General features: G+C 40.4%; 1 protein-coding gene and 2 long non-coding RNA genes across 4 annotated transcripts; 2 read left to right on the top strand and 1 right to left on the bottom strand.

Annotated features, from left to right (window-relative positions):
* The first annotated feature begins 29,777 nt into the window (after positions 1-29,777).
* On the top strand, positions 29,778-186,487 carry LOC127532485 (uncharacterized). Its single transcript, XR_007939919.1, has 2 exons — positions 29,778-29,814; positions 186,321-186,487. It is a non-coding gene; the product is annotated as an uncharacterized LOC127532485 (long non-coding RNA).
* Positions 99,885-101,374, bottom strand: LOC127532481 (uncharacterized). Its single transcript, XR_007939917.1, has 2 exons — positions 101,243-101,374; positions 99,885-101,135 (listed from the first exon to the last, which is right to left on the bottom strand). It is a non-coding gene; the product is annotated as an uncharacterized LOC127532481 (long non-coding RNA).
* insyn1 (inhibitory synaptic factor 1) lies at positions 101,560-147,481 on the top strand. 2 transcript variants are annotated; one of them, XM_022200456.2, is made up of 3 exons: positions 101,560-102,099; positions 102,584-104,209; positions 146,166-147,481. In XM_022200456.2, the coding sequence occupies exons 2-3, from the start codon at positions 104,066-104,068 to the stop codon at positions 146,982-146,984; spliced, it is 963 nt and encodes a 320-aa protein (XP_022056148.1). In that variant the 5' UTR covers positions 101,560-102,099; positions 102,584-104,065; the 3' UTR covers positions 146,985-147,481. The 2 variants fall into 2 exon arrangements, with proteins under 2 accessions (XP_022056148.1, XP_022056149.1); XM_022200457.2 differs by lacking the exon at positions 101,560-102,099 and adding an exon at positions 102,125-102,332.
* Positions 186,488-203,646: the final 17,159 nt, after the last annotated feature.

Consider the following 203,646-nt stretch of genomic DNA (forward strand, 5'->3'; position numbering starts at 1 on the left):
TGTGCAGAGCATTCACCTGTGCTGAGGCATCTCTTAGTGAGAGCCCGTGTGCTGCGGCATCCAGACTCTTGCTTTGAGTGATTTTTATTAATCTCTGTCAGCCTGCCTTATCCTGCTCGCTGTCCAAATGCAAGCCAGCAACGGAGAAAGTCTTGTCACCTGGCGTTTGCCAAAGACTGAGCCGTCTGTTCGTTACACAAGATTGCCCTTGCGTCAACATCGCACCAGTCTTTATTACATTAAAGCAAATCACAATATTTTCTTTTTCATGTGCTTCGCCACATGGAACAGCAGACACGGGGGCTGATCTTTTCCTTTTATCTTACTGACATTGGTAACTGATTTACCCTCCACACTGTGTGAAGTTTTATTTGCCTTTTTCCATACCTCAGAACTCCACGTCAATTTTTTTTTGTTATCTATTTCTTAATTCTGATTGACTTAGAGTATACTAATGATGGTGACATCACCAAGTTGTGTCAGATTAAGTACGATCAAGACATCTTAAGCGCAGTTATGGTCAGCGGTTAATCACTGTTAAGCAGCTTTCCCACAGCTGCCTTATACTTTTCAGTATACGTATGTCTTTCAGAGTGGGGGAGGAAACTACTTTGCATTCGCTGATGCTGCCTATGGAGTCACAGCCATGTAAGTTTCTCACTGAGTTGTAAAGCTGTCTAAGCTGGTGGCAATAACTACTTACACAAAGATCTCTTTTGGGGCATACATACAGCGCTTGTGCAAATCATTGTGTTTCTGGTGGCAGCATCACACACTAGTGCTTGTCTTCCCTCAAGTCTGCATGGAAATGAATGCCAACAGTGCTGGCAGTGAAATTATTAACTTTGTACAACAATGTTTCTTCTTTGAGGGGTGAACAAATCCTCTACAGGCAACTGCTAACACAATGATCATGTCAGACTGAATGATCTGCTGCTTACAAAATTCATTTTGAATTCTTTGGCCGAAAAAAAAAGAAAAGAAAAAGCAGTACTGTCAGGGTGAAATGGATCAATAGCATATTAAACATCAGCTGTATTTGCTTGAATTGTGGTCCTGAATTCCAAATGCTGGGTTTCGATGACTTCGCCATAAGCATAAGCAGGACAGACATTCTCATATTAACATATGTTGAGATTGACAAATGGAACTGTATTCCAAACTCTTGGAGAGCTGGTTTATTGTCAGTCAAGCTGTATGATATTAGGCCAAAATAATGATATGAGCTTAAGTTTAAGAAAATCCAAAAGGGAAGATGTTCATAACATTTATGATGTTCATAACATTTATGTTGATAAAATAAGGATGCTGCACACCTATCAGTGGGCAGTGACACTATCTTGAGGACTTCAAAGACTAATTCTAGTTCATTCAAAACTATTTTTGTATACTGGTAAAAACACCAGGGACATGTTAGTGGAGTAAGAAATTAGCGAAATGTGCCACTGACAAAATACTGTACATAGATAGAATTACAAATACAGACTGTACATTATGTATTTAATATCATAGAACTATAAAATATGTATTTTACTTCACACATCAAATATAAAGCCACCTGTGCACAATAAAGGTAAGCACATGCAAATGCAGAGAGAACTGATTGCACTATCAAAGCACCACAGGGTGTTTCTAAAGCACTTTGCATGTGCCATGAGTCTCTGCACACGCAGTTAAACACATACAGTGCAATGATCACATTTTGCCTGAGGGGTGTGTCCAATTATGTTTTTGTGTGTATGTCTGTGGGATGGATACTGTGTGTGTTTTGAGTTCATATGTTTGCTTGCATCTATGCATGTCGTTGTATCAAGCAGCAAATCCTATTTCTGTAAGATAAGGCTTATTCTTAAGTGCCTAGAGGTGTATTTAGACTTAAAGAAAGGTATGTTTTGCCTCAACTTATTCATGTGATTTTTGGTTGCTATTTTGTTTAGCTACCTGCAAGTAATTTAACTAGGAACATCCAACATGTTTTGGGCACATCTAGGATGAACCACTGTCTGTTTACACTGTTTCACATATGTCCTTTGACTTTGCATTTTTTTAAGTGTATTCTCGCCCATTTGTCCCACCTACTTTCCCCTTGACCAATGTCAGATCTTCTCGATCCAAGGTGGCAGTAAATGGTAAAATCAAACTCAAAAACGCATCCAGAATCGAGGCTTAAAATTCATTTGTGATGAAAATCAGCAAAGGAATCATGTTTAGTGGCCAATGCATTGCTGGAAAAACAGCAAGCAGAAATCTTCACACTGCTCTTTTCAACAAATCAGTCACTGTGTTGTGATTTTACCACCAACACAAGTCCATTTGTCATCATCATCATCCTGCAACTTACCAGCTGTGATCTTACACTGAGTCACTGGACACTCATGATGACTGATCCTGCATCAGTTGGTAAGTGAGGCCAACAAGCCATCAGTCTCCATGGCCTAGATACAGCCATTAGTGTAATATGATAAATAGGACACAGATTAAGGAACACAATTTTCCTTTTCTAATATGACTGGAGGTCTCATTTGGAGATATGGCTAATCTTTACACGGCTCTCCATCTCCATCATGGCCCCTCTTCTGAAGCCCAGTGAGACGGTTCCTCTCCTCCTCCAATGACATCCCCATTAGAGCAATCCTGCTGATAAATGCCAGGCAGATTACAAAAAGGGTGGTTTCATTTCAATGTGCTCCTTAGGCTGCACTCCAAGACAGGCCAAGCCTCTCTTCCCCACCCTTTAAATTATACCCTGTTTCTTCACACAGTCAACCAAGACCCACTGGCTATGAATAATGCATCAGGGTAATCAGGGCCTCTCAATGGATGCGCAGAGCATGGGAGCGATTGATAAATGTGGTACAGATCTGTACGCTTAAAACATGGCAGAAATAATTAAAACACCATTAGAAAGTAAGAAACCAGTCAGGCGTATTGAGCAGGTTTTGAGTGAGGCAACATCCTGAATGCAGCACAGATTCCATGTATTGAAGAGGACACTTATAGACTTCCCTCAGATCGATAGCATACAGTTTTCTGGCTTTGAATTATCTACTACCCTGTACGATGCAGATTGTCAACGAAATGGCTGAGCTTTTAATGCACATTAAATCTACACCCCACCACATCTTCTGGAGGTGACAGTACTGAAGAGAATGTACTGTTATCATTAGGAAGTAATCAATCACAAGCATTCAGGGGGTTGCCAAAGGCACATTGGAGGTCTCCATACTGAAGATCAATCAGAGACAAAGCCCGTCTTCCAGCTCGTGGCAGCTGGATGGTCTGTTATCAGTGTAACTAGCACTTCAGTTATAACACTAACAGCGTTCAGATCCAAGATAAGGCCACAAACAAGAAAAGGGCCTCAGCAACCACAGTCCTACTATTTCTCCCAGGTTCTCTTGGTAAATAAAGCCACTGTTACCTGCTATCCATCAAATGAACTCACTCTGAAGCCATACACTCTGAAACAAACTGTAAGCAGCAACTCATACATCTTATATCAGCTCCAACACTTTGACAGTTTTGCACTTACTGAGCTTCCCTACTTCAATCTCTTCAGGAACTAAGAACTCGTTTTATTTCTAAAATTAATGACTGTTTCCAAACATGTCAAGTCGAGTCGAGTAAAAGACAGTCATCATCTCCATTTTCAAATCACGCATCCAAGTTGAAAATATGTCAGCTTTTAAAAGACTGCGTTGCTTTAAATAGCTGTTGAATGATCTTGGAGGAACAGCAGTAGCATGATAAACTTTTCCCCTGAGCTTCTATTGAGCGCTGATAGTTGAAAGCAACAAAAAAAGAGTTATCAGCTGGACACAAGCTGCAATCTCTCCAGCTGGCTAACAGATAAATTCCATCCTGACTTAAACATGGGGTGTATTTAAAGAAAGAAAGAAAGAAAGAAAGAAATCACTCGCAGATATGTAGCAGATGGTGCAAATGAATTAACTGAGCTCAAACTATATATTGTGATTTTAAAATTGCTCATCATGGCATATTTAGTATAGACGGAGCAGAACTTTTTACACTATGATGCGTTTTCAAAGCACCAAACAACTTTATGACAATTTAAACAGTTCCGTTTCTTATAAATTGCCTTTTTATTTTCTTGACAGTGCCATCATTCATAACTGACAAATAAGCAGCGAAATGGTTCAATTTCCTACCAAATAGTTCCTCAGTGGGGTGCAGTGAGCTCACATCATACAGTTTGTGTTCAAGCTATGACAGTCGATCTCAGTGGCTGCAGAAATCACTCTTCATTGGCAGCGGTTGCTTGGATCAAAAAGTGAAGAACTATCGCAACGGGCCCGTACCCTTCACACAACAACGGAGCAACAAGTGAATAAGTGCTGCAGATTTCCTTCTACAAAAACGTGTGGAGTTCTGGAAATGTAACAAACCAAAAAATGCACCTGTGTGACAAACAGCAAAGAAGAGTCGGTGTGCTATGCAATTTTATGATGCTTTTGACATAGTTGGACAAGAAAACATTTGATCATCTTTGAAGCCCACGGATAAAGGTGGTTTTGCACATTCAGCCACTTGCTCATCAAAAAGAATAAATACATGAGGATATAAAAAACAATCAAGCTGGAATATTGGTGTGCATACTATATATACAACTGTTTATGTAAAAGGTGTGGGACAAATAAGTACCGTGACCCTTTAGTAGAAATAATTTTTCGAAAACTGAAAAATTTGTCCAACAGTCTGACTTCAGCTTGCTGAAATTCTTGACCACTCTTGCAAAATTTCTTCTGTTGCAAAATGTTTGACGGTTTTCCTGCATGTACTACCTGTCTGAAATACACCTGATACCTTCTAGTGAGGTTCAAATCTTGGCTTTTATACTTGACTAGGCCCTTCCATGCTTTTTGAATCATCCCTTAGTGGAATGGTTTAGTCGATCATCATCCCGTTGAAAGGTTCACTTGTAGTTCAACTTCAGCTTTCGCACAGATGGCCTCACATTATCTTCAAGCACTCTTTGATATGATGCAGAGCTGCTGAATCAATGACTGTAAGCTGGCCACTCCCTGAGGCAGTGCAGCAACCCCAGACCATGACATTTCCACCACCATGCTTCACAGCTGGTATGAGGTTCTTCTCCTGAAAAGATGGATTTTATGTGATATTTCTACTGTTACTGTGAATGAAAAAGTCAGTCATTGGCTTGCCTGTCCAGAACACATCATTCCATAAGGTCTGGTTGCCTGTTGGTCCACTGCCAAACTCTAACTATGCAATAATGTTCTTTTCGGAATTTTTCCATCCAGGTACAAATTTGCAAAGTCTCTCTCTGGTTATAGTACACAGTACTTTGACGGCAACAATCACGAGAGTTGATTATATTGGTGAAAGTTGACAAAATTATACGGCTTTTGGAGATTTCTTTTGGCATTAATTGTTTAATTCTCTGGACAGGCAGTCTGGCATGAATTACCGCCATTTAGAATCCACAAACCTCGTAGATGACTTTTCTTATAATGGACTGGTATAGTTCAAAAAGTTTAGAAATCTTTTTAAATTGCCTCCAAGACTCACAGGCATCCACAATCTGTTTTGTAAAGGCCTCAGAGAACTCTTAAGATCTTGGCATGATGACACCACACACTTTGGTCACAAAGGAGATGCCATGCTCTCGATGCTAGAAGTGTAAATGAGACTGATTTCTCCCGTCATTTCAAAAAGAGGCTCTGATCACTGAAACCTAATCTGTCACCCCTAATTCAGATTGTCTTAATGATAATAATAATAATCATTAAGACACAATAATAATCTTTGAAAATGAATATAAAATGTCAGACATGAGTGTATTTCTTTCAGTGTATCATCTTTAATAGGGACATTCAAAGGGAACAAAGCAAGTATTTGCTTAGTCAAATATGTTAAAGCAGTCAAACATTTTCATTTTTTCACACGACTATATGGTTTTAACAGATTGATGCTTGTGAGAGAGAGTCTTCTTTATTTTTGTATAAGGTCATTCTAGAGTAGATCTTCAGTTTTAGTGAAAAGTAAATAAAACACTAGTGAGAAGGCTGTGGGAGGTTGTGTGAGTTGGAGAATCTTATTGCACATACTTTAGGTGAGAATTTACTATCAAGATGTCAAACTGAAAGTTCCATCATGACTTTACTGAGTTTGTGACACTCCTGGGGTGGTCGGAAGCAACTTAGTTGAGCATGTGTTCAGAGAAATGGTGTGATTGGCGTATTCAGTGTTTTCTTACTAACTTTCACAGTTGGGATTTGCCAGTGTCTTCTAGTCACCCAGCCTGTTTGCTGACTTTAGCTACTGCAAGTATTGACAGCAGGGCAAAGACATATGAAGGAAAACAGCTTTGTTGAAAATAGTGATGGTTTCATACAGGTAAAATGCAAATGTGTATGATTAAAGACTAGCAGAAACAAGAAAAAGAACACAGATAAACCTATCATTCCTGACACGGTGCTAAAACACTCCATGTAAAATCATTATGGGCTGCTGTGTCTAGACAACGTAGGGGTGGCAGTCCAATAATAACATTTGAGCGAGACAAGTTCAGTTGACTTTGCTGACATTTTCAAATTGATTGTTGTGAGGAAATGAACACAGCTCTCCAGTCAGCCCAGATGTTATTGAGACCGCCACTCTGCCCAGCAGTAAGTGTTTGCTTTTAACCATGAGGAAATCACAGCGGCTCAGTGTTAAACACAGTGTGAAGAATTTGACTGGAATTTCTAGGAGACTCAGCTGGACAGATACAATGACCAGCAAACACGGTGATCTCCGAACACCAAACAATGGTGGAGTAGCTCCTCGGTACTGATTAAGTACTGTTAGCTTGTCTTATTTTTTTCCAGTAAAACCACTAGGGCTGAGTACCGAACTTCGGTTCTTTAATGGCACCGACCGAAATGTTTCGGTAGTAATGAGTATCGAAATAAGCCTCGTCTTTCGGTTCCATGTTCCGGTACGTATCATGTGATTATGATAAAGCAAACCTGTGATTGGCTGTAACATTACACGTGATTGCGGCAAGCCGGAAAAAAACACGCTGCCCATTCACAGACAGGTTTCACGTTAGGCACATTGACTTTACTGCAGTTGTGTAGCGTGTCGTCGAAGTGGGAAGAGATGCCTCTGAGGTCTAAAACGTGGCTCTACTTTTGTAAAATGGATGCCAATAGTGTGCGGTGCAGTATATGCCAAAGCGGGTGGTAAACTCCATCTAAGGCTAAATACCGGCACGAGACCGATAGTCGACAAGTACCTGAAGGGAAAGTTGAAAAGAACTTTGAAGAGAAAGTTCAAGAGGGCGTGAAACCGTTAAGAGGTAAACGGGTGGGGTCCGCGCAGTCCGCCCAGGGGCGGCCGCTCGGTGCGGGAGGATCCCCTCGCGGGACCTCTTGCCGGGTGCGGGCCGTCCCCCACCGGGCGCATTACCTCCACGGCGGTGCGCCGTGACCGGCTCCGGGTTGGCCAGGAAGGGTCCAGGGCCGAAGGTGGCTCAGTATGTACTGAACTGTACATTGCTTGCAAATGTTCTTTTGCACTGGAAATCACTGGAAAATTAAACTCAAGATGTGAAAAGTAATGTGTAATGCAATTTTCATTCTGTTAGAGTATATATTGTAAAACTGGTATCAAAAAAAGTATCGTTTAGGAACCGGTATTGAAGTGAAGGTATTGGAATTGGTACCGGTATCGAAACTTTTAGATTGATACCCAGCCCTAAAAACCACTGAAGCAAGATAACGGACTCTATAATGTACTCTACAAAAGTCAAAGAAGAAATGGAATGTTTTACTTCAAAAGTCAGTTTCAGTTACTTCTTGAGTAGTGTAACGTGACAAGATGTACAAGGCCATGCACGCAGTGATTTCCTCTGCAAGCAAGAGCATTTGATAATCTCTCACTAGGTATTGTTTTTGCCAATAAAACAAGCTGGCACACTTTGTAAAACTTGAATGCTTCATGTGAGAAAAAGCAAATCACATCCAGAACCCAGTGCTTGATTCTCTGCAGTGGTGAGATTACAAAGGTGATAATAGACCCCCACACCACCATATACACACTGAGACACACACAAAAGAGCATGGGACCAAAATGCAATTTCCATGCAAATTTTGAGCACACTTACAAAAAGATTTCCATATTCAGTGTGACTGCAATTCAAACTCTGTTTTCTCTGCTTAACCTTTTGATTTATTTATACATTAATACCTATTTCTTTCCCCTTCTTTCCATCTCTCTGTCTCTTCCTCATGTGTTGTCTTAATACAGGTTTTGTGCATTGACCAGAACGTACGGGCACGAGGCCGCTTTACCCCCCTGTTCTCGTCGCTTTATTTATTCATGTGACATCTTGTCCTTTTGCCTCATCCAGCTCAGTGCTTCGCAGGGATACAGATGCTTTAGATAGCAGACACATTTGGGTTGCTCAAGCACTGATCGTATGCCAGCCACTCAGACAACACCATTAATCTCTCTTATCAGCATCTCAGTGGGTGCTCTGGCCTCAGAATGGTATGTTCTGCATTGGGCTACCATTACTCAACGGATGCTAAATAAACCACATTGCTCCTTCTGATTTACCCTCAGTCCTGAGTTACAGCCCTTGGCTGAGGAGACGAAGAGGGCCATCGCTCTCCCAGTGGCATTGACCACTTTGTTATTGTTAGTTCCTTCAAAGTGTTCCTGGCCTCTTATACCGACTGCTTGACAATTTTGTAATTGCATTGTGTGATAAAAAGCTAATTAAGTTATGGAAGATCTCTTATCTGTTTTATTTTCCTCAGCGCTATCCAGGGGATGACCTTGATAAGATCACTCGGAGGCTGCTGGCTTCTTTCACTGGTGCTCCGTGTTAATAGGGACAGTGATAAGTACTGTGGATGGAGATGAGAAAGGGCTCCTTGATGACAGCAAGCTTAACACAAGATACAGAGATACAGGCCCCGATAAAAAAGGCAGCGAGTGCCTGAGGGAATCACCCACCAATAAAGTTCTGGTTCTTGTGATCCCATAAACAACTGATAAGACTTGGAAGCCTAATGAGTTGAATTATTTTACTGACACTCGGAAAATGCGGGTTGACTGCTGTCTTATGAAGCAAGACAATATGCTCACGCTTGCAAATTTGTACCATAAGCGACGGAAAATGACTTTGTGAAGCCCCTGGTGTTTTACAGCGTGCGTTGAAGATGTGGCAACACTGGGAGCAAACATTAAGCTCAGACAACACTGTGCACACACTGAGTACTGCTACACTTCCGCATGAAAGGCCAAGATGCAAAAAACAAAAACAGTAAAAGCAAACTCGTCTCCAGCGGGCAACGGCCGCCCGCTGTCACTCAAAACCAACAGGCACACCACTCACACAGACCCATACACACTCATTCACACTACATCTCTTTCCTTTGTACAATCAACACAGTCCCACAACCACAATGTGTGATGACAAGATTGGTCCACTGTGCAAAATGTGTTAGTGTCACAGTAAAGGCTATAAAATTGGGATGCCTACGTTGTTTGGCATCTCATTTTTCCATTGGCGTCTGCCCACATAAAGTGACTTGTGAGCTTGTTTCAACCAAAAAGAGTAACAAAGTCTGCATTTGGATGTTAGAGAGGTGGTGGTGTTATTAACTACAAAACTTCCACTCAGGAGACTGGAGTTTAGTCCTGCGTGGCACCATTTTTTTGGTATTATTGTTATACTGTGTTGTGTTTTTCTCAGAATTTTACAGCGTTTTTTTGTGTGAAAGTAATCCATTTTGTGCTGGGGACCAATGCACCCATTATTCATTTTGGTGTGAGACTGGGCTGATACTATAAAGGAACTGCACAGTGCTGATATTGTGATTGTGTATTAGGATAGATTAGGATTGGTTCGTCTGTGCAGGAAATATATCTTAGTATGGGATTTATTGTGCCTTCTGGCTTGTTTATGGTGCAAAGCATGGCTAGCTGAGCAAGCGCAGCCCCTGACATAAAACATCATTTATTTTAGTTAGGGATGCCCAGCTGGACATATATGGCACAGTGATGTTACTAAATAGCTTTTTCAGTCAGAAGCAAACATCAGAGATTCTGTACTCCACTTGCTCTCTGGTCTATACAGAAAGCCTAAGAAAATATAGAACATATGCATATATACATGTTTTGAAATCAGGCTATCATAACGCAATTGTTCATATTAGCCTCTATGAAGAAGGTGTTGATGATATGATACTGCCACATCTGAATACAAGAAAAACAACACCTAATTTTTTCTGAAAAAGTAGCCTATTTTCAAAGGCAATACTTTGTAAGAGCAGACAATGTGGCTTTATATTTCCATTCTTTTGGAAGTGCTAAGAATGTATCTGGGGGAAAATTTGACAGTGCTCTCACCATGCATTACCTAAATGAACTGTTATCCTCGGCGCTCACCCAGACCTTGTTTGGTATTAAATAATTCAGGACATTCTCTGTTGCAAACTTCAGCTGCATGCATATCACGTCTCTGCTTGCTGTCTCCCCTGTGTTTCACAGGCATAATATATTACATCGGCCCATGATGCAGTGGAGACTGTTGCACATACTGTATGTAATATGTCAGACTTGCACTGACCTGCCCAAGGGTGTGGTCAGAGGGATGGTGGGGAAACAACAAGGGTCTATATCATTTTATGTGCTGTGCTTCTACACTGCATTGTGAGGAAAAGCAGCAGCTGATGAAGACAGTAATGTGGTTAAAGGATCGGCTGTTAATGGAATTAGATAGTTAACATAAGGGGCAAAAAATGGAGAGACTGAGAGAGGACCATTCTGCCAGTCAAAATTAGCGGGGAATTACCTCAAGCTTTTCCTTAATGACTGACTCCATGGTCTTTTTGTCCTTGTGCAGCAGGAGGTTTGCACTCTTACACAGCTTCCATTAGCAGGACCTGACTCGAACACCTTCTCTTGCAGAATTTTAACTGTCCAACAGGCTAATTAGTTCTTTTGGCATGTGGCCTTTCCATTACAGAAAGAGAAAACCAGAGCCGTGTTATCGCCGCTACAAGATGACCTGCTGACAGACAGTGTCAGAGACCCTGCTGAGATTGGTGTATTGATCAGACAGGGTAAAACCCCATCACAGTGTGAATTGACAGTTTGCATGTGAGCGGACCTGAGGGGGTCAATTAAAAATGCATATTGTAGAGCTAACACAACTGAGAAAAGACACACATCGGCAGCAAGAAGCGGTAAAAGAACAAAAGCACAAACAGCAAAATTGCGTATAATACAGAAATCCTCTAGATTTCACACAATTTCTGCTACACACCATTCCACACATCATGGTAATTTCTTAATTTAAGGCAATATTCTTCAGGCAACCAGATATTGGAATTTTTTTTTAAGTATTGGCTGAACAGAGCAGGAAAATTGACACTGCATGGAAAATGTGCCCTTGAATGACTGCCCTCAGCAGTCATGGCATTTGTACTTGACAAACAGGCTCATTATTGGATGACTTAATGAAAGCCTTCCATTCAGAATAGATTTCAGTCCAAGACAAATGATGTACACGTGGCACCAAGAAATTAGCAGTCTGGAAAGGCAAAGCACGGCTCTGTCAGCATCGACTAAATTGAACAAATTCCTGCATCTAGAAGGGGTAATGAGCCCAGATCCATGCAATAATTGTAATTATGATATTGTTTTGATCAATTAGTCTTCTATATTAGGCTGTTTTAAATGTGATGAATTCCACAGTCTTTTTTGGATTGAACACAGCCAAACATTACAGTTGAATATGGCCCAATGGACTACTTCAAAATGCACTCATTCCTATTAACTGTGACATAGTCGGGTTGGAATAAAGAAAATTTTTTTTTTGATATTAGTAAACTGTGTAAAAAATGTAAAGAAATAAGCAATCATTCAACTTATTTCGTCAAATCACTAAACACAATTATTAAACTACTGCATTTTATCCCCATTAGCCTGGAGTAAGTCAGATATTGCATTTGAAATTGCAAATGTTCATTTCATTACAATGTGAAATTACCTTCAGTCCTATTTGGATTAGATAAGGGGCATCCACAGTTCCACATCATTAACCCAGGCAATTTTGTGAAAATTATTTGAAATTCAACTGCAAAAAAAAAAGTTTTTTCCACAAAGGTATGAAACAGCAGTGACAAAAGCCAAAACACACAATAGGACAGAACAGATAAAATACTCTATGATCATCAAAGCAAGTACCAAATGGGATTTCAATGTCCATTTAGAATTAAAAACTAGGTGAAATTCGGCCTGAATGTTTCACACGTCTTGTTCCTCTATTCAAAACAGCATCAGTGTGTCACAAAACACTAATTTGTTTAATCATTGTGATAATTTGTTCAGATAGGGGACAGAAAAGCGATAATGACTGATGTGAGTGAATTTCGTAGTGCACTGGAAACTGAAATGTGGTCGACAAAAAGACACGTCTTCAATGCTTCATGTAAAATATCCTAAATATGGAACCATGTGGGAGTGCTGCCAACAAGAGACTTCCAGGATATGTTAATGGGAGCAACTGTATACATGAAAGTAAAATAGGAAATTGGACCTCCTGCATAAATGAGAATGTGCAAGTAGTTTAGTTATAATTACAGCCTCCACTGTTTTGAATGTAGGAAACACCTTCTACAGGTCAGAAATAGCTAAGGTGTTGGCATGATCAAACATTTTCACCATTACAAATCTCAGCGAAACTTGGTTCAAATGTGAGCAAGCAATCAATGTCTTGAAATGGTCGGTGGAAAAACATTTACGTTTGAATCTGTTCCGAATGTCTTTTCACTGGTCATCGTATTTAAACATCAATTCAACAGAATAATGCTCACTGGGGTTCATGAAAGGAACCATTTCCAAGCAGCTGCCCCAGATGTCTTCCTCTCCTGACCTCTTCATTTTCTCATCTTACTCTTTCATACACTGAGGCCCTGGTTCTTCCCATCATAGTCACAGCCTTCTTTGCAAAGCTGCTCCCACTGTCTAATAGAGACAGGGTCAGCAGATGCAGAGCTTCCCTGAGTCGGCCGTCTGAATCACCCTACGGATTTCCCATAGACCGTGCAGTATGTTAAGAAGATTCAGATCTGAGCGTTGGTTTAATGTGTTTACGCTTGAAAGCATTCTCTTGATACATAGCTGACATGAAGACCACGTCTGTTTTTAATATTACACATGACAATGAGTAATGTCAACATAGCCAGCCTATTCAGATCACACGAAAAAAAGAACAGTGTCTCCCTTTTTGCATTCGCCAAGTCAATAACAAAAGCGGTAACGAAAGTGATTACTCATACAATGACAACCCACTCATCCAAACAGGAGTAAAAGGAGCTGCAGCTTAATTCAAAATAAAATGTAAAAAAAAAGAAAAAAGGTGGACTTCAGATGTCTTCCTTTCCACGCACTGGCAAATCCTGTAGGCTGCATGAATCATTGTGGCATTAAATTCACTCCTCTGGCAATATATAACTGCAGTGTTTTAGTTATTTTCTTGCCTCTTTACAGAGTCATTTTATTTCACTGTATTCTCTGGTTGACAGTTTTAACCACATCCAGAAGTTAATGAAAATTGTGCTCTACTGTGTATATAACCACACCCATTAGCAGATCCTATACAGACATGATCATCACTGCAGCGAGGTGAGAAATAAAACCAATTAAGTTATAACAGCTGGATTTTAAGAGGGTGTTAAATTAAACTGCAATAACAGAAATAACGTAGAATAAAGCTGTCAACACAAGACAGACACATGAATGCTTTTTAAGTTGATGAACATGTAAATAAACACATTAAGCACATACAGAGTAACACTAGCACATTAGCAGCTGGAGTCTTTCAGGCATCCTCGCAATTGTACATGATGTTGCATATCTTCATACCCAGTTTACCTTTGTTTTGCTCTCTGTGAACTCTCTGAGAGAAATATCCAGCTCATTAGCTGCTAAATGCTCCTCTGTGCTAACCAGCTTGCTAACTGTGTCTGCTATCGGGTTATGGCAGGTAGTGCGCGATGGGATTTTAAAGCTTATCACGAAAAAACGCTGCCTGCTATGAGAGCAGTGAGCGTGAACAAAAACAGTAAAATAGCGGGTTGGAAATAAACTGAAAAATGCAAAGCTCCACAGAGTTGAAGATAGCTGCATAGTTAAATGATAATTCGATATGAAATCTTTGCTTCAGGTCAAGTAAACATGTGATCCAATGTAATGGAGCAGCTTTCACTTTTAGACAACTTCCGGAATCAAACAACAAAAGATTACAAAATCTTCTTCTGTGGTTTGGCTCGAGGCTTTTTGCAGGTTTTCACACAATATAGGTATAATTTGTTTTAGCCCAAAAGAGAATCTACATAGTGCAACAGTTTTATTGTGTTTTCCTTCAAACAATTTCATAATATTGATGAAGCTATAAAAGCCTGTCATGAGCTCAGTTGTTACTGCTAGTACCTCATCATCTGAATATTTTGCAATGATTTTATATTGTTCTTTTATTTTGTGAATGCCCAAAACATGTTTTTTTTTGTTTGGTTTTTTTAAGCTCATAGCAGGCAACAACACACTTTTACATATTTCTGTGGCTCCAGGACGTTATAAAAACTAATTTCTTTGTGAATAAAATTGCTTTGATGCCTTGAAGGCAAAATACTTGTACTTGTCCTCAAATCATATTTAAATATTTTAGTAGGCATTCCAGCACCAGAATATTAAGGTTCAGCACTACTGTGTTTATAGTACATGGTTTACATCCCATGTATCAATTTTAACATTATTGCATGCAAAGCTTACATGAACGTGCATACACCACTGTTATCACAGAAAACCATCATGGGCTACACATTTACAGAGTGTACAAGGGATATACACACTTCTATGTACATAGAGCATGCAGGAGTATAGCAACTTTAATAGGTATGTTGTTCTAATTGGCAACAAATTTCAGTCATAGATGTTCTTACTTGCCATGTCAATTAAATGCGGAGGTAAATACAGTAAATCCCATTGCTAAAATTCCATGTAACAAATGCCACTGAAGTTGCAGGATAGAAAATGCACAAGGCCAAATATACGAGCACAGAGTGACATTAGCAAATTTGAATAGGTGGTGCAGGGATAGTGGAGGTGAAAGTTAATTAAACAGGACCAGTAACAAATTTGTGCACTAGACAGCCGGAATAAAGCACAGGCTGCACTGGTGGCACAAGAGTGAGGATTTATCCAGTTTTAAAGACAGCCTCCTTGTGTTGATTGGCCACAACTGAGGTCATTTGAGGAGTCTAAGAGCCAACAGATAATAGTCTGTGAATTAGAAGTAATTAGTAATTTGCTTTAGATTGGAGTTTTATGTAGACAATAATAAAAAGGAAAAACAAATCTTATTTAACAAGCCTTAAAAACACAAATAAAAAAGAAAACTAATAATAATACCACAGTGGGTAGCACGGACAGAAATCTTAAGTCAGAGACGTAAACGTCTGATGCAGACTGCATAAGCGTGTGTTGCAGAACAAAGAATGAAAATCTTTCCATGACACAATTCAAAACCGATGTCAAAATTGCAGGATATATACACTATTGTCAGATTAAACAAGGCAAAACAATACTTCTACAAAAGCTAAACACTGCTCCCTAGATTTGCTATTAGGTGTCCTGTGAGCCTAAGATATTGAATCCTCTCAGCGCAACATGGAGAGAGAGCCGTATTTCACCTTCATGACAGGGCAAGCACAGCTTTGATAAAAATGTGAAACAATAATAAAATTCTGATTTAAGAATGATGTTCACTGTGATGGATTGTCTATGCAATGTAGGTAAAGCAGGCAAAATTTATGGCCCTTGAATAAGCTGTGGAGGCAAATGATAATGAGCAAATGTGGAAAAGATAACTTGGTTCTCATTCTCCACAGGAGAACTGAGCTGGAAGAGAATCAAAGTCCAATGTAGCAAGTGTTTTGACAAACCGTAAAACAGAAATTGCTAAAGAATTGCTGGGATATTTCTTCATGAGAAATTACATGCAGGCTGTCTGAGGCATACATGTTGCAGTATGTGGTCAAAACACCCAACATGTCATGTAAATGTTTGAACATCCCTAAAAGCTCATCTCCATGTTTCAAATGTACATATGAAAAAAAAAATCATGAAAATAACCCCACATCACTGCTTCTTCTAGAATAAGATGAAGTCCTCGCCTCTCTCTCTCCATTCACCCCTCCTCTTTTTGCTGAAACTCGAGCACACCAGCTCGCCTACGACTCTGCTCAAACACTGTAAAAATAGTCTGTGCTACACAATGGCAAGGTGTAATACTGAAGTCATTCCGCCATAAATGTCCAAGCTGGAAACTGCGTCCGAAGAAGAGTTATTACCTTGGAAGCCTGGTTCATGTTTCTGAGGCTGTCATTGGTACGCTGCAGTTTCAGGGTGGAAATGCTCAGCCATGGTGTTAGCTGCTTTTTCCAGTCACGATGTACACACGTGGACAAAATTGTTGGTACCCCTCAGTTAAAGAAGGAAAAACCCACAATTCTCACTGAAATCACTTGAAACTCACAAAAGTAACAAATAAAAATTTATTGAAAATTAAATAATCAAAATCAGCCATTACTTTTGAATTGTTGATTAACATAATTATTTAAAAAAACAAACTAATGAAATAGGGCTGGACAAAAATGATGGTACCCATAACTTAATATTTTGTTGCACAACCTTTTGAGGCAATCACTGCAATTAAACGATTTCTGTATTTGTCAATGAGCGTTCTGCAGCTGTCAACAGGTATTTTGGCCCACTCCTCATGAGCAAACAGCTCCAGTTGTCTCAGGTTTGATGGGTGTCTTCTCCAAATGGCATGTTTCAGCTCCTTCCACATATGTTCAATGGGATTCAGATCTGGGCTCATAGAAGGCCACTTTAGAATAGTCCAACGCTTTTCTCTCAGCCATTCTTGGGTGTTTTTGGCTGTGTGTTTTGGATCGTTGTCCTGTTGGAAGACCCATGACCTGCGACTGAGACCAAGCTTTCTGACACTAGGCAGCACATTTCTCTCCAGAATGCCTTGATAGTCTTCAGATTTCATCGTACCTTGCACACTTTCAAGACACCCTGTGCCAGATGCAGCAAAGCAGCCCCAAAACATTACTGAGCCTCCTCCATGTTTCACCGTAGGGACAGTGTTCTTTTCTTCGTATGCTTGGTTTTTGAGTCTATGAACATAGAGTTGATGTGCCTTACCAAAAAGCTCCAGTTTGGTCTCATCTGTCCAAAGGACATTCTCCCAGAAGCTTTGTGGCTTGTCAACATGCATTTTTGCAAATTCCAGTCTGGCTTTTTTATGAGTTTTTTTCAGCAGTGGTGTCCTCCTTGGTCGTCTCCCATGAAGTCCACTTTGGCTCAAACGACGACGAATGGTGCGATCTGACACTGATGTACCTTGGCCTTGGAGTTCACCTTTAATTTCTTTGGAGGTTGCTCTGGGCTCTTTGGATACAATTTGAACGATCCGTCTCTTCAATTTGTCATCAATTTTCCTCTTGCGGCCACGTCCAGGGAGGTTGGCTACTGTCCCGTGGGTCTTGAACTTCTGAATAATTAATATGAGCCACTGTTGTCACAGGAACTTCAAGCTGTTTAGAGATGGTCTTATAGCCTTTACCTTTAAGATGTTTGTCTATAATTTTTTTTCGGATGTCCTGGGACAATTCTCTCCTTCGCTTTCTGTTGTCCATGTTCAGTGTGGTACACACCTTTTCACCAAACAGCAGGGTGACTACTTGTCTCCCTTTAAATAGGCAGGCTGACTGATTATGAGTTTGGAAACACCTGTGATGTCAATTAAATGACACACCTGAGTTAATCATGTCACTCTGGTCAAATAGTTTTCAATCTTTTATAGAGGTACCATCATTTTTGTCCAGGCCTGTTTCATTAGTTTGTTTTTTTAAATAATTATGTTAATCAACAATTCAAAAGTAATGGCTGTTTTTGGTTATTTAATTTTCAATAAATTTTTATTTATTGTTACTTTTGTGAGTTTCAAGTGATTTCAGTGAGAATTGTGGGTTTTTCCTTCTTTAACTGAGGGGTACCAACAATTTTGTCCACGTGTGTATCTTCCAGCACATAAAAAAAGAAAAACACCACACGGACATGTTAACACATTCATATTAATACTTTCAACTACATATACAGAAAACCAGGAAATTATCCATGACACTAAAAGGCTATGTATGGCCACAAGTTGAAAAATAACTGTTATACTCAACTTTCCCACATCTGTGAGTGAAGTGAATACAAATTAATGAATTTTTGCCATTCATATTTTGAAGTTTGTCATCTTTCGCATAGATCAAACCTTAAATATGTGACAGAAATTCAGATAGCTCCAAATTACTCATTCAGCTCTTGTCAAAATTATACAGGAATTGAATTGGAAACTGATTCTGAAGAAGAATAATTATATGGGAAGCATGGTTCATGTTTTTGAGGCTGTCATTGGTACACTGCAGTTTCAGGGTGGAAATGCTCAGCCATGGTGTTGGCTGCTTATTCCAGTCATGATGTATCTTCCAGCACATAAAAAAGAGAAACACTGTACGGACATGTTAACAAGGTAGAAAAAGACAAGATTTTCACTGCAGAGGGTCCTTAAAGAGTATCTGTTCATGGAAGTATTGCTGGATAAAACACTGCCAGTGTTAGACATGTTTTGTCCATTGTACTTTTCCCCTGGCCCGCCAGGCAGTGCATTTAAGTGCAAAGCCAGGAAAGTCTTGACATCAAAATTACCATTGTACCACTGGACTGCAACTGACATGCCCTCTACTGAGCCTCTCCTCCCACGCTGGCATTCAAGTTCACAGCAAGTCACCAAATATCATTTGGGTGCTGCTGATAAAAGGCCTTTGTTTTGTCACAACCAAATGCTGAATTATAGTCTCTAATAAGATAAATTACCTTCATCTTACTGAGGGATGCTTTTGTTCAACTTGTATATCTGCTTCACTTAAGGACAAAAAGATACAGCGTGTCTGATCATTGACTTAACACACATGGATTTAGAGTGGATTAGATGAAGCCACGGTGAAGGATTCTGAGTAGAATCTATGATTTATTCACCCTTGTGAGGAAATGGGATGCTGCCTTATTTTTTTCTGCCACAGTGTTAGACAATGAGACGAATGGTTGCATTAAAAGATAAAAGAAAGTGAACAAGAGCTGAATACAAAGGGGAACATGAGCGTAGCTCCAGAGATATGAACTATAATTCTTTTCATGACGCAAGCATTGACCTGCGATACCATTCTTCGCCCTGTACTCTTTCTCTCTCTGTTGTGGTGTCTAGGGTTTTTCTCTGCAGGCTACCAGACAGTCACAAAGCAAAGGAAATGCATCGAAAGTGCAAAAAACTTCATGTAATTTAAAGTACAGTATGTCTACTTTGTCATCTTCACTTCTTAATGCACTGCATATGAATGTATCTGTGATTTCCATCTCTATTCTGCAGTGTTGTGGAGACAGAGTGAGTCTGTGTGTGACTGTGTGTTTCAGTGTTGCCCACTGAGCCCTTCTCTCATGACATATCTGAGAAGTGATTATGTCTGCTGGGGACCTCATGTCTAAGCTAAAAGATGGGAACAGAAGTGATTGTGATCTGCTTCTTGTGCTCTTGACTGAGCAGCATACAAACGTCATACTGCTGCTCTGGTTTCACTTCCTTTCCTGTAACTGTTCTCTCTATTTACTGTTGTTTCATTACAGACTCCCACATTAAACAAATGGCCATGTGCCCTATGCCTTCAATATGCCTGTATTGATCTGGACAGTAAGTTTGCGCTTTTGTGCTGCTGCCGTCACCTTGAGTCATGCCTGGAGAGCAGCCAGACTACTTGTAGCCAATTTGCGTCACACTAACAGCACACAGTGTTTTCTTAATGGGATTGTCACAGTGCTAGTATAGGGTTCATCTAAACACAGAGCTTTTCCCAACTGCTGATTACTCTTAAGAGAAGACCCAAGTAGGGCCTAATGCCTTCACTTATCAGGAGGAAAGTAACATTCTAGCTTGAGTAAAAAGGCAATTATTAGTCTTCTCATTTGCCTGCCTTTCTCCACATAAGTGTGGACCACATGAGTCGATGAAAAACTCAGCTCCCTGGAGAAGGATACATAAAATGTGAATATTTTTCCAGTCTGTGCACATTCACTTGTGCACCAACCGGTGATCAGCTATCCTACAACACAAGCAGGACGCACATAAACCAAACTTTATTGCATCTAGATGCAGATATGACCATGGTATACATGAATTCCACAAACCATTACCTTTATATTGAAGGAACATCAATGTAGAATGTGGCAAATGGCATGAAAGAAGTGCCTCCTCTGCAAATAGTTAAAGGGTCTGCCAAAAATGAAATAGAAAACTTGATGCAACACATCTGCTCCTGACTGATTTTTCGTCTAATGGCACAGTTGAACACCTCCAACAGTCGAGTTCACGCTTGCATGGGGGCAGAGAGCGAAACGGGATTAGCCACACAGCACTGGGGATCCTTTTCTGTTGCAGTGCATCAGATCCATATTTAGCATGTTTGTTTCAAGTTATGTTAATCTGAAATTGCATTGCTACTTAAGATTCAAAATCTTCACGTACGTTTTATAGGACCCCCAGAATCACTAATAACATACTACACTGCATGCTGTAATTCTGTTTTCGTTGCACAAACCTGAGCAAAAAGTTTCACAGTATTCCTATAACGAACACAACAGCCAACGCAAACAGCACAGGGCTTTTAGATACAGCATTCACAGGCTATTCCTGAATATATTTGCTATTTTAAATTCATATTGATACTTTCGACTACACACACAGTATACCAGGAAATCACCCACAACACTGAAAGACTACGTATGGCCACAAGTCGAAGAATAACCCACATCTGTGTGTCAAGTGAATACAATTTAATGAATTCTTGTCGTTCATATTTTGAAGTTTGTCATCCTTTTCACAGATCAAACCTTATATATGTGAGAGAAATTCAGACAGCTCCAAACCACTTAGTCAGGTCTTGTCGAAATTATGCAGAAGATGAATTGTGTATGTAAATATATGTACTGTAATAGTCCACATGAGGTAAATGCATCCTGATTGTGCAAGTGTTGCTGTATATCATGCAACAGATGTTTGTTTGTATCGCTCCTTCCAAACCTGTGCTTGTTTGTGTCTTTCCAATTATCAATAATTCTGTTTTTTAGAGACTAAATGAATTGCATGCATGTGTGTAGGCACATTTCTTTTGGGACCAAAATATGAGCACTATATATGCAAACTTGAAAGATATAGTGCATCTCTTATGCTTAGACCGTGCTTTGAAATGACTTCTGGCATACGTATTTTGAAACACCATCAACAAAAATGTATGCAGGCGCAAACAGAGAAGCATCTAAGTTATGGCTACACTTAAACAAACATGGCCAACTTGTCGAGATATTGGGAAATAATATATATCAAGTAAGACCCTGTAGTTGTTGAATTAAGTGTCAGAAATGGGTGACTCAGAGGTCAGGACTGACATTTTCTATCTTCTCCTTTTGTTCAAGTGGATTTCTCCCCATAATTCCAAGACATTCAAGAAAGACGGTTTGGAGACTTTAAATTGCCTATAACTACAAATGTCAGTGTCTTCCCTTTTGTGTTAACCCTAGAAAGCACCAGTAACCTCTGCAGGCCACTGGTTGTTTCTCTGAAAAGGCATTTTACAAGTACTCGACAGGAAATTGTATGACAGGCTGAAAAAGCAACAGGAATTACTGAGCTGTTATTGCATTTTTCGTGGATATTAACTCTGAAGCACGAACATGTTTCATGGTTTATATGTATAACAAGTGTGAGAATTGTACAGCACAGCCAGTCCACGCTGTTCTGCTGGCCCAGTTGGATGCCAAGGTGTCTCTTTGAAGCTTGAGGAATCCCCTACAAGTCATGGTCTGTGCCTGGGTGGTTACAGTTAGTCTTCTACATGAGGGAGAAAAGAGAACACACTGCTAGAGTGAGTACCTATCTTTAACCACTGCAGCAACAGATAGTTCCCTCGGTGCAGGCAGCTAGCTTGTCCTGAGGAGCCCTCTCAGAGCCAACATGTGCTGATGAGGACGGCTGCAGCAGCATCAACAAGCAGAGTTGTCTGGGTTCACCTTGCCTCAGCATTAAAGCGCTCATGTTGTGACTGTGGGCACACACAAGGTTACGGCGCCTGAAGGTAATTCATGTGCCAGTTACAATGACGCTGGAGAATCTCGAGCTCTAGAGGGTGGATGTTATATCCCCTGGTGGCTGCAGACTTTTCACACTTAACTAAAGACTAGCAATGTTTGGCCTCTTTTAATTGTGTGCTTTTGCCCTAAAGAAATATCTACCCACTCTTTGAAACAAAATTAATGACTTATCAGCGGCTGTCGGCCACGTTATATAAAGTACTTTCTCCCCTTTTCCGGACCTGCTGCAGAAAATGCAACTGGCAAAGGTAAAGCATGTTCCGTCCACTGATGTGGACAGCCATGGTTTGATATCGGTACCTCCAGCTTGCCCTCCAACACAACCAGTTGTAACTGGTTGTGTTCAAATGTGTTAAAGCAGGTGAAGGTTCTCCTCAGTACTTGCTCAAGTTGCTTGCTGATACAGTATGTTAAATGAAGCAACTGGTGACATCCATGTGCCACAGATTTGCCAGATGGCAGTGTACACCCTCCTCAGGCTCTCCTCAGACCCACTCTCCACTCAACGCTGAGTAAGACTGCAGTAGAAACAGAGCTGGACATTCCAAACAAGTGGGAAATTGGTGAAAATATGCAGAAATGAATTTAATTTAAAAAGACTTCCTTGCTGCAGGCAATGACTTCTGCCGAGAGTATTCTAAAGGTAAAGAGTTTCGCTTTTCATTAAAATGTTTTGTGCAGTTAGTTTTGTCAAAGTTGTGCAAGTCCTGAAACCATTCTTTTCAAACATCCATTCTGACCCTTTTCAGATTACATCACTCACAATGATGCAGAGTATGATTATTTATTGATGATGGGCTCTGTCTGTGTATATGCAACGCTCACCTTCAAGTGGAAAAAAAAAATCTGTGTGCTTCATGCCAGAGCACATAAGTTTTAACAATGGAAATGAGTGCTGGTATTCCACTGCTATTTGGCCTTTTGGCACCATGTGCCAAGGGTCCCAGCTCTTTAAAACATTTCATAAAAGTGTTCTGTGTTGACAGCGCTACGTTGTCATTGTTACAATGCTAAACTTTGGGTTAAAGTTAGAAAAGGGCTGTGGTCTTGCTTTAAAAAAGTAAAGAAAACACATGTAGATTTGCAGTTGGAAACAGAAAACAAACTGCAGTCTTGTCTTCTAAAGCCGAATGTCTTGTTGACCCATCCATCTATCCTGACCTCCTGTTTACACTGACTTTGTCACTGGAATATCATCACCTTTCTCCCTCCTTTGCTCCCATCATAAATACTGTGAATGGCTTTGTAACAGAAACAAACTTATATTCTATTGGGGCAAATGCTGAGATGACTGATGCTGTCTTTCTTCTTCAGCAGACGGTCTACACTGTCCCATCCCTATCTACCATCTTAATGTGGCTGTTGGTGATTCATTTGGAGAGCACCAGGTGCTTGGCATTGCCCAGCAGTGGCCATTCTTAATCCCATTTGTGGACACTTCATGACATAAGTAGCGAAAGAGAAGTGTAAATGATCAGCACCTTTGGGCTCAGCCTGCCCACTTCAGAACCTCACTCACCAAACCCTCTTAAACTGGTGTTAAAATTAATATTTATTGCTTTAATGTGGCCTCTTTCCTTTCTGAATGTGCACTAGACCTGGGTAAATTGTTCTGAGCAGAGGTTAGAGATAAATTCAAAGCAACACTTGACCAGGGTGCATAAATGGATAACCATCTTTTTAGTCAAATCGGTAACCTCTTAAGGGCCATAATGTTGTGTGGGTGCGCATTAGTTCACCTTTCTACTGTACATTCTGCAAATGGTGAAGAGAGAGCATCTGTTATTCAGTGGAATAAACTGAAAAAAAGTATTTTACATGAGCACTTTTAAAGGGATTCCAGTTCACAGCGCAGTATCGGCACACACTAGAGCGTTAACGCAGTGCTTTATTTTCATCACTCATTCAATTTACATGTCAGCTGATAAAAGAACTTCTAATATGATTGCTGCTATTACTTTTCATATTTGCCTATTTAATCACTGCATTTTATTTATCTGAGACCACAGCAAACTATGCTTCCGTGTGCAAAAGTGGACAGGCTATGCAATAAAGCAAGCAGCCTTAGCATGAGATCCCTGTACATATGGGGATTGCCTGCTCCAACCTCTCATACCTTGCAGCAATGCTGACAGCTGTAGCTGCACTGACTTCCCCCATCTGCCTACACTAATATATACATTACGCTCGATGAGTTGGAGTTAGGAAGCGAAATGTACATTGCATGGTTTTCCCTGATGCAATTAAAGACTGCTAAACCATGAGCGGTGGTTTAGTCTGTTCCAAAACCATGAAGCGGAATATTAGATTTTCCAGCTCCCCCCCTGCTTTACTGAGAAAGTGATAAGGAGATGGGAAACTCCCTGTAGGAGATCTGGAATCAACCATAGGCCAGACCAGGGTTTCTCAACCTTATTACTCAAAGGTCCACCCCGATTTTGTTTGAGGTCAAAGCACCCAGAATGATTGGTGTTAACAAAATAACATTTAATCAGCTAACTTTTTTGCAATATTTATTTAAGACAACTATAATAGTCAAAATACATCTGAGCCCAGTGGGAGACATGGCACTGACTGCAGTCTGTTGCATCAGTGTGACCCCAAAACTCTGATGTGTGATTACACCACATTACATCTCTTGTTTTTGGGCCAGAACAGAACTGAGGCAGACACCACTGAAACAGATAGTCCATGTTTACTTCTCACTCAGACATATTCCTACATTTACTCTAGTTGTAGAGGCTGTGTACAAGAGAAAATGCAACATTTTCTGTATGTGCAGTTTAGGAGCTTGTGGCAAATTCTCTGATGTAACATTTATGCCTCAACACTCAACAGTCTTATTTCCCTATCAACATATCGTTGACGGGGAAATAAATGCATTAAAACCACATTCATCTGAGGATATTTGTCAGTAATCTCCTGCCACACTATATAATCAACATCAGTAACAGTTTTTTGATTAAATTTTTTTTTGTAGAATAAAAATCACCGCACTTTAGTACATATTGTTTTTTACAACTAGAGGTATGGAATGGGTAAGGTTAGACTTTGAGAATCACTGGCATCGACCCAGTCAGGTAAAAGCACCAAGACTGAAATTAGAAATTATATTTGATATTCTAAATTTTGTATTCTTGAAAATGTTTCAAAATAGAGCGAGAGAAAAAACTGTTTTTGGAATGTTGCCAATACATTGTCCAGCATGTATAACATCTTAGATATTGGTGAACGCATTATGAGAAAAACTGCGGGATTATATTTTCTAAATTGATTGGACAGTGAGATTATGACAAAACCAGCTCATGGCACATGTTGGACTGCCAAAAAGTATTTTTTTTCCTCTGGCCTGTCCAAAATGATACATTACTGTTCCAAAAAAAATTAACTATTTTCTGATTTGGCAGGCCAGTGAGAGCCCTGGTGATCTAGGCATATATATAATAGAACCCAACATGAAGTGGTGGTTTGGGATTGTTTTCTGAAAGTTGCTGCTTTGTCTGTTTTAAATTAATGATCACTAGTATCACTGCCGTTTCTACACTTACCACATAAATCTACTGATCTGTTTGCCTTAGTTATAAACTTTGTTTTTGCTGATGTAGAATCATATATAAATCATCAATGTTTATGGTTTCAAGTCAAAATTCATAAATGGAGTATTTTTATCAGTTCAGGACTTGAACAGTAGATGCTGTATAGATTGTAAATATTTTTAAGTCCAAGAAAGTTACATGAATGCCACTTAAGATGGTTCATAGAGGAGGTTCTAACATGAGGCTGACTGTGTGCTCAAACATCCTCCCAACACAGAGCAGCAGTGCATCCTATTTCTTGTTTTGTTGAAAGATCACAGTTATTATCTGCACAACTTCAAGTGGTTGCTCATTTGGAAAACATAAACATCGTCGGTTGTTTGAACTGTTTGCACAAATGGCAAATGCTGCAATTTTCTATTTGCAAACAGTCTCCTGATTGCTGCATTATGGCATTTTTAATTATTTTTTGTAATAACTGCATCTAGTTTTCCTTGTTAGTGACTGGCCAAACAGAGGTCTAGCCTTTTAACTTTTCAGTGTTTTATTTCTGAATATTTTTAAATTGCACAATCTGTACATTCAGAAGATGACTGCTGTGGTAGTAGCCACAGAGAAGCATTTCAAAGTGGGCATCATTCTCTGGGTACAGATGAATATGGGGGCATTTATTGCAATAATACTTCTTTTACGTTTTCAATTCAGAAAAGTAGCATATCCAACAATAAAACAGCTGTGTTTACCATGTATCTTTAACAATGCTGTTTACTGAATGTTCCTGCATATAAAGTATTAGTATTTCACCTTTGATTCACCTCACTATTCTGCTGTTGGGTTGTCTTATGCAAGTGAAAATCTACAATGCATAAATTGGGAAACGAGGGACGTGGTATTCGTATTTGGGTCCAGTGTACAGAACTTCATTGTTTGGATGCAAATTTCCAGTTGTGTGGCGAGATCATGCTGTCCATTTGGGATCCGACGGAGGGTTATTAGGAGAGAGGGCCAGACTATCCGTCTGATAAAGATTCATCTAAAAGGCAGAGGTGTTTGAAGACTGAAGCCAATTAGACATGATATGCAAAGGGGTCCAAGATTTACATTTTCTTCCATCAAGCGACAGATGGATTTATGTCACTAACGCCTCAGATCAGAAGAGGAACGGAGACCAAAGGCACGCACATTATTCATTCAACACTGCTGCATGCATAATGTTAAGTCTGTATTTGATAGAATAGAAATATTGTCTCTGAGGTCTGCATTCACAGCACAGAAATAGGAAATTCTTTACTATAGCTCATGACTTCTAAAATTGAGCTTCTTTTGCAGGAAGGTTTAATTCTGTCTAGATGCATTAAAATAATCAATCTAATTACAAGCCTTCCATTTGCACAGAGAAAAAAAACACATCAATGGGATTTTGAAAACATATTTATAGAGGCTGAGGCAGGGAGCGTATCTGCAAATATTGGATTTTGCTGTGAAGGGAGCAAATGGGTCAGAGTAACATTAGGCACAGGGAAAACAATGACAAAGCGAGACCAAAGGAAAAATCAGATAAATAAGAAAAGCAATAAGTCAGATATCAATTGAGTGGATAAAAAAAAAAACATCAATAGTAACTTGCGCACACACACACACACTATCAAGCGACTACAAGAAATGGGCTTGAAAAAAAAAACCTTCAGACTACGTACGTACTGTGGTATCACACTACAGTCACCTATGGAAAAACTTCAGAGTGCACAGTACGTCTGACCACAGTGCTGTGATAATGTGCTGATAGCAGTACGTCATGCTTATGGATAACATTAATCTTATTAAGAAGGTGGTGCATGAACATAGCAAACCAGCATAAAGTACATGATATGCTGCTTATAAGAAAATGTCAGGCAGCAAACAATAAGCAGTACAAACTAGGAGTTAAGTTTTTGATTTCAAAAAATAAAGATGATCCAATAGTAAATCAGTAGTAAACATACAGTAGTTGTTGATAGTGTAGTCACTAAAATTCTGACTTCTATATGATACCTGCCTAAATCTTATGCTGATATGGAAACAATGCCACAGCAAAGTGTAAAGCCTCAGGAAAAGCAATGGAATTATGCATGATAGAGCGCAGAACTTTATTTTTTTATTTTTTTGTGATAATTACAAAGACTGTCAAGACAGGGCAGTGCAGTATGTGAATTACTGTTACCATAGCATGTTAACACAGAACGAGAGAAACTTTACATTAGGATCAGCTCTTCATATGTTCACATATGTCCACTTTCATATGTCATTCTGCGGCTTGTAAAAGAGATAAGTGTAGCAAAACTTTTTGCAAGAATTCAGTTGATCATTTCTAAGTATAGTAGACTCCAGCAGCTTGGGAGCCTTGATAAAGTTAACATTACATAGTGTGAACACTGTGTTATCATTTAAAGATAAAGGTTTTCCACTTTAAGTCAGCTAATAGATCACGCAAAGCAGTTATCATTTGACTTCATAAAACTTGTCACACTCACTGGCTTAAATTGGAAGGTGCAATATAAATAATTCACATCAGCTAACCTGTCATTCTTTGAATTCTTTGAACAAATCGGCATGTTTGTTGACAAATCCCTCGCTAAGGTGGACACGTTGGCTCTTTTGGTCTTCATAGCTATACAAGATCTTTTTCAGACATGTGATGTTTCCTCACTGTCAGCTATGTAAGCGAAATAGTTCCATACTTTGCTTCGTGTGTTTGCCTTATCCACAAGCTGAGAACGGTCAGCATAAGGGCTTGGACTTGCAGCTGCGTCTTGGAGGCTATGGAAGCTGCTGTAGAGAAAAATGCGCTTGGCTTGCCCACTATGCCAGCAGAAAGTGGAAACAGAGTGCTGCAAAAACATTCACTGCCTCATTGTCCCACATTGATGTTAATCATCAAAATTGCTGCTCTTAGCAAAACACTGCTGAGCAAGTAAACTATCAATAACTGATGAAACGGGATTTAAGACGGTTTTTAATGACAAGGTATCGCGCTACATTTCTAGCACAGTGTAGTAAACTACCCTGTGAGTCACTATTTGCTGTCTGGTAAATGTTTTTGTCTAATCCAGAAAGTGTGACATGCTTATAATGCAGCTGTTTGGGACACAGCTGGGGTTAAGGGATGAGCTCTGACACCAGTGCCTGGAGTTCTCTTTCTGCCTCTCCTCTTGGTTTAGGATGTTGAAGGTCTTTGTCAGAGTTAATGCAAGATTGTCAGCATGTCCTGTCTTGTGTGCTATACCAAAACTGTGATCTACTCCTAATCTTAACCAAGTACTTTGAATTTTAGACTTTAATACTTTCTTTTTCATGGATTTTTTTTTTTACTTATATGAGATATTAAAGTCTGGAAAAAGACATGAGGATCAGAGAGCAGTAATCTTCAGAGAGAGGTGTATAAGTGCAGTTCATTGCACCGCCAAAAAGGAGAAATTGATGGTACAGTAAACAGATTGAATATTTTCAAGTTACTGATTGAACTTAACTCTTATGTTGTGTATGTGTATGTCAAAGTTACGTATTCAGAAGTTTTTCCATTAAAATAATCCCTTCCTGCCTTAAAACAGTTCAGCTGTAACTACGCTGTTGCTTCCTCTCGAACAGGAGTGTCGAACTCATCCTAGTTCAGGGGCCACACACAACCCAATTTGATCTCAACAGGGCCGGACCAGTGAAATCACAGCACAATAACCTAGAAATAAGCACAACTCCAATTTTTTCTATTTGTTTTAGTGCAAAGAAAAGTGCATAATGAAAATTGTCATGTTTTGTCATAGTTTGTCAACTTTTTTTTTTTTTTACAAAATATAATGAATAACCTAGAATTTCTGAAGAAAAATAACTTCAATTTCAATAATATTATGCCTCAGTTTTAGCCTAGCCGCGCTAGACAACCCACGGCAACGAATTTAATCCTCTGCCAGAGTGGGTCTAGTTACCCTCGGTAAGCCTCGAGGTTGGATGCTCCTAAAACTGGCCGACGAATCGCCATGAAGTGTAGAGTCAGAAGGCGGGCGTAACTAAGTGACGGCAGAGGCGCGACGATTCTGACAGAAACAACCGGAAACAACTAGTCTAGCTGCGCTAGACAACCCACGGCAACAAATTTAATTCTCTGCCAGGGTCGACAACAAAAACTACAACAGTCGTTGAGCTCCATTAGCACAGAATCTGAATAATCTTTCTGTTAACATGTCTGTAATATACTTGAGCTTCACCCATTGACTGTATAAATAAGGCTTCACCAAACTACCGCATCCTCTGATTTCCAGCACTCTAGGAACTACGTCAGCCTATTCGTTGCACTGATTGGTTGTATACCTACCCAATTGCTACAGAGTGATTTGAAAGACAACCTTTTAGCCCGCCTCCCTCCCTGTCGAGAGTTCCTAGACCCTTGTGTCTTCAGACCTGGGTCTAGCGCGGCTAGGCTACCTCAGTTTATCATTCACACATTACAACGTACAGATCACAGTTTATCTACAGGCACAAAACATTTAATCACAGGTATTCAGAACTCAACAACATAGTATTCTACTTTATATTACTATGATCAAAACAACTTGTCAAGGTCTTGAAATTATTTTAAATTTACAGTTTTATAATTTACAATTTGGAGTTAACATCCTCTCTATATTTTTTACACTATGCAAAGTCATCCTGCGGGCCAGATTGGACCATCTTGTGGGCAAGTTTTGGTCCACAGGCCGTATGTTTGACATCCCTGCTCTAGAATAAGCATATTCACGACATCTCTCTTTCTACCCACCTCTTCCCCCTTAATGCAGCTTCAGCACACCAGCTCACCTCAAACACCGGAAAACTACGGGACAAAGCATAATGGCAGATGGCAACATTGAAGTAAATTAGCCACACATGTTCCACCAGGAATGCAATTCTGAAGAAGAATGATGACACAAAAAGCCCGACAGTCAGCAGCACTCTGGATTGGAAATGTTCAGGCACATCATCGACTGCTTATTTTGCTCATGATGTGTCTTCAAACATATCAAAAAACACCATATGGACAAATAGACAGAGTAAAAATCTTGATTTTCACCAAAAGGGGTGTTTAAGGTTTCTATACACAGCCATAAATGATTATTAACATCAGTGGTGAAAGATGTTCAAATACCTTCAGTATGAATGTTTTCCTTACCAGTCAGGCTTCATTTCTGTTAACAAAAAAGAAAAAAATACATTCATCAAGCACTTTTCGTAACACCTGTATACCTGCTTATTCATGCAATTACCCAATCAGCTAATCATGTGGCAGCATTGCAGCTGCACAAAATCATGCAGATAGAAGCCAGTGCATTCAGTTAATGTTCACGTCAATCTTCAGAATGACGGAAAAGTTTGCTCTGAGAAACTTTAAGCAGAGAATGGTGGCAGACAAGCTCGATCGAGTATTTCTGAAACTGCTGATTTTTTTTTTTTACCACAACAGTCTATTAGTTTTTTTTCCCGGAATGGTGTGAAAAACAAAATAGTTCAGTGGACGGAAATGCTGTGTTGATGAGACAGGTCAGAGGGGAACGGTCAGGCCAGTTGGAGCTGACAGAGAGGCTATGGTAACTCACCACTCACCAAGTGTGGTGAGCAGAGAAGCATCTCAAAATGCACAACACGTGCAAGCTTAAGCTGGATGGACTACAACAGCAGAACACACTCCAGACGGTTATTAAAGACTGGAAAACCGTGGCTTGGTCTGATGCATCCTGATATCTGCTGAGACATTCAGATGGCAGCATGAATCCATGGACTCAACCTGTCTTGTGTCATCAGTACAACCTCAAAAGATGCTTTAAACTGCTTTCATCAACATGACAATGATTTCAGTGGACTTTAACGGCCTCTCCAGTTACTACAACAGAACCTAAAAGAATATGTTCAGGATGCATTAGAATGAGTGTAGAAAAATTTACGGAAATGATTATACAGTCATGTCAAGATGGAGCAGAACCTCAAAAGAAAGTTCCAACATTTACATAGTAGTGTCCATGCCAAGAAGAATTAATGCTGCTTTGAGAGTCCTACCCTGCATCAGTACAGTGTTCCAGTAAGGTTCTCAGTGCTAGATTTAATATATTTAGTGTCACATTTAGTGTAGATTTTCATTTAATGTAATAAGAAGAATTTAAACTGAACGCTAACTTAATCCATCACAACACTGTCAGAGGCATCGCGAGATACATTTGCTGCAATTAGCAATACTCTCAGTCATGCACTATTGTGGGTGTTAATCTGTATGTGAATATTTCATTTTGTTGAGCCCATAAATGTGTTTTTTTTAACAGGCAGCTGCATTCTTCAGTAATGGTAAAACAGGAGAGCAATGTTGAAATTTGCTATTGACAGTATTTTGATGAACACTTTCACAGCACAGCTAGCACTGCTACAAAGACTACACTAAAATATTTCCATCTACTACCATCACAGTCTCAACAAAAAACAGCAGCCTCTTATTTCTCTACTTTTTGTCTCTTAAGCGTCTCCTCTCTCACTGGCTCATATTAGATAAAACCGTCCTCTTGAAGTTTGGCAACCAATCAAAATGATAAATGATAACCTCTGACAGTAACAACACAGACTTATTCAGTAAGCTGTCTCCCTTCTGGTTTTCACCTTCATAATTTACCTTAAGATTATTTATGAGAATGATAAGCCATCATCACTTTAACACGGATTCACTGAGACAGCCATTCAAAGAGTAGCCGCAGAATGTCTCCATGACTGTCACAGTACGGCACAGCTGATCACTGCTGTGCATAATGAGCCGTACTGGGGTCCGATTTATTTCCAAAATCCATGTAACACACTTGTAACAATGTTCTTTAGAAGGAATCAGAAGATACAAATGAAGATATGAAGAAATCCCATCTGTCCGTGTGATTGTCTACGTGTGTCGATTGTTGTTGAGTTCAGCGGTAACATGGAACAGGTCAAAGCAGCATCAGGAACTAAACGACAGACTAACAAGAGGACCTGAAAGGCCCCTTAAGCAACAAAATGTAATGGCTACACGACAACTGTGCTGGAGTTTCCTGTCATTTCATCGGATGAATGGGGCTGACTGCACATGAACACATTCACAGTCAAACACCGACCACACACACGCCGTACATCAGCTCTTTTTTTTCTCCCCGGAGCTTAACACTTCGCCACATGTGGGGATGGCTTTGTCGTAAGTGCATTGTGGAGATATACGGGTGGACATTTTTAGCATGAATGCATGCAGTGGGAATCAAAGCGCCTGCCATAGCTGTGTAGGCACACACAAAACACAGCAGCCGGGTAGATTTCAGGACAAACCAATATTAGGTCTGTCTAGAAGGTTGCTCCTGGGTACGTTGTACTGTACATACCCCAAATGGGGCCGATATGGAAAACCCACGCTTCCGTAATGGGAGAAAAAAAAAATTACAAAGCATTTCAGTTTCACAGCTGTTTCAATGCCGCAGCCGTAAAACATGCTGAAGGTATGTCTTGTGCGAGCCTCAGCAATATGCGGCAACTGGCACAGAAAGAGATATGCACAAGTAGGAGAGCAGCAATTAGAGGCACAGTGGAGTGCTGAGCCAATACGGGCAGATAAAGAGCCCCTTTCCACACAGTTTTCAAGCTGTAATTATGTGTAATTGTGATTTTTTTTGCGTGGCTTCTGAGCTGCTCTCAGCACCGCGTTCCTCTCAAATGAGTCCTGTGGGGCTCACCTTCACTTTCCCTGCTCAGCACTTTAACACCATACCCACTGATGGCGACTGTTCCAACTCATTATTGTGGGGCCATGTATGGTTGGGTCTTCACGCCTACATACCCACAACTGCTGCCACCGCAAACTCCATCGGTTCAGTTTAATTAATGTTCAGAATTCGCATTAAAGAGACTGTCAACCACTGAGCATGATAAATGCACAGAAATTTGAACTAATCAGTGAGATTTTTCTTTTTCAGAGACAACACTGATGGGAAGTAACAAGGACAGGTCCTTGCGCGCAACGCAAGCAAAGAGTGCAAATTATGGCTCTAAAATGTCAAAAGAACAATGAAAATGAGAGGAGAAGAGCCATACAAGCAGCTGTGTGAGGCCTCTTAGTTTAAAATATTAGCAGGCTAAAATTTGCCTTTCATCAGTGTTAAATACAGTCGAGCTATTCAGTACAATCAGGGCTGATGAGAACATTATTAGTTTTGCAGATATAAGCGACTGAAACAAAATGCTGCTTTGCTGATGCAATGGGACTAATATATGGGATCACCAAAGTTATCACAATTTGTCCTGAGGGACATTAATTTCCAGAACACATTTTACCAGTAATCCACTCAATAGCTCTTTTACCCAATATCTTAAATGTGAACTTCATTGTGGCACAAGAGGGAAAGTCACAGGATCACAGAGTCATCACAGAATATCCTCTGGGCACCATGACCAGCAAATCACTTTCAAGGCAATGAAGTGAACAGGTTCTGAGATACTTCCATCAGGACCAAACTGATGGACTGTTACTGAGCAATCAGTCGATAGGCCAAAACTACTGTGACTATAAACAGGGACCTTCAAAATAAGAGGACCTGATATGAATAACAATAGAGTATGGAGAATAATGTTGCCTTCTGGAGTTATTTTGACTCAAAAGCATATAGTATAAAGATGAACAATTTCTCTCTCTTTCAAAAGTCAACACACACAGGGTTGCCAATTTACAACGTACCACTTGTACAATCAATATAATGCCATTGCTCTGCTCCTCCTTTGTGAACGTGCAGAGTTGACTTGGTTGCATTACGAGGCAGTACTTCCGATCCAGGAGTTTGGTCATGCTGACCGTTATGGTAAATTCTGTGACAAGAGAAAAAACTGTGTTCTTTTCTGAAGATGGCTCGACCAAAAGATACTGGGTTCATTGTTAGAATACTCACAAAATATCCTGAATCATCTCCATTTTAAACAGATAAAAAATTAGGTCTGTGTATTTATTTGTATGTGAGACTTGCACAGGCACAGAGAAGACATTACAGTATCACAACGAAAGGTCCATGTTATCATTTTTCATCACAACGTAGCACTGCATCTTCTGTCATTTTACAAAGTATCTTGATTTGTAATTTAGAGACTAAGAGAAAATAACAGGCTGACCTTTAATATTTACCTGAATGTCAGTTCCAAATAGATAACACTGTGATGTACTACTGAACTACTTTTAGCCCAGCCATGTCGCAAGCAGGCCTGCTCTACTGCATATCCTAGTTCTTTAAGGTGTGTAGCTAATACTTTTACACAGAGCTGACACTCCGCCTGGCACGTTACTTCAGATTTCAATGCTCATTTTAGGAAAATGGAGCAATTCATGCCACTGAAGCTTCATATTGCACAAATGAGCACGAATGACACTTCACGATCATATACTGTTCTTCGGGGAACATTTACACAAGAACATATACCTAGGTTAAGTCTGCCTAATAAAGCAGTTACATCACCTGAGACATGCAGCAAGTTGCTGAGTAAATGCTTCCCTAGATTACCCATCGAGTCCTCCTTTCTCCCACTTTACTCCCTTTGGTGATGTCTCTTATGCAGAAAATCGGAATTTTAAATTTCCGCCTTTGATGACATTTGTGCTGGGGGCTCTGACATAATGTTTTCTCAGCTGAATAAATATGTAAATACAGAGCATTGTGTCATGTTTGATTAAACAAATGAATGACTTCATTAATTAAAATTTTTGCCAACTTCGTGTACTTTTTGATGACATTATGCGAGAACATTGTGTTTACTTCTTCACTGCTAGTCTTTGTTGAGAATTTCAAATACGAGATAAGCAGCTAAATTATAGTGCTGGGTATAAATGCTGACTCATGTGCATTGTATTTCCTATTTCCTGTGGTCTTCATATTTGCAGGAGAGAAAAGCAAAGCAGAGAGTGCAGCAATTTGTGAACTCAAAAAGCTCGGAATTGCGGCAGAGCTGGATCCTGGTGGTGTGAACATTGAGTTTGTTCCACCATGGTGCCACCCTGCGAGCCCCCAGGTAGACGCCTTGGGTTTTTCTCCGCAGTTCAGGATTCCTTTCATGCCATCTGTGCCTGGCTCCAGGACATGGCATTCAAGCAGGGCGCGGAGTTGGCATGGCTTCTCTACCCCCGCACCAAAGAGGCTGGAAGCTTTCACTTTGAGTGAACAAACCTCAGGTCAGATGGCGACCACAGCACAGTGACCTAGCATTAATAGCACCAACAATAGGCACATCATCTGCTACACAGCTGTGGATACGCCGTTTATTTCCATCGCTGTGAGTGACAGCTTTGCAGTTATTTTTAAGGAGGGCACTGTTAGGAGACTGGCAGACTAAACTATGCTGACATAGATTTCTTAATACTGCTCAAGGAAAAGAGCCACAGCCACATCCAAATAATTGTCATGCATCTTCCTTTAAAACAAATGGGACAAACATGTTTTGTAACATCAGCAGAGACTGTCCTTTTCTCAAGACCAACAATAAAAGGATGCAGCAGGTTTCCGTTTAATCACATGCATAGGAGACAGAAGTAGGATGGCCGCCAGCTACTTGTGTTTCTGCATCTACAGCTCAGCATGAGTCTCACTAATCTGGAAGAAATCAAAGATTAGCATTTTTGAGAGGTTTGCATTCGCCTCAAAGACCGCTGACTCAGACGTTCCTGAGCTTCCCCCAGCACTCCAGAGAGAAATCTGTCTGGCACATTTCATATTCCACACTACAAATAACTTTTTTTTCATCGAATGTAGGTTGGTGCCAAAGTTTAATTGATGGGAACAGCACCTATTTGATAAAGAGGGCGTGACCGATGGGACGATTGACTGTGTGTTGAAAATTTCAGTATAATGAAAATCATTCTTCATGGGAGAACATTTCATCATGCAAAACAAATTGCCCAGTCGAGGCAAAACAAGATTAATCACCATACACTCAAAACACGTAAAAAATTAAGAGTGAAAGGAACTGCCAGCATCCCTTTGATAGGTTCAACTCAAAGCTCTCTGTCGGTTTTCTGCTGAGATCAAGTTGACCTAGATTCCATTATATCTAAATTCTGCTGATTTTCCAACTGCAGGTAATTAAGTGTGATTCTTCCACCTTGTATAACGTGGCTCTGGATGTTTCAGAGTTGGTTGCTGAGTCAGATGGGGTGGCGCTATGCAGCTAACTGAGATCTGGGGGCACATCTCAATGCTGCTGCCTTTAGTGTGCATGCCAGCTGCCTGCCAGAGGCCCAGCCTCATTAGCTGAATTACAGAGATCAAACAGAGAGGCCGAGGAGCAGAAGAAAGAGAATCCGCTGTCCCTCTCCAAGAGGATGGGATGAAAGGCGTACAGATAGTGAAGTGGGGGCAGCAGAAGACATTGTGTAACTGGCTCTGAGTTCGAAGGGTGGGTTCTTTGATTCCCTGTCTATTACAAATGAAAAATGTGTAGCACTTTGATGGGACTGTACAGGTTTGTTGACATTCTAGTCTGGCTACTGTTGTATTCCCATGAAGAACTAGAAAAGTACTCAGAGGCCACAGTACTCCGCCAAGGCTGTTTAATTGACATATTTCCGACGGATGAAATCTTGAATAAAAAATGACCTTGTACTGAGTACAGGCATGTGTTATGCATGTGCATGTTATCTACGAATGCCCAATTGTGTGTAAATTACTCTAATAATGGTCTGTTGATGAGTTCATCACTTTTGGCAAGCCTTTGTTTTGCTTGTGTTAAAATAACCGTTCCCTCCATGCTTTTATTTTGAAGACGTATTTTTAATGTTGCGGGCTTTTATTTTGTCAACATTCCACAGACACAGGAAGTGTTTATCTAAGTGTTTATGACAAAGACGCTGCCAAAAAAGTCTCAAAATTCTCATAAAGCTGAAAGAAAATGGTTTCATGCTGTTGCTGTCTAGCAAAGGATGTGTCTAAACTCATAAGTACCTAACTGGAATGGGGACAAGCTCTTTCAGTGAAGAAACAAGTAAAGGACAAAAAGGTGAATTTGTGTTCAAAAAAAAGACTGAGGGCTGAACTTAAAGTGTCTGGCTGGGCTTTGCTACATACACGACCTAAACATGTAGCGGGCGGCAGGAATTGATGGGACTCAGAAACACCCCACAGTTTAATCATTTGTTCCTTGGATGATTTCCAACGGATAAATCATGGTCATTTTGTAGTAGGATTGCAATCATGTGATCGTCAGCAGGTAACTGACAGTGTTCACATCATGGTTACAGCAACGCCATGCTGGCAGCTATATCTGGCAATGGGAAATCCTTAAAGCCGTGGATACTGACTATGAGCCACATCACTGCCAAAATCTAATCAGTTTGTCCTTGTGTCATTTCTGACCTTCCCTGAAACTTTCATCCAAATCCATTAGTCCATTTTTGAGTAATGTTTCACACAGACAGACAGATAGACAGACGTACACCGATTGTCACAAAACTCCACCGTTTCTTGGCAGAGAAAATATTACCCTAACTGTTTCTTTGTAGAGTACAGGCCGGAGAGCATTAGACAGCATGTTTCAGAAAACTTTTAAAGATATTCACGGTTAAAAAAAATCAGTTGAGTTCAGAAAAATAATAAATAGTGGGTTTGAATTAAATTAGTCCCAACTAGGAATAAAAAAGTTTTCTGCCAGACATTGAAACCAATTTGTTCTGCAATATTTCTTAAACTCCTGCTTGAGTTCAATGTCCGCAATAAAACATATTTAAAACATGTAGAACATTATCACACGAGACACCGTCAAAAGCGTGACCATTACACAAGGACGGCCTGAAATTGTAAAATCATTCACTCTGCAGTTTAAACTCAGATCTCCTGCATAATGTATATCCTAAATTGCAGGATTTGTTACTTGCTAAATTAATTGCTTGAAACTGCAGTTTTGATCTAATCCTAACCCTGTTTACACATTTCACTGATGTCACACAATCCTGTCTGGCTAGCCGATTATTATTCTCTATGTACTGTATTTAATGGAATACATGCTACATGCAAACTCTCAGAGCACTTACACTTTCACTTCAACATTCATGCTCATCTCTGAACAATTTAACTGGTAAGATGCAGACACACTGTCAGAAATCTCCACAGAAAAAGATATTTTTTTGTTCCAATCTGAAATAATTTATGAATTTATTCAAATTTTTAAGAGAAAAAAACACATTAACAACTTAGTAACAGTGAAATCTTAAAGACATTACAATGTTATTAATAAGTCTTTTCATATGAGAACACGTGAGAAGTGAAATGCCTTTACATAGAGTATCCGGACCACATGCTTTTTTGACAATCACTCTCACCCAGTTATGTAGAATTGCAACATTATTTAGAATATAGGTAAAAGTGATGCATGTATTTTTACAACTGTGGGCTCTGCAGGGTTAATACTTGTACAGTATGTATCAGGCTCTGTTCTTTGTCCAAGAAAAAAGGTCAACACTTAGAGCTTAATATAGCCCAGTGTTGCAGAAGAACATTCCTCCTGTATCCTTCAATTCCACAAAGCTCTGTCCTGATAATCGAAAGGCCAAAACACAATGAAAATTACATCTCATCTCCAAACCTGTCATCATTTTTCATTTACAGCATGTGTTCTTCGACCGATCACAAACAGTTAAGGACATCTGGGAGTGGTTATTTCCAGCTGAGTAAAGAAAGTGATTTATTCAGGGTTGACTGATCTATCCTTGGACTGTATTCAAATTATGGTTGTCAATTTCAAAGACAGAATATCCATAGTGTATCAGTTATGGGTCGAGATAAGTAAAGCACGCACTGATTAAAGGTCAACAGGGGAGCAACGTGAAGATCAATAAATACAGCTTTGCAGTTGTGTGTACACAGGAAGTTCTGAGAAAATCCAGTTGGATGTGAGAACATAATGATTTTATTGCATTTTACTTGCTGGTATGCACACATAAAGTGGATACATGACTATAGTACGGTCAGTGCATGTCTCTCAGGCAATACAATCCAGGAGCTAATTACTGAAGATCTATGTGGTCCGTTTATCCGATTTTACACATTACACCGCAGAATAAGACAATGACATTTTACCCCCCATGAGATTCAACAACAAAAGCACAGATGAAACCAGAGAGATTTCCAGTGCATCAATAGTATTGCTTCTGGAGCACTGAGGTTTTCTTGAGCAGCAAAGGAGATAGCTGTGAATATGAAGAGGCATTTCATTAGGGTGAGAAAGATACGATGGTGGTCCAGACCTCCGGTCACCTCTTTGTAGGGTTGACAGCTTTGGGTTTAAGCATCTTACCAATATAGACACTTTTCTAATTAAGTCCTCACTTGCTTTTAGAAACTTAATTGATGAGATAATTGGGTGGTGGTGGGGTCTCTGGCTAATTCCTCTTTTGGAGGGTTTTTAGACACAGGAGGTGAAATTGCTTTTAAACTATAATAGTCGTCTCTGATGCAGGGAGACCATAAAATTAGTTGATGGATCTTTTAACAAAATGTGCAAGCACATCAGAATCACAAGTGTCAAAGAGAGCTCAAGTCACAGAAAAGTAACAAGAGAGTTCCATTGGAACAAAAAAAAAGGGAAATGTCACACAAATACACTTAGTTGATGAGAAAACATATGTATGTATTACAACTTTTAAATAGATTGCCTTTATGGCTGTAATTGCGTAAGCGCAGTCATGGCATCCAGAAGATAAAACCTTTTGGTGATCCACTGACTTCATCTAGAACCACCAGTAGATTAGAGTTTTGGTTTATTCTGAGAGACATCAAAATACGTTCCAGATGGACTAATGGAAATTCAAGGGTTCTAGATAATGAATTGCTTGACTTCAGCATCATTACCAGGTTGATATTTAACAATTTTGATAGACATTTCTTGAAACCTATTTAGCAAATTGCCAGGGGATATGAAACAGACATTAAGAATCCTGTGACATAATGAATTTATATATTTAGAAGCTTGCACTAACAAAAATTTCTACATATAATTGCATCTGCACAATAGCATTATTTTCTACACATGGAAAGTCTTTACTACTTCATTGTTTTCCAAATATAGAAGAACTTTGTACACCATCAGTCTTTTCCTGTGCAATATTATTTTTTCCTATCTACAATATGTGCAACACTGCCTGTTTCAGTTATTACTATTGTTATATTGTTGACTTTTATTGTTTTTTGATGTCCATCCATTTTTCAGCTTTGCTGCTGTAACATGGTAAATGTCTTTGCTGTGGGATAAATAAAGAATGACTGTATTTTATTTTATCATGGTACTAACTGGTACATGTTAGCATGCTGAGATGGCTCACATGGTAAACATACCTACTAAAAAGCAGCAAGCTAACATTATCATTGGGAGCAGGTTTGTAGGTTAGCATTAGCATTTAGCTCAGTGCATCACTGGGCCAAAGTGTCTCACAGAGTGAACTCTTAGCTTCATCATATTCGGAATTTGGTGGAAACTCAAACTTTCTTTCTTCAATTATTACAAGTAAGCCTCTTCACAACAAAATGCAGCATCACAGATAACATCCACCATTACCACACTTTGACAAAGTGTGTGTAGTGTATGGAAGACAAAGGAAGCTCCATCCTCCTGGAATTCTGAATCCAATGATTCAATTGCATTCAACCCCTTTGAAATGCACTTTTAATTGTGCTCAGTCCTTGAAAATGTGATGTCAGCGTCTCATCTTTTCATGTATGTCTTGCATAAACAATTTTCATTTCAAGGCATCTACATTTTAATGAAGACAGGAATATGTTAGCCATCACAGATTCATGAGAGAAGTGAAGATGAATCTGTTCAGAACACTTTGGTTGTATTCAAAGACAGTTTCAGGCAAGTACGCTCCGCATGGATTTACTGTCCCTCGGGAAAGGGACAGACTCCATTGCAATCTCCTTTTTCATTTTATCCCCGAAAGGTGTTGGCAGTGCTTTGCATCTAAAGTGCCTCAGAAATTATCAGCGTTACAAGACCTGACATCAAGAGACACAACTTAAAGATCACCTTAAAGACTGATGGAGGTATAGGGACAGTTACGAGACACAGGTTTCATGTGATGCAAGCTGCTGTGAAACTAAGTCCTTCAAATGGTGCTTTGCTGCAGAGATTAACGATATTGTAATCTTCATGAGTAGTAAATAGTAAATATCCAGCTACACTCATTTTGTGATGTATTAAAATCCACTGTTAATCCTAAAAAAAAAAGAGAAAAAAAAACACAGATTCATAACTAGGTCACACATCAGATCTGCAAACTAGGCATACTTAGTCAGAAGCCTTCAAAAAAAAAAAAAAAAAAAACGCTTGAGACTCCCAAACCAATCATGCTGCAGCAAAGGCAATGCATGCTTGTTATCTCTGCTAATTCATAGTTCTTATTATACATGGAAAAAGATTAGATCTTTAGTCATCTGACAGGCTTCTCAGCCCCTGATCCATCATGCCTGAAGTCTATTAGTACAGCGCGTTGAGAAGAGAAATAGGTCAATATTATGAGAAAACACCTGATATAGCTTTTTTCAACATGTGAAATGCTGGTGTGGATCCTGTCCAAACAAAGATTATGGTTTAAGTGAAGTTTTATTCATCTGAGCAGTCATTCTAAGACTTTCACAGATCTCTGCATAGTTATGCCAATAAGGATGTTAAGGAAATGCAAATGCACCACCATGCTTCCTTACCTGAGGCAATGCAGCCTGCTCTCTTTCAACACAACAACCAAAGCGGAACTGCTCACTCTCCCTCGTGTACGACTGCAGCCCAAGGCAGCCATGGGAATGTAGCAGTGAACCAACTAGTAAAACCAAAACATGGTCACTATACAGCCCCCTTGCCGCTCAGCAGTAGCCACCAAATTAGTTCAGCATCACTTCTATGTGGTTATGAAAAAAGCCCACAACTGCGACGTGTGCTGCCTCATTATTCCCAGTGTTATAAATAAAAGATCAATATTCCCCTCGAAAAACATTACTCATGTTTCCAAAGGGGGGGAAATCACCATATTGGAAAACATAGCCTCTTATTTCATTTATGTTTCACTTCTCTATTTTTCAGAGGCAGCTCACACTGCTAACATCTCTGTCTTTTCTATTCGGTTTCATCCACTTCCACAGTGACAGCCCTAAAGGATCCACACGAGTGGGGCCATGAACATACGTGGAAAATTTAATCTCAATCCATTCAAGAGTTGCTGAGATATTTCCGTCTGCATCAGAGAGGTGGGTGGACGGATGGACAGATTGACATTTACAGTCACAGACCTATTCTTAGCAGGTCTGAAAAACCAATTACGTAATGTCTCCAAAGGCAGAACACAAACAAATAGTGAGCATTTGCTATGCACTAGAAATGTACACTGGGGTGAAGGGTTCATTAAAATAATCATTGTATGGAATATTATGCTAATCGTAGGAACACATACACTACTGTTCAAAAGTTTGGGATCACTCAGACAATTTCATGTTTTCAATGAAAAGTCACACTTTCATTCATCAATTAGCCTTTCAACACGATTAGCGAACACCGTGTACCCCTAGAACACAGGAGTGATGGTTGCTGGAAATGTTCCTCTGTACTTCTATGGAGATATTCCATTAAAAAATTGCCAATTTCAGTTAGAATAGTCATTTACCACATTAACAATGTCAAGACTGTATTTCAGATAAATTTAATGTTATCCTCATTGAAAAAACATGCTTTTCTTTCAAAATAAGTACATCTCTAAGTGACCCCAAACTTTTGAAGTCATGTATTAAAGACTTTGAAGAAGATTTTATTAAAGGGGAACTTCGTTTTTTTTCAACCTGGGGTCTGTTTTCATATGTCATTTCATACATATCGCGCGATTTCGGAACGAGATTTGCTTTCTAGCGTCCTGAGCTTTGGATACAGACCACAACAAATAGCGATCGCCAAGTAATGTGGAGGTTTTCGTTCACTTCTCATCTCTAGTATGTTGTGAGACACTCATTGAGACTATCCGAGCCGGTCAGTGTGGGGAAAAAAAGCACGTTTGGGTGGACTTTGACGCGGGGGGGCAAGTTGCCCCATACTTTTCGCTAGCTGAGCTGCGAAGCTGCCTGCCTGGCTAAATACTGGAGCTATGTCGAAAATTAATTTCTCCATCACTCACATGTATGAAATGACATATGAAAACAGACCCCAGGTTGAAAAAAAACCAAAGTTCCCCTTTAAAGATTTTGCTTCAACATTTGTTTGACTACAAGGGTGGTAAGAAGTCACCATAACCGCATGCACACATCTCACTTGTTCCAAACTTTGTCCTTTATAAAATTTCTACCTACTGTACAGAAAAGGTAGCCTAGCCGCGCTAGACCCAGCTCTTAAGATACAAGGGTCTAAGAACGCTCGACAGGGAGGGAGGCGGGCTAAAAGGTAGTCTTTTAAATCACTCTGCAGCAGTTGGGTAGGTATACAACCAATCGGCGCAACGAATAGGCTGACGGAGTTCCGAGAGCGCCGGATTGTGGCTAAGTCCCATTAGCTTCCCAACCAGCGGAGCCAACTGGTATATTAAGGATTTGCCATATCATAAGTCCAAATACGTCTTTCTTCTCAATGAAACACTTCAGTGCCGTCCTTTGTTTATCTTTCAAGTTGAATTTTAGCTTCAAATCTTTAAGGGTTGTGGCCAAAGCCAAGTCAAAAGATAACTGTTTATTGTGCGCCGGTTGTTTTTGTCAGAATCGTCGCACCTCTGTCGTCACTTATTTACGCCCGCCTTCTGACTCTACACTTCATGGCGATTCGTCCGGTCAGTTTTAGGAGCATCCAACCTCGAGCCTTACGGAGGGTAACTAGACCCACCCTGGCAGAGAATTAAATTTGTTGCCGTGGGTTGTCTAGCGCGGCTAGGCTACAGAAAAGGTGGATCAGTTACACTATATGCTTTTGTAAGGATCTGAACCACACAATTTAATATCCAAATAAATGTTTACATGATGGTGTATTTTTGAATCAAGAATTATCCTCCTTGGAGGGCAATTGACCACTTCAGCAGAGTAGCAGAAAAGTTCTGAGGATTTCTTTAGTCAGTTTACGACTGAAAGTCTACTTTAAAATATGCATTTTCAACACATCCATGGCATTAATAGTGCAGTAAATAACTATTTGTGATGCCAAGCTACGGCAGAGTAATGGAGGCCTTAACAGAGAACAGAGAACATTACAGCCAGTCTGTGTGAAATAGAAGTTTCACTGTTCAGTGTTGGGCAGCCTCTCCGTCCGCATGTGCATTTTTGCGCGTGCAAGTCCCTCTCTTTGACACTAATAAAGTGTTCATAAGCAGACCAACAGTGGCTTCCAAGACCATGCTGGAAAAGCAAAAGTGTAGGTCAGCTGACTCTGTAGTGTATCTGACTGTAGCACTGTTTAAAAAAAAAAAGTATTTGACTTTCACCATGTATGCTATAAATTGTTTGCTACCTTAAATATAATGAATATGGGGACAAAAATACATGTCAGTATAAGATAGAACTTACAGACATGGATTAAATTTATTGCTGTTGGACACGTATGTATTGAACTCTCCAATATAATTACATACAGAATGTAAGCAATAAATAGCAAAAACACGTGGAATTCTTTTTTAGGGCTGGACCCGAATATCCCGAATATCCAAATATTCGTTCGCTATGGCACTATCCGGATATTAATTTTGGTATCCGAATATCAGACGTCACCGGGCGGAAAGAATATGCAGTGTTATTGTCTTCCCTCCGCCTTCGGCCCACATCGGCTCATCTCGTCCTGTGATCACATAAACATATACACGTGTCTATAACATACACATATATGCCGATGTGATCACCCCCTCCTCCCCCAGACGAAAATATTCGGAGCTCGTCTCTTCCCTGTGCCTTCGGCCCATTTCGGCTCATCCCGCCGTGTTCTTCGGCTCATTTCGGCTCCTCCGTTCGTGTTTGTAAACACCACCCGAATGGCCGGGTGGCTGCCGACTCTGAAGCCACGCTTCACTTCGTTGCATAAACACAAGACAAGATGCTGAAAACCGGTGTTTGAGAATTCTTCAGTTTAACTAAAGACTAAACGAGGGCAAAATGTGGACCCGGGAGACCAGACGAACGTATCCGAATATTCGGCCCGTCTCCGCTGTCTCCGCGCCACCGCCGCTGCTGCTGCTGCCGCAACCGCCGCTGCCGCAACCGCCGCCACCCCGCCAATATCCGGACATTCGTCTTTATTAGGGCCCGAATATTCACAGGCCAGAAACCACTATTCGGGCCAGCCCTAATTTTTTTTATAGATCTTTTGATTGAAAAACTACAAAAATGAGTAAATAAATAAATAAGCCCTGTTGATCTCCTACAAATGAGATTCCCTACAACTGTTCACATCATCCCAGTAAAAATGAACCTGGAACATGTTTTTCTGTTGTCACATCAGGTTTTCCTTTCCTCGCTACAAACTTCTGTTTTAAAAAAAATAGCCCTGCAATCTGGATTCATCACAGTTTAATACATGGGATGGGTCCCCATTGATCTTGAATTCTGTGAAGTCTGGCACACACCATCTGGAAACCACTAAAGGATTCCTCCCAGAGGCCCTTGCAACAGACAGAGCTTGAGGCTTACAGATACTCAGACTTAAGTTTTTTTTTTTCCCCATAAACTTGTCCACACAGTTTCTCTATCTCAAAAGAAAGTGAAAAAACAAAAAAGACAAAACACTTGAAATACTACTGGCCCTCAGATTTTTCACACTGGCATCATGTGGAAGCCGTTTCTCCACTCGACCATAGTGTCCTGTCCTTGTTCTCATTCAGTCTCCCACCACGCATTGTCACCAAGGGACACATCTGAACAATGGAGGCTACTCTGATACATCCAACCAACAGGACACGTGATTCTTGTTTCCCTTTAATACCATTTCATAAAAAGTAAGCTAGCAAATAATAGACCCATTTTTGAGTGCCATGCATTTCAAAATAACAAATGTCTAATTGAAACCATTAAATGAGAGTCACCACTCAGTGTAACAGCCTGTTCCAATCCTGAAAGGAAAGGGGTTATTTCCATTCTTTAACAAATCCCCTGTCACTCATGAGAGTACTTTGCATCCGGTTAGAATGAAAGAGTTGTTATGGCATTGATTTAGAAGCACACAAAAGCAAGCTTCTAATTTCTTGTTGGTGACTGCTGAGTTCTGAGTTCAGCTCTTTATTGAAATAGCATCTCAGGCTAATTCCACATTTTCTCCTTCATGTTTTTGATCAACCTATTTCAAAATCAGAACCTGCAGAAAGGTCAGTACGCATTTGATATATAAGATGATGCCAATAAAACAAAGGCAGAGTCCTTTTATATGCTCCAACCAAAAAGCCAGCATTGCAGAATGGAGACACGGGAGAGTCTAGGGCCTGCATGGAGGCAGAAACGTGAGGCAAAGATACTATGTGGGTTGACATGTAAAGGAAAGGTTCAGTGTAGTTTGACACATATGAGGTGCAATCACAGCTGCAAAATGGAAACCCATTCTCTGCACATTAACTCGGTCAAATCTGAACACACGAATTATGCAAATATGGGTATTTTTGAGATCAGGGTGAGCTACTGGCTAATTTAGCAAGTTTTTGACAAAACAGAAGATGAGAGATTACACAAAAGGAGAAGAAATCTGTACACTATGGCTAAACTATATGTTTAGATGTGTAAAAGCAAACTTTCAAACTCTAAATACTAAAAAAAACAAAAACACCTGTTTTGCTTAAAAAAAGCGCAATAATTAAGATTTTTTTAAAAGTACAGCAAGCAAAGACTCCAACATGCCGTACTTGCATAGTGAGCAGTGCTGTCAAGGCTTCCTCTCTCTGTAGGAGCCTATCATAATAAATTGCTGTAGAGTTCCGGGTCCCACATGAACAAAAGAGTCTGTTTTAAATATCAAACTCTATTTAAAGATTTTGCAATACAGCAAGCAGTCCAAGCTCTCCGTTCAGACCTCCAACACGTAATCTTTAATCTACTGTAGTCGGTCACTGGAAATTTTCCTTTGCCACGTCCATCACGACCTTTGCTGAGCGCTCACTATTCACACAATCAATCTCATCGCTCCACACAGATGTAGGCACTCGCCGACAAAATGAAGAGGTGTTTCCGAGTGGAAATGAAAAAAAGGCTGACTTTTTGCTTTTTTTGGTTTGCTTTTAACCTTCCTTGGGATTACTGTAAGGAGCAGACACTCAATAGCTGAAAGAGTAACAATGCAGCGTGCATGTCACAGCAAACACAAATGAATGGAAGCATTGAGGTGAAAAAGTCACTCACACACACACACAGCCTCTAGTAGGCCAATGTGGGAGCATTATTTTTGGCACAGCTTCTGGAAATACTCCTCTTCCAGGTAACACATTTTATATGTAAATCATCTTAATGTCACAGTTCATCTCCTGCACCCTTTTAAACGTGTGTTGCCTTCTTGCTACTACAATATGGTGGCAATGCTGAGTTGCTGGAAAAATGTGTAATGTTGACTTATGTCTGCAAAGAAAGCCTCTGGTTCTTGTGCTGAAAAACAAACCACCATAGGCGGAAAGGTTAACCAAGGCCAAACAAGCACACAAAAACAAATATTTGTTATTGTTTGTCCAGACTCCATGCCTCACAAAACACATTCCCACACTGCAGCTACAGTGCAGGGAACCCGCCCGGAATCGGAGAGATGCTTTAAAACTGAATACTAACGCACTTTTTCTGTCTGTACTCACAAACTGTTACTTACAAGCCCCAAATGAAGCCAGACGATTAAACATTCAGTGACTTTTTTTTCTTTTTAACAAAGAGAGCTACTAGTTTTGCAGCTAAGCTACAAACAGAATTGTTATTGAAGGAGCGGTTGCTATTGAAGGTCTCTGAATAATTGTACAGTGTTCAGTAAGTCTTGATCTCAGTACATGCCTGTGTTCCCACTGCTCCGTTTTCATGTGGTGGAGGACATGCTGAGCCTCAGATCCTGGAAAAATTGGCCACTAACAAAGATCTTGAAGATCAAGAGACGTGGATTTACAGCGTTTGACGACACCATTCAGTGATATGCAAATATCACTCTGCTTGGTGAAGATTTTCTTTTAGTGAGCTCCTGAGAATGAGGTGAAATATATGCATGGTAAAATTTATGCAGCAGAGGAAAAATGATTTATGGTATTCAGTGCTGGAAATGGTCAGATTTGACTCAGAGGACCTGGCTATTGTAGCTTTCAAGGCATTATTATCTTGAAAAAGTAACCATTCCTTATCCTGTATGAACAATGCTGCATGCACAACTGTCAATATGTTGTTGGATGTGAAAGCTGTGAGCAAACAGCATTTTGCCGATACATCCCATGCAACAATGCCACATTAAAAATGGGCCGTTTTGAATATTAATGTACTTTTAGTTATTTTTATTTCATGAACTGAAAAGAAAGCAGTCATGGCATGTGCAAAAGTCAGTAGCAAGATTTCAAAGCTTGTATTTACATTTTCTGCAGCCATTAAAGATTTTTTTTCTTTTCTTAATTTTGGAGTTATTAGACACTTTTTCTTGCAGATCACTTCAAGTTCTGCGATAATTTTATACTGTCTTCCACAGGCAGCATGTTTAGCCCACAGATTATCAAAATTAAAGCATCGTAACATAAATTCCAACACTGGAATATTGCCATACACTGGTGCCTGTGTTGAAGTCAGCTTTGTTTTAAGTTATATATTTCTGTTCTGTGAGCTCTATTTAAAACCTAATGGTTGGTAAACAGACTAGTATCAGACTTAGCTTTAAGTTGTGCAAACATATTAACAGTTAGACAAAGCTGCTCTACGTTCAGCCTAACCAGGTTTAGTTGTCATAATGTACAAAATGAAGAAAATTATTCATTAAAAATAGAAATGTACTGTCTATTTCCTTATTTATTTGTGCCTGTAAATGTAATCCTTGAGCCGATCTCTAGGCTACACGCCAGATGGATGACGGCTGTGATCCATTTCAAGGAGGCCAAGAACACCAAATCCATTCGTTTCTAAATGTGAATCCATCATGTTAACTTGAAAGGTCCAAATGGTGGAAAAATGCATTACCTACCCACCCTCTCCAAGTCCAAGCACAACTTTAAAAAAGCCATAAAGAATATTCAATACGCCTGCCTTTTAAACTTTTCAACACTCTTCCTCCTCTGTTGGTCTCTACACGCTGGAGGTTGCATTACAGGAAAACAGTTGTTCATTGATTGGCAAATTCGTCCGTAAGGTTGTGACGAGGATGCGAAAACAAACAAACAAAAAAAACACATAATACCCAGTCACTGCAGTGCGTTTTTAGAGTAGCGCTCATGTGCATTATTGAGCTGACACCTCGCTTTACCTACCAACAAAGTAGGTCCACTCTATCAATACACAACTACAGGATTTCTAATGGCTTCCTCTGAAAGTTCAAAAACATGCTGAGGTTAATTGATGATTCTCAATTGTCTGTAGGTGTGAATGTGAGTGTGCTTGGTTGTTTGTCTCCCTATTTTATAGACTGACAACTTGTCCAGGATGTCCCCTGCCTTCAACCTAATGGTGTGTGTCTACAGGTTCCATCAGTTTCTTGCTTCCCATTCACTCTCTATGTGAACACCCCGCAACACTACCAGAATGCAATGTGTGGTGTGCCTTAAAGCTGCCTAGACCTCAACTTTATGCAAATGAGACGTGCGATTGGAGGTCAGACGCCTCGCAAAGCTTTAACACAACAGCTGCACGAGCCACTGTTGAACTAAAATGAGGACAGTTTCAGCAACTGCGTAGTTTATTTCTTGCCTCAAATGCTTTCAGAAATATTTACTGTTTTCATAATAAAAAGTTTGCGACCAAGCCTCCATGTTGGTCTGTCACCTCTATGGGACTGAATGTAAAGTGCCTTTCATGTTGCCACCTAGTGGTCTGCTAGTGACACGACCACCAAACGGGTGATGTCAGGAGATGTGCACGGAAAAACTTTTAGTCAGCTGGGATAGGCTCCAGCCGCCCCGTGACCCTACGGAGGACAAAGCGGTGTATAGTTAATGGATGGATGGATGGGAATTCTATAGACTACAATTTTCAAATCTATAACATCCAGCAGAATCCCAGTGTAGTGCTAGGGATCTTCAAGCCATACAAGTATATTAACCACGCATATTCCCAGATGGAGCTCATTGATTTTAGCTATTCATCTGTTATTCAGTGAATTAAAGTTGGTTACATGTGTAATTTAAGTTTTATAGCCAAGCTAAATTATATTTTAGCAGCCTATGAGTCACTTATGACACATTCACTTGAAGATGTTTCTGAGCAGCCAAGGCCTCCGTTACAAATCTCACTTTACAGTCCTTCTTACTTAGCGTTACAAATGCTCTCTCTCTATTTTTTTTATTTGACACATCAAATTATAATGTTTGGTTGCAAATGACATGTTAAGTCAATACATAAATGTACACACTTCAATAATTGGAGTTGCAAATTGCACACTGTCAGCAGACAAAGTCCTTATTCACTCTATCTACATCATTTGTTTGAACATATGTGACTCAGCCTTCATGAGGCAAATTTTTTGAGAGCACAGTCATGCTAAGCCATCCACAGCACTCCTCCAAATTTTCTACAAATATTGTTTGTGTGAATACACCCTGAACTTTCAAATGTACACACCGTAATTCCTGTATAGTTGCTAAAATAGTATCTTCTGTTTTTACAGTCATAAGCACTGCAGGTATCTGTCTTGTGATTTACATTTTGGTTATTTGCTGTCTTAACCCCCAGGTAAAGCTGAGCAATTGCTGTCCTCCCAGGCTTAATCCTTTGATCCGTGGAGAGAGCTGGTGAGATGTCAGTGGGATGAACAGAGCTGTGACAGGTGAGAGAGGGGGAAAAGAGAGGCAGAGAGGAGCCATTCTGTCAATCAAGTTAGCTGGCGAAAACTGCAAGGTTCGTGTCTTAATGAATGAACCGATGTCCCCTCTAAGAGGACAAGCATGTGAACCACACTTGTGCCTTGTTTAGTTGAATGAAGACGAGTGGAATAGAGACAAGGGGAAAAGAAGAGGAGGGACATAGAGATTTCACCCTGCCCTACAACAAAGCTGAGCTCTGGTGCAGATCAGCGATAAGGAAGAGAGATGGAGCTGAGAACATTATGGAAAACAATGTGCAGTGGAGGTGATCAAGCTCTGCTCGAGCTTTATAAGCCGAACAACAATGTCAACAAAGAAGAAGGTGAGGATGATGGGTAATTTTACATTTTACACAGGTTCCAACAGCAAGCATCTTAAAGTATCTGCATGAGTGCACGTTCCCAGTTTTGCACACAGAAACACTTTTACATCCTTTTTAGTTTCTGAAGCCACAGACACATTTTTCTCATATTTCCCAGAAAAACATACAAAAATGCAATGTAGGTGGCACATGTATTTATTCTAATAACTTAAGCTCTGCAGTGCAACTCCCCATGCAGGAGAAAAGATTCCTGCTACAGTATTCATTGATTCCTATCTAATCTTTTTTTTTCCTCCTCACCTTGGGTTGATATATCTTCAATGGTTGATGTTCACCTCAGATGGATTGATGCAAAGTCATTGACTCTTTTGCAAGGTTCATTGCAGACCAGTTCATCCTGCTCGGTCAGGGGCTGGAGCACACTGTCATTAATAATATAAGACAATACACCTTGGCTCCGAATGCGCAATTCCAGATTACTGAATTGCCTTAGGGGACAGGAATACTAGACTGTACAGTGGCATTGATTCTAGTTTTCATGACTTTAATACTCTACCAGTGCTGTGACTTCAAGGAGGATTTTAGCCCCTACACATATATACATTCCGAATGACTAATGTAGATTTATAATTATGCCGGGTTATGAAAAGCCTCAGAGAGAAGGTTGAGGCATGCAAATTGCTTGGAGTTGGTGTTATTAATGAATGGCTTTAGTGGAGTGCTGGCAAAGCCCCTAGCTAACAAGAAGTGTCTTGCTCAGCCTCTACTTTAAGGTACCTATCAATGTGGGATGTCGGCATCGGTCAGTGAATTACATAGTGTTTGATTTAAATGAAAATGTGCTGACACCTGTCTGGTTTTGAAACCGAAAATAAAGTTGATATTTCACCTACTGGTAATTTTAAGTAGAAACCAAACAAGACATTTTGCAAGAAGTAAGTAGTTTTCTAGCACCTGAAGCAGGAACATCGCTGTAGCATTGGCACAGTGTGGTACTTATATTATTCAGTCACAGTGGGAACGACACACTGCATAATGATATGCTAAAGCATGAGAATGCTGTATGCTACACAGCTGGCGAAGCACATCTTAATACATTGTCTCTCTTCCAAGCTCAAGCTTTGCAGTCAGTGGAATTTGCCAGAGCAAAATAAAGAAACAACAACTGAAGTCAATATGTGTCAAATAAAATCAATTGCCTCATTAAGATACGACAAAGAAGATTTCTCACAGACAAATGAAATGCCATAGGCTACAATTCACTGCACTATTTAGCTTTTGCCATTTGTTGAGATGGAAGAGTCATTCAATTAAAATAAACAAAGGGAGGAAAAATATCAAATCATTTTAAAAGATATTCAGATAGATTTATAGTTTTAAATAAATCGTGTCGGTATTAAAATCATCCTTTTGTTTTTGTATACTCTTCTTTACAATTATTTTTTTTAACTGTAGAGATTACAAAATCGCCTAAATAGTATACTATAAATTTATGCCAACATATATTTTTTGCATGTTCATCTGGAGTTATTAGATGTTTAGTCAAAAGGTTCTAGTCTAGAAACAAAAGTAGAATGACAATTCTCTTGATATAAGCTGGATACAATATCCTCCACTCTCTAATGATCCTTCATGCCACCTGAGGTTCATTGTCACACTTCAAATGGCCAATAAGTGCACCTGTGGATTTTGGCATATGGAATTCCTGCTCGTGGTGATCAATCATGGCTCCATCCTCCACAATCCATATTATGAGGCAACACGGTCTCACGGGGATTCGTGAAACTGTTACGTAAATTTTTTGTTTCTTTTTCGTGCGCACCAACACGATTTCGTCATGTTTTTCGTGCCGCTCACCACGAAATGTTTTTCGTGTTGCTCACAACGAAACCCGCTGTGGTAATCACAGCTGAAAGTGGTTTATACCAGCGGATTCATGACGATCTAAGCTGTCCATCGGCGTATACTGCTTGTGTGATCGCGTTTGCGGCCGCCGGCCGCCGGACATTCTTGAAATTCCTATGCAAATTGGGAAAAAAAAAAAAAAAAAAAAAAAAAAAAAAAAAGGTAAGTGTACCACCGGGTTATGGTTATGGTTAGGGTTATGGTTAGGGACGATGTCATGCAAAATATAGCGTTGGATTCGCCATGGTTTTACATTAAAAATATAATACACACATTCGTTTGAAATACGTTCTGGGTGGCACGAAAAGTCCGCCGTTTAAAATACATTGGTGCGCATTTCGTGGTGAGCGGCACGAAAAACATGACGAAATCGTGTTGGTGCGCACGAAACCGAAACTAAAACTTACGTGACAGTTTCACGAATCCTCGTGAGATCGGGCTGTATGAGGGGACCGTACTGAGTCTCGTTTCACTCTGGGTAATGAACAGAGGCCGTGGCCTGATGGTTCAGCCTGGCCTCACTTGCTCACCTTTCCCCTTTAGCTGGAAAAACCATTTCCTGTGGGTTTACTCGCCTACTACCGAGTCAAACAGAGCTGTGGTACACCCCCATTTGGCTTCACGGTGGAAAAATTCCCTCTTCGCCAGAACAACTGGTTTTGTTTATTTGCCATCAAAATAAATTTTACACAAGAATACAGACGCAGCCGAGGTTTAGTACACTCTGTATTCAAAACACACAGGGCTGTATATCAGTCAAGACATTTCATATTAAACATGATTTGTCATGGGGCCAAGGGAAAATAAAGGTCGGACAGAATAATAAACAAATTCGGTATGAATAGGGTATGGCAGTTTGGGCCATAAGCTTGAGACACGTCACATTTTCAATCTCCACCAGTGGGAGGACAAATCGCCTGAGAGGAGGGATTAGAGTTGTGAATCACTGATGGAATAAAAGCCTCTTGTTGTTGCTTTGTAATTGTCTCTGCCATATTTACATGTTAAAAAATGGAAATCTTTTGTTAGGTGCTGGCATGAAAATCGTTCTCCTATGAGTCAGCAACGATGTTAAATATTCATGACTTTATGTGGAAAGCGGCATTTAGGTCCAGGATGCCAATGAGAAGTAAGCAAAGGCGCGGATTAGCAGAGGTGACAGGGTTGATGAATACAAACATTTAGGAGATTATGTTTTTGATTGGAATAATGCTTTGCAGGCAGATTTATTCAGAGCATTGGGGGAACGATTAGGTTTTCACTACTCCCCCCTGTCCAACCCCCATCATCCATATGGAATTTTGACATGCTGTATATGCTGGCTCCCCAGAGGTGGGGTGGCATTCAGTTTTCTACTGTGGAGGGGGAATTGATCCACAAGGTGACACCCAGTATAAGAACTGTCAATAGAAGGTCAGGAGCGCTCCACCGCCAAGCATACAGAGTGTGTACTAAGCCTTCTGTGCAGCCATGCAGTGTCGATCAATGTTATATGAGAAGGTTGTAAACATCCAACTGAATCACCCTGTAGCTTTGCATTGGATTGCAATAGACAGAGAGCCGCGTGAGTTTGGGATGAAAGGGAAGTGGTTCCAAGAGTGAATTAAAAATTTTCTGACAACCTCACATGGCAGCGCTCGCAAGTACTGGTACTTCGGTAACTCGTACAAAAAACTAAATACACCGAGATCCAGTGATTTCTTAATAGATGTGATCACTTTCATGTGACAGACAAAACATCTTCAAGCAACATTGTATTCCTGTTTGATGTTTCCTTGTCAGTGCGAGTGAAATAAAAGAAACACACACACACAAGAGCATACGAATAGACACACAGGCACACACACGTACAGTGAGGAGAAAGTTCACAGATGAATTTCTGTTGTTAATGTTTGACTTTGATCTGTTTTATTTGATGTGCTCTGCTGAAAGAATGAGTTCCACCTTTTTCTTCCCTCTCTTTGACCTGCTTTCTGCTTTGACATCAAATAAGCAATGCCTCCTTGTTCAGGAGATGGAAAGGTTGCTAAAGCACACTGAGGTCTAAATCAGAGAAAATATCAGTTAAGTTGATTGCATGAAGTCAATGGTTTGATTGTTATTCAGAATGAAAATGAATAAGTCCAAGCATATTTGATCAAACCCGGTCTCAGTGTGCAGACAAATCTCATCCAAAACAGAAAAAAAAGCCTCAAAGTCTTTCCATTATGAAAAAAATTGTGGAGTTATAGGCAGAACAGTCTTTCTCTGTTTACGAGATAAAATCTGAACATTAGGCTTTTTCCACATTTCAGCACTGACATTTGTCCATAAACATTACAGAGGAAATCTCGGCAAAAAGACCGTTTGCAAGGCTTTAGTTAAATCAGGTACACACACAAAAATCACAAAACACCTGTCATGTATGTTCAGTTTTACCTCATTCACTTAGCTCGACAATTCCTATTATATAATGAAATGTCCTTAAAAAAATACAAGTTTTTTGTGATTAAGACTGTAACAGATTTTCTCCTCACAGGACTGAATATAATCCGGATTTTGCCAAATGTTGAGTGAGTTGAAGTTTTGTTTGAAGCTTTGAGCTCTTTGTCTTTCCACTGAGTTGATCATACATTTGTAATGCTAATCCAGATGTGGGATTGAGGAAAAATCTGTTTTCGGGTCTAACTTTAGACTAATGAGCTGTGATTTGCAGATTCACAGGCTATAAAGGCCCATTAAAATTATACCGTATAGCGGCCGTCCACAGCTTCAATCCTGAGCACCATCACAGTAACAATCTGATTTGTTCACATTGGTAAGTCAAAAATATTTTCCTTTCATGCCAAGTTCATGGTTAGAGAAATTTCTTTTTTTACACTTAGATACAAAAACCGAAGTATTTACACTTCTGACATTTTTGTAGGCATTAAGGATGCTAATTCTCCAATTGTTCAAGTAGGCTTAATGAGAAAAGATGGCAAATGGTATATGAAACAGAGAAAGTAGATGTAATTGTACCATATTTTGATAAATTATCATTACATATGAACAAGATGTCCTGTGTTTATGAAATAATGAATTCATCTAATCAAAGTTTGGACCATGAAGTTAGCTAGTTTAAAATGTTTTGTTTGCTGCTTACCATTACTGCTAATTCCTAATTTAGGAAGTGTCAGAATCAGCTGTCTTTTTTGTGTCTGAAAGTGTTACAGTGTTATTATACGCCTTATTCTTTTCTGACAGAGTCTGTTCATCTGTCTGGGGCTCGGGACTAAGAGAGGATTAGTGAGCTAATGCTAGCAGCACACACCTAACAGTTACAATTTTGTAACAGCTACACTTATGCTGCTGCATGAAAGTCTGTTATCTCTGGCTTTTAAGTGGCGGGTTAGACAGCATGCTAATCACACAATTAAACAAATACATGCGCATGGAAGTGTAGTACCTGGAAGGGAAGCTGTGCCACTTCCCAGCATGCTGCTGTCATGATGCATTCCCTGGTTATGTTTCAGTTTTTTTATATATTGTTATGTTCAGGTGCTTTTACAGGCCTGCAGCTGCTACACCATGCCAGTATTTCCCTCAGTGCTGCCTTCAAGGTAAACTGCAGCTGGTGTAGGAAGAGTTGATTGTTTTCCTCGTCTGTAATTGTGGCCATTAACTTACATGTTGTATACTGACAGGAGACCACAACAGGTGATTCACGGCCCACTTAGAGCGTCAGCCTTCAGAGGATTTTCAGGAGAATTGGTGTCAAATAAGGATCAACAGTGACGGCAGGAATATGTCTGTCAGCTAATGCACACTGCTTATAAATTGTTGCACAAACTATTTTGGTTAAAAGTAATAAATTGGATAACCCTCTACAGGAAGCCTACAGCTGTAGATTGATTTGACTTTGCCTCACAGCCTGTGCTTGCCTAAAAAGTCACTTGTCTTAGAGATGGATTCTCGCATATAAAGGAATTTCTAAATTGTCTGCTTTTTTCTCTGCATGTATTTGGGTGTGTAGAATATTATCATCATTATCATGTATCATTATCGCGCATCAAAATGTCCCTAGCATGCACCATTTAGCTCAGCAATTTGTCAAAATGTATGGGACCAAAATAAAATCAAGAATAATGTTATTTTTAATATTAATATGAAAATAAATCAAGTGTGAGTTAAAAAGATCCATTTCCAGTGGATCATTCACAGCCAAGTCCACCACCAAAAGTCAGCTTATCATGACAAGAAAGGGAACAAATAAACTCATGAATAAATGCAAACGGTTATAAATATGCACATACATAAACTGGGCCATGCTAGTCTGATGACAAGAAGTGGCTGGATGCAGAGCTTTGCACCACTGCTGATGCGCTGTTGAGCTGGGCCCTCCTGCTGGCCCTCAAAGAGACTCTACTAGAACCCCAGGACCCCGTTTGCAATCAAAATGCACTTAAGGCCCAGTGCCATGTTCCTTCCTCTGTTTGCACTGCGCTGGTAAAGGCGCCTTTGTATTCTGACGGTAGCAGGGTGCTGAGTTGAACTGTACACCGTGTCTCTGAGACTGACAGGTTTGTTTGTATGCAGAACACACACAGCCATCACCTGGGGAGCAGCTGGGCCTCAGAGCAGAATAGAAAAGTTCAAACTAGCTCAACTACACCTAAATGAACAAACAGGGCTACATAGGAGTAGACTGAGAGAGAGACACAAAAATGCATGTCCTTGCACGTGTAGTTGTGGATTCACGAAGGGTGGTAACAACATTCAGGGTAATGGATTCAAATAACCAGTCTCCTCCAACTCCTCGAGATCTACTAGAGAAGGGACTCTATATTAAGAAAGCAAAGGCAAGAGTCTTATTTATAAAACAGCTCAGGGCTAATGACATTTTTAAAAAAAAAGGCAAGATTGATGTGTGAGGAAGGACTGACACGCATGAAGGACACTGGAGCTTGGCCTCATCTTCAAAGACAACAAGTACTGTCATAGCAGTGAAAATGGGAACTAACAGAATTATTTTGGAAAGTGGCTGCTAGGCTCTCAGCCAGCACTCCAACCACAGAGTGAGAAGGTCGAAGGGTGGCGTCTGCTTCTTACAACGCTGTTCTATCATCACTACTGCCTCCACATTTTTCCAAAATGGCCACCCGCTTTCAAGGTAAAGTAGCAGCAATTTATTTTTGAGCTCCTTCCAGATTTCTAAGCTCCTCAACCTGTGAGCCCAGACAAACAGCAGAGGAATCTCTTTTAAACAACTTCAAATCATGACAAAATATAAAGGAACACTTGCCTGAACTATGGGTGACAATTGGAGCACCAATCTTACTGTCAATTTCACAACTCTGTCACTAATTATGGAACTATATTATGAAGAGGTGTTCAGTCCACAGATTTTTGCTGCACATACAGACAAATTTGGAGCTATTGATTTATTTACTGATTATTGTTTTAATTCAGTCTCAGGTGGATTTGAGCTGAATTGTTTGTGAAACACCTCTACAGACAATTGACACTGCTTTCAGACACCGCTCTTCGTCATGCAGACCGTATTAGAAACACAGGTAAGCATAAAAATCAGGCTCATCTGGCATGCAAATGTGCTGGTAGTTCATTCATAAAATCTGTGTCCATTAGCATTTATTCCAACCTGCCTTTAACAATTCACCACTCCTTTTTACAATATTGCTTCCTGGCAGTGGCTTTTAGCTCTTTTATGTGCAAATTCAAAATATGCATGGAAAAAGATGGATAGAAATGCACATAGAAATGCACATATTACCAAAAAAAGACTCCTTTTGATGTCTTGTCACATCATTCAAACACCAGTGTTTGCTCTTCTCAGTTCATATTAAAAGAGAGTAAGGAGTCACTTGGAACCCAACCAAATATGCATACACTTAACCAGCATAATCAGAGTAATTAGATCTGTTTTGCATTCAGACAGGAATCATTTTGTAATATTTATATGGATCCCTTGCGGGGACTCTGCGCTCAGAATCTTAATTGTCATTGCTATCACAATGTTTACAGACCCAAGGTGATCCTTCGCTCTTTTTTTTAGATGGCTCACCTAATCAGATTACTTAGGTGCTGTTGCCCCTGTGAACAGGTTTTGATACAGTGCAAATGATTATAATTTTACCGGGCCGGCCTGCGAGACAGCTCTAGCCTTGACTTCCTGATTGGTGAAGTGCTCTTTAATTGGTTTAAACTTTGCTCTCGCTGCTCAGGGATCTACACGCTTAATTTCAGCAAAAGGTCAATATCAATAAATCTGGATGCTAGAGGAGAGAGGAAGGCAGAGGCATGGAAATAAAATGCTCCACACTCGTCTGGCTCAAACTGACCACAGGGAGGGGGAAGCAAGCTGACCCTGGTAACACCGAGAACCAACAAGGTGCTAAGAGAAAATTAGAATTTGAAGCTCTGTCGGCCCACCCTCTTGTCAGGTGTTTATTGCCCATGACCCCTGCAAGATGAGGTCAGATTTTCATATTATAGCAAACCAACTCCTTTGGCACAATTGGTTGCAGTATATTCACCAACAGCATAATGAAATGGCTCCACAGGAAGAGGAGGGGCCGCATCAGCAAGTGAGAAGAGACGAGCAGGGATAGGTAGTGAGTCTTAAGGGGCAAAGTAAAAGAGACTGCGCAAGATTGTATGCAGTGCAGAGCAGATGCAGGGGGAAGGAGAGTGATATGAAAGAAAATCTACTCTGTTGGGGCCTTTCTTGTTGCATCAGCTCCTCTCTTGTGTGAGCATTACAAGGCCCTACAAAGGCAAGCATGAGAAGCTGCGCTGCTTCGGGCCCTCAGGGGGGTATCTGCACTCCACACTTGCCCCTCAGGATTTCACTCACCCAAATGGAGAGATGAACAGCCCCACTGATTACACGTCTAATACTTTCTACGGCTCATCACTCTCTGATGCCTAGCACACAGCGCTCAACACACAGGCTCATAAAAACACACAAACACGGACAAAACTGAACCAGAATCATCAACATACTGGCTCAGGACTATCCATCAGGAGATTATGTCACCTGTCAATCAGAGCGATGGTAAAGTCTTTCAGTTGGCACAGGTAAGATTAAAATAAATCACCACCGGTGCTTTTTCAGAATCTGTTAGCTGACTGGTCTATACAGGGGTGGTCATGACTTTAGCAAAGCAATGTGCTCTCCTGCACAATGGAGCTGAAATTGGGTAATTATTCCGTCTGGTCACCATGCATCACTGCTCACATGAACTCAGGGAAAGGCAACACCAGCCGGAGGCGAAATACAAGGAGAAGCAAATAAAAACAAAATAAATGGCAGTACTATATAACATCAGGCCACAGAGTTTTTGGTGTTGCATCCAAACAATGTTTCACTGTCAGTATATATGCAGTTTGTGTCTTTATTTGTTGTGTAAATACTCCTGAAGTGAACATTTGTCTCCTATAAACCCCACTGTTAACATGTTGTCAAACATAAAGGCTAAAACAGATTATAATTCTTAAATGTCTGCAAATGAATGCTGTGTGGTAAAGTCAAGTCAGCTGACTAAACTTGGCCTTGAGTTTAAATACATGAACTTTGTTTCAAAATACAACATACAGCAATACTCATACTTTGAATTGCATTATGTGATGCTTCATATATCAATGCCAGTCTGAAAAAATGATGCAATCCAAGCTACTTAGATACATCACAGAGAAAAGCACAGCATATCGATTCATATCAGACTGTACCAGGTCCTGGGATGAAGAAGGTGCTCATCATTTACATGGATTGCTACTTTGGCTGGGACTAAATGTAATACTTTGAATGTGTCAGTGCCCTTAAACGGAACTTACCATTAGTATCAGTACACAAGTGCACTCATCTGAAGCTGCAGACCTTGCACAAGGTCAGTGGATTAGGTTTGTTAAAGCTTTGTATTTAAGACTCCGTTCAGTGAAAACCAAGATGGTTTATTTTACGTTTTTGACATGTTCTTATGGTGTTTTTTGAGTATGCTGGAAGATACAAGCAGAAGCAAATAGTCAACGCCATAGGTGAGCATTTCCTCTTTGAATGTATGAGGGGCCGTACAAGACTTAATTCATTCTCGTCCTCTCACACACATATATTTTCTCTCATACTCACATACATTCTCCTGTGACACACATACATTCTCCTTTCACACACATATATTTTCACTCTCTTACACGCATACATTCTCCTTTCACACACATATATTTTCACTCTCTTACACGCATACATTCTCCTTTCACACACATATTTTCCTTGCACACACATACATTCTTCTTTCACATACATATATTTTAATATTCACCCACACACACATTCTGCTTTCACATACATACATTTTCACTCATGCACACACATACATTCTCCTCTCACATGCATATATTGTCACACTTGCACGTACATACATTCTCCTTTCACATTCATACATTCTCCTAAATAAATAGACATATATGTATATGTACAAAGAAAATATATGCATGAAAGAGAAGAATGTATGTATGTAAGAGGAGAATGTAGGTGTGTGAGAGGAGAATGTATGTATGTGCGAGAGAAAATAGTGGAAAAGGAAGTAAGTATAGTGGAAAAGGAAGTCGATCGTTTTTTGCGCTGTGATTGGCTGAAAAGCTCAAGTGGGCGGTGATGTTCAGGTAACGGTTACCATGGCAGGTGGAGAGGAGTCCCGAGCGCTTCAGCAAGCCATTGGGGTTTTAAGAAACATTTTGTCATCCCCAGAAACGGTCACATATTATCGTCATCGCTTGAGCAGCAGGCGACAGGTTTATTTGCACCAAACTTTACTCACAGCACTGTGGAAAGTGAGATGAGACAACTTTTCAGACCTGCAAACTTCCAAGTTGCTGCAGCGGGACGAGCAGCTAACGCTAACGCTACACAAGGCCGAACTGGAGGATTACGTGTAGCGTTAGCGTTAGCTGCTCGTCCCGCTGCAGCAACTTGGAAGTTTGCAGGTCTGAAAAGTTGTCTCATCTCACTTTCCACAGTGCTGTGAGTAAAGTTTGGTGCAGATAAACCTGTCGCCTGCTGCTCAAGCGATGACGATAATATGTGACCGTTTCTGGGGATGACAAAACGTAGTGTCTACAGATACGGACCCGTACCCGCAGCCTGTGGCCTACGGATACGGCACTTTGCCTTACCATAAATATTAATGAGACGTACATGAATATTAATGAGCCGGCTGATGAACGCGCTTTGTGATTGGCTGGTAATCCGACGCACATAAATATTAATGAGCCGTTTTGGTAATCCAAGTGATGAAGGCGCTTCCTGATTCGAGGTGAATCTGCGTGCCGAGCCTGTCATGTCAGTCATCTGCTGTTCTCTTTTCTATCATGCATAATGTCTTATAAATATCATTATCTGACTTTTTCACTGACAGCGATTTGGGGGTTGAAATCGGCACTACTATTAAAAATAGCAAAACTTTTTATTCACGTGACCCTGTTCTAATAAAGCACAGACAGCAAACAAAACAAATGGCAGAACTAGCAGCCAGCAAACGAAAAGTATTTTTTTACCTTCAAAAGTAGCGACAGACTATTACATATGAACAACCTAAACAAAACCCTGACGTATTTTCTACGTCTGTCAACACAGACACTGCACGTCAGTCACTTTAATGTTAGCGGACTCTGTTGAATGGCTAATTTACATCACCGCAAACAAATCTCACAATATCACAGTAAATCGAGTTTGTGGGTTTTTTTAATTCATGCCGAATTAAAGAGCTGCTCCTCACCATTCACGAGTGTTTGTTTCATATTCGATATCCTTAACTTTATCTTGTAAATTAGCGCCCGAAATTAAATGGGAACATTTGCAATGGAGTTCGTCAGCCGCTTCCACCACTGAACGCGGTAAACTAATTAATAGGAACTGGACTTCAAACAATTTAGACACGGCGTCTAAAAGCGTAAAAACTGCAATGTCTAAAGTGTGAGAGGAGACGGTGTATTTTTGGTTAAATTATACAATGTTCGCCGTCAAAGTCATTCATATAAACTGCCTGTAATGTGCAGCAAATAGTAGTTAACCGGCGCCAGCTCTTCAGTGACCTTAACGGGTCCGTACCTCTAGTACAGATGCTACAGGTACGGGTCCGTACCTGTAGCATCAACCATGACAAAATGTTTCTTAAAACCCCAATGGCTTGCTGAAGCGCTCGGGACTCCTCTCCATAGATATATACAAACACTAGATGTCTCAAGACGGAGTCTGCGGCGTCGTCACTTGGCGGCCATCTTAGGACAGGGGACTGCTCTGGCGCACTGTACTGTAGTCAATGGTAAGGTGGATGATTTCCTCACTTTAACACTCACAACTCGCTCAATTCTTGATTGATTTACAAACGGTTTAGTTTATTACAAACCTTATTAACGTGGCTATGATTCGGGCTCAATTCCGAAATCGCAGCTTTTCGTTTTGAAAAATGCGGCATAGTTGTGTGTCTTTTCTGCCTGGCTACTCACATTGAAGATGGTGTTACTCACAATCTGATTTTCAATTATTAGGTTTTCCTGAGACCAACGTTTTTTGAGAACCGAATCTTTAGGCGAAATTACATTCTTTGTGGTTGTGGTTGTATTTATTTGCTTGTTAAGAGACTTTGATTGAGACCTTAGACTTATTGTTTGTATACATCTATGCCTGGATTAGTTAGCCTGCAGCCGAAATGCATTGTGGGTAATGTAGGCATCAGGTTCATGAAAAGAAAAGACAACATCTCTGTTTGTTGTGCATTGATTTTGGTTGAGCTTTGTTTTTATCTGTGCATTAGAAAGCTGATAGTAATAAAGAAGTGCAATGCTAAATAATAAAATTACATTTACATCCATTTATGCTGAAACAAGATGATATCTGTGTTCATTATTATATGAATTCAATGGTTTTAATTATTCTTATGTAAGCAGTAAAACAAGTACATCTCTGACGTTTATAACAAACCAAGCTGTTCTAAAATCGGTTGAAAATTGAGCAATCTACAGTGATTTTAAAATCCATGCTCCATTGACTTTAATGTTATGAGTGATCGAACAGCCCTGTCCCAAGATGGCCGCCATGTGGCGACGTCGCTCCCCATAGGCTGACAGCGCTCATGAGCCATCTAGTGTTTGTATATATCTATGCTCCTCTCCACCTGCCATGGTAACCGTTACCTGAACATCACCGCCCACTTGAGCTTTTCAGCCAATCACAGCGCAAAAAACGATCGACTTCCTTTTCCACTATACTTACTTCCTTTTCCACTATTCTCTCTCGCACATACATACATTCTCCTCTCACACACCTACATTCTCCTCTTACATACATACATTCTTCTCTTTCATGCATATATTTTCTTTGTACATATACATATATGTCTATTTATTTAGGAGAATGTATGAATGTGAAAGGAGAATGTATGTACGTGCAAGTGTGACAATATATGCATGTGAGAGGAGAATGTATGTGTGTGCATGAGTGAAAATGTATGTATGTGAAAGCAGAATGTGTGTGTGGGTGAATATTAAAATATATGTATGTGAAAGAAGAATGTATGTGTGTGCAAGGAAAATATATGTGTGTGAAAGGAGAATGTATGTGTGTGAGAGGAGAATGTATGCGTGTAAGAGAGTGAAAATATATGTGTGTGAAAGGAGAATGTATGTATGTGAAAGGAGAATGTATGTGTGTCACAGGAGAATGTATGTGAGTATGAGAGAAAATATATGTGTGTGAGAGGACGAGAATGAATTAAGTCTTGTGCGGCCCCTCATATGAATGTACAGTGTACTGATGACCGTCACAAAAACAGGGATTCAGACAACTGAGGAACCTGAGGAAGCAATCCTGTGAACCTGTATGGCTGAATTACTCCAATACTACAACTTGCCACTATGTAGCGTAGACAGGGCCCGATTGGGAGTCAAATTCGGCCCGGGACTTTTTGGACCAGACCAGCCACCCGTGCAATCGAACCCACCCCCACCCCCACCCAATACTAGCTACGTTTGTATTGCAGGAGACAGCTACATTTGGCTAACTCGCCAATTAGTTTCTAAGGCTACCGTGGATAGACCTTGGGCTTGGGCTAAGAGTTCACACCACCGATGCTAACAGCTTGATATTTCTCTACTAAAGGCAACATATTCAGACATCCTCGAAGATATAGTGAAATGCAGGATTCTTTCATGCTCACCACTCCAGCCTCGCTTTCTTCACATCGATCTGCATCCTCATCCTCGCTTGTTGGCTCAGCCTCTTCATCAACAGGTGGCCCCTGTGCCTGTGATAGACCGGCAGTGGCTACAGCAAGCATTTCTGTTATTGTTTTACTCTGTCCGGCCGACGCTTCAAGAGCTTTTCTTCTCTTTTCTCTGAACTTTTCAGGCCCCTCCTTTACGTTTTTTGACGTTCTTCTCCATCTCCAACTGCCTGGCTGGGCTTTACTGCACACACCGCAATATCAAGTCTAAACTCTACTCAGCACAGAGCTGTCACCTGAGGGCGGGGCTGAGCGTGCATGTGGTGTGACGCATGTGGACCTGCGTACCTGTACAGGGCTGATGAATGGTTGGACGCTCATATAACTAATTAATAGTACATGTAGGGTTCAGCAGTCATATTTCACACACATTTAAATTTTAACAGGTTTAGAATAACATATCAGTCAGTGTAATCCCTTCACAGTAGGACTAACTTGTGTTTTGTACATTGGTGTTTTGTAGGGGCTTTGTAGAACATAACTAGTGGCAAGTGCTTGGTATGGATCAAAGACTGATTTTTTCATTTTCATTCCCTTCACACACCAGCAAAACACACACCTTATTGCCATGTCGGGATGTTCTGATTTCCAGAAAGTTAAAGCTGAAAAGCAAAATCACATATACAGGAAGTTGGTGCACACTGGCATGACGCTAATGCCTATTTGTTCAAGATACACTACAGTAACTTGTAGACAGACAAAAAGCTGTCAACGTGACATACTGTATTTTCATTTTCTTACATGATTATAAAGGTTGCATGCATTTAGTTGTATCTAATTGCAATTCATGTCATGTGCACAGTACAAATAAAGTGAAAATCAAGCATACATCTAGCAAAAATGCCTGCTGGAGATTTGCTTGAAAAAAAAAAAAAAGCGAGCCCAGCACACATGATATACTTAAAAAGATGTCAGTCACATGCCTGCGGACTTGTAATATGTGTAAAAAAAATGCTCTGCTGCTATGTGTAAAAAAGCACAGCTTTTTGTTGTTACATTCCAGTACTGTGCCTCAAGCTCCATCTTAATTATGTGAGATCTGCACTCTCTTCAACACTTGCATAATTGTAGAGGATTTGTCCAAGAAGTCCTGGAAGATGGAATGGACATATGATTCCTGCTGCTTTATGATTTACAACAAGCAGTTGTAAATTGTATTACTGGTAACAAACCACCCATTAATCTAAACCCAGACCCTGCCTTAATCAGATTAAAAGTTGTATTTTGGTAGGCATTCACTGTAAGTGTGCAGTAAATGGAAAAAATATATCAAATTGAGAGCGACAAGGGAAGTGGGTTTGTTTGGAGCCAGGAAATTACCAAAGGACGGAGGCACAAAATGCCGATATACTCAACAAAAATGTTTCTGTCCACTGCTAGCTTTGTGAACTGTCTTTGACCACTTAATACAGTGCAAAAGCAGTGAATAACAGCTGTGTTACATGTTTTATATGACTGGACAAGGGGAAAGATGCAACATGAGATCACCTTTTCAAGCTTAACTAATCAAAAGCAACACCATACTGAAGACTTATGCATGAGGGTGGAAGAGTATTGTAAAAGTTGGGACACTATTTGTAAATCGGATGCTTGCACAATTTGGGATTTAAGTGGTGCTCGCCCTTGTAGATATAACGTATGATAGAGTTTTGCAAAATCTTGCTCTTCCTCATATGTCACCATAAGGGGAGACAGGATGTGGCCAAAGCGTACAGATTTCAGCTGTCAGAAAGAGGAATTTAGCATCATCTCAAGCTGGGATGATAATCCATGCTCACCTATCCCCAATCAGGAGATGAGAATCTGTAATGACAAGCCCCAATCAACTTGAACCGCAATAGCTGGGGGGCTAATAGCATTTCATGTCCAATTAGGTTAGTTGATGGTGGTGCATCTCCCTGACACAGCCTCCTCTCTGTGATGGGCACACTGACGGCGAGGGAGGAGGCATACCTCTGACTTAGTTGACAGACTGGGTCAAAATCAGCTCTCCAGTGGGTTAAGTAGTTTTGACACCGTGTCTGCTTTCCTGTGAAACTGAGCCAAGCCACAACACACAGGGCATGGAATCATAAAAAATTGAAAATTATATTTTGCTTTTGAAACAAAATAGCTGAGGCACTGCTCTCACCACTGGAGTCCATCTTAAAGCTTAAATGCCGAGGTGCATTTCAGACCAGACTGAGAGTAGTCAGTAGGGGTGATGCCTCTGAAAATGCTGTGATAAAATGGGAGACTTGACCGGTGAGGCGTGTGATGCAAATTAAATTCCTCTAACAGAGAATCTGATTGAAGTCAGAGAGGAACTGACCAAGCTGAACACAGACCTCACAAGCTCATCATCCCAGCCTCTGGCTCCTCAACTTGTAGCAAGATCTACCCCCTGTAGCTGAGCAAACACAGATGTGGCAGCCTCATTTAAATACCTTGCTCACGGGGCTCCAATCTTGTCCATGTTTCCCCAACTGGCAACCAAGATCTTTTGTGCAAGGAAAATTTCAGTCTTTAGACAAATTGCTTGTTGTGTCTAGTCATTGATTTGCGTGGTTTCAGTCTACACAAATACGCCTGAATGAGTGTGAAGACAGTCTTGATTTGTTTTTAGAGGACAAGTTAGGAAAGTCGTATACATCAGCCTCAGTTCTGCCGCTGCTTTGTTCAGAGGAGAAGCCCTGTGATCCTCAAACTACATAGCAGAGCTATGGTATTGTTGCTGTGTTCTCTATAAAACAAACCTGAGTGAAAACAGTGGGGAATACAAATAAAAATCAGTGTGCCTCTGCCAGATGGAGCCCCGCTTGGTAGATAATGCCCATCGCCAAGCCCCTGAGGTACATTAGCAATGCTTATTTAAACAGCTGGGCTGAATATTGCCCTTTTAAATGGAATGAAATAGTCCCATTAGCGGGCCATGCACTCTATTCCTTCCATTTATTGTTTCCTGGTGCTGTAAAACTCCCTCAACATTGAAGGAAAGTTGATTAAGAGTAAGTGAAGCTGAATGGGTGGTAAGGTGGCAGTAGAACAAAATAATTAGTGCTGGAAGCTGAATCAAAAAGACAAAATATTTTGTGGGCATCTACATAACATTTAAACTCAACACTACCATATATTTAGTGTTGTGGAAAAGTTTGAGAGACTAAGAGTAGACTGAGAATGTACTAAGCTAATACTAGTTCTATTTTTCAATTAACGCAAAGTGCAGATACAAAAAAAAAAAGTTTAAAAGGCCTCTACTTGCCATCAGATTAGGTGAATATGTAGTCAAATTCCTCTCCTGACTTGACTGAGAGACATGTCTGATTGCACGACCAATTGTACCATGAAGTCTTTCAGAACTAGCAAGAATAGAAAGAAAGAATGCTCTTCAAAGTAAAGTACGGTATATGGTACTGACTGTGTCTTTTCAGAGATACCTAAAAGACGAATGGAAAAAATTTCAGCAGACAGTACTGACTGCCTTTCATTTATTCCATCTTGACTTTGCCACAGAAAGGTTCTCAGGTGTCCTCTTGGTTAATGTCACATAACATATTGTGGAACTTCTCATATGACACAAAAGAACAGAAAACTTCTGACATGCCAGTCCTTCTATTGGGATGATGTGAGCTGTCAAAGATAAGGACATGGCTGTTGTCCTGTTGTACACCATTCAACTCAATCAATTGTTGTGCCTGACTCGTGCATCCCAGTCACCCTGCAACTTTGGGTGGGGCTGTTATAAGGTTGATGTTGTGTAGTCTAATTGCAGCATTAAATACACAGTGCATCAAGTTTGGCTTCACACCCAGTATGGAGACGAGACTACAGTGGAATATCTCAGTGTGGCTTGTAAATGTAAAAACCTCCAAATCAATCCTCTAAGTCATTTTTGCAGATAATATTTTAGTACCTTAAATTTAGTAAACACTTTTGCATTGTAATGAAGTGCTGCTCAGACCACACACAACATTTTATATACATGCTAAAGCCTACACTTCAAAGTACAAGATCCATCGGCACAGGTAAAAACCTCCACTGGGCTGTGTAGTGTAGGCTCGACTGCATTTCCTTTTACAGTGACAAATTGAAATTAATTATGCAGAGCATTATAATCCATTAAATCTCATCAACAATCAATGATCGTGGCGCATTTTGTCTGTTACTATATGCCTACCATTCCACTGATTCTCCAGTCTATTTCAGAAGTAGACGGAAGATTTCCTGCTGCTACTTGCGAGAAAGCAAGAGGACTGCAAGGTGGGCTCTTTGTCGTCTATAGTTTTATCGTCATTATATCATGTGTTTAGGAACAGAGGGAAAACTGATGCAGTTAGTGCACCACAAAAGACTGCAGTTATGTCTGTTGGTGGCTAAAGCTAATGTAAAATGGAAGCAAACCCAACTTATTTGGGAAAATCACTCCTTGTCATAAACTTTACTGTAATGTATGTCTGTAAACACATCCCAACATACATTTTCTTTTTAATAAAGGGGTTGGAGTTGGTGTCTCAGTAAGACAGTGATGGTTTGACAGTAGCACTGTTCCCAGACAGTAGCTGTCAGTCTGTCAGATGAACTATGCGTTTTCAGGTCTGATTAAGTTGACAGTTCTGTCTGCACTGAATGGTCATTTCCTGGAACAAGTGGTGAAGCAGCTCCCTTTTATACTTCCCCTGCCTGTACTTTAAATTAATGTAATGTTATAGGAAATTTAGCTGGGGGCATTGTGGATTATATGTGTCAAGTTGGAGCCAATGTTTCTTCCTTGCAATTAAATGTTAGGTATGAGATAGGTTTAAAAAAATCTAGTCAGAAAAGGTAATAAAGTTAAATAATAAAGTAAAAAAAAAAGTCTGCCTTTAGTTTGCTCTCCAGTTCTTGCTGTGATATACACATAGCAGACCGACATGTGGTTGCATAATGTGATATGCGTGTTTCCAGACTGATGTTCAACCTGTACAGTACAGCATGTATTTTTGACGTCAGAGTGATAATATGGACACAAAGAGGGATAAAGGTTATACAGAACCAGTCAGACAAAGCAAGTGAGTGCAGGATGCACATTTTCTCTTTTTTTTCCCCATTTGAGAACAGAGTATTGTACGCCTGATTGGGGTGTTAACAAAGCAGAAGGGTTTTACGTTTCCCTCAGAGCCATCAGAACAACATGAGAAGGAACAAAAGACCAGGGGACTGCTTTGGTCTTTTCTATTCAATTCTGCAAGCTATTTCTAGATGGATACATCAGACAGACAGGCAGACAAGCACAGAGACAGTCAGACAATGGATAGAAAGCGAGATAAATAGTGTATACTCAGCCAAAGATGGTTTGCTGGAGAGAGAAAACATCACTCTGAATTGTGTCGATATTCAAAAAACTTGACAGAGCTGCGTCTCTTCTGTTTTTAAAAGGGTGTAAGCCAAGAAACATTTTTATTGACTGCTTATGTCATAATCTAGCTTCATGCGTTAGAGCTACATAGCAGTCATGTACTGACCATACTGAAAGACAGCCTGGAGTCATGGACAAGATTTTAAAATCAAATCATTCCAGTTCACATTTCAGTGCAATCAGATAATCCACTTGGGTAAGAAAATTAATCAGCACTAATGTTCTGTGTAGAGTTATTTATGCAGATTCACTTAGGTGGCCAACATCACGCTGTCTTAACAGTGGTGGGGACCAGGGAGAATTTCTCCAATCAGAAACAAGCTAGAATGATTGCACTTGAGCACATTCCAAACTCCCAGAGACAACTGCCATCATATATAACTTTTCTATCAAATGTATTTTTTTGGACACCAACCTTTGATTCAATGTCTAAGAATCCAAACAAGTATTAATAAAATCCCTGTTTTGTAAGCTAAAAATACAAATGAGTCAAACTAGCAGTTACATTGATTTAAGATTCAAGAGCTTTTACATGAAGTATAAATGTGGTTGGGGCAGGTGTACCATCCAAATGTTCTTGAACCAAGTATTCTCCACTGTGGCGCCTGAGCCAGAATCCTCTGTTATACATACGTCTATTTAATTGCAGTCAATCTGTCCACATTTGAAACCTCGACCAAGAAGGAAAACCCCAGAGGGAGGGAAAGTATAGAAAACTTAGTTATGCCAGTGAAATGAACAACTCTCAAAAGCCAAGAAAAGAATTAATTTCAGCAAAGGAAAAACAACCACAGAAAACAGCAAGAAGCAGAGGTATCAGAACTCATCTAATGAAGACAGATTCTGCATTGTGGGCCTGGAGAGCTCCAGGTCAGGGGAGTTCTGGCTCCAGCACTGGTCCATAAGGCCTGGACACACAAGAACTGTACAGATGGGTGTGACTTTTACATTCTCCACTGACTGCAGTTGATTCCACCAATGTTGAGTATCGAGTGACCCGACCAATCTCAATGTTTAAACTTTGTTAAGGGTGTGTACTCTACCTATTACATTATGCATTCTTGCATTACTTCGATGGTTTCTTCTCTTTTACTGTCATGTAGGTTGAAAAAGGTCATCATAAAAGAAGAAATTGATTTCAAAATTTTAACATGAAATGGTCACCAATCTATACATATTTTTTAAAAAAAAAACAATTAAAAACACATTTTTGTGTAAGTGATGCGTTTAAGGTTATAATACAGCAATGGACACTTATAGTGTAAATGTTTTTGATTTTTGTAAAGTAGTTAAATCTGTCTTTTGAATAACCTATGTGAACTTGTGCAATACCATCCTGTCAACAGTTTGTACAATATCTATTTCATGATATTGTAATATTTAAATTTTATGCTGAATATTTCAAGTTTACTTGCTCTTTTACTCACTTCAATAATTTCATTATGAAACAAAATGATACACAATGGTGAAAAACATGTCACAGAAAGATGAATGGTGCAGAAAAAAAAGCATAAAGAGAAGTTCCAGGTGTTTCTGTGACTAACTATGACATGATCCCACTCAAGCTGGTGAGCACATTAATGGTTGGTTCCTCGAGCAGTTCAAAAACTAATCCTGTGAGTGGTCACTACATCACCAAGATTCCAAACTTATCTGTCTTACTAGCAGGTTGAGTGCTTTAGAACAAAAACTTTAGAATACAACACCACCAATAATAAAACAGTAATACTGTACTGGCCTAAATATAGGACAACTCTAATTATTTTTAAGTATAATAATAATAATAATAATAATACAGTCTCTGACTTTCCATCATTGTTTTTGAGGAAAAGAACAGAAAAAACTTTCAAAGTAGCGCCGATGGGAAAGTTTCCCTGAGATACTATGAATTCAAGGGCACAAGAGTCCTCATCAGTGAAGCCTTTTCTCTCATTAAAGAGAAACATGGAATATGGTAATACATCAAACAACATTTGTGTAGGTTGTCCATCAGTGACAGATTCACACTGTCTCCTGTCAGGCTCTTAGAAGCATTTTCTCTGACAGTTAGCATTTTTTAGACGGTCTTTCTCAGCTCATGATTTATGACAAGCACAATTCTTGGCTGTTTCACAGATTTTCTTCATGGTTCTTTTCTGCAATAAAGACAATAAAAGATGCTAAAAAAAACACATTTTCAGTCATGAATTTGTTTCATCCATGAGCAAATGCCATGCCCAACACAACAGAAACAAATGCAGGTTAAAGTGGGCTAATACGAAGCTTCACTGTGTCAAATCTTCAATGTGTTGAAACTTCGCTGTGTCGAAGCTTTAGAGCTTCGAAGTTTCACTGTTTCAAAGCTTGACTGTTTCGAGGCTTCACTGTCTCGAAGCTTCCCTGTGTCAAAGCATCGGAGCTTCGAAGCTTCACTGTGTCGAAGCTTCAGAGCTTCGAAGCTTCACTTTTTCAAAGCTTCGGTGTGTCGAAGCTTGACTGTGTCGAGGCGTCACTGTGTCAAAACTTCGCTGTGTCGAAGCTTCGGAGCTTCACTGTTTCGTGGTTTCACTGTTTCAAGGCTTCACTGTGTCGAAGCTTCACTGTGTCAAAACTTCGGCGCTTCGAAGCTTCACTGTTTCGTGGCTTCACTGTGTTGAAGCCTTATTGTGTCAAAGCTTCACTGTGTCGAAGCTTCACTCTTTCAAACCTTCACTGTTTCAAGGCTTTACTGTGTCAAAGTGAAGACCAGTCAGTATCTGGTGTGACCACCATTTGTCTCATGTAGTGCAACACATCTCCTTCGCATAGAGTTGATCAGGTTGTCAATTGTGGCCTGTCGAATGTTGGTCCACTCCTCTTCAATGGCTGTGCGAAGTTGCTGGATATTGGCGGGAACTGGTACACGCCGTCGTATACGCCGTGCAAGAACTGGGACGTTTTCAGCTTCCAAGAATTGTGTACAGATCCTTGCAACATGGGGCCGTGTATTATCCTGCTGCAACATGAGGTGATGTTCTTGGATGTATGACACAACAATGGGCCTCAGGAACTCGTCACAGTATCTCTGTGCATTCAAAATGTCGTCAATAAAATGCACCTGTGTTCTTCGTCCATAACAGACGCCTGCCCATACCATAACCCCACCGCCACCATAGGCCACTTCATCCACAACATTGACATCAGAAAACCGCTCACCCACACGACACCACACACGCTGTCTGCCATCTGCCCTGAACAGTGTAAACAGGGATTCATCCGTGAAGAGAACACCTCTCCAGCGTGCCAGACACCATCCAATGTGAGCATTTGCCCACTCAAGTCGGTTACGACGACGAACTGGAGTCAGGTCGAGATCCCGATGAGGACGACGAGCATGCAGATGAGCTTCCCTGAGATGGTTTCTGACAGTTTGTGCAGAAATTTTTTGGTTATGCAAACCCATTGTTTCAGCAGCTGTCTGAGTGGCTGGTCTCAGACCATTTTGGAGGTGAACATGCTGGATGGTTTGGTGTGGTCACGCGTGGTCTGCGGTTGTGAGGCTGGTTGGATGTACTGCCAAATTCTCTGAAACGCCTTTGGAGACGGCTTATGGTAGAGAAATGAACATTCAATACATGAGCAACAGCTCTGGTTGACATTCCTGCTGTCAGCATGCCAATTGCACGCTCCCTCAAATCTTGCCACATCTGTGGCATAGTGCTGTGTGATAAAACTGCACCTTTCAGAGTGGCCTTTTATTGTGGGCAGTCTAAGGCACACTTGTGCACTAATCATGGTGTCTAATCAGCATCTTGATATGGCACACCTGTGAGGTGGATGGATTATCTCAGCAAAGGAGAAGTGCTCACTATCACAGATTTAGACAGATTTGTGAACAATATTTGAGAGAAATGGTGATATTGTGTATGTGGAGAAAGTTTTAGATCTTTGAGTTCATCTCATAAAAATGGGAGCAAAAACAAAAGTGTTGCGTTTATATTTTTGAGTATAGCTACAGCCTGAACACCAACCAGCTGTTCAGAAAACATCCTACAGTGTTCCTACAATATTAAACCATAAAAAAATTTTAAAAAATGTAAGTGTTCTTTTTAAGCTGTATTTCAAAGTTACAAGAAAAGGTAGAGTAAAATTACAGACATTATCTGCAAATCAACAACCCTACTGTAATTTTAAGTAATATACTAACAATGCCAAACATACATTTATCATTTTGACCAAAAATTGCTATGTAATTCTTGCAGTTGCTTTGTGCTTTCAAAAAAAATTACATACACATTCACATAGTGATTGACAATTATCTGTAATCGTATATATATATATATATATATATATATACACACACACACACACACACACACACTTAGCAAACTTTTTTCCCCCCAATATATCCATCATCTGACTTTAAGAGTGCAACAATTTCCTGCTCTCAAGAGGGAGTTTTTCAGGAATGTGTACCCTGCAGTGGCAGAGCAAGAGTTCTTGGGTGGTACATGGACCTTACTGCCTTGCTGCTGGAGCTCACCATGCTCTAATGGCTGCTTTTATTTTGGCACTCTGTCCCCAAGATATTTACTTACAGCATGTATCTATATTTTGATACAAAGCAGCTTTTTTTGTAAGCTCTAGCGTTGGTCTCCCCTTTATGTTGCAGACCACAAGCCATTTTGAGAAAGGACATTTTTTGGTATGTCATACCTTGGGGAGTTCTGTAGAATTGTGTATGTGTAATTGGTTGATATTGTTCGATATTGTTCATTTTAATCTGACAAACTTAAACAAAAGTGAGCTGGAATTAACTGAGACAACTAAACAGTCCTTATTCATATATATTAACCAAAAACTTTAATATTTTGTATGACCTCCTTTGACCCTGACAACAGCTTCCATTCTTGCTGCCATTGTTTTTATGTACTTTACAACAGTCTCATTTGGAATTGAGTTCCAAATAGTTTCTAGCTGTTCCAAGAGACCTGCTTTGGATGAAACTTTTGTGTGATCTGTTTTTAAATTCAATAAATGCCAGATCTTTTCAGCAGGATTCAAGTCTGGACTTTGATTTGGCCAGTCCATCAGTTCCAGTACTCCAGATTCCTTTTTCTTGGTGAAGTCGTCTCTACACAGCTTTGAAGTATTCTTGGGGTCACTGTCTTCCTGGTCTATGAACCCAAAACAAGTTCAATCCAGAAGGGATTCTATTCCCAAGATATTGTGGTAGACCTTCTTGTTCATGACACCATCTATTTTGCCCATGCCGTTTCCACAAATGGAACCTCATACTGTAATGGAATCTCCACCACGTTTCACTGTGGGAACAATGCATCTAGCATCAAAACATTTCCCCAGCTTTTCTGTGGATATAAACACAATGTTGCTGACAGAAGAGTTCAAACTTGGACTCGTCCATCCAGAGTACATTCTTCCAGTCATCTACAGTCCAATGTTTGTGCTTCAAATTTCAGGCGTTTATGGATGTTTGCAGGCCTCAATAATGACTTCTTAGCAGCCATTCTTCCCTTTAAACCTCATTCCTTCAGTTTTATGCTTATGGTCATTCTGGAGACTTTCTCAGATTCTGATCTAGAAGCATTAATCTCTGCCTGAAGATCAGCAACGGTCTTCTTTCTGTCTCCAGTGCTTAAAATATTGAGGTGCCGGACATCTGCTTCAGTTAGCTTTTAGAGGTGTAAAGATAAACCGATACGAATCGATAATCTATTCTCACCTTTAGAGATATGAATACATCGATCGGCGTGTCTCTGGATCAATCTATCTGCTGTGGATTGGTCGATGTCCATTTAAAAACATATGAATCGGATTATTTGAGCTCTGCTACTAAAGATGGCCGCCCAAGTCTTGCGAGACTCTCGCGGTGACGTATTACGAGAGTTTCGTTCTTGTAGCATGTTGGCGGGTAACTCACACAACAGCATGGCTGATAGCACAGAAACAATTTACAGTGCACCCTCAAATCTCAAATCGAAAGCTTGGAAGATCTTTGGATTTTTCAAGAAGGATGGAAAGTTGGATAAAAGTCTGGCCATTTGTAAAGTGTGTAAAGCAGCGATTAAGTACACCGGGAGCACCACTAATCTTAGCACTCATCTGTCGAGATGGCACGGAGACATCTACGTGGATGACCAGGGATCTGTGGATGCTACTGCTACCAAAGCTAGTGTGAGCAACAACTCAAAAGACAAAGACAGTGGATTTAAAAGCTTCTTCCAGCCCCAACTTAGTCACAACTGTGTGGCACTTTACTGTATCTTGCACTTATGTTACTGTGGTGTTACAACACCTCAAACTTTATGCCCAGCTTGCTTAGGGCTCTCTATATTATTATTGTTGCCTGAGCAAACAGCACTACAAAAACAAAGCTGTCGGAAGTATTTTGTTTTCTTCCTCCTTTGTGCCATTTGTAAACACTGAATAGTTATAAGTGTTGAAAAGCACTATTGCACTGAAGTGGTCAATGTTAATATTTTTTCATATGATGCATTAACAGTCTGATCTGTTTGTTTGAAAAATAAACAGAATAACATTGTTCTGACCTCATACATTTCTTAATTTTTTTTTCCACCACAAACGGATTTAAAGTGCTTTGCATCGAATCGTAATGTATTAAAATGTATCCTTGGTGAATCATATCGTAAGACATGTATCTAGATTCGTATCGGATCGCCACCTAAGAGAGAGTTACACACCCCTACTAGCTTTCATTTTCTGTCTCTTCCTTGGCACATTTTGAAAGTACCAGTCTCTGGAATCAAGTCTAAGGCATACTGGACCACACTGTGAAAACACTTTATGTTTTGCCCTATTTGTCTCATAGACCATCCAGCATCACGAAGCGCTTTAATTTGGACTCTTTCTCAGTGAGTTCCATACGCTTCACCATTTTGAACAGGAATGAGGAATTTCAAGCTGAATTCACATTTTTATACTCAAATTTGAGCCAGCACACTAGAATTCTCTGAGTCGTTGGAAATGAATCAAGAATAACATACAACCACTAAAACTATTATTTCTGTTCAGGAATGTAAGCAGATAACTATAATTTGGCACCTCAATAAAAAAAATAATGTGCTTTACTATTTTCCTGCTTTTTTGTTCAACAGCAAATTTGAAAATTCATGGATAACAACACTAATTATATTTTAGCATTAAATATGTCATTTGGATGAAAGAGCTTGCACATACTGGTGGACTGACCATTACAGAAATACAAAAAAATAAATTAAAATTAGAAAACACGTTCATGGTTTAGAGTTTGAACAGTATTGTTTATGGCAGCCCTTGGATGAAGCAGTGACCCCTTGGAAAAGTTCTGTTGGACCCATGTGATGCCCTCCTCCTGGCTGCCACTGTAGAGACAGACAGAAATTAAGGGCTTTCTCTTATTTAGTTTCTATTTGAGGAGAAATGCTATATCAGTGAGTGACAAGGAAGCAAAGGTGTCAGTGAGAAATGAGTTCTACCGTCTCAAATATAAAACTTGGCCATTACCAAGGAAGTCATCCATGCTGATTGTGCACATTTGTCCTTCCTTTAGACAGAGCTTAAATAACATATAACCAGCTTTCAGACACGTCTGACTCAAAACCAAAACTGCCTGCACTGTTGTTAAGATCATTTTTAAATGTCAAAGTAGGGACTGATTGATTGAGGCAATAAACAACACCTTCAAGGTTAAGCACTCTACATAAATGCAAAGTTTCCTAAACTGCACTACTCTGTGTGTGATTTTAGCTGCATCCCTCAGACCTCTGTCAGTTTGTTTCTGAAGGCTTGGCTGAGAAAAAGCTGTTTCCAGACGGACAGGGATGATATAGTCACTTCTCCTAGGCCCCCAGTGCTCTAATCGGCTTTGAGAAGAGAGACGGATAGAGGACATCATTGTCTGTTGCTTGGTGTTTCAGCCCTCGAGGCCCCAGCTCCTGTGTACCAAGGCCAAGCATCTCTCTGGCCTCACGCAATCCAGCTTGTGTGAGGCGCGCTCTGTTTTGTGCTCCGGGGAGCTAGCCACTGCTGGAGCTCACTAAAGTTTGTGAAGTCATACCAGAGTCACTACTTTCATGTCTGGATGTGTCAGTGTCTCTGGAAGATCCCAGTATAGCCATCTGTAGAGGGGGATCTCTTCTCAAGGCTGTTGTCTTTGTTCACCACAAAGGTTAGCATTTATTTTTCCTCTCATTCCACCCGTTTCTGAAAAATTGAGCCATCGTATTAGTGAGCAATCCTCCTTCACTAAAAAGGTCTGTTCATTTTTATTAAATCTTCTGAACTGCCCACACCGCTCAAATTAAGTGTCTTATAAAGCTTTCCACTTAAATTGTCCTCATAATCATATGCAAAGGTATTGCGGATTCTGCCATTAAAATCTGTATCAACAATTCCCCTGGCTTTTAAAATTTGCACTGGCTTTTAGAAGTACACAATTCCACTATAATGAGGAAGTGGAATTACAAAGTCCCATTTCACCACCAGAAACAAAAAAAAGAACTGCATTCATTATTAATTTGCTGCATTTCGCTTACCATATTGCCTGTTATGTCACATCGGATTCAGCAGTACAAGCTCTAAATCAGACCAATGTGAGGTTTGCACTTCCTTCAGATTGCTATAACATGATCTATGTTGTTTTTTAAATAATGAATGCTTTACCAGTTCAGCAGCGCATCATGCCTCCATGTAGGAGAGCTTCTTTCCACTTATAAAATTTTAATATAACCAACCTTGATTTGAAGGACCCATAGCACTGTCTCATTATGAATAAGATGTAGTTTCATTAGTTTTATTCTGGCACCTGGGATACTTGCAAGATTCACCTCACCTCTTGTTTTGGTCTGCAGTAATAGGAGGGATGTATTTGATCAATAATGTGTCATCTAGATAAAGGCAGAGCACTCCTGTTGTTTATTCCTCTGCATACAAATGCTTGCACTTTTGGGAGCACTTTAAGAGCCATATCACGTCGAGTGAAATTATCATTCCACATCTGTGCATATTTTGACTGAAAGAATCAGGAGCAGATTTTGCAGCAAAGATTGGTGCTATTATGAAAAACGCATTACTGCAGATTGATACGTTATCTATCACACAGAGGTGATTTACTTGAGTCTGTACTAAGCAGACACCTGGTGATTGAGTGTTTTTTATAGTGTCGTCATAGAAATATGCAGATGTTTGATGTCAAATTCAACATTTCAGAGGTAGAACTGTGGAGAGCACATTGTGTGTAAAGTTGTATGAAGTGTAATTAGGACCATTGTTTTTCGTGACAATGAGTGTCTCCCACTTCTGGCTGATTAATCATTCCACAGTGGACGAGTGCTTGCAGTTGTGTACTGATAAAGAGAAGCATCACTGTCTTTTTTATTTGTCAAATTTCTCTGAAAATGCTGGGCAGAGGAATTAATTTTCTAAATTAAGGATTTATTATATTTGAATGAATTAAAAATATTTAATCATCGTTGGGCACTAATGTACTACTTAGAAATGTGTAACAATAATGTAAATACTTTTTTCATTAATGAGGTTTAATAACTGCACTGCATTCACTAACCTCAGTTCTACTGCATTATGTATGCCTTTTTAGAGGCCATCTTGTCTGCAATTAGCTTCTGCTGAAATCAGAGGGTGTGAACCCTACTTCACCCGGAGGACCGGAGTTGAGGAGTGCTGTGTGCAGTCACCGCGGTCAGGCTAACTGATGATTTGTCAGTAAATACCGAGAAAATTTAGGATGATCATTTTTTATTTCCTTGTGAGTTAAACAAAAAATAGTCATGTAAGTGCGGAGTTGTAATTAGTAACATTTTCTGGTCAGCACTTACATAACTTATACTATGAAAACTTTTATTTTCAAATGCACTCGGTTTTATTTCCCAGGAAACTTGCCCAACACTCCTCAACTAACACAAGCGGACACACGCTTGCTGAAAATGCTGATGCCGAACATTAACATTAATTTCACAACATGGGTCCTTGTGCAAGTTTTTAAATCTGCAGGTTTTCATGTGCACATGCCTGTCTGTGCAAATCTGCATTTGGCTGCCTCACCATGTGTGCATGTGTGTGTTTGTGGAGATGCTGCTATTTTGCATGGTGACTCAATTCCAAGGCTGTGGCTGAGCACTGGCTTGTCCTTGGCTGTCACTTCTCATCATTTGCCGGTCAGTGAGACAGCCGAGCAGGGGGCAGCGTATGAGCAGTGAGGAGATGGAGGGACTCCTAGTGATGAGTGACAGACTCTGGCATTGAGTGACTGCACCCTGTTAGGACCCCTGTTGTCTTCATGGGGAGCCTGACCCTCAAGTGGTATATAAAGAATAAAGAATATTGCTTCACATCTATAGTACACATCCCCTTGCCCCAACTTCCACGCATATGCAGATAGACGCACCAGCGGATGTGGAGGTATTGGAACGCACGCATTTAAATGGCACTGAATCCATGCAGGGACTTACACAGCCAAATGTGCAGGGAAAGAAAGCAATGGATGCATTCACTTCACAAAAACCTGCACGAAGTGAGACACACACCTCCACTACACACACAAACAATCACACTGTTGTCTCTGTGCTATTGATATTCCTCCCAGCTGTGGCCTTCATGCACTTACAAGTCATCACAGGCTGCTTTCAGCCACCACATATAATGGAACTCTGTAGCACTTCATTCCTCACGTTCTCTTTTTCTCCTTTTTCGTCTCATGAAGGAATGTCAATGCATATATGAACGCAGTGATACATTTTAAAATGCAACCAAAACAAAAAAATGAAAAGAAAAAGACAGACATTAGCGCAGCCAGAAATACACATCCAGAACCTCCTTCCTCTGCAATACAATAAACCATCTCTAAACTGAGAGGACCTTCAGCCAGAGAGGTCTGTGATTAATGCAAAGCATAGATAACATTCAGAGGGCGCCATAATAAATGGTCCCTCCTCGGGATTATTAGACATAAGAAAAACTGGTTTTACCCTGCATGTCAGCAAGATTCCCTTATAGCCCAATCTCTCTCCACAGAAAAACCATCAGCATCATCACTGAGCAAGCTGTAATACACTGAGGACTGAACAGCACAGGCAGCGGTGCCTGTCGGAGATTCAGCTGTTAGTTTAGAAGACTGACAACAAAGTAGCAGTGAGAACATTCAGGCTTTCACATTCACTGCATGATCCAGTTTCGGATAACAGTGTAGTGCTCCTCTTAAAATTTAATGATGCCCGATTGGTAAGCTGTTATGTGTAGGAGAATTTCAATGAGACAAGGTGGTGGATGTTTCAGATATGGGAAAAAGGGGTCAGTGAATACTGTAACACAAAAAAAAGGCATATCAAAATTCTGCTCCTTTTTTGGGAGTAATCTTTAACACTAGAGGACAGAGGAATGAAAAGTTCAGCACAGCCCTGTGGTTGAACATACATACAGGGTAAATGAATACATTTGTGTTGAGTTCAACAGTGCTCCTGAAAGGCATAATACTGGAATTCTTCAATGTGGGAAAGTGTGGAGGCATTCGTATGTAATGCCACACTGTACAGTCTTTGTGCTGAGAGCAGATTTAATTGCTTTTCTTCATTCCTGATAATAAATGCACTATCATTCTTAACCCTTTACGCTTCAGTGCGTCGTAGGTGTACCGCCGGCGGTACACCTACTAATTTGCATAGGAATTTCAAGAATGTCCGACGGCTGCAAACCCGATTATACAAACACTATACGCCGACGGAAAGCTTAGATTCTCATGAATCCGCCGGTATAAACCATTTTCATATGTGATTACCACAGCGGGTGAGAAAACACATTTGTCCGACAAAAACAAATATTCATCCATCCGTTCTCTATACACGGCTTCAACGCACACAGCGCGACTCACATTTCCGGGTTCATTATTACACACAGAAAAAAAGATTCCACAAAAAACGGCCATAATCCAACCTTTTACATCCAGATGACACAAGCCAGTAAACTATTTTGTCCAAAACATGTCCTGAAGTCGGTATAAAATCCACAAATCGGTCGTTTTCAAGGAAATGCACCTCGCGATGTGCGTCCAATATTCCCTGTATTTTTCGTAATTTTTTTTATTTAAAAATAGAATATTAGCGATTTTTTTGTACTGAAAACGGCTGGAATTGACTGAAGCTTAAAGGGTTAACCTAAAGTGGAATCAGTGACAGTGTTGGGTGAGCTCTGCAAAAACATCTTGATAAGTCATTTAATTTTGCAGTCTCCCTTGAAATATGATTTATCAGTAAATAAGCACGCTGCCAGTGGGAAGCGGTAATGTCACCTTTTTCAATGCCATCTCCGTTGCCTCGAGTGTTTTAAAGAAAATCTGCCTTTAAAAATAAATCAAGGCTACACGATTAATTTTAAGCAGAACACTGATAAGGTGTTCGTGAGTGTTTTATACGGCTGTCATTGTGCAAGTGGCACTGATATTTTTTTGTGGCTGAAAAATTTCTCCCCCCCTGCTGTCGTCTCTCCCAGTCCTTATCGCTATATCTTCTTTGACAATCTTTACTGTAGGCAGAGATTAATCAAATTGTGATATATTTTACTCAAGCAAAGAGACTTACCTTAATAACTTTGCTCAGGTCACAGCAGAAAGGTACAGGCCTTGAAAATTATTTGATATCAATCTTACTTTCACCATTACCCCCACACTTTGTAAATGCTCCCAAATCTGCACACAGTTCAGAGGATTCCTGCACTGCTATGGCTGTTGCAAGTGACCTGATAAGAGCCAAGAGTTCCGTGTCAGGTTGTTATCAACAAAGGTACATTTTTGGATCAGCATGAGAGATAAGAATGAGGAAAAGTGCATCCATGTTTCTTTAAAACTCTATTATCTATTCCTGGCTTAAAACATCCTTCAGCATAAACAGGGCCATTCAGCTCCTTTGTCCTATGCTCCTTATCATTGCCCATGTTATTCACGCTCTCATTAGCACCGTGGATAGAGACATTAATGTCTGCTCCGTGCATTCAGATATTTTACATCTGCAATCCCCAAAGACAACACACAGTGGGTAGTAATCTTTTTTTTTTGTTTTTCTGTCTGGCTACCTGCTGAGATCCTGTGTGTGAGCTTTGCATGTGCACAACAGAGAGAGAGAGAGAGAGAGAGAGAGAAACATTGCATCAGAGAAACTAGGTAGTGCATGGCGTGAGAGCTCTTTGTTATCCAAAACAGTCTGCTGTGAATTTTTCTCAATATATTAAAGTAAAATACATCTGACCGGGTTTAACTTGTTGGTGAGTTGTGACAAATACCCTATTGCACCTTTAACAATCCTAATTTTAAAGATAATAAACACAAGTTTGAGAGAGGATCCCCGAGCTGTTATCGAGCTCACTACAGTGTGGTATTGTGCAGTACCAGCCCGGTCTCACGGGGATTCGTGAAACTGTCACGTCAGTTTTTGTTTCGGTTTCGTGCGCACCAACACGATGTCGTCATGTTTTTCGTGCCGCTCACCACGAGCGAAACCCGCTGTGGTAATCACATCTGAAAGTGGTTTATACCGGCGGATTCATGACGATCTAAGCTGTCCATCAGCGTTTGTGGCCGCCGCTGCGGCCGCCGCTTCGGCCGCCGGACATTCTTTAAATTCCTATGCAAATTCGGCGGATTCACGACGATTTAAGCTGTCCATCAGCGTTTGCGGCCGCCAGACATCCGGCAGCAGCAGCGGACAGCTTAAATCGTAATGAATCCGCCGGTATAAACCACTTTCAAATGTGATCCGGCCGCCATTGTGGCCGGATGTCCGGCGGCCGCAATGGCGGCCGCCGCAAACGCCAATGGACAGCTTAGATCGTCATGAATCCGCCGAATTTGCATAGGAATTTAAAGAATGTCCGGCGGCCGCGGCGGCCGCAAACGCCGATGGACAGCTTAGATCGTCATGAATCCGCCGGTATAAACCACTTTCAGATGTGATTACCACAGCGGGTTTCACTCGTGGTGAGCGGCACGAATAACATGACGACATCGTGTTGGTGCGCACGAAACCGAAACAAAAACTGACGTGACAGTTTCACGAATCCCCGTGAGACCGTGTTGGCAGTACGCATGGTGTATCAGTATCAATGTATTATCCATTAACAATTAGTTAGTGCATGTATGTGTACACAAATTCGGCATGTCTGTGTGTTTGTGTGTGTGACTTCTTTGAGCCTGTGTGTGTTTGTTCTTCTACATTAACAAAGCCCAACATCATGTCAGCATGTGGCTCAGGATGACAAATCTCCTCTCACTATCTACAGCCATGAAGCTCTCCACTGCGTAGCCAGGACCATGTTTCCCAGCCTCTCTGACACACAGGCAAGTGGCCTGCCTGCTAAACTACCCCTGCTCCCCAAATGGAGTTCTCATTTTCAAGGGGAACGGCTGCATGGCATAACGCACTTTGTCTTGGGAATTACTTTTTCTCTGCCTGTGTGGCTCCCTGGGATGGACATGGCTGGCTGGCTCTAGGGGAGACAGATGGAGGCCGCTGGCTAGCCTGACACATGTTGAGCGGCTGTGATGAGTCAGTGAAGAGGGGCGGGCGGAATGAAGGGGCACAGCACTCTGTCTATGTGATGTGTTGATGAGAGCGGGGGGAGAATCGGAGGGTGGAGGCCCTACTCAGCCTGAAATCGGCTGCACCCAGACACTAGATTGGAGCCTCACTAACCTGTACAGTGAATGTGATTTGGATAGGTATAAGGGTGTGTTTTATCACTGCTGGGGAGATCAGCTGACATTGAGGGAAATACAGCCTTGGACGTGTGCTTCTTGACAGCAGATGAGGCTTGCTTCTACTTCCCCCATCTCTCCCCTACGGCTATTGCCAATCTCCATGTCCTTTGGGTAAATCAGTCAGGTTTGAGGTATGTGCTGACTCCCTGTGCATTGTGAGATATGTTCAGAGAGTACAAGAACATAACACCCACCAGGATGGATGTGTTGGACCCCTCCATGTTGTTTTGGGTCCTTTGTTGGGCTGCTTAGGGACAGGCTCCCTAAAGCATCCATCTCTTAGAGGTTGTGTTGTGAATATGCAGTAATTTAATTTAGAAAGCAGTTAAGATCACTTATATCAAAGAGGCCTTCCATACTACAGACTTTATGAAAAAAGGATGAAGCCTCTGGGCCTCAAACCTGAAGCTAATATGAAAGTGTCTTAAGCCTGCATTCTCACTAAAGGTCAGAAGGGGGCAACTCCTGTGTTTGCAATGAGAAGTCAGATTACACAGAAATCTATGAAAATTATTAAACTTATCACTTGATTTGTTACCTTAGCAAAGATTTTCCTAAGGTGCTTATGGTCTCAATTGTGAGTTTCAAGTCTCATTCAAGAGCACAAGATAGTCATTTAGTAAATGATGGTCATGTTTAGAATAAAACAGGCAGGGTATGATTGGTAAGTACCAAACTCAATGTAGTCCACAAATCAGTTGGTGATGTCATGGTAGCTACTCTTAATTCTTTTACACTAGTATCTGGGGACCATACATGCCTGTACGAATATGAACAGCAATCAACGTAAACGATGTTGAGACTTCTCAGTTTGGATCAAAGTGCAGTATGATCAAATGACTAAAGTCCAACAAACTGACAAAGGTATCACTAAAGTCAGATTTGTATGACTAAAGACTAACATCTGGTGAAAACCCAGATGATTATCCCACTTCATTTGGTTTAAATGAAGCAATAGATATACTAAATGCTCTACAGTATTGTCAATCAACATGGATATTGTGGTATGTTGTACTTCAAGCTGTTCTCAGCTCTACAATCTAAATTAGATTTCTTTTAATTGCTATACATTTACATGCATGTAAGTCAAGTAACGGCTAGACTGATGCTGGTGCAGAGGGGCCATCTTATGCTAGGGCACTATATAAGCTCTCATCACAAATCATATCTTTCCATCAGACATGGAGTGAGCAAAGAGTGCGATTGAGATCATACAATCCCAAAGATTCAAGTAATGTGTGGCTGCCTGCGTACGTACACCAGATCTCGATTTGTACTGTACAAATGCTAATTGGAGGAAAGGAGTCTTCCTTCTGGTGTCTCCTGCTTCATTCCAGACCATTGCAATGAGAGACAAACTTGGGCTGCCTAAGGCAATGAAACAAGAGTGGCAGTAGGCATCAGGGTCGAGCTGAATAATTCAGCCCCTGGATCACAGTACATTTTCATATTCATATTTTCACTGGCACATTTATCTGAGCAGCCCCCCTCCTCCCCTGCCTGAATGCATCTTCCTTTTCAGACCCCATAAATATCTGAATCAACTAATGACTCCTCTTGAGGAATTAAAAAGGCATCATTAGCCAGCACCTGATGGTTGAGTCTGATGTACTGTGAGGACTTTGTCGATGCTGATTAGGAAAACAGTCTCAAGGGTAGATCTGCATAACAGCAAAGTCATATGTAATGAGGATACCAGGCGTACATTTAATGTACAACATTTCCCTTTTCGCTAGTGTCAACACGATTAAAGGTGATTTATTTTTTGCTGACTAGGAAGCAGCGGCTAATTTATGTTAGAAATAATATTAGACATGATAATAATGATAAAACAAAGCAGAAAACAAAGTTACAAAGCGCCTTAATAGACTGTAATTTTAATATCTTTTTGAGTGACAGCTTTTACACCAACTCTCAGCACAGAAAAAAAAAGTCTATTAGCTGTCCTATGGTTGAGCTTCAACATTACAGACTCTGTATGGTGCTTCTGTAAGTATAAATAACCACACTTTATTTCAGTTTACCCATTATGCAGTGTATAGAAGACAAAGACATGACATATGGTAAACACACTTTTTTTTTTTCCTAATCCATTTCATTTCAGCTTTTTTCATGTCAACAAGGAAACAGCACGTTTGTCACAACAGCAGTGCATTGCTATTTTGGAGGTAATGTCTGAATCCCCGGAGGACACAGCGGATTCAGTATGTTGCACAACAAATCAAACAGATGACACAAGTGAAATAGCAGCAATTCTAAAAAGCTTTCTTTCCCCCTCCAAAAGTATCCGACTTCAGAGTGCTCTCTTTAATTAAGCTCTTGCTCGTGAAGGTGACAAACACATTAGTGATCACTTTATCCCTCCTTTGTGGACTTGCAGGAGCATAATTTTACCTACTCAAGTCTTGAGCACGGCTGAGACAAATAATGTTTGTCAAATAGGCAAACAGGTGTGCAATTTTTTTTTGAAAGTATGGAGAGGAAAACGGGGAAAAGGAGGGGCAATGGGGAAGATGCAGAGGCGGCAGAGATGACCCACATTGGTGCGACTTGTTATGAATTCGCAATGATGCTGCTGGGCTTGTTAGCACACGGCTGGGAAGCTAGGGGTGATGGGAGATGCACAGTCGGCTATCTCGGCTAACCCCTCTGCAATTCTATTACACTTGTTTATAGCTCTTGGCAAACAGCACACCAAAGATACTTTAGCTTTGGAGAGAAGGGCAGGGCTAAAGGGGGACGACTACTTAGCATTTCACAAGGAGACAGGGAGGGCATCCTGAGCAAAGTGAACACGCAGGGGAAGTGAAGAAAGAGCAGATTGAAAGATACAGATAAAACTGGGCTGACTGTTAGAGTAGCGATGCATGGTGCAACAGTGCAAAGCACACTATGGGATTAAAGGTTATTATGGATTATGTGTTTTTTTCTTTTAATCTTTCTGTGAATTGGAACCTTTATGTCCCATTGCTAGCACAATTTGAGAGGATTTGTAAAAATCTCCCTAGTATCCATGAACAGCAACAATATTTCTGAGTGACATTTACTCATCCTGTTTCTCTTGCTGCGGCAGTTGGAGAAATGTTAACTGTCACAGCTAATGCAAATACTCTGTTGTGTTTTCTGGACAGCAGAGTGGAGCTAATAGTAGCACCTGCGAGGTAGCAACTCTTGCCTCCCACACAGACACGCAGTCTGGATGTGTATGCCCATATCCGTTTGTGTGGACAAATTTTAGATTAAAGCCACAGTAGTGAGAACATTTTGGTCAGTTCTCATGACTTCCAAGAACTGATTGCAGGTTTTAAGGTTTAGGCAGGGTTGGATTAAAGTTCCTCTGTTTAAAATTGATCTCTATGATCAAAATTATTATTTTTTTTCCCCATCAAAGTAATCTGTTCCTGTATGTAATTATCTCAGATCTAACTTTGCACAGTTACTTTATAGATCTATGAAGTCCTCACCTCGATGTCCACTCACTCCTATATTACACTGCAGCTGAAGCACACCAGCTCACCTATGACTCTGCTCACACACTGTAAAACTACTCTACACTACACAATGGCAAGCTGTAATGTCAGAGTAATTCAGCCATAGATGCTCAAAACAGAAAACGACTCTGTAGGAGAGTAATGATGCAGGAGGCTGCAAGTTGACATGTTTGGTTTCTTAGGTTTGTTACCTATGAAACTCTAGAAGTCTGAATCTTTTATGACACTGTTATCAGTGACTCGCAGTTTTAAGGCAGAAATGTTTCGTCATGGTGTTGACCACTTATTTTGTTCATAATTATGTCTTCTCGAGTATAAAAAATACACCATATGGACATGTTAATGAGGTTGAAAATGATTTTCATCAGAGGGAACCTTTGAAAGCTGGGTTCTGGCATTAAGGCTTAATGGTAAAGGCATGGTCATGATGGTTTAGACCCAGCAGTTAGGAAATGCATTTTGGCAGTGACTGTCCTTAGGAAGATGGAAAAACAGTGTGAGTGTGTGTGAGTAAAGGATGATGTAACCTGAGCGGCCCACAGCACTAACATGATTAGTTTAGTGGGACCTATTCAACTATGTTACCTGCATGCCCACTGACCAGCAGGTGTTAACAGCTTTCTCCTAAGATTACATTATAGTAATCTCTAAAACTGCAAATGTTGAAAAATGAAAATCATTCAATACTCAGTTTTCCACAGCAGTAAAAAAAACAGAGCTTACCAAAAAGTAACAATATTTGCACAGTATAAATTTAGATTCAGCTGCTAAACAATTGATTCTCCTATACATTGTATAACCTTATATTGAAGCTAGTTTGAATGACCTGCAGCTTTAAATGTCTCTGCTATTCTTTTCCCTTTATCTCCCTGATCAAAGGCTGGATTTTGCTTTGACATGATCTACATCTGATGATGTACATTTTTCTACCACCTTCGGCAGAGCAAGATAAAGCCATTTACGAGCGTTGCTGTGAATTCTGCATTTCTCAACGACTCACAGGGAACAGTAATCAGGGCAAATGAGTCAAATTAATAATAGAACATCTGCCATCATAAGGAAAGATAGAAAATCCTTACCTACCCACCATCAGATGTAAACCCCTAAGCCCCTATGGATAATGGTTCCCCCTGTGGTGTGGACAGGTATACGTTAACTAAATTGTACAGTTTTTATGTCATTGTAGATACCAGCTGAAAAAAAAACAGCAGCACAATCTACAATATATAAACAGACTGACTGGGACGTTTGAGCAAATATAACAGTAATACGGATTTCCAGTCTAACAATAAATACATTTACAAGTGATACTTCTACTGGTGACAGTCACTGAAGGAAAAAAAGAATGCTTCAATCAGGTTTCTTGCTGCATATGGCTTTCTATCCTGAAGGCAGAGAAAGCATATATAATGGAAGCCACAGTATGTCTCAACATGCTGGGCTCATTTCTATTTCCAATGCATCCTCCCAGCAGGAGATAACCACACTGACCCACAATAAGCAGGACCAAAGCGTAACAGTCCCTACCCTCGATCGTGCTGTGTGGACGTCACAGTTAACTGATGGGCTCCACATGTGTGTTCATGCTTTTGTGCTGGTTTTGGAGGTAGAGTATGTGAATCTGGTGAAAGATTGTTGGTATTTAGCGAGTTAGGATATGCCGGATTTGCCATCCCTCTCGTTCACGCTGCCATATTTCTCTCCTCTCCGCTATCTTTCCCTCTGTCCTGGGCACAAGTTTGGACATGCACAAGTACAAAGGTGGACTGCATTAGAATATTGTGGCCAGGTTTAACCAGGGATCCATTTTTTCCATTTTAGAACCAGGGCTGCGTATGAACACCAGCAGTTTTTTTTTAGAGCACACAAAAACAGACTGTTTTTGACAGCTAGCAAGCAATGAGGAGATTTTCACAAACGCTGACAAAATATACTGCATTAGAATCACAAACTCATCCTTTACAGGGAGCTGAACACCCCTGATTGCCTTTTCACCTTGAAAGATTCGCAAAAAAAACATTGGAAAGTCATAAACAGTGGTAGAAAGTAACTACGTACTTTAGGTCAAGTATTAGACTAAATCTTTAGGTAATTTTCTTAAATTCTAGTAATTGGTTACTTTCTTATTCTACTCTGCTGCAACTCAAAGGTAAATATTGTACTTTTTCTTCATCTACACTTATCTGACCAATGTACTTACAAACTTCACTCTGCTGGGAAAAAAAGCACCTAGAAACCTAACATATTGCTAAAGTCTAAAGCAAGGGGAAAAAATTCAACCCTGAAGTGTGTAGCTGGAACTCACAACACATTTCACATATTTATCAATTATTTATTTTCCAGTCTAGAGTGATTCTCCCTCAACATTTCTCAGATAGCCTCATTTAACTGAGTAAGGTCAACCAATATTTTTGGAGTAAAATGTAAGATTTAGAGCAAATAAACGGTTAGGAACGGGTATAGCACCATTTGGAGGGGGCCCCTTACTAGGATGGGCCCCCATTTTTTGTTTCCTCTGCGAGTCTTTGATATAAGATGATTTTGACGAGAGTAGTTCTGAGGAGCCGACAAAAATGAGGAATTCGCTTTTGCTATCACTTAGGAATTAAGTGTGAAGCAGAACTGGGGCATGAACATGACAAAACTCACTCAGATGTTAGAAGTAAGGACGCATCAGAAAATCTCTGATAGTTGATTCATCTGCCTTGCGACTAACAAAATAATGATTAAAAAGTAATAAAATAATAGCAATAGTTATTATTTTAAAAAGTGTTTTTCAATAACACAAGACCAAAAGATGATAACAGACATAAACACAATAAGATATAAATAAACATGTTGCTAAAGGTACAGAGAACGAGTCTGTCAATAAAAAAAAGTAGAAAAAAATACAAAGAATATAAAATATATTGGAGACCAAAGAAAAATAAAAAAGGCTTTTGAACAAGAAAAGTTTCAAGGAGTGCTATAAATGATATCACTGATTTTGCAGATTCAGATCATCAGACAGGGAGATCTGTAGCTGAAGTGGCCTGACTGAAAAGCCTTGTTACCTATAAGACCACATATATATGACTGTGAACAGCGATTACTGTGCTGACTAATCTGGCTTTGGCAGGCGTCAGTGGGCCATGTCAGACAGTGGATATAAAGCAGCAGCAAGTGTTGACTTAGTTGACAAGACTGGAGGCCAACTTGTAAGCCCTTACTGATTTAACATCTTCTTTGTCTCCATCAAACATACAGTATGGCCTGCAATTTCTGAAATGATCTCCAACAAACCAATAAAAAAAATCCAGATTCCACAAAAAGAAACTAGGGCTGGACCAGAATATCCTAATATTCGGTCATTGTGGTGGTATTTGAATATTAATTTTAAGATCTGAATATTCGGATCCGCCCCTCGTCAGCACTAAACCATCATGAAGAATTGGTACATCTAAGTTATGGGGACTGCAGTGACCTCTGGGGTCAGCGTTACTTTTCATTGGCCAGTTGGCTGGCTGTATCACGCAGACATACCAACTCTGACATCACGCTTCACTTCGCCCGTGTTAGTAAAGAGAAGAGAAAATGCTGAAGATGGAGATATCCATGCTAATGTTGTCGGACTCTGACAGCGAACACCCTGAGGAGCAAGATCAAAGTGCCAAGTGAGAGACGGAACAGTATTTGGCGGACTCTACTAGAGTCCAGTCTGGCCCAATTGGATTGTGGAAACAAAGCTGTGACTGCTATCCTAAACTGGCATTAGCAGCAAATACTGCCTGTGTATTCCGGCCACTTCCACCCAATCAGTGCGCATTTTCTCGAAAGTTGGCTATATTGTGAACAAGACCAGGGGCCTCATTTATAAAGCTTGCGTAGGCACAAAACAGGGCTAGAAAGTTGCGTACACCACTGTCTACGCAAAGGTTGTGATTTATAAAAACAAACTTGGTGTGAGAATGTGCGCACCGGTGCGCCAACTTTGATGCTTGCTTACGCACATTTCAGAGGGAACGGCAGTGTCGCAGGGTGAAGTGGTGAATTGAAACCAGATTGATCTCAAACCTTTATTGTCATCACATATTAGACTTGTAGAGCCGGATAATCATAAACCCTCATTGTTGTAGATGTTCATATAGTACGCCATTCGGTCTACGACTGTATTTGCAGAACTATGTTCATATATCAAACTTCCATCTTCAAATAATATAGAGCGGTGAGTGGCACTGATTGATTACTAATTTGGAAAAGGCATGTGACAATCAGTCCAATAGCTGATCAAGCGGATAAATAGCGGTGACAGCCGTGCGAAATGTGGCACAATGGATGCGCTGGCATTGCTGGAAGATAACGTTAATGGTAGGCTCAAAATAGAGAGAGTTTTTAGGGATCACGAGATTTCCTGGCCCATGATGACTGGCTAACAAGCCGATTTAGATTCCCTAGAGCAGTGCTCTTGGATCTATGTGCTGAACTGCGCCGTCTTAGACAGACCCACCCGCTGAAACCACGCCATCCCGGTACAGACAGAGGAGCTGACGACTCGGGGGTTTCTGGCAACCGGCTCCTTCCTGTGGGAATTGGCCGACAGGTATGTTTTTATATGAAGAATATATGAGGTTACATTTGTTGTCTAAATCCTATCTGGGTCTGATATACAGTTAAATGATGTCCTTTAGGTCTGGGATATCACAACCATCCCTCAGCACAATAATGCCAGCTGTTTTGGATGACATTATAAACGTGACCAGTCAATACATCAGGTTTCCTTACACTGTGGATGAACAGGCCAACATTAAACGGCAATTTGCAGCAATGTTCGGTTTCCCAAATGTAATCGGCGTAACTGACTGCACTCATCTTGCTGTAAGGGCTCCAAGTGAAAATGAATTTGTCTATGTGAACCGAAAAAATGTACATTCAATCAGTGTACAAATAATTTATACATCGGACATGATCATAACAACTTTAGTGGCAGGGTGGCCTGGGTCAACACATGATTCATTCATCCTGACGCACAGCAGTGAAAAGACTGCAGGCCGGCGCTGCGTAAAATGCCGTGGATCAGCAGCTTATTTATATACAGATACATTCATGAGTTACTTTGCATTGACCATTCATGGTAAAATGTGGGTGTGTTGTGGGCGGAATGTGAGGTGGATCCACCTGTGCAATCTTCCAGCTGGTGTGTGATTTATAAAGAAATTGCGTGCAGCTGTGCTTACGCACAGTTTTATAAATCAGGGGTGAAGGGCATACGCCCATTTCAGATTTTCGGGGTACGCAAACTTTTAGTATGGATCCTACGCAATGTTTTATAAATGAGGCCCCAGGAGTTCACTCTTGCCCGAAAATGTAGATATGCTCATCTTCCTAGCACATGTTATGTGCCAGGAAGATGCTGTGGCACATAACGGTGACGGCGAGCCGAATATTCGGATATTTGTCATTAATTGGGCCCAAATATCCGGAGCCCAGAAATTGCTATTCGGACAGCCCTAAAAGAAGCACAAAGTCACCCCTTAGCTTGACAAAATATCTTCAGTATTTGTTCCCTGTGATCATAGTCTCTCAATACACAGATTTATTTTCACAGTATAGTTTTAAATGCAGACTTGTTGTTTAATAAAACACTGAAGCATCTCAAATTCAAGATTAACTGGACTCCTTGCATGTTTGCTGAAGAGTTCACTTCATGAACATGGATAAATGGGCTCTAATACCTTCGGCAGCAGGTACATTTACAGTGGCTATCATAAGTATTCACCCTCTTTGATGTTTTACCCTTTTATTGCTTTCATAAATCAATCATGGTCAATAAAAATTTAGCTTTTTAACAAATTTATTGGAAAAAAACTCTTTAATGTCAAAGTGAAAACATTTCTATAAAGTAATGTTAATGAAAGAAAATTATATAAATGAAAATAATTGTTTGCATAATTATTCACCCCCTTCAAGTCAGTATTTAGTAGATGCACCTTTGGCTGCAATCGTAGCAGTGAGTCTGTGTGGATAGGTCTCAGTCAGTCTTGCACATCTGCCCACTGCAATTTTGCTTCATTCTTCTTTGCAAAACTGCTCAAACTCTGTCAGGTTGCGCGGGTATCGGGCATGAACAGCCCTTTTCAAGTCCAGCCACAAATTCTCTATAGGATTGAGGTCTGGGCTTTGACTCGGCCACTCCAGAACATTTACCTGGTTCTTTTTAACCATTCCTATGTAGCTTTTGCAGTATGTTTTGGATCATTGTCTTGCTGGAAAATAAATCTTCTCCCAAGATGTAGTTCTCTTGCAGACTGAAAAAGATTGTCCCCCAGGATTTCAGTGTATTTTGCAGCATTCATTCTGCCCTCTATCTTTACAAGTCTTCCAGGTCCAGTTGAGAAACATCCCCACAGCATGATGCTGCCACCACCATGCTTCAGAGTGGACATGGTGTGTTTTTGGTGATGTGCAGTGTTTGGTTTCCGCCAAACATGACGTCTTGTCTGATGGCCAAAAAGCTCAATTTTGGTCTCATCAGACCAAAGAATCTTCTTCCACTTGACCATGGAGTCTTCCACATGCTTTTTGGCAAACTCTAGTCGAGATCTAATATGACTTTTCTTCAACAGTGGCTTTCTCATTGCCACTCTCCCATAAAGCTTTGACCGGTGAAGAACCCGGGCAGCAGTTGCTACATGCACAGTCTCTCCCATCTCAGCAGCTGAAGCTTGTAACTCCTTCAGAGTAGTTGTAGGGGTCTTGGTGGCTTCTCTCACTAGTCTCCTGCTTGCACGGTCACTCAGTTTACGAGGGCGGCCTGATCTAGGCAGATTCACACAAGTGCCATATTCCTTCCATTTCTTGATAATTGATTTCACTGAACTCCGGGGGAAGTTCAGTGCCTTGGAAATTTTTTTGTAACCATCCCCTGAATTGTACTTCTCAATAACCCTTTCCCTGAGTTGCTTAGAGTGTTCTTCTGTCTTCATGGTGTAATGGTAGCCAGGAATACTGACCAACCACTCTCTGGACCCTTCAGACACAGGTGTTTTACAACTAAATCACTTGAAACACACCCACACCACTCAGGTGATCTTCATTTCACTAATTGTGAGACTATTGGCAACAATTTGATAGACCTCTATTGAATTAGACCATTAAATTAAAAAAGGGGGTGAATAATTATGCAAACAATTATTTTCATTTATATAATTTTCTTTCATTAACATTACTTTATAGAAATCTGTTTTCACTTTGACATTAAAGAGTTTTTTTCCCAATAAATGTTTGTGTTAAGAGAGCCAAATTTTATTGACCATGATTGATTTATGAAAGCAATAAAAGGGTAAAACATCAAAGGGGGTGAATACTTATGATAGGCACTGTATATTTGAATGTGGTTTGGTATTTCATTCATGTGAGCAAAACAGTAGCAGGCAAAATTCTATCATCTGTCAGTCACTTTTAGCTTTAATCGTGTACACACACACTCTCACTCTCTCTCTCTCTCCCCCAATCATGTCACACTCTAAATTATGGAGGGAGGCTCACATTGATCCACAACAAGCAGGCAGAAGACTGCTGAGCAGTTTCAGCTCAAAACATGTCTTGACAATGACACAGGGTTACCGCTCATGCCAGGGGCCCCAGTGCAGCTGCATGCACTGTCCACGTTGTCACCACAGGTGAATAAAGTAAATGAGGAATCAAACACTTAAGCTTCATTTCATTGTGTAAGAGCACTGATCCATCACAAGCCTCTACTCCTCAGCATGCTGCATGACTCCTAAAAAAACCAAACCTACACACATGCAGACAAACACACACACAGGATGCAGACTGAAATATCAAAAGGTCAGTAGACAGACATAAGGAGAGACTGGTGTCATTGTAAGACAGGCTGGGTCAGAGCTCTCTGTCCCTTAGTGTTTGTCAGTATGAAATCAAGGACACAACTGGAAATCGTAAACAAGCTAAAATGTCTGTTTGGTCATGCATATTTCAGATACCAGATATGCTTTGCAATTCCTTTGGTTCACAAATAATCATTCAGTCTCAGTCATCATAAAGCCAAAAATTCATTATGGAAATATGATTTACAGAGATCACATGAAAAAATACTTAAGCCTCTTAATATGAGTGTATTTCATCGGTGGAAATCATTTGGCTATACATATATAATATGCTACACACAAACTGACTGCCAAGCATCTCTAAATTAATTCATGAATGTATATTGAACATGCATTAAAAACCGCAATTAATCCCTCTTTGATTCTGCATCTGCATGTTTTCATGTAATTTCTTCACACGGTATTCGTGTCATGGAACAATAAATATTTTAGGCCATCAGTCGACTACCAAGAACATGCAACTTTTCTCTGTCTGTCCACCATTTTAGTCTTCAGTCAGAGCAGACAAAGCAGCACGTCACATCTACACCACAGTGCCACACAATGGCCAGGAGAGGAAAAGCATAATGGAGACATTAATTAAAGGGATAATACAACAAATTGTTCCTTATCCCTTGACAAATGAGAACTAAGGTCATGTTTTTCCCATGTCGGCTTGTCCGGTTGTTCTCAAAATACTAAAACAGATTCTGGCTGAACGTCAGGGTAAAGATAATGCAGGGACAATGTTTGGTAATACTACGGCATCAAAGATGACACCCATGGATGAAGAAGGTATAAAGGGATGTTGGTCAACAGATGAGCAAGCCTTGTTCAAGCACGTAGGAGATCTGTGTGTTTGCAGCTTTTGGAGCAGTGAAGGGAATCAGGGGCATTGAGGGCTGAATAAGAGCTAATTAGCGAAGAGGAAAGAGTGATGTATTGCTGGAGGAGGGGTGGTCTGCAGGGTACAGGGAAAACAGCCACACACATCACAAGTTACTTTTCAACATTATCAAAGCAGTTTTCTTCACGCATACAGATTCAATAGCTCATATCTCTTATATCTAAGTATTTTTTTGCCTTCTTAGAAAAGAGTGAAAATACAATTTTCAGTCAAACATAAAAAAGAAATCTTCTAGTTAGATGAGAAAATTGATATTTTTTTTGTGTCTAAATGCGTTTAGCTGAGCACAAACACTGGAAACTGAAGAAAACTGTTAAAATTGGCTGTTTCTAACAGACAATCACTTCTTGTTGACTGACTAGTTAATGACAGGACTTCACCTACAGATTGAACCTGGCCAAGAAAGACCAACACTGCAAGAAGCTGTTTTCACACTTCCATTTTTGTGCAGAAAATCAGGACATACAACATATTAATTTGTAAGTTTTACTGGGTGGATTGTGTTCACTTTGGACAGAGCCAGGCTAGCTGCAACCTCCTGTTCCACATTTTATTCGAAGCTCCACTAACAGGCTGCTGGCTGTACCCTTATATTTACTTTATCGTGGGAGAGTGATATCAATCTTGCCTGCAACTAGTAAAAAGCATTTTCCCAAAATGAGAAACTGTTCTTATCAGCTTTAAACCAATCTATAGAATCAATAGTCCAGCTTAGAGAGCAGCCTCCTGTCATGCAACATGAAGAACTTTAGTCTCGCCACAAGTTTGTAAAAGCAGAAAAATAATCAACTAATTTTTGGCTTTTGGACGAGACAATGTATTTTATTTAGTGTTTTCTACATTTGAAGCTTTTCTATTACATATTAAACTGGCACCAGTGTGCCTGCTGATAAATAAGCCAAAATGTTCTTAAGCTCATCCCATCCAGCCCTGTAATCATATATGAGTATGCTGTGTGCACACAAGGAGGATACAGAGCATATATATTGATTGTTGTTGCTCCCCTCTCCCCACCTCATAATAAAAAATAAATCCTGTGTACGTCCTGTACCAGCAAGTGTGAACCCAGAAAATATGTGGAAGATAGCCAAAAATGAATGATGAACAACAACGACAACAACAAAAAAGACTCTTGATCCTTGTTGCATCAAATAAGATATGATATGATAGATTATTGGGAGGCAAACATACTGGGAGATAAACAATACAAGTCGAATAAAATTCTCCTAGGCTTTATTCTGATGGGACCAAATTACCAATATAGTTTCCCCTGGACAGGAATGGCCACTTTAATGCTTATGCGTGTGTAGTCGCTGTGTGTTTTTGTGGGTCAGTGCCTGCATGTGCTATTGTGTTTATGCATCTTTGTGCTTGTTTGTCAGCCTGCGCTCAACTAGAAAAAAATTACGTTCTATAAAACGTCTCCATAAACAGCATGGCACAATAAATCCAAGGCTGAAATATTAAGTGGAACCAATATTTTGCTGGACCCACTCCAGAATTCTAGTAAAACTCACAAGTAGGGATGACCTTAGCATTAAAAATATATATTTTACAGGGGGAAATAATCCAATTCCCTTCCAATGAAAGCATCTTTGCCATGGAGCTATCAGTGTTGTGCACCTGGGTGTTTCCACTGAGACATCATTTAGTTTGCATTCTCTCTTTTAGAGAAAGCTCAATTAAATCCACCATGAATATCCAAAAAGGGCAAATAGGAATTTCTGATTTTTGATGTCACAAAGAATTAAAAAAGTGCTGCACACTGTTGCTGTGTTTTAAAGAGGGAGCCTCCCATATGTGTAGAGAGACTAAGCAGGGAAGCTACAAAGGAAGCATGCTCAAGGACACCTGTTTCTTGCAGGGAGCAGTTTGTGAGAAGCATCTTGTCTGTGCAACACTGCACCAGTTATGTGTAAATGCAACGGAAAGGCACAGGATCCGATTGCAGTCCCTTAGCTTCACATGTAGCCCCAATGTACTTTAGAATGTGAAGACACGTTAAAAATTTGATGAAGTCCTAAGACGACACAATGTGACTGTGTACTTAGTGAAGGATAACATGGAATATGAAGCATTTCTTCATTATATTTTTTAAAAGCCAAACTCGATCATTTATTAATCAAAGAAAACATGCAAAAGAGAATTTATTATACTGCTGAATATTCCCCCAATTAGCCTTACAGCATCAGCATCATGTCTGTGATCCTCGTAGTAGAAACCACAGAGGACACCAGAACAAATTCATCTGCATGAAAGACCCACCTAACTTGAATCCACTCTGCATTTCCCTTTACACTTATGCTAAGGAATGCACAGAGCCTCTGGCTGTTCACTACAGTTATCTGCCAAAACTCTCGAGAAACTGATGTGCATTTCTCAAGAGACGGACGTTTTGAATTTGCTTCAGAAAACTAATTTCATATTAGGGTGCCTCTGGTAGGAATATGCAGGGCCGTGTCTTGTCCTGAAAAAAAAAAAAAACTGATGAAGAGGACAAGGCAGAGAAAAAGTCATGCTGGTCCTCCCTCCCTATTTCTGTCTCCCAGTCAGATGAGGTCATCAAACACCAACCTGCTTTGTATATTAATGATGTAACAGCCAGGGATCTTTGGACACCCCGTCCCCAGAGACCGCTTGGCTGGCAGCAGAGGAAGACTTCATCTTGATTTAAGAGAGAGATAACACCCTCGACAGAACTGTGACAAAGGCTAGATAGGCAGTGTGAGAGGAGATAGCGAGGGAGTGTCGACGGCAGCAGAGAGGAGACGGCAGGAGAAAGAAAGAAGCAGAGGAGGGACGGTGTGATACACTGTGCCTTTAAAGCACCAAGCCCCTCCTACACAGAGCGAAGCAGAAGAGCCGAGTGGTGCTGGCAGGAGCCTGAGCCCCACGATAAACTCTGGCATCAGCTTCCCTTCATCCGGCAGTCAGCGAGGACACAGTGAGGGCGCAGGGGCAGAGAGACGGGGGACGGAGAAAGAGAAAGAGTGACAGAGAGGGGGGAGAGAGAGAGACAAAACAGGCCAGTAGACAAAGAGGGAGAGGCTGTCATAAGAATCACACAGCTCCTTTCTCACGGCAGCAGCCCAGCCGTTCTGTCTGCTGCCTCCAGATGCAGGCGAACGCTGATGGGGATGACGGGTGGCGTGTTTTCAGCAGCACAGTTATCTGAGTGATGGTAGCGGCCGCAGCAGCATCACAATCCGAAGCAGGAGCTCTCCTCAGCGCTCTGGCTCTTAGTCATCCTCAGCCTCCTCGCTCCCTTCTCAGAGTGCTATCAGGGCCATTCATCGCTCCCATCTCATGCCTCCTGCCTCCTCCTCCTCCTCCTCCACAGCTTCATCCTCCACTTCTACTCCTCCTCTGATGAGCCACAGCCTCAGAGTGAAATAACCCTGCTGATAGAAGCTTCTCTCTCTGTCAAGACAGTAAGTAGGGGAGGGGTGGGGGGAGAACTATGTGTGTGTGTGTGAGGGAGAGTGTGTGTGTGAGACAGAGAGAGGAAGAGTGAGAACAGCAAGATGGTGAGAAGAGAAGACGTTTAGTGTGTGCGACAAAAGGACTTCTAAAGAACCAGCAGGTTGTGTGTAGCGTGAGTGATCCCGCTGTGCCTGGACAGTGAGCTCTGGGCATAGCAACAGCAAAGTGATGCACAGGAAAGGTGAGTAGGTGTGTGTCTGTGCCGCGTGTGGAGGTGAGGCCAATGCTGCTGAAGCAAGAGATTATTTTAACAGCAGCTAAATATCGTCAGCGTAGTTAATTCCTGTCCATCTTGGAGTCTCCTTCACTCTTGTTGCTTTTTTATTTTTTCTTGCAATGCTGCTGTGATTTAGAGAAAGAGGGAGGAACTGAGAAAGGTGAAGGAGATGAGACATGAGAGATAAGTGATTGTTTTCCTTTCCGTCTGACCAGGTGCCATGTGTGATTGGCCGGCATACCCCGAGGCAGTGGCATCACCCTGGATTTGGCGAGAAGCTCTCCCCTCTGCTTGTTCTCTGGGGCTCCTTTGGGAAGCTTTCACGGGATTTATCTTGTCCTGCTGGATGGCACAGAGCTCTGTGCCTCTCTGAAAAGAGTCCACAGAGAAAACACACACTACACGGATAAGAAGTAAAATAATTATCCAATCACAGCACAAGCAGGCAGACCGGGTTCCCTTAGCAACAACTGAAGGAGAGAAGAGAATCCTTTTCTCTTTCTGCTCCCTTGGTTTTTGGGCACACCCCTGTGGACTGCTGTGGGTCAGTGTTTTGCGAGAGGACTTGGAAAGCGTTGTTGCATAAGACAAGCTGCCACCCAAATTCCAGGGGAAGGTGCTCGTTTGCCTTCCAGCCACCTTGTTACTATGTCTCATTGGCACCATGAATTTTTTTGTCATCCCCTCACAAATTCTCATCACAAGTCACGTTCCGCTGGCTTAGAAATCAATTCATTCTGATCCTACGCCACCTGGAATGAGTACTGCGTTTGGGGGGATTGGACGCTCTGTGAAAAGACCCACACCTACCTTCCTCTCTTTCATGGACGAGCAATGAAGGACAACATGGTTAGGTCATCATCCGCAAAGAAAATGGATGTGCAGCAAAGTTTATTTTGATGCGAGTTTCTTCTGAGAACCTCATTTTTTCCTGGAGGAAAACAACAGTGCACAGAGGAATAATCGCTTTTTTTCCAAACAGGATCCCTCCTTTCTCTGTTTAAAGACAGTAGCCCTTACGGAGGGACTATATTTAGAAGGCAAATCTTGTCCCCGCTGGCCACCAATAAAATAGAACACGATCATTTTGAAAATTGAGCCACCGCTGGGAGTTCTATTTTTCTATCTATGCTGGATAGCTTCCTCTACAGAAGGGTTAACGTGAACCCATTTTCTGCTTTCACTTTTGTATGTTAGCCTGCCATCATGTCACTGTGTTTCATGAGTAAAAAAGATTGTACAGGACAAGTGGAGAAAAGTATTTTCCCTGTATAGATAGGCGTTTTAAATAGCTTCTCCTCGAGAACAATTTCAAACATACACACTGACACACGAGATGAGTTGGCTCAACACGATTATGTAAGAGTTTGATACCAGCTTTAGCCCATGTATTTTGCCTCATCTTTTTCCATGGATTTACTTTGTTTGACTTTTCCCATGCTCATTTCCTCTTCATTTCTGGAAGTGTCTACAAGAAGGCATGGATGTCAGAGTGTGACCCTGTGCCGAGTGTGCGGGCGAGGCAAGGTGTTTTGGCTGCCCAGGTGCTTTTAAGATGTTGAGGTCTCCCTGCGTGGCCGGGGCCCCTGTTCGGATCAGTAGCACTGAGGCTCCTTGTAGCCAAAGACATGGACCCCGACTCGGCTCCCCCACGCCCTCAGCCTGTTGGCCACTGGCCCCACGTCGCCCTGTAAAGGATGTCCCTCAGCAGAGCTCCGGCCCGGGACACCTCTGAGACCCCCAGCCCGAGAGAACGCATCCGCAGCCACATGAAGATGGTGATCGACCAGCTGGAAGGCATTCTCAAAGAGCTCAAGGATGTGGCCAAGGAACTCCGGGAGGTGAGGATCAAAATCAGCTTACACTTATCAGGCTTCTGGGGGAGGGGGCGGGGGAGAAGATTTAGAGGGAAACAGTGGAAGGGGAAGGGGAAGAGGCGCAGGTAGGGAGAGAAAGTGGGTGCCAGGTGGGTGTGCTTCTCCAGTAGGCTGCATTTAATTAGGTGTAAAATTCTTTTCGCAGCATGGAGATTATGATTAAGATTTGTAAGTGATGAGATCTCACTTTTTTTGTGCGTCTGCAGTCGGAGGATACTGTTGATTACTACCACGACGAGGCTGTCTTTCGTTTACAATCGACAAACAATTGCTTATCGGCAATTACAAATGTTCTTCATGTGTTCAGTGGTGTCTTGTGGGAGGTACAGTAGATGTGAAGAGCTGTTAAAAAGCAGCAAAGCCAAGCTCAAAGGAAATACATACGCAGGCTTAGATAAGATACAGGAGTTAGCGCCGCAATAGTTATATAACCATTTTGTTAAGGATCAGCTGGATTCTTACTGTATTTTCGCAACTACCATGGTAACACTGAAATATTTGTGTGCGTGTGTGTGTGTGTGCGTGTGTGTGTGTGTGTGTGTGTGTGTGTGTGTGTGTGTGTGTGTGTGTGTGTGTGTGTGTGTGTGTGTGTGTACAGTTCACAGTTGGAGCAAGAATCAGAAAAGACAGATACTGCATGTGCTGTTATATGCACGTACAGCTATATGGACTGAAATAAATGTATGTGTGACAGCTGATAATCAGAGTCTGATAAACATCTGTTTGTGCGTGAGAGAGTACAGAATCTTTTCGGGATCTTCCCCCTGCAGTGTCCTCAGAGCGGTGAGCTCTTCTTGCAAAGGCTCCTCCGCAGAAAGCGATGAGGACAGATAGAGACACAGAGACAAATGAAACCTGAGCAAACAGTTGTGTCTGACCCATCCCACATCCTCCGAGCACGTCACATGATTAGCCTCCCACCTGCTCCTGATCAGGTACGCAGAGGGAGCGGATCTACGTCTGTGTCTAAACGTGTTGAAGAAGCGAAATGGTGGATGTGGGTGCATGCAATGACCTGAAGGAGGAGCGTGGAGGGTTGGGGGAGTTTGAGCGGCCAGGGTGAAGCTGTCATAATTCACTCCATCACTGCACAGGCACCCCTCCGCCCCCCCACAACCCCTTCTCCCTGCCTCCCAGTCCTGTCCCACTCACTACGCTCGAATTTATGTACTTGCACTGTTGGAGGTGCAAGGGCACAGCTCGCAGAGCACCTTCTCTCTGGTGAGCAGCAGAAGCCGGCCCACGTGCGGGACTGATTGATGATTATGGGACAACTGCAAGTGGAATAATGCTGGCTGGAGCTATTTATAAACAAAAACACGGCCCTGTGCTTCTGCCAGCTCCAACACATATTACCATTCTTATCCAGGACCCCATTAGAGAGGGCTCTGCAAAGTGGCTCAAATGTCATTTTTTATTGGGAGAGCACAATCCCACATATTGAAATGGCTAAGGAATCATATTAGCTGCAGTGGCAGTCATAATGCTGGTATCAATATCCTGCAATTAACTGACCTAAGAGATTGCAGACTGTATCAAAGGGAGATGAAGAAACGGAACCAGTGTAGCACCATCGGATGCATGGAAGCCTAATGTTCCATAAAATCTCTCATTCTTGGCCACATGAAAGGAACACCATAATAGATAACAACTGTCACATAAATAAATGATGAATTGCCGTGTGAATGTAGTGAAATAAATAACTCAGTGAAGGAGCAGTAATGACTGATTATCACCCACAAGGTCTTTGGGGAACTGGAGATACTGCAGTGCTCCGAGGAGTTAAAGCTGACACTCCAAAGCACAAAGCTGCCCATAAATTAGGAAGTTAAGAGTGTGTTGCTAAACTTACTTCACAGTACTGCTTTCACTGCTTAAAATCACATATATACAGTGTCATTGTGCCAAGTGGCCAAAAGCAGACTCCAAGAAGCAACTGAAGCACCTCATTTGAACACATTATTAGTCACATCGCATGAGAATCTGCCTACATTCAATTTTCTGATCCCGTTCATTGCCTCTAGGGCACATCGCATATTGCTGCGTTCATTTAGATCATTTACTCCATACCGTTAAATGTCAAATGATTTAAAATTGCAAGTTTTGGAAGGTTTTCTAATCAAGTTCTAGCTGTCTGGTATTCATAGCCTCACACAGCAACAATTTTAAAAAAGGTATTTTCAATATTTTTAGGTCACTAGAGTGCAGGGAATAACACTTTCACTGCTAAAATTTAAATGAGGATTTGCAAAGTTTACCAGTTTATAATTTAATAAATATTTTAAGCACCAAGGAAAAATTTAACAAGGCCCAAAGGGATTTTCAAATCCAAAGAGATAGGTGAGACAGAAAATTGTTTACATTTTTTTTTTTTAAATTTGTGCTTCGTTTGCCAACACTCAGCATGTCAGGTAAAGGCAACCAGACCTGCTGTTTAACATGGAGTACCTTATCCAAAATACGCACTGCTGCAGATTTGGAATCTTCCAAACATGAGATTCATCAACTTGTAGATTTTTTATTTAGCAGAACAAAGTGTGAAATAATTGATAATAATCACAGTCAATAACCTTGGTGAATAAACACCAAACACAGTCAACATGATGGTACAAAAGAGGATCTTTGAAAATAACCAGAATTGCCTTTCCAAGAAGCCAAAACTGGCTTCTTAGCAGACCCATGAAGTCTTAAAAAGGAGTCACTATTGGGTCTTACTTTTCTGTCTAACTTAATTCATCATCCTTACTGCTAATAATCCCTTCCCTGGAGGACTTGGCCAACTCATGTCTTAAATACTGGCCAAAATAGGTTCACCATATTCATTGAAAGTCAGTTACATTATCACACAGTTTTGCTACTTTACCATGTTCTTGTCTAAAATTAAAACCAGCTGACACTTTGTAACCTGTGAAATGTGGCTACCTGCCCCAAGTGAGCAGATAAGCATGTTTAACTATAGCAACTGCCTAAAACTATGCATTTACTACTGATATACGAAACAAAAACAGTAGAGTAGTGAAGACACACAATCTCAAATCTTCGTACTATTAGTAGACATAAAAGGAAGTTATTAGAATTTAAACAGAATCATGTAAAGCACCACTGTTTTCTGCTCATGCTGCAGTCAAGTCTCAGGCAGCAAATCTCCTTTACATGTTGAAGAAAAATGTAATACGCAGCACAGATTGTTTTTTCAAGATTGCTCCCTTCAAAAGCCCATTACTGTCAAACGCAGCCCGTCTTACTTACAGGCTTCATGACACGCAAAATGAGAAGGACCTAAAGGAAGGACATTGGAAGGTAATATACTGATAAACTACTCGATTTGTAATAATAATACTGGCAGGAGTGGCAACTCTAAAAGAAATAATTCATTTAGATATCGTGTCAACCTTGGACTTTCTGGAAGTCTGAGGATAAACAAGAGGGAAAATAGCACCAAACAGAATACAAAGTAACCTCTGAAACCTGAGTTGTTACTTCTGCTAAAGTGGAATTGGAATGAAAGACGGGCAGCTATGGAAACAAACGCAGGAGTGCACCCATGTTGGTTATTAGAGACATTCAGACTGGTAAATTGAAAGAATTTAATGAAGTGGTAAAGGGAAAAAAATGAATCAGGGGAAAAGCTACAGCGGTATGGGCTGGGGGGGAAACGGGGCTGGGAGTGAGCTACACATCTTTGTATGGAACCAAACAGGAATGATGGACTGTTATTATGTGGATGTAGTTATTATGCAGAATGATAGCATGAGTAGATGATGCTTCATGTCTGTGCTCAGCTCAAGACAAATGAACACAGGAAGGCAATCAGGACTTGTAGAATTAAAGCTCCAACAGAGAGGACTGAATATAAGCCGGACAAAGAGCAATTATCAGTAGCAGAGCACAGCATGTACCGGACACCGGCCTCTATCAAGTCAGCCGTTTGGTATTTGTGTGCATATGTTCATGTAACGCTGGAGACTGGCTTACTACTGGCCTGAAGGAGGAGGACAGAGGCAGCAGCAAAACACTAGCATCAGGTGAAATCTGTGTTCTCCAAATGTCAGCTTTTTGGGAATGTAGTACTGAGTAACAATTCTAATAATGAGACTGGCCACCGAGCTGTTTCAGAATGATATAATGGAGATTTAAGTGTGTCATGAATGCTTTTGAACTCCAAAAAAAGAAATTACAGTCATGTTTTCACTTGTGATTAGCAGCAGTGGGACTATCGGCCTTTGCTTTCAGGTTGTGCTCGATTCTGGAAGAGACAACTTGTGCTCAACAAGCTCAGTTCACTCTAAATGGCAGATGCATGTGTCACAAATGGGTGGTCTATTCAATTTCTATTCATCACCCAATACCAGCTGCATGATCCCACTGGCCTGGCTGTCAAATCAAGGCAATTGTGCTAAAATGGAGTCCGTCAAAGAAGTAGTGCCATGTAAATGATCTGATGAGGACACTACTATGTGGTGGTCTTTCATGTCAAAGGCGTGTTTAAATGCCGTGTTGTTGAAGCCTGGCGTCGACAGTGAGGTATCCACACACCAGGCCCCAGATCACTCACAGCCTCACAGCCAGCCGGCAAGCCAGTGGTGTCTCTGGATCAAGTCTGAAACCAGTTCTGACACATCCACGTCGGGGTGGAGAGTGGCGGGTGGGCACAGTCCCTCCCTGCTAAAGCTACTGCACTCAGCGCTGAACCAAATCTGTTCCAAACCCAGAGGCAGCCCAAGGGAGACTCAAACCAAAATCAAAGGCCCATTTTTTTCTCCTTTTTTTTCTGAAGGGGGCATATCCTCTCCTCACTCTGTTTCCCCCTGCTGATGCTGCTGCTGAGCAGGGCACGGAGCAGAAAACTGCTTAGCAAGAACACTTCACCATTTAACCATGGCAAGGGCTCTTGTAATCACTAGCAGTTTCACTCAGGGAGTAGAACAATATAAAGGACGCTGGCAAACATGCTCTCATTCCATGAAATTGTTGATCCTATTATAGGGAATATTTTGGGGAAGATTTAACGACGATGGCATTAGAAAAATTCCTGTGGGGATGCTGTGTCACCACAGAAGTATGAAATACAACAGAGTATCTCCTTTAATTTTCAAACTCCAGATTTGACCTCGATTTATTAAGCTGACAAAATCCTTTCCACAAATTAAAAATACCTGTCCTGTGAGCCAGAGAAGTGAAAAAAATATGAGAAAACATGTACATTTCAATAAAAATGTGCTTCTACTATATATGTGCCAACATATTGGAGTGACTGCATAGCCAATAAAAACCCAAATTAATCCAGCTATTAATGGCGACTTGATAGGCTGAATAATAAACTTGGCAGGTGATCGTGGCTCTTTTTGTTCGTCCAAATGAATGCCTACAATCAGAAATTACAATCAGTCACAAAGCTGTGTTCTGATGGATCATTTTCCACAAAACAACAATTTTGAATTGGCTGCCAGCGTTGTGTGTTTACTGCCCAGTTGACCACAGCCCAGTGATCTCCACTGGGGATGGCCAAGCCTGTTCTCCACAACAGAATCCATTTACTTCAGATTAAGGCAGGGTTTGGCCCATTCTCCGACACGTGAACATATCGTCCAGCTGTCCTCGCAGGCCAACAATGCTCACTGGGCAGCACTGAAAGTGTAACCACACACAGAGGAAAGCACCCCTCAACCTGCCATACCTGGGCCAAAGGGTTTCTTCTCATTAAAAGCCATTTGGAAGAAATGACAAGTACCCGCCTGCTGTGTCTGTCAATTTGTTCCTCCTTGCCTGACCTCTTTTGTGTGTGGAAATTAAATTCCTAAATTAAACTTGGTGACGTGCCTCCAGCAGAGTTCTCTTTGCTCAGGAAAACAACAAGAACAAGGTACCTCAAGCCTTATCTATTCTTCGCTGAATACAAAACACCCTGCCATCCCCACACCTGTGTTACGGCCTTGAGCTGAGCTCCACATAAATTTGTCTGTTCCTGGAGTGAATCGGGGGCTCAATTAATAGCCGGACTGATGAAATACTGCTTTGGGATTTGAAGTAGAACGTCCGATCATCTCTCGAGCGAGGTGGTCTTAAATAGAATGTGACCTGGTCAAAGTCGTGCTCATGTTTGCAAGTGAAAATCCATGATTGTGACACCGCTGACCGACACACGCTCATTACTGATTTAATACAAAGAGGGGATATTTTTTACATACAATCTTATACGTTTAGCGGACCAGCATGCAATGGCAACAATATAAGATTTTAAATTCGCAGATCCACATATTAAAAAAGTAAGCAGTACCGAGGACTGGAAGGAGATCAAAGGACGGAGGGAGTCAAAGTAAACAACGGGTTAAGACTTTAGCGGCATCTAACCTTGAGAGCTGTGGAGAGAATAAAAACTGCACCACGCAAAGCATTCCCCTGAGCCTCTTTTACCTAGCTCTGCTGTGGAGCTCCAGCTTCTTTAGGATGCAGGCCCAGCATATTGACTAGCCCATCATGCCTGTAAGACCCACTGGATTAGCTGGCCCTTTGAGCTCTGCCTCCCTCCACGAACCCTGCACTCAGCACAGACTGTAATGAGGGCTTTAGGTTAGACCTCTGCTGAGGTAAACACTCCAAAAAAAAAAATTGCGCTCGTTGGGCTCATTGATTTTTATCAACTAGCACACCTACTGTGGGCTAGTTACAGATGAAGCAGTGAGTTTTTTATTTTTATTTTTTACCATGCATGTTTCTGCTTTGTGATTCAGCCACAAACCCTTTTGCTTGTCCCAAGGCAAGGATAGAGCTGAATAGGATGAAATAAAGGGTGTTAAAGGCAGAGCAAAGAAAGACAGAGAATGTGCGCAAAAGAGAAAGAGACGGAGAGGGGGGAGATGAAGGGCGGATGGAGATAATGGTTTCTCCTGCTGCACAGAATTGCGACAGACTGGGTGGAACAGCTTAGATCAATTGTTGCAATTGTGGTCGTTCGTGGGCGTGTTTAGGATTGTTTTGGCCTATCTCTGTGCTGTGAATAAAACCAGTAGGCTGTAGTTAATGGTGTGAAAAATGGCATCCATCGAAGTGCACAAGCAGCCTCCAAGAATAGCTACATCATTTCATTGTGTCAAAGCAAACTGTACGCAGAGGGACAGCTTTCTCTCCATTAGGCCGTCAGACTGTCTCTTTTTCCAGGTGTGGGTACAATTTCTTTCCCAAGTATGCACATGCAAAATGAGAAACAGAAATTAATAACGTGATCCGATTTTGAAGAGACGCTATATTTTCCTCCATTTCTGAGCTCAGGGCAGCGTGGGCCGACCCACTCACCAGTGGTGCAGCTTAATCCAGCTACAATCTTTGGAAGTGTGTTATACTGAGGGATCATCGAGAGGCTTTTTTTGTCCTTCCTTTTTATTTTTAGCCGTAGTCTGTGATGCATCATAAATCAACCCAGTTTTGAATGAGATTGTTCAGTTTCAACCAGCAGAAATAGCTGAACTTAGATGGTACACAACTAAGCAGCTGTATTCTTTTTTTAAGGCTTATTTAAGAGATTTTAAGTTTAAATGCATAACCTGCCCATCCTGACACACAATGTCAAGCAAGTGCTCACAGATAACGGGTTAACACTCTTTTGTGACGGTTGAACCGAGGGAAAATGACTTTGCATCCGGTGGTTTAGTCTGAGCGGTGAGAAAAGTTGCCAAAAAAAAGAAAAAGAGTGTGACAAGTTACAACAGTATGACTCACTTCTGTGACTCTAATTCTGGTGAAGCATTTGTGATTTTGCGTAGCGTGTGCGGGGGGTGCACTTGTGATGATGTGACTTGATTTTTCATTTTTTCATTTTACAGCACTGTGAGCTCTTTGGTTCCTTACTATCACCAGATTTTATCACTTCTATGAATAATTGAAGGATATTTGGCTTCCTGGCTTGCTAGTTAATGTTAGCAGTTAAAAGGGTAGTAAAATAGCATTTTGTATAGTGGGAAGGTCATTTATTCCACAAAATCTTTATTGTGAAGCGGCACAGCCTGTGTCACAGGTCATTCCACTGTGGCAGTCCAATGATCTGTAATAAAAAGGAGTCAAAAATTTTGTAATTTATCTTAATTAAAACAAATATGGCACTGCAGTAATCAACTACCATGGATGAAATGCACTTAAAGCAACACTTACCCCGAACTCTCCAAGAATCAATGAGTGCGTGTAGCTTGATACTCCATTGTGAGTTTAAGGAGGAGGAAAGTTCACTGAAGCATTTCACTTTCGTTAATTTATTCTAGAAACCATTTCATGCGATAATGAAGAATGATGCTTTGCCTCCTGTTTACCTTGGCACAAAGTACATCTGTGCTGAGTTCTGATCTCATTACCACAAAACACAAATGTGCAAGGTTTCTATAAGGAAGTTGTCAGAGTTATGCATTAGCATAGACTGTGGCCATTTATTACAAAGCACACCCCTCCCCCCCTCCCCAAGTATAATTTTCTTTGTGTCGTGAAAAACAACACACACAGGACAAAATGAGGACGCTGCCGTGGAAAATCAATCTTTTTAGACTCTAAATTTTGGCATTATTGTTTGGCAATGTCAGCTCAGTGGTTACGTCTTCAATTAGATTTGTGTAGCGTTGGATAAATTCAGATTCTTTTTAGCTGCATGCTATTGAAGGAATGCTATTTGCACACATCAGAGCAGCTGTACGTGTGACAAAGAAAAGAATGACTAAAAATAAACTGATCTAAATTCTTAATTCAAAGTCGTCTCGGCAACACAATAAAAACGTGGTTTTTAAGAGTTTTCACAGAGGAATATCCATTTGCAGGGCTCCAGACTGTGACTAAATGGTCGCATTTTGCGACCAAAATTTGAGCGAGTGCGAGTAAATTTTTCATCTACTCGCACATGTACGACCAGTAAATTTGCAGATTTCTTTTTAAATTATTATTGAATATTTTCTGTTACTGACAAACGTCTGCTCCACACTTTAGCCCAGTAGACATTCATGCGCAAATGAGTTGTTTGCCAACCAACATTAACTCCAAAAGAAGAAGACAGGAGTCGAACATCAAAGAAGAAGACGGCGGGCCAATGTGTGTGAGAGCGGGGGGCGAATGATGGTGAAGCTCCTGATGTTTCACAAAGACTTTATTTACGTTCACAGCCTTATTTTGAACACAAATTCACCTTTCTGTCCTTCCCTCCTTTCTTGTCTCCATTCCAGCTGCTTCTAAGTTAAGACACATCCTTTGCTAGACAGCAACAGCGTGGAACCGTTTTCTTTCATCTTTACTTGAATTTTCGGACTTTTCGCCAGCGTCTTCGTCATGTCAAGAAACCTCTTTTTAGAGAACCATTTCCTGTGCCGCTGGAATGGTTACAAAATAAAAGCCTGTAGCATTAAAAATATGGCTTTAAAATAAAAGCCTGGAGAGAACGGTTATTTTAACACTAGCAAAACAAAGGCTAGCAAAAAGTGATGAATTGATCAGCACACCTTTCTAAGAGTAATTTACACATGATTTGGTATAAATACATAATGTGCACATGCATAACACGTGTCTGTGCTCAACACAAGGTCATTTTTATTAAAGTTTTCATCTGTCGGAAATAATACATCAATGGAGCAGCCTTGGTGGAGTACTGCACTCTGAGTGCTTTTCTTGTTATGTTGTGTCAACTGCTGCACTATAAAATCTGAATTGAAAACATAGTTTCTGCATTTATTGAGCAAGTATTTATCAGTAATACAGTGAAAATGAGAGGAGATGTGAATATTTACTTTGCAAGTCGATTTTGGTGTGCGCCCCTAAAATTTCTGCTTGCGCTCCTAAAATTTTAAGTTAGGGGCCACTGTGCTCCTCGGAAAAAAAGTTAGTCTGGAGCCCTGCTTTGTTTCCTGAATTGTCCAAATTTAAAAGCTTTGAGCATCAAAAGTTTCCAAAGTTATTTTTTCCAGAAGTTATCCCGGAAGTTGAGTTGATAATTTCATCCTATCTAGTGCTGTCGTGAAGCTAATGGTTAGTTTTAGACTTCTGTTTGCCTAACATTGGGAATGGTTTTTTGAAATCTGAACAGGCAGAGGTTGTCTAGGAGTATTAAACAGAGCCAAAATGTGAATTTAGAGAGAATAAAGCCTCAGATGTACTCAACTGAACCTGAGGTTTAACTTAATGGGCTTATAACCACATTTGGGACCTTAACTTTAAGGTATTTGTTGCTAATTTTGGAAATGATGCAGAGAATAGACAGTTGTGAGTAGTTACAAATAATGAAGGGATTTTTTTTAAATTTTCACAGTTTTCTCTAATTGCAAGATCACATACTCTTGGAGGAAATAATAGGTTCATACAGAGGTAACGCACCTTGCCATGTGAGCACTAGAACTTAAAGAAATGCCTAAACATTAGATTATCTTACTGGGATTTGTTTCTAATCCACCTAATTAATGCCAACTAGACCAAGATCCATTTAACATTTAAATGTCATTAATTACTTCACTTTGTGAGGAGACTGTCTGTCTGAATATCTAAGCAGAGTGTCTGAGCTTGGCCTAGGGTGTCATAGCTAATCTGAGTCATGGACCTGGAAGGGATCTGTCCTATTAAATGAATCAGTTATTTTTGTTGTCACTTACTATGCAAGGGAAGATTTGAATGTCACAAATGGGTGAGAGTGGCCGAGTCTACAATGAGGGTGACGTTAAAGGTAGAGTCAGCGATACTAATCTGTGAATAACACCTCATGATCAAGTAGCTGTCCGTTCTGTGTGTACGCAGAAAAAAAATACATACCGTCCTCACTCTGTAAATGGGAAATAAACTAAGGACGTTTGTATTTGTGCACAGGACAGAGGCAGAAGAAGGGGGAGATACACAAATGGAGCAGTTGGGGGTAAAAAGGAATGATAAATCTAGTATATGCAAATTACCTAAATATGCCAAATAGATACATATTAACAATTTCTCTCCAAAATCACAGAATCCAGCTATAAATGAAGCACGATTTTTTGGGAATGGATATCATTATCCTGCAGCAACATGGCCATCTGACGACTGCACAGCTAAATCAGGGCAGTGAGATATTAATCATCATAAAAGGAGCGAATCCTGCAAAGACGCCTCACAGACAGCTGCACTAAAACCCATGAATCCCAAAAATTAAGCATTCGCGTGGAAGACAGAACGGCACACAGAGCTGCATCGAGACGTAACACCTGTTCACTCGGAAAGCCTCTATGCATGCTGGGAGGAGGGTGCGTAAACGAGGAGTAGGAGACTGTGGGCAAGGACTGTAGGTTCCTAGATTTATGCTTTGCTATTCTTTGTGTACTATGTCTTCAATCGTTCTGGCAAGGTGGCGAGTTGTTGGCTTGCATACTGGACGGTTGGTGTTAGATTTTGTTGGGGATGGTATCCAAAGGGAAGCTATCTATCCAACATGGAGTGAGGCTTGTGCCAGTAAGTGTTGGTGGAGCAGGTGCTGAGGCTGCAGGTGAATAAGCTGGCCATGATAATGAGTTATACTTCCAGTATGAATTTAGCTCATTTGTGAAAGAAGAACCCTTTTTTTCTCAGCTCATTATAAGTGGCCTTTGTCATAGTGACATGTTTGTACGTGTTTCACCACACTCACTGTGTTTTCCTGTAAGAGCAGCACCTTTAAATTCTCTGAGTTTCAGTTGTAAAACCAGACAAAATTAAACCCCGTTGAGTGTCTTCAAAGGCAGCGCTCCATGTTTCTGGAATCTCCCCCCGTCTCTCTTTCTGTCATTGCCTTGCCCTGGCAGCTCACACTCTGCCAGTGGCACGGCATGGATGGCTGCCACCACTGTCATTGTCAATAGCATGGCAACACACTATCTAATGCAGGGCAGGGCGAAATGAAAGAGGCACAGCAGAGAGGACAGGCTAATTATTCAGACACACAGCTAAGAGCAGAAGGGGGACAGAACATGTCAACAAACAGTGTGGGTGATTAATATTTTTTGTCATCGGCGCAGTCACCTGTGCAGTTGGCAGTTTATGGCCAAGATGATGAAGATTTCTGACTTTTATGTGTAGTAGCAAGGTCTGTGAGGGTGAAAAAAAAAATATAATTACACTTTTTGGTCTGTTGTTGTTGTCAAGGATATTAACTGGAGATGAGACTCTGTGTTACAAGGTCCTGATTAGAGAGACGCGTATTAATTATGATTATGCAAAAAAGAAGACTGGGAAAAAATGAATTTACTAATAAACATGCACCAATTCGAGCAAATTCTCAAGGTTAACAACTTTCTTGACTGTCTTATCTATTTTCATTATTGAACAGTGGCAATCTTTTTTTAATAGATTTTTAGGTAGAAATGCTGCTGATGGCCCACTTGCTGTATGCAGTATAAACATCTTAAAATGCAACATTTCATGGACTCCTGATGATATTGTTTTACTCGTTATTATTGTCATTTGCTATCTGGACTTTTAATAGAACATATCTTTTGCATTTATATGCCCTGTTGCCATGTGTAGTGTTGAAATGATCCCACTTCATTACATTGTTATTAAATACTTGTTGTGGGTGATTGCTTGTAGTGTTACATGGACACGCTGACTCGTGGCTACCTGCTCACCGTTTTGCTCCAGTGAACACAATTGTCGGTGATCACAGGTGGGAGGCCTGTAGGAAGCTGTTACTGCTGACAAATGGCTGTATGATTTTAAAAAGAATGATCTGATCAAGCGTCTCATAATGCTAAGAGCCCAAGAATTACTGTTAGCCTCTTCAGCTAGTTTTATAATCCTCTGTTTTAAGATTATGCAGCTGTTTGACTACAGAAACAGAAAGATAACATAGAGACAACACAATATTCAACACTGATGTGATAGTCTGATAAGCATTTGTTTGGTGCTGATGGAGTGCAGTTTGTATAATCTAGTTGAAATTCATACACTTTTACACACTGCAAGATCCAATCATCATTAAAAGGATGTAGCATGCAAAAGAGAAAGTAAAAGCAATGTAAATATAAAAAGTTGCACTGACATTTAGGGTGCACTGATTCAACTCATGAATCTAGTAACCGGTGATAAATTTACTCAATCATGGCACCTAAGTACAATTCTAAGTTCCTTGCAATTTACTTGAGTATTTTACTTTTTTTTGCTACCTTCTTCTTTGAGTCTACAATATTTCAGAGGGAAATACAGTTCTTTCTTACTCCACTACATTTTTCTGACAGCTGTAACCTATCATGGTACAATGGATGCTATAAAACATAATGAATTGTTATACAGTAAATTAAGCCACTTGACAGTATATAAAATGAGCTAAATCAGCTCCATCTCAGTCAGCTACAATATTTGAAAGCTGCCTGCATGTAAATGCATCACTAATAATAGTCCAAGAGCATGAAGAATAGAATACTTGTAGACACTATGTTGGTGTGTGATACTTTTCCATTTTAAGTACATTTTGTTGTTGATATTATCATATTTTAACCTAAATAAATGTTTTAAATGTAGGAATGTAGCATAAAGTGTGATAATGCTAAAAGATTTGGTTGACTAAGCAACTTCCAAGAAAATCTTCCACCTTAAAAGTTGCAAGGGGTCTTTAACCGACACAGTGAATTATTTTTTTCGACCTAGCCAACGTTTCTAAATATTAAAAGGCAGCACAGTATCCTTTCATTCATCACACGCTTGTGTGATGTGTTTTTTTTTTTCTGTTTGTTTCCAAACATACATTGCAAAGGAAGCCTGTTAAACGTGGACAGTTTGTGCTGCACTCACAATGCCTGCAGGAAATGAAAGCGTGCTTAGCGGCATGTTCACAGCCCAGCCTGTTAGATGAGCTTGACCTCTGCCTGCACTGCAAATTTTCCTCAGAATGGATGTTTCTAATGCGACTTCATTAGCTCGGCACAATAAGTTAATGAAATAATTCAAAATGCAAACTATTTTTGTTCAATAGCTCATGTTGCTTATTGCCACACTAATGACAACTTAATACAGCCATAAAATCTCCTACTATGGCAACTGTTTCATAACATGATGAAACTATTCATAACTTCAGTATAACATTGGATGGTCACTTGTAGCTGACTCATGTATGTAAATTTGCCACCATAGGGACAGTGGTTGCATAACCTTCACAACAAGCCACAAATTAACTGTGCGTGTGCACGCAGGTGCCCTCCAGTACTAACTCTAGATGAAATTGACTTGAATACAGTGAGCACTGGGAGAACCATCAGCAACACAAAATGGGCTTTTTAACAAAACCAACAAAGGAAATAGATCCGTGACAATCAAAACATATCTGCTTTTAAGGGATTATAATTCAAAAAATGTATGGGGAATAAAGGGGATCCATGTGTCCACTTAACACAACTGACTTACAAAGGCTGTAATAAATCCTAATTATAATCATTTAACATGTGAAGTCGCTCTCAAGCAAAAATGGACACTAGCTGAGTGCACTTGGCATGCGTGGCAAATAACTGAATATTTCTGTTGAAAAGAAAGACATATCATCTTCATATGTATGAAACTGGAAATCGAACATCTTTTCCTCTTTTTTTAGATGGTGTATAGATTGAAGAAAACAATAATTAATCACAGAAACAACCAGATCAATGTGCGATAAACCTATTGTAATAATTTCACTTCTTTTCATGCTCTCAAAGTAAGTATGTTTTTAAATGTATGAACTTGTGGCACTTAACGTGTGGGTTATCCTGGAGCCAACAGAACAAAGGGTAATCCTAACAGTAATGACTAACACTATTACAGGTCGATCACATGATTTATTTTATTAATTTAAAGAAAAGCATCAATACAAAAAGCTCCTTCAATTAAAGGTTGTATTGATGGGGGTCACCTTGGTTGTGTTATTAAAATCTGCAATTATGTGAGGACTCAGACACTGATTGAAATTATTATGGCTTGATTGAATTTACAGTATTTAGCGCCCTCATTTTTTTTCTTACATTTTAATTCCAAGTGCACTGTACAGTATATTTATTACAGCCTCTGTGGTTACAGTTTAGTGTTAAACAAAACCGTTTTTTTCCAGTGAATATGAAATGCAACACAAGTTCATGTTTGTCCGCACCGACTCACGTGTACAGCCCCAAGTAATACACATGCATACAATATGTTCACTTTGACACAGTGAAATCCATATTTGCATGCTGTGTGTTAAGGAAAGTACGAAGTAGCAGAGGAGTCTGACACGTAAAGCCTTTCCACTGTCGTCAGTTCAGCTATGACTCACAGTTTTGTGGCTCCCAGTGAGGAGCACAGATTATTCAGTGGACTTGAGATGGTTGGCAGAGATACTAAGAATGACTTTTCGGACAGGATAAGATATGGACAGTTTTGTGTGTTTTTTTTTTTTTAAAGTTATAAGTTTCTGTAACATACTTTGCTTCTGTAATGAGGATGGACAAATTTTACATCACATTATGAATCAATTCTGCTGTCCTTGTTCTTGATGTAAAAGAACACATTCATGGTTTCAGTGGTCATTTAACACAGTAGGATGATCAATGTGTGGTTCAATGTGAAGAAATAAGTGATGTAATTTGAGTATGACTGAGGACTTGAGGTTAATCATGACTGCAATGACCCTCACAGAGTTACATTTTCTGGTATTAGCACATAAATCATAGGGCCCAGTCTGCAGCTTAAGGTTTATCATCAATTCTGTGTGCATCTGTGATTTGCCAAAAGGCAAACTATGTGACTAACTGACCTAATGTTTAGAGCGTGTCCTTGTTTGGCTTCAGAGCCGCTGACATGTATCAGAAGATGGAGGGAAGGAGCGATGAAACAAAGCTGCAATGGTGACCTCCAGAGTGGCTGTCAAGGTCACAGCTAGAATTGTAACTCGTAGAATCAGCTGTTCACGCTGGCAAAGAGGGCAAATTGATGGAGTGGTTTGCTCACAGTCAGGACTTTCAGAGTCAGGTGAGGGTGAAGACACACCGGTCATCCATTGTTGGGTTTGAGTGGGGCAGCTTTTGTCAGCACAAAACAAATAGGATGAGGACACAACAGCAGGACGTCCGGTGTCTGTCACAGTCTATATATGCATCTGTGTGTGTGTGTAGGGAAAATATTTACACCCCAAATCAAGAGACATAGTGAAGAAGGAAGCAGAGTGACGAAGGGGAGGGAGGAGGATCCAGAGAAAGAAAAAAGACAGACAGACAGACAGACAGAAAGAAGGCTTATCTCTTGGCCTGCAGACAACCGTTCTTTTCAAAGCTGAATCCGTGTGCACAGGGCCGAAGGGGAGGGAGTATGTTCCTCTTCGGGGAGCATGAGCTGGAGGGTCAGCAGTTCATCCCATAATTCTATGGCTGCAAGTCAGTCGCAGATGCGTGACAATAAAAAACTGGGTCTAGGTATTTAACACCTGTCATTCAGGCATCTGCACTGGGAGCCGGCTAGAGCGGCTGTTAGTCAAAGCATATTTGCAAGGGTTCACAAAGGACCGTGAAAGATGTCACTTTATCTGTGTGCTTGTTTGTTTCTCTGTTTCTTTTTGGGGGGTTTTATGACTGATGCTAGAATTTCACAATTCCTTTGCCCTTTAGAAGCACCAGATCCATCTGTCTTGCATCACTATTGCTTTGCAGAGTCATTTGTAACAACCAAAAATAACTTTGGTCTACATTTAGTCAATGACATCGGCTATGACCTAAATGGAGGAAATATTAAATGGGCTGCCAGCAGCTAAAACTGTGGTATGATACACTCTTTAAAGGGATCTGTGTTTTCAGTCCATCTAAATTATGAAGAAAGGAGAAAGAAAAATCATGGGTAAGGCAGAAAAAGAATTAACATATCCTTAAAGTCACAACAGACCTACTAGAGAGCCTTTACATCCCTAATTTGAGATACTGCATCAAAATATTAGGTCAAAGAATAATGTGAGCCAGCATGACTCAGAAATTAAATCTAATGTTATACCAATAAGAAAAAGAAAAGAAGGGACAAAGGTGCAGCTCATAATCAAAGAAACCATTATCCAGAAAGTGCAAGAACTAAATTAGTATTTTGTTTCAAAACAGCATTTTAAAATGGCATTTTTGGGGGAATTATCATAATGTAAATGTTTGTAGCCGGAACATTAGGCTACAAAATGAAGATAACATCATCCCAGTGTGATTTGTTTTTTGTCGAAGGAGCTGCAAGAAGTGCTAAATAAAATACACCTACACACAGGCATATATTTAAATATATATATATATATATATATACACATAAACATATGTATAACACATTGGATGGACATTTCTAATAATTTTGGCACGATATCAACAACTATTATTAACATTATACTGTATGGTGTAACTGGAATATACTGTGTAACGCAAAACATCCCATATGTTTAACAAATTGGTGGTTTTATCACTCTTATAGTGATTGAAATGATCTTCTAATCTAAGGATGAGCCTTTGACAAGCCACTAAGTGTAATTTGCTCATTTTAAAACACGCCTCTTAAAAATTGATATTGCTGAAAACAAAAGTGTATTTTGAAAATCTTTTAAGTAAAATCTTGAATGGATGGTGGATTATGACTTTGAAGACAACATATGGATGCAAATAGACTATGGAGAATTCCCAAATCAATTAGGGAAACTGTTGGCAAGCCTGTGAGCGATAGTCATATTTCCCTCACATTTCCTATGTAAATGAAAACCTCATTTCCGTACTTATCATACCACTTGCTCAGATCAATGTACCCTCTCTTTCTGTCCCACAGTGCTTTGTATCCAGAGCTGAGCTGCCATTATGATGCCCCACTTTGATTCTACTAAAAAAAGGAATCTCTTCCTTGCAGAGCTTCATTTCTTAGTTAATGTTGTTCCAGCTGATTGTTTCAGAACTTCAGACAAAGTGTTGAAAAGAAACTTATTAACTAAAGATAAACCTTTTTTTTTTTTTACATTCTGTTCTACTTTTCTGTTACTGAAGTCCAGAAAAATAAAGTTCTCATCAGCTAGTGCCATGAGTCTCTTGAGGAACAAAACAAAAGAGTGAAAGACATGCAAGGGATTTGAGTTTCAGAACTTTTTCCTAGTACTCTACTTTGACACAACCAGCAGATAGCATGACCTTTGCACATAACATAGCTGTGAATGTAAATCTCACACAAAGCTTTCCAACTCCACTAATTATTGCCTCTGGCAAATAAGATAAAAAAAAATCTGCTGCTTTGACATCCACATGAAGACTTAGTGGCACTCCTGTACGAGTGAGAAATTTCCACCCTGTTCCAATGCCCTCTTCTTTTCTTGACCAGATGCAGCCCATCCAAGACACCTGGAGGAAGGTGATACCATTACCTCTCCCTCGGTAGAATTGCATGGACATAGCATTGGCAGTTAGGGAACTGTTCTGAAGCCAAATTCTGTAGGAGAGGTAGCAGGGGCTTAAAGCTCTGAAATTCATTCTGACAGTCCCTGCCTGATTGACAGATTGCCAACCTTGACTGTGGTTTCCACTCGCTGCAGTAGACGGGCTGTTTGCTCCGCCTCCACGGGGTTCCGGGGAGGCTAGCTTTGGGATTGGGAAGTGGGAGAATATAGCTCAGGAAACATTCAGTGTTGGATTTGTATCTGGCTTTAACTGTTGGTGGTCAAGCAATTAGATATACACAGTGCAAAACACAGTCTCACACTGTTTTCAGCCCACTCCTGCCTGCCTGTCTCAGCACTATACATATTGTATGAGTCTACGCTCAGGAAGAGCAACGGAGTCACTAACCACCCATAAGCTATCGGTATTTCCATTGTTGAATACAGGCTGTCTTCATGGGTAATCAAGCAAACATAGAACTTCTAGTTACTGGCAAGCTTTGATGTTCATTGGCTTAATTCCACTCTTCTCTTTCCATTGGATTGTACAAATTCATGGCACCAAAGCACCTGACCTGTCATGATGTTGGCTGCAACATTTTCAAATGGTGCAATGAATTTAAACAGTTTTTCAATGCGCTTACTCACAGAAAAAAGAATAGCTATCAATAAATGCTACTTTCATTGTACACATATTGTTCTGCTTTTTTTGTTGGTAAGTCCAGTAGAGGTAGAGGCTAAATTATTGATCTCTGATTCTAGAACATGAGTGAATATCCTTGAGGAATAAAAACTTTGTTGCACAGTTCAACTTATCTTTGGTGAACATGTAGCGTATCAAAAACACAGTTCTATCTGGGGCTTTGAAGACTAAGATGTGGTGCAGCCAAGCTTTACAAACACATTCTTGAACAAACTAATAATTAAAAAATAATGTCCAAGCATTGCTGTGTCAACAGTTTTGCATTCTAATGAGGTGTGCAGAGGTAAATCTGTTGCATATCATCGTAGAATGACTGGCTTCACAAAGCTCGGGATACTAAAAACCCTGTGATCCCGTGAAGATGCATAAATTGGATTTTATTTTCTACTCATGTAGACCTCTCAATATGCGTGGTCATTTATCTTGGATAGACAAATAAAATAGCAGCAGATAATTTCAACCTGATCATCCTCAAAAAAAGGAAAGGAAAGAAAGGGAAAAACAATTGGAGGTTGCCTCGGGTATCATCTGTTTGAGGGGCATTGAGCCCATTAAGGCAAAACAAGCTTCAAGGAAGGAAGAAAAAAGGAGCGCTGGCACCGCTAACAACATCGTCACTCAGTCCACCCACCCACTTCTTACCCCCTTTAATACCACATTGTCAAATAACTGTCAGAAGTGTTTCATGCCACAGAACTGCTGGAGAAAATGGTGGCCTTTGTGGGAAGGTGCTGTGTGCTCCCAATATTGGCGGACAATAAAGAAAGAAACAATCTGGCATAGCAGTTCAATCTAGAAATATCATTCATCTAATGAAAGGTGCACCACGTAAAGCCTTAGCAAGTCTTTACAGTGAGACTTCAATTTGAAGCAGTGGAGAATTTTTCTGAGGACAAACCTGCGTAAACTTTTGTGACAGCCAGTGGTTGTATTTTCCATCATTTTATACTTTATTGGATTACTGCCGTTATCTGCTATTGCTGTATTTAGTGTTGATGATTTCCAATGAGAGGGGAAAAATAGGCCATCGAATTCTCTTATTCACCCGCACACACCTCTGGCCCCTGTCATTTAATTGAATAGATGGACGCTCTTTCTTTATTCACTCTCTCCCGCTCCCCACAAAGCTATCCATTTATTGCCACTTTCATTACTTGGAGGAGAATGGTGAGTTTTTTGAGATCAGTGCTGGGTATCTGGAGGCTAATGAATTGGGTGGACTGCAGTGATTGCAGGAGAATCTGCCTTTGCTATCTGAGACACATTAGTGACATGTTCGGAGTGACGACAGAAAAATGAGGGAATTCTAAAGCTGCTGCTTTGGACGAATCACATGGACTCATGAAATGTATTTTATTCATGCCATTTATCCCCATTTGTTTCTTTCATTAGTCCAAACCACTGTTAATTGTTAAGCCATCGGTGAAGGTATGTTAAAATGAAACTTCTGCATATGAGAGCTCATGAGATACATTGTCTCCATGTTTATTCATAACACTGATTCTTGTTGCCTCCCTAATGTCATGCCACTTGAGGGAGCAGTATTTATTAATGAGCATCTCTGAGTTAAAGCCCAGCAATACAGTAGAAAGGCCACGCTGGTGAAGTGTGGGCCTGAAGCACCCTGCCAACAGCACTGAGGCATGTCATTAGAAGCACCCAATCTAGCCCAGATATAGAACTGTTGCTGGAGTGCCAGAATTATGGCCGTAGGCAAAAAAAAAAAAAAAAAACACAAACATTGGTCCTCCAGCAGGTGTAGAAGCACTTCAGGGCTGGTCAGGTCTGTTCTCTCAGAGTCGGCGAGTCCAGTTTCGTATTTTTTACTGGTTAAATTTTAGACCGGTGTCCTACGTTGCAGCTAGAATACTAATCAGGCAGTGTGAAGCCAAAGAGACAGCTGCAAGAGACCCCACTCTTGTATTCCTCCTCCTTTTCTGCTGCATTAAAGCTTTCAGGACACTGTATTACTGGAGTAACCCTAACCATAAGTTTAACTGTAGTCGATAGATATATTGACTACTTCTCACACAATTATGAGCAGCTTTTGAAATACCCAAGGCATTTTAGTGACACATTAAAGTCACTTAATGGGACACCGATTTTCACCACCGGACTATCCAAATAAAGTGTGACCCATTAAATGAATATTTCATACGCATTTTGATGGGATCTATCAGAGACTCCGCAAACATTACCTATTATTTATTGCCCTGTTCGCATAACTCCCATTTTGCATTGGAGAGAGTGAATATTTCTCAAGCCCAATCAGTCATTTGTGTGACTATATAAATTATTGAGTAGGTACAGTATATTCGCATACATCATTAAAGAGTTGCAGACAGAAAATTCAGCATTTTGTGTTTCCCAATCGATCAAATTTCAGCATGTAGGTTGTTTCAATTCAATACTTAAAGCCACTGCTGATGTAGAAAAACTTTATACATAATAAAAACAGACTCGTTGGGATGAATCGTAGTTCTTATTGTATATTTAAAAACTTGTTAAAGTATAGCATGTTCAGATATTTCATTTATAACAACATACAGCAACACATAATTAAGATAATTAATGCATTCTGCCTTAAGTGCCTGCATAGGAGCCTTTCCTGGCTACTTATACGACAGCGTGTCCACGGGACTTTCACTGCTCATTTCTGACCAACGTTTCCATTCAACACCGATAACACAGCTCTGCTCCGAAGACTACAGGACAAGCTAGAGTAACATTTGTGGCTGACCGAGCACGCCAACCCCCATCTTGCTCTCTCTCTCTCTTTTTTTTCCCTCTTTTTCTTTTTTTTCCTCTGGAAATGAGAGCAGATGCCAAATGAAACCACTAAGCAGAGCAGTGCTGAAATAAGAAATAGCTGTAACCAGGACACACTGGGTGAATATTTAGAGCAACGTACATATTTTAGAATGCCATTTCATGTAATTCCAGGTCAAAGCGGATCACGCCTCTGCCTGCACTGATTTAACTCCAGGTTTGAGGGCACGTGCAAGCATAAGTACAGTAGGGCAGTGCCAAGTAAGCACAGTTGACAATATGTGTTATTTTTCTGGGAGATGGGGCATGGGTTATGAAAGGGCATGGTCTCTGGCTCTTGCTGCCTCGCTCTGCCCCTCTGCTTTCTTATTATCATGCTCTTTTAGTCCTTGAACTCCCTCGAGTCAATAGAGACACTCCACTCCGGGGTCTAAAGTCAGGGGGATGGGAAGATGGTACCCACGTGTCAGCACACTTGTTTTGGCCTTGGCTGGAGAGAGAAGGGTTAGGAAGGGTAGAATAAGGGCGAGACGAGGGAGCTAGAGACAGTGAAGGAGGGAGATTCAGGGTGCTTCATCATCTCCAGTGACAACTGCACACAGAGGGAAGCAAAGTACATGTCCACTTACAATCTGCAACCTTATCCTGCAGGCTGCCAGCTAGCGGTCACCTCGCAGACGTCTGGCCAAACCCATCTATTAACCCAGAACAGCTGGCCACTTTCCAGCTTGAACAACTGCGCTTTTAATTGTGCTTGTGTTCTAGGGGGAGGAGGCGGGGTGGTTTGCTACGATTACATTCTTATTCCAATTACATACGCTCAAGAGACCCAGTCTGACAACAATCCATAGACCACCACACACAACACCCGGTGTGGCTGAAATATTGCAGTTTTTGAAGGAAGAAAAACAAACAAACAACTAAAATGTGTAGCCACACAAAGTACGCATACTTTTAATAACCTTAACCCCCTCACCTCACACCCCATCCTCAACACACACACCTCAACTGCTGAATCCTGTCGATGCTGCAGAATGTGCTGGCATCTACATAATACAACAAAACTAATTTCCCTGTCTCCTGCTGCTCTTGAGTCCTGAGAAGATGAAAATATTCATTGCTGTTGTCCTGAACACAGCATAATCATCTAGGATTTATGCTTCTAGCTTGTATCAAATTAATTGTGCATGGAGTAAGGAGGGTCGAGAGAATATCTCATAGAAATGGATTTCACCATGTCATCACACAACTGCATGAAGTAAAACTATATTCCTTGTTTTCTTCCCTTTCATCCCAGCAAAGTCCACACAGCTGCTGCCTCCACTAGAATACAGAATGGCAGTGCAGAGATATGGTGCAGCATTACATATTAGCTAATTTCCAGGCTTGCCACCATGGAATAGCGAAGGATGGCATGTATAGAATTTACATTGAAATGGTTATGCAAGCCAACATATGATGAGACTGCTGCCTTAGGATTATCCCACAGCTTTGACGTCTTCTGCTGCTGCAGTGGTTACTTGTGCCTAAACCATTAAGACACAAGTTGAAACTTAGTAGGAATTATTAATGGAGGGCTACTCTTTTTAATCGACGGTGAAATGGGGTAAAACTCCAACTTCTCTATGACACATTAGTGTTTGTGGGGTTTTTTTTTGTACTAGCTACTACTACTGTTTTGCAGATTACATGAAATAGTATAATATAAAATGCATTCATTTATTATCATACAGATACAGGTTCAGTTTGGTGAGGTCACTGGTGATTTAGTGCATCTCTGGAGTCCTATTTCAATAGTAAACTGATACCGTAATTGACTTTGAAGAGAAATAACTTAATCAGTTATAATGAGAACAGATTTGTCGAAAGAGAGGAAGGTTTCGTAAGCGTTTTGAAACTGTCCTGCATCATTTTCTATTGTTGGTCAGTGGAAGTTGCAGACTGAGTACTATAAGGTATAATTTGCCATTGCTTCTTTTGTCTAGATTCAATCTGTAAGCTTCTAATTGAAACCTAACAATGAAAGATGTCCAATTTACCGCCTGAAATCAGAAATGATTATTAATTTGCACTGATGATAAGTGGTGTTAAGGAACAACCATGTTCACTGCAGTTTTCAGCATTTGGAGCCTGAGGAGTCCGACACTCTAGATTGGTGTCAACCAACCAAGTCCTCCAAACTGACTACCAAAATTAACATCTTCCACAGCAACACATACAAGCATTTTCTGATCTCAAAACCCTGTTAACAAGAAGACATTGTTTGTCATCACCTTCCAAAACTGTTAAATTTGTTGGAAAAATAAATTCACTTTGCAGTTTGACAGGCCCACAGTTAAGATCTGGTTAAGACATTAAAATTGCACGACTAAAGCTCATAAAAGTCAGTGGTTTGAGATAAAAATAATTGTCAAACTTTAACATGTACTTCAGTACATTTAATTTGGGTTAAAAATACTACTTTAATAAAGTTAAGAGATTACCGTACAATGGCTATAAAAATAGCAATATGGTAAAAGACAGTCATTCTAAAATGAAACCCAAGTTTACCACCTGCAGAAAACAGCAAACAAATAGCACTGTCTTGCTGAATTAAAGTTCAAAACTGTGTGTACAGCCATGAAAGCCTCATAAACTACATATATCGAGCTAAGACTGTGCTATATGGTATACAGGTCAAAACATATTATGTCGTCACCTGTGAAAGATGCTCGAGCACAGAAAAGCCATTGCCACAACAACACCGCAGCGATGAGAAGAATGACCAAGGCATCATGAAGGGATGGAGAGTGTGGAAATAAAAGAGTGGAAACAGAAGACTGTGCCACATTCATAAACCTAGAAAAAGGGAGGGGTTGACAGTAAACCCTGTAAATCCATTTGGTTTTTCAGACATGGATGGAGAACAGAACTGACAATAGCTTGAGGGGCCAGTGCTCCATGGAGTGAATACCAGAGCGGAGGAGAGGAAAAATAAATAAAGAATGTGTCACCTAGTGGGAGGAGGCACCAAGGCAGGATCTGTCAGAACTCTGCTGCTGTCTGCAGATTAGATCTGGGGCTATTTAAAGAGGGAGAGCACGCCAAAGCCCCCGACGCCAGTGTCCACACTGCACCCACCGCCACTCTGACATTACTGGCAGCCATCACCTTGTGACAAAACAACATGACGCATAAATGATGGCTACAAAGGAGGTGGAGACGGGGCATTATCCTCTGCCGTGACCGACCTGATCACATTGCACGTTCTCTGCATCCGTGTAGTTTCCCGGCATAAAATCCAAGGTCGCACAAGAGAGAATTTGCATGATGATGTCAGAGATGCAGTCAGAGCTGCCATAGACATTTTAAGGATTATTGTTGGCCTATAAATAAAACTCCATAACCCTGAGGTGAGATGTACATGCTGCCATCCAAATAATCACCGTTTCCTATCAGGATCAAAGTAACGTGAGCCAGCCTGGCAGTCAGTCTGACTTGGCGTGTGCTGTGTATGTATCCGTTGTGCGTGTACGACAGGGTGGTTTTATTTAAGAGGGCAAAAAAGAGCCGGTGATTGATGCAAGTGTTTGCGTGGGTGTATGAGTATCTGCCAGAAGATAGGAGTTTGGCTGCGTGGAGGGGAGCGTGTGTGCGTATACTGTAGTTTTGTGTGTGCCTGTTGTGGGTGTGCACTCTTGCGTGAGTGCATGTTGCTTGTGTGTGTTTTTCGTCCTCCCACAACAGATTGATTAGATAGAAGGCTGCCGGCGAGGCTCCGATGTGCGTTCGGTCACATCACTCTGAAGCTGCGATGTTTCTCTCTTCAAATAAAGCAACATTAGCTCAGTCATGTTTGCCTCCCAAACATGAGCCAAGGATGATGAAGCTATGTGCGCTACCAAACTGCAAGGCCTCATTTACCCCGTGATACCTTCTCCCTTTCCCGCTCCCTCTGACTCTCGCAGTGCTGTCTCGCTCTCTTCCTCCAGGCTGCAGCCGACTGACTCTCTGCTACAGACTGAGTCATTCTCAGCCAGTCAGTTATCTCTCCATCCAGCCCTCAGATTTCACCACTCCTTCTGTTGTCATCAATCAAAGCCCGGCTGCCAGAGAGCGAGGGAGAAACCCTGAAAGGTGTCAAAACAGTGGCCAACTAAGGACTTGCACTTGTAGGTTGGCGCCGCATTTACGCATGGACACAGAATCCATAGATTATTAATGTAGCCCCTTTTCAAATGTTTCCAGGAATCTTGAAGAACGGCGTGTGAAAAGTGAGGAGCTTGCATCAGAAGGTGCCTTGGCGAACATCGGTTGTTGCATCATGCGGACCTGCAAACAGGCTCTACAGCAGGCTTAGAGGATGCGGTTGGCTGGCAGGCTGAGCATATAGAGGGGAGAGGGTCACGGAGAAATGCAGGTGAAGACAAAGAAGAAAGCTCGGCGAGAGAGATCCTCGCAAATGTTCCCCACAGATGGCTCGACGAAGCTTCTGTACCATACCTCTACCGGCTAATTACATGCTGCGCCTGACTTCACACTTTTTCTTCCCTGCCAAAGCCAACTTTATTGAAAAGATGAATACGCTTTACATAGAACAATACATCTCCATTCTTCACTCTTTCCAATTTGTGTCAACAGCACAGTACAATGGGCCCACTGTTTATGGACTGGCAATTTAAAGCGTGAAAGCAAAAGATGAAGTGAAAGGAGAAAAGGATGGGAAATTGCCTCTCCTGTCCTTCACCTTCACTGTACATTGCTTATTTGTCTGTGGTAATTGGCCCTTTTAATGTTCCTGGAGAATGCAGGTAAAGAAATGCAGGTGATATGTGGGTTTTTTTTCTGACAAGACAGCAGAGCAGAATGCTGCAGACGGGAGGATATCTGATGGATGAATAGTACATGCTATGAGGTACCATATCCCTGCTTGAGCAACCATGGACTTTCCATTTACAGCTTGGTATGCTCTGTGTGAGCTTGACACTCCAAATTCATCCATTCTGAAGCTGCACTTATTTTCCTGTCACTGGGCAGATATTTGGCTTAGTCAAATGCAAATGAGCCGAGCTAACAGTGATGCTTTTTTGTGATTATTAATTCCGAAGACGGTTGTCCGGTGCTATGCCTTTGTCTGGACTACCCTCTCTCCTGCACTGAGGACGAGCATGTTCAAAAATGCATCCAGAAAGTAGTAGAAAATACCAATCATGCTCTAAAATACTGCCCTAGTTAAACAGATTTTTTTCCCCCTCTCACTTCGGTGAGATTTGTTTACCAAGCTCCTCTTGCCGGAAGGGCTTGTGTGACTGAGGTAGCGCTTCTCCGCACACCACCATGTTTCCCTGCCAACTCTGCAACCTATAATTACCAAGAGACACACACATTAAAACGAAAATCAAGAGAATTGTTAGGAGGAAAATATGCTGTGATATTGCTCTGAGGGGAACATATATATGTATTCTTTGCAGATTTCAGGCACCTAATCAATAGGTTTTTGAGCTTATGACTTATGGTTCAATATGTAATTAAAGGAACCGATCCATGCACGTTGACTAATTGTTCTCCCAACGAGATGCCTGATGAAATCCATCCAAAAAAAGAGAGAGAAATAAAGAGTGAAAGAGAGGCTATTACAGCTTCTTAATGAGGAACCATGCCAGAACATCTGGATTTTGATGACTAATTCCGCATTCCAAGGCTGTATTTTACACAGGAATTCTGTTAAAGTTAATTCTTGCTGTGAGAGGATAAAACCTTGGTTTGAGAATAAATGGGAAGAGGATTTGTTAAATGTGCAAATAAATACAGGAGAAATTGTGTCGTGTGTGCAGAGAGAACATCTATCAGGCAGACAGCATTCTGCAGTCCTTGTTCGCTTAAGTTTAATTATATGTGACATTTTAGCATTGCAATCAAAGTGGTACATTGCTGTGAGGGTTCTTACAGCATTCAAAATAAAGTCACTGTGGACCTTATCAAAATGCAGCAAATGTCTGACAAGCTTGCAAGTGCACGTCTGTGTTCTATGCTAGGGCTCTCAATATCATCGCCTCGCTGGGAGTGCACGTTCAATAACATAATACCAATGCTCAGAATTCAGCCTACACCCCTCAGAGATGAGACACTAATTGCTTTATTGATAACTCTGATAGCCCAATGATGGCTGACTGCTGACTTCCAAAATCATCACTGATTCTGCTGGTGTCAACCCTGGAATACACAAAGTCTCCAACACGCCCTCAGTAAGTTGAGGTGCTTCTGTCTAGCTCATCTCACTACTTACAGCCGAGCTAAAAATAGGAGAAGAGTTCAGATAATGACAAAGAAGGTCATTGCTGGACTCGCTATCTCCGCAAGGTCTGGCAAGGAGCCGGCTGATTGTTCATTTCTATTGTTAGCGACGGCAGACTGTTAGGAAGATGTTATCCACACATTAAGGGGAAGATGTGTTGACATCTGTCACCCCGATGATTGATTGCCTGAAGGAGATTCTTCAGTTTGCTCGATTTTGGTTGCTGTTTTACACGTTGCAATGTGTGGGTGGGTGGACAGGAGAGTGTCTATAAATAGAGAAGCCGGTGATGGCGAGGGAGTGATGGAGGCAGGTATATGTGGCAGCCAGATGGTGCCTTGTGGGGAATGTCTCCCAGTGATTTTGTTTGCAAATAGGTCTCTGTAAAGTCACCGGCTCCTCTCCTCCAACTTGCCTGCTGTTATAGGCAGAGCTTTAGGAACTGCCATATCTGATAAAGGTGCTGCCGACTCAAAGATGTCCTGCCGCTCGCCGGAGAGAGAGTGAAAGTGACGCACTGTGACAGGTTTTGTCACTCTCTGAGGCGACCGCCCTACAGATTGTCACAGATAGAAATGGCAGAACCCTGGAAGCAATGACAAATTGTTTTGAGAGAAAGGAGTAGGAGAGCGAGTCATGCCAATATCTGTGGCCTACTTGAGCAGAGTGGTGGGGAAGGAGGGGAGCTAGCCATCACTCAAGATCTCCGTTTTCACTTCCAATCACGATATGTGTAGGTGTCACGACCCTTTGGGCATGATGTTCCCACTGCAGACAGAAAAAAAATAAGGTTTAGATAAAGACGTTTATAATATATGATGAGGAAGATAAGTTCTGTTCCCACTGAATATGGTGAAGTATTTTACAAATAAAGCTGTTTGTAATGGAACTGAAAAATGTAGAAAAAACTCTTTAAAACCTTTCATTCGAATGCAAGGGTGTGAATGGTTACTACACCAATTTTGTCAAACAATTCCAGAGACTGCAGAAAATTTATAAAACATTGGCTAAGCACATTTGGCCAGTTTGATTTCCTGCAAATGATGCTGCAGCCAAATGTCTGCAACAATTTTACCCTACGTATGAATCAATATTGCTTGATTTTTCCCTCACATGACTCATAGCAAAGACTCATGGCCACGATACACACATACGTGCTCAGCAACGATTCTATTATTTAAAAAAAAAAAATCGAAGTCAAGCCTCCCTTTTATGTCATCAGGAGAGCAATCCTTGATCTGCTCCGCTGACTGAGCGCGAGTACAACATTGTGAACACAGTAACAGAAGCCAGGGTGATTTCACAGAGATATGGGCACATTTTCTGGTTCGTAAGTGCTAGCACCACACCAAATAAAACTCATTTGGGTGCAAGAGCTCAAACAAACATTTTATGAGTACACAAATTTAATCTGCAATTATTCTTTAATAGAGCAGCCACAGGTTTTTATATCTTAAAGTCTCCACAACTTAGGCTTCTGTTCGCTCCCCATCTGTGGCTCAGGAGAAACTGGCTCATGATTAAAAGCAGGATTTTTATCAACTGTGTTTATGAGGCAAGAGCCCTTTTTGATATATTTTTGGGAATGTTTTAGACAACCTAAAAAGTCAATAACACCTTGGGATAATGCATCACTGTAAAAGGGACCATATGATGACATATGCTTTAACGTGGGAAGGTAAAATACAGCGCTTATTTTAAACAGCTCACTCCTCCAGACAGTGAGTCACAGTCAAAGGCCTGAGGGTGAAAATGCTTTGTTGATGAGAGGTCAGAGGAGACCGGTTTCAGCTAACAGAGTGGCCGCAAGTAAGTGCTGGGTGCAATAACCGTGTAAAAAGCGATATCTAAGAATAAACAGATCATCAAACTGTGTAACAAGTGTGGCCTGTAACAGTAGTAAACCAAGCCAGTTCCCAACTTCTGTTTCCAAACTGCAAGGTTAGACTTGGTCATCAAATCTCTTAACAGAAGAATTGAAGTGACATTAAAATAACACATTTTTGTTTTGCTGACTGGATGCATTTCAACACAGTCAAATTGTTGTACCAGAATTAATGCACCATGTGACTAAGGGTGTATCATTGTAAGATTATTCCAGGTGAGCAGGAAGGATGAGGGATGAAAATACCTCTCCACTGGTATCTGTTTCTGCCCACAAATGTACAGAGCATCATCCTCTGTGTTCATGAGGAATAATGCTGCTGCAGACATTGGCTGGCTGACATAATCAACTGCCAGCGAAAGCGTAAAGCAAAGACAAAGAAGATGGAGCAGAAATGAAACAGCAACGGAATATTTCTGAGGTCTACCATCGCTGCCATAAGGCTCCAGAGGTTAAAATAGAAATAAATTGCATTAAGCTTTTTTTTTCTCTAAGCCTCAGTGTTTTCACTCCACTGTAGTAGATGCGGCTATATTTGTTGGGTAATGATATATGTGTTCACACAATAAAAGAAAATGGGAGCACACTCCCATTAAGATAAGCACCGCAGGCCAAGGAAACCTAGAAATGCCAGTGGCATATTGATTGCATGCCCTGTATTAATAGTAGGGTTAGCTGCTGCTCTCTCAGTCGCAGACAGTTTCTCCAAAGCAATGGTCCGAAAACATTGAGCAACAATGAAAACAAACCATGAGTTTAAACAAATGAAAACTATTATGAGTGCTGAAAAGCTGAAATTTGACATTTTTAGTATGTAAAGATGTGCAGCTATACTTTTTTGTTCATAGATCCTTTGTCATATTGTAGTTTAACTTTTGTTTACATATGATATTGTAGATTCCTGAAGGTGCTAAGATCACTATAGTGTCATGATTTAAACACTTTTTATATTCATTCTAAATCCTAGCCATTGCCGTTGGATATTTGGTCATCAGTGGTTGCTGTATATAACAAATATGTGAGGAAAATTAGAATTATTGTTTTACTACTAACATACGGCTGGCTTGTTTAAAGTTTAGCAGAGATGTCATGACATAGCATTTGTCCAGTGCTACTCATTTCTGTTCACTTGGCCTAAACTCTCAACTAAACAGTAAAATGACTCTCCATCAGCAGGATGAAAAATAGTCAAAAAATTAATCACCGCTGGCACATTCAAAGATTACTAATTAACATTGATTACTGATCAATAATCACATATACTTCCCTGTGTACCAGCTAATTAGCATCATTAACTGTGGGCATAATACTGAGAGCAAGCCCCTGTTTCCACAGCATGTTAGTTAGCTGCCCTGCCTGCTATAGGCAAAGGTGCAGGATTTATGGTTTCTGTAGCTGGCATGTTGCTAATGGATATGTCTTACTGCATCTTACTGATTGTTTTAAGTTCTCCTGAATTAGTATGTGTCAGAATAGACCCTACACAGGAAACCAGTGCTGATGCAAAAAAGCCACAACAGGCGCAGTAGATTCATGGGTAATGATTGAATGAAATAACATTCATAATGCATAATACTCAGGATAACATGGTAGATGGAGGAGAGCAGATGTGGCCTGTATTTTAAGTAGCATGACATGGAAATGTTATTTTCTGAACTGTCAATTCCTTTGTCCAAAGTAACAGTACATTCTACATTCTTAGAATATTTACTGCACATTATTTACCACTGGTGCATATACATAATGCAGACACAGTCCTCACCAGAAAGGCGACAGCACTGGCTGTTCAAGTGCTTCAAATAACTTCTGTCCATGTTTTCCTTACAAGTGGCCTTTTGAGGGAATGGGAGTAATGACTGTCCTCTCTCAACAGCAAATGTAGAAGTTGTTATAGCTCTACAAAAAGCCTTAGGAAAGAGTTTGGGGAGGATAATTGGAAAAAGTGCATGCCTCTGAGATCACATTTTACACCCCAACATTCAGTGTTGGCTTTTTTACCACAACAGCAATTCTTCCTTTACGTACTTTTAATTTTCTTAACTCTGGCAAACCTAAACAGAGGGGTGGTAGAACAAAAACTAGTAAGAGACTTAAGGATTACAGTGTCGTCTTCTCCATACTCGATTTTGTAGAGGCTGACATCTTGCAGCGAGAGGAAGTGTGGTTTGATTCATTTCTTCACTATGCAACTGTGGTTGCTGCATGCAATGACAGTATGAATAACCATAGCTGTATTTGAAAGATGGGTGTATCCACCGAGTGTATCCATAGGGAGGGTCATCTATTGGTTTGTGGATTACCATTTTGAAGTGTTGAGTTAGACATTTTCCCGTCACCATCATGCTATTCTGACTGACAGCTTGAGGACACTATGTACAACTAAATGGTAATCCGTCACGGGGTAGCCTTTGAATGGAACCGTAATTTACACAATAAACATTATGCCGCATTTAGGTAGTCTTGGAATTGGTAATTGTGGCCATGATCCTTTAGAAAAATGTTTACTGATGTAACAAATCAAGTGATAGAGTCATTTTGTCCTTTAGACAATCAGATTTCTTTTTCCAGAATGCAGTTTTAATGCAAATGGTTTCCCTTTCCACACATAAATGCTACGTCCATCTTTCATACAGAGACTATGGGAGCAACTCCCAGTGAAGCTGACACTGATCTTATCATACATTACTTCAATTAAAAAGCAATCTGTAATGATGTTTCATTCTTACCAAGAATTGATGTGTCAAAGTTGTGACTTGTTAATATAAGAGGGAGTTAGGTCAACCACTGTAAACAGTCCAGCAGCTGTCATGGATGATTCCCGAGTGATTAACAGCAAGCTGCATGATGGAGTCGTCCAGTGTTACCCATCCACATATCAGATCTCCTATTACAGACTTTTTCTTCATCACTAACAGAGCTGATAGACCTGACTGACAGCAGAACCATGTAGTTAAAACAGTAAAAACATGTTCTCCTCTGATAGAGAAAAGTTTGCCTTCAGGGTATTTTTTTTTGGCACCGAGTCATTCCAGATTTTGGGGGGTGTGCAAACCTATTTACACCCCTGGAATTGTGAAATAGCACCCAGTGCTGCTGCATTGCTGAATAGTCATTAGACAGTATCATCTGCCTCCAGCCCGGCAAGACAGGCTCTAACAGAAGCCATAACAGGAATCTGGAAAGAAGGATTTTTAATTACAAAAAGAGAGCAGGTGATAATCTTTTGCATGGTGACTTCTGACATGGATCATTTCTCTCACAACCATAAATAGAACCCAGTCTTATTGGCAGAAGGAACTAGCTAAAGCAAAACATTTTGCTGAGCGGGTTGTTTTTAGGTTCATTCTCATTTGAGATAAAGGCATCGATGGCTGTGTGTGACATATGAGTGATAATATGGTTGTGTGAGTGAGGTGCAAATGAACTCTGAAGTTATGAGGAGGTTTTAATGTAGGCTATATTTCCTCAAAGATATGAATACTATGAAACTTATAGATAAAAAAGTGGAACAAAGCTGACAATGAGATCCTAAAGAGCTGCGTAAGTTAAATGTGAAAATAAGTCTGAGTGAAGATGATTTTCTTGAGTCAGTCTTTTGCCCTCAGCCTGGCTCCTTGATCTTTTTGTCCCGTCATCCATCCTTCATCTTTTGTTCATTTATAAAGAAACTTTGAAATGGAGGTGGTATGACAAGTGATACTTAAAAGTCATGACTCTGGATGATGCCCATTAGTTTCAAACAGAATAACAAGAGTCTCAATGAGTCAGTCACAACATTAAAACTACTAACACCTACAAAATACTGAGCATGTACTTTTAATCATGCAACGGATCAGTTTACATGTAAATTCATGTGCGATTGCTTAACTATGACAATTTCTCATCCGAAGATGTTGATATTTAAAAGTTTGAAAAGAAAATCGTTAAGAGGTGAGTTCTTTAACAAAAAGTGCACTTGAGAGAAAAATGAAGTTCAATATTGTACCCGATTCTTCTGTAAATGTCTATGATTTTCTTTACATAATGGCCAAAACTTTTCACCTGAGTAACAGCTTTAATTACAACTACTGCTGCTTGTACAGGTCAGTGCCTTGCCACAACAATAAACCACTCAAACATATAAAGAACTCAAACAAGGCACCCAAACCAATAATCCCAACATAATAATTCAGTCTGTAATGAGATGTGTATATATTTAATTTTCATTCAACATTTATTGTTTGCTGGAATATACACAGTGTCTGATGCAAACAGGCTCTGACAGCGTGGAAAAATCGTTTATATAATGCTGTGATATTTTTATGTACTAACATATTTATACCAATTTATTGCCATAGTGCAAATTATGTGATGCATGGTTATTGTAACAAATCAAATCAACTGTAACTACAGTAAATCTGAATATATATATAACACAGAAATTATGATTAGTCACCGCCACAAAATGGGACAACCATGTAGCTATGGAGCTGTGCTTGGTCTTTTTCTTTTTTTCTTTTTTTTGGGGGGGATAGACTTGCTGCTTATCTGCTTACTGGTTTGGCCTGTAGACAAACTGGCAGTGTGAGGTGTCAGGGTGAGGGATTTACTGCTGGATTGGGCTGAGCCAGCTCCCGTAGTGTTGTATTCTCCCCTTTGCCCGAGAGAGACTCCCCTTTTTCCAGTGCAGGTCAACTACATTTACCCTTCAACCCACATACACACACACACAAACGCACACTTTTACAGCACTCTGATGAACTACAATCACTTTAGACCTTCACTGGCTTTCTACAGAAGACGCCATGTTGTTAACAAAAACTCTGAGTCACTAAAATGGGTCAGTGTGGCTTGGCTGCGCTCACATGCACCTTTTTCTTTCCCCTCACATGTGGCCAGCATGACCTGACAGTACACAGGCCTAATCCTCCTGCTATCTCGGGGAAGCAGACAGACTGAGGAGCCCCGTAGCGTGGCCCTACCATCTTTTTCTGGTCATTACCGGCACTAGGCCTCTCTACACGGATAGAAGCAATGAAGGAGAACCTCAATAAATGATCAGTGTGCTCTGCCAGCACCAACACATGCTGCATCTGCTGCCTCCCTGTTGCTGGAAGACAAGAGTTCCCATATTGCTCCTTTACAGGTTGTACAACCCATAACCTCTGCAGGATGATAGTATAAACCTTCCAAATTTGCCATGCAGATGGCAGATAAGTCCGTCCAGTCTAATGACGTAAATCTGGCCAAGGAAGTGGTTGATCTCCGCAGAAGCCCACCTCTCCTGCAGCCCCAGAGGGATAAATGGGCCCCATTATACGGTGAAGTTTGTAATGATGCTTTTGATTAGTGAGTTGTCAGGAGGTATTGGCCCTACGCTCATCACAGCGTTGTTTAGCACTTTAAGGCCTCCATAAAGATGAGTGTTTTTTGAGAAAAGATGAAAAAGCAGGAGGCATGTGCCTAATGAAGTCTCAGGCTTATAGTCCCTCTCATGACAGGATAATTACACCAAATGCTTCCAGCGAACACTTCAAAGGACACTTCATCCCTGTGCCAACACCACACAACACATCACACCAATCAAGATGGCCTGACCTAAATCAGGTCCCCCTGGCTTGTCTGTAATGTCTTCCGCCGACTGATTCCCTGGACCACCGCAGTGAAATCCCAACCACGCTCAATACACTTGATACACAGAGGAATTAGCCTTGCTGACATTGTTTCAGAAAAAAAATTGACAAGTTAGGATGTCCCATGCAGTGCTAATGAATGGGGCAAAACAGGCAACAGCAGAATGTGCAAACAGAGAGACATGCAAATATGGGTGATCAGGTTTTGCTTCATTTGTGCAGCATATGAAATTGAAACCTAAAAGTTTAACTGTCAGTGGCATGCTGGTCCATTTACATGAAATGTGTCCTAAAAATATCAGAAATACATTTAGAAATTAAAAATAAAAAAAAAACACACTGAGCCACCCTTTCTCTTACTGCTGATGCTTTGTGAGCCTACAAATATTCATGTTATCAATCAAACATTAACACCTGCCAGTAGAGGGTGTTCACCTGTCATCGGAATCACACCTAGCGAAAAAATCAGTTAAAAAGCCCTCTGTTCACAAATATGCTTGGAAGAGAGAATGATACTGCATTTCCCTGCATTTCCTTAGTCTAGAAAATGAGATTCTGAAGGACAGCAAGAAAAATGTGAAGCTATATTAAAGTGATAGTCCTAACAAAATCTATCTTTACTTTTAATGTAATTTTCTCCTGGAGGTCCCTGGCATTGTGGGTAAGTTTGTAGTTTGCCATTTTAAAAACAGAAGCTGGTTGCAATCACCAGTGTTATAACTATCTGTCTGTATTCCTATTCAAGCACATGCATTGGTTTGTGCATATGCATAAGTCTGACCACCTGCTTCCTTCTTCACAAATCTTGCCCTAAGCTTTCATGTAATGTAGTCTAAACTTTCTAGCCAACCTTTCAGTGCAAATAAACATTTCTTCTGTTGTTCACACACAGCTGAGTAATATTAAGTATGTAACAACATTCTAAATGCTCCCAAAAAGCCATTTCATCCAGTAGTGAATAAGATGTCTGGAAAAGATTGCACATGTTTACGAGTCAATGGACATTTTTTTCTAGTGAATGTGTCCTTTCAGAGTAAGTCAGGGATGATAAATTAGCTTCTGGGGGATAAACCATATCACTACAATGTGAGTGGCTTGGACGCTCCACTCTTCTCGTCTTGAGGAGAATTAAATTGAGGGGAAATAAGGATAGCATAAAGACTAAGAAGGAAGTGCAAAACTGCAGGAGTTAACTGCATTAAAACAATATTTGCAAATGCTTTACTTACAAAGCCAGCATGCAAGGCCATTTTGATAATTGCTGAGACTTCTTAACTGGCATTAACTGCTTCCAGCGCTGGAAGTGCTGCACAGGGGCAGAATGGAAATCTATTGTGACATGTTGAGAAAGAAATAACACTTAGATTTGTTTGAATGGCTCCAGTGAACATTTAAGATTTTCCCATGAAAAATGCAAAGCCATGCTGGATGCTCTATGCTGCATAATTAACAAACAAATAGTGAAAACTTCGCTCAGTCTACTCTGAAAATGACTCCTGGAAGTACGGGTGGCACAGGAACAGATGGAGAGAGGCCACTTGAACACAGCGTAATGAAGTGATCCACAGAAAATTCACTCATACAGCATGCATTTCAGATGAACCCAGTGAGGGTGTTATGTCTCATTTATTTTGGTAACTCACACCTGATTTATTTTTTACATATGTACAAACTGCATCGCAACAGATGCTGTATTTCAGAGTGATATTTTATTTTCTGGTAAATACTAGAATATGTGAATGTGAGAAACATGAGACCCTTTCCAGTAGGATCATTAGAAACACGTTAAAGACACACTTTTATATAAGACTTCCAAAGGATGGCAATTTTCATCTGTTTACTAGACAGCTCACAAAAATCTTTTCATACAGGAAGTCATCAATGCACATAAAAACAAGCCATTCCCACTAAACATCTGTTGAAAGATCAACAGAGTGTTTACAACATGTGGTAAATACACTCCTGCTCATCAGAGGCAATTTTATACCTAAACTTCACATTTGCTAATTTTGACCTCTGTATTTTTCAAAAACAAATTAAACATTAGTGCTGGAATAACTTATTCCAGTACTAATGTTCCAGTACATTTTCAATTAGCAATAAGAGAGAACAGACGCTCACTTGGGGGAAAAGGAGCAGGTACCCGCTCACAATAAATAAATCATGATACCAGGTGGAGCTGAGTATTAGAGAAAAGGACACTTGTAATGAGAGTGGACAGTACTGAATCTATTTCCCAAATCACCACTCCTGAGAGGAGGCTCTTCAAGAGTTTTTACATTACTGACCACCGCTCTGCGTTATATTATCCTTGTCTGTCTTTTCCATCACGCCACCTTTCTGTCACAGACGAGGCTCAAAGTGCCCTCTTTCACTCTGACCCTCAATTACCCAGCCCAATCATCTCAGACAGGTGTTGAGGTACAGTAATAAACCCTCGCCCGATGCTGCAGAGGCAGCCTCTCTTTTAAAGCACCTCTGAGAGCTCTGAATTGACTGAACTCTGTGTTGATCAGGTGCTGCAACCACAGTTGACTCACGGCTGCTGACTGATAGAGTGTAGTGAAACAGAAAAAAAAAAAAAAGAATTGCAATACCACTTGCTCCATATGGCCTGTATAAACAAAATCATGTGTGTTTAGTGTTTGCTGGGTACTCCTATAGCGGATAGATCATGTTCTAAAATGTTACTGAAATATAGACTTGCATATGTTTATTGCTCTCATTTGTGTGCTCACCGCTCACACGCAGAAAATCATAGATATTGTTACGGTCTTCATCGTACGTTTTAGTATCTTCAACTCGACACCATTTACAGTAAAGCAAGTAAGTGAAGTTGTCAGCAGAGGCACTGAGAGAAAATTAAAGACTGAAGTTAAAGTCAAATCCCCAGCACTTATATCCATGCTTATACTATACATTACTGCTTAACTGTGTTGCAAATGGAGTGTTTTCAGTCACAAGGATATGCCGTCACTGCTTCATAAACCTCCTAGAGTGATAGTGCCATAAAGTCCATGGGGATACACAGTCAAGACTCCAGAGGTTTATCTCAGTTTCAAGCTGCATATCCAGAATATCATTTTTATGGAAACAACATAAATCAGAATTCAAAAATAACCTGCTTCATTGGCCATCAATAACATTAGCCAGTAAGGCTACATTTAAGATATTATTAGAGGTTAATGCAACAGCTATCAGGAGGACATTCCCGCCCTTCACACAGGAATTTATTTTGATTATTCAGACTTTTGTGTGGATAGGATCTCTTTGATTTTGCACTGAAGAAATACCATAGTACAATCACAAAAAGACATCTGGTGTGATGTTCACATGATGTTAAATATCTCATAGTAAAATGTCATAATTGCTTTCGTCTTCCATTTTCAACTCTCGTAGATTTTCATAATGAATTTTCTATTTCACACACATTGTGGGCATTGCTAATGACTTGTTCCTGATGTATTCATTCATCCTTTGTGCAAAAGCAATCTGCTCATCCAATTCACTCCATAGCTCCTTCATCACACATTCTCTGACTGGAAGAAAAAGCAAAGACTACAGTTCATTGTTGCTGCATTGAGCATGTGCTGCATCGCGACCTAGAAAGAATCAGCCAACCCTTCGAGCAAAGACAGTTAACAAGCTAATTTAGCCTGCTACATACAGTATTGCAGGGAGGGGGTCAGGCTAAACAGCAGTCGGAGCAGGCAGGAATGCATTTTAAAATAGCAAAAGGCGGGTTTATGATGCACAGCAAAGTTACAGCAACATTCAGGCAACCGTGTTTCTTTGAACCCATCACAGAGTATTGCCCACCGTATTTCAATACAAATGACAAGATTTTAAATCAAGCTATGCCGTTTATTGTAATAACTAGCAACCAACCAACCAATGGTCTGTTTTGGCATAATGACAGGGTTGTGAAATACGTCCGATAGATAATTTTTTTGACAAACTGATTAAGTTCTATAATCAAGTAAACAAGGCTATTCAGACTCTTCTGGCCCTGAGAAACATCCAACATTAACAGCTCCATGAGTAAAAGTCTGCAAATCACACAGCAAACAAGTTGAGTAATTCAAGGATTAGAGGATTCATACAGCCCAATTCCCTCCAGGCAGTCTGCCAATAGAGAAGCACGGTCCAGGTACTCATGAGGTGCACGATGCCACAACTGGCAGATCTGCGGAGAAGCTCATTGACAGATGAGCCAATTCCATGCATGCAGAGGTATACAACCAGATTCAGATGCAGGTGGCTTGACTTAACTGCACAAAAAAAAAAATCTCTTAAGGAAGGATTCAGGAGTTACATAAATTGCAGCAGCGAGCAGCATAACAGAAGCTAGTCCTCCTTCAGATGAATTAAAGATTGAAGGTTTATAACATCTTAAATTTGTATTTTGTATCTAAGGCAGTAGTCTTGTTTTTGATAAAAGGATTAAGTGTGCAAATTTATGTTTCATCATCACCATCTTGATTTGTTTGCAGAAGATCATCAAGCACACGGATGTCAATTCTCATGTTTGGAACAGTGGGGCTCATGTGAGCTTTTCATCGAGCAAAACAGCACATTTACAGCAAGTAGACTCGCAGTTTCTTGGCCAAAGAATGAATTAGGATTGCAATTCCACATGCAAGGATAAGACGAGGAGTTGTTGATGCAACCATACTCATTTTGTAGTCGCAAGAGCCAGACAGAAGCAAACACTGCTAATAATTATGGAGGAAGAGAAAAAAAGGATCATGTTCTACAAATCTCAGGGTAAAACTACACTTTCTCTAATATTCAGCTGCAATTATGTTGTAAATCCATGTGCGTACACTCTGAAAACTTTTTGGAGTTCAAAACGCTGCGCCTAATTGCCGAGTTTGGGGAAATGTATCATTTACAGGCTACATAAATGTTGTGAATGAATGTTTTCATTTCACAATAGGTGGCTGTTGAGAGCAGAACACCGAAGGTGCTAAAATGTCAAGTATAGAGGGCTTGGATTTTAGGTGTTGTCAGCAAACCAGCGTGATTTCAACTAGAGTGCTTTCTATTCATCAAACACTCAACACTGTGGCTGCTGATGACAGAAACAGGGAGGTTAATTTTGAGGTAACAATAAATGAAATGCTTTTACGTGATGCATTTTTATGCAGCCCATGAAAATCTCAGTTTATTTTGTTGACATGGACATTACAATAGAACTGGAATTAACATAAATATCCAAGTGCAAGCATCAAAGGCACTGGGTTAAGGGCCTATACTGTAAAGCCGTGGATCTGTGAAGGTTTACCTCATTCATCCTGGTAGGCACAGTATAACATGAAGACAAAATGAATCAGCCATTGTATTCAGGATACAAGGCTTTACCCACTCATCTATCAGACTTCTTCAGTTCTCGTTTCTAGCCTTCACTGTCTCTGAAGCCTCTTTGATAAGTCGTGCCACCTCCTCAGTGTTACAACCTCAATCAGTGGATATTTAATTTTGTCTTGATGTAGCATAACGCTAATTTACAACACCTGTCCACAGGAGGCCGTGGTGGAAAAGAAAACAATTTCAAAACCATGAGCAAACAATTAGGGATTTATGGATGAAAGTAGTGTAATGGCAAGCTGTAAAGGAAAGCACAGATCTATTAGAAGCTGTGAATAAATCTTAGCTTTTGTTAAACTGGCCCCCAGGGGGGAAATCAGTGGAAAGAAAAGCATCTGGAAACTTCCTGTATTGCAATATTGCATAAACTGTCAAAGGGATTTATATGAAAGCGAGTTTTACAATTAATACTTTTGGTAAGTTTTTTTTTTTTTACACTTATGTTTTGTGGCAGTTAGTGTATCCGTGCTTCTGAAAAAGATGATCATTGTGCAGTACTTCTAAAACCATCTGTTTGGACAACAGGTTGGTGCAAAAAGCCATTTGTTTTTATGTGCCACTAATGATGTTGATATGTAAAAACCCCACCAGAAGTTATCAATTAATTCTGCAGAAGCCAAGTCTGTACCAAATGCCTTTCAATAGTTCTTCAGACTTTTCATTCAAAACCACAAGTGTCAAACTCATGAAGAAAAACTCAGACGCTGAAGTTAATTCCGTCTCTAGGAACCATGAATGTTTGAGCAGAATTTTAATGGCAGTTCTTCCGATAATTGTTCAGACACTTAAGTTTTAAGTTTAGCTGGCCGCCCGACCTACATTTTCACCTGCAGAGCTGTGATGCTAGAATGGTTGAAAGTGGATACATTGAAATATCTGGTTTAAGATCTCCTCTTATTTCACTTTTTGCCTACTACGTGTTTCTCTGTGAAGTCTCATCAGTTCCTCTCTTTTGTGTTCTTCCTCCTCTTTTCTTTTACAGGTGGTGGGTCAGATCGATAAACTAACGTCCGACTTTGACTTTGACCTGGAGCCAGATGACTGGACGGTGGCCACAGCCAGCAGCACGTCCAGCAGTGAGCGGGGGTTGGGAGAGGCCTTCAGACTGGACTTCCTTAATGCAGATGTGCTTTCTGACAGCTGGGAGTTCTGCAGTTACCTGGAGGCTGCCGGCGCTGCCGCCCGCAGATCTAGCGAGCAACCAGGGGACCAACGACAGGATCTGGGCCGCGGTACGATCCCCACCCAGACGCAGACCCCCACCCCGCCCCCCACCACTGCCTCGGTCTACTCCCAGATGAACGGCGGGCTGCCCATTCCCAACGGGCCACGCATTATTACTCCAGACTCATCCAGCGAGGAGGCCAGCAGCTCCACACACAGCCACAAGACTTCCCGTACCTCCGGCACAAGAGAAAGGGTCCGCTTCAGTGACAAAATTCTGTATCATGCATTGTGCTGTGACGATGACGAGGAGGAGGAACAAGAGGAGTTACAAGAGGACAAGAGTGGCTGTGCTACACCAGATAGCGATACTGAGCCCAGCCTCCTGGCGAGCTCGGTCGCCCCCAAACGTTCTTCCTCTGAGCACTCACTCCTCCATAACTGTCTGGACCCTTCCTACGTCTCCCCCCCTGTGAAGGGGACGACAGGAGCTCACACACTACCCAGGAAAGGTCTCTTAAACCCCGGCTGCCGCAAAAAACTGTTACGAAATAGCAGCACACAAACTGTCTCTGACAAGAGCACCCAAACTGTACTGCCCTATATTCCAACCAAACAGAAAACAAAGGACCACTGAGAAAGCCCGAAGTTTATCATAAATCTCATGAAGAGGACTGTGCATTATTTAATATTAAATACATAGCTCATAGATTAATACACAAATAAATTAATTACTAAATAAATAAATGATATATGGGAAATCACTCGACTACCTAAAGTCATTCTGAGGCTCAGGGAAAACACAATGAAATGAAGTAAAGCAGATCATTAGGATGAAAGTTACTGGTGGACCAAAAGGTTAGTGCCTGTTCCAATGTTAAAAAGATACACTGAATGGACTCCCTATGTGTAACCATTTGAAACAATGACAGATTACAAGAGCAATCATTTTTACCAGAACATTTTAAGTGCTCGAAATCAGACATATGAAGAGGTTTTTTCCCCAGGTCATACAATAGCAGAAGTCACAAAGAAAGAAAAAAAAAATGCTTGTTCCTTTAATGTGGATACAAAACATTGCTCATTCTGTACTCTGAATCTGTATAAACATTGTCTTTTTTCATGTTCCAGTAATTTCAAATGTCAAGGGGATTATTGCTTCCAGCAAGGAAATGTACGTAGATGTACATGTCAAGCCTCTTTCTCTCTTTGATGTCAACAAACGACTGAGAAAAGAGCCAGAAAACAACACTATTTACCTTCCCTTGGTTTTATAAAACATCTCATTGTGATCTCTTCTTGGTATGCTGCAAAGGCTGAAACATATGAATGGCAGGCAGAAAAATAGACATAAAATCATTTCAGAAGGTGCGTCCCACGAAAGTGACATTTCCAATTTTCCTCCTGCGTCCCTGCCTGCCAGTGACGTCGTTAGGCTTAGAAGCTGAGCTAAATAGCAGTCTACAAAAAAGTGCTAAAGGTTTTGTCTCTTCATTCAGTCGCCCAGTGGGGAATTCAACTCAGCAGAGCAGCATTTTATTCACAGGGCTAACGCCAATAGCCATTCCTGATCAATATGTTAGAGGGAGGTTGCAGTGAGAGGTCTCTCTGCTGAGCATGCACACCACTCTCCTGGGATCTGTAAACAAAAACTCACAGTCAGATCTATTTACTTACACTGAGCGGAACAAAAATTAGAACTGTTGCCCTAAAGAACTGACATTTCAAAAAATGTACGTCCCAGAGTGAGAGCTGATGATGAAAGGAGAGAGTGTTCCCGTCCAAAGATTTTTTTTTCCAACAGAGCAATAATCTACCCTGGGGAACAGCTTTGTGAGCCTGGTCCCCTCAACCTTGTTGTGTTTTCCAGTTTAAAAGAAAAAGTAAAATGTTGCACTCTTGAAAGAGTCAAATCCTTGCAGACTCCTGTGAAGCTGACCTTTGTGCCTCTGATCACCCAGTGTGGATTTCACCCTCCACAGGTGGCAGAGATCATCCTGCCATCTTATTCTTTCACACACCCATCCTTACTCTTCTTAATTGTCAAAAGCAAAAATTGATCAAAATGTGGCTAAAAATAAGACTATTTAGAATTCAAGATTACACAAACAGGTTGGTTCTACTGAGAATTACCTAAGTGGTTCCCCAATACCAGAACTAGTACCCTAGGTGAATGACTTTGAACGTTGCTTGCGATGTGCTCAGTCTTTCACAGTGCAACCGGCCACTGCAACACTGTAGATTATTAGATGCTCCTGGGAAGCACATCCATTACAGCCCACCTCCATTTTTGTTTGTGTGCTCCTATATAACAGTTATTGCATAGTGCACTGCTTAGGGGAATTACAGCTGTGCTGTTTAGGCAGCATCAAGCCTCAAGAGGCCGATATAAGGAAAGCAGAGTGAGCACTTTTACATCAGGCAGCTTGGTAGAGGCCACACAAGAATTAATTAGCCTCAGGCTGATGTGCTGTACATGCATATACCACAAGTGATTTTGTGATTTTTTTTTCTTTTTTTCCTCCTGGTTTTGTAATGTTTTCTATTGTCTTGCTCTGGCTCAGTTAATCCCAAGTACCTGTGAAGACAGAGGCATTGAAGAGAGATCAATGGCTCACTCCCCAAAGCATTGGCTGCCATTTCCCTGCTAGATTGGGGACCAACAGGTCATCACAGCCATTAGCATAAACAAACAAAGCAATGCCGCCACACAGGCAAAGCATCAATTACAGGAAAACAAACTAAGCCCTCATTGTGATGCCTATACACCCACCAGACATTACAATGGGGATTTTTCTCCCCCCTCTTTTCCAGTCTAAAGATTTTATAAGTCATATCTGCGATTAAATCACCTCTTCAAATATAGAGCTGTTTGGCACTAGCACAGAATACATTATCATTGGGGACAGATTTGAGATATTTGGACAAAACATTAGCAACGTCTCTTTTGCCAACAGGCTCATTATTCATCTCTAATAGGGCAGAGCTTTGTCCTCGGTTCTCTGTAGGACAAGGATGGGAGGCATCCAAAGGTTATGAAAACCTGAGCACATTGATGCCAAATCATCTGCCTACCAGCAAGATCATTTTACGATGCCACTGCATACAAAACAGATGTTGTGTGTTTGTGTGTGTGCATACGTGCGTGTCTCTTGTCTGCATCTTCACTGCCTCTGTGCCTGCACATTGTGTGAGGAGATAAGTGATATTTTCTGAATTATACATCGCCTCATGTTTAATTTCATATTTCACTGTCACAGCAATTAACGGAGATCAATACAAATAGACGCCGCACATCCCCTTGGAAGTCATTTGGCTAGACTAGTCCATAAGACAAGATTAAACAAAATCTCTTTTAGAAGGCTGCAAAGTGAGTCATGCCATCTGTGTTTTGACATCAGCAGTGGGCCTGTATTAGTTCACATCCCTGATCAATCCTCTAATCACAGCCAGTGGGACACACTGTTGAGTGACGGATAAATAGTGTGGAGCAAAACTACTTTAAAAAGGTGATTATGGCACTAAAATACAGAAGTATACACCCCCATTAGTTTCCTTACCCACCCTTCACTATACAATTACCACACCTCACTCTCACTGGCCTCGTCTCCATCAGTGACCAGAGGAAAACAGATGACAGATCTTTGTTTTCTCTGCTGATTGGTAAGGGTCCATGAAGCGGAGAGCTCAATGCAGTCTCACTGATTACTATGGATTGGCTAACGGCTGGGCTACCTAAGGTTGATTTGTTTCATCTTTGTGCCATTTATATCCTGCCGCTACAAGAGCAAACTATTTCTATTCTGGCTCCCTTCTTCTCTTACCCACCATCTCCTCTCAGTGTGCACATTCATGGCAATAGTGAAATTCAGTCACAGCACACCTTCCACTGACTCTAATGAAGAGACTGAATGATAACTTAGTGTATTGGTTTCTGTACAAGCAAGTACAAAGTTTGTTGTCATTGAGCTAAAACGCATGATAGCGAGATCACAGCCTAAAGAAATCAAAGTCAGGCTAATAGCTCAGTGCTCCTGATGAGCCAGAGTCAGCAGCGGTGCAACAATGTGTTGAACTTCATGTGCGTTGGACAGTTGGCAGAGGGTCACACGGCACACGGTGTACCCCACGTAGAGGACACTGCTGCTTTTATGCACACACAGACACCAGTCACAATCGGCTGCAGGATCTATACTGCACAGTGCCCCGGCCAACCAAAAAGCGACTCCCAGCACCTGAGGGATGGCCGGACAAGGCCATGTCAACCATCAGTCACCATTTGATTGGGCTTGGGGAGTGATTAATGAAGAGCCATGCAACGGCCGCAGATAAGATTAGACCTTCACAGGTGGTGAAGGACAAGGCCTGTGACTGCGAGTGGGGGCTGGGCGGTTCCTGGGAAAAACAAGGCCTTCAGATGACTTGGCACACTGTAATTAAAGTTAATGAGAACCCTGTCGCTTTGACATGCGCCGTAGCGTTGTGATTGAAAAGTGTGTCAAGAAAAACAAAGAAAGGTAATAGGAGGCAGTAATTATTTTATGATGGGTCAAAGAGAATGAGACCATAAGGCCCTGATCAAATAAAGCTACAATTTTTTTTTGTGTGTTTAAGCTGGACTGTGGTTGGGGAACACCGTATTAACACAGGTCAGATAACAGACATACAAAAGTAAATTAACTTGACATCTCACTGCTTTTTTGGAACTGTCACACTTACTTTAATGTGGCAAATTGCCATTTTCTCACCTATGAAAGGCAAAATTAATGGTTAACATGTAGCGGCAAATGCTAAATGACCCAGGGAAAGCGCAGATCTTCCTCAAATACAAGAACCACGTCATTATGACCACTCAAAAAACAATGAGAAATGTATAAATCCCACAACTGCTACATGAAGACATAAAGCAACAGATGGATAGGATTTCATGATGCAGTGTACTTGAGAAGAATTGATCAGCACACGAGGCTAAGAAAGAAAGTTACCATTTTCATCACATTATCTGACTGATAATTGGCATATCTCCCAATGTGAATTTAAAATGTGGCATGACCAAGCACGGCAGAGGAGCGCGGAATCATTGCCGAAGCAATTTCTGAGAGCGAGTGAAAAAGAGAGACAGAGAGAAATGATTGCGGCTGAAATGCTACGAGTTGTCAAATTGAACCACCATAGAAATATAACCTTGTTGCATACCGCATTAAATTGCACACAAATGATGTGTGTAATGACATGCTCAGCTGAGCGAGGAATACATCAAGAGACAATTGAATTGGTCCAGAAAAATACACAATTACAGGAAACATCACTGACAGACAGGAATGGGAGAAGCATGTTTCAGGGAGCAGCATGATCAGAAAATAGATATTACTAAGTTCCTAGCGAGTTGGGGAAGGAAAGAATCAATTAGAGAAAGCTGCGGTTAGGTGAATTTGCATTTGAAAGGTGGACTATGGAATACAAATGCAGCTAAGTGCAGCTCTGTGCGTGCACGTCTAATTTTGACAAAACACAGAAGTCAAGGAAAAGCAGCAGAAGCCTTTTCCAGACAGCTCCGGTTTGGCAGCCTGTCAGCATTTCCATGGCATTTTACAGGTAAAGGCCAAGAAGGCAGGGAATTGCTGACAGTTTAGTAAGACCAACAAATAAGAGTTAAATGATAAGACAGGTGCAATGTACATGACGAGTCCCCAAGTGCCCCTTATTTCACCTTACAAAGGGCTTTCCCCATCGCTCATATTTACTACTTTATCCACAGTCTACACCCTATACTCTCTCTCTCTCACACACATTTCCTTTATTCATTCTTTCCCATGCACTCCTCTGGCTGTAATGAGCTCTGCACTCCAGCCAAGGAGGCAGTGACGGAGGTCTTCATCAAACGCACAGCAATTCGGAAGGTGGCAAGGACAGGTAAGAGTCATTCCTCTGCAGCTCCACTGTGGAACAGAAAGGAGGGGAATAGCTCCAGTTCACTTAAGCTGCAGCAACGAATGACTGATTGTGCCGTGGATTGGTTTCTCACTTCTGCTTGTGGAAATCAGGCCGGACTATGTAAGAAGAAAAAAATATTTAAAAAAAGTCTCTGATTGCAATAATTGCCACTGTACTTACCTTGCTCCAATTAGTTGAGTTTTTTAGTGTTTCAACAGCTTCCCTTTTACTCCGACGACAAAGTGGGTCACCAGACGGAGAGGGGTGCCTGCATGTTGTGTTACGCTGCTGTGCATTTCCAATACATTATAGCAGTGATCATTCTCAAATGACTGCAATTAGTCAAATGTCAGGCTCGGTTTGCGCATTCATGGTGGCTTGCTGACAAAGTAGCTCAGAGGTATGTCAAAAGATTAATAGCTGTGGGATTTCATTAAGTAAGGTGTTTGAAAGAAACTGGAGGAATAAACACAAATTAATTACAACTTCTGTGCTTTCCCTTAAGTTTAGTCCATAATTACAAACAAAGGACAAAAAAAATCTGTCAACAGGCTCAGGCATTGATCTAGTTGAAGTGTCATACTTTATTCTCATGTCAGGCAATCATTGTTAAATTTGCTTAACAAAAGATTGATTTCAGTAGAAAGCAAAGAAAAATGATGGAAAAAAACATCCATAAATTAAAAAAAAATGCTGTAGTTTTGAGGGAATGGATTTTCTACTGGATTACATTAGCTCATGACACATCACAAATACATCTGTCATCAACATATCCAAGTCATTTATTGTATTGTCAGACAGCCAATCATATATTAGATGGGTGGGAGTTATTTTGTGCTAACATGTGGCTAACGTTGTGAAAGGGTTCATAATTTTTTTCCAAAACCTAACCAAGGAATTTTGGTGCCTAAACATAGCCATACTACAAGTGAAAATGAAACTTTGTCTATAAACACAACATAAACCCGAGTGACAGTTTTCTGTCAGGCTTATGCCACCACCCCTCAAACATCGTAACAGGGGTTTTGTGAAAAGAAAAAAGCACTATGTCATACTCAGTCCCTAGCAAGGGAAAAACATAAGGTAGTTGCTAGAGGTACGGACCCGTACTTTCCATTTGCCAATCAGATACGCGAGATCTGGTCACGTGACTCCCGGTAGACGCTGGAAGTATGGACCCATAGCATCGGTACTACAGGTACGGACCCTAAACCTGGCCCTAACACGAACCCTAACCTTAACCTTTGCTTACCTTTCAACAGTTTGCAGTGGTTAGCAGCTTCTTGACTCGCGAGACTCGCATACGGGTCCGTATCTGTCTGGCAAATGGAAAGTGCCGGTCCGTATCTGTAGACACTACCAAAACATAATTGAAAATATAGTTTACTTGTACGGGAATGTAAATTTTAAGAGACGAGGTGATAAACAATAGAACTTGTTCTGAGCTATGAAACTTTAACAAATTTAAACTTTAAGTGTAGACCCTCTCCAGTAAAAATCTACTTTTTAGTCTTGTTTAGAAGTCCATATGCTTTTTTAAATGAAGACACAGCATGAGTGAAATAAGTCGATGTCATGGCTAATTATGTCTGCCTTCAAACTGCAACTGATTACAGTCTCAAAACATGAATTCAGGCTTCTAGGATTTCATACAAGACAAATCTTGGGAACCAGTCCCGTCAAGTTACAGGCAGAGACTGCTGTGTTATCCTTTTTTGGAATTGCTTCCACTTAGAACAAGTATGTTGAATTACTTTTACCAGTATTACACATTGCCATTGTTGAGCTGTGTAGTTTTATAGTGCTTGCAGAGTTGGAAATGAGGTAGTGGGCTCGAGCTTCGGTGAAGGGGGTGGTTGGAGAGAGAAGTTGGGACTCCTTAGATCTGCAGTCTAAAGAAGGCAACTATGTAGTGTTACATCCATTCATCCATTATCTATGCCCCCACTTTATCCACTCTAGGGTCATGGGGTGGGCTGGAGCCTATCTCAGCTGACTTAGGGTGAAGGCAGGGTGCTTCCTGGACAGGTCACCAGTCCATCACAGGGCCAGGAAGTAACATAACCATGGAAAATGTTTGCTTGACTGTAAGCATTAACAAGGTGAAAAATTAATAGTCTGGATTTTGTGCATTCCCAAAAAGTATAAATACTAAATTAAAATGTGTTGGGACTACATTGTGGGTACGCTTAACATTTAATAGAGTTGCTTACATGAAAGGGGGTTAGTATGGGATATAGTATAATTGGTGAGATGCCAAGTTACATCAAAGATCACGGCTTTTCAATTAAAATTGATCCTAAGGTAGCAATAGGCCTCTAATGTAGCTTGGATAAAAAGCAATCAGCCTGCAGTTTTAAGTTATGGCATCCTGGCCTTGTTCAAGTGGTCAGTCAATGTTCTCTTTTGCTTGTGTCCTCAGTGCATCAGCATGAGCTATAAAGCCTAGAAAGCACAGCAGTAAAATGGCTGTGTGGGCCCTTAGCTGGGCTGTTGTCTGGCATTCTGGCAGGGGTTTCTGGCACCCTTGGTGTCGAAGCAGGACTTTAAGAGTATGTAAAGCGTAAATCTTGCAGCTGACAGACTGATCTCTACTGTGTCCAGACTGAATTTACCACCTTGCACAGAGCTATATATATATATATTATAGAAGGCAGCTGCACCAACATCCTATTACCAGGAAGAAATTAAACATTATGGACACGTTTTCAAAGCTCATGACCCTAGAGTCGATAAAATGTGTGAGAAAAAATATTTCATTAAGACAAAAGAAAAAACCAAACAAATGTAGCCTGAATGTGCAATCTACAGTTCCCAACAGCAAGCTGCTATCAAACTCATTTTGCTGTTGTGTGGTGAAATGCATCTTCACCTGCACCAGATTGGCGTTTTGGTGACTCACTATGCAGCAAAGTAAGAGTAGGTGTGCAGTAGGTGGTGTGTTTAATTGACAATTCACTGCAATCTTGGTGTTGAGGATGGCTGCACTTTGTGCTGTCTGTTGCTCACCCGCACAAGTCAGGTCAACAGCAAAGTGGAAAAGGTGCACATGTGGTTTTAGCTGTCATGGTTATGGCAGGCAGATAAACACCTGCAGAGACCTTTAAAAATGAATAAACCCATATTACATGTGTGTCTTTATGGATTCTTCAACTAGTGCACACAAAACTGCACAGATAGAGTTTTGTTCCTATATTAGGAGATAACTAGGTAAAAAGGAGTTCTTACTTATGCCACGATTTGGTATCAATGTCTGTAGCCGTTTTAAAATCACCACAGAAACGTCGATGCTCTATATGCAGTTGGCTGTGCTTGTGACTCGTACACTGGTTAAATCTTAGGTTCAATATTGTATGACAGCAGAGTTTAATCAATGCCACAAGGCTCACTGGACGTTGTAGCCTTTTGAGGTGTTTTGATAGTGAGAGATGCAAGCATATCTGCAGTGCAGCTAAAAACAGCAAAGAAAGCATTATATCAGAGAATGTGATCGATTTGGATCCTTATATTCTCCTTAAAAGCTGTGAGCTACATACCTGCAGTGACAGGACTGAAAAGTCTAGAATTAGATCCTCTGAGAGCATGCTGGTGTTCCAGTCTTGCGCTTCAAAGTGCATAGGGGACACGGGAGGATATTTTTATAGGAAATGCAGGTTTAATTAATAACTTTAATAATGGACTTTGGTCCATTTAAGTGTTCCAGTAGTCAGAGTGCTGCTATTGTTCTTGCTGACTCACTGGCATAACTTACTAGGTCATGCAAGTGAGCACTAGATGTAAACTGAGGGCAAAAATGGCACATTGCTGTGTTTTATTCTGGTGTGGTTCAGAGTCACACAAGCTATTTACACGTGAATCAAGTCTGTATAACAGGTAACACCGTTTTGACTTTCTGGGTAATGTTATCCTGCATCTTTGGAGCTTCAATGGGACCCAAATGGAAAATCACATTCACACAACTTGCAGCAGGTGAGTCTGTTGTTTGATGATTCAGGATAAAAATGAGGCTTCTTGTACAGAAATATTCTGATGTCTGCTGGATCACCTTGTGTTTTTGAAGAATTTAATAAACTGACAAAGCACCCAGAGGATACAAACACAATGGCTTTTAATTGATCAATCAGGGTGAAATCCCTGCAGTTACGATTTCAGACAGTAGATCAATTTTAACATTGTTTCCTAAAGAGGTCAACAACAGCAAATTGTTTTAACTGAACCAAACAGCTTCTATGTGAAAACACACTTTATCACATCTGCTTAAATTTCATGCACAGAAAAATGTCACCATACGGCAATACAGCAGCAAACCACTAATGAAAAACCCCAGTCTATATACAGCACCTAAATTCCCAGGCAGTCACATAATGACTGAATTTACAGTCCGTATTCCCATGCAGACTCTGCAGCTGAGTGGCTATTGTCTGTATTCTTGGAAATTGGATCATACCAGCACAACTTTAAATGTGGAGTGTGTAGCTATTTTGGGAAAATGGGGCACTGAACATGAATTTTTTTTGTCCACCACTCAGCCATAATATTAAAACCACTGACAGGTGAAGTACAGAATATTGATTATCTCATTACAGTGGCACCTGTCAAGGGGTGGAATATATTAGGCAGCAAAGGAACAGTCAGTTCTTGAATTCAATGGTGTTGCTAGCAGTAAAAATCTGTCTTCTGTGCTGTTCTCAGTGTGCAGTGTTTAGCATCTACCAAAAAGTGATTCAAGGAAGATGAACATGGCAGATATGGGTGATGACAGAGAGGAGTCAAAACATATAGTGTATCGCAGCTTGCCCTACATGGGGCTGCGTAGCTATAGATTGTCAGCGTGCCCATGCTGATCTCCGTCCCCTGATGACAGCGTTCTTGTGGAGTCCTGGCCATGACAGCTCAGGTCAATCTTGGTGGCACAAGAGGTAACTATACAACATAAGGCAGGTGGTTTTAATGTTGTGGCTCATCTGTGTAATTTTACATGATTTTTAAAAGTCACGATTTCCTATAATTACTGAATTTACATGACAACTGATTTACTGTGATGATAATATTGCACCACATCATGTTTGTCACAGCCATTGGCGTGTTTGTATTGCAATTAAAAAATACAATGCTCCAGGCGCTGTTAGGGAGACTGTCAAATAATGAATGTGGTCGCCGCTTAGGTTTTACTAACTTTTAATGAGGGGCTGACAAATTATTCACAGTATGATACACACAACATTAATTTTGATCCTCCTTCACACACACACACGCTTGACACACTTCCGTGTTGCCATGGTTGCCTTATGCCCATTTTAAATAACTAGATAAGATGTTCTAAGTCCGTTTCTTTAACTGAAACAGCAGCACATGTAGCTACAAGTTCTGATGTAGTGTATGGTGTTACATGCACATGCATGTGATCTTACTCAGTAAACGGTGTTAAATAGTAGTGGACAAGCTACAGGTGACAGCTAGTTGATGATCAGACTGTTATTGGTCATGTGGAATCAGAGTATCAGTGGTGGATATCACTGTTACTAAGGAAATTGATTTGTAAAGAAACCAAAATGGAAAATGTCTTACAGGGTAAATTTTACCTTTCATGATTTGCAAAGTAAAATGTGCACAGAACACTGAATAATGGCAGTAGATTTTGTAACAGTTTTGCAAGATCTTAATGCTATCCCAAAAAAAAGCAGGCAAATTGGAAGAGGAGCATGTAATACTGCTCTGCTATGAAAATGTACACCCAACCTTCAAAGCTGTCTGCCACTTTCAGTTGGGTAACATGATTTTCACAACTAACGGTGAAGCTCATTATACAACCTACGAGTGACCACTGACACGTCACAGCCAGAATCGGCCAATAATTATTTTTCAGTCAGGACTTTACTGAAGCCACACATGTAATGTCTGATTGGGTATCACTACGGCTGTGTCAGCTGTGAATACTCAGAGATTTACACACAGTATTCCACATTTCATGGATGCAAAGGATTCTGACAAAAATGCTTTTTTAGCTGCAGTTTGTCACACATAAGTCACCCAGCAAGTCTGACTGTTACAGTACTGCTTTAGGCTATATCAGATCATGTCTGTAAAAGCTCTGACAGAATAAATATCTATAATCCTTGCCATGTTTGAGAGCAGCCGACGGGCTGAGTTTGAAAGACTATGTATGAAGTCTCAAAAGGATTTCCTTTTTCTAGCTATTTAGGTTTGTGTTTTTGAAAGAAACAGAGACTCCAGTTGATATTTTAAATAAGCTACAATCCAAAAGTGTTCATAATTCACAAAACAACAAGGATGATGGAGAATCTAGTGGTGTTGTGTTTTGTGAGCTTATCTTACCTCCTTGCTTTTGCGATGCCGTGTAAATGTCATTGACTGATGGAAGTGTTTACTAAAGTGATGAAGTTGAACGCCAATGGTATTTTCAACCAGAAAGGTGTGATCCAGCAAACACAATCAACCTTTCAGGAACAGAAAACAGATTAGACTGGCACCACAGTATTTGTGCCATTATAAGTGTGTCACTACTCCTCAGCAGGCGTAGCCATCACAGGATCAAATGGTTTTTGTAATAGCTAACAAGCATTTTGCATGGCTCCACTGGGATGTTGGACCACTCCGCCTTTGTAATGATCTCCAGGTCTTTGGGGACGTAATGCTGCTTTGCCACCACTCTGACCTTCAGTTCCCTTCAGACTCTCAATAGGATTCAGGTCTGGACTCCAAAATGTTGATATTGTTTTCTGTTAACCATTTCTGGTCACTTTGGCTGTAAGTTTTAGATTATTGCCTTGTGGGATGGTTCAGCGGTGCTTAAGGCCATGTTTTTCTGTCAGCTTTTCCCCATGTTTTCCTCCAGGATCTTAATGTGCCTTGTCATGATGTAGTTTACTTTGACAAGAGTGTCTAGCTCACTGGCTGAAAAACACCTCCAAAGCATTAGTGAGCATTGGTGAGCTTCTGTGTGCCTGTCTTGGAGAAGTGGAGTCCTCCTTGGTAACCTTCCATGGAGACCGGCCTTGAGCAGTGTAAACTAGTCTTTCTTGAGATGTTGATACCAGAATTGCTCAGATTTATCACAATTTAATTCAATTCAGTTCAAGTGTAATAAATCTGAGCAATTCTGGTATCAACATCTCAAGATGTGGCCTTGGTGGTAATCCTTGGACTCTTCCATTACTATTCTTGCCAGTGCAGAGGTCACTGTTGGAGTTCTGGAACCTCTTGTATTCTTTGATTATACTTTTGCACTGAGGTCACTGGCACTTCACAACACTTGAAAATGGCTTTTCAGCCTTTTCTGGTATGATGAACAGCTACAATGTGTAATCTCAGTGATGGACCTTAATAGCAAGCTCACTAAACTCTTTGATTTTAGCCATGACTTGCAATCGACTAGTAATTGAGTAGAGAGCTACTGCATCAGCCGCTCTTAATTTACAGTGTATTAGACTACTCAAGAACATGGCAGAAATTACTAGGACCATTTAGAATGGTATCGAAGCTGCATTTTCTCAAAATCTCAAAAGCAAACCATGAACAGTTTGGAGATGGTAATTTTCAAAAAAAAATCTATATATATATATTCAAAATTCATCATCAGCTATGTATTTATTAAAAACCATTCTGGATTTCACATTTTATGATGCTGCTTTTGCAAGGAACAGTTGTGCAGTCATAAATCCTTTGTCTTCTAAATGTCCATTTTTCCCCTCTGCCTTCCATTTTATAGAGGCAGCTGCTCATGTAGTTATTCATTCATTCAGTCACCCAAAAAGAAGTACTGAGTTGAGAAAAGGAGATCCCTTTCTCAGGCCATTACCAACTATTTCCCTGAGGTGCAAACCCCATCACACAGTGTTTTTAGAGACTATGAGAAAGAGACTTGGCAGAGTAGAAGAATACATTTCTGCTTAATTAATCCCATTCCTTACTTTAGGTATTAAAAGGCAATGGTCTGTTAAACAACTTTCGGCGACACTAAACGGGTAATTAGTCACAGCCTAATCATTTTTCATACATTTTATGGGTATGTCCAGGGTGGGGTGGGCTCCCTGGAGGGTCATCCCACTAGCCACCTCACTTATCCCACGCCCTTTTCACAGCTCCCTGCCTCTATACAGGATTAAGTCATTTCTCTTTTTTTATTCTCAGCCAGTTTGTCATTAAACATGTTATGCTCTGTGATCAGATACCCACACCTCAGTAGTCTTTTCATGCAGGTCCAACCACCTGCTTCTGATAGCATTGGAGACAAACTTGCATTTCCTCTGTGCAGGGCAGCAAGGGACGATGTGATGTAGAAACCATTTTCTCTAATATGAAAAGAAAAAAGAAAAAAACAGAATGAGAGTGGGAGCCTGGGCACAATCAACTATGGCACACTGACTAGCAGCTTGTGCCAGCTGTTGAAGGCAGCCAATCCTGAAGCTGAATACAGCGTTTGTGACATTTATTCAAATGGTTGGAAATTAGAATCATTTAAATGATGAGAGCCGCCCACTGCCCAGGTGTAAATATGATTTCAATAATGCTCTCTGTTTTCTAAATAGGCACAGCTGTTCCAACACACAGCCACGATTTTGAATTCAAGACATACTATTCTTTTCCGAAGAGAATACGGACTGAAATAGCTAAACATTCTAGCAATAGCCTTTATCTTGCCCTGCTAATAAGCTTTTACCACCCACACAAGCAGAGGCTAAAGATAAAAATCAATTAAACAAAGCACATGCCTTAACAGTAAACTCCAACACCGTTTGAGAATTAAAATGAGCAAACTACTCTATATTCATGCAAAACATCATTAACATACTTTCAGAGTAAACATACAGGTTTTGAAACCTTCCAGAGAGTAGTGTCACTGTTCAAATGTAATCCACTCCTGACAGTTAGCAAACAGAAGACATACTTAGCTTTTTTACTAGTCTTTTATAGCCCCCACCAGACACCAAACAGTCGATGAGGAGTTGTGATTGGTTGGCTAGTTGCAGGATAACAATAACTTAATCACTTGCAAAGCCCAGGCAAAGCTAGACATAGCTAGATGGGGTTTTTGTAGGCTTCTAAATCCATTTAGCTGATCTACAGATTCAAAACTCTCTTAAATGTAGCACAGTTACATTAACACCTCAACTGTGGGAGCACTGTCCAAGTATACAATGACTTGTCTTCAAGTACTCAGCTCAGGTCAGAAGCCATTAACTGTCACAGAAGTGTCTGTCATTGTGGCCCAGCGTTAGCTAAGTGCTATCCCAGCGTACCAACATAGAACTGCACATAGTTTGAGCAACATGTAACTGACATACATTGTCTGCCAAATCAGTTAATATATTTAATTGGTTAAAATAAAGACAAATAATTCATTAGCATAACCGTTTACTGTAACATTAGACAACCCACACGAATACGGATAATTTACAACTCAATATCTATTCAATTTCTGTATACATACAGTGCTAGTTCACAACATGACAAAAAAATTTCCATGAGTAGTCAGCTGATGGTTTCAGCAAGCGACTACTAATCGACCTGGAAAATCTTAAGCCGGTGGCAGTCCTGTTCTCCATTGTCAAATATTTTGACCAGGCCATCTGATTATGCTAACGAACAGAAAATCAATCTTTATATATCAGTTAGCTCTGAACAAGGTAAACTTTTAACCTAGATCCTGAACAATTAACCTCTCAAACGCTGAGCTCATCCATCAGCCGATCATACACACAATCTCCTGCAGCAAGCAGGCAAAACCCCCTCAAGCACACATCATTGCTGCTAATGTCACACTGCTATGTGCCATATGGAGTGACTGCAGCAGCTACACTAATATTGTTCATTCCTCACAGCTCTGTCTATTTCACACCATTTGTAATTTTCCACCAGCTAGCATTTCAATTTGTCCGAAGCTCTCCATGACATTTGTCTACAAATCGGTGACCATGACAAGCAGTGTGCAGCAGTAAAAACCGCAGGTGGTGTGTCCACAAAAGCATCTATGGCTCTACACTCATCATTAACCTTTAAACACCCAATAGACCTTTTCTCACGGCAGACATTTTGACCTGCAGGAAAAGCACAGGTGTAACTAATAACATTAATGACGGCTCTATTACATTGAGGTGTGTGAGTAAGCCATGCCAGCGAGTCGGTATTCACAATACCCCGACCCTGTTAGTAGCACACCTAATGTGTCAAAGCTGGCTGTGTTTGACAAGTCTATTTACATCACAAATGTCAGAATTACATATAGCAGACAGGATCAAAAATGGCTGGACCGAACCAGAGCATTGTGTGTGAACAGAAAGGTGTGTTAAGGTCAAAGAGACGCTGCGTCTAGATTACTATTTATCTATTTGATTGCATAAAATGACACAGCTGCAAATATGAATATTAAGAAGAGCATGGTGAGAGCAATTTTATGGTAATTGTGCATAGTTTGTGTGCCCTAGGTGCAAAAGGAGCTAATTTCCAAAGGCAGACAGTGTTCTTCACACAGCATCAGTGATGTGACATCAAGGCAGTCTTTGCTTAGCATCTTTACTTGTAAATATCCGTGTATAGCAGTCGTATTCACAGGCTATAGAAGTTTACAGCAGAAGTCATGACACTGTGCATGCCAGGTAGAGGGTAAACATACAACATTCACCTACATTTTAAGACATTCATGCTATTAAAAGAAATGTTCAAGAGGATACAGCGCAGAACTGCTATATTTTTCCTAGTTTAGAAATGGCGTAATGGTAAATATGTACGGGGAACAGCTTGAGTGGCAAACAGCAAAGAGCAGCTCTGACAGGCGGGCAGGCAGGCACAGCTGCAGGTTACAGTAGAGGGTTGATTAGCAGCCTTATTAATAGGCTGTAATCACTTTCTTACTTAATGAACATAGTTTATTTTGAAACAAGTCCCCAACTGTACATGATCAGAGTTGCATTTCCATCAGCCAAAGTTGAAAAGAAAGAAATTACACAAGTTGTGTGATTGAAATGAAGCAAAACATCTGTTTTGTGTTTATGATATGCAACACTATGCCACAGCTGGTGTGTCGTGTGAAAAAATTGTGGATGTTTTGCACATATCTGAATGAGAAAGCACTTGATCCTCTTTCAAACAGTGCCAATTAATAAAAGGTGAAACAATATATAACATTGACACATTGTAGCACTTTTCATAATTGAAAAAATAAATATACATATATATTTAAAAACAAATCAGGTACATAGACATATTAGGTCCATTTACCAAACTTTCACACAAAATTCTAATCAGGGTTCCCAGATTAGGTAATCCGAATGTTCTTCCGAAGTGAGACATGGAGACTCTGACATATATGATGTGCTATTCTCTTCGCTATTGAATTTGAGGTCTCATTATGCCAAGATCTAAAGAGGCCATCAGGAAAAATGTTGTGGATGCCTATGTTGGGTAGGGGATTTAATTTTTTTTAATCAACCATTGCACTGCAAAGGAAATCATCTATAAGTGACACAAATATCAAATGACTGCCAATTTGTCTAGGCTTATCTGTAGATAAGAAACGTAAATTATTTCATGACATTTTTATTTCAGCTTGAGCTTTTGATTCATTTGCAAATTCTAGGGTTGCTACCTTTGTCTTTTTTCAATGGCTTCTGTGTGATCATGTGCTCTTCTGTTCAGGCTGATTCTTCAGTCAGAAGATTAAACAGACAATCAGATGCAAAAAGAGGTCTCCAGGAACCCCAAAATTTCAGCCCAGGTAGCATGTAAAAACAGAAAGACCCTGAACAAATGCATAGGAGGGGTGCCAGGAAAAAGCAATGCTGTCCAAAAAGAACATTGGAGCAAACCCTCAGTTTGCCAATGAAACCTACAGGCAAAGAGCAGGCCTTTTGGAATAGTGTGCTGCGGACAGACAAATCAAAGAAAGAGTTGCTTTTCTATAGTAACACTAGACCTGTTTGACCCAAGGCAGCTTTTCAGAAAAAGAATCCCATACCAGCTGTGAAGCATGGTGGTGAAAATGTTATGGGTTGGGGTTGCTTCATTGCCTCGGGGAGTGGCCAGCTTGCCGTTGCTGATTCAACAATGAATTCTGCATCATATCAAAGAGTGCTTGAAGATAATGTGAGGCCATCTGTCCATAAGTTGAAGCTGAACCACAAGTGCACCTTTCAAGAGGATAATGATCCTTAGCACACTAGTAAATTCACCAAGAAATGGCTCAAAAAGAAGAAATGGAAGGTTAAGGCATGGCTGACTCTAAGCCCACATTTGAAACCCAATAAAATGCTGTGATGGGATCTGCATAGGCAGTAAATGCAAGAAAAGCCCCAAACATCTTGCAACAGAAAGAGTTTTGCATGATAAAGTGTAGCAAGTTGATGACAGAGACTTGTGGAGAGATATGAAATGCATTACTAGCTTCAAAATTCAAGAAGCTATACACTGAAGAATATTACATTTATTCATATTTTTGTTGAATAAATGATCTAAAAGGCAATTTTTAACCATAACTATACCATCTATGCACAGAATCAAAGAGCATATTGTCCAAATAGGTCCAAAAAGTCAACAATTTTGTATACTAGATATGCTTGTGTACGTACAGCATTTTCAAAAGTATCGTGCATTAAGGCTCAATACCCAAAGGTGGCCACTGCAAATGCACTGAAACCTCAAATATCGCACAATTTAGCATTTCCTTAGTGTATACTGCTGCCATTAGACTTTTCTCACCATGGAATGTAAATTCAAAGTGCCCCTCAAGTGAAGTGAGAACGTAAAGAATGTAAAGTGTTTTTTTCCCTCATCTCATACAATTTGTTTGATCGCAGCAGGAACCAAATTTATTTATTATTAATGGTTTTGGAAAAATGTCAGAGCCCCTGTCTGTTTATTGCTTTACAAGGCTCCTGTGTTGTTGTTAATCCTCTTGCCTTTAATTAACATAACAAAATCATTAATGTCTCCTTTTTATCTTTATTATCATGTCTTAAATCCCTTTAGCGGCTGAGAAGCATGCCTAATCGTGAGGAAATGGGTTGTGATATGTGTTATTTCAGCTTGTTTTCCGACTTGCAGCTGCAGTTAAATAAACTAAACCGGGGCTCATATTTATATGCCGTCTCAGAGTGGTGAATTATTCTTAACAGACTGAAAATTCTTACAGTGACACATCCTTCCCCTTACTTTTAGACGTGTTAGTAAAAAACATTTACACTTTCATTTAAAAATTGCTTCACTCTTTTCCAAGATTTTGGATGGCTTCAGAGTTACTCTTACCTTTTGGTAATCCCAATCAGGTTGGCAATAATTTAAAATTATTGGCAAATTCTGGTTCTGGACAGAAACACCAACATCTGGAAAGATACCGAAGAAGCTTGCTGTAGCAAATTTTGCTGAGAATAATTGCTACATTAATGAGAACGCAAGATCAGCTTGTCAGTTTGTTGACTGCACACTGGAAACCCCGAGAAAAAAAACACAACCCATCATTAATTAATTCCATTGTGTTACTCTAGTTAAACCATGATGTCAGTCACTCCAAACAATAAGAAAACAGCTAAAACTCTTCATTTCTGTCCTCTTTCAAATGGCAAACATCAACATTTTGCATTCAGTACAGAGTGGAACAGTTTTTGTGCATACACACAGAATTTGATTGTTTCCAATGACACACTTTCCTTTTTGAAACTGAACTGAGGTACAAAATTCTGGTTTTATCAAGGCTCAGAAACCACATGAAACCTGCAAACTGCTCACCTCCTCTTTGTTTTAGCAATCTGCGTACACAGATTAGACATACAGTACACAACGGCATCTATACCTCGTCATACTGCCCTATAAAGAATGAATGGAAGCATAATAAGTAAGCACATCCATGGAAAATTTCAAAAATTTTTCGTTGTGACATAGCTGCTTATATTTTTTAAGATGAACTCAGATTCCAAAATTATCAGGCAAATTTTCCAAAAAATATGCCCTTCAGATACGGTCATACCCAATTCACAACTACAAAAGTTACTCAGATGTGTAGTGGTTTTAGTACGACTTCAAGATACAGATAAAGAAGTGATGAGGACTAAAGCCAATGAGGCAGCAATGTGAGCACATATGGTAGTTAGTCACTGCTATTTCAAAATCTTGTAGTTATAAAGAATATCTGCTCAATGAAATCCCTCCTTTTGGGCAAAACTAGACAGGATTTTAAAAACTCCTAGAATCTGAGCAGAGCTTTAAAAGCTGACCATAACAGCCTGGTCTTTGGAGGAACTCTTTGCACCTTTTGTATCATTTAAGAGGGACACAGCGGTGCAATAAATAATTAAAAATGCAGTGTTCCTGTTTTGGGGGGTTTCTTTAATGCTACAGTACAAATGTAGATATTGTGATATGTCGCTCCTTTCATAGAAAAACATTCGTGAATGTGATAGTTTTAATTTTTAAATAGGTACAGTGCTTAAATAATTTTGCACAATAGTAACCATTATACTGTTTGTCTTGCATACTGCCTAAATACTGTATATTTAGAGACATTTGAGCAGTTGCACTTGACTAAAAAATGCTCAGTGTGTGTTGTACTTTTTATGTTTGTGAAAATATGCTTGGAACAAACCCAGCATACTGTTAAACAGTTTAGAGGTAGCTCTTGTTCAGGCTTTGAAAGAAGGTCTAAAACACTAAACATGTTAAGAACAGGTTTGGAATACTCCATCACAGTTATTGCATATTGAATAGTAAGAATGTTATCACTCTTGTTATTTCCTCATGTCAGAGTCACTTTTTGTGGCATCCAGCTCCTGGAGTTGCCAGCTGTGTGTTGGTTATAAGCCCTCTAGAAAGTGAAGTTTTATCTCTACTCCAGAAATACAACTTTATGCGTAAGCAGTCTTCATGAAGCTTTGTAACCTGCATATATCATAGGGTTACAACCCAACTAAAACTTCACACTGGGTCTATTCATCAGGTGCTGTGATGCATAGTGTGATTTTCAGTGTCAGCACAATGTGTACAAAGCAGTAAATCAGATAGGCTTTATGTACGCGGGTGTGCATTTGTGTGTGTCTGAAGAGTATGTTCGCACTTTGCACCGATAGGAGCCACTGCTGACATTAAGTTGAAAGAGACAATACGGTTATAATTGATTTAGTGCGGCCATATTTCCTGTTCTGGTGTGTGTTAATTGTACTTGGTTAGAAATAAGGCAGACTTCATAAAGTATTCCTAAGGAAACAAATCAACTGGTAAGGCCCCCAATAATTTGATGTTTTGTGTTTGTTATTATGATAACACTATGGAATAGGTTTTACTTTGATTAACTTGTCTCAAAGGAAAATGTAAGCATTTCTTACTTTACGTTAGCATCAATAACAACTCCTTGCTCACAAAGCTCTTCTGAGAATTACTGATTTGCGAAAGGCTTTTGATTGCCTTGTAAATAGACTGGCAACAAAAGGAGATTGTTTGTTATAGAAAATGAGTTCTATTACTCATCAAAAGCACTGAATCTTATCAACACGGTTGCTTTTGATAACACACTTCTCACATTACTGCCATTTAGCTTGGCTCCATAATATGTTTGTTTTATGTAACTTCATTATGGCCTTTTAGTGAATTAACAGGCTTTATAATAGTGATGATGAAGTGCTTTGAAGCATCCAGTCTTAATTGTGTTTCTGGGCATCTTAGCAGCCCTGTGTTGCTGGAAAATAGCGATTTCTTCCAGAGCAGGACGAAACAACGTGAGCGCTGAGATGCTGATCTGTCAGTCCATCGAGTTTATGACCGTCTCAAATATCAGCCCTCCAAGTTACTGTAACACACTGGTGTAATCCAATAAACCTTTAAGTCCAATACTTACTGAACTCCATTTCCAGTATTTTGTTAAATGACACACTTCTGTGAGGTCTTCTCAAAAACCTCTCTGTACTGAGCTTTGTGATGATAAAACATTCATTCACCACCAAGCTGCAAGATGCATTGATTTTTGTAACACAGGATGATATATGGCTTACTTTTTTAGCTGAATATACTGTAGATCCATGCTAGGTTGCTCAGCTTCATTCTGCATTCAATTTCGATGCTCAGCATCCCAAAAGACAGTCAGATCTGCACAACAACAAACATTGGAACATGTGTGTTAACATGCGGCAACACATAGTATGGACAGCAATATTCTCATACTGGAGGGTTGAGTAGCTTAATTTAACATTTACTCATGCACCATTGAGTGAAATTAGCCTACTTTAGGCCATAGCAACACAGTCAATTCACTGTGAGAGCTGCTTCCCAAGAAGTCAATAGAAAGTATTGTATTACATGCTGGCAATGATGAGGGGAGCAGTCTAGAGGGATAATACAGACTGAAATGCTGCATACCATAGAGGGTTGTACTGGAATCTACAGCATAATATGGGCAAGCAGAAAAATAACAGCCCCACTCTGTGGAGTGGAACCAGAGGATTCAGAGATCAAATAGATAAGCCACTTCAGACCTTTCCATTTCAGCGCATGATAGAGCTCACATCTCTAAATTCTTGCTTGGCACATCATCCCTTCCCTATTTGATCTCTGCTACTGATACTTAGTCTACAAGGCTTGACTGTGTTAGAAGATTGTGATCCAAACTGTAGCTTAATTAAATTCTTAATTATTCAATTGACCCAGCAGCTGGTGATCAGTGGAAATGAGGCATGAAGAGGGGGTTTTATTAAAACCCGTAATCTTAAATTATATAAGCAATGTCAACTCAAATGTGCATTAGTCGGCTTGTGTATGATGCTAATTAGAACAGGAACTAAGTACACATCTTATTAAAAATCACGGTTAGAGCAGACGCCTTGTGCTTGCACACTGAGTCAACTCCAGCACTGATGTCACTAAATAAACAGATGTACTAAAGACTGGTAATGAAATTACCGACAGGACTATTTCTGGAAGAGGTCCAGGAGAACCTGAAAAAAAAATAGGAATCCATCAACCTTTCTTGGCTCTTCCACACACTTCACCCTTTGTTTGGAGAACTAACTGCTCACAACGATACTGCGAATATAGCACGCAAGGAGGAAACACTTCAGTACACATTTACTCCTCTTCAAAGTCTATCATGCATCACACTTCCTCCATGTGCCCTATTGTAATGGCCCGATGTCTGTTTGTCTGCACAAATCTTGTACAAGACTGGGAATGGAAGAGAGAAAACTTCGCAACAGCATTCTGACTTGTGTTTTCACAGTAAAGACACTATTTTTATTCTGTTATATTACTTCACAGCAAAGCTAATGCAAAGAATGGCATGAGGCCAAGAGCATTCTTCTGCTGTCAAATGAAAACTTTTATCTCTTAATTCTTTAAAGACTTAAACCCTTAGAATCGAAATGTAGTAGTAAGAGTCATCCCACTCCCATTTTAGTTTAGTTTACGATGTCTCCTCAGTTCAATAAATTTACAACAGTTTTCACTTTTGTACTGAGCTTTGGAGGGCTTTTGGATATTAGACAATCATCTGCCTACTCACTTTTGTAAACAAAGTTAAAATATTGCTCTTGCAGATTTTCACAATACATGCTTACAACGACAAAATGGAGTTCGTAAGTATTCCTTCTGCTTAGAGAAGTAAAGGTTTGTAAGATGACAGTCCCACAGGGGCCTGATCATTGAGAAAGGCCAGATGTTTCCTTCAAGCACTCCTCAGCACAGCATGGTGACGCTCCCTTTGGAATCGTGCTGCTCATTATTCTGTCTGATTGGACAGCATTCTGACACATAAGGCCAATAAGTGGGACATTTTTATCATCAACAGTAATTGCCTTCCCACCAACCTGCCGAGAAAAGACGAACAGATTGCGAGTATTACGCCTGCACACACCCAATGATAAGTTTACAAAGTGAACCAATGTCCTCTCTTGGCATTCTGAACTCCCAACTCCAACTCATCAAGGGATTGGCGTTCACTTTGATGTGTGTTCAGTGAAACACTTGTAATTATCTTGTTTGTGAAGTATTACAGGTTGTTATCTTGAAAGAGCTATTTGATCAGCCCAAATCTTTGATACAGTAGGCCTGCATGCCAGCAATAACATGTAACAATAACACAAAGAAGAAATTTCCACAGCAGCGACAGCAGCATTATCTGGTACATTGCCTTTGGAAATCATTAAATTAATATTTAAGTTCTTAAGCTTTCTTCTAACTCTTCTTTCTGGGAGCCTGTAGGATATTTAAGCTTACTGTTTCTATTAAAAACTCACTCTGTAATCTGCTGCTTCATTGTTAGATTTCCTGCATTTTAGCTATTCATATTTGGAAGACACACACCCACCATTTCATAAAGGTCGGAAGCCTGCGTGTTTCTTCAACCTTGGGTGTCCAATAATATCTCAAGCCTCTTGCTGAGTGCGAACAGATGGAACCAAATCAAAACTGTGGGAAATGAAGGAAATACATTTGAGTCGTATGGGCTGACAGGACTGGGCCCAGGACACGCAACCAACAATGTAGTGTGAGCCGTGTTCGACATATGTGCTGCTATTTCAGTGTGTTCCAGAAGGCTGCATTTGTCATGACCCACATGGCCCGATATCCTGCAAACAGAGTGGAATTTTAGAGGCCATTTGACAGGAGACCTGAGAGCAGTCCAAGTGCCAACACCCTGGAATCAAAGCTTTAATAAAAATCCCATGAAATCACAGCTAATTTCTAAGACCTATCCGACACAATTCTCTACTTCTCTCTTATTGAATTTGATTATCTCTCCATGTAAATGTTAGGTGGCAAACAAAAGGTGCGTTTGCAATCAAACTGTACCTGATTGTAATCAAACAAAAGCTACAGCCAATAATTGGTGTTTACACCTGCCTCGTGTTCATTGGAAATGCGTGAAATGTCAGGGGAAAGCTATCAGTTATGTTTGCAGAAAAGTATTGATTTTATCAGGCCAAGACCAAAGACAATGCTTAAATTTAGCCACCACTAAAGTGAGATTTCATTTATAAAAGGCTGAATGAGTCATGTAGCAGATGGAGTCACACCTCTTTCTCAGTATATTACCAAACAACAGACACAAAAAGCAGAATCCTTCTTTCGTCTATGCTCTGTCTTATTACACTTCACTAAAGATGTTGCTGTAGCCTTTGAGTTTTTGCCTTTGTATTTTAATTATTAGACAGGAGTGAAGTATGGAGGTATGTAACAGTTGGGTTACAGAATCATGAAGCTGATTTGCCTTAAGATAAACCTAGAGTGATATGGCGACTGTTTATCTACTAAATGATGTTTTCTCTCATGCCGTCATTCTAGTCATCAGGCATTAGTTTCTTGCATTGCTGGATATCTCATTTTTAAAAAATATCCATCACCCTTTTCCAATAAGCAGAGGTTCCATTATACGCATTTCTTTGTAGAATTCCTATTCAAACTCCCCATGTAAATGAAATGCACACATTTAAATGGTAAAAAAGTCAAATATACAGTTTTTTCCCCCCTTTTGCCATCGACATTTGTTCTTATCATGACACATCAGTCATTGTGTCTTTGTGAGTGCCAAGTAGTCACTCTCATTCTGCCCATTTATGTATAAAGATAATGCCATAGATGACAATCTGAGGACATCTCTCAGGTAAGTACCACCGATTGGAATGAAACTAAAGGACTCTCGACAATACAGGACTAAAGGCAGCAGCTTGACCCATACAACTGCAGGCCCACTCCTCCTCCTAAAGGCTTTCAGTTTGGATAAGTGGGCTGGGCCATGGGGCAGATGGTTGTAGGTAAGTGGGGGAGAGACCAAAAAAAACAACCGAATTCGCTGACCTCTCTCTCTCTCTCTCACTAACGGATGATTTGAGAGGGATCTGAGATTTCCCTTAGAGCCATGCCTTGGTCTCAGAGTGACACATTTATTGCCTGCTTTTTCAGAAAGGAGGCCAGAGGAGGGAAGACTGTGTGCATTGACACATCACACACAAATGCCTATTTAAGGTAAGATTCAGCAAATCCCATGCCATATATTTTTTATATCCACATGAAAGTCTAATCCAACAGCCAAGATAATACTAATGACAGATCTGATGTTAGCAATTCAAATTTGTACAATTTCAGTGTTGGAAAAAAAAGGTTAAAGCCAATCAGTTAAAAATCACCACACGTCGTCAGGTTAAGCTTTAAGTGCAATGCAGTTGGTATTAAATAATGATGTGTTCTATATGAAGGAATTAACAGAGGAGAGCTGGGAGTTGTGTGAGATTGGAGAAGAAGAAGTTGACTGCAGGCGCAGGATGAGGATTAAGAAAGGCTTTGCTTTTTACCGACCATACACTTGTATCTTTAGGCACAGCTTTTACCCTCCTCCTTGGGGAACGGACAAATAAATAAGTACATTAGTTCTTCATCAATTATCACTGGACTCCCATAGCTAAGCCCAGGTAAATGCAGCATCTCATTAATAAAACAAAGGGGGACTCTTCTGCCTCAAAATCTCATTAAATATGATCATGTCTCCCCTGCTTTCGACACAAACTGTGCATTAAGACAATTCCCTTGTGACACTCTATTCTAAATATAATCAATAGCTCTCCCAGGAGGAATGAGATTCACAGGGGTGTTAAAACATAATGCCTTACCACAAGGAATGCCGACTTAAGTTAAAATTATGATGAGACTCGACTGCTTTCGTCCCTTCAGTGCAGGCTTGATGTTCAATGGTAGTATGTTCTATGAAATGAGGGTGTGTGGAAGTGAGAATGGGCAGACATGTGCGCACACATGCATTAGCTTCAGGAGTTATGGTTCTATCCTGAAAAGAGACAGCATAGTAATGGCATGAGAGTAGTATTTATCACATGAAATAACTATTCCTCCCTGACACTAGAGCAGACCTTATCCCGCCAAGCCATCTGCACAAGAGGGAGCTCCGTGCACAGCATGATCATAAAATCCAACGTTCATCTGAGCATGTAATATAATACCACTGTAAAGATTACCCATGTTGGCCAGCTCATGCAGAAGCCGACTGCAGAGAGAGAAGACGGGCTTTTACCACAGCCCTCCAAAAGGAAGCTTGGCAAATATTACATACACTTCATCAGACCATTATCCTTGACCACACAGAAAGGTGTAGATCCATGTTTCATATTAAAGACTAAATCAATAGTTTCCTGTATGAAGGCTACGGGTTGAAATGGTGCTGCAGATACAGTTTACACCTCAGCTTTCTTAGATTAGTGTCTAGCTTTTTTTGCAAAATGGTGATTAAAAAGAGTGCACAATGTGGCCTGCATCTATGTCTCTATAAATACAAGACCAATTTGAAATTTGATACGGAGCAGCAGGTATTTACTCGGAGCACACTGACCATTTTATTTTCAAGGTGGAGTTCCTCTCTTTACATACCATCATACTAATACATCCTGTGCATTTATATTTCTAAATGATCCCAGTAAAGTGGGTTGAAAATCTAAAGCTCATTCAGATACAGCTTAACTGTTTCGCTGATCATCCTGGAAGTGTTTTTTTTTTTTTGTTTTTTTTTAAACTCACTGCAAGGGCTGCCATTTCTTTTACCTACACTAGCAGCTCCCTTTCATGCAGAACTGATGTGTGTGGATTGTTGCGTTTTCTTGTATATTCACAGTCGGTCACTTAGCAAATGGTTGTCATGGAAATGCTTTTCCACATCCTGTACCTATTAACTGTATGTTGACCTTCAAAACTGAAAACGAAAAAGAACAGGTGAACAAACAACAACTCCAGTCCACTCTGAGTGTGTAGTCATTTTAGTGAAGTTCCTTAAGAAAAGCCTCAGAAACTGATAAGACCCTCCCATTCGGGTTTGTCATCTTGAAAATGGCTGTGAAGTAGAAAAGAAATAAAGGATGACAAGGTTAACAGAGGCTTTTTCACACCGCCGTGATGTTGTAGCACATTTTTTGGACAGAGAACCATAACGTCTGGTGTTGCAAAATCAAAGACAAAAGCACAAAAGCTGCCTGAGGGAGTTTTGTTATGAGCTCCCTGAGAAATTTATTTGATACTTTATGATGCTCTTTTATGGCATCCTCATTGGCAGATAACACATAAATATGGCACTCTTGCTTACAGTGGTCATCTAAAGCAAAATACATAAATTAGGAATGTAAAATGAACTCCCCGGTGAATCATTACTGCTACTTGTTAAAACTGCACTTGTGAAAAAGCACAGAAACTTCAGAATTACTTTAATGCGAAAACATAAATGCCACTATGGTCCAACATTTCCACACAAGTAAATGGCCATTATCATCCTCACTGTACAACGTGATTATTACTGTATCTTCACACAGAATATTTCACATTTACGTGACTCTTCTACTCATCTAGTAAAGGGACTAGGGAGACATCTCCTCGTGCATCAGAATTCATCAGGTTTGCATTTAATGTAAAGGAAACAATGATTTGCGGAATAAATAAAATAATTTATAAATTAGCACAAGGTAGTGGCCATTGTAGAAAACCATCAAAGTGGAGAAAAACCTGGGAATACAGATATTATTTCACTGTTCGACTGACAACTGCCCTCTGCAGTCCAGCAGTCACTGCTAATCATCAAGAAGGAAGACTTTTTTTTTTTAAAGTACTGCAGATTACAACTTTCACTAGATGTTTTCTTTTGTTTTTCTTTGTAAAATTTAGAAAATCCTTGTGTTTCCAAACATATGTCAGCATCCCGTTGAAAGTGCTTGCATAGGTAGGGACAAGCTAGCCAACTAGACATGGACAAAAAATTTGACGGGACATACACAAGACTGAGCATGACTGAGTGGCTTAATGTAGACAGGTGAGGTATCTAAAGTACACTGTTATTGCAGTTGTACTATAAACAAAAGCGCAAAAATGGAGATAGGTCTGGCTATGCAAGACTATAGCTTTACTAACATTTTTTACCTGTTGTGTCTCGTAACTCAATGTCTCACTGATACAGACATTAAATTAGGGTAGGGTTGGGCTTTACAAATTAAGGCTTTTTGTGCGTCTACCTGGGTTTGTGTTGGAGTCTAAGCCATCATTTGCTGACGTTTCAGGGACACTGTTTCCAAGCTAACATTGACTAGCATTGCACACTGTTGTGCGCGAGTGGAAGAGACACATCGGTAGTTAGCATAAATGTCCCATCCTTTGTGACAACTCGCAGCTGATAACCTGAAAGACACACTGTGGGGGCATGTGAGAATTTGATTATGTTTACTGACAGATGTCTGTGTGACAAAAGCATTAGCTTATATATTGTACAGCACAGAGAGCTAAATTAACACGGAGTGTATGCAACCAAGTTCTGATATGCATGACAAAACCTTAAAAGTGATAATAACTTTGCATTTCCAGGGCAATTCTCTCCTAAAAACCGAGAAGTGAAGTATTAGGGACGATTTGCATTCGGGAATGAGGAGCTATAGGGGCAGCAATCTCTGCCTGCTCTCTTAATTTGTCTCACTGTCATTTCTTCTCTCAATCACTGAAATGCCACAGACATTACAGGCAGGCCATTGACCCTGCTGGGAGTGCAAACAGTGATGGGTATCAGTATTGACATTGGTCTAAAAGGATCAGTTAGCCTTCTCTTTACCCTGCAGGCCTCATGATTCCCTATTCATACAAAAACAGCCTGCAAATGCACTCCTCCCCTGGTGCGCTTACTCTCTGGTGCTCTCTAAGAAAATACAAGGAGCACTACTGCCTAATGCCCCATAAAATTCTGACATCACCTTTCCACGGGAGAGGAGGACACACTCGATTTGATGGGCTATTGTGTGTGGCATAATTAATCAATGTCTGCTGAACGACAAATTCCCACATGTACACTCCCAATGTCGCATGAATGCCGGCAAAAAGCATAGGGGGTAATTGAATTTACATTTATTTATTCTCCTTTATCAAGTGATTTTAGTTGTAACTGGCAGATATTTGTCACTTTTTGTGCACAGGGAGATGGATGCCATGACAACTGTGCAAGATGGACTAAGTTACCCTCAGCAGGACAAGACTAGACTGCAGAGACAGCCTTGTTTGGAGCCTGGCTATTTCTTAATGACGGAGAGAGAGAAAAGGAGGCACCAAAATGTTGACAAAAAAAATGCTGTAGGTTCCAAAGTTTTTCTATGATTGATAACTGGTGATAGCAGCATTCAAACAAGTGCAGCAATACACAAAAAGGCAGGAAGAAAACTGCATGCTGTTGCAACCAACACACTAAATTCAGCTTTGCAAATGTTTTTACAAGAAAGTAAATGTATTCAGCACATTTGTTAGAACCCTTAAAAATACACCATAAATTTTGGCAACATCGAATTCAAACATAACTTTGTTTGTTTACCAAAAAACACTCTCCGGGGCACTTCTAAATGTTGGGATAAATGAGGAATACCACTGTGATGTCGGGGTAGGTCTTGAGACATCATACAGTGTTAAATATTAATACATACAGAGCACTTATGAATAGCAAAACTGTCACAACCCGCCAACTGAAATGTTTAGACACAGATTGTTCAAACTCTCTGGAAGAATGAGAACCACTCTAGTGTTAATCATCTAGCCTTACCTCAAGGAATTTTGATCGATCAAAATAACAACTACACCAAAATGAAGCTATGAGCGAAGGATACAAGCATGAATACAGCCAATTTAACAAACTGAATACATATTTGTATGAGGACATACACCACACATATGAATATATAGGTAGTATATTGTTAGCACATGAGGTGAAAATGACATGTAGGCCAGTGGTAAATGTTTAGCTTCAGCTATCATCACATTAACAAGTTCCATCAATTGAAATCCTGCAGTGGATTTGAAATTTCCATTGCTCAGCAACAGATCAATTTTAAATGTCTCTTCACTTAGTCGTCTCCTCCATTATGGAAAAAACAAGCAATCACCGTCTACAGTTCATACTGTGCACCATTACCAGCAGGCTGTAGCCGATATCTTCAGAAAGCTGCAAAACAACATTTGAATAAATCTCACAACAGACGACAGGTCGATGGTTGTCGTGGGTGCAGTGAGACTATATTGTTGATGTTGAACTTCACGGGGTAAATGACAAATTACTGTGTACTGGTTGGGCTGAAGAGTTGATGTTTTGTGTCATCAAAATGTTATTGATTGGCAGAAACAGCTGCAATTCACCGAAATGAAGAGTGACATAGGGATGGAACGGGGCAGAAGAATATTAATTCCACGCTGCCTCTTCAAAGTTCTCACTTTAAATAAAGCTCCATACTGTAGAGACAAATTTAGAAGAAGTCACATAAATCCCACCCAAGAGACTCTAAAGGCAGAATGTCATTTACATTCACAGATACAGTTCCTCTGAATGAATAAATGTATGGAAAAACGTCGAATAAGCTTCATTTTCTGGAGCAATTGCAGGGAAGGAGGAATTTCATCAGTAGGAAGCACGAGGTGTAGATTTACAACACCCTAGAGTCACAACTGTAAATATTGCTCTGACCCTAAAATTCTGCTGGGGTAACAGGCACAGAGAGAGGTTAAAACACTTTTGCCTCTTTGACATGACAAAAATAACTTTTTGCTGCAAGGAACACTGGGCTCCAGTCCAGCAATTTAGCCGTAGGGAAGGAAAGCAGAATCTACTGGTGTATCTTTGGTGTATTTTTTCATATAAAAGCATTCTTTTTAAATCAAAAGACAATATTATTAGATTCTACATGAAAAATTCTAAAACATTTTGGAAATAAAAATGGCACTCAGTGTGTCACAGAAGCAACAACAATCTGTGTACTGTCATTTTGGCCAAAGGAAAGCAGCAGCAGAACTATTTCCACTCAAAAATTGCACAAGACACGTTAATATTGACAGAAAATATTGGGTGGAAAATTGAATAAACCTGGAACTGACCAAACAGGACCTCTCTTTCAGATGTAATCTATTTGTAAGATGTGTGCAAAAGCTATTTTGATTAGTTTGATGTCTGCAAATACATACAGTACAGCAGAGACATTCAGGAGGTGGACAGTTCCAGTTATTTGCTCAAACCCTGTATGTTTTGCAGGAGCAGCACACCACAGAAGACAGGAAAAGTACATATCAAAAATAAATATATACTGGATTCTTCATAAAGCTGGGTGGCTTACACATACACTACAATGCCACACACCACCATACATCATGACACAAAACAATAGGTACAGAGTGTAATGTTTCAGGTATATTCTTCATGTTCTGCACTCAGTGACTGAGCTCTTAGAGGAGAAAATTGGGGGAAAAACTAACATTGAAGAGAACAAACATGAAGGTACAGAAGCAAATATATTAATGCAGCTAGAAATGTAAGGTAGTACAGGTAGCATGAGCAGGCACAGAGCCTAACAGCACCTAATCTGGAGTGAAGAACTTATTTTTGGAAACAGATATATAGTGTAAGAGATAAAGAGGTCAAAGTCAAACAATGCCTCTATTGTGTTATTCATTCAGTGATAGCTGCATGTAGTACTCTGCTTTTACATTTGTTATTGTGCTAACCGTGTGCTCGTGGCAGGCAGCCTGTGATCTAGGCAGTCACACAGTATTTGCTCTGCAGAGATTACTGACCAGCGAGTGAGAAATGAAGAGATGCTGCTTGACGTTCTCTCAAAGCATATGAATGCAGTACCGCATGTAACTGGTGTCTGACTTTGGGAGGACGGATCTCTTTGATGGGCTGCAAAGATCAAAGCCAGGAGATTTGCTGCTATCTGCACTAAATTTCAGACACACACTCACACAAAATTTAATCTATTTTTCTTAAACCAAACATTCAAAACAATCCATGTTCATCAGTAAAATTACATCAGGACAGTTAACACGGGTCATGGTTGTCACAGATGAGGGTAAAACTAAATCCAGTTTTAGGTTACATTTTATATTAGGACAGCAAGAGTATTTCATATCAATTCTATTCATTCTCAGAGATTTGGTTGGGAAACAGAGATTTTTTTTTTCATGTCGTCCTCTGAAAGAACTGGCAATAGTCGAGGTAGACACGGAATAGCCAGATGTCATTGCACTATCATGCACTGCTATAAAACATTTATGAGCCATTAGACTGGCATGCCAGAGGATGCTACTGCTGCTTACGAGGTCTGAGAGGAAAGCGAACAGGGAAGAGGCACACACCAGGTAAATGTAGCCACACAAGCCAGCCAGCTCTCTGTCTTTATCAGCTTTAATTTTTTGTAGCTTTTTTCAGTATATTTGCACACATAAGCCTACATGTGAATTAACCGCTGAATCCAGCCGAAAAAAAAACTATACCATTTTTCTCAACGCTGTGAAGGAGACGAAACATTTCCTCTCATCCGTTAGACTGTAGCATGAGTGGATATCACATAGCCCTCTTTACTGCATCATGTCAGCTGAGAGACCAGCGCAGATATGGAAGCTAAAGCCCTTTTTCTAAGGGATTTCTCTGTAAGAAGGTGATTTTGTTCTCTTGGTGTCCGTTATATTACTTTCAGCATTTCTGCAGCTAAGACGAGATCTCATTTCAGCATCGTGCCCGAAAGAAGAGGCTTAGAGGAGATGACAGGCCTCTGTCAGTGCCTCCGTGCCAGGAAAATTAGGGTTACACAATTACACACAGTTCCACAAGCGTCACCAAAAAGCCCTCTTCGTAATTGGATCCATTTTAGGGGTTTAAAGCCCGCTTCTTTGAGATATAAAGTCAGAGCAACCCTAAGAACAGAATTCATCCTCCTCTCAGTCTGCATCTCTTTTGCATTTAGACTGGCCCGAGGAAAAACACAACAGCATTGAAGTTAGTCCTGTCACATTCAGTTGTACTGAGCAGATGCAACATGCCACTCTAAAAACTGAATAATTATATCAGCCTCTATTTATATTTTTGTTTTTTTTTTGTTTTAGCAGGAAGGAAAGACACCTCTGTCACGAGCAGAGTCTGACTTGACAACATAATGCAAAGTACTGCATATACTGTGTAGAGTTCTATTTTGAGCATTAATTGCTTCTCCAGAGAGGTATTTGAAGTGTTTCACAAAGTAAGCTTGGATAGATGGAGAGTGAATTGCAATGGTAAGTTGTGCTTGTGCCAAGCCAGATCAGTGACAAGTTAAAGTTAAGTCTAATATTATAACTATGTGAACTAGTTCTGGGCGATATGACCAAATTTTATATCCCGATATAGCTTATTTTATATCCCGATACAATAAACATCACGATATAGCATATTTTGGTAAATTCAATGAATGAATGGGACCGGCAGGGGCATACCTTACAAAGTATGGTAGTCTGATCCAGTCTGTCTTTTTAAATCCAAACCACCGCCATATGACAGAAGTTCCCCTCTTTTAGGTACAAGCTGGTCGTTTGAGCTTGTTGTTCATCATCTTGTTGTTTAGATTGTTCTTCGGAGTCGAGTCCATCGTCTTCCTCCATAGCGGTTTATGTTTAGCTGCGTGTTGCCAACTCCTCAGTAAGGAAAGTCGCTATTGGCTGTCCTAAAAGTCGTTAGAAGTCGCTAAATGACGTCATCTCCTAATTTGCATATTTCCCAGTTTGCATGTAATTGTAATCAACGTTGTAGGAGAGAGGAATAACATTGTGGAGAGATCAAAAAGTGAGTATAAAACACCCAAAATATATTTTGAACTAGAGGCTAAATGCTGTTTATTTTAGTATGACAGTGAAGAAAACATTTTAATTTATATTCCGCTCCGTAAGTCTGGATGGATCTGTAGTGACTTTGCGCATGCGCGATTCATCTGTCGTCTGGCCACAGATGTGATGTGGATCTCCCTAATCAGACACTGGGACTACTGCGGGGTTACTGGACTGACAGCCTGTGCTTTGGACAGGGAGGAGCTCACAGCAGCACTTGCTGCTTGTTGAGGACAGTAATTGCAGAATGATCCGAGTTTTCCTGTCAGAGTCTCCAAAACAGCACAAAAAGTCGCTAGTCGCTGTTGACAAAAAAAGTCGCTAGGACGCTTTGGAAAGTTGCTAGATTTAGCAAGAAAGTTGCTAAGTTGGCATGCCTGGGCTTGCCGTAAGGCACGTCGGTGACGCAAAATACTGCCGTAAAGCGTGTTTTTCGACATGCGATATAATAGACATCTATCGTCCAGACGATATCTATCGTCATATCGCCCAGCCCTAATGTGAACAATAAGCCTAAACTATCAATTTCTGAAGAAAAAAAAAGTCCTGTATCTGACAAACATAATCCTAAACCTTTTTTTAAATATATTTTATTATCGTAAGAACTCAGCATATAAGTGCAGCTGTGGATTCTACATTGCTTTCCACTGCTGTTCACTGATCTGCAGTCTGCACATTAACAGTTTAGCTCCTTGCAGATTTAAATACTGAAAGTTAAATTACATCATAAAACTTTGCTAATTCAATTATCACTTTCCTACTTTCAGTTAAAGTTCTTCAAAACCCAACTCTAGATTTTATAGCTTTATTTTTGTTCAGATAAAATATTGGCAGGCACATTCATGCACACTGACATACAGCAACACTTTCTAAAAATGTATTCTTGCACACATGCACAGATTGCACATTTAACCACTGTAGGGTTGAACATAGAAGATGAGCACTTAAAAGCAAAATAAAGTGGCTAATGGCTGAAAGGCTGTGAAAGCGGCCTGCCGAATTTACGAGAAAAGGTCTTCCAGAGCCTGTTGTGGCTGCAATTGACCGAGCTCGATTGAATATTGTACGGCTTTAAGGCTTCTCGAGGTTTACCTCATAATATGGGTGAAGATGATGATTTAGATGAGTCAGACACAGTCAATCTATGAAACGGTTGAAAGAAGTAGGTGTACAGTACATTTCATCTGGCTACAGTCTATCTGCATAAAATTATGCAACATACACTCATCAGTGTTCAAAAGACCAATTTAGTGGTTGAAAAAAAATTCTGCTAGCTCAAAAATCTGTTTAGATATATTGCAGACCAACCTACACACCGCATCCTACATACTAATTAGATCCTTCAATCTTTAATGTCAATTGAAGGAAATGCATTCATGACAGCGTGGGCTATCACTTCTCTCTTATCACAAAACGCCAACTGCATGTCACGTCGCATTCCCCTGGGTGTTTATTACAGCCCCTGAGGATCAAACTGTCTGGGGCAGACTATAAAGGTGATTGCGGTGTTTATGAGAACTGATTTTCAATCAGGCAAATGCAGTGGAGTGACTTTCCTCTTGAGCACAATTCAGCCCTTCACATGCTGAGTGATAATTGCAGCTCATCTGAAAAGGCTGTTTTCATGCTCCCTCTCAAGTGTATCCTCACCATTTTGGATCCGTTTCTTAACTCTGCATGACTTGAAGGAAGCGGTAGAACAGAATGAGATAAAGTTACTGGAGCACATGTCCATCTCCCTCAGGCAAGGGTAAATTAAACTTATCAAAAGCCCAATGTAAACTGTAGTTTTGTGCTTGCCAAGGTAAATGATTTAAACATTGGTGAGAAGGAGACGTTTGGATTCCTGTCAGTGTTGAGTTTTAATGCTACAAAGTGAGAAGAGAGAAAAGAGTCATCATACAAAATCACACTAGACCGTCCGCACAGGAATCCCTACCGTATACCAATGTCTACAATCCACCAGCACAGTTGTCCCCTCACTTCATTAAAGTATCTTGCCGCTTTCTCTCCCCACAACACATACTATTGTCACACCAGCACAACTGCTCTCCCTCTCTTACTTTCATCAGACATTGCAGATGTGGGTCTGAGCTCAATTAATCATTCTACAGCCTTCCTCCACTGCCCACCTATTAATCACCAGACCCACCATACTGCAGGGTCGGGTTTCAGAAACCTTTCTTTCTGGGAGTGGCTGTGTTGTCATTTGATCTGTATACACACCTCCACCCAGTTGCACTCTCCTGCACACACACACACACACACAAACACACACATTTACAACAGCCATTCCTATTCTAAATTTTATTAAGGAGAGGTGGGTGGCTGAGGATATTCTATTAAAATAAAGTGAAAATAAATTGTTCTATCATCCAAAGTAAGTATGTGATGAAAACCAGGAACCAAGCTGATGCCAGATTTCTAAAAACCGTGATGGTATGTTTTCTGTGCAGTCAAGAAACTGCGCATTAACAGTTTTAATAGCGGTAGCAGGTGTATCAACAGGTCCTCTGAGACTCGTGGAAAACAAACATAGCAAGAATGGTGTTATATTCTGTGTTTCTGTCAAATGATCAGAGACAACCAAAAGCCAGAATGCAGACAACATTAGAGAGCATTTCAAACCAAGGAGGAAATAACAACAACAATAATAATAATTTTCACACAGGATAATAAAAAGTCTGTTAGGTTAACATAGCAATGGCTCACGACATGAGCTGGATGCCGCTCACAGTTAGTGGGCTACTGTGATTACCATTCAATCTGGCTAAACACAGTATAATGTTGTGCATAGGTGTGTGTGTTGTGTGTGTGTGTGTGTGGTGTGTGTGTGTGTGTGTGTGTGTGTGTGTGTGTGTGTGGTGTGTGTGTGTGTGTTGTAGAGAGAAAAGTGACGGAAGACAAGCACAGAGTCTGTAAATTTTACATGACCTCTATTGTTTGTTCTTGGAAATGTTTTTAGTTGTTCATTGCGACTAATGAGCAACTAATTCATTTTCAAAACAAAGATCAGGCCTAAAAATACTTAAGAATGTCCACATGCATTCAAAATTTACAGTGCAGTAGTTGTCACAACGTCGATCCCATGCATGCTACTTCATCACTTAGCTGCTTATCTGTACGTGTACTGGGTATTTCAAAGCAATTTCTGAAGACATTAACGTGAATGCAACTGCTCGGATTCACCTTGATATGTTCCTCTTATGCGTTTTGTATTAGCTCAGAATAACGGGCTAAAATTTATTTACTGCCTTTCTTTGCTCTTCAGGTCTGTTTTTTTTGTTAATGGAAGCAGATAGTACAACAGCTTGAGAGGCAGGGGCAGCTTGCTTAATTATAATAAATGTGTGACTCTTATCTGTCCTTAGTCAACCTTGGCAATTTTTACTGCACTCCTTTTACTGCTCGTTTCTCCAAGGCACAGAAAACACCCATCTTTGCGTCAAATATCTGCTTAAAACACAAGACAAAGCCTTATCTACAGGCAGCTGTGAAGCGTGTGAAGAGAGCAAATGATTCAGCTCCTCAGTACAGCACAACTTGGCCTGTATGCATTGAATTTCACAGCATTAAGGAGACCGTGCACTCTCATGTTGTGAATGGATGCATTCAATTACTTCTGGATATATTAACAAAATGAGCACTCACAGAAAGACAAATTCCAACAAACAAGCTAAAAGAGATCAATAAGTCTGTTACTTCTTGTGAGTTTATGAGATACACTAAAAATCTATTTCTAAATCTAGAAACTAAGCAACAATATTGCAAAAAATATATATACTTGCCTTGAAATATTGTGAGCAAACAACAATCTCACTGCAGCAAAATAGTAGAAAGCAGTGGTGCTGGACCAAAGCATATTACAAGAACATCACAAGCTGCTGAGAATTCACAAGTTGGCGTTTTCCTATCAGACAATCTGCTGCTATTGCCGTCTCAGTCAAAACAAATATGGCCTTTCCAGGCATCTATACTGAACAATTGGCGCAATATGACACTAGTACTACATGATTTGAGACTGGATCTGAGTTTACAGTACTCAGTGACAATCCTTTGAAAATAATGCCTTTTACACATCTTAATTAATTACTTTATACAAAGTACGTAATGGTAAAAGTCTATTATTTGAACGTGACAATCCTCTGTCTTTAAAAACAGCACTAGTTTACAGAGGTATATTTTCACTTTTGTTGTTCACAGGTGTATCGTTTCAAGCAGATGGGAGACTTTGTCACAGTTTTTTTTTTCCTGTAGATTTAGGCTCTCTTAATGTCATCTGTCTCTTTGTATAATCCAAACTGAACTCAATTTTGCTCAGATCAGGGCGCTGTGGGGGCCATACCATCTGTTGCAGGACCCTTTATGATTCTTTATGACTACGGCCGTATGTTGGGGTTGTTGTCGATGTTGTAGAATAAATTTGAGGACGGATTAGATGCCTCCCAGATGGTACGATGTGACAGAGAAGAACTCTGCCTGAAGGAACTGGGGGCTTTTGTGCTTGAAGCTTTGATTGGACTATTTATTGTCAGTCCGTCTGGCAACAATGCATTGGGAGGTTAAATGTTGTCCAAAAAGTATTCAAAACACACAAGTGAGCCACATTGTTGTTCACTGCGAGTTAATCTTAACATCAACCCCAGCACTGTAATATACAGAATACAACTGTTCTCATTCATTCTGGCTAATGAGACTCTGACTGAATAATGGACTGAGCATCTTTGTATGCGTTTGTCTTTTAAGTGAATTACTGACAAGACCAAAAATGTGGATAATACCAGGGTTCAACTCCTTCAGAAAGTATTTAATCTCTTGTATATTGTGAACTTAAGGAAATTTTGCTGCTTCATACATTTCTTGAAGTGGTTTCAGTTATTTTTTTTGTATTAATACACACGCACAATACTTCACATTGATAAAACAAAAACTGTTTGAGTGTTATGGTAATTTATTTTAAAAAATAAATAAACATACCATTTACATGATCAAGATCATTTTGGTATGACATTTGCATTTCAGCTCTGTTGTATGCTGCTTCTGTAAATAGTCCTTGAGCTGCTCTACAACTTGCTTGTAGGCCACCCGCTGACATGCTTTACCAATGCATGCAACTGACTATGTAGAAAATTGTTTGTAGATCTGCAAGACAGGACTGTATCAATGTCCACATCTGGTGAGGGAAACAGTAAATTTTCTGCAGCAATGATAGTGGCAGCCAAGTGCAGCCTGCACCATTCTAAAATGTAAGACATCTGGAACCACCAACAAGCTTCTCTGTCAGCCATATCCAGGAGAACCAGCATTCGTTTGTTGATATGGGAGACCGTTAGCCTAGCCGCGCTAGACAACCCACGGCAACGAATTTAATTCTCTGCCAGGGTGGGTCTAGTTACCCTCCATAAGGCTCGAGGTTGGATGCTCCTAAAACTGGCCGGACGAATCACCATGAAGTGTAGAGTCAGAAGGCGGGCGTAACTAAGTGACGACAGAGGCGCGACGATTCTGACAGAAACAACCGGAAACAACTAGCCTAGCCACGCTAGACAACCCACGGCAACGAATTTAATTCTCTGCCAGGGTCGACAACAAAACAACAACAGTCGTTGAGCTCCATTAGCACCGACTCTGAATAATCTTTCTGTTAACATGTCTGTAATATACTTGAGCTTCACCCATTGACTATAAATAAGGCTTTACCGAACTACCACATCCTCTGATTTCCGGCGCTCTAGGAGCCTATTCGTTGTGCTGATTGGTTGTATACCTACCCAATTGCTGCAGAGTGATTGATAGACAACCTTCTAGCCTGCCTACCTCCCTGTCGAGCGTGCCTAGACCCTTGTGTCTTCAGAGCATGGGTCTAGCGCGGCTAGGCTAGGAGACCGTAGTAGAAGAACAACCATTGGAGCCATACTCCATCAGGGAAGCCTTTGTGGCAGAGTGGCTAGACAGCAGGCATTCCCTCACTGGAAGGCACATGACTGTCTGCTGAGAGTTTTCCCAAAATACACCTGAACAACTTTTAGACCAGAAGGAGCAAACTGCTCTGAAAGACTGAGCAATTTCACCATAATTCCCAGCATTGTGTGTGGATGAAACCCAGCACTTAGCATCACCTCATTAATACCATTATTATCCACAGTCAGACATGTGGTGGTAGCATCATGCTGTGGGCATATGTGTGACGCGTACTAGGAGACTGGTCAGGACAGAGGGACATATGGATGCACACAAATACAGAGCAATCCTGAGTGAAAACCATTTCCAGAGTGCTCATGATTTCAGGCAGGGGAAAAGGCCTACATCTCCACAACACAACAACCCAAAGCATGCCATCAACAAAACACAGGAGTGACTTGGGAAAAATGACATGACATTCCTGGAGTGGTAAAGCCACAGAACAAAACTCAATAGAGCATCTCTTGAGAGACCTGAAAATGGCTGTGTAACAGAGCCCCCAATCTACCCTGGTTGAGTCTCAATGATTTTGCCGAGAAGAATGAGAAAAACTTCTCAAAGGAAGGTGTGCCAAGTTTGTAGAATAATTCCTAAGAAGACTTGAGGCTTTCACTGCTGCCAAAGGTGATTTAGTTAAGTATTAAGAGAAGAATATGAACAGTTATGTAAATGGGATATTTTAGCCTTTGATATTTAATAGATTTTTAAAAACACTCCAAAAACCAGCTTTAGGTTTTGCTATTGTGGAACATTGTGTTAAAATTGAGAAATAAAAGGAATCTATTTTACGATGAGTCTGAAATATAATAAAATGTGCACAAATTAAAAAGGGGATGAAAACTAACACTTGGAACAACTAAACTGAACACAGTCGCTAATAATGTTGTTAGAGTTATGTCTCTGACATAGAACAACTGGTGAATGTGCCACAGAGCTCCAACATCACTGAGCTTGACAAGAAGTGTTTTTCAATGGATAAAACAGTTTCAGAATTTTCTGCTCAGCTGCCAAAACACCTGAAAAAGTGATTTGTGTACCACTCTCTTGTTTCCAAAGCATCATTTAAAAAAAGACTTTAGATGCAAGATGACTGGAAACCATGCTGACCTCTTTGCAATGTGTTTGACAGGTGACTTCAAAAGTAGAACAGGTAATTCAATATGTGAGTGTACCTTAATATTTAGGTGTGAGCAGCTTACCTGAACAGTGACAGAATGCTTGTTTGGACTTTCCCGGCTGACCTCGTCGTGGTGTACTAGGCCATGGTGATATTTTATAAAGCCATGGAATGTAAAAACATCCAGTTATTACAGTTTCAGTGGGAGCACTAAGAGAATTGATAAAGGTGAAGTAGAGTGTATCGGATCCTGACACACAGACAGCTGCTGCTGGAAAAAGTGCAATATACACACATGTCACATTTCTTTAAAGCCTGGCTACATCTGCAGTGGCTGTTTACTTCCTCCTAAAGGGATTCTAGTGTAGCGCAATTTGCTGTTGTGTGCGAATTTGAAAAGCAATCCCACTGTCACCAGAAGACTTAGGCTCTGCTTGGCACAAAAATGTAGAGCACTCTCTAAAAATCACAGCCTATGATTTTATTCAGTATTGTGATGTTGAATACACTACATACTCCACTGGCTCAAACCATGAAAGCCAAAACCCTTTCTCTTTATGCTTACATTCATTCTTCCTGTAATAAAGTTTTGTGACTCCACAGGGAAGGCAATTAACAGAAAAGCAGTGGTGTGCACAATTGCAGTGCCCCAAAATCATCATTTGCACATCAAACAGCCTCCGCCTTCATCCTGGTCAATTTGCATATAATACCACAAAGGTGCATCAATGTCAAATAGAAGTCTTCATTCCAATGCAGCATCTAAGTTTCCTCTGATGGGATGCTGAGGTAGCTGCACCTGAGACATACAAAGAACCAAGTGAAATGGGGGGTGGAGAAGGAGTAAAACAGACACTGAAGCCATAGAAGGCGGTGTGTTGTAGTTAGAGATAAAATAAGCATTTTGAATTATCTGGGAAACGAAGGCTGCTTTCGCAGCACTTGGGCAAAATCCAGTTGAAACGGATGTCCACCAAAGCTTAGGCACCGGGGGAGGAGGGTGATATCTTGGCAAGAGCCAAGTACAATAACTTAATCACAATGCAGAAATAACTAGTGCATAGAAATGCAGACTTTAAAAAAAATTGCCATGTTTTGCCAGATGGAAAAATGTTAAATGTTTCTTTACATAATTAGTTTGCCTTCCGTTTTTGTTGTCAGACTTTAGTCTTAAATGGAAGGCTGCACGACTGTATTGGCTAACTAGGCCACAAAACATGAAAATGCCAATTCTGAAATACTTTGCAATTGGACTGACACAATAAAAGGTAGCTTCTAAGTGAGCATGACACAATTCAAAACTTCCCTTTACAACATTTCTGAAAAGAAAAATACAAACAACTTGTCGTTTCGGCCAGCACAGAGAAATTATTTTGTATGCATTTGTCACCATGAAATCTGTAGTTTTAATGCTCATTCAAATTGGACTATAACTAATCTAGTAGCTATAGATTAATAATGGTGGTACTGCTGTCTTGTCATTTGGTGCTGATTTGGTCCTCAGACTGTTTGACACACACACACACACACACGTTTGTGCTTCTATTACATTATTCAGCATACTGTCGATAAGCTGGTTATAGCACACAGCTCCCTTTATACAATGCAAACAGATGTATTCATTACAAGTCGGAGGGGAAAGATCTGATAATTTAGCCACTGACTGTAGCTCCAGTTTAACTAGCCAGCATCCCACACTAGTTTGAATACATGCATTATCCATGCATTTTCTCTCCTCAGAAGGACACATTAATTATTTGTTAAGTTGTAAAAAGCATCATGCATCGCTCTACACCTCAGCACTATCAATTTTTCCCACACACGCTTCTTAGTAAAGCTACATCTGCTACACCACTAGTGCTATTAAAGCAAAGAAGATGGCTTGCATATTGGAGAGGAACAAACAGGAGACAGTCTGTATCTACAAATAAATAAAGCAACATGCAGTCAATGTCGAACAACCACTGAACATCTGAACTCCCAGTGATGTTGCATGTTGACAAGAAGCACACAACAGTACTTCAAAACTAGACACATAGCATTGTGACTTTGATAAGTGATCTGATAGCTCTTGCTATACCTTTTTATTATGGACAAAACAATAATGATTTCAGTCAAACTCAAATTAAAACTGCCAGTGTTTGCTTACTATGATGGAAACTGAATGAGCCTGAATGTCACAGAAAAACTTTTTGCCTTTCTTTGTTGTGAAATTCAACTGTCTTTGGGATAACTTTCAGTGTTCTTAAGATGGAAAAAGTAGGGTGTAAACTGAATGTGTTTTATTTTTACTCTTTAAATAGTCCCAATTAATCATCTTTAATCACTAAACAACCAATATAAGTATCCCTGGTTTCATTCCATGCATGCAGATAGGCTAATTACATTGCATTATAAACAGAATTTGGTTCTTTTTAACAGTGATTAATTAGCTTCTATGCAGCTCCATAGAAACCATATTGTATTGCAGGTTCAAACATTTTCAGACACAAACATGAAAGAAAGCACATACCAGATTACTGATGAATTCTATAGGTTCTGTGCGTTTCCTCCTTTGTGCTTTGAAGAATTAGGCCAGATAAGTTTGAGCAAAGCATTCTGAATTCTGAAAACCCTTCTACTATTTCATTAATTTTCTAGACACACCAACCTAATCACCCATCTCCTACTTCCTAACATACAAAGAACTATTTGTTTCAGAATTAAACCCACACAGCGATTCAACATGTTTCTGCATAACACATTATCTTATGCAACAATTTGGGATTTGGGATTGGATGGTCACAAATATGAGACCATAGATTCTACTGTGGTTGACTGGCTGCCATTTAAGAAAGAAAACGGACATCTCAGTGATGCATTCACTATCACAATGAAATGCATTTAACATAATTCTGATCAGGAAAAAGGAGCATTACAGATTGCAGTTTGGCCATCGTACTGCTCCTGGGGATCATCCGGCTAATCACACTGTTCATTTTTTATGCATGTGAACAGCCGCTTTCTGATTGGTAGACAGCAAAAGAAACAAAAGCGAGAACAAAAACGAGTCTTCAGATGTAACCTAAGACAACCATTAGTGCAATCGATATTAAGATAAAAGGATGCATACAAGCTAATATACACTTGATTAGTCAATAACCATGTACTGAAAAGAAGGACATTTTGCTTTATTCCCGGACTGTGTGTCCAACTACCTTCACCTTAAAGACCAACTCCCTTCATTTTGCAGGTCTTAGCGCATACTACTAGCCTAGCCGCGCTAGACAACCCACGGCAACGAATTTAATTCTCTGCCAGGGTGGGTCTAGTTACCCTCCATAAGGCTCGAGGCTGGATGCTCCTAAAACTGGCTGACGAATCACCATGAAGCGTAGAGTCAGAAGGCGGGCGTAACTAAGTGACGACAGAGGCGCGACGATTCTGACAGAAACAACTGGAAACAACTAGCCTAGCCGCGCTAGACAACCCACGGCAACGAATTTAATTCTCTGCCAGGGTCGACAACAAAAACGACAACAGTCGTTGAGCTCCATTAGCACCGACTCTGAATAATCTTTCTGTTAACATGTCTGTAATATACTTGAGCTTCACCTATTGACTGTATAAATAAGGCTTCACCGAACTACCGCATCCTCCGATTTCCGGCGCTCTGAAGCCTATTCGTTGCGCTGATTGGTTGTATGCCTACCCAATTGCTGCAGAGTGATTTGATAGACAACCTTTTAGCCCGCCTCCCTCCCTGTCGAGCGTGCCTAGACCCTTGCGTCTTCAGAGCATGGGTCTAGCGCGGCTAGGCTAGCATACTACTGCACATGTGGCAAAATACTCAACCAAACGATTATCAGTTAGGGTGCAATGTGAGTTATGAAGGCACCCATTTTTGACAAGGAAAAAGAATCCGTGGAATTAAAAGCATGATACTTCTGGTTCTGCTACTCTGATATTGATACATTAAAAAACTGTCCACTTTGAGAGCAACAGTGTTATGAAAATGCAATTCTTAATTGTTGCATTAACCAATGAAAGTAGGAATTTGCAATATTAAGAATATGTAGAATAAATGAATACAACTGTATGCACATTTTGCTCTCAGTAAGGATTCGAACAATAATAACCAGAATTTATTCTTTGAGTATTTTGCTAGCCATGCTAAATCACAGGAGGAATACATCACCCAGCGTACAACATGGATTCTTATTTTACCCGCTGTTATTTATGCAATTATCCTTTTCACTGTCAGTAGAATTCAGGGTCACCAAGAACAATTTCACAAGTGTTTTAAATTCCAACACTTGATCGTGTCTGAATAAACTCCTGTGGTTCAGTATGACATGATGCCGCAACACAGATCTTTAACACACACTGTCAGTAGCCACTGGCACAGCGCTCCAGACAGAAACAAACACACAGTGCTGCAGAAGTTGCTGTCTCACCTGTCGTTTGCTTTTTCTACAACCACATGCCAGCATATAACTTCTTTGTGATTGATCATTTGTCAGTTGTGCGATTCCTTTACCAAACTAATCGAAGACCGACTGCTGTTGGTCAGAGAATAAAGTCTAAACATAAAATGAAATTTAAAATGTTGGGTTTTTAAAAAGCTACACAGGGGCTAAAACTGTCAGGATCATTCCAAAAACTCCATTTAAAACTGCATACTATGTAAGCGCTGAGTATTAATGCTATGAATGCAATACACAAGATTTTATTTTATGTTTTATTTATCAATTTAATTTTTTTTGACAGACAAAACTAGTAGCACTTGCAGCCTCTGTGCCACATGCAGTGCTCAGAAAAAGGTCTTTATGATTTAACAGTGAACGTACTACATAAAACAACTTTCCACAGAGTGAAAGCGAGTAAATTGGCGATTAGGAGCTGATTTACTACATGTAATTGTTCAGAAGGGAGCACAGTCACAATAGATTTTGAACAAAGAGTTTTGATTGCAATGCATAATCAAAAGTTCAGTTGCTTCGTTAGTACGCCCACTCGAAATTCTTTATTGGGTGTGCGCCTTTAGTTAGGGTTCTTAAGTGGAATCTTAACAGGAAATGTTTTATAGCCAACATTGATAAGCACCTCCCCTAGAGTATAAAAATCACTCTTCCTCTCTACCGTTTCACCTCAGGATACAATCAAGGCCACTGTTATTTAAATTCTCTTTGTACTCTTGTGATTACAATTCAAACCTTTACAATGCCTCTTGTTTTTAGTGGATGAGCCACTGCAATGTGAATTAATTTAACACTCCAGCTCCTTTCCTCTTGGCATAATTAACATAACCAGTGTGTCTCTAATTAAGAAATCTGGATATGCCCATTAGTAACATGTAAAAAAAAAATAAACACTGTAAGAATAGCATTGCCCATATTTTATCAGATTTGATGGGGTATCAATTTCCCATCTCCTTCTTAATTGAAAATATGTTTCAGAGATAAAATGCAATGTATCATATGGCCCCAAGACATGATTATCCTTGTGATTGAGCATATCAGACGTAAAGATCAAGACACAGAAGCTCACTTCAAAAATGTCAGATCTTCTCGCATAGTGTCAAGACAGAAATGGGACACAGAATTTCAACAACCTATTAATGCGATGTCTGGTCCATTGTCCTGCGATGAAAGTCCACAGCAGACAAAGAATAAAAGCCACTAAACAAACAGGCAAAGTTTAGAGGGTTGGCTCAGGCCGCCCGCAGGTTCATTAAAGCAGTCCGCCTCTCCTCTTAAAAGCAGCTCCACTGGCAGAGTTGCCCATAGAAATTCAAAACTGACAGAATATTTCATTAGAAGTCTTGAATATTTCATTTGAATACACATCTTTGGATGCATTTCCTCTTCCCTCTCATGCATTAGGAATTAGGCGCCGCAACAATTAAACGCACTCATCTGCATATGAAGAGAAGCCTGTTAAATCAGCGCTCAGTCGATGCATTCCTGGCCCGCGTTTTGAACTGTGCTTTATAAAGGGATTTAAGGGACAGATGGATCAGTACAGTAAATTCCCACGCCCGCTTGTAGCTCTGAGGCACATCAGCAGGTTCGTTAACATACCTCACAACACTCATTACAGCCCTGGATACTCCATACCCCGTCTGACATCCTGTGGCCCATAGAAACCAACATCCAGCTCGCCTGGCCCGTCTGCCACTGCATCACCATGGCAACGGCTCTTTTGCTCACAAACCCTCAGATATTTTTTTTTTCCCTCCACAGCTACATTTCCTGAAGGCTGGTTTTAAGCATGACAGCTAGCCATCCAACTGATGTTAAAGCAATCCAAGGTGAAGTTGTGGCACACTGCCACTTCTAGATTTTTATTTTCTCGACCAACCCCCCTAAAAAAAAGCGGGAAGGCAGATGACAATTCAGGACAGCTGTGTTATGATCATTTTAGGACTGATCTCATTAGTAAATTGCCATAATGCACCGGTGCTATTCTTTTCAGACGTGGCAACAATTACTGCATCTTCGCCATTTTGTTTTCTGTGGGAGCTGCTTATTTATGAGATATACCAAGTACCTTAGCCCTCAACCTCAGCATCCCAGATTACCATTACAATACGAACAAAGGCTTTGAGTGAAACTAATCAGATTATATTGTTGTTTTAAATCATGAATATATTATAGTGACGTCAATTTGCATGGCTTATTATTCCACCTCCATCTTCATACCAATAAACTCATCCTTCACATGCAAACGGGGATAGTCAAAGCTTGTTTTTGCAAAATGCTATTTCTATAGAACAACTACGCACTGCATAAACAACAGACAACTCTGGAGAAAATATTTTAAATAATGCATGTCAGCTTGAGGGCATTTTTACCTTACATTTTTTCACAACTTATTGCCTTCATGCTACTCCATGCTAATCAGCTACTTTCACTATACAGCCAGATACCACGAATGATAGAAAAAGAAAATCATAGTATGCAAAAGAAAGTCACTGTACTATAGCCACAGATAAACTGGCTATGATAGCAAAGAGTCGCAATGACATCCTTAAAAATAGTCATGTTAAAATTTAATAATGCAGTAAAAATTGTCAGTGACACCATTTTAACTTTCATTGCAATAATCTAATCATACCCTAGTAGTTCATATTATTACCTCAGACTTGATGTGTAGATGTGACAGAGTGCGGTTACGTCTGCATATACAGAGATATGAATAATCAGGTTTGTCAAGTTCCCTGGGAACAACGTATCCTGAATGTGACGACAAACAAGCCAACACTCCAAACAGTGTTTATGTAAAAACAGTCAATTATGCAAGTGAAGTAGATATCATCATCATTGAAGCAGCAAAGGTCATCACTTAGCAACAGAAATATCTTCTTCCACCCTGATAACTAAAATAATGTACCAACAACTATTTACTGTGGGAGTAACCAGACGTGCATTTATTTTTAAGCTCCCTGCCTAATAACATTAGTTTTTCTTTAATTGATAAGATCTTGTTCTGCATACATAAGGAGATACAGCAAAAAAGTACTCAGAGCGTTGTTGTATATCATACAGTCATATTCAGATCCTCTGCTGCTTATCTACTGTATCGCCCTCATTCAATTAATTCATTTTCTCCCTTCCACTGTCTCAGTGTCCTGCTGCTATATTTGGCATTCACTGTTCAAGCTGCAAATGACAATTAGACTGACATGATAACAAGCCTTGTACTTCCAACTTAACAGCTGCCGACAGCTCATCCCACGTCACCTTTAATATCAAAGTAACCAACAATGACAACTATGTTAACTTTTCAAAAAAAATCATTGTTTGGGCCGCATAGGCCATAAATTCAAACAGCAGGGCTGTCACAGTTTGCCTCTTCAATTTACTCTCTGTTCACCCACTCATGTCACGTCAGACAAGCCACCTGCCCCTCTTTCCTGCCTGCTGAATCACCTGATCTTTCCTTCTCTCAGCTCACCTGATTCCACTTTGCTCCTTAGCCCTTTATTAAATATAGTACTGCTTCAGTATATACTACTTTCCAGATTGTCACTTTGGACTCATGCCATTGCCTCCTGGCCATTACATTGTGGGGGTTTTTTTCCTGCCTTTTTTCTCTGCCTTTGCAGTCTTCCCATGTTTGTCTACCTACCCGGTTCCATGACATTGTAAGGAAACCTTCGTAACTTTATGTAAATCTGTTGACAACTTCTACTCGCCATGCCTCTTTTTATGCTCTGGATCCAATCACCATTCACCAAGAGATAGTGTCAACCAACAAGCTGATTTTTTCCTGATACCAGTCAAAGTTTAAATTTCAGAAAGACCTCAATAAATAATCTTAACAATCAAAATTAAGTGTTTATCATTCAAAAACTGACCTTCATCAAATATAATCTGTACTGTGTTGAAGCGGTTTCATTTGACAGCAGCACTGAAACCGAAGCAACCACTTACATTATATTGTGATTCAAATGTAAATCCGGACTGGTGCATGAAAGTGTACTCAACCCCCCGAGGAAAAAAACAGAAAGGGTGCTGTTAACATGGAAGCTGGAGTGGTTATCAATGGGTATTTTAAAAAAATGAAATAAAGGGACATATTAAAGTGGCATTGTTGACAGATGCTCATATATATTCAAAAACACTGAATTCAGTAATGTGACATCATGCTGAACACTCAACATGATCATTGTTGTACAACCATGGAAGCTTGTCTTCTCTATCCATTTGGAGTCCCAGTCTGATCAAAACGTGCTAACTCTTTGTTTTCTCTCCTGTCTCCTTCACTTCCCTCCTGCTTCACTCTGTGCAAGACTCTGGTATCTTGACTTCTCTAATGAGGTTCCATTTGAGATTGAGTGATGTTAGACAGTTCTCTCACATCATGATTATGCCTGATGTGCATGTATGAGTAAACATTTTACACACCCTCTACAATGGAAAAAAAAAAAAAAAAAAAAAAATCAAGCTTTTTACCTAGCTCATATATCAATATTGTGTTTATTTATATGCTAAAGCATTTAAAATAAGCAATCAACATCATGACTGAGCATTTCCATATGAAAACATGAATTCTGACAGCCAAGGATTCATACATAACTAACCTAAGCAACCAATCCTGTAAACTTGCAGGGTGGGATTTCCATATTGCTTTTCTTCTTCACAATCCACTTCTAGTTCAAATGAGTATGGCTGAACTACTTCAGTAGTACTACTTGCCATTGTGTAGTGCAAGATACTTTAACAGTGTGGGCGTAATCTGTGAGCACGTGTGGAGGGGTAGAAGAGATAGAGGCAGGGAATCAGATTTGTATATTCTGACAGAGGCACCAATTTAAAGCAAGAAGGGAGTATTTTCATTAAAACAAAATCTAAATATGTAACTTTGATACACAAAGATATGCTGTCCAGTGAAAAATCAATGTCCAGAGAGGGAGTTTTAAAAAAACCACATTCAAGTCAAAAAAGGAATATTATTAACATCTTTTGCAATTATTTTACCTTTTTTTAGAAAACATGGGAGAGAGATAGCAGAGGAGCAACATGCAGTAAAGGTCATGGTCGTCGGCTTGGAGTCACCGTTTCACATTTGTATCCATGTCATAAGACCCTAACCACTTGGCTATTAGGTCGCCCATATTTTAACAACAATTATTTAAGCTATGTTACTAATGTTATGATTCACTGAGTGTGCTACTGCTATCATAGCTAGTTAAATGTGTTGTCTCGTTTGTCTTTTTCTCTTCTTTTTCTCGTTCCCTCTTTGCTCAGCCGGGTGTCATTCTGCGTCTTCACTTTCTGTAACCATTGTGTTACACTGAAAGGCAGAGAGATGTATTCCCGGCTTCGTGGCACTTCATAAAATTCTCAAGAAGCAGCAGCCTGCTACTGGTAACTGCATATGACAAAAACACTGACATGTCACCTTTTTCCAATGGAAAGATGTCCCAATCAAATTGGTGAGAAGAGCGCACTCATTTATATGGTGTCCCCCTGGCTACACTGGCTGTAAAAATATCATTGCGTGACCATAAGTTAGTAACGCATGGTCACAAGATCAACAACTCGTAGCAACGACTTAATAAGGCATGTGAATGAGATAATTAAGTTGTGGCTATATAGTGGGAATGAGATATTAAGATATGGCCACAACTTTACTATTGTTGCATCCCAACTCTCTGTAAAGACAAAGAAACCACGAGGTGGCTGTCTATTGTCTTGTTGCTATGAATACATGATTGATGTCATACATTCGTAAGATACAACCCCATCATGTAGTACAGTAGCATATAAGGAGCTTCCCTATATCCATTCTGGGAATTGCTAGAGTGTGGGGAAAATGGATTGAGGTCCAAGTTCTATTCAAATTCTATATACAAACATTAAAAGTAAGTAGACCAACAAGTGACATCTTCTGTTTAGAAATCTGCTCCACAAACAGCTCTGTCCATGCTTCTGAAACAACAGATAAGCAATAGATTGAGGTATATCATTATAATCTAGCCATCCATCCACTATCTATACACTGCTTAATCCTCATTAGGGTCATGGAGGGACTGGAGCCTATCCCAGCTGACATAGGGAGCAGCCAGGGAACAACACGGGCAGGTCGTCAGTCTATCACAGGGCTACACAGAGAGACAAACAAGCGCACTCACATTCACACCTATGGACAATTTAATTGCCAAGTTAACAACTAACCTCAGCATGTTTTTAGACTGTGGGAGGAAGCCGGAGTACCCGGTGAGAACCCACGCATGCAGAGGGAGAACAAAGAGCATAAAGATCCCAGGTCCGCAAACTGGGGATCTTCTAGCTGTGAGGTGAGAGTGCAAACCACCGAGTCACTACCCGTTATAATCTATCCAAACATGAAAATAAAATGCAATTAATGGATAGCCCAGTCTTGTCAGTAAAGTACAGGTTCCATATCCAACATCCACACAATTAAAACGATGCCAGAATTTAGTTACCATGTTCATACTTGACAGATTTGTCACCAACTCATGGACACAAAATATTTTTCCTTCCGAAGTCACTAAAGAGGATCTGCACATTTGTGAGTAGAAATGGCTTAAGTTTATTGTGATTGCTCAGGAGCAGTTTGCAACAGTTGTGCCTTTGGCAGCCCCCTTTGTGGATACTGCGATGAATATTGCATGCTTCAGATGTGTTTTATTGAACTGCATATGACAGCCGACCACAGAGTGTGAAACTGCAGTGCTTCTGGATGGTGCTTTTGGGTCAGAGACAGATCATGACGTCTCTGAGTAAAGAGGAATCTGGTATCAAAGAGCTGCTTTAGAGAGGCTACACCGAGGAAGAGGGTCTTATCATGTTGAAGCTTGAAATATTTATTTGATACAATAGACACTTACAGTTGCCACAGCTCAAGTGTGACATGATTGAAAACCACAGAAAGTCATTAATGTTTCACATGTGGTTAGGAGAAAAGATGAGCCAAACTCTTTTTTTTCCCCCATTCTCACATTATTTAAATAGTCAACAACAACTTAGAGGTAATTAATCATTTTGCTCACTTTCCTGCCCCTGTTTTTCCCTGTCTTGACAATGTTGTTCAGCGAACATATTGTTTCAACTGAAGGCGCTGCCTTAAATGAATTCTTATTAGCCATCTAAAAATAGCCTCCTGGTTTCAGGGTCTGGGCTGCCTGTAATCTGACAAGCGCAGAGGGAGCATCATGAGTAGCCAGCCGCCAGAGCCTCGATGAAAAACATAAGGAATATGGGCATTATATTCTAACTCTCCTGTGGAATATCAGTAGTTGCTATGAAAGATTTCTTGCTGAGGATTAGCACTGGTGAATCAATATGAGGAGACAGCCACTGCTCGTGTCATGTCTTACACTATATAACCGCAGTTTTACTGTTGGTTGTTTCATCTGTCTTTTTTCCAAAACAAATATTTTATCGACACCAATTTGCCATTTAGTGTGGTACATTCATAACAAATTCCATGAGATCCCATTGCTGTGCATTTATGTTAGGCCACAAATATGGCTTTACGGCTTATAACGTTTTTCTGCTTTGTTCATTTCTATTCATACTATGGCTGCACTCTTTTTCCAAATCTCTCCGTCTTTGTCATTGCGCTGCCAATATCCATATTCATAAATGCCCTTCATAAACTCAGTCTTTATCTACAGTACAAGTGATCATTCTCATTACTGAGAGGGTCTTACAGGATGGTTTTTCAGTTTTTGTGCCAAGATCAGTAGCTGATTTGTATTATCAACAATGGCAACAATCTAAAAACAACTCTGAGGGCAACTGCCAAAAACAACCAAGAACATATAGATCTCACAGTCACACACCCAGTTCCCACTCATGCCAGTTTAGTTTTCACTTTGTCAAACATGAACAGGTCTTTCAATTGCAGGAGAAATGAAGGCCGCCAAAATGAATGTGCACGCTTAGTCAGAAATTCCAAATTTCACACAAAACAGGCTGGAGTTGAGCGTTGAGTTCAACGTACAATTTTTGCTTGCTGAATTTTGACTAAAATTAAGACAAAAAAAGAACTGAAATGATTATAAATAGATCATTGTCAAAGTGATTACATTTGTGAAATCTGCAAACGTGTGCTTATGAATTACTAAGCTAACGTAATTTAGCATCTGTGACTGGCCTGTGGGTTCAATCCTGAGGCCATAACCATACTCACTACACACGTGGACAAAATTGTTGGTACCCCTCAGTTAAAGAAGGAAAAACCCACAATTCTCACTGAAATCACTTGAAACTCACAAAAGTAACAATAAATAAAAATTTATTGAAAATTAAATAATCAAAATCAGCCATCACTTTTGAATTGTTGATTAACATAATTATTTAAAAAAACAAACTAATGAAATAGGGCTGGACAAAAATGATGGTACCCATAACTTAATATTTTGTTGCACAACCTTTTGAGGCAATCACTGCAATTAAACGATTTCTGTATTTGTCAATGAGCGTTCTGCAGCTGTCAACAGGTATTTTGGCCCACTCCTCATGAGCAAACAGCTCCAGTTGTCTCAGGTTTGATGGGTGTCTTCTCCAAATGGCATGTTTCAGCTCCTTCCACATATGTTCAATGGGATTCAGATCTGGGCTCATAGAAGGCCACTTTAGAATAGTCCAACGCTTTTCTCTCAGCCATTCTTGGGTGTTTTTGGCTGTGTGTTTTGGATCGTTGTCCTGTTGGAAGACCCATGACCTGCGACTGAGACCAAGCTTTCTGACACAAGGCAGCACATTTCTCTCCAGAATGCCTTGATAGTCTTCAGATTTCATCGTACCTTGCACACTTTCAAGACACCCTGTGCCAGATGCAGCAAAGCAGCCCCAAAACATTACTGAGCCTCCTCCATGTTTCACCGTAGGGACAGTGTTCTTTTCTTCGTATGCTTGGTTTTTGAGTCTATGAACATAGAGTTGATGTGCCTTACCAAAAAGCTCCAGTTTGGTCTCATCTGTCCAAAGGACATTCTCCCAGAAGCTTTGTGGCTTGTCAACATGCATTTTTGCAAATTCCAGTCTCGCTTTTTTATGAGTTTTTTTCAGCAGTGGTGTCCTCCTTGGTCGTCTCCCATGAAGTCCACTTTGGCTCAAACAACGACGAATGGTGCGATCTGACACTGATGTACCTTGGCCTTGGAGTTCACCTTTAATTTCTTTGGAGGTTGCTCTGGGCTCTTTGGATACAATTCGAACGATCCGTCTCTTCAATTTGTCATCAATTTTCCTCTTGCGGCCACGTCCAGGGAGGTTGGCTACTATCCCGTGGGTCTTGAACTTCTGAATAATATGAGCCACTGTTGTCACAGGAACTTCAAGCTGTTTAGAGATGGTCTTATAGCCTTTACCTTTAAGATGTTTGTCTATCATTTTTTTTCGGATGTCCTGGGACAATTCTCTCCTTCGCTTTCTGTTGTCCATGTTCAGTGTGGTACACACCTTTTCACCAAACAGCAGGGTGACTACTTGTCTCCCTTTAAATAGGCAGACTGACTGATTATGAGTTTGGAAACACCTGTGATGTCAATTAAATGACACACCTGAGTTAATCATGTCACTCTGGTCAAATAGTTTTCAATCTTTTATAGAGGTACCATCATTTTTGTCCAGGCCTGTTTCATTAGTTTGTTTTTTAAATAATTATGTTAATCAACAATTCAAAAGTAATGGCTGTTTTTGATTATTTAATTTTCAATAAATTTTTATTTATTGTTACTTTTGTGAGTTTCAAGTGATTTCAGTGAGAATTGTGGGTTTTTCCTTCTTTAACTGAGGGGTACCAACAATTTTGTCCACGTGTGTATATGCCCAGTCAACCTGAAACCTACCTATACAATTGTGTAAAGAGTTCCGTCACAAATCCAGCATCCTTTAGTGTGATAACTGCAGTGTTATCTAAAATATACGTATTTATATAACATGAAATGTCCATGTGGAGTCAGGGAACAGCAGAATTACCGACACTTTATGTGACAATTCTAGCAATGTGTTCTTGAGTTATTTTTTTTACTGATACAGATTTTCGTTGTTCAAGAGACCTCAGACGAGAGCACAAGTCAACTGTAAAGGTCAACGGCAGTGTACAAGTTGCAGGCTTTAAGCTCCATGACTTTCACATCTGTATTCCCTTAAGATGACAGAGACTATTTCAGGAAGTTAAAAATGGCCTAAATATAAAATTGCATTTGTTAAAAATCTACTGTTGATTAACTCCAGCATTTTCCAGCAGATAAATTTTAGTCCTCCTTCAGACCTCCTACATGGCTAAAGGAATGAAAAATGGCTTGGCAAAGTAAACACTAAGATCAGGCTCAACTACGGTGTCTATTTTTGCACAATTTACATATTAAAAGTGTCATTTTTGTGTGCGGTACAGGCTCAAAACCCAAGTATTTGTTTTTAGTTGAAAAAGAACGCATAAAGCAGTAACAAGATACAAACCAACAATACGAGTTGACCAGATATTCTGAAAACCATGTCTTTTCTACATTTAAATCCAGTAATGTTTAGTAGCCATTTGCTTTCATTCACGGTCACTAAAAACAGCCGTGGGTTTGTGACATAAATGCTCACTTAGGGTTAAAAAGTGTTCATGAAACCCTCAACAGATCCTTGAAGTCACAGTACCGAGAATCACACACTGTGTGATCACACATATACACAGAAGCAATTCGTGATGAGCGCAAAAGAAACAACTGCTTTGGGGACTTAAGGGTCTTCGAGCTTAATCTGTCCTTCCGTTTTTCCTTCAGCCACTACGAGCGAGTTACAGTGTCTGCAGTGCAACGACCTGGATTCCAGTCCACTGGGAAGAAGGTGGGGATGCAGGATAACAAACCGCACAAGGGACCTCAGCAAGGATTGGCTTTAACACATGCACCAATTACAGTGAGCACAGCATGCATTCTTTTCCAAACACTGCTGAGCGCGCCACACACCCCCTGAGAAAACATCTGCTTCTGTACACAGATCCCAAGTCTCCACCCACATATACACGTGTATTATTCTGGTACACATGAGAGCACATGCACAGACACACACAAAACAAAAATAACAGTGCTTTCTTAAATAATAAAGCATATTTTAATTTCCTTTTTTCACATCAAAATAGAATTGTATTTTATCTCCTGTTATTATCCTAATGCTCACTGACTGTGAAATTAAAAATTACTTCTAAA

The sequence above is a fragment of the Acanthochromis polyacanthus genome, chromosome 2, assembly GCF_021347895.1.
Source record: "Acanthochromis polyacanthus isolate Apoly-LR-REF ecotype Palm Island chromosome 2, KAUST_Apoly_ChrSc, whole genome shotgun sequence".
In the NCBI taxonomy this organism is placed as follows: domain Eukaryota; kingdom Metazoa; phylum Chordata; class Actinopteri; family Pomacentridae; genus Acanthochromis; species Acanthochromis polyacanthus.

Coding starts and splice junctions, on each gene's coding strand:
- insyn1 (XM_022200456.2), top strand. CDS start 104,066: ATGTCCCTCAGCAGAGCTCCGGCCCGGGACACCTCTGAGACCCCCAGC. Junction 104,210..146,165: donor TGGCCAAGGAACTCCGGGAG/GTGAGGATCAAA, acceptor TTTCTTTTACAG/GTGGTGGGTCAGATCGATAA.